The sequence below is a fragment of the Pseudorasbora parva genome, chromosome 2 (assembly GCF_024679245.1).
Source record: "Pseudorasbora parva isolate DD20220531a chromosome 2, ASM2467924v1, whole genome shotgun sequence".
NCBI lineage: Eukaryota > Metazoa > Chordata > Actinopteri > Cypriniformes > Gobionidae > Pseudorasbora > Pseudorasbora parva.
The window spans coordinates 51157535-51445892 of record NC_090173.1 but is presented as its reverse complement, the minus strand read 5'-3'; the positions used below and the strand labels follow the sequence as shown (position 1 = coordinate 51445892).

The 288358-nt window shown below is 39.4% G+C and overlaps 10 protein-coding genes across 16 annotated transcripts; 8 read left to right on the top strand and 2 right to left on the bottom strand.

Annotated features, from left to right (window-relative positions):
• The first annotated feature begins 70075 nt into the window (after positions 1-70075).
• On the top strand, positions 70076-84934 carry si:ch211-256e16.3 (kelch-like protein 20). Its single transcript, XM_067423904.1, has 11 exons — positions 70076-70235; positions 71051-71337; positions 72376-72702; positions 73963-74106; positions 76267-76453; positions 78413-78559; positions 80255-80383; positions 81062-81238; positions 81866-82012; positions 82084-82249; positions 84058-84934. The coding sequence occupies exons 2-11, from the start codon at positions 71068-71070 to the stop codon at positions 84227-84229; spliced, it is 1866 nt and encodes a 621-aa protein (XP_067280005.1). The 5' UTR covers positions 70076-70235; positions 71051-71067; the 3' UTR covers positions 84230-84934.
• A 2682-nt stretch (positions 84935-87616) lies between these two features.
• LOC137055360 (uncharacterized) lies at positions 87617-93521 on the top strand. The gene is made up of 11 exons (XM_067429087.1): positions 87617-88608; positions 88686-88794; positions 89192-89378; positions 91042-91309; positions 91390-91567; positions 91699-91775; positions 91917-92097; positions 92195-92443; positions 92560-92731; positions 92817-92965; positions 93066-93521. The coding sequence occupies exons 1-11, from the start codon at positions 88324-88326 to the stop codon at positions 93251-93253; spliced, it is 2043 nt and encodes a 680-aa protein (XP_067285188.1). The 5' UTR covers positions 87617-88323; the 3' UTR covers positions 93254-93521.
• A 1369-nt stretch (positions 93522-94890) lies between these two features.
• Positions 94891-97066, bottom strand: snu13a (SNU13 homolog, small nuclear ribonucleoprotein a (U4/U6.U5)). Its single transcript, XM_067429079.1, has 3 exons — positions 96905-97066; positions 95437-95557; positions 94891-95295 (listed from the first exon to the last, which is right to left on the bottom strand). Exons 1-3 carry the CDS (start codon positions 96905-96907, stop codon positions 95033-95035), a joined length of 387 nt encoding a protein of 128 aa, XP_067285180.1. The 5' UTR covers positions 96908-97066; the 3' UTR covers positions 94891-95032.
• Positions 97067-98534: 1468 nt separating this feature from the next.
• uqcrc2a (ubiquinol-cytochrome c reductase core protein 2a) lies at positions 98535-110681 on the top strand. The gene is made up of 14 exons (XM_067423891.1): positions 98535-98661; positions 101956-102057; positions 102139-102288; positions 102392-102456; positions 102544-102600; positions 106751-106875; positions 106961-107058; positions 107147-107204; positions 107743-107838; positions 107976-108175; positions 108574-108654; positions 109553-109629; positions 109839-109992; positions 110388-110681. The coding sequence occupies exons 1-14, from the start codon at positions 98629-98631 to the stop codon at positions 110469-110471; spliced, it is 1380 nt and encodes a 459-aa protein (XP_067279992.1). The 5' UTR covers positions 98535-98628; the 3' UTR covers positions 110472-110681.
• A 1396-nt stretch (positions 110682-112077) lies between these two features.
• mosmoa (modulator of smoothened a) lies at positions 112078-160141 on the top strand. Its single transcript, XM_067423878.1, has 3 exons — positions 112078-112874; positions 146824-147036; positions 157871-160141. The coding sequence occupies exons 1-3, from the start codon at positions 112769-112771 to the stop codon at positions 158053-158055; spliced, it is 504 nt and encodes a 167-aa protein (XP_067279979.1). The 5' UTR covers positions 112078-112768; the 3' UTR covers positions 158056-160141.
• A 237-nt stretch (positions 160142-160378) lies between these two features.
• Positions 160379-205273, top strand: vwa3a (von Willebrand factor A domain containing 3A). 7 transcript variants are annotated; one of them, XM_067423850.1, is made up of 34 exons: positions 160379-160511; positions 161354-161514; positions 162304-162346; positions 163103-163178; positions 163909-164027; positions 167164-167247; positions 169369-169423; positions 169518-169619; positions 169729-169835; positions 172824-172949; positions 174006-174105; positions 174179-174241; positions 177449-177580; positions 179660-179798; positions 180770-180873; positions 180976-181056; positions 181173-181270; positions 183688-183807; positions 188679-188753; positions 190033-190174; positions 191181-191373; positions 191997-192067; positions 195079-195225; positions 196557-196635; positions 196974-197078; positions 197203-197300; positions 199320-199472; positions 199560-199668; positions 200328-200472; positions 200739-200883; positions 202920-203071; positions 204711-204828; positions 204950-205047; positions 205172-205273. In XM_067423850.1, exons 4-34 carry the CDS (start codon positions 163125-163127, stop codon positions 205209-205211), a joined length of 3354 nt encoding a protein of 1117 aa, XP_067279951.1. In that variant the 5' UTR covers positions 160379-160511; positions 161354-161514; positions 162304-162346; positions 163103-163124; the 3' UTR covers positions 205212-205273. The 7 variants fall into 7 exon arrangements, 6 of the variants coding, with proteins under 6 accessions (XP_067279951.1, XP_067279936.1, XP_067279966.1 ...); XM_067423835.1 differs by having other exon boundaries at positions 163906-164027; XM_067423865.1 differs by lacking the exon at positions 162304-162346 and having other exon boundaries at positions 167167-167247.
• Positions 205274-211737: 6464 nt separating this feature from the next.
• On the top strand, positions 211738-238532 carry sdr42e2 (short chain dehydrogenase/reductase family 42E, member 2). The gene is made up of 11 exons (XM_067429072.1): positions 211738-212070; positions 214567-214662; positions 216554-216611; positions 216947-217065; positions 220502-220577; positions 221858-221940; positions 227470-227607; positions 227704-227769; positions 227877-227940; positions 228030-228103; positions 237960-238532. The coding sequence occupies exons 1-11, from the start codon at positions 211738-211740 to the stop codon at positions 238173-238175; spliced, it is 1323 nt and encodes a 440-aa protein (XP_067285173.1). The 3' UTR covers positions 238176-238532.
• Positions 238533-243451: 4919 nt separating this feature from the next.
• On the bottom strand, positions 243452-257390 carry cdr2a (cerebellar degeneration-related protein 2a). The gene is made up of 5 exons (XM_067423819.1): positions 257124-257390; positions 255216-255328; positions 252048-252196; positions 251808-251975; positions 243452-246993 (listed from the first exon to the last, which is right to left on the bottom strand). Exons 1-5 carry the CDS (start codon positions 257203-257205, stop codon positions 246171-246173), a joined length of 1335 nt encoding a protein of 444 aa, XP_067279920.1. The 5' UTR covers positions 257206-257390; the 3' UTR covers positions 243452-246170.
• Positions 257391-257489: 99 nt separating this feature from the next.
• mfsd13al (major facilitator superfamily domain containing 13a-like) lies at positions 257490-275266 on the top strand. Its single transcript, XM_067423805.1, has 6 exons — positions 257490-257876; positions 264183-264911; positions 266997-267151; positions 272336-272419; positions 273409-273552; positions 274724-275266. The coding sequence occupies exons 1-6, from the start codon at positions 257721-257723 to the stop codon at positions 274863-274865; spliced, it is 1410 nt and encodes a 469-aa protein (XP_067279906.1). The 5' UTR covers positions 257490-257720; the 3' UTR covers positions 274866-275266.
• Positions 275267-276760: 1494 nt separating this feature from the next.
• Positions 276761-286826, top strand: si:ch211-165g14.1 (uncharacterized protein CG5098). Its single transcript, XM_067423796.1, has 6 exons — positions 276761-276946; positions 279421-281306; positions 281968-282061; positions 283153-283202; positions 283358-283432; positions 285978-286826. Exons 2-5 carry the CDS (start codon positions 279423-279425, stop codon positions 283400-283402), a joined length of 2073 nt encoding a protein of 690 aa, XP_067279897.1. The 5' UTR covers positions 276761-276946; positions 279421-279422; the 3' UTR covers positions 283403-283432; positions 285978-286826.
• Positions 286827-288358: the final 1532 nt, after the last annotated feature.

Sequence of the window (288358 nt, the reverse complement as noted above, 5' to 3'; positions counted from 1 at the left end):
TAGAGGAAAAACTAAATACTGTACTTTTCAAAATGGCCGTTACTGTAATGGGCGGAGCCTTAATGTAAGACATAGACTGAGATCAACATAATGAGAGGAATCTATTGTACTAAGTTTCATTTTCCTACTACACAGTAAAATCCCCAGTGTTAAATCAAAACTGCTCAGAGTGTATTTGGTCCCACTCCACAGAGAGTTAAATTAACACTGAAGCCGTGTTAAAGTTAATGAGATAATTAAGAGATGAATTAAGTGGTGATTAAACAATTAGTGATGAACACCTGATGATAACAAGCATAATCACTGAAGGAAAGAGAATCACAAGATCTACAACTGACTTCAGCCACAGCCTTAGATGAAATCAACTGAAGATAAAAGAAGACATTAAATCTCTGAAGATCTCATCAGAGGATTAAACAACTGCACAGTTATTCCTGTCATACTGTTTGTCTACATAAGCTCTTATTGAGAATTAACAGTTTTAGATGTTGATGTTTTATGGAAAATGTTTGGTCACCATTATGCTGATCACTGTTTCCTTTAGTTGGGCAGTTTGACTTAGCTTTTGAAGAGCAGTGTTGCTAACAGTGTTTTGTACACTTACTTAGTTACAATGGAATCCAGAAGCAAATCAGTTCATATGGTTTTCATAATGAAATGGAATGATTTACTAATCTCATCAGTGACCAAATGTGTGTGAGTGTGTATATATATATATATATATATGATTTTTTTTTTTTCCAAAAGTTACAGAACCAATTATTTTAGCAAGACATCAAGAATCAGCATATGATTCTCAACAATGGTGATATGCTTCATGCTGCAATGCATGCTGGGAGCCATGAGTTTTATAATTGGTCGGCTCCCAGAAATGCATTGTGGCATAAAAACATGTCACCATTGTTGAGATTCATATGCTGATTCTTGATGTCTGTGTCCAAATACCCCCCCCCCCCCCCCAATTAAGATATCTAAATTCTGTTTAATTTTTGCCAAGATTTTCACATTGATGATCAATTTACTTAAAAACAAACAACTGCTTTTGTTCAGTATAAGATTGGTGAGCTTGATCTTTAAAACTTGACAACAAACTGTATGATGCATGTAACAAGATCACATTTCTTTGCAAAAAAAATGTGTTTGTCAAAACACTGCTACAAATATTGAAATGTTAATTTAAAGTCAAACTGCTCAACTAAATGAAACACTAATCACCACAATGGTGACCAAATGATTTCCATAAAACATCAGTATCTAAACCTCTGTTCATTCTCAATAAAAACATATGTAGAAGTACAGTTTGACAAAAGTAATTGTGGAGTTGTTTAATCCTCCTTCAGAGATTTGATGTCCTCTTTTATATTCAGTTGATTTCATCTAAGGCTATGGCTGAAGTCAGTTGTAGTTCTTGTGTTTCCCTTTCCTTGAGTGATTCTGCTCGTTACCATCAGGTGTTCATCACTAATGGTTCAATCATTACTTAATTAATCTCTTAATTATCTTATTAACTTTATCACCGCTTCAGTGTTATTTTAACTCTCTGTGGAGTGGGACCAAATACACTCTGAGCAGTGTTGATTTAACACTGGGGATTTTACTGTGTACAAAGGGTTCAAAAGTTATAACAGTTTCAATGTTGTATTTTTGAACTGGTGGTGGCGCTATGGAGTTGGTTGTAGGGACTCCAAATTTGGTCCAATTATTTTTAATGAGCATCTTTACAAGTGTGCTAATTTTCATCATTTTCCTACTTATGGTTCATAGGGCTGCCATAGGAACCCAGTGGGGAGGAATAATAATAATAATAATAATAATAATAATAATAATAAGAAGAAGAAGAAGAAGAAGAAGAAGAAGAAGAAGAAGAAGAAGAAGAAGAAGAAAACGAACAATTACAATAGGGGCTACAGCCCTTCGGGGCTTGGCCCCTAATAATAATAATAATAATAATAATAATAAAGTAAACCAACAATTTCAAGAGGGGCTACAGCCCCTTTGGGGCTTGGCCCCTAATAACAATATAAACAACCAAATAAGATATATAACTTACAAATAAGTTATAAATAAATAATATACAGTATACAAATAATTTAAAACTATTGCATTGTAACATTGCAATTGCGATTGTGAAAAGTCAAAAGCAGTAACCTAACCTTGTTAGGAAAGTCTACATACATAAAACGTTTTCCAAAAATTAACCAATTTACAATGTGTTGTGTTTGATACTATATTATCACCAGGTATAAGTAATTAACGGAGTCACCGTTTTGTTTTTTATGCATGCTAGTACTTCATAAGTATAAGAAACGATATAATTAACCGCATTTCCTGTTTGCCGTAACGTCGTCGTCAGACTTGACGCCACTAACCAATGAGAAGAGTTTCAGGCGGGACAAGTCGTGCAGTCCCGCTCCAAGTGCACAGCAAAAACTCCAGTGTTAAAGATCTGCACGTCTGATATAGACCCTCATGGACCTCAAGGTTAAACACTAGTTCAGATCTGCTCATTGTGGACATATTTTCCATTTGTAATTGCAAAGCAACTCACAGACAAAGTGTGTTTATCCAAAAATTATAAAAACAAAATTAACAGATAATTAGATGTTGATGATTTATGGTTCATTTGAAGTCGCCATTGTGGAGGGAAGTGTTTGCTTTAGTTGGGCTCTTGGTCCCCATATATGTGATAGCGTTTCTGAGGCTGCTGTAACTGTATGTGTGAAACACGAGAGTTGTGGCTGAGAAAGCAAAGCTTAAGTGACGTCAGGTATTGTCAGCCCCTTGTTGATGATAACTAAGTCATCAGAAAGTGTGTGCATCTGATATTATGTTTTTATTTGGTACAATATTAATTTGTTTATAGCCTCTGCAGTATTGGCACCAATAGCCTTATCCTGAAGGATAATAAAGTACATACACCCAATGTTTTGAGAAAGTATTTCCCATGATCACACACAGACATCAAGGTTTGGCCTATGTTTCACAACAACAAAAACGCTTCCTGCTGCAATGCATGATGGGTGGCTTCGTAGTACAAAACTGATGCTTGATTGTCACCATTATTGTGAATCATAGGCCAAATCTTGATATCTGTGTGTGACCATGGGAAATATTTCCTCAAAACATTGGGTACACATACTTTTTTTCTCATCCGTCAGGATAGGTGGTCCTTTTATTGCTATTGGTGCCAATAATGCAGATTCACAAGATTATAGAGGCTATAAACAAATAACTATTGTGCCAAACAAGAACACAAAAAACGACATCAGATGCTCACTTTCTGATGATTTAGTTATCATCAACAAGGAGCTGACAACATCTGATATCACATAAGCTTTGCTTTCTCAGCCACAACTCTTGTGTTTCACACACACAGTTACAACAGCCTAAGAAACGCTATCACATATACGGGGACCAAGAGCCCAACTAAAGCAAACGCTTCCCTCCACAATGGTGACTTCAAATGAACCATAAATCCTCAATATCTAAACCTCTGTTAATTCTCAGTAAGAGCTTCTGTAGACGTCTGACTCTGACAGAAATAGTCAAAGTGTGTCTTATATCTGTGATTAAGGGCAGCACAGTGTCTCAGTGGGAAACACTGGCTCCTCACAACAAGAAGATCCTGGATTGAATCCTGAGCCAGATAGTCTTTCCTTCAGGTCTGGTTTCTCTCATGATCCAAAAATGTGTGAATTACAGATGATAAGTTGTCTAAAGTGTCTAAAGGTGTGAGTGAAGTTTCTTTTATTTTTATGATTTTCGGACAAACACACACTGTCTGAGTTGCTTTGCAATTACAAATGGAAAATATGTCCACTTGTGAATTGTGATGTTCTCATTTGGTGATTCTGCTTGTTATCATCAGGTATCTTCAATAATTGCCAATAATCAGTTAATTATCTTATTAACTTTAACACTGCTTCAGTGTTACTTTAACACTCTTATTTTAACACTTTAACACTCTTGAGTGTGGTCTCACATGTACTCTCAGGAGAGTTAATTTAACACTGGAGTTTTTGCTGTGTGCAACCCCGCCTCAATCGATGTCATACTTTGGCACTAACCAATGAGAAGCGTTGTGGGCGGGGCGACACGTGCACCCCCGCCCCCACATGCAGCCCCGCCTCGATCTGCAGGCTGCAGCCTGGGTTTTCTCTGAGAAAAGAACAAAGAACGGCACTGAAGTCATTCTTAAAAAAGGAAGATGTGTTCGTAGTTTAGCCGACCGGATACGGCGAATGTTTAATCTATCAACAAGCTCTGCTTCACCTTCGTTGCTCTGGTTGGTGTAGCGCTATCCTATTGCGTGCAGAGGGAGTTTGAAAGACAACCATTTATCCCGCCCCCTCGGATTGAGCCCTGTCTATGGTGAGTTTCCAGACCAAACATCTTGATGTGGGTCTGGCTTGTCAGGCTAGGTTTCCATATGAACACCGAGCTGTGTTAATTTAACACCAGGGAATTTACTGTGCAATAGACACCTTTTTTTTTCTTCAGTTGATTTTTTTCTAAGGATTTTTTTCTGTTGTCGTTGTTTCTCTGTCATTCTGTGATTTTGCTTGTGATCTTCAGCTATCTTTAGTAATGCTCAGTCATCACGATTAATCACTTAATTATCTCATAAACTCCAACACTGATTCAGTGTTACATTTAACAGCCTGTAGTGTGCACACTGAGCAGTGTTCATTTCATCTGAGCTAACCTCCTCCATGGAAACTAAGAACAAAATGGACTGGGCCCCAGTTAGATTGAGACCATTACCCTTATTCTATCCATCATTTTACAACCTTACTGATGTATCACTAAAAGCAAAGACAGCCAAAAGAAAGGGTTCTGAGAGAAGTCATTTTTTACCTTTCCATTATACCAATGTCTGGAGTCCAAAACATATTTTTAGGGGCTGAACATGTTTTTATTCCACAAAAAAGCGCTTCATTCCACCGCCAATTCCAATTTTGCCATGCCTGGAAAATTGACATAGAGAGTGATTTTAAGACACATACTGTATTCTTTAAAATCAAATAAAACCTCTGAACATGTTAAAAAATTCTGCCAATTGAAATGAGAAATGAAAAACAAAACTTACAGTTACCATTTTGACCTGTGTCGTCAGACTCTGGGATTTTTCATTCTGTAGATGAAAAGAAGTGTTAAGAGATGATGCTACAACTGTAAACTTGAGGCACTCATTGCCTCAATTTTAACTCTGAAGAAGTGTTAAAGGTAATGAGATAATTAATAAATTATTTAAGTGATGATTGGCCATTAGTGAAGACACCTGGGCCCAGTTTTTCAAAAGTGATCCACTAGGATTTTTGATAATGGATTGGATCAACTCTTGAAAATGTGTTTTTCAAAAGAAAAAACGGATTACATAATCGGATTAGATCACGTAATCCAATCTTGGTTTTGATCCAGATCAAACCTTTAGTTTGGGTTTTTCAGAACATTTTTGTAGGATTTGGATCATTTTGATCCCAAAAATCTGGATTAAACTGATCTTATCAGAAGGGTGGATTCAGCGAGGATTTCATGCCCAAAATGTAATGAAAACTTTAAAAATGTATCAAATAATACTACACTCTAAAAAATGACCGTGATTTTAACGGTGTAAGGTTGTAATATTCTACGGTTAAAAACTGTTATTTGGTAAACAGAAAGTTTCCGTAGGAAACAGTACAGGTTCCGTACTATATACGGTGAATAACTGTAATAGATCTAACCTTATGCCTGTAACATTTACAAAAAAACAATGTAAAATCCCAACAGAATATTATTAGAACCCCAAACACATATATTTTTTTGTTTAAATCACAATGAACTTTTGTAAACTGTTAAACAGAATATTGTGTTATATTTACAACAATATGTGATTATATGTGTTAAACCTACAAATATTGGTATCAACAACAGAGAAATACTGTAATACTTTAAAAACTATTTTGTTAATTTCATATCTAAATATTGTAAAAACTTATGTTTTCGTCAGTTGTTCTTAGAAATATAAGTAATTTTACACGTTTATGCACTTAAAAAATGTCTAAACATGTATTTGAATTGCATATAAATGTTCCATGCATTTTGATTATGTAATTTTGACAAACAAATTAATAAACTTAATGAAAATCTTATTTGTAAATCAAACATAAATGAAACAGGTAAGATTCTCAGATGAGAAGCTCACTACTGAGTTAAAGTACTATTCAACCAGTGTTGACATTAATGAGATAATTAAGATCCGATTGAACATTAATGATGAACACCTGATGATAGCAATCAGAATCACTGAAGGAAAGAGAAACACGAGAACTACAACTGACTTCAGCCACAGCTTTAGATGAAATCAATTGAAGATAAAAGAAGACATTAAATCTCTGAAGATCTCAGCAGAGGATTAAACAACTCCACAAACAGCATTACCAGCTTCACACATTACTAACCAGACTGACTTTATTTGTGTAATTTATGTTTTAATGAAAATAATAGTTTTATTTGAAGTCACCATGATGGTGAGTAGTGTTTTCTTTAGTTGGGCTCTTGACCCTTGACCCTTGGCTGCTTTAACTGTGGTTATAACACTATTGTAATGGCATGGAAAGCAAAGCAAAAACATGGCCAGTTGATTTGGCTCTTTGTTCATGATGCTATAATCATCATCTAGTGATCACTGATCTTTTTCAGAGTTTAAGGTCCTTGTTATGTGTGTTAATTTTGTTTTATTCATAATAGTGGCCAACTAGCTACTTCGTTCTAGCATGAGTTTCAGCAATGTGGTGGCAATTTAATAATATGCAGAGCTAATATAATAAAAAAGTGTGCAAAAGGTTTTAATCTATGGCAATTATTAGACACAAACAGATATCAAGAATCAGTGTATAAATCTCAACAATGGTGACAATCAATGAAAAGCTTCATGCTGCAGTGCATGCTGGGTACCACCAATCAAAACTCTCCCATGGGTCCCAGCATGCATTGCGGCATGAATAAATTATCCATCTGAATTGACAAATTTTCTTTGATTCTTACAACTTTTTTTTTTTTTTACTTTTGCTGTTTTTCTTGTGACGTTTTATAGTAGCTTGTTTCATGTTAAGAGTAGATGTTTATCTGATTTTTTTTTGCTTGTCACCATTGTAGAGACACATACACTGATTCTTGATCTGTGTGTGTGTCTACATTATGCTGTAGTTTTTAAACTTATTTTATAAACCTGAATATTGTTTGATTACAACAATCATACTGGTTATCATACTGCAAACCACATGGCTATTTTTATACAAACAGCACATCACCTTTAAAACCAGAGCATTAGAATCTGAATGAGCTTAGTGATTCAACCACTACATGACAATTATATAATCATCATTAAAGAGCCAAATCACCTGGCCATGCTTCTTTCTTGGCTTTCCATGCTATAACATAAGTGCTTTACAAACACAGTTAAAGGAGCCAGAAAACTAATGTGAAAGAGATATGGGTCAAGAGCCCAACTAAAGAAAACACTGTTCACCATCATGGTTATTATCAGGTGTTCACCACTAATGCTCAATCATCACTTAATTATCTCATTAACATCAACACTGCTTCAATGCTACTTTAACTCAGTAGTGAGCACATACATGAACACCGGGAAGTGTTAATTTAACATGAGCATTTTTTGGTGTGCTTTTCCATCCTGTTTAATTTATGTATAACTGGCATATATCAATCACATTCAGTTTATTAATACAATTACACAAATCTTACCCGTTTAATCTGTGTATACTTAGAAATATGAATCACATTAAGTTTATTATTTTGTTTATGTAAAAAAAATCCAAATCCATTCAAAAATTTATATGCAATATAAATACATAAATCTTATGCTTTTTGTTTCCTTTTTTCTTTTAGTCTTTACATTTTGATGTAATACTTACTGGTTTTATATTTATATTTATGTTTATAAAAAAAAAAAAAAAAAAAAAAACAGTGCCTCCTCTAACCACGCCTAATTTTGAATTTCATAGTGTGCATAGTTTCATAATTCTCTGGTAACGGCAGCTGCCAGCGTTTTCCCGTAAAAACAACAGTTTTTCCCCATAAAATTTACGGTAAAAAACCGGCAGCTGTGGTTGCCAGAACTTTACCGTAAAAAATACGGCAGTTACGTTTTAGGTTTTACGGGACAGCACCATATAATTTAAAGGTTTATACTGTAATTATTACGGTTAAAAACCATTTATTTTACAGGTTAAAACTGTATAATTTACAAATGTTATACATTTTATTTTATTTAACAGTAAAACACCGTTAAATGTACAGTTTTTCGAAGTGAAAAAGAACAGGTCATTGTGTAATCAACAGTGAAAAACCGTAAATTGACATTCCCAGAATTCCCCACGTGACACTTCGCATTTGATGCATTTTCATTGAATTAACAATGTTTCTTCTTAGTTTTTTCTAATCACTTATGTACATTAAGGTTTTATTTTACATCTAATGTTGTTAAATTAATGTTTATTGCATTTTTTTAAAAGCCCACGTAACTGCCGTATTTTTTACGGTATAATTCTGGCAACCACAGCTGCCGTTTTTTTACCGTAAATTTTACGGGGATTTTTTTTACAGTGTTCCAGAGATTCTAACTAACCCACAGATGTCAGCTATGGACTACTTTGATGTTGTTGTTTTTTACCTTTCTGGTATTTCTGGGAAGGGACAGTATACCGTACATATGTTGTCAATGGAGAAACAGAAAGCTCTTGGACAAATTATAAAACATCTTAAACTGTGTTCCGAAGATGAACGGATGTCTTATGGGTGTGAAACGACATTAGGGTGAGTCATTAATGACATATTTTTAATTTTTGAGTGAACTAACCCTTTAATAATTTTATGTGTTAGGGTTTACATTGTGCTTGGCATCCATTAATGACCAGAATGAGAAGATAAATCATGCTGAACTCATACCACATTTATGATGGAGGTCACATACAGGTTCACTTCAATGTTGATAGGGTGGTCAGTGAAGTTGTCATACTTGTTGAATGTCAAGGGCCACATTCTGGCAGTCTCAGACTCATTCTTGTCCAAGCCGAGATGTTTAAAAAGTCTCTGTTTAGCTTCAATTTTTTGTGCAGCACTGCAGTTTTGAGCATCCGACACCCACCCTGTGGATAGGAGACATTTGGTAACAAATCAGAATATTTTCTCCAAGCACACAGCAAAAGAGATTTTAATGTTTAAACATTCATCATTCTACATTTCATACTCTTGTCTCACACACAAACACACACACACACACACACACACGCACACACACACACACACACATGTGTGTATGTATGTATGTAGTGAAATCTTACTTAATCTTATAAATATATATTTAGTAAAATCTTACAAAAAACAAAAACACACACACATATAATATAATATAATATAATATAATATAATATAATATAATATAATATAATATAATATAATATAATATAATATAATAATATATTTTCAACTCAAAAGTAAATATAACTAGCCTGACAAGCCAGACCCACATCAAGATGTTTGGTCTGGAAACTCACCATTGACTACGTTTACATGGACAACAATACTCCGATATTAATTTGATTAAGACAATACTCTGATTAAGAGGCTACCATGTAGACAGCGATTTCTAATTACCTTAATCTGATTAAAGTCATAATCTAACTAAACATAAATCAGATTAAGACATGTGGAGTATGCCTATTTTAGTCGCATTATCGGAGACATGTACACAACTATTAATGTCGTGTCGGAGATTTCGCCGCATTTTGTGACAGGACACATAACATTGCACACCAGGGTCCCACATAGCAACATTGTGTCGGCCCAGATCTGGCCCTCATCTGGTACATGTGGAATACGGATCTGGCCCACATGCTGCGATGAATGATGACCCTTGAGTGTTCCTGTTTGCCAGATCTGGGCCACAAGCAGGCCATAGCAATGCCACATGTCAGCCAAGAGCAAAGAAATAAACCAGAACTGGACCTTATCTGAGTCACAAAATCTGTGTATAATAAATATGGAGTCATTTCAGCATTAATAACCCTTTTAACAAGCAGAATAACTGAAGGAAAGACGAGAACAGGAAAAGAGACGAGCAGAAACACAAGAACTACAACTGACTTCAGCCACAGCTTTAGATGAAATCAACTGAAGATAAAAGAAGACATTAAATCTCTGAAGATCTCATCAGAGGATTAAACAACTCCACAAACAGCATTACCCGCTTCACACATTACTAACCAGACTGACTTTATTTCTGTCAGACGACTACAGAAGCTCTTATTGAGAATTAACAGGGGTTTAACTCTAATGTGCTTCATTTGAAGTCACCATAATGGTGATCAGTGTTTCCATTAGTTGGGCTCTTTACACTTATTATACATTTGTCAGTTTTTGGCTGCTGTGAAAGCATATTTGTAACACACATCAGCAGCAGTAAAACAACTTTAAACAAACTGATGTGATGGTTATCTCTTGATGACAGGGTTATACTTATCTTAAAGTTTACTAATGTCATTTGATTCTAACAATTGTGTTATTAATGCAATTTCATTACAATTCCTGAGTTACTGCAGCATCAGATTCTGCAGTATTATAACCATCAGTTAGAAGATTTTAACGAAAAGGCTAATCTACAATGAGTATGAATCTCATCAATGGTGGCAGTCAAAAATATTCAAAATAATTAGATCAACAAAAAGTTACTAAATGTCACAACAACAAAAAAGAAACAAATAAAAGCACATATTTTGATTTAAAACAATAGGACAATTTAGCTGCATAATTTATTCATGCTGCAATGCATGCTGGGAGTTTTGTACTGTAACCGGAATGAGTACGCTATGCCTTTAAGGGGGGCAGGTGATGGGATGACGCCAGCGAGCTTAAATTCTTGCGGTCATTGTGAAGCTACATTTGTTCTTGCTTTTCCCTCGAACGAGTGTGTGTGTGTGTGGTTCTTTCCCCCTCCGTTACTGGTGCGTTGGAGAAACTGCTTCTTGACTGCTGCCTTGGACGAGGTGGTGATTATTCCTGTGCTGATAACCTGTTGATCTGAACGCGCTGTGCGTGCAACACTGTGTTGACTTCAGCTACCTAAATGACTGATTATTCCCGTGCTGATGACCTGTTGATCTGAACGCGCTGTGCGGGCAACACTGCATTGGTTTCAGCTACCTAATGATTGTTATTAGAGTAACAGCGTGCACAGAGGTTCATACGGAATCGACTGCGTTACAACCCATTTCTGCCTTCAGTAAGACTGTGTCTCAGTCAACAAAGTAAACCATAGCGTATATTAAGGAGGTCTTACATCCTCCTCTTTTGTCTAGCAGCCACCATTTTCTTTTCCCACTAATATTTGAGATTCATTTGATTAATTTGCGTTTTGTTCTTGGGTGTTTATTTGTTCTTTTGTATTTATTTTGTTGTAACGTTTTTTTTGTTTCATTTACTGGTTTACAACTGTATGGGAGATCTTTATATTTGATGTTTGGTTGGTTTTGTGAAGGATTTTGCTTTTGGGTTCATTTGTTTTGGATTGGTGTGTTTTCTCCCATGTGGTTTATCCAATTTTATGATTTCAGTTTGAGTTATCCTTTGTGTTATTGTCATTTGTTTTTTTGTAATTTGAGCAACGCAACTTTATTTTACTGTCTTTGAGCACTAGATGTATTATTAATTTTGGTATTCTTATTTTGTGGTGAACAGCACTTTTGGCATTCCTTTTTTTTGTGTTCTGTGTTTGGTGGAGTTTCATTTCTTTTTTTGCTGTGTTTTTTTTATTTGAGAACCGTGCTGTAAACCCAAGTGGTATCAATGAAAAATTGTGAGCAACTTATAAAAGTTGACCTTTTATACCTTGGCTTCTAGTTCATTTAATTGAACGACCTGTTACAAATATTATGAGGGTCCCCTATCCCGTGGAAGTGGGGGTGGCGTAGTCTATTTAGTCGACATTCTTAAACCGCCATATAGTTGAGGTTACATTTCTGCCGCAGTCGGCAGGGTATAGTTTAAAGAAGCCTGAGTGTAAATGGTTTACTTGATTTAGTGTGTGTGTGTGTGTATTTTGTTGAAGTGGGAAAGGAAACGGTGGTTGTAACATATTAAGGACTTCGTCATCGTGTCACGAGCCGGTGAGCTTCATCCTTTGTCAGCTGTCTTCTGGACTCTTTTTCTCCTCATCCTCCTCCTATAATACAGAACGCTTGTATTATGGAGGAACAACTTAAAACTCTTGCTGATTTGGTACAACAATTACAGGCTGATAATCACCAACTTCGGGAAGAACTTTTCAGGAGGCCTGTTAATGTTGAGGATGAGGCAGAGCAAGCTACTAGCCCCAGACATGATGTTAATGTCCATACACCTGTTAATGTGCCTACATCTGAATGTTATATGTATGTTCCACGGGAAAGAAAATGTCTGGGAAAGGGTCTATTGATTTGTTGACAGTAGAAGATTGGGTAGAAGAAGTACGTAGGTCTCTGATTGTTCGTCCAGTCCCTGTGGCTGAGAAAGCTTTGTTCGTCTATGATCTTTTAGATGGAGAAGCTAAGGCTGAAGTAAAGTGTGGTGTGGCAAGCAGCGGGGCGAGGGACCGCGAGAGCGGGCCAGTGATTAATGTCAACGAGTGCCAGCTGCGTGGCACACCGGTCTCGTCTCGCGGCCATGTGACGGGAGCATAAAAGGAGGAACATGGAAGCGGAAGACGAGAGAGGACCAGGCCTGGAATTTTATGTTATGTTTATGTGTTATTATGTGTTTGTGGGCAGTCGTCCGTGAGGGGCTGCCCACGTTTTATTTTGTGTGTTTGCGGGCAGTCGTCCGTGAGGGGCTGCCCGCGGTTTTACTTTCATTTTGTTTATTTCTTTTGAATAAATGTTTGAAACGTTCGCCGGTTCCCGCCTCCTTCCTTCCCATCTACGAACCTCGTTACACTGGTGCCGAAACCCGGGAGGAAGGAGGGACGCGCTGTCGGAGAGCCCTCGCTGCTGAGGGGGATTGCGGTGCTGAGGAGTTCGGGCAGCGCGGATGATGAAAGACCGCGAGGGCTGCCCGAGGTGATGGTGCTGGAGCGAGAAAGGTGGGACAGAGACCTCGCTGCCGTGCCCCTGGGTCGAGGTGGGGTGGCTGCCGTCCGAGAGGGAGCGGAGGAGTCGCCGCGCTTGCCGTGGGCCGGAGCCTGCTGCCATCCGCCTGAGAGGGGAGGAGCAGGAAGCGCGGGGCTCGCTGCCGGGTCCCTCGGAAGGAGGAGTCACCGCCGGCCGCCAGGGGGCGGAGGAGGATCGAGCTGCCCACCAGGCGTCCAGTGCCATCGCACAGCACCGCGAGGAAGAGCCTCTCGGCGGGCGGAGGGCCGAACGCCAGTGTGTCTGGGAACCGGACCAGAATTTTTTTTTCTCTCTTTCTTTTTTTTCTTTTCCCTCTCTCCCCTCTCTCGTCCGCGGGCTCCTCGTGCTCCCGTCTACATTTCTCTCGCCTCTCTGTCCTTACCCCCAGGTGCCGCGGCCGCCGTGATCGGCCCCCCCCCCGGGAGGGGGGGGGGGAGTAGAGCGCAGTCTCGGGAGTGCCCCCCGGCCTGCGAGGGGCGATGGGGGTATGTGGTGTGGCAAGCAGCGGGGCGAGGGACCGCGAGAGCGGGCCGGTGATTAATGTCAACGAGTGCCAGCTGCGTGGCACACCGGTCTCGTGGCCATGTGACGGGAGCATAAAAGGAGGAACATGGAAGCGTAAGACGAGAGAGGACCAGGCCTGGAATTTTATGTTATGTTTATGTGTTATTATGTGTTTGTGGGCAGTCGTCCGTGAGGGGCTGCCCACGTTTTATTTTGTGTGTTTGCGGGCAGTCGTCCGTGAGGGGCTGCCCGCGGTTTTACTTTCATTTTGTTTATTTCTTTTGAATAAATGTTTGAAACGTTCGCCGGTTCCCGCCTCCTTCCTTCCCATCTACGAACCTCGTTACATAAAGTTTCACCCCTCAAGTGATAGGGATGATCCAGAGAAAATGTTTACAATTTTACTTGACATGTATGGTTGTTCTCAGTCTTTTGTGGGTTTGCAGAACTAGTTTTTTTCAACACCGCCAGCTGGAGGGAGAGTCACTGCGTGAATATTCACATGCCCTCATGGCCTTAATGGAAGCAATGAAACGCAAGAACTTGCCAGGTATTTGTAACTCAGACCACACATTACGTGATCAATTTATTGAACATATGCGTGATAACACTGTGCAGAGAATTAAAAACGACAGGTGCGGTTAAGTGCTGGGATGTCATTTCTGGAGGTTCGTTCTGAAGCTGTACGGTGGGCAGATGAGGGAGGAATCCCAGCTGTGAGATCTCGGGCTCACTCTTGCGCTGCAGATGTTCAAGTAGTGGGTACGTATAGATCTAGTCACCCCTCCCCCGAATCCACGAATGAATTAGGCGAGCTGAAAGATTGTTTACGTAAACAACAGGTTCAGCTAGATGCTATGTTAAAGCACCTGACTATATATATAAGCCCCTCAAATACCGTAGGGGGTGCTGTTGGCTCCCGTCCAAGTGCTGCCCAGTTTTGGGCTGATGGTAAGCCAATCTGCATGCGTTGCAATAAAGTTGGTCATATTGCAAGGTTTTGCAGATCTGAATTGGCGAGCATGCAAGTGAATTCGAGGGGTGGGACTGGAGTCGGCCAGGGACAGTTACTCAGGTGCAGAGTCAGACAGTTGTACAGGATGCCTTAGTGCAGCCGGGAAACTAGCACCCTCTGGTGTTGGGAGCCTGGCATCAGAGGGGGGTGGTTCTGGCTCTAAGGGATCATTCAATTTTGCCCAACTTATTGGACAGTGCCCTATAGTGGAGGTTTCTTTTGGTGGGGTGAAAACTCCTTGTCTGCTGGACGCTGGATCTATGGTGTCAATGGTCACTGAGAGCTTCTTTGAGTCAGCCTTTCCTATTCATAGTAGGGAAAGTTTAAAGCCATGTAGTTGGTTGCATTTGAAGGCTGCTAATGGGCTGGACATTCCCTATTGTGGCTACTTGGAGCTAGAAGTCGAGGTTTTGGGTAGAACGCTCCCCAAAATGGGGGTACTAATTATGAGAGATCCGCTAGATTCTCTTACACGGCAACAAAAGCTCGCGGTCCCAGGTCTTTTGGGAATGAATATTTTGAACTGTTGTTATCAAGATCTTTTTGGTCAACATGAAGAGGGTTTATTTTCCTCTCTTACAGTTAAGCAGGCAGGAAAGGGGTGGAAACAGGCCCTCTTAGAGTGTCAAAGTTTGGCTCTCACCGCAGAGTCTGGGTTACTGGGGAAGGCAGTTGTAAGGGCAGGATTGGCCATACGAGTACCAGCGGGTTCCCTTCAATGGGTTCCCACTACTGGTTGTCAAGGTATGGCTCGTGTCATTACTTCTGTATTATTAGAGCCCCCGACAGGTGAGGAAGGCGTACTGCCAGCGAATATCCTTATTTCGAAGTGTCTCTTACCGGTAGAGCAGGGTGTAGTTCATGTCCCTGTGGTAAATCTGGGACAGAAGGATCAATGGCTTAGGCCAAGAACCTTTCTAGGTCAGCTGTATCTGGTTAATTTGCAGTCGGCCCTGGACACTGAATTGGAAAGTGTGGATAGTGTTTGTGAGTAGTAATCAGGTCATGGAGGTAGGCAGTAAACCAGCATTGAATTTTGAGGTGTCATGGCCTTTATTGTCCACTGCACAGTCCCAACAGGCCAGATGCCTTTTGGATCATTTCAGCTCTGTGTTTAGTAAAAGTGAAGGGGATTTGGGGTGTACTCATTTAGTCCAACATGAGATACCAGTGTTAGATAATGCTCCTGTTCGTCAGCGTTATCGTCGCTTGCCCCCCTCTCAGTATGAGCAAGTCAAAACTTATATTAGTGAGCTGCTTGAACAGGGTGTAGTTCGCCCTAGTTGTAGTCCCTACTCTTCACCCATTGTGGTAGTACAAAAAAAGGATGGTAGCATTAGACTCTGTGTTGATTACCATCAACTTAATGCTAAAACACGGAAAGATGCTTACCCACTCCCAAGGATCGAGGAGTCGCTTGATGCGCTAACAGGGGCTAAGTGGTTTTCTACTCTTGACTTGGCTAGTGGGTACAACCAGGTTCCAGTGGTTGAACGGGAAAAAGAGAAAACTGCTTTATGCACTCCTTTTGGGCTTTTTGAATACAATCGGATGCCCTTTGGGCTATGCAATGCACCTGGTACTTTCCAGAGACTTATGGAGAGGATTTTTGGTGATCAACGTTTCCAGTCCCTTTTTTTATTATTTTTATTTTTTTTATTTTTATCTTTATTTGATAGGGACAATGCTCATTGATCAACAACAGGTTACTTGCTGTAAACAAGCCAGAGTTAGCTACTACAGCTAATTTCCATCTGTTGTCCCTAGCCAGATCTTAAAAGGCACCCTAAGATAAAAAAGTCAAAAATACATATAAGAATTAACAGATGCAGTAGCAATGTAATAAATACAACAAAACTTTTTGTTGTACTTAGATGACATTGTCATCTTTTCTGGTTCCTTTGAACAACATCTTTAATGGTTGGAGATGGTTTTGAGGCGGCTTCAACAAAATAATTTGAAGTTGAAGTTCCAAAAATGCATTTTTTCCAAAAAGAGGTTAGGTATCTTGGTCACTTTATTTCCCCCCATGGGGTGTCTACTGACCCAGAGAAAATTAGCGCTGTAGCCAACTGGAAGCGACCCAGTAACCTTATGGAGTTGCGCTCATTCTTGGATTTTGCGTCATACTATAGAAGGTTTGTAGAGGCGTTTGCTCGACTTGCGGCACCACTGCACAGATTGGTGGGGGAGCTCCAGGGTAAGGGAAAGAAGCGAGGTTCAGGCACTAACATACTTCTGGAAGGAAGATGGACAGAAGTTTTCGAGGAGGCCTTTGTGGCCCTGAAGAGGTCGCTGGTAGAGGCCCCAGTGTTGGGCTATGCTGATTTTTCTAAGCCATTTGTGCTAGAGATAGATGCTAGTCAGGTTGGTCTTGGTGCAGTATTATCCCAAGAACAGGAGGGTCAGCAGAGGCCTATTGCTTATGCCAGCCGAGGCTTGCGCCCTACAGAAAGAAACATGTCAAACTACAGTTCAATGAAACTGGAGCTCTTGGCCCTTAAGTGGGCTGTCTCCGAGAAGTTTCGTGAATATTTGCTGGGTGTTAAGTTTGTGGTGTTCACAGATAACAATCCCTTGAGTTATCTGCAAACTGCAAAGTTGGCTGCCGTAGAACAGCGTTGGGTGTCACCGTTGGCTTTGTTTGATTTTGACCTGAAATATCGCCCTGGTACAGCTAATCGCAATGCAGATGCCCTCTCCCGTCTGCCTGTAAATTCAGCCCCTAATAGAGTTGGGGAAATTGCGTCTGGTATAACCTTGCCTCAGGTACTTTCATCAGTTCAGTGTCCAGGATCTGCTTCTGATTGTATTATAGTTTCAGAAATAGCAGCTGTGCCTTTCCGGGAAAAAGCAGACATGCAAGTGCTTCAGGTTGCAGACCCTCATATTGCTGCATTTTTGAGGTATTGGCAAAGGGGAGTGGTCCCTACCCGCTATGAAAGGGCCAAAGAGACTAGGGAAGCATTAGAGTTGGTTCGCCAGTGGAAACGTGTTCGACAGAAAGATGGAATTTTGTATAGAGAAGTCTTCCTGCCTCCAGGAAAGGTTCGCATACTCCAGGTTTTATTGCCCGCGGTCTTAAAGAAGAAAGTGTTGGAGGGTCTCCATGACCATCATGGTCACCAAGGTATAGAGAGGACAACTGCTTTGGTGAGGGAGAGATGCTTCTGGCCAAATTTGCGACATGATATTGAACAATGGTGTACTAAATGTGAATGCTGTGTGGTTGCCAAAGCTTTACGCCCTAAGGTTCGGACAACCATGGGGCATTCGATTGCTTCAAGACCCCTGGAAGTTCTTGCTATTGATTTTACACTTCTTGAGCGGGCGAGTAATGGGTGTGAGAGTGTATTTGTGGTTACTGACGTGTTTTCTAAGTTTACCCAAGCCTACCCAACTCGAGACCAAAAGGCTAGTACGGTGGCTCGCATCCTGACAGAGAGGTGGTTCTACGTTTATGGGGTACCAAAACGTATTCATTCAGATCAGGGGCGAAATTTTGAAGGGGAATTGCTCAAGCAATTGTGCCAACTGTATGGGGTTCAGAAGAGTAGAACCACAGCATATCATACTGAGGGAAATGGGCAGTGTGAAAGATTTAATCGCACGTTGCACGATCTATGCCACCCTTTGGACCCTGCCAATTGAAAAGAAAAGAGCATGGCTTTACCCCAGTTACTGTTCGCTTATAATACCGCTGCCCATCAGTCCACTGGATATTCTCCTTACGAGCTTATGTTTGGCCAGAAGCCAAAGCTTCCTGTGGATGCCCTTTTAGGGAGGGATGAAGAGAGTTCATCAGTGACTGCCCAAGATTGGGTGGTGAGTCATCGGGACTATCTAGACTCTGTGTATAGTAAGGCTAGGGAGCATTTGCAGGTGGCAGCAGCTCTGCGAGCATGCCACCATCCAGTGTCTGTGCCTATCTTGCCAGTCGGGACTTTAGTTCTGTGTAAGAATCATTTTCCAGGTCGGCATAAGATTCAAGATGTGTGGGGCTCCAAGGTTTATGAGGTGGTAGAGTGTCTGGATGAGGTAGGCACTGTCTATAAAATAAGGCAACGAGATTCAGTGGGGCATGTAAAGAATGTTCATCGTTCAAATTTGCGAGAGCTTCCTGATGGGTGCGTGCCCTCGGATAAATGCGACGTCGAGGTAAAAAAAATTTTGTTCTGTGTTTGGTGGAGTTTCATTTCTTTTTTTGCTGTGTTTTTTTTATTTGAGAACCATGCTTTGAACCCAAGTGGTATCAATGAAAAGTTGTGAGCAACTAATAAAAGTTGACCTTTTATACCTTGGCTTCTAGTTCATTTAATTGAACGACCTGTTACAAATATTATGAGGGTCCCCTATCCCGTGGAAGTGGGGGTGGTGTAGTCTATTTAGTCGACATTCTTAAACCGCCATATAGTTGAGGTTACAGTACTATGCTGGTACCCGGCATGCACTGCAGCATGAATAAATTATGCAGCTGAATTGGATTATGCCGCATTTTTGATTGTCACCATTGCTGAGATTCATACGCTAATTCTTGATGTCTGTGTGTGTCATTGTAGAGTACCCTCTTGTTTGTGAAAAAAAAAAAAAGATTTTTATTGACTAATACTGCAGGATCTGATGCTGTAGTAACTCGGGTTATAATGAAAATCCATTAATAACACAATTGTTAGAACCAAATGACATCAGTCATTTTTTAAAATGATTATAAAACTGTTAACAGGTAACCATCATCACCTGATGTCAGTTTGTATAAGGTTATTTTGCTGCTGCAGATGTGTTTTACAAACACACTTTCACAGCAGCCAAAAACAGACAAATGTATTATAAGAGTAAAGAGCCCAACTAATGGAAACACTTATCACCATTATGGTGACTTCAAATGAAGCACATTAGAGTTAAACCTCTGTTAATTCTCAATAAAAGCTTCTGAAATTGTCTGACAGAAATAAAGTCAGTCTGGTAATGTGTGAAGCTGGTAATGCTGTTTGTGGAGTTGTTTAATCCTCTGCTGAGATCTTCAGAGATTTAATGTCTTCTTTTATCTTCAGTTGATTTCATCTAAAGCTGTGGCTGAAGTCAGTTGTAGTTCTTGTGTTTCTGCTCGTCTCTTTTCCTGTTCTCGTCTTTCCTTCAATAATTCTGCTTGTTAACAGGCTTATTAATGCTGAAATGACTCCATATTTATTTTACACAGATTTTGTGACTCAGATAAGGTCCAGTTCTGGTTTATTTCTTTGCTCTTGGCTGACATGTGGCATTGCTATTGCCTGCTTGTGGCCCAGATCTGGCAAACAGGAGTGGGCCACTCAAGGGCCGTCATTCATCGCAGCATGTGGGCCAGATCCGTATTCCACATGTGCCAGATGAGGGCCAGATCTGGGCCGACACAATGTTGCTATGTGGGAGGGTGACTGCAGGAGGATGCAAGAGCTCTGATGACGACACAGCTGATCCACGATTGGCTTATGTTATGCTTATGCTCTCAAATCATTTATTTATAACAGTAAAATCTCTTTTCATGTAGTTGGGATGTTATATTGTCATGTTTATCAAACTAAAACTAATAGAAACCATAGACCCCACTTCATTGATAGTGTATGTTTTTATGTTGAACTTAATTCTTGACCAAATAGACGCTTTATTAAGCAGTACATAAATTATTGAATAAAAATGTCATCTGAAACATGTGTATTTGAGAAATATTGCATTTATTTAACTTCAGCTGTGATAAAGTTTTCAGCTGTGAAAAGTTCGCGTGGTTCTAGTAAACGCAGAAACTGGTGAACGGCGGTTTTTCGAATCAGCTTTGACCGCGACTCTGGAAGACTTGGAGTTAAGCTTTTCTCTGAGAAGGGATGGCACAAAGAAGGACACTGAAGTCATTCATTGGAAGGGAAGATGTGTTCGGAGTTTTGCCGACCGGATACGGCGAAAGTCAAATCTGTTCAACGAGCTCTGCTTCACCTTCGTTGCTCTGGTTGGTTCGCTATCCAATTGCGTGCACTGCGTGCAGAGGGAGTTTGAAAGACAACCGTTTATCCCGCCCCTCGGGTTGAGCCCTGTCAATGGTGAGTTTCCAGACCAAACATCTTGATGTGGGTCTGGCTTGTCAGGCTAGCTAAGAACTACAGCTGACTTCAGACATAGCTTTCGATGAAATCAACTGAAGGTAAAAGAAGACATTAAATCTCTGACGATCTCAGCAGAGGAGGATTAAACAACTCCACAAAAGGCATTACCAGCTTCATACATTACTAACCAGACTGACTTTATTATTTGTAGTTAGTGTAGACGTCTGACAGAAATAGAGTTGTTTTTTGTAGATTTTGTGTTGAAAATTGTTTAGTTTTATGTCGCCATCATGGTGAGCAGTGTTATCTTTAGTTGGGCAGTTTGACAACTTTTTAATGTTAGTGTTTCTCTGGCTCAGCTGCTGCTGAGGTTGTAATGGGAAGAAAAGCAGAGAAAACATCTCGGGTTACTATTGTAACCCTTGTTCCCTGAGAGGGAACGAGACACTGCGTCGTCGAGTGACGGCACTCTGGGAACGCCCCCAGCGTGACGGCTCTAAAGTATGAATGAAATCACCCACCAATCTGATTGGTGCAATGTCATGACGTAGTGGGCGACGGTGTACGCGGAAGCTATAAGAAGGTGCCGCCCCAAACGAAAGACAGCCTTTGCGATGAAGCGAGCGCTCTACGTGTAGGTGTGGCGACGAGACGCAGTGTCTCGTTCCCTCTCAGGGAACAAGGGTTACAATAGTAACCCGAGACGTTCCCTTTAACGAGGGAACTCAACTTTGCGTCGTCGAGTGATGACACTCTGGGAACGCAATACCCACTATGCCACACCGAAACACGCACATCCTGGTGTGAAGCTGAGAATCAAGGCACACTCAGGATGCGAGCACCCTAGCACCTGGCGTAGCCGGGAGGTCCAGCTTATAAAATCTTATAAAGGTGTGCAGATTAGCCCATCCTGCCACCTCACATATCTCAATAAGTGAGGCTCCCGAAAGGAGGGCCACCGAGGAGGCCAACTCCCTCGTCGAGTGAGCCCTCATGGCTATGGGTGAAGGCAGATTGCGCACCCGATAAGCCGTGGCTATAGCCTGCACGATCCAGTTACTAATAGTCTGTCTCGCCGCAGGCAACCCTTTCTTAGGGGGGACAAAGCACACCAAAAGCTGGTCCGACTTCCTCCAATGAGCTGACCTGTCTAAGTAAATTCTCAATGCCCTAACAAGGCAGAGTATGTGCAGCCTAGCTTCCTCTGCCGTCGCGTGAGGCGGAGGATGGAATGCCTGAAGAAACACCGACCCCATCCCCATAGAAGGGACCTTGGGCACGTAGCCCGGTCTAGGGTGCAAGATAGCCTTCCCCCCGCCAGGGGCAAACTCCAAGCAAGTTGGCGTTACTGCCAAGGCCTGAAGGTCCCCCACTCTCCTCAGAGAAGTGATAGCTAGGAGAAAAGCTACCTTGAGGGTCAGATTTCTCGCCTCAGCCGACTCCAATGGTTCAAAGGGGGCCTCAACCAGCCCTTCAAGAACCACTGCCAGGTCCCATGCTGGGACTCTGGGATGAGCCGCAGGCCTCAACCTCCTAGCCCCACGGAGGAACCGTACTACCAAGTGGTGTCTGCCCAGCGGGCCCCCATCTAAAGGCGAGTGGAAAGCCCCTATGGCAGCCACATACACCTTCAGAGTGGATGGGGTCAGACCGGCGGAGAAACGGTTTTGAAGGAACTCCAGCACTGAGGACACTGCACAGTTAACTGGGTCCACCCTCCGTTCTCTACACCAGCTAGTGAAGACATTCCACTTAAGGCTATACAGTTTCCTCGTAGAGGGAGCCCTAGAGCTGAGAATGGTCTCTACGACCTCTTGTGGCAGGCCATCCTCTAGATACTGTGCCCCCTCAAGGGCCAGACCCAGAGGTCCCACAGCTCTGGCCTGGGGTGGAATATCATATCCCCTGCCTGAGTCAGCAGATCCCTCCTCAGAGGGACCTGCCATGGGAGACCGTCTAGAAGTGCCACAATGTCGGAGAACCAAGCTCGAGACGGCCAACGGGGTGCCACTAATAGGAGGCTGATGCCCTCCCGGCGGACTCGCTCTAGAACTCCCGGGAGCAGAACTATCGGGGGAAATGCATACAGACTCCGCCACGTCTGTGTCATGGCATCCAGCCCTAACGGGGCCGGAGGCCTGAGGCCGAACCACAGCGGGCAGTGGGTCGTTTCTTGAGATGCAAACAGATCCACCTCCACCGGGCCGAACCTCGCGCACATGGCCTCCACCACCTCTGGGTGGAGCCGCCACTCCCCGGGCCTCAGCCCCTGCCTCGACAGGACGTCCGCTCCCTGGTTCGGGTCCCCTGGGACGTACATCGCTCTGAGAGACGACAGTTTCCCCTGGGACCACAGGAGAATTTGATGCGGCAACTTGCATAGTGGGTGCGACCTCAGACCCCCCTGGTGATTCAGATACGATACTACTGACATGTTGTCGGATCGTATCAGGACATGGTGGCCGTGGAGGTCCGGGAGAAAGCTCCTCAAAGCTTTGTAAACCGCTAACATTTCCAGGCAATTTATGTGCCAGGAGGAATGCTGGGGTCCCCACAGACCTCTCGTAAACCGGCCTTCCATGACCGCGCCCCAGCCCGTGAGGGAGGCGTCTGTTGAAAGGATTTTCCTGCAACATGACGCTTCTAACACTGGCCCTTGGGACAGGAACCTTGGATTCTTCCATATGACGAGGGAACGAAGGCATCTGCGCGTTACCCTGATCATACAGAAAGGTTTTCCCCTCGAGGAGAACCCCTTGGTGCCTAGCCACCACTGGAGGGGCCTCATGTATAGCAGGCCGAACGGAATCACGTTGGACGCTGCTGCCATGAGACCCAGCAATCTCTGAAACTGCTTCACAGTGCGGCTGTGGCCTAGCTTCATACCTACGACCTCCGCCAGTATGGACCCCACCCGTGCGGGGGAAATGCTCGCCCGCATCGTGGTCGAGTCCCATACTACACCGAGGAACGTGGTCCTCTGAGCGGGTATTAACACGCTTTTGGCCGTGTTCAGTCTCAGCCCCAAGCACCTGAAATGGGCTAAAACGACATCTCGATGCCGAATCGCCATCTCGCGCGACTGTGCCATAATGAGCCAGTCGTCGATATAATTCAGTACACGGGTGCCCTGAAGCCTCATCGGGGCCAGAGCCGCATCCATGCACTTGGTAAAGGTGCGAGGGGAAAGAGCTAGACCGAAAGGAAGCACCCGATATTGGTACGCTTCGCCCCCGAAAGCGAACCTCAGGAACTTCCTGTGGGCAGGAAGGATGGAGACATGAAAATATGCGTCCTTTAGATCTATCGTGACGAACCAGTCCTCGAACTGGATCAGGCTCACGATCATTTGAATTGTGAGCATCTTGAACCTGAATCTCCTCAGAGACCGATTCAAGTACCTCAGATCTAATATTGGACGTAAGCCCCCACCCTTTTTGGGAACAATGAAATAGCGGCTGTAAAAGCCCGACTCTCTGTCTGGCGGAGGGACCTGTTCTATCGCCTCCTTGACCAGCAGAGACTGCACTTCTTGTTCCATAACCTACCTCTGGGCCGGGGGGACCACGGTCCAGACCACACCGCTGAACTTCGGTGGTGGAGCACTGAACTGTAATCTGTTCCCCCTTCCCACTGTACTCAGGACCCACGCAGAGATATTCGGGAGGCATGACCATGCGCCGATATATTCTACTAGGGGGACACCATCCTCTAGAGGCTGGTCTCTGGTACCCACGGTTACTCTGGTAACCTCGGTCGTCCGCCCCCGGGAGGGCCCGCTCTGAGCGGTCCTGCTGCAGCTAGGACCGCTTGCCAGAAGCCTTCTTCACCTGAAGGACTTCTCTCAAGTCGCCCTTCGGCTTAGAAGACTTCTGGCGAGAACACCGCCTCCTTTGCCAAGCTCCCTCGGGAGGGGCACGGGAAGCAACGCTCTCTTTCTGCGCCTGTCTGTAGGCGCTGGTGGAGGGCCGGGACTGGCCACCAGGGACCTCCCTGCTGGCAACAGGAGGCCCCTGGCGGCGAGGGAGGTACTACTGGAAAGCCGCCGACTGCTTCCTCACCTCCTGGAATCTCTCGACAACGCTGTTGACTGCGACGCCGAAGAGACCCACAGGAGCTATCGGGGGAATCCAGAAGGAAGGATTTCTCCTTCTCCTTCATCCCCGATAGATTTAACCAGAGGTGTCTCTCCACGCACACCATGCCAGCCATAGAGCGGCCGATGGCACGGGCCGTCGTCCAGTAATATCGTCCGGTGACGGACCCTCTCCCTCATCGAGCTCTCTGAGGAGCTCAGCTTGGTAGGCCTGCAGTACCGCCATGGTGTGCAGGCAACTACCAGCTCTCCCGGCCGCTCGATATGCCCTGCCCACCAGGGACGACGTGTCCCTGCATGGCTTGGTGGGCAGGACAGGGGCTTTCAGGGACGCTGCTGCCTCGGGAGACAGATAGCTCGCTAACGCCTCCTCGACGCAAGGCAGCATCCCATAGCCAGCCTCAGCCGCGCCAACGACACACCCGAAATTGAGGACTGGGGTTGTCGATAGGCGCGACGAGTACGGTTTTCCCCAGGACTTGCACAACTCATTGTGCAAATCCTGGAAAAACAGCAAGCCCCTGCGTGGAGGCTGAACACGCTTTTTGAAGAAGCGTCCATCCAACCTGCTCACAGGCTGGACTTCCACCTCTTCCTGTGGCCAGTCGATCTTAAAGGGGGGGTGAAACACTCAGTTTCAGTCAGTGTCATGTCAATCTTGAGTACCTATAGAGTAGCATTGCATCCTGCATATCTCCGAAAAGTCTTTATTTTTTTTATAATTATATAAGAAAGATGCGCTGTTCCGAGTCTTTCCGAAAAAAGCCGAGCGGGTGGGGGCGTGTCGTGTGAGCGGAGCTAAATAATGACGTGTGCTCGCTGCTGCTATTGTGTTGAGTCGAGTGCGTCGTAAAGCTGTGTCATCCCTAACAGCGGGAAAAAAACTTTATTCAAAATAAAAATATGGCTTTTAATCAGATACAGCCATACATCTATGATCCGGAATCAGACCCAGAGGCTGCAGTTGAACTGGAGCAGCAGAAAAAACGACTAGAGCAGGACGTCTCTATGTGGTACAAGTTATACACTAACTATATAATATGCTTAGTGGCTTGTGTTATTTACATATTTATACTTGAATTATATCGTCGTATTTTTGTCTTTGAAGGTGTACATGTTGTAAGTGCAGTTGTGCTCATGTGTTTGTGTGTTTACGCGTGGTTTGTGTAGACAGTAAGCGGACTGGTTTTGCACGGCAGGTTAAGTTAGTGTTTACATAGAAAGACACGGAATAGTAGCGCATTTGAATGAAGAAGCGCGCTTATTTAGTTCAACATATTTCCCCCCTCTTTGTGTATTGTTGTTTGGAGTGCTTTTACAATACACAAACATAAAGTTACACATATAGTGGCCAGCTAAACAAATGTACACGCACTACACATCGCATGCTCCATTGATCAATTATCTATACGTGATCATGTTTGGGCTACTTGATGAGCATAGGCAAAAACACAGACATTTGAAGCAGTCTCACTCACCGCCTGCGGTTCTAACGTTGGGACTGCTCCATCATTCAGCATTAGGCGATTGGGAAAATCCGGCGTCGAGCTGGGCCTTGTTTATGAAACAGTCGGCACCGAAATGCAGCGAACAGATATAAACATTCGCGCAACTCAGTTGCTGATCCGGAAAAGCAAATTACATCCACTGTTGCCTTACCGCTGGGTTTTTGGCGAATCTGTGCAGGACTGTCTTGGTCTGGCAACCAAAAACGCACTTTTTTGGTGACATTGTTATGTGCACATCACCTGTCCAGCATCCTACAAGCCAGCGCTTTGATGGGCGTAGCCTGTTACTTTCGCTCTCTCCCTCTCTCTCTCTCTCTCTCTCACGCGCTTCCGGTAGAATTGTCCGTAAGGCCCATACAAGGAAATTCCGCCCCCATTAACGTCAAAGGGGACGCATGATCTCAAAAAACTTGCCGAAACTTATGACTAACCGGAAGTAGTATTTTTGACAAAGAAATACTCCCATCAAACGTCCACCTTAACTTTTGAAACTTTGTCTATGTTTAGTATGGGATTCCAAGTCTTTAACAGTGTAAAAAGATCAGTATGCATGAAACAGCATTTCACCCCCCCCTTTAACTATTTCCTAATCAGTGGTTGATAATTTCAGAAGGGTCCAAGTTTAATAACGTAAAATAAGAGTTGATATGTGTTTTTAAAAGAATGGGTTTGTTTAGGGAAAAACACTGGACAAGATTAACAAACTAAACATCCTATTACAATTATAGCAAAACATAGTCAATCATTTCTGACCATTTTTTTTAATCCTCTGCTGAGATCTTCAGAGATTTAATGTCTTCTTTTATCTTCTGTTGATTTCATCTAAAGCTGTGGCTGAAGTCAGTTGTAGTTCTTGTGTTTCTCTGTCCTTCAGTGATTCTTGTTAACAGGTGTTCTCAGTTATCACTTAATTCATCTCTTAATTATCTCTTGACTGAAAAAGTAACAGTCAAATTTACCAGATGAATCAAGATATTTTCACTGAAATATTAGTGCAAGTTAATAGAAAAAAGTTGTGCAACGTCAGTAACTGATAAGGAGAGTAAATATTAAAATGACCTGTGTTTATGTGTTGTTGCACAAGATGATATAGAAGAGATCTTTTAGTTGAATTCATTAGTTTTGCGGGTTACCATTGCTGTGAAGAGTAGAGCCTGTGCTTCAGTCCAGGATGAGCAGAGAAACATTGATCATATGCTGCCTGATGCTTTATTTAATGGCAGTGACTGTTTGCTGATGCAGTTATGAGCCATTTGTTGAGTAATTTATCACATACGTGTGTGCTATTGCTCACAACGAACCGCAAAGATTGAAGTTAAAGTCATGTTTCTAAATCATTTTACTACTACACTTCGCACATGTGAAATGACTCAAATGAAGTTTTACGATACAAACACCTATACATACTAGTTTTAAAATGAGAACTGTTTGAAGTGGTCAGTTTTCCAAATTAAAAGTTACCTTTCATGGTATTATTACGGTAAAATACTGTAAAAAATGAGAGCTGTATATAAACAGTAGAGGGCTGTAAATTAACAGTACATTGCTGGAACCACAGCTGCCAGTAGATTACCGTTATTTTACGACACAATTTTTTACAGTGTAACTTTTCATTTGGAAAACTGATTGCTTCAAACAGTTCTCATTTTAAAACTAGTTTTTATAGGTGTTTGTATCGTAAAACTTAATTTGAGTCCTTTCACATGTGTAAGGTGTAGTAGTGAAAGAATTTAGAAACATGACTTTAACTTCAATCTTTGCGGTTCATTGTGAGCAATAGCACACACGCATGTGATAAATCACTCAACAAACAGCTCATAACTGCATCAGCAAACACAGTCACTGACGTTAAATAAAGCATCAGGCAGCATATCATCAATGTTTCTCTGCTCATCCTGGACTGAAGCACAGGCTCTACTCTTCACAGCAATGGTAACCCGCAAAACTAATGAATTCAACTAAAAGATCTCTTCTATATCATCTTGTGCAACAACACATAAACACAGGTCATTTTAATATTTACTCTCCTTATCAGTTACTGACGTTGCACAACTTTTTTCTATTAACTTGCACTAATATTTCAGTGAAAATATCTTGATTCATCTGGTAAATTTGACTATTACATTTTACAGTTTATTACTGTTTTTCCTTGATTTAACGGTAATCTACTGGCAGCTCTGGTTGCCAGTAAAGTGCCATTTTTTTACAGTACTTTTCCGTAAATTAATTTACAGTTTCTTACCGCTATTTTACGGTTCCCACTGTGGGTTTTTTCATCTAACCCCTTTAACCCTTTTAACCCCACAGCAAAATCTTCAGTTTTAAATGAACACTGAAGAGTGTACACACTACAGAGTGTTAGAGTAATTGAAGCATTGATGAAGTTAATGAGATAATTAAGAGATGAATTAAGTGATAACTGAGAACACCTGTTAACAAGAATCACTGAAGGACAGAGAAACACAAGAACTACAACTGACTTCAGCCACAGCTTTAGATGAAATCAACAGAAGATAAAAGAAGACATTAAATCTCTGAAGATCTCATCAGAGGATTAAACAACTCCACAAACAGCATTACCAGCTTCACACATTACTAACCAGACTGACTTTATTTCTGTCAGACGACTACAGAAGCTCTTATTGAGAATTATCAGAACTTTAGGTGTTGATGTTTAATAGAAAATATTTGGTCACCATTATCGTGATCAGTGTTTGCTTCAGTTGGGCTCTTGGCCCTTGACTTTGTAATGATAGCCTTTCTTTGTCTGCTATATCTGTGTGTTTCTTAAACACATTTATTGTAGCAAAAAAGACAAGAAAAACAAATGGTCAGAAGTTATGAATTTTGAGGGTCACCGTGGTTGAGATTCATACGCTGATTCTTGATGTCTATGTGAGTCGGATTCATTCAGATGTTTTGACCACAAGCTATAGGGTAGGGTTCAAGTTTTGCAAAAAATTAAACATCAACTATATGTTTATAGATAAGACTGGTAAATTATTAGTGAATTAAACCATTATTAAATAGTCAACATAACCAACTCATGGTTTTGTCTCAGCTTTGCTTGCTATAACAACTGTATTGAAAACACACCGTTACAGCAGCGAGAGAAAAACTATTGTTATTGTGTCAATGTTCAAGAGCCCAACTAAAGCAAACACTGATCACCATAATGGTAACGTCAGAAGAAACAATCAAACAACATCTGATAATTCTTAAAGCTACACTGTGTAACTTTTTTAGTTTATTCTTAGCTAAAATCACTTAGTTCTTTCAAAAATATATGTGCTCATTAATGTATATTTACTTCTTTCAAGTAATAATGCATTCTCATAATTTTATAATATACCATTGAAAATACATAAGTGTTGAGGGTTCGGATGGCGGTCGCCATGTTGCTCCTCCATCTTGAAAGTACATTTGCCAAAGAGGGACATACCCGTAAATTCAAGCTTCGCTTTTCGCGTTTTTACACTCGATGGCACCGTGTCGAATGTGAAGAGGGGGATTGCTTGAGGCTGCTATATGATGATGGAGGATCACTCTTAAGCCCCTTTCTAAATGCACGTCGGACCCGCAATATTCCCCTAACATTGCCGGTTCGCCTTCTGTGTGAAAGCAACCACGTCCCGGAATTGATTACCGAATTCGACCCCGGTCGGGACCTATAGTAACATTGCGGGATATGTATTAGAGTCGCCAAGGAAGCGGAAAAGAGAATTAAGACGGCAACGCAACAGGCAAATCAACAAAACAAAAGTAAATATTGGAGTGGCCTTTCCAAGATGGAAAGAGCTCATGAGGAGCAACGATTTTAAAAAGAACGCCGACGTTTCCTGCTTTCTTCTCGACAGGTAATATTAATTCAGCCTATTTGTGTATATTGGAAGTTTTATTGTTGCTTGGCTAATTATATCATGGTGTGCTGAGCATAACACTAGAACGACGTCTAGTTTTCCTCGCGTCAATGATGAAAAAGTATTGTTTACCTTATAACATAAATCCGTGTTCTATGACGGATAACATGAGATTAATATTTTAATTGCATTATAATTTGTTTGCCTTACGCTAGTGATGTCGTACAATATACAGAATAACGATAGCACTGATAAAAGTTACTTTACTAAGAGCTTGCATTCGTCTGGGAACCTGATAGCTGATGTTAGCAATGAACTGGTTATTATTCAGTTCTATTATTCATTTTACATAGATTAACTTGATCATAGATCATTTGGTAAATTAAATAACTGCAAATTATAATAGTTTTCAAAAATTACCTCATCACTTGAGCTGAAGCAACATTCACCGAAGAGGTCGAACTGAAAGCCATGACTAAATCGGCCACCGTAGGAGTTGAAACGAAATCGAAATTGAGAGGAGCAGAAACAGTTATTCACTGGATGGTCATATACCTTTTCACCACTAGATGGGAGAAAATATCACACAGTGTAGCTTTAATAAGAGCTTCTGTAGTCGTCTGACAGAAATAAAGTCTGTCTGGTTAGTAATGTGTGAAGCTGGTAATGCTGTTTGTGGAGTTGTTTAATCCTCTGATGAGATCTTCACAGATTTAATGTCTTCTTTTATCTTCAGTTAATGAAATCATGTTTCTCTTTCCTTCAGTGATAACAGCAGGTGTTCATCAGTGTCTGAATTCACTCTCTTCTTTCCTCTCTCTCTGTCGAGTGGTCTACAGTGTGTAGGGAATAGTGAATAAGGGGATAGGGAGTGATTTTGAACACAGCCTCTGAGTGTCGACTTTAAGCGGTTTAATTCACAGTATATTACTGTTGGCTATTTTCTCGAAAATGACACATATTACCCAGAATGCATTGTTTTCTACGGTATAGTACTGTTTTAATGGAAAACAGCATTTTACTGTCAAAATGTGGCCGTTTTTTTACAGCATTTTTTTACAGTGTGGCAGCTCTGGTTCCAGTAAAGTGCCATTTTTTTACAGTACTTTTCCGTAAATGAATTTACAGTTTCTTACTGCTAATTTACGGTTCCCTCTGTGGGTTTTTTCATCTAACCCCTTTAACCCTTTTAACCCCACAGCAAAATCTTCAGTTTTAAATGAACACTGAAGAGTGTACACACTACAGAGTGTTAGAGTAATTGAAGCATTGATGAAGTTAATGAGATAATTAAGAGATTAATTAAGTGATAACTGAGAACACCTGTTAACAAGAATCACTGATTTAATCCTCTGATGAGATCTTCAGAGATTTAATGTCTTCTTTTATCTTCAGTTGATGAAATCATGTTTCTCTTTCCTTCAGTGATAACAGCAGGTGTTCATCAGTGTCTGAATTCACTCTCTTCTTTCCTCTCTCTCTGTCCAGTGGTCTATATCAGTGAACTAGTGTAGGGAATAGTGAATAAGGGGATAGGGAGTGATTTTGAACACAGCCTCTGAGTGTCGACTTTAAGCGTGTTAATTCACAGTATATTACTGTTGGCTATTTTCTCGAAAATGACAAATATTACCCAGAATGCATTGTTTTCTACAGTAAATTACTGTTTTAATGGAAAACAGCATTTTACTGTCAAAATGTGGCCGTTTTTTTACAGTATTTTTTTACAGTGTACCCTAAGGACCAATTTTGTACCTTTAAAGGTACAGTTATATGTTTTGTTCCCCAAGGAACAAAATTGTACCTCCACTGTACCTTTTTTTCTGAGAGTGTATGCATGAAACAGCATTTCACCCCCCTTTAACGTTGATGTTTTAACATTTCAATGGTTGATTGCTATCAGTGCTTCTGCAGCATTTATTAACGTTTTACTGTTCATTTATACATACATACTATTATATATGCTAGTATATACTGTGCTAATTTATAATTTATTAATTTAAAACATTTAAAATTGACAAAGAAAACATTTGATATATTATTAACAGACATCTGTACATGCATGAACAATATCTATTTATTAACTTAGTGTTGTAAAACTGTTGTTATTTGATGAAGTTTGTTGTTATTTGTGAATCCTAATGCATTAATTAATGTTAACAAATTGAACGTTACAGTAAAGTGCTATCATTAAACAATATTTACTTACCCATTGAGACAAGAACGAATATTAGCTGGTGCAGGTGCATGGTCAATAGTAGAAAAAACTATCCCAAGTGTCTGAGATACTTCTGCTGTAGATGAGGATTGAGTCTTGAACTGATGTCAGTCATTTGGTCATATTTATACTCAACACATTGAGCAACACATTCTCACATCAACCAGTAGCAGAGCAGGATATTTTATTTTTTGTCTTTTCCTTCTCATACATTTTCATTTCCTTTGAATTTGATAGCATCAGGTATTGTTCTTCAGCATTCAACATGTTTCTATTATTCTATTACACAACAAAAAACCCAGTGGTAATTTAAATCTCAGAGTTTATTTGACTCCAAACTCAAGAGTGTTAAAATTATCTCAGAAGAAGTGTTAAAGGTGTTATGTAAGAAATGTATTTCAATTAATTATAAAATGGCTCTGATATGTCATGAGACATTAAGAAATCAGAGACACCCCTCGCTGCAGCCTGTAGCACGATGACGTAGCTGGATCAGATCCAATACTACTGGATCGTTATGGCAACGTCATACCGATCTCTGGGTTAACTTATAATGCGTATGTGGTGGTATTAAGTGACATGTATTATCAATATTGTATATTGATGATGTTCTAACCTGTATAGTTGTAGTACTAAAAATAGTATTAAGTATTGATGAATGCCATCCTTTCATAAATGTGATGCTTAAGTTATCCTAGTTTCTCTCTGCAAAACAGTTCTTCTGGTCATACTTGCTGTTGAGTGGAAGGAAAAATGAGTCAAGTAATTGTCTCTGTAATTTTAATCCTCAAGGTACAATGCAACACGATCTGTAAAGAACTTAAAATACCAGTAGCCTACACATTCAAGGGAAAATGCAAATCGTGTGTCCTGATGGCGTGAGCATGTTATTAATCATCAGTGTTGGGCAAGCTACTTGGAAAATGTAGTGAGCTAAGCTACCAGTTACTCTACATTAAATTAAGCTTCACTACACTGAAGCTAACCACCTGGGAAATGTAGCAAGCTAAGCTACAGCAACTTGACAAAAGTAGTTTACTACATCTAAGCTACTTTTATTTATTTAATTTATATTAAACCAACTTCATTCATATTAATGCTATGTCAGTGATCAATAAAAGTCAAGCATATAGACATGCATACTTTTTCAGCCATTCAAAAACATGTGATCCATTATATTAATAAAACCAGGTGTTGAGAGTGTGTGTGTGTCTACACAGTAAAATCCCCAGTGTTAAATCAACACTGCTCAGAGTGTATTTGGTCCCACTCCACAGAGAGTTAAAATAACACTGAAGCCGTGTTAAAGTTAATGAGATAATTAAGAGATTAATTAAGTGGTGATTGAACAATTAGTGATGAACACCTGATGATAACGAGCATAATCACTGAAGGAAAGAGAATCACAAGATCTACAACTGACTTCAGCCATAGCCTTAGATGAAATCAACTGAAGATAAAAGAAGACATTAAATCTCTGAAGATCTCATCAGAGGATTAAACAACTGCACAGTTATTCCTGTCATACTGTTCGTCTACATAAGCTCTTATTGAGAATTAACAGGTTTAGATGTTGATGTTTTATGGAAAATGTTTGGTCACCATTATGCTGATCTCTGTTTCCTTTAGTTGGGCAGTTTGACTTGGCTTTTGAAGAGCAGTGTTGCTAACAGTGTTTTGTTCACTTACTTAGTTACAATGGAATCCAGAAGCAAATCAGTTCATATGGTTTTCATAATGAAATGGAATGATTTACTAATCTCATCAGTGACTAAATGTGTGAGTATATATATATATATATATATATATTTGCCACGGGTCAGATTTTGAATTTAGATTTTTTTTTCTTCCAAAAGTTACAGAACCAATTATTTTAGCAAGATATCAAGAATCAACATATGATTCTCAACAATGGTGATATGCTTCATGCTGCAATGCATGCTGGGAGCCATGAGTTTTATAATTGGTCCGCTCCCAGAAATGCATTGTGGCATAAAAACATGTCACCATTGTTGAGATTCATATGCTGATTCTTGATGTCTGTGTCCAAATACCGCCCCCCCCAATTAAGATATCTAAATTCTGTTTAATTTGTGCCAAGATTTTCACATTGATGATCAATTTACTTAAAAACAAACAACTGCTTTTGTTCAGTATAAGATTGGTGAGCTTGATCTTTAAAACTTGACAACAAACTGTATGATGCATGTAACAAGATCACATTTCTTTGCCAAAAAAATGTGTTTTGGCTAAACACTGCTACTAAGTGAGTTTAACACTTGAAATGTTAAGTTAAAGTCAAACTGGTCAACTAAATGAAACACTAATCACCAATATGGTGATCAAATGATTTCCATAAAACATCAGTATCTAAACCTCTGTTCATTCTCAATAAAAACATATGTAGAAGTACAGTTTGACAAAAGTAATTGTGGAGTTGTTTAATCCTCCTTCAGAGATTTGATGTCTTCTTTTATCTTCAGTTGATTTCATCTAAGGCTATGGCTGAAGTCAGTTGTAGATCTTGTGTTTCTCTGTCCTTGAGTGATTCTGCTCGTTACCATCAGGTGTTCATCACTAATGGTTCAATCATTACTTAATTAATCTCTTAATTATCTTATTAACTTTATCACCGCTTCAGTGTTATTTTAACTCTCTGTGGAGTGGGACCAAATACACTCTGAGCAGTGTTGATTTAACACTGGGGATTTTACTGTGTACAGTATGTTCATCTGTATGTGTATGATATGCTTATGCACCTGTGTGTTTGCATTTATGCTCAATTTAGACTTGGGCACTTTTGCAGGACAAACTGAAAGTTAATGTAAAACTCAACTTGTACAAAAAAAACAAAAAAAAAGTCAAAGAGTACAGTAGCAAAATAATTTAGACCTGATCCAAACAGTACCAACATGGCAAAAAAAACACCAACAACAACATGTAGCCTAAGTATGTGTGTGTGTGTGTGTGTGTGTGTGTGTGTGTGTGTGTGTGTGTGTGTGTGTGTGTGTGTGTGTGTGTGTGTGTGTGTGTGTGTGTGTGTGTGTGTGTGTGTGTGTGTGTGTGTGTGTGTGTGCGCGCGCGTGTGTTGTTGTGAGATATGAGGACACAAATGTGTATAATGCCATGGGTATGACACAGGTATAACAGGAGAGGGTGAAATATGAGGACATTACCCATGTCCACACTTTTTGTAATGCTTGTAAATCATACAGGATGTGTTTTTTTTAGAAAGTAAAAATGCAGAATGTTTCCTGTGATGGGTAGGTTTAGGGGCAGTGTGTGTGTGTGTGTGTGTGTGTGTGTGTGTGTGTGTGTGTGTGTGTGTGTGTGTGTGTGTGTGTGTGTGTGTGTGTGTGTGTGTGTGTGTGTGTGTGTGTGTGTGTGTGTGATGGGTAGGTTTTGGGGCAGTGTAAGGGGATAGAAAATATGGTTTGTACAGTATAAAAACCATTACGCCTATGGAATGTCCCCATATGTCACAATAACGTGTGTGTGTGTGTGTGTGTGTGTGTGTGTGTGTGTGTGTGTGTGTGTGTGTGTGTGTGTGTGTGATCTATCTCCCACACAAACAAGTTTTATTATTTCATTCATATCAAGAGGTGGCCAGGTGGACCCCGATACTTTTAAGAGGTGTTTAAGAGACACAATAAATTATTTTCAAACTTTGCCATTTCTCTTTTGTCACCGCGCGGACGATGCGCGTGCAACAGCTAATTGAGCGCTCGGGAAAAAAAAGTCAACTAGATAGTGCGAATGTGCACGCGCCTATCCCGTCTTTACGCGCTTAATGCCAAATGAGTACTTTGAAAGGCTCGCGCGCACATCTGTGCGTGTCTGCGCGAGGCAGAAAGGAGCGTAGAAAGTGAAGTATATGAAGACTTTGTGTTTCCAATTTGAGCTTGATCCTCAGAAATGCTTGGGGAAATGTAACGTTAGCTTGTGTGGACGCTACCGCACTACTTGATCAACAGAAGAGCTTCGCTACTGAAAAGCTATTTCATTGAGAAAACAGCGACGCTACCAACACGCTACTGAAAAATGTAGTTAAGCTAGTAGCGTCACTACTTGTCAGAGGTGGGACAAAGTCATTGTTATGCAAGTCACAAGTAAGTCTCAAGTCTTTGCCCTCGAGTCCCGAGTCAAGTCGAGTCAAAGATGAGTCAAGTCTCGAGTCGAGTCAGAAGTCAAAGCCAACAAGTCTCAAGTCGAGTCCAAAGTCCTACCATTTTAGTTTCGAGTCACTTCAAGTCATCTTACCACAAAAAAAAAAATTATACAAATTATGTATGTCTGTAAGATTTGTATTTATTTAAACCTCTTTTTATACAATGACATTAAGCAAATATAGTAAAAAAACAGAAAATGTAAATTTTCACAGAAAATGCTTGTATTTCAGCAGCATATTGCACTAGAACAATGCACAGCAGCTTCAGTCCTGTATTGTGTTGACCTTATTGCAAAACAGTTCAACTTTCAAATAGATATGGGTCCTTTTAGCCTAAACTTAGGGCCATTATGGGAATATTGATTAGCTTATTTTTGGTTTAATTTGGTTTACTTTAATAATTTAATTTATTCAATTATTTTGTTTTGCTATACTTTTTATGCCAGCTTGCCATGGCAAAGCATATGACTTCAGTTTCTGGAGGGAAAGGGCTTTCTTATGACTTTTGAAGCAGTGAAAATATTCTTAATATTGCATACACTGAAACTGAAATATTATTGTATACCGTAGTGTATAATAGACAATGAATATTGACACAACAGCATTGATATGAGTAAAGAGTTCAAATACAACATGTGAGGCTATAGATTTCCTGACATCTGTTTCATATTCTTCTCAGGTATGAAGAATACCTAGAGGGGTGGGGGGCCCAAAACAAGCCCAATATTATTATATTATTTATTATCATCAGTATAATTTATGATTAATAATGTATCAATAAATGTGCCTGCAACATATTAAATTGAAATCTCATGGAGTTTAAAAAGCAAATACAGATGGGATTTTACAAAATTCTTTAAGTTGCAATAAAGACTGTGAACAGAAGAGGTTTGGAGATGGAAAAAGAGAAAAAGTGACGTGAAGGATTATGGTAACTCCAGTCGGAGTTATTGCACACATATAAGGAGCAGTGGTGAACATGCACACTATAAACCGTAAAAAGGATAAGCCCTGCATCTCAATGTGCAATCTGCCCTAAAGAGTGTTGAAAATTACTAATTTCACATAGCTACTATTTAGGATTAATATGCACTTTTTTTACAGTCTATGATTGGGAGTTGGTGCCCTGGAAAACACTGAGAGCGCTGCAATATAGAGACATGTTTATAATAATATACATTCGAACCATACCTACTGTTATTATTAGTAGCCTATACTTTTTTTATTATTTATTTTTATAATAGCCAAATAATAATAGTCATAATAAATAGCCTACATTATAAAAAAATATTTTTAAAATTAAATTAGGTGGCTCACCTCCTGTTTCCTCTCCATCTCTGTATATCTCTGCTGGTTGCATTGTTTGTAAAAAATAATAATAAAATGTATTCGTCTATTTACGTCTACGATCTCTCATTACATTTATAACATCACATCACATGCCTGCACGTTGAACGCAATTTTTCTTCAAAGAGGGGAAGGAGGCGAGATGTATGAGGACGAATGAATACAGCACTTGTATCGTTGCACTATGGCTATTAGCTGTGAGAAGACAGTGTCAGGCAATGTATTTGGACAAAACAGCGACCATAAATGTAAAGAAACGAAGTTGCTTGTCATATTTTCCTAACAAGCAACCACATTTTTTTAAATAAGCCCAAAAAACCGCGACCCGCAACTCGAGATTTTTTACCGCGACTTGCCAAAAAAAGAAGCCCAAATAAGTCACGTGTTATATGCGGACTTGGTAGCTATGGATACTGTCGAATCAAACCAACGTGGGACTACAGTGATTGGATGTCGTGACTCGTGCTGGCAGCGCGCGTGCTCTCTGCATGCATACAGGTGCAGCTTTTTTTCACTGAGAGCAGCGCGGCCGTGTGAAAGAAAAATTGCCAAAAAGTAGCAAGTCTTCTCGAGTCATAAGGCTCAAGTCCAAGTGAAGTCACGAGTCATTGATGTTAAAGTCCAAGTCGAGTTGCAAGTCTTTGTACATTTTGTCGAGTCGAGTCCAAAGTCATCAAATTCATGACTCGAGTCTGACTCGAGTCCAAGTCACATGACTCGAGTCCACACCTCTGCTACTTGTAGCGACGCTACTCCCCAACACTGTTAATCATTATTTTTGCACGAGCGGTTTGAGTATTTATCTATCCAGCAAAACTCCCCTGTGCATTCAATGATGTCCCCAAAATTCTACTGCGCATGCGTTTATGATGTAAGAATGGATTTCACCTGAGAACAAACTCAAGGGATTAAAGCTGCAATAAAGACAATAAAAGGTCACTCTCTGAATACAAGAGAAAACAAGACTGCACCTGGCCCAATCCTATTTCCTCACCCCTGCCGAGATATGAGCCTCTCGCCCTCTGGGTCACACAAACATGCAAATCTCACAGATACTACCACAAGCTGTTTCTGTATCGTCAATATGAATACTTTTGGTGTGATCGGTAAACAGGTTTTCATCCTCACATCAGTGGAACTGGTGACATTCCAGCACTAGTAAAACAGGTCGTAAAAGAAGGACAACCGGGTTTGTTCCTCTGGTGTGGGAAGATGCTCATAAAGATCTTTTGATAAACATTTGCTGTCAGACCTCAAGGATAGGTGGGACCATTTGGGTCTGAGAAAAGAACCAAGATCTGCATAAATATTTGGGTGCTAAATGTTTATTGTTCTTTGTTCTGGTCGAGTATTTAAGGGGAAGGAGCAAACCGCTCAGGGAAGCATCTGTATCCAGAACTTCCCACACTGTTTCCGTGTGTCTCGTAAATGATGACTCGTTGAAACTATGTTTATACTATTTTATACTTGAGTAATATTGTATGCTGATCAGTTGTGTATAATTGTCTTTTAATTTGACTATATTTTAATGTTTTTGCCTGGCTAAATAAACATTAACTTTGATTAATCTTGTATTATTCTAAGGCCGCTTCTTTTAGTATGATCAATCGGAGTCTGGTATTTCCGCAGGCGTCGTTGTCAGGATAGATCAAACCGTAGGACTCAATGACTGGAGCATGGAGCACAGCATTAGGGATAATCTGATTTCTGACTATCACTGTATTAGCAAGTTGCAGTTCCTGTTGTTAGGGGTTAACAGCTTATGACCCAGGACCAGTAGTGAAGAAATGAAGACAGAGTCAGGATTGCAATTAATTAAAAGAAAAATTTACTTAAGAATAGTTTGCAGTTTCAAAAGCAGAAGCCAGCTTCAAGTCTCACAAGGAGTTCGTAGGCCGCACTCCCTCTCTCACCGTCTCGTTGCCTCGCCCTATCGTACATACAATTGTCCCAACAGTTATACCATTTTCAAGGTCTTATCCACGTCCTTACTGCGATGTGGATGGTTCTGATTGGCTCAGAGACAATGCACAGTCATGGTAAATTTCCACTCAAGTCAGTTAATCTGATGCACGTTTCCACTGACGTGTCACTTGTTGATGCTTTCACCCAGAATTAGGCCCGTGGTGACCTTCCAGATCTGGAGCAGACGCCAGCTTGCCCAGAACAACTAGTCCACCCATCTCTTAGGGTGCCCATTGTACACCATTCTGATCTGGAGCATAGAATATTGCGCACATACACAGATACACAGTCTCTCCAAGGTTGGAGCTGATTAAGCTCCAGTTCTAACCAGTTCTTACCAAAACATACTGATAACATGTGCTTTCCTTTAGTGAGAGGGACACACAATAGTGCAGGCAATATTCATCTTGAGTCTTTAGTGTTGCAGTAAAAGGAAATATAAAAGGAATAAAACATAATAAATTAAATTAAAGACAAATCCATATTTCATCTCTGGAAGCCGGGCTAAGTGAGCAAACGCTGTTACTGCACTCCTGACATGTTAGGGGTGTGTGATACCTCAAATCCAAACACACGACCTTGTTGCCAGTGTTTAGTGACACATCACACATCTCTAGGCCAGACCCTCAGTCACTCCTCACAGACCAAATACACACTTTAGAAAACAAGAAACTAAAACAAAATCATAACTGGATAGAATCATTATAATAATATAGGATAAATATTGATTAAAGTTTTGATTATGAAGTTAATTAGGATATAAATATATACAGGTATATTGAAGCGGCAGTGGATTTCAAAATCCCCCCTTCACTGTGATTATTATTCCCATTACGCTTTAAGATGAGTGAGCAGGTGCAACCACTTAAAGGTAAAATATTCACTCTGCAATCCTCTGACTAATATCAGAACTGGCCCGTCTGTGTTTGAGAATGTAATTAGCGAAACATAATAATAATAATAATAATAATGATAATAATAATAATAATAATAATAATAATAATAATAATAATAATAATAATAATAATATATTTTATTTGTAAAGCCCTTTTCATAGTTAAAAACAATCCCAAAGTGCTAAAACATATCTCTAAGAGATATCGGGTCCCTTGATGAACGAAGATAGTGAGAAGTAGAGATACTCAGGGAGATCAAAGATCTAAATTAAATCACAACTAATCATACGATCAGCCGTAATTTATAAAAGTAACAAACTCAAGGAAACTACATACAATGTAGTTTCTGTGTATTTAAATACTATGTTACTACACAGTAAAATCCCCAGTGTTAAATCAACACTGCTCAGAGTGTATTTGGTCCCACTCCACAGAGAGTTAAAATAACACTGAAGCGGTGATAAAGTTAATAAGATAATTAAGAGATTAATTAAGTAATGATTGAACCATTAGTGATGAACACCTGATGGTAACGAGCAGAATCACTCAAGGACAGAGAAACACAAGATCTACAACTGACTTCAGCCATAGCCTTAGATGAAATCAACTGAAGATAAAAGAAGACATCAAATCTCTGAAGGAGGATTAAACAACTCCACAATTACTTTTGTCAAACTGTACTTCTACATATGTTTTTATTGAGAATGAACAGAGGTTTAGATACTGATGTTTTATGGAAATCATTTGATCACCATATTGGTGATTAGTGTTTCATTTAGTTGACCAGTTTGACTTTAACTTAACATTTCAAGTGTTAAACTCACTTAGTAGCAGTGTTTAGCCAAAACACATTTTTTTGGCAAAGAAATGTGATCTTGTTACATGCATCATACAGTTTGTTGTCAAGTTTTAAAGATCAAGCTCACCAATCTTATACTGAACAAAAGCAGTTGTTTGTTTTTAAGTAAATTGATCATCAATGTGAAAATCTTGGCACAAATTAAACAGAATTTAGATATCTTAATTGGGGGGGGTATTTGGACACAGACATCAAGAATCAGCATATGAATCTCAACAATGGTGACATGTTTTTATGCCACAATGCATTTCTGGGAGCGGACCAATTATAAAACTCATGGCTCCCAGCATGCATTGCAGCATGAAGCATATCACCATTGTTGAGAATCATATGTTGATTCTTGATATCTTGCTAAAATAATTGGTTCTGTAACTTTTGGAAGAAAAAAAAAATCTAAATTCAAAATCTGACCCGTGGCAAATATATATACTCACACATTTAGTCACTGATGAGATTAGTAAATCATTCCATTTCATTATGAAAACCATATGAACTGATTTGCTTCTGGATTCCATTGTAACTAAGTAAGTGAACAAAACACTGTTAGCAACACTGCTCTTCAAAAGCCAAGTCAAACTGCCCAACTAAAGGAAACAGAGATCAGCATAATGGTGACCAAACATTTTCCATAAAACATCAACATCTAAACCTGTTAATTCTCAATAAGAGCTTATGTAGACGAACAGTATGACAGGAATAACTGTGCAGTTGTTTAATCCTCTGATGAGATCTTCAGAGATTTAATGTCTTCTTTTATCTTCAGTTGATTTCATCTAAGGCTATGGCTGAAGTCAGTTGTAGATCTTGTGATTCTCTTTCCTTCAGTGATTATGCTCGTTATCATCAGGTGTTCATCACTAATTGTTCAATCACCACTTAATTAATCTCTTAATTATCTCATTAACTTTAACACGGCTTCAGTGTTATTTTAACTCTCTGTGGAGTGGGACCAAATACACTCTGAGCAGTGTTGATTTAACACTGGGGATTTTACATATATGTATTTGAATTGCATATACATTTTCCATGGATTTAGATTTTTGATATATATATATTAGGGATGGCTCGATACCACAATTTTGGCTTCGGTACGGTACCACAATCTAATACCGAAGTACCGATATTAAATCGATACCACAAGGTCTGATATTAGCGCCGGTTTATTGCACGCGAATGAGAACAATTATGCACGTTTTGAGTTTATAAAGTGGGAAATTACCACAAATGTTTATTAGTAAATTAATTAGCAAAGCTTATCACATCAAATCAGTCATTTGAAAACTTTCTTGTGAGAAATAATTTCAGCAAAAATCTCTTAAAATTAGCAAATTGCTTCTGGTTTCAAAAGACATCGCACTACACTAAAGCAATCTGCATAATCCGATTCAACATTTCACGCTCGTCTCGGGACGGAGAACGGAAATCATTTGAACACGCAAGAGATTTTATAGCATTTCGTAAGTTACAGGAGATATGAGCTCATACGACACACACACACACACACACACACACACACACACACACACACACACACACACACACACACCTGTCACTTAGTCACGCTCGCACATTACACATTAAGTTTCCTTAAACAGTCAAATACACATAATTATGTACAAATGTCCGTCTTTAGTGAGTATTCACATAAACACAGTCGGTTGTGTCTAACGCGAATGTAAACAGTGCAATAGTACGCGTGCAAATATAATGAGATCTAAATGTCATTGGTTGAAACAAACGCTGGAGATTGTGATATTCGATCTTATGTTAGGCTATGCATGTGCGTTGATCAGTGTTAAAAGAAAATAAATGTCTAAATGAGATGGTTTGAATGATCCACTGACCTGTCGATCTCTTAAGAAGTCCTAAAGTCAGGATAGTGACAGATGCTGCTTGGCTAGGTTTGATGGTTCTTCATCAGTTTTATAAGCAAAGTCATTACAAATGTCACTTCTACTCCTCTCTTTATTCATTCGTTTTGGGCATCTTGAGTGAGATTCAACTGCTTTATCCATTTTGTCCGTCTATGTCGTTGTCACATTTGCCGGTTGTTTCGGGTCAGTTTGTGTAGCGCGCTGCCATCTAGCGGTGAACTTCGGAAAAGCAGCATATACCGAAATGTGCCAAATCATGATATCGTACCGTTTTAAATAAAATATATACCGGTATTTTTCCAGTACCGGTATATCGCGCATCCCTAATATATATATATATATATATATATATATATATATATATATATATATATATATATATATATATATATATATATATATATATATATTCCAGAGTCTCTTCTGTTTCCACAGGATTTTAAAAAATGCTCTCCAGTTTTTTTTTTCTTCTATTTTTGTCTCACATAGAATCTAAACACATGAGAACTAACGTCTCTACAACCTGAACAGAAATGGATTTAGAAAAATTAAGTTTGACAGACAAACTGCCATTGGTACCAAAACCAGGTCTCCAGGTTTGCCAACTTTATTTTATTTCAAAATACAACATGCAGGTTTTTACACTCTTATAACTGTGGTACTATTTCCTTGTTTTATTACTGAACAGTTTAAAGGTGCACTATGTAGTATTTTTGCAGTAAAATATCCAAAAACCACTAGGCCAGTGTTATATATTTTGTTCAGTTGAGTACTTACAATATCCCAAATGTTTCCAACTATTTGTAAATTGTGAGAAAATTGCTATTTTAACCATGCTGACATGTTTTATGCTTCTCTCTTGGTTTTATTCTGCAGAAGCGCTTTTCTCTTAGCAGTGTGAACAAGTCACAGCAGTGCCAAACGAACGCACTGAGTAACGTCATAACATCATTTTAAACACACTTAAATGTATTTAATATGATAAACAGAGCTGCTTTACCTTATAATCATGACTGGAAAAGCGGAAGTGCACGCGCCCGGCGACTGTGTCCCGTCCCATCATAATAAAAGTCCTGGCACTTGTGAGCTGTGTGTTTGTATAACAATCGCTCCAGCGTCCGTGCTCAGGTCCACAACACTCGGTCCTGCTCTGCTTCACACTACAGTAACGTTAATAATCACATCCATCAACATGATTTCTGCCCGTGTCCTATTTTCCACCGGCTGTGAGGTGAACACCACATGTCCCAAGATACTGCGCTCACACTTGGTGTCATCAAACTACACCTTTGTTTAGAATAGGCACCCTCCAGAGGACGGAAAGTTGCATAGTACACCTTTAACTTTACTTTTGTCACATATCAGCATAAACTCTTATTGTGAATTAACAGAGGTTTAATAAATAAATAACTTATTTAATAACTAACTGGAAGGTTGAATAACTAACTGGAATAAACGATCATTGCCGGTGTGGTAAAAAAATAAAATAATTTAATGATACACAGAGTACTTACCCAACATGATCATCATTTCTCAGGGAAATTGTGAAGGTGAATGCAGATACAATCAAGCTCTCCGTTTAGGATTCGATCAAATATAACCCAAGCCCCTTTGATAACGTGCATGATTACGTTACTGTTGATCATCTGTCTGTCATCGTCTAAAGCCTGCCCTGATGATTTCATTGGTCCGAACAGTTTCTGTTCAGGGATAATTACTCCTCTATGGAGCAATGCCAGACCGAACCGCCCAACCTAAAAATGTTGTGGGCGGGGCTAAGTTCGGCTGGCATCCAGGCTGAGAAGGGTCTGACTGCAGAGCCACAGAGCCACAGTTTTACCCCAACCACAGTTTTACCACAGCAGTTCTGACCGCGCATGCGCATTGCGTCGTTATGTCTTCGAGATGCATGTTATGGCACTGGAAGGGAATAAAACTACAATTTTATTTATTTATTGTAATTGCACTTGTTTGGTTTTGGTTAGTTACTAAACAACTGCAATGGTAAAATAATAAAATGTTTAAAATGTAAATTGTAAATGTAATAAATAGCCTAAATGTAAATTAAATTAGTTTCTCGGTTATGTCTCCAACAAATGAATAATATTCTCACACTTTCAGCCTGTTTAAAAGTAAGTTTTATCTGTGTTCAAGTGTGCGCATTTAATCAACTTGAGGATAGTTATCTTGACTTTAGACTAATAATTTAATAATTATAAAAACCTTTGAAATGTCTATTCGAAAGTTCGTTTTTATACCAGGCTTTGAAAATGCATGGTGTGTTTATTATACGAGGCTGTTTGTTTTTGGAGAAAAAAAAACATAAAATAAATATTTAAGTGTTCATGACAGCATTGTTTTATATCAGTAAAGATATACTCCAACAGCAGGAGCAACAATAATCAATAGTTTAAGACAGAATTAAGATTTAAAAATCAAATGTATCAGCGTGAAACCGCTGTAGTGAAACTCACTGCTGCGCATGTGCGGGCAAAACCGCGGCCGGGGTGAAACTGCGGCTCTGCAGACAGGATGTATGTGTGTGTCCAAGTAATGTGGGAGTTTAAAATATATTATGCCCTGTATGCAACAAATCAGAAATTATTTTCTCCACCTATCAACCAATCACAAAGTCAGCAGTGTTTCGGCATCTGTGATGCCAGATCTGATTTAGCTAGTTTTAGATCAGTTTTTTATAACCATCTTTTCATTATTTTAACATTTGTTTTAAGATACTTAGTGTTGATGTTATACAGTATTTTATAGTGTATGGTATCATATAGACACACACACACACACAAATCAAGAATCAGCTCATGAATCTCAACAATGGTGACAAACCAAAACCTTCATGCCGCAATGCATGCTGGGAATCACCATAGTACAAAACTCATCCATGACTCCCAGCATGCATTGCGGCATGAAGCTTTTGGTTTGTCACCATTGCAGGGTTGCCAACTTTTAAGTTCAGGTTGGAGTGAGATTTTTTAGGGGCCAGGGGCCGGGGGGGGGGGGGGGGGTAATGCTTTTGATCTTGATTCAGTATCAGTTTATATCTAGTATATATACTGTACATAATAATATGTTTGTTTTGGCACTAGTTTAAACATTTCTTGGGTCAAATTATATGTGCCATTCCTTAATGTTCACTTGTGACTGCTTATATAAGTGTCATTATTCATTAAAAAGATTAGGATGCAAGTTATTTAAGTTTTGAAATTTCACATTTAAAGAAATCTAGTGTTTGATCATCATATCTAAATATTTATTAGAATGCAAAGACTGCAATATATTTTTGAGCAACTAGATTAGATACATGTATATTTATTAAAGAGCCATAAGGCACCTGATGGCATTACAAATAAACATTAATATTTTTTAGCCACAAAATGACTCTAATTTGCCTCTTTGAATTGGAATTCTCTATTTTAATATTAATTACTACACTAATTGTAATATAAATTTTAGAAGAAATACAAATATTATAAGAAAAATATTTTAAGAGGTCATTTATTGACAATAATTGTTGCACAAATAGTATATTTAGTACCAAAAGATCTCCTCAAAATATTCAATAAATATAATTTAATGAGTATGAGTGTGACCTATTAGTAAGGAATACCTGAGGGCTAAATACAAGAATAACATTAATGTTAACAATGTTGAATCTCTATCACTCTCCATAATAAAACGATCCTGTAAATATGGCTGACTTAATAATCAATAAACACTAACACTATGCTGTACTGTTTACCAAAACTTGCAGCAAACATCTATATGGTGAAACTGTTGTGTATCCGCTTAAGCCATTTAAATGCATTGGCAGAGCGCTAGAAGTATTGAGCGCTTATGGGCCACGTGACCAGCGCGCGCCGCAGGGAGACGAGAGCATGAGCAACTCCGCTTTTCAACGCCTCTGGCTTTAACATTATGCCACATTAGCGCCAAAACGCTATTTATTGTTTGAATTTCATTAAAACACATTTAAAAAAAATTAAAGCTTATAGCTTTGTTTAATATCAAAAGCAGGTTTGGCAATTTGGCGTGAGATTGTGTTGGGCGGAGTGAGAGCGTGAGACAGAGCCTGAAAGCGTGAGAATCACGCCAGATGCGTGAGAGTTGGCAACCCTGCCATTGTAGAGATTGATGAGTTGATTCTTGATGTGTGTGTTTGATGAGTTTCTGCTGCAGCTTTAAACTTTCTGAAAACATTATATACAGTCTTGTTCAAAATAATAACAGTACAATGTGACTAACCAGAATAATCAAGGTTTTTCGTATTTCTTTTTATTGCTACGTGGCAAACAAGTTACCAGTAGGTTCAGTAGATTCTCAGAAAACAAATGAGACCCAGCATTCATGATATGCACGCTCTTAAGGTTGTGCAATTGGGCAATTAGTTGAATTAGTTGAAAGGGGTGTGTTCAAAAAAGTAGCAGTGTGGCATTCAATCACTGAGGTCATCAATTTTGTGAAGAAACAGGTGTGAATCAGGTGGCCCCTATTTAAGGATGAAGCCAACACTTGTTGAACATGCATTTGAAAGCTGAGGAAAATGGGTCGTTCAAGACATTGTTCAGAAGAACAGCGTACTTTGATTAAAAAGTTGATTAGAGAGGGGAAAACCTATAAAGAGGTGCAAAAAATGATAGGCTGTTCAGCTAAAATGATCTCCAATGCCTTAAAATGGAGATCAAAACCAGAGAGACGTGGAAGAAAACGGAAGACAACCATCAAAATGGATAGAAGAATAACCAGAATGGCAAAGGCTCAGCCAATGATCACCTTCAGGATGATCAAAGACAGTCTGGAGTTACCTGTAAGTACTGTGACAGTTAGAAGACGTCTGTGTGAAGCTAATCTATTTTCAAGAATCCCCCGCAAAGTCCCTCTGTTAAAAAAAAGGCATGTGCAGAAGAGGTTACAATTTGCCAAAGAACACATCAACTGGCCTAAAGAGAAATGGAGGAACATTTTGTGGACTGATGAGAGTAAAATTATTCTTTTTGGGTCCAAGGGCCACAGGCAGTTTGTGAGACGACCCCCAAACTCTGAATTCAAGCCACAGTACACAGTGAAGACAGTGAAGCATGGAGGTGCAAGCATCATGATATGGGCATGTTTCTCCTACTATGGTGTTGGGCCTATTTATCGCATACCAGGGATCATGGATCAGTTTGCATATGTTAAAATACTTGAAGAGGTCATGTTGCCTTATGCTGAAGAGGACATGCCCTTGAAACGGTTGTTTCAACAAGACAATGACCCAAAACACACTAGTAAACGGGCAAAGTCTTAACAAAATGAATGTTATGGAGTGGCCAGCCCAATCTCCAGACCTTAATCCAATTGAGAACTTGTGGGGTGATATCAAAAATGCTGTTTCTGAAGCAAAACCAAGAAATGTGAATGAATTGTGGAATGTTGTTAAAGAATCATGGAGTGGAATAACAGCTGAGAGGTGCCACAAGTTGGTTGACTCCATGCCACACAGATGTCAAGCAGTTTTAAAAAACTGTGGTCATACAACTAAATATTAGTTTAGTGATTCACAGGATTGCTAAATCCCAGAAGAAAAAAAAATGTTTGTACAAAATAGTTTTGAGTTTGTACAGTCAAAGGTAGACACTGCTATTTTTTTGAACACACCCCTTTCAACTAATTGCCCAATTGCACAGCCTTAAGAGCGTGCATATCATGAATGCTGGGTCTTGTTTGTTTTCTGAGAATCTACTGAACCTACTGGTAACTTGTTTGCCACGTAGCAATAAAAAATATACTAAAAACCTTGATTATTCTGGTTAGTCACATTGTACTGCTATTATTTTGAACAAGATTGTATACATTAATATTTATATTAATGAAATCATTCTGCACTGCTGGATATCATGATGTAGTTTCACAGGACTGTTATCACTAACATCATATATATAAAATAAACAAACACCATCCATATTCTCGAACACTTAACCAGATCAGGTCTTGGGATTATGATATCATCAAGAAATATCTGCTCATATTTTCTCTTGCAATAACAAATGTACTTGATTACAATACAGATTTTAGCAGCCAGAGAAGAATTAAAAGACAAGTTAAAGGTCAAGAGCTCAAATAAAGGAGCCACTGATCATGATATCTAAAACAGCCGGTAATAAAATGTTCAAACAAACTCTTTATTAAACGTCACTGGACTAAACACAAGTTAACAATACTTTCAGTGTTCATCCAAACACAGGAAGTAACTCTGGCAAATACACACCTACAGTCACAGGTAGCACATATCTGACACACGTTACTATAAAATGTGTCAACACACTTCTGTGTAAGAGGAATAACACGTTAGTTGAGTTACAGGTAACACAAATATGTGTTAAAGGCTAACACTTTAGAATAATGTTCCGTTATTAATAGATAACTATGCAGGAAGTAATGCAGGACTGATGCGTAGCATTACATTAACACTTCAGCTACAACTATTAACTAATATAGAAACAAGCTGAACTAGTTAGTAAGTAACATCGAATTTAGGAGATAGTTGCTTATTAAGTAATCAATAATTAATGACTGAGATTAGCCTCGTTAATAACTATTAACTAAGTGTTTATGTTCTCAAACATTCAGGCCTGTGTCAATAAAAGTTATTCATTAATTATTTTAATTTAATTAAAAGTGCAAACTCTTATCTTATTTTACTCTTATCGTTAACTGTTATCTCTTCATGAACTTCTCTCAACAGCAGCATCATTGATGAGGTGTTGAATTGTGAATAATTGAGTATAGAGTTTGAAACGTATTTTGCATGCAAATGCATTCTGTACTCGACTATTGATTAAATGCTTAATAATTTAGTTCAACTTTATTGTTAAAATTTTATCTCAGTATATGTAATTACCGGACACAATTTCTATGTTAAAATGACTTACACATTTATTGTGTTAAATTTGACACACCATGTGTTGTCCCTGAGCACACTCACTACAAGTGTTAAAACTGAGACAACGTGTTATTTTTAACACCACTTTTTAAAGTATATATATATATAAATAAATGTGTTCTTCATTTACTTAGCAACTATACATGTATGCTCTTTGTGTGGATATTTGGCTTTTTTAACCTATTTACTGCACAATATATCATAAATTGGCTCATGAAGAATGCATTGCAACATGAAACTTTTGATTTGTCACTATTGTTGAGATTCATATGCTGATTGTGTCTACGTGTCTAAATTGTGTGCACTGTCTGGTTACAAGATCCTTCAAAATAATGGATTACTGAAACATTGACTAAGCTCATATTGTTTAGTCACAGATCAGTAATAATCCAAAGTAATAGGCCCAGAGATTCAAAGGTCAAACACTGGATGAGATTAGTGATTCTGAAGTGTGCGTGATGATTATAGCATCACCACAACAGCCAAAAACACCTGATCAATTTTCTCTTCATAGTGGTCTAAAAGTGTAACCTCACAGCACACTCGCTGTGCTCATATTAAACCCTCTCCCTTTTGAGAAACAAACAAACAAAAAAAGTACAAAATTGATTCTTGACATTGGAACGTTCTCAAGGTTACATTTTTGTTCAGGGGTAGGCAAGTTCGGTCTTAGAGAGCTGAGATCCTAGCCTGACAAGCCAGACCCACATCAAGATGTTTGGTCTGGAAACTCACCATAGACAGGGCTCAATCCGAGGGGCGGGATAAACGGTTGTCTTTCAAACTCCCTCTGCACACGATAGGATAGCGCTACAACCAACCAGAGCAACGAAGATGAAAACATTCGTTAAACATTCGCCGTATCCGGTCGGCTAAACTACGAACACATCTTCCCTTTTTAAGAATGACTTCAGTGCCGTTCTTTGTTCTTTTCTCAGAGAAAAGCTTAACTCCAAGTCTTCCAGAGTCGCGGTCAAAGCTGATTCGAAAGACCGCCGCCGTTCGCCAGTTTCTTTGTTTAGAAGCACGCAAACGCAACTCGGCCGTCGTCATTATGGCCCCGCCCGCCGACTCTATACATGATGTGATTGGGCCGTCCAGATTCTGAGGAACACAGCTCAGAATGGTATTGAGAGTTCCTAGACGACACTTGCGGGCAAATTAAATTTGCTGCCGCTAGGGTGCGTCTAGATTTCTAGGCTACTGAGATCCTGATGTCCTGCAGAATTTAGCGCCAACCCGCCTAGTTCAGACTGCACGATTTTCAAACTCATCGGATCACTGCTCTTTTCACACTGCATGATTATCTGGGGTAGCATTAAGTCACTGCTGTGTTCACACTGCACGATGGATCAAAGACAGAAGGTTTCACACTGCATGACTGTACAAGAGGAAGAATCGCCGACAACTTTCTCTCCGGTGCGTAAACTACATTTCCCCACTAAACACACGTGCGATTTGACAAGTAAACAACGCGAGATCACGCGTCACTCAAACTGGAATTGTTATTAAAAATGATAAACTGTAGATCCAAAACCTGGAAAATGCTGCCTTTGGAGGACATGATACAAAGGCTGGAAGGAATTTAGGCATGTCAGGTTCTAATGTTAGCTTTGCTTCCTGTCTCCTGAGAAACTTTCATGTATCCTTTGATATCCCATGTGCTTTCCTTGCGTTGAGAGTTGAGCAGGTGAAAATAAATGCATTTCAGTAAAACATTGCATATGTTTGGAGAGATGCAAATGTTGGGCGAGCATATAAATCATCCCCAACGATTGCTTCACGGTTGGCGTTATGTTGAGAATTACTTATTTTTCTGTTGTGTTATGGATTCACGAGATATACATAAGAAGTAGGAGGCAATGGTGTTTGAGACTCACATGAGCTGTCCATGTACTGAACTCTTATTATTTCACCATGGCAAGGTTAATTCAATTTTTCATTCTAGGCCACCTTCAATTAATCTCTGAATTATCTCATTATCTTTAACACTTCTTCAGAGTTACTTTTAACCCTTTTGAGTGTGGAGCCAAATAAACTCTGAGGAGAGTTAATGTAACACTGGAGTTCAGTGTTAAATTAGTTTTTGCTGTGCAAAATTAGCCATTACTGTTTACTAGCTTTCCAAAAGATTTAAACACTGTACTGACATTGCATCACTTATAATGCACAGCTTTTAAATGTTTTGTCTTAATTTTAGTCTTAGTCTAACTGTCACATAACTCACAAAATAACCAAGGCAAGATAAATAAAAAATGTTCCATGCGTGTCAAAAATGTTTCACTGTAACTCATGTTCCTTCAGCCACACTGGCGATTTACACGCTACACATTCCTTCAATAGGATTAAATGTCATTTCTTGCTCCGAGTAGTAACAGGGCCTGTAAAGTGAGTTAGTTTAGAAGCTTTTCGATTTTATCTCATCACTCAGCACTGAATAGAACATTTAATCTCTTTCTTATTAAATGAGAACTTGGAAATTCCCTTCCCCGCATGCACAGGTTGCTTCCCTCTTACCGGATTGCAGAGGTGGAAAGTCCGGTGCTGCATTCCACTCTACTTTTAAAGGCTGCAACATATTCTGCAATAACAAAGAAATTAGTTCGTTTTCTCGAAGCGGCAAGAACAAAGTTTATTCTGACCAGTGCATTCCATACTTCACGAGAAAAGCAGGTGCCGATCATATGCATTTCTCCACAATAACCACGCCCACCTTAAATCCCTGACCAATCACACAATAGTTCTCCGACACCCGCAAGAAAAAAGTTCTGCTCAGGCGATGTGTCGAGAACAAGTTGCAAATGATGTCATTTTGTTCTTGCAGCCCTGGGAGCGAGAAGTTTTTTCTCTGTTCTTGCGGAGTATGTTGCGGCCTTGCTTTCACATACAGTAAATTCCCCGGTGTTGAATTAACACTGGTCGGTGTTCATATGGGAACCACCAGCAGGGTGTTATGAGATACTTAAGTGAGATACTTAAGTGATTAATTGAGTGATGATTGTTTGATTATTAACGACACCTGATGATAATGAGCAGAATCACTGAAGAAAAGATGTTTCTCTTTTCTTGAAAAGTTTGGTCACCATTATGGAGATCAGTGTTTCCTTTAGTTGGGCAGTTTGACTCTTGGCTTCTGAGGTCAGTTTGTGATTTAAACAATTGTTTTTTTTAATACACTTAATTTATTGTGAAAATAACAATGTTGTTTTGTCTCATCATAAAGTTAAAAAAAATCTCAACTTCTCATTGACTGAAACAGGTGTATTGATGTTAATTGATAAAATTCACCAACAATGCTTTCTTGTAACTAATAAATCAGTCTGCCCCATTTAGTTCGGTTGAATCATACTAGAGTTCGTTTTCCTCTTTGGTGTGGTTCGTTTAGTCAGGTCTGAAAGCAGCAATCGCACTCGGTGCGCACCAAAAGCGGACCAAACAAGAGTATCAAGACCTCCTTGAAGAGCTGGTCTCGGTACGCTTTCAAACAAACTCTGGAACGGTTCGTTTGTGGTGAGAACATGATCTGACCTCGAACAGAACCAACTGCAAAAGTACTGATAATTTTTGGACTAAACCAGCTGCCGTATTCAGCCGCCCTGACATTATGTGTATGACATTACCTGATAGAACATTGGCAATATTTTCGGAAGATGAGCATGTCAGAGTTGAGAAGAATTAATGTATGCCTCCGCTTGAAGTGACGAGCGATGCACGCTCGCCGTTTGCAGTGCATTAGAACATTGTTTTCACGTCGTATCCGCGCTTCATTATAGAAATGTATTGTTTGCATACTGTGGTGAATACACACAATGCAGTATATTATGGCCAGGGATCCTCTTCTGTTGGAATTTTCCCACACGTAAATTCTGACCAATCGAAAAGCAGTTTAGGAAATACGCCATGGCCAATGAGTGGTGTGGATGTTGTCATGTGCCTGCATTTTGGTTCGTTTCAACTGGTTCAGACCAAAGCAATCGATTGCGGTGTCCCAAAGTGAAGGGTGCCCATTTCGAAGGCCAGACCAGGCCACGCCTTCAAAGTGCACGAAGGGCGAACCGAGAGACAGGGTTGCCAGGTGTGAACAACAAAACCCCTCCAATTGCTAGAAAAGTACCCGAATCACGGCCAGAATGGGCCAAAATATCGCAAAACGCGGGGCGCGGGCAGTAGAAATATTGCGTAAGTAAAGACAACTTAACCTGTGGACTATAGGCTACAAACACCGCAAAGCAACAGTAGCCTAACAAGATTCTTTAGTTATTTCATATACATTTTATTATTACTATTTAGTACTTTTGCAATTTCGAGGCATTATGATTGGGGGGGGGATGCAAGATATGAATCTTGCCTAGGGTGCCCCGTTTCCACCAAAATTACCCGGAACAATTTGTACCAGGAACTTTTTTTACAGGAACATGTCTCCCCCCAGATCTGCAACTGTCTGCGTTTCCACCGCGATCTTAAGTTCTGTGAAGATTAGGCAAATTAGTCCGGTGATGTAGGACTGCGCGACTGCTCCTCCAAGTCAGTGACGGACAGTAATCATTTTTGTGTGTATCGATTGAAAGATTTAGTGGACTGTTTACATGAGACGTTATCTAAACCGATCTGGTGTTTACATGTGATGACTTTCAATCGCAATCATTTTGTCACATGCAGTTTGTCTGCCGCATCAAAAATGTCAACGCTGTTTTCTCGGTTTTCTCCAGCAGCTGGAATGTGTTAACTGTAGCCATAGCAACTCTTAACGGCCACCAGGACTAATACAGTATAATATAATAAGCTATTTGTTTGTTGTAAAGTGTAATAATCATCTCATAAAATTCTTCTGTCAGGCGCATTTAAAGTAAAAACTGCCTGGGGCAATATACGCTGTGTCATTACTCCAACATTATCTTCATAACTTATGAAATAAAAAGTTTACCCCTCAGAAAAATTTACTTTCCTCTCTTGTCAACATGAGCGCGGCATGCGCTGTCACGTCATGTAAGGACGCACACTTAAAAGTAATCGGTCAGGTCGTTTACATGGTGAAAAAAAATGAATAACGAGTATGGAAGAGATTCAAGCTGTGCTGCTTTTGCTGGTTATGTATAGGTTTACTAAAGAGGAAATTAACAACGACAGAAAAGAGCACTAATATGCAGATTCAGCAGCATGCAGCATATTTAGAAAGCTTGTAAAGCTAGATTTAAAATGACAATGTATATTATTATCAGCTATTACGGACATTGCACGTGAGTTGGCTGAGACGAACGCGCGCCATCAGACATATTTACTGAAGGTAGAAGGAACCTCGCAAAAGACTTTGAAAAATGCCGGTTGAAATAAAATGATGCATGATCTAAACCAATCAGCATGTTCAGCGCCCAAGTCCCGCCCTCGAAAGTTCCTGAACTTTGAAAAAGTACTACCTCGCGAGCAGGGCCGTTTGGAGGGGGAAATATTTACCCAGAACTTCATTTAGACCCTGGTTCCTGCGGTCTAAACACACCGAGTACCACCCAAAGTTCCTGGTTCCTGGGTAAAGTTCCTGTGGTGGAAACGGGGCTATAAAGGAAGCTGCAGCAAGAAGTCATTTTAAGTGCTCTTGGGGGCCCCCCGGTGGCCAAGGGGGCCCTAAGCAGCCCCTTATTTCGCTTATGCCTTGGGCCGGCCCTGTTATAACTTGCATTAGAAAAATAAACAATGTACAATATAACTTCTCTTTTATTTAGCCTACATTTTAAGTTAACAAAAATTAACATTAGACAGCAATTTCTTTGTTTAATTTACAAATAAAAAAATACTAATAATAGAAAAATAAAAAATAAAAATAAAAAATAGGCTAATAATAATAATATAGCCTAGCCTATAGGTTCTGTGCCGGCCACGACTTTACATTCAGCCTTTGAAGGAGACATTCGGTAATGGACCGTCGTCAGAGTGACATTCATTCATTCATTCATTCATTCATTCATTCATTGGCTATAATTTTTCAGTACATCTAAGTCAGCAGTTTTCGTTTATTTGCATTTTGGCTCATAATTTTGAGTGACAGATGTCGCATTTGATTTAGCCTATTTTTGTCTGTGACATTTTTTATCTACGGTAACAGACTATGAGAAAAATAAATAAATGATTACATGGACTAATCCTCTGCTGAGATCTTCAGAGATTTAATGTCTTCTTTTATCTTCAGTTGATTTCATCTAAAGCTGTGGCTGAAGTCAGTTCTTGGCTGTGTCCGAAAACCTAGGCTGCTGACTCGTTGCCTCATCAGACAATGACTTGTAAGGCAGCGTTTTGTGCATGAAGGCATCTCATGAAACTAATTTCGGACAGACTTCTAAGGCAGTGTAACAGTTTAATGATCTACAGCTAAATAGAGAGAGCTCTGGTGATAACTAAACACATTTAATTACTACAGTAGTGATTTCTCGCTAGACATGATATCAGAAGTGGAATATGTTGGTAAAAATCGTACATTTACATACAAACTGACCCGCAAACGCAACTTCTGGACGCCATCTTTTTTCCCCATCTCAACTGTCACTGAATGGAAAGCAAAGGATTGTGGGATATCAACGGCAGCGAAGGACACATGTACGCTGCCTTCAAAAATCGATCAGATGAAGGTCTCTCAGGAGACTTGAAGTGAAGCAAACAATAGATTCGGACATTGCTTGTTGCCTTCTTGCCTTCAAATGTGTCCTCCGAAGGCAGCATTTTCCGGGTTTCGGACGCAGCCCTTGTGTTTCTCTGTCCTTCAGTGATTCTGCTTGTTATCATCAGGTATCTTCAATAACGCTCAATCATCACTCAATCACTTAATTATCTCATAAGCTCATTAACATAAACTGATTCATTGTTACATTTAACAGCCTGTAGTGTGCACACTGAGCAGTGTTCATTTCATCTGGGCTAACCCATGCGGGACCTCCATGGCAACTGAGGACAAAACTGTCTGTTAGACCCCAGGTCAAACCCATCTGGCTCCACATGGCTGTGCTCGGGTTAGGTAAAGTTGGTTTTATATTCGCACATTTGGACTTCCACGTTCAACAACTTCATTAATCTGCTTTACAAAAGGCTAACTTCGGTTAATTATCATTAGCGACTATTATGACCACATAACACAACACATTTTTCTGTAGAACTCAACGTGTTTCAAAAGCAGATAAACACGCTTACATCTGTTGTGACGTCATGGGTTTTTTTTAGGGACCATCTACAAATTACATAATTTAATTAATTACATCTTCTTCGGGTTTTAATGGCAGCTTGCTAGCCTAGAAATCTAGACTCACCCTAGTGGCAGCAAATCTAATTTGCCGCGAGTGTCGTCTAGCAACTCTCAATACCCATCTTAGCGGAAAACGACAAACCCTGGTCGGGCCAATCACATCGTGTATAGAGTCGATGTACGGGGCCATAATGACGACGGCCGAGTTGCATTTGCGTGCTTCTAGTAAACACAGAAACTGGCGAACGGCGGCGGTCTTTCGAATCAGCTATGACCGCGACTCTGGAAGACTTGGAGTTAAGCTTTTCTCAGAGAAAAGAACAAAGAACTGCACTGAAGTCATTCTTAAAAAGGGAAGATGTGTTCTGAGTTTTGCCGACCGGAAACGGCAATAGTTTAATCTTTCAACAAGCTCTGTTTCACCTTCATTGCTCTGGTTGGTTGTATCGCTATCCAATGGCGGATTGCAGAGGGAGTTTGAAAGACAACCGTTTATCCCGCCCCTCGGATTGAGCCCTGTCTATGGTGAGTTTAGACCAAACATCTTGATGGAGCAACCCCAGAGTGCAGTCTGGACGATGGGGCGGGGCGACACATTAAGGCGGGGCAACACGTGTCGCTCCGCCTACACTCAATTTCATTGGTTTATAATACAGCGAATCTTATTGGCGTAGACGCTTGCGGCTTGAGCATGTGCATTCCTTTATGTACGTCTTTAGATATGATCTACCTACGAGCTACCTGCATCTGTGTGGGGAAACGACAAACATGCAGTAAAACTTCGGCTCTCGCTTTTGTTTTCGCCGCTTTTAAGGTGAGTTTAGTCCATAAAATCACACAAGTAATACACATTACTGTTCCTGACACTTTTCTTACCTTTAATTGAAACGATTCTGTTATATTTACTTGATAGAAATGTGACGTTAGTGTCTTTGAAGAAGTAGATATGCAAAACAGAACTAACATTTTTTTAAAGAGGTAATTTAGGCTAACTCTTGTTTTTGAACGTTTAATAACATTTTATGTTTAGATGAGAGGTTTTGATAGTTATGTAAAGGTTTTGCTGATAAATTTGTCAATGGATGATAGCAATAAGCACATTTATTTAACCTAACAGACCTCAGAGTGCGAAAATCCAAGTAGTTGAAACCTGCTCTGGTAAACAAATATGGATCAAATGTTCTGTGATTTCAGGAGCGACAGAAAAAACCTCTACAACAAAGGAAAGCTTTAATAAATTTAATAATATGAATGTGCATTATTGAAAGCCACTAAACTACGAATACAGTTTGTACACAAACACAGTAGATAATGCTGTACATGTAGCATTTATATAGCATCTATCCATAAACTGTAAGGTTTAGCCTTACAGAAATACAGGTGATGAACTGAAAAAGCTAATTAAATAAGTTAATATGATTTTTTTCACAACATTTACCTTTATCACTTTGCATCTGTAAATTTCTTATGAAAATTATATATATTTTATTACTCATTTTAAGAAGGCTTTGACGTCCAAATGTCAAACAGTATGTACAGTGACACTGAATGAAAAATACTAAATTAGTAAACCTAAAAAAAAAAATACGTTTCACCTCTGCTTTAGCATTTTTTCTTCTAAAACTGACATTTTAAACAATATATTTTTGGCACTTTGAAAAATTGTTCATTTTTATTTTTCTAGATTATTCCATGCTGATGGACTGCAGGTCCTATCTCAGAGGTCCAATCACTGGTACGTATGTAAACTCTCAAACATGCACTAGTACCATTCAAAAGTTTGGGGTTATGTTTTTTTTAATAGTTATTTATATAGTGCTTTACTGGGTACTCAAAGTGCTTTACATATGGAAGGGGGGAATCTCCTCCACCACTAATGTGCATCATCCACCTTGATGACACGACAACAGCCACATTGAACCAGAACACCCCAGCTTATTGTTGGAGAGGAGACAATCAGTTCTCTTTGTCAAAATAGTATTTATTGATGTCTTGCTCTGGAAGCAGTCTCGTGCTAATATATTACAGATCCTGCAACATCCATTTTTGGATTAAATCAATGCTTTGTTTATAATGAGGAGGATGTTTTAAGCTATGAAACTTGCAGAATGTAACAAATAACTTAATCACAACTACCTCAAGTGGCCACTGACTAATCCAACATTTGTTATCTTCTTTCTTGTTTCAGATGCTGCCATAGAACGGCATGAGAAGGCAACAGTTTGGTAGAACTGTCTTTCGCCAGAGCTTTCACTACCGTCTGTGCATTTTCTCGTCCACACGGAAAAGCTTCAGGCCATTTAGAAAATCGGTCAACAATCACAAGCAAATATTTATTATTTCCGCAAGGAGGCATGTGCGTAAAATCAATTTGCAAGTGTTGGAATGGTAGCTTAGGATGTGGCAAAGAATCATATTTAGTTGCTTTGCGCTTGTTGGTTTGAGCACACACCAGACAAGAATCCAGTATTAACAGAGTATTTCCTTGAGCATTTGCAGTAAGATCCATTCAACATTTGTATCACTTTCTTTTTTGACACATGTGATACACCATGATAATGTCGACACAGCATAACAATCGAAGATGCAGGTAATGCAAGTCTACCCTGTTTATCTCTTAAAATTCCAGCTTGATCTGGTTTTACTTCATTGTCGCCCAATGAGTCAAATCAGCTTGTGTAGGGTTAGCTTGTAATATTTTAATGTCTAAATCATTAGTCAATGATGAATTCATCATAGGCACCTCTGTGCCCCTTTCGCTTACATGTGGACTTAATTTCACTTCTTTAGCAGCCCATTTCGCTATTTCATCTGCAAATCTGTTTCCTTTGGCCTCATCTGTTTCTACTGACGCATGTCCTGCTACTTCGATAACAACAAGTTTTGATGGTTGTTGTGCTGCATGAATGAGCTCCGCTACAATGCTAGAATGAGCAATTGGCTTTCCATCTGAGGTTTTAAAATTTCTTTCTTCCCATAATTTAGCAAAATCATGGACTATGCTATATGCATATTTGGAGTCAGTGTATATATTAACACACTGACCTTTTGCCAATTGACAAGCTCTCGTTAAAGCAATCAATTCTGCGACTTGTGCTGACTTGTATGGCAAAGAGTATGCCTCAATTACACGATTAGGTAATTCAACAATACTATAACCGCACAAGTATCTAATCATTTGGTTTGAAACAGGATCCATCAATATACCAATTGTTCCCCTCCTCCAGGACAGATGTAGAAACATCTGGCCTGCAGGCTGTAGAAATCTGGATTCTGGACAGGCAATCGTGGTCGTCACTCTCAAATTCACCTTGCGTCAGCAACCTGTGCAAATGTACAGTAGGGCCATGAATAACAGAAGTCGGTTTCAGAATCAAATTAGCAGTAGCTAATAATATAGCCTCATAGCCTGATCGGCGTTGAGCAGTCATATGTTGTGTTGAAATATTATTCATAATGACTCCTACGTGATGAGAAGTGTGCACTATCAATTTATGTGATAATACAATTCGCTCAGCATCTTGCACCATGATCGCTGTTGCAGCCACTGCACGCAAACAAGCAGGGAGTCCCCTGGCCACTGAATCAAGAGTTTTAGCCAAAAAAGCTATAGGACGAAAATTACCTCCGTGAGCTCGGGCTAGGATTGCAGCGGCTGTGCCTCCACCTTCGTGCACGTACAGGTGAAACCCTTGAGTGTAATTCGGGAGGCCGAGTACAGGAGGTCTCATAAGAGAGGATTTCAAATGTCTGAATGCTTGGTCCATTTCAGCTGCCCATGTAATGTCCTCTGTGTCCCCCAGAGAAGCAGTTCGTAGGATTTTGTCATACATGGAACAGTTAGGCACCCAGGATTGACAGTAATTAACCAGTCCCAGGAAGCTTTGCATTTGCTTCCGTGTCGATGGGTGCTTAAAGGTTGCAATAGCTTTCACTCTGTCAGCAGACAATTGCACTTTGCCCTGTGAAAGTTCATGTCCAAGGTACTGCACCCTCCTCTGTACCCATTGCAGTTTCTCTATAGATGCTTTGAAACCTGCTTCTGCCAAAATGTTGCAGACAATTTTAGGGGCAGCAGCACACATGTCCTCTGATGCACCTGTGATGAGAATGTCATCTGCATATTGAAGCAGACAGGTGTCTGGAGGAAGTTTGGCATCTTTGAGTGTTGTGTGCACTACAGCAGAGAAAACAGCCGGAGAATCTCTGAACCCTTGCGGGAGTCGTGTCCACGTCAATTGAGAATTTTCCAGGGTAAATGCAAACAGTGGCTGTGTTCGGCGATCAACAGGAATACTGAAGAAGGCACTACAAATATCCAAAACAGTAAAATATGAATGTTCAAAAGGAATAGAATTAATTATAGTTTGCACATCAGGTACAATAGGAGATAATGGTGTTACTAACTCATTAACTTTTCTCAAATCTTGAGTTAGGCGCTGTAATGTATGTACTATTGGGTATCATAGTTTGTGATAAGCCTGCCCTCTAGTGGTGACCTGTAGTATTGCATAGGAAATCAAGTTCAGTTCCAGTTCAATAAAAGAACAACGTGAGTCGCACTGTAGACGATTGTGTTGTGTGATTATTATCTAACGGCAGACATGACAAAATTGGCGACGAGGTCTGAATCGACACCCACGGATATGATAAGACCTGAATTGACAGGAAACAGAGAAAGGATGATCACGAAAAGAGAGCGTGAGTAACGTGGAAGAGAGAGAAAGCCAATTGATGTGTAAAGAGAAACTGCAAACAAGCAAAAAAAAAATGTCAATGATTGGAACTATCGCTGCATTTGATAGTAATGCTGAGGATTGGGGAACTTATGTGGAAAGAGTGGAGCTATATTGCGTGGCTAACTCTTGAAAATGAAAAGAAAGTGGACGTTTTGCTGAGCGTGATGGGAGCAAAGACGTATGGACTACTTCGTAGTTTGTTAACCCCGGAAAAGCCAGCGGATAAAACGTTTCAGCAAATAGTGGGCATTTTAAATGAACATTTGAACCCCAAATCATTATGGATTGCAGAAAGATTCAGATTCCATAAGCGGCAGCAAGCTAAAGGAGAGAGCATTTCAGAATACATAGCTGAGTTGCGTAGATTATCAGAGCATTGTCAATTCGGAGCTGGACTGGCAGACGCATTAAGAGATAGGCTTGTGTGTTGAATGCACAATGAAAGCACACAAAAAAGACTGCTGACAGAAAAAGATTTGACACTCGAGCGTGCACTGGACATAGCAATATCCATGGAGACAGCAGTAAAAGATGCACTTGAATTGCAACAAAAATCAATGGAATGTGCAGCAAATAAACTGTCATTGAAGTCAGAGAGAAAGCAGAAATGTTATCGCTGTGGGAAATGTCTCATGATGGAAATGACTGCTGGTTCAAAGATAAAGAGTGCAGAAGATAAAAAAGGGCACATTGAGAGAGTGTGCAAAACAGAAAAATGGAAGACTCAGAGCGGCAAATTGCACAAAGTGAAACGTAAATCTGCCTCTGTACATCTAGTAACTGAAAATGAAGCGAATACATGTTCAGGTACGGATGATCTTTCATGTCTGGAACTTTACAATATTAAGGAGTCAGATCGTAGAGTCATTTGGCTCACACCAGAAGTGTCAGGAGTTAAACTCAAAATGGAGTTGGACACTGGTTCTGCTTTATCGGTCATCTCAGCAGCTGACTACAAGTAACTGTTTTAAAAAAAAACACTGCAAAAGACATCAGTGATATTAAAGACTTATACTGGTGAAAAAGTGTCTCCAGAAGGGAAATTGCCCGTAACTGTGAAGCACAAAGAACATCAACAGCAGCTGGACCTGTATGTGCTAGAAAACGGAGGACCTGCATTGTTCGGACGTGAATGGCTGAGAAAAATTCCTCTGGACTGGCACGCAATTAAAAACCTGGATGTATCCCAGCAAATCACAAACAAAGAGACTCAAAAGTCTTTGACACAAATTCTAGAAAATGCGGAGCACGTGTTTCAGAAAGGAATAGGAACACTTAAAGGAATAAAAGGGAAATTGGAGTTGAAAGAAGATACTTCTCCAAAATTCTTTAAAGCTCGCCCAGTTCCGTATGCAATTCGTCCCAAGGTGGAGGCTGAGCTGGATCATCTAGAAAAGACAGGAATCCTGATTAAAGTTGAACGGAGTGAATGGGCAACACCCATAGTCCCAGTGATAAAAAAGGGAAGACAGGAGATGTGCGTATTTGCGGTGACTTTAAAGTGACCATTAATTCAGTACTTCATCCAGTACAGTATCCCCTGCCGCGCATTGAAGATATTTTTGCATCCTTGTCAGGTGGGGAACACTTCTCAAAAATTGATCTGGCCCAAGCTTACCTCCAAATGGAGATGGACGAGCAATCCAAGAAATTCTTGACCATAAACACACATAAAGGGCTCTATCAGTACAACCGTCTTGTCTTCAGAATCGCCTCAGCCCCCGCTCTGTGGCAAAGAGCGATGGACCAGGTTCTGCAGGGCATTCCGGGAACACAATGTTACCTGGATGATATCATTGTAACAGGAAAGAATGATACAGATCATCTCCAAAACTTACAACGGTTGCTGATGCGACTGTGTGAGTATGGACTAAGAGCTAATAAAGAAAAATGTGAGTTCTTTAAGCCTCAGATTTCTTACTGTGGTCATGTGATAGACAAAGATGGTCTACACAAGTCGCAGGATAAAATTGAAGCTGTGTTAAATGCACCAAACCCACAAAATGTGTCACAACTCCGATCGTATCTTGGACTTGTGAACTAATACCACAAATTCCTTCCGAACCTCTCAACTGTGCTACATCCTTTGAATGCACTGTTGCAAACAAGAGCACAGTGGAAATGTTCAGACAGTTGCGAACAAGCTTTCCAAAAGACAAAGTTGCTCATAACTTCTGATGTAGTGTTGACACATTTTAACCCATCCATGCCCATCAGGTTGGGCTGTGATGCGTCACCGCATGGAATCGGAGCAGTGCTGTCGCACAAGTTTCCAGAAGGCACTTAAAAGCCGATAGCCTACGCATCGAGATCACTAACGACTACGCACAAATAGACAGAGAAGCACTTAGTCTTGTGTGGGGTATAAAAAAAATTCCACCATTATCTGTATGGTCAACGGTTTACCCTGATCACAGACCATCAGCCCTTGGTCTCGATTTTTAACGCTCGGAAGGGTATCTCAGTGATGACTTCGGCACGGCTGCAGCGTTGGTCACTCTTCTTGGGTGCTCACCAATATGATATTGAGTACAAAGGCACCAAACTACACGGTAACGCGGACGAATTGTCGCGTCTTCCACTGAAGTCAACGGGAGAGTCGCATGCTATGGATCCAGCTGACATGTTTCACACCACAGTCATGAGTTAGTTACCCATAACAAATGCCACTGTTCAAAGGGAAACTCGTAATGACCCAACGTTGTCTAAAGTCTATGACATCACCGTACATGGATGGCCAGCACATGGAAACTCACTGTAACAGCTTTCTGTATGTCAAGGAACTCTGATGTGTGGATTACGAGTTGTCATTCCCCCCAAATTGCGTAGTAAGATGATGGATACACTGCATGAAGGACATTTGGGTACTGTGAAAATGAAGAACCTTGCACATAGTTATATGTGGTGGCCGGGAATTGACAAGCAGATTGAGGATCTAACAAAGGTTTGTCCTGGATGTCAAAGAACCAAAAAACTGTCCACCATTAGCTCCCTTGCATCCCTGGGAATGGCCATCAACACCATGGCAAAGAGTCCACATCGACTTTGCTGGACCATTCAAGGACTCCATGTTCTTAATCGCCGTGGACGCACATTCTAAATGGCCTGAAGTTGTCCCAATGAAAACAACTACATCTGAAAAGACTGTTTCTGTGTTGAGAACAATATTCTCCAGGAATGGGTTGCCAGAACAAATATGCACGGATAACGGACGGCAGTTTGTCTCAGATGAGTTTCAGAAATTCATGAAGTTAAACAGAATCAAACATATCACGTCTGCACCATACCATCCTGCCACTAACGGCTTGGTGGAAAGGTTCGTACAGACATTCAAGAAAGCAATAAAGGCAATGGACAATGACGACATCTCGGTGCAACATAAAATAGATAACTTCCTTTTTATGTACAGAAACGCGAGACACGCCACGACTGGCCAAACACCAGCAATGATGTTCCTTAAGAGAAACTTAAGGTCTCGCTTAGATCTCATCAAACCCGATGTTCGACGTCACGTGGAAAACAAACAATTTGCACACATGATGGATAGACCCACAAGGAATTTTCAAGTTGGACAACAAGTCTTGGCACGTGACTACCGACTGGAAAAGTGGCAACCTGGTACCATCACCACCCGGACGGGCCCCCTGATGTACACAGTGCAGGTTGGAGATAACACATGGAGACGCCATGTAGATCAGTTGGTAGATCGCCAAACAGGAACCTCGCCTGTCCCTCCCTTGTTACCTGTTTCTGATGCAAATAACAAGGACATTGACACTGTTGAAACTGCAACTTCTACCTCAGTTAACGCAGATGACTCTGAGCCGCATCAAGACAAACCAGATGTGACAATTCCAGTTACACCGGCACCTACTCACCCAGACTCACAGAGATGTTATCCTGAGAGAGTTAGAAAACCCCCAAAAAGGCTTGATTTATAGCTATGTTGTAGTTAGCAACATTGTGTTAGAGTAACTGTAAATTGTAAGTTTGTAGTTAAGTATCTCATATTTCTTACTATGATTAATCTAGTGGGGAAGGAAAGTGTAATGTATGTACTATTGGGTATCATAGTTTGTGATAAGCCTGTGATGACCTGTAGTATTGCGTAGGAAATCAAGTTCAGTTCCAGTTCAATAAAAGAACAACGTGAGTCACACTGTAGATGATTGTGTTGTGTGATTATTATCTAACGGCAGACACAACAGGCGCCAAGAACTATTTGCTTTCTTGATTGGATTAATTGACGTATTATAAGGTGTACCAGAATACCTTGAGCCAGTAATTTATCAATAACAGAAAGAATACCCTCCACCTTTTCTTTTGAGATGGGGTACTGTTTCTTATAAACAGGCTTGTCTGTTATTAGCTTATCAAAATAGGGCTGGACATCAATGAATCCTGTGTCATGTCTGTGTAGGCGGTGTATCGTATTTGGGGTTTAAATACTCAATTTCCCCAATCATTTCATCCTCCGTAATTTCTGCAGGCAGTGTTTTAGTCAAAATAAAACGATAATCTCGCCCTGTCAGTTGACTGTAGGCTGTTAACCGTTTCAATAGTGATACAAATTGATGTGGTGTTTTAGAAGGATCCTGCAGATCTTTGCAGATTGCCACTGCTTCCGTAATATTTAAGGGAGTAATTTTAAATCCATCGGGAATTTGTAAAAACGGAAAAAACTTCATTTGTTTTTGGCAACGACGGATATAAGCGATTAGTCAAGGGCTTCGAAACTTCAGCAGAATTAACACATTCATACGGCGGTAGGTACGCATCAGCTTTTAGCTGCAGTGGAGTTGGAGAGACAGAGCTGTCCCCTTTTTTCAACTCTGGCCCTTTTTCCCAGTATGTTTTCATCTTCATCCAAGTTTTATATGAATCCTTCATATACTCCTCAGGCCATTTTGAATCACCCCAAGACCCATAGACCATATTATTTGCTAGACGCATATCTTCATTTTTAAAAGACCCATCACGGGGAAAAGGATCTAATTGTATTTTCCCTTCTGACCACCCCGCGAGATTAGAGAGATAGGGTTCCGTGAAGAATGCTTTATTATTACGAATCATAAAATCTTTTGGAGTTTCCCCAATTAATGGTCGACTTATTGTGTCACCCATTTGAAACAGCCAACAAAGATCTCTTTACTTAATGCAAGCTTTACAATATATTATTTTTTATTTTTTTAAGGAATTTGCCAAATAAATTTCAAATAAAAGTCTGCAGCTTTGTATTAACTTTTTTTGTATTTTTGACCAAAATAAAGAATTATTTTAAATTCAATAGTATTCATTCAACTGCCAAAAAGAACTGAGGATATCACAATGAAATAGACTACTGAGAGAGAAAAAAAATCTTCAACTCAAATTCTCTTTCCTTCCCACAAATAAAAATCTGTGAGGATAACACCAAAAAATGAAAAAGATGATCAGTCCCCTTTCACTCTTTCCATATTTATCAAGAAAATACGAGGATAACCACTTTTAACAACTATGAAAGAAGTGCGGCACGAAAATACGAGGATCAATTTCTCAACAGACAGTAAGATGCACTTAAGCATTTTATTTCTTACCTGTCTTGAGAAACCCCAGAGACGAGCAAAAATTGTTAGGTTTTTGCCCCTTATTCGTGTCTCATCCCAGGTTTCTGAAGTGGCAGTTGAATGAACAAAGACTCAGCGCTGAGGGAGAGTATCCAAAATCTCTCTCCACTTTATTTAGTAAAGCAGAGGTTATATACATTGAATATGAAGGGTGTAACATGATTTGAACCAATGAGAGGGAGATTCCATCATATAGCTCATGGTATAAACATAGAAAAACAAGTCTAAATATGGTCATCTCTTGGTCAGATATCCAGGCTTTCCTTGAGCTCCTGAAGATCTTGTAATAGAAAATAGCAGGGACCATTTTCCAACTCCCAGTCACTCCACCAGCACCTGTTCCTTATATGGAGTGATTCCAGAAGATGTAAACCATACATTCCAATGTAAAAAATTCAAACACAGATTTACATCTTCCTCAGAGAGAGGGACAAGAGACCCTCTGACCACTTCTCTTCCATGCTGAGACCAACATAAAATCTATCACTACCCTTATGAAAAAGTAGCTACACTCCTATCAAAAAGTAGCTAGCTATATTGAAACTACTTTATTCTTCTTTTTTTACAATGAGATTGTTACAAATAATGAAGAATGTTGTAATATTTGGGGTTCCAAGCAACATAATGCAATGTAATTATGATTTCAAAGAGTATTGGGTGAATTCGGGTTTATTGGGACACTTTTTCCCAGTCATTTCAATGGGAAAAACTGTCAGAATTATTGCACAAAATTCTGGAATATAGCCCATATCTCAAACTGGCTGTCAAAGTGCAAAATGGCTACAAATTTAACATCAGTGCAAGAACAAAATGTATGCAACTTAAATGAGATACTCAGGAGTCAGGATTAATAATAATAATAATAATAATAATAATAAATTTTATGTATAATGCACTTTATATTAAACAAAATCTCAAAGTGCTAAAATTTACTGGATTAGGCTAAAGATGCAGGTTACTCACAGTGCAAACAGAACCGCTCTGAGACTCCAGTCATGAGCTGCCCGCGTGCGGATTGCTTGACTATTTATTTTCGTTACGAATTGTTTCGTTAAAAAATGGACATTTAAGTCCACATGTCATGAAACCAAGAAACTCTGCTTCTAATCACAGGTCGAGAGCTGTCATTCCAACCAACTTTGTGATGCAGTTTGCAAACGTTTGTTGGAACAATGTTTCGGGAAACACCGACTCGGTTAACGTTAATGATGCAACTTGCGACCATAGTTAGCTAGCGACGCTTTTGCTCTTCGCTCATTGCTCGTTCTCGTCAGAACTTAAAACGGAATGTAGGTTTTGGTCGCGCTACACTTATTTATTTGCACATTTATCTTGAACCCCCTCACCGAAAGCATAACTAATCGATTACGAGGTACTCGATTACTCATCAGGTAGATTTATAGATAAACTTATCTTTCAGGCATTTGACCGACAGGGTTGACACTTCAGCGTGAGAAATCAGGGGTGTGGCGTGTGAGCGTGTGAAACCAATCAAATGCGTGTGTCTCACGGCCAATGCGTGAGAGTTGGCAGCTCTGGGAGCAGTTTCAGACTCATATTCTGACTAGAATTGAGTAGGCTATGATCACGTCAGGATAGCAGTTTGGCAGTTTGATACGCGATCCAAATCATGAATCAATACGCTGATTCACAACCGTTTGAATCTTTATTTGTGGATTGAAAACTAAACCGGAAGACATGCAATGCTGAATAAAGTTGTAGTTTTTATAATTTTTGGACCAAAATGTATTTTCGATACTTCAAGAGATTCTAATGAACTAACTGATGTCCCAAATGGACTACTTTGATGATGCTTTTATTCCCTTTCTGGACATGGACAGTATTGTGTGCATCGATACGCTCTCAGACTAAAATATATTAAACTGTGTTCTGAAGATGAACAGGTCTTATGGGTGTGGAACGACATTAGGGTGAGGAGTTATAACTATAATTATAATTATAATGACATCAATTATATTTTTTGGTGAACTAACCCTTTAAGAGGGGCGTTTTCCCCCACTCTCTTGCCCCCTCAGCCAAATAAACCCTCCACATCGAGAGGTGGCGCGGGTGCTTCATGTTTCGACTCTTGCGCCTCCGTCTGCTTTTAAAGAAGAAGACATGGCGTCACGACTCTTCATAAACAGTTGCAGGTGAAGATATGGAGGATTTGAGCTGATTTCAACTCAGACAGGTTTCTCGGTAAGATCGAGCTGCTGTTGAGTTTAGATGTATGTCTTTATCGCTTCCGGCGACTTCGCCTTTACTCTCACTCATCATTCGCGTGAATTAGCTACTGGAGGTATTTCCAAACTGGTTTAACCAGTCAACCTCCCCTTTAATAATGTGTTACTTTATCACACAGTGTGGGAGTTAATTCATGCCTGTTGAATCTCTAATAATATTTAAACATATACACACATACCACACGAGCATACTTTATTTTATTCCTTTGTAGTAATTTAAGAGTAAACAAACGGGAGAAATGATACATGAGCTGAACTGCAATGATGAAATGTGACAGGTTGTTTTTTCCACAGAATGTCTGCCATTATTATTAGACTTGCTGTCATTATTATACAATATATGTATACCTTAATGTACATAACGTTATTGAAAACGAAATAGATTTGTATAATACATTTTGCATCTGTAAAACAGTTATATTATAACTAAGTAAATGTATTTATTTGTATAGAATTTATTGCAAGGACAAAATAAAAGTTAGATTTATTATTGCATTCTTTTTTCCCCACTTGCATTCATAATACACTTGAAGATTGAAAAATGAAGATTTCTGGTTGAAATATCCTTTTTTTATATATATCTTTTCATAGTTAGTTTAAATTGTCCTTCGTTGAAAGAAACCAATAACAAATATTCCATGTAGCCTCTCAATAGTTATGAAGTATAATAATAAATATGCATGAAGTTATGACATTAATTAGAAAGGGCTGTAATAGTTTTAGATGCCATATATCATGCTTGAATGGTGTTCTCCTCTGTCGTTCTCTCAGCCTGAGTGATTGTAGAGATGGAAATAATGGCAGTGAATCTGCCGGCCACCTCTCCGCCCAGCTCCACGCTCCCTCCGTCTCCCTGCGTGGAGGACTCCGGCTTACCTTTGGCCTCTCTGGACAGCGAAGACTACGTGTTTGTGGAGGCTCGGCATCCCAACAAGGTGCTGGAAGGCTTGAACAGCTTACGGCTCAACAACGCCTTCTGTGACGTGACTCTGTGCTGCGGAGGCCAGGAGTTTCCCTGTCACCGGATTGTTCTGGCCTCCTTCAGCTCCTATTTTCAGGTAATGACCAATCCGTCGGGCCGCCTGCCAGTGCCAAACCTGGCAAAACTTAGCAAGCGATATGGGAAACACTTTACAATAAGGTTGTATAAGTTAACATCAGTTAATACATTAGTTAACATGAACTAACCATGAACAACACCTCTGTTCAGCATTAGTTAATCTTTGTTAACATTTGTTAATAAAAACCCAGCTGTTCATGGTTTGTGCATGTTAGTTTACAGTGCATTAACTAATGTTAACAAGATTTTAATAATGCGTTAGTAGTTAGTAAAGCATTAGTAATGTTTAAATTAACATTAAGAAAGATAAATAAATGCATTATAAGTGCAGTTCATATCTAATATTTCAATTATACATTTGCACAGATATTCATTTTATATTTTAATAAAACAAATCACTTAACTTAAATGCTAGTCTTAATTTTTCAGATTTAATCAAGTGGCTATGGTATCCACTAATTCCCTCATGCGAGAAATTATTTGTTTTCTATTTAAAGTGTTAAAAATGTTAATATTATATTTTTGTTGAAATCCGATGGCTCAGAAAGGCCTTCATTGACACCATCTCTAAAGGCACTAAAGACGTTGTTACAAAGCCCATCTCACTACAGTGGCTCTACAATCATTTTATGAATATTTATATTTATTTATATTATTTATACGCTAGTTAATAACGGTTTGAAGCTTTGTTTTGAAATTGTCTCATCGACTAACGACTATATAAGACGTTATTTATTTATTTTGCTCACAAAAACTATTCTCGTTGCTTCATAAAATGATTGTAGAGCCGCTGTAGTGAGATGGGCTTTGTATCGACGTCTTTAGAGCCTTTATGGGTCTTGAGAGAGGAAATGACATTGGTGTCAATGAAGGCCTTTCTGAGCCATCGGATTTCAACACTAATATCTTCATTTGTGTTCTAAAGATGAACGGAGGTCTGACGGTTGTCGAACAACCTTAGGGTGAGGTATTAATGAGAGAATTTTCATTTTTGGGTGAACTATCCCTTAAAAGCTGTGGTGTGTCGTTGGCACAGGCCATGTTCTCCACCGACCTGATGGAGTCCCGGCAGGAGCGTGTGGCGATCAACGGGGTGGAGCCGCAGATGATCGGCATGCTGGTGAGCTACGCCTACACGGCGGAGGTGGTGATCTCCAAAGCCAACGTGCAGGCGCTGCTAGCGGCCGCTAATCTGCTGGACGTGATGGCGGTGCGGGAGGCCTGCTGCCGGTTCATGGAGCGGCAGATGGACGAGATCAACTGCGTGGGCATCCACTGCTTCGCCGAGGCGCACTCGTGCCGAGAGCTGGAGCGACGCAGCATGGAGTACATCCAGCAGCACTTCAGCAGCGTGTGCCAACAGGTGAACTCCTAAAGTCATGCACACTTACCCCACAGCAGGTCCATGTCACGGGGCTCCAGACTGCCACCAAATGGTTGCATTTTGCTACCAAAATTTGAGTGTGCAACTGAATTTTACATCCAGTTGCACATGTGCGACCAGTAAATTTCTCTCTAGAATGCTATATTTGCTGACGTGACGCACAAGATCTATTTAACCAATATTGTCACAATGTTTTGTTATTTTTATATTAGTTTTTATAAAAGTACATGACTCAAACGTAATGGTCATTTTATTTAAAAGAAGAAACCTGTTCAAATATACATAATACAAACACAAAACCAGTGCTTATACTCTGTACAGTAATCATTTACCCATCAGCCTGCGTTATTACACTGTTTTTATTACAGTGTAGATTTCTTTTTTTACTGCAAATACGCCAAACTTTACGAGCCAAGCGTTCGCTATCAATATCGTTCAACAACTGGCTCATTATGTTAACTTTACGAACGACATGTACCAGTTCATTCAGTCTGTTCATGAGCTAGATCTCGTTCAGACTCAAAAGTATCTCGGTCAGTAAAGGGCGTATTCGTTCACTGAATTCAACAAATCACATCTCATACTCGAATATTGGCTCAAGATTTTGTCATTCTTTGAGTATTTATTAGTAATACAGTGGAAATTAGCATGTTGATTTACATGTGCGCCCCTGCATTTTCTGGTTGCGCCCCTTACATTTTCATTTGGGGGCCACTGTGCTTCTAATGAAAAACGTTAGTCTGGAGCCCTGTGTCAGCATCACACATTACCTTTCCCATTATCAGCGGATATTTAGGTGCCCCCTGGAAGTGATTGCCTTTTATAATTGCCTTATTATTCATCCTTCCCTTGGGTCATTTTGACCCGAAACTAATTAAAAAATATATGAGGGCTCCAGACTACGACCTTTTTTTCCTGCTGGGGTGAAACAATTTTGTCAGAGGCCGCACTGGTGCCACCACAACTGATAAGAGCTGCCATTTCTGTTACATATATGAAACATCAAACTGAAAATGAGCAATAATAGACAGCGCAGAACGGGTTTGCTCACGGCCCACGTCTGAATTTGCTGCAAAATTATTAACATAGCAGCGAGATCTAGTTAGAAGTATTTAAATTCAGTGCTTTGTTATAAACCATTGATATCAGATCAAACAGCAATGACGTGGAAACCAGGAGAAAAATTGTGCTTTAATACTATGGATATATACCTTCCTTCTCTTCTGTCTCACCCTGCAGGAGGAGTTTCTTTCTCTTTGTGCCGATAAACTGACCGAGATCATTTCCAGTGACCTTCTGAACGTGCCAAAAGAGGAGACCGTGTTTGAGGCGGCCATTGTTTGGCTGGAGAAAAACCCCTCGCGCAGACAGAGCTTCGAGAAGGTCAGTCAGAACAGAAGCAATATCAACGTCTTCCCCACATGTGCTGGTTTTCTGATTTTAGTAATGCTATAACACTTATTGGGCAGTAACAATACACTTGGAGGATAAAATCTCTTATTTAAAACACAAAGTCAACATATAACAAATAATAATAAATCCAAAATGTGGAAATATGCAGTCTACACTTCTCTGCAATGCTGTGGCTTTGAACTAAGAGGTCATGGCACAAAGTATCACTCTGTTGTTCACATGTCTTCAAGTGATACAAATTCTCTCCAAACTTGAACATCTTCATATGAGCTTGAGTTTCCATTTTCAGCACTGAAATGCAGGTCAATGGAACAGAAAGTGTAGCGTGACTGTCGCTTTAAATAAAAAATCCTCTATGGCTTGTGGTGTTGCCAAAAATACTGATATTTCAAAATGCATCGATACTGGAATATCTGAAATGGAACATATGAAAGTTCTATAGATTGTAACAATGTTCTATTAAAAGGGTTCTTTTAAGAACACATCACTGAGGTTCTCTGGGGAACCAAAAATGGTTCTTCTTTGTCATCGCTGTGAAAACCTGTTTTTAACCTTTATTTTTAAGAGTGTATGATATGCTTGATGAAAGTTATGAGAACGAAGCGTTGGTAATAAAACGTTTTTGATGTCTTTTGCAAGTGTCGATAGTGTGCAGGACTTCCTTTTTACCTATAAGAGTGTAGACTACACCATTATAATATTATTTTCTAATTAATTTTGAAAACTTGTAATAAGGAACTCTTGAAATAAAGTAGCTGTGGTTGAGACAGATTTTAAGTGTCAGTGCCACTTAAAAGAGATGCAATCTAATCCTGTTTACATGAAACAATCTGAGATCATGTCAAATCGTCAACAATCAAATCCAGCTAAGTGACGAAGAACGAGCCCCTGGTTGGGCGCTCTGTTGTCAAGCTCCACTGTTTTGTGAGACATAGGGTTTGTGTTTGTGTATTTTGATCTCAGTAGAGCGGGTGGGTCTCTCTCATGTCCGTGGTGGAGCTCCGGCAGATGTCTGGGATTAGCCGCCTTTTGTGTGTTTTGATGAAGTAAGCCTGTGAAAGGTCATCATGATTATGAAGAGAACGGTCACTTTACACACAGAGCTGTGGGAGAAACGTAGAATTAGCCCTGATTGGATGGGCTTAGATTGCTGTGTTTGCGTGTCATTGTTGCTATGCAGTTATTTAAAGAGCAGATCTTAGTTGCAGCTCTTGAGAAAAAGCTCAATGCATATCTCACGGGAATGTAAAGCCATTCTGAATGTACAGACATGATTTTAGTTTGCAATTAGTGGCATTTGCTAAGACAGGCATCATTATCACAATTAATCATAATGTGAAGATAATGCAGATTATCATGATAACATGTAAAGCCCATAAAAGATCAATCCATCCATTATAAAAGTGCTCCACACGGCTCTGGAGGTTAATAAAGACCTTCTGAAGGGAATCAGTGTGTTTGTGTAAGAAAAATATGAATTTTTAACATGTTATAAAGTACAATATCTCGCTTCTGGCTGGTCGCTTTCCATGTTGAACTTTAATTTGTGAGTGAACTATCCCGTTAATCTTTGAAACACAAATGCTGACGTTTTTATTTAAATGTGAGATATTTCTGTCCCTCCATCGAAAGTCCATTTGACCAAATCTTTCAAGCTTCAAAAAGTTCATAAAGCTGTTGTAAAAGTTCTTGAGAGGTTCAATGAGTGTTCTGAAGAGACATGATTGCTTTATACCAGGGCTATTCAAATCTTACCCTGGAGGGCCAATGCAGTGCAGAGTTTAGCTCCAACCTTAATCAAGCACACCTGAACATGCTAATCAATGTCTCCAGGATCATTAGAAAATCACAGGTGGGTGTGTTTTATCAGGGTTGGAGCTAAACTCTGCAGTGCATTGGCCCTCCAGGGTAAGATTTGAATAGCCCTGCTTTATACGATGAACAGATCGAATTTACTATATAATTGAATCATTTAGTTCATTTTTAATCATTAATCAGCACATGTACTTGGATCACATCAAATATGGCAAACAGACGTTCAGATGTGCTTTTTCGATGCGTTTATGCGGGCGTATGTTTCCGATTACCAGTTGTGTGATTGGCTGATAATGCGGATCATGTGTTTTGCAGGTTGTAGAGCACATCCGGCTGCCGCTCATCAGTCCGTACTACATTCATGATGTCATCGAAACTCTGGATGTTGTGAAGGAGTCGCTCAAGTGCCAGAAGCTGATCTCTGAAGCCAAGGACTATCTGCTGCTGCAGGACCGCAGAGGAGAGCTGTACGGCCCCCGAGCACGGCCTCGACGCGCAACAGGTGAACAACACTGTCCAAATGGAAACAACAACCAAGTCCATTTGTTTCTACAGTTACATCTGAGCCAATTCCCTTGTAATTCTGGATTGTTAGGGGTCAAGCAAAGACTTTTCTTCTTCTTTTTCTGCCTCGTCCTCTTTCTCCCTTAAATCTATGGCCAGCCCACAGAACCGAAAGCGGGAAAGCTGTTTTTTGAAATTGGGCACATGAATCAAGAAGAGCAAACTCATTAATCACAGCAGTTTTGGAGTCTCTAACTCAAACTAGGGCTTAGAATATTCTAAAACATATCTTAAAGGGTACATAACACACACACACAGTTTCTGCCAGTCTCATGTTAATCTTAAAGGAGTACTTCAGCGCTGGGAAGATGAATCTGTGTTTAAACTGGGTCATTAATGTAGAAGAAATGTGAAATTATTTTTGAATTTGGTGCCTTCTAGACCAAGAAAAGACAGAAAATGTATTTTTGTCTCATGGGGATGAAAGACTTCAATTCCCAGAATGCTTCGCTGCCCTGTGAGGCCATTCCCAAAGCCACCGCTACTGGATTACAGAGACTGAGTTTGAGTTAGAGAACAGACACTACAAGTAAATACTGAACGTGTCTGTTCAATATAACGATCGAGTTGCCGCGTGAGTCTTACCGCACTAACTCAGATTAGGAGTCAGATTACATTTAATGTCATAAATGAGCTGATGAGCTCCCTTGATGAGAGCTGAGGTAATCGCAAATACACTCGCGGCATACATTCACAACGCGAGTTCAGTCTGGCGCGTTTCAGTTCATGCCTTTGGAAGCTTAACTTTCATAGAAATTAATTTGAGAAGTTAAAAGACTTATATTGCTCAGCATCCGTTTAAATTAATGCCTGCAGCTGCGAGCTGAGCTCTCCCTGCGAGCTGAGCTGTGAGTAAGATCTCCCATCCCCCATGCGCTGGTTGAAAACATGCGGAAATGGCTCCCTCGGCTGGCTGTATTCTTTAGCCTTTGGCCAAACATTCCAAAGATGACGCAAATATCGTCAATTTGCGTCACGGGAGGAATTTTTCCAGAAATAAAATGCATAAATCTCTTGTCTCAGGGGGATATGAGGGGGGAAAGCACAATCATTTGAATATACTCCAGGGTTTCTACTGATACAAAGCCATATGCTAATCGCTGAAGTAACCCTTTAAGTACCTGTAGAGTAGTATTGCATCCTTCATATCTCCACAGACTCTTTAATATTATTATAATTATAAAAGACATACAGTGTAGCGTTTCTTTTTGAAAACAGCCAAACTCGTGAAGGCATGCAGTGGGCGGAGCTAAAGAGTCTCTCACACACACACACACACACACACACACACACACACACACACACACACACACACACATCATGGCATTATCCCAGGATAACTATTATACCGATTGAATATACTTTTGTGTTTACATTGCATGCATTTGCGTGCTGATTGCCAACAAAACACAGACATTTGATGCAGCTTCACTCACCGCCTGCGGCTGCAAAATGGATGAGGCTGTATCTACACAATGGTATTAAGACGAAGCTTGGTACGTTATCACATTCATGACCCAAGGGTACGTACACCGTTTTGGCACAGTGCAGCCTAGTGCTCCGGAGATAAAAAAAAAAGAACAGTTTGACCCAGTATCATTAGATTTGATATGGAATACCAAGTTCAACGGTAGCGTATTGTTACAAAATTCAGTTTGCGTCATTGGCGCCATGCCATGAAGATACTCAAAGTTTTGAGACAAAATATAATGACATTTCAAAACATGCTAATAGCTTTTAAATCATTTTACCTGTTTGAATTTGGTTAAAACCCTACCTTTTCTAACTGTATCTCTGCAGTGCTTTTGGAGGTGCATCCTGGGATGCTTTGATGTGGAACAAGCACAATGTGTGTGTGTGACTGTACTCATCCAGTGTGTGTGTTTGTGTCTGTCAGGCACGGCTGAGGTGATTGTGACTGTAGGAGGAGAGGACGATAAGGTTGTTCTGCGCAGCGTGGAGAGTTTCGATCCCCTCACCAGCCAGTGGAAGAGTCTGGCCTGCCTGCCTTTCGCCGTCAGCAAACACGGCCTAGTGGTGTCTGGTGAGTCTGCCTGCGAGAAAAAACATCCATGCACGTGGTTCTGTCCACAACAATTCTGGATCCATTCTGAGAATTTCTGAGCTTATTCTTTAACCGCAGATGCTGAGCGTGATTTAGAAACACCCGTTTTGTGCTCGCTTCCAATTCCTCATACACATACACCACTCAAACCTTCCACAAAATAATCTTTCATGAAGTTCGGAAAGGTTGAAGCGAATTACAAGGACATTCTTCATTGCACGTGAAGAGACGTGCGCTTTGCTTGATATGTGCTTGATTGCTTGATATTACAAATGCTTTAGGAAGGCATGATTTATGTCATTTGTAATGCAGTGGACTTGTATATTAAAAATATGAAACTCACTGACAGAAGCTGCTTTCAATTTTTACAAGCTCTTGCATGCTTTGTGATTCACATAAGTGGTTAAATGTAGCCTACTCTCATCTCAAAATGCTTTCATAATGCAAAATTAATGTAAGCACAGTCAGTAATGTCTTAAAGGAATAGTTCACCCAAAAATGAAAATTACCCCGTGATTTACTCACCCTCAAGTCATCCTAGGTGTATATGAATTATTTTTTCAGACGAACACAGTTATATTAATAAATGTCTTATAGTATATTAAATATTCACTATGTATTTGTGATGATTTTGTTGCCGATGCAAAATTAAGCAACACTGCTGGAATGTTAAAAATGTAAACATACATTAAAATATTACTTTTTATGAGCGTGTTTTATAGGTTCATAAACATGAACATGATTAGAAATTAACCTTGTGTTTGCTGTTTTAAACTAGATTTACCTAGCTTAAACTAGATTTTACTTCTTTCACTAAACATTTGGAAACAAAAGCTGTTTGTAAGCAAATGCTTAAATATAATGAGATTTAGAATAAAATCAGTCACCATTCAAAAATTAATTAAAAAAAAAATTACATTTAAAAAAAAAGTATAATGTACACCAATGCTTTATTTATTTGATTAAAAATAGAATAAGAAAGTAATATTTTGAAATATTACAATTTAAAATAACTATTTGAATATATTGTTAACTGAAAATTATTCCTGCGATCAAAGCTGTATTTTCAGCATCATTAATCAGTGTCACATGATCCTTCAGAAATCATTCTAGTATGATGATCAAGAAACATTTATGATTATTATCAATGCTAAAATTGATTAATGCTAATTAATATTTCCACATTTTTTAGGATTCTTTGATAAGTAGAAAGAAGAGACAACAGCATTTATTTGAGAGAGGAAAAAAATATATATGTAGTATGTACTTTATATATGTATAAAAAGTATTTCCTTTCACATTTGATCAGTTTAAAGGCCAATTCACACCACCCGGACAAATGCCAACTAACACCAGCAAACAAGTTGGCTGTTAGATTTAGGGTTTTATGAGAAATAAATGTCATGTGCACACTGCCTCAACAGACACCGACAGATTGAACATGTTCGTTTGGATAAAAACAAACCCTGGCCAACGGCAACAGATATAGACAGGGGTAACACACTGAGCCAACAACCCAACATGCGCGTTTGTGCGGTGTGAACTGACCTTAATGTGCACCATTGCTGACCCCAACTGTTTGTTGGTGGTGTAAATGAGTTGCTGTTTACCAAGCATTCAAAGTGCCAGTGGTCAGAGATGTCCAAACAATGTACTTTGTGTGTATTTTCACAGGCTCCATGCTGTATTTGGCTGGCGGTGAGTTTCCAGACGGCTCGGCCAGTCGAGAGATGTGGCGCTATGACCCGTGTTTTGACTCCTGGCTAGAGATGGCACCCATGAACGTGGCTCGATCAGAACTGGGTAACGGACAACAAATCTGTACAAACGTATGCAAAAGAGAAGGTGCTGCGTGTCTTGTTGCAAGGAGAGTCTTTTGTTTACAATAGAACATCTGCAGTGGCAGGATTGACAATTTCTTCTTTATACACCTTTTTACCAAAATATCAGGCAATCGAATACTCTTCTAACAGAGGCCAGTTAGTAGTTGCTGTGCGAGTAAACCTCACTCCTCTAGCCTTTAGCCTCATTTTTAGACTGTCCAACTCTTATGCCAGCAGACCTGGGTTTGAGTCTCGCTTGGAGCGGTTATTTCGAACAGGAGGGGTTGCATTGGTGCCGTGACCCGGATGAGAGTGAGTTTTAGGGGGTAAGTGTAACGGAGGCCAGCTAGTAGTTGCTGTGCAAGTAAACCTCACTCCTCTGATCTCAAGAGATGCTCTAGCAACTGACGCTAGAGGTTGTAGCCTTTAGCCTCATTGTTAAATCGTCCGGCCGGCGGACATGGGTTTGAGCCCTGCTTGAAAAGGAGGGCTTACACTCTCATGGTCAGAATCTGGTGGAAACAAGTAGGAATATCCCACATCTGACTTAGAATGAAACCCTGCCCTGTCCTGTTTTTTTTGTTGTTGTTGTTTTTTACCATTGTTTGGAAATAAACAAGACCCTCTTGTTTGAAAAAGTGTTGTTCTGCTCTTCCAGGGTTGGTGATGTTGGACGGATATGTGTTTGCTGTGGGCGGCTGGGAGGGCCGTTCTCGTCTGGACTCTGTTGAGTGTTACAACCCTCACACCAACACATGGCAGTTTATGGAGTCGGTCAAGATGGCGGTCACTAGTCCGGCTGTGGTGGCGCTGGATGGATTACTCTACGTGACAGGTAGCAGGTTTCCTCCAACACAAGCTCATTTTGATTACTGAATAAAACACAACAGGACAGGATGTGCTCTGAAAATAATGTACATATAGACAATAAATGTCTAAAAGGCATGCTGGGTACACTGCCAATCACACCGCTTCAGAACTATGTGGAAAAATGTGAGTTTACAATTAATTGTATGACTTTTTTGCCAAACAGTGTTACATATTCGGGTCTTTAGTGACCCGGCTCTGGATCTAACGCATATCTTTACATGTCGTGATAATATAAAACTCTCCTGATATTAGAGATCCAATTACAGAAGAATCAAATAAAGCATATTTTCTTGTCTTTTGGAGCTTTTGGATCATCTCTGTCCTCATCAGAACTCACTTCAGTACATTCAGCATCTGCCTCATATTTGCCATCTCAAACATCTTCTCAAAACTATCCTCTTCAACATCTTCAAAATCATATTAAATATTATACTCCTAAATCTGAAGAATTGATAATGTTTCTAGTGTCCGGTGAGAAAAAAAATCCTCACTCAAAAGCGACACCGGTGGCCATTACGTGAACTGCAGCCACAGATCTTCACACAACCGGTTCAAAGGGTTGTGAAAAAGTTTCTCTTCTGAAATCCCACAGGAGGTGCCGTTTTAGAAGATGGCGACGGCACAGACTTGGCGCAGGTGTACAACCCTAAAACGTGCGTGTGGGCCGAGGTGGCACCCATGCAGATCGCTCGCTCTGGATCTGCAGCCTGTATCCTGAAGGGAAAGATATACGTCATCGGTGAATATGGAGGCCTTTATTTCATTATTCACGTGAGTTTTGTTCTGTAGCTCATAGCTGCTCCTCTGCAGGCGGCTGGCACGCTTCCACCGAGAACACAGATAAGGTGGAGTGCTACGACCCCAAGACCAACAAGTGGACCATGTGCGCTCCCATGAAGGAGAGACGCTATCGGCCCGGCGTGGCGGTGGTGGATGGAAAGATTTACGTTTTGGGTGGAGAGGAGGGATGGGACAGGTGAGAGATGCTGCACCACCTATGAAATTGCGCAATTTTCCCACAGCATCTGGCAATGATTTCATACCCATATGTCTCTTTTTACCACTTCGATTGAGGCATCTATGCAATGTATTATTATTTGCAATCTCCTCATTTTATGAGATTTAAAAGGCCTAGCCCTGTGACTGAAAGTATTTTTTAAAAGAAACCCCAAAACTTCTGGTCGACTTTGGACCGGGGGCCGTTTTCCCATTAAATATCGAGTGTCAAACAGAGATTCGACCAGTTATCCACTTTAAACCTTGTGCAGTGTTCGATTTCAGGGTACATTCGTTATGGTCTGGGTCAAATGGACCCTAAATGGATTCGATACAATTCTCCAAAAATCACAATATGGAGAAAAAAAAAAAAAACTTACAAACAAATAACTTTTAATATAAATAGTTTTTACACATTGCAATGAATAAATATCTGAATTTACGATTTATAAAAAAGTTTTTAACCACTATTTTAAAGACTGTCCCTCCCCACACCGGCCAATAAAACTCAGTGTCAAATCAAATTTTAAAATGACTGCCCTGAATATGATTTCTACTTCATAAATATTTTGAAAAGTATGGAAATGGGTGGTTCAGACCACTCAAACCATATATGAAAATCGAAAAATCCCCTGTGGTCTTCTAGTGGAAATGTTTGGTACTGTGCACAAAATGATCTTACTGAAAGTTAATTTGAGATATCAACCAAAAATTTGGCACAGAACTTTTTAAAGATATTTTTCTTTGATGTTCTTGAAGTTTTAGAGTTGAACATGTTTTGTAAAATGTATAGTATTGTTTGTAAAATATACTGTATATTTTATATACTTTACATTTTCATAAACAAACTTCTATAAAAAATGTAAACTTTACTTTTAATTACTTTCTTCTACAATAATCTGTGACGTGTTCCCTTTAAAGAGAAACTAAAGTCTATGCTCTGAACTATTCAAGATTTTTAACAATTTAAGTTGGAAAAGTCATATTCAAGTCTATTGTCAAAAAAGGGACAGACAGTAAACAACTTTTTATTTTCACAAAATTTAAAAATAAAAAGTTGAAGAGCTCTGACATACAACAAAGTGTTTGAATAGCTGTCTATATGGGTCAAATTGACCCATGAACAGCAAGAGTGTATACAATTTCTGTATGCACATTTCACAACGCATCAGCATGTTTGAAACTTTGCATGCATGTTCATAAAAAAATAAGTCACAACATTTTAAGAAAAACAATGTAGGTCAGATAGTATTTTAGATAGATTGAAAAAAATAAATGGCTAATTTTTACCATTTGTGGCATACAAACAATATTTCTGTATTGAAATAATTGGGGAAAAGCTCCTTTTTTAGCTTCATAGGTTAGCTAAAACAAAAATAACAAAATAAAACTAAGAAATGTTTTTTAGGTTGGGTCTCTACAGTTGCCTTAGGACATTAAAATATGCGGGTCAAATTGACCCGCGAACATCATGAACGTAACATTAATTTAGTGTGTATAAGTGAAAACAAATCAGTGTGTTGAAACTTCGCATGCATGATCATGACCCTAAATAAGAAAAAGTCAAAAAAATTCAAGAAGAACAATGTAGGTTAACTGATATTTCAGACAACTTAAAAATCGAATTGATCCGCAAACACAAGGTTTAAACGCAGCCATGCTTGAACCCATTGTGAAATCTGCATGGGGGACATTATGCGCCCTCTTGTGAAATTCCCAACTGTATTGATTCTTATTGAAATTAAAGCTGGCTAACATAAAAACTACACAAAACTGCCTTCCCTGCAGGTATCATGACACTATAGAGCGGTACTGTGAGGATTCGGACAGCTGGGAGATCGTGGGAGAGATGCCGACCAGCCGCAGCTGGCTGAGCTGTGTCTCCCTGCAGCTCCGGAAGGACACTCACGTGGGCAGCCGTCCCGGGACGGCTTTGGAGACCGAGTTCCCCGTGGACTGAGAGCAAAAGGGCACCACCTGATGCAAAACCGGCCGGGACGGAAGGCCAAGGGCCGGCTTTCAGAGCGTCCGGCTCCCTGACCGTCTCCACGGCCTTTATAGGAACGGAAAAGGCCTGACCCAACCACGGGAAGGTCTTCAGAAAACACTCGTGTCATAAGCTACGCCGTCTCCAGCGCCACCCACGCCGTGGTGTGAGGCTGGATGGACAGATGGATATCTGTGGTGATTGTAAGTCTGTGTGTGTTGTGCCATCCCAGAGTCTCCGCGGTATCAGTTGAATGTGATGTTCACGTGACGTACAGGGTTTGGTGCGCCGAGCACCTCGTGATTTTGATTTGTAAAAGTACTGCTTTGTAATGAAGTGTTGTGGTGTAAAAAAATGTTTTGTACTTTTTTTGTATGGTGATTTTTGTTGTTGTATTTATTAGATGTGTTTTTTTGTTGTACGGAGAGATTTATGAAGTAACTAGCACAGATACACTGAAACATGTCGACTGACATTCATTAAAACCGTGATTAGTCTGCATATTGTGCACAGTATTACATTTTTCTGTATACCCAAATTACCTGCTACTTTTGCCAAAATCTGCACGATACACATTGAGCACATTGTGCTGGGTGCTGTATCCCACAATGCATCATGTTCAACTTGATTGTCCACAGTATGATGAATGAACCTTAATTACAGCTGATTTTTACCTTATCTTTTCCTGACTCATTATTTGTTTGGAGTGCTGGAAGTTAAAGGTGCACTATGTAGGATTTTTGCAGTAAAAAATAAAAAGTTCAGTTGAGTTCTTACAATATCCCAAATGTTTCCATTTATTTGTAAACTGTGAGAATTGCTATTTTAACCAAGGAGCCGGGACGTCTGAGGGAGTCTCCTGTCAATTGCGTCATATCTGCGTTACTCTCGGTTTCCGGTTTTATTCTGCAGAAGCGCTTTACTCTTAGCAGTGTGAACAAGAGTCACAGCAGCCGCTGAGCGAACGCACAGAGTAACGTACAATGTAAAATGACATAACATAATTTCAAACACACTCTGATATGATAAACAGCTGCGTTACCTCACACTCATCATACTAAAAAAAAAAAAGAGTCAAACGGTTATGAATCAGTGTCTTGATTCATGATTCGGATCTCCAATGTCACGTGATTTCAGCAGTTTGACACGTGATACAAACCATGAATCAATCCGCTGATTCATAACCGTTTGAACCTTTATTTGTGGTTTGAACACAAACGCGGAAGAGAAGATGAAGTAGTTTTTGTTATTTTTGGACCAAAATGTATTTTCGATGCTTCAAGAGATTCTAATGAACTAACTGATGACCCATATGGACTACTTTGATGATGTTTTTATTCCCTTTCTGGACATGGACAGTATAGTGTGCATACACATGCATACGCTCTCGGACTAAATATAAAATATCTTAAACTGTGTTCTGAACATGAACGGAGGTCTTACGGGTGTGGAACGACATTAGGTTGAGGAGTTAATGACATCAATTTCATTTTCGGGTGACCTAACCCTTTAAGGGAATAACATAATTTAATATGAAAAAGCGGTGAACTATCCCTTTAAGTGAACTGCAGCAGCAACTTGTTGAATTTTCACATACAGGCAATAAAAAAGTGATTTAAGACTTTTCGATTGGGTAATGCACACATAAACAAATAATGGTAATGGCAACTCTTTGCAATAAGGTTAATTGTAATCTACATTTATCATTTTTATTCATGGAGATAACGAGAAAATGTGCCATGGTTTAGTGGAGGATTTTCTGTCACCTGTGCTGCGTTCCACTTGGTTTGTATTATGCCCTTGACTCGCTAACTTCCCTCCATCTTGTTCACTCAGATGCGCATCATTGCTTACGTTGCATTAGTTTCCATTACTGGCCGAACCATTGCTGTGGACTGAACTGGAACATCCTAAAACCTTGATCACTTAAAATCCACAATGGAGTTGATTTATCTTTTTTTTTCTTCCTTTTTGAATGCAGCATTCTTTATGTAAATATATGTTTGTTTTTTTAATAATTAAAATATCAGAGTTGTTCGTGGTGGTTGCCTGAAATGTACATATGAAGTAGACTCAAAATCAAGGGAGCAAGTGTCTGTCCATATAAACTTCACTTGTCCACTTCACGAAGTGGACTGCACTTCAAAATGGCGACGGGCGTTCCCCTGAGGAGAAGTGCTAAGGGAAGTCCGCAAGTGTGTGTCTAAAAGTGGAGTGGAACGCAGCACTGGTGGAAAACAACAAACACTTAAACATTAAAACAACATGAAATGTCAACTTTAACCAGTGGATGGCAGCAGAGGTCCACTCATTAGCTCATTTGACATTTCCACTCCCCTTTATAGTTCTCTTTTCATGCATTTTGCTCTTGATTTATTATGAATATTTTAACTCGTTTTAGCAAGAGTATTTAAAGCCACAAACCTCATGATTGACAGGAGATTGACGGCTCCTCTGAGTGAAGTTGTCACTGAGGCACTAGCTTCATTTTTTTCAAGAGGAGATTGGAGCTTTAGCTTTAATTTCTAAAATTTCCATAACTGTTTATTTCACATCAACATTATGAATTGTTCTGCATCTGCCAGAGTGTGGGCACGCTTTTGTTATTGCGGCTCTACTTCCTGCTCTCTACTGCACAGACTCCAGTCCCAAAATCATTACTGCGCAGACTCTGCCCCAAATCTGCCAGATGCACCAAATTTCGGACCTGCGGCAGCTTCACTTTTCTTCAGAAGAAGAGAATGAAGTCGCATTGTCCATATTTTGTTATGGCCTATATAGTTTGAACTCAAGAGGATCTCCAGATGTAGGGCTGAATAGAAAAAAGGTATCAATGTGTCTGTCCAGTAACTCATGATAAACCTCAGGCAAACTGCACACTTTGCAGAGAAGCATTTCAGTGTCTCAGACTTAAAGACACATCTGTGCTTCTAAAGGTACAGGCCTTTTGTTTTTGTTTTTAATGGATAATATATGCACATAATATTCCACACATTATCAGAGCTTGGCAGACAGAATTATTCATTTTTTTTTAGACAGACAGGTTAGTTCATAGATTATAGCCTAATTAATGTTATTATTAACTTATCATTTAGCTAGGCTATAGGTCTATTAATCACACATAATACATTATCCTGTCATTCACTTTTGTGTTCAGCAGAACATAGAAGCTCATGTTTGGATCATCATGAGGGCAGAAGCCTAAATTATGGCTGTCCCTTATTTTGCCACACTAATATTCCAGTAAGACTGAGATGGAGAGGAGGAGCGCTGAGGGGAAAAAAACCCTGCCCTCCGTTTCACTTGGAAATACGTCACAGCACTGAAGAAAACTCATTTCAAACTTCCGGTTCACGGGGACTAAAAAACGCGCGCTGCGTCCTAATTCGTTTACTAAATAGGGTGAATTCAGTTTGATTGGGACACTTGTATTCGAAGATAGAATTAGTGTGTCCCAACTCGTTGTATGAGTATTCCAAAGATACCAGGATTGTCTATTATTTCCGGTCAGAATACGAAGTTCAGATCAACGCGCTCTTTCTGATATTGCCCACAGCGAGGATGTGATTAGAACTACAAACGCAGATAAAAAGCCATAAAAAACTACAAACATGACGGATGTGCGAGTCTGACGTTTAAATGAGAGGTTTAGATAAAGGGGTTTGAGTCAATTATCTATTTAACCTGACTAAAATATATTTATTCAATGTTATATCCATATTATATTTCACCTGCAGCAGTACTGAGAACATTTCTAATGATACGTTTGGCCATTAACTTTTAAATGCTTCATTATATTAAAACTGTAAACACATGAGAGTCTGCATTGAAAACCTCAGATCAACGTGGTGCTACATTTCTCTCCAATACGGTAGGAAATTAAACTGAATGTGGAGGATTTTAACTGTGACGACTGACAGGGCAAGTTTAAAGGGGTTTGATATATAAAAGTTCAAAATACAAAACATCCTTGTTGGTCAAAGAAAAGCTAGAAGAAACACGCCTGATTCTGTGGCCCAGCCCACTGACTTGTTGGGCTAAACGTATTGCGCTACCGAGCAATAAACATGCCGAAGATAGCAAGATATTGCGCTGTGCCTGGTTGTGGAAGAACACAGTCGCTGCATAAGCTTCCTTCGGATCCTAATATTAGGAATGAGTGGATGAACTTTATTTTTAATGAAGATCCAGCTCACGTGGGGAAGACATTGCACGTGTGTTCGCTTCATTTCACAGCGGAATCATTTGTTAACAAAACACAGGTTGAGACTGGATTTGCAGACAGATTGAGATTAAAACACAATGCTGTGCCTTCTATATTGAATCCGACAGGAATGGTGCAACACACTTATGTGAGTATATGCGATAGTATTGCATTGTTAAAGATCATTTGTTGATTATGTGTATCATGTATGTCTAACATTCACAGAAAGGTACAACTGTGAAGCATGTGGCTTGTCAAACAGACACACAGCGTTTAACATCACAGGGCACACAGCTGGCGATCAAGACCCTGGGACCAAAATTCAGGAGCAAAGGTGTTTGTTTGTGTGTGTGTGTGTGTGTGTGTGTGTGTGTGTGTGTGTGTGTGTGTGTGTGTGTGTGTGTGCGCTTTTGTGTACACTTATTACTCATGTGAGTGTAGTAGCATCTCTTGTCAACTTTTTAGCACAAATTCACCTATGAAGGTTTGTATTTGGACAAAAAATTCTTTATTTTTGGTTGTGGCCATTCAATGTAATGTAAAGTGTGACAATGTACATACATTGTAATTCCTGTGTGTGTTACTGGTTGATTGTTTGTATTTTTTTATATTTAAATTTCACATATAGGCTTGTTTTAAGTTTTTAAGTCTTGAAGTTAATGTTTTTAGTATATAGCATATGTATTTTAATTTAAAAAAAGAAAAGAAAATCCTGGTCTTTTTTTTTCTAGGAACACAGACACCGTTGTCATGTAAAAGTGAAGGTGTTTCAACCACTACATCAGGGGACACTTTCACATCCTTACAGGATTTTAGTCTAGAACTGGAGGGGGAGGAAAGTGTTTCCTCTGAGGCCTTTGATAGTCAGAACACGACATATGAGCCAGCTGAGTCTGTCACAGAGTCATCTCAATGTCCGTGAGTGAACTTCACCTTCTTTATTCTAATTATAGCCTGTTTAAGACATACAGTGGGCAAAAAAGTATTTAGTCAGCCACTAATTGTGCAAGTTCGCCCACTTAAAAAGATGAGAGAGGCCTGTAATTTTCATCATAGGTACACATCAACTATGAGAGACAGAATGAGAAAATAAAATCCAGAAAATCTCATTGTCTGATTTTTAAAGAATTTATTTGCTATTTATGGTGGAAAATAAGTATTTTGTCTATAACAAATCTCAGTACTTTGTTATATACCCTTTGTTGGCAATGAAAGAGGTCAAACTATTTCTCTAAGTCGTCACAAGGTTTTTACACACTTTTGCTGGTAGTTTGGCCCATTCCTCCATGCAGATCTCCTCTAGAGCAGTGATGTTTTGGGGCTTTAGCTGGGCCTCCAAAGATTTTCTATGGGGTTGACATCTGGAGACTGGCTAGGCCACTCCAGGAAATGCTTCTAACAAAGCCACTCCTTCGTTGCCCAGGCGGTATGTTTGGGATGATTGTCATGCTGAAAGACCCAGCCACATTTCATCTTTAAGGCCCTTGCTGATGGAAGGAGGTTTTTACTTAAAATCTCACGATACATGGCCCCATTCATTCTTTCCTTTACACGGATCAGTCGACCTGGTCCCTTTGCAGAAAAACAGCCCCAAAGCATGATGTTTCCTACCCCATGCTTCACAGTTGGTATGGTACAACTCAGCATTCTTTCTGCTCCAAACACGACAAGTTGAGTTTTTACCAAAAAGTTATATTTTAGTTTCATCTGCCCATATGACATTCTCTCATTTCAAATTTTTGCTCACCATTCTTGTGATCATTTTGACCCCACAGGGTGATATCTTGGCGTGGAGCCCCAGATCAAGGGAGATTATCCGTGATCTTGTATGTTAGCCTGACGTGGTCATACTCAATTCTAGTCAGAATATGAGTCTTTAACTGCTCCATTGGGATGTGATTATGGGGCGTGTTTTAACCCAACCAGGAAAGACATCAATTGGATAGACCTACAACCAATCAGAGCAACGAAGCGACACATAGTAATGCATTGTCAAATGTCAACAGAGTTGAACTGCATTGTGTTGCCAAGTCCGTGTTTTTTCCGCAGGTTGTTTTCTATGTCCACAGGTTGAAGCGACTATTATGTGATATATAGACCCATGAGTGCGAATTTTAGCAAGCAACCTTGCCAAAATAACACACATTTTACCCCCCAAACACCATCTTTCAGTCTTCCCAGCCTGGTGCAGGTCTACAATTTTGTTTCTGGTGTCCTTTGACAGAGTTTGGAGTCTGACTGTTTGAGGTTGTGGACAGGTGTCTTTTATACTGTCATTAATACAGGTAACGAGTGGAGGACAGAGGAGCCTCTTAAAGAAGAAGTTACAGGTCTGTGAGAGCCAGAAATCTTGCTTTTTTATAGGTGACCAAATACTTATTTTCCACCATAATTTTTAAATAAATTCTTTAAAAATCAGATAATGTGATTTTCTGGATTTTGTTTTCTCATTCTGTCTCTAATAGTTGAAGTGTACATATGATTAAAATTACAGGCCTCTCTCATCTAAGTGGGAGAACTTGCACTTGAGAACTTGGTGGCTGTAATTAGTAATTGTTTTTTTTTTCTCTTTCATTTGAAGATGTAGGTCGATAGAAAAGGATGCCAAATACATTGTATTTGAAAAGTGCCTCCTGCAGCTTTTTGAGACCTGCCCCATTTGCACGAGACGCTGTGATGTCCGGGCTCGGAGAAAAGGGACTTTAGTTGCGGTTGATCAATTGTGTCCACATTGCCACTACTTTAGAAAATGGCAGAGCCAGCCTGTTGTTGGCAGCACACCTCTGGGCGACCTCCAGTTATCTGCTGCCGTTTACTTCACTGGGGCATCCTTCTTCAAATTACAAAAGGTGTTTTGAAAGGAAATTCTGAAATTATACAATATAATTAAAGGACTCATTACAACAATTGTTTTGTATTTGGCTTTTAGGTATTCAACACAATGCATGTGAAGATGATTACACACAGCACTTTCCGAAAGCATGCCAGCTTGTATCTGGAGCCTGCAATAATCTACACGTGGAAGAAAGAACAAGAAGAAGTCTTTCGGCAGCTGAGCCACGGGGACAAAGTGATCGCAGGAGGAGGAGTGAGAGTGGACTCAACAGGTAAAGAAGAACTGGGTCAGCTGTGTAGATTCATTACAGTTATATGTGCTTGTGTAGGACTATACTTATTAAAATAATATAATTTATTATAACCATATGTATATGTGATCACGCATACGAATATCTTTCAGGCCACTCAGTAAAGTACGGTACTTATACCTTAATGGACCTTGAGAGTAACCTCATACTGGACATACAGCTCGTGCAGGTGAGAACCAGTACATCAGTCAAACAAAACTCAACTGCACTAATATTAACATTATAACTATAATAACACTATAATAACATTCAGTGCTTGTATGTATGTATGTTATGTTTTAAAAATGTTTTTGCGTATTTCCTAAACTAGAGCAATGAGGTAGCAGGAAGTTCTCGCATGGAAAAGGAGGGACTAAAAAGAAGTCTTGAGCATCTGGAGGCACACGGTGTGAAGCTTGAATGTGTTGTTACAGATCGCCATCCACAGATCCAAACATTTTTGAGGGATCTGAACATAACCCAGTTCTACGACATCTGGCATCTGGAGAAAGGTACCGTCTCCCCTTGATTTCTACATTTTACTCATAATTCCCTGATGTTGAATGATCCGATCATTTCCACCCATCACGTACATGTTATTTTATTCAGGCTTGTCTAAAAAGTTGGAAAAAATCAGCAAAGATAAGGACTGTGAAGTAGTGAAGAAGTGGCAGCAGAGCATAAAAAATCACGTGTTCTGGACCGCAGCAACTTCACACACACATGAGGAGCGAGCGGCAAAATGGAAGTCCCTGATAAACCATATTCAAGACATTCACGTACATGACGACCCATCTTACCCCCAGTGTGAGCATGACATCCGGCAGTCGACTGATCGCAGGAAATGGTTCCAGCCAGGTGTCCACATTATGTTTATTTCTGTAATATTTACCAAATACATTGCCTAACATTTCTAAATCGACAGAAAAATGAACTTTTCTACACAATTGTAATATTTTGTTATTTGGTTACAGGAAGCAAAGCACTTTATGCCGTTGAAAAGATTCTTACAAACGAGAGAATGATGAAAGATATCGAGAAACTCAGCCCTCACTTCCAGACTTCATCTTTGAAATCTTTCCACAGCGTCACTTTACGCTTCGCACCAAAAAAAGTGCTTTATCCTTACCTCGGAAAGTTGTGCAGGTGTGTTTGAAATGATATAAAGATTATATCCTCTATGAAGATGCCTGTAATACCTTTTGTTGATGTTCTGTTGTTTGTATTTCAGACTTTATTTGGCAGGTTTGCATTTCAACGAGAACTCCAATCGTCCTCCGGCTAAAACATCGACTGGAAAGCCAATGTGCGGGCTTCTGTTTCCCAAAGCCAAAAAGAGAAGATACTCAGTGAGGCCGTTAAAGTCACAGGCAACATATTGTACGTTAAAAAATGTGTTGATGTTCACAATAAAGTAACAACAAATTCAAAAACAATACATAACATGCATCATATCTATTGTGCAATTCTATTTGTCCAGGCTATGTCCTCAATCTGATGACATTCCTGTTTGAGAAGGTAATCCCAGACCCTCTTCCCTACATGGAGGAGATCCACAGAATCAAGGTCTCTGAATCGGCCCAGTATGACAGACTCTCCATGGAGGAAGCCGACACAAGGCACGTCTCGCGGTTCAGTCGAGTCAGAAGAGATCTGGATCCTACATAAGTGCCTCCAGCATCTGGAGACTCTTGGAGAATCCGCAGGACAGCACAGGACGGGATCATATCCCTAAACTTCCTGCCCACACAGACCCAGCTCACACACTCCTGTACACTAAGTGCCTGTAGCGCCTGATGTCAAAGACATTGATAAAGTCAGACCAATCTGCTATTTCTGTGAATTGAGGACAAGTTTGTACTTATTTCTATTTTATTGATTTGTAATAAAACTGTTCTTGTGTCAAAGTATTGTTTCCATTTAAACTATTGTATGAAATTTACTTAAATTAAAGGCTAATGTGTTGACTGCTTTACAAAAGTTACTGTATTACTTTAGTGACGTGACATCACATATATCTTACTGTTATATGCCTCCCATAATCAGCTCTGTGAATACACATTAAGGCACTCTATCCATCGAGCGCATTGAAATACATAATACATTTATTATGCATATCTATGGTCAAGCAAATATCAGTTGTAAACTCGTTATTGCGGTGCATTGTGGGATTGAATGAGTGCACTCAAAAATATCCACTATGGTTTTAACCACCACTGAAAATACCCTCAAACAGTGCCCTATTAAAGGGTATAGGGGGCAATTTCGGACACAGGCAGAGAGTACATACTTTCAGGTCATAGTATAAGTAGGTGATTTAAGACATAGAATCAGAATAAAGCACGGGCACGGGCTGAAGTCTGCTGCTAGTTTCATATGAGTTTTAAGGGCTAAAGCCCTCCTAAAATTGGCCTACAAGTATCTGATTAAAATCAAATGTGTTAAAATGAGTTCATAAACCTAAACAATGAAGTTTATAATTATTAATTCATGTTAACAGATAAATACTGTAATGAATGAATAGCTCAGTTTATTCAGTTAATGCATTACCTAAAATTAACTAATGCTACCTTAATGGTAAAGCAGGTTTCCAAATTCGGTCCTGGAGGGCCACTGTCCTGCAGAGATTACCTCCAACCCCAATTAAACACACCTAGGCCTAGTAAGACACCGATTAGCTAGTTATAGGATTTGGGGTTGGAGCTAAACTCCGCAGGACAGCGGCCCTCCAGGACTGAGTTTGGAGACCCCTGTTGTAAAGTGTTATCGGAATAGGAAATTTGAATATTAGCACAATCTGAAATCCGATTGGATTTTTAGACTGCATACTCTAAAATGCAAAAATAAATATATCAAAGATACGCTAATTAAAAGGAGACAGTAAAGGCATTTATAATGTAAAATATTTTTATTGCAAATAAATTGTTCTTTTTAACGTTTTATTCATCAAAGGATTGCACAAACAAATGAAGCAGCACAGCTGTTCTCAACACTGATAATAATCATAATGTTTCTTGATAATCAGACCATCATATCAGAATGATTTCTGAAGGATCATGTGACAGTAATGATGCTGTTCACAGGAATAAGGAGTTATTTTAAATTGTAATATTTCACAATATTGCTGTATTTTTGATCACGTAAATGCAGCAGTGTTGAGGAAACCTTACTGACCCCAATCTTTAAACCACTGTGTGTTCAATGTACTGTCCCATCAATGAGCATGGAGTCTCTCTTTTATTACTAAGTCTGTCAAATGATTTATAGCTTATTTTCAATGTTTCATATTGTCAAACTGATCACAGAAAAAAAATTACAAAAATAGCAAATGTATTCTTTCAGTAATAAAATACACATGTACTTGTGCTGACCGATGGCAAAATGAGAAGAATTAAAAGAAAAGAAACGCTTTAAACTTAGCAGACAAAACAACCGGAGCTACGAGTCTCAGACCAGCAGTCTCTCGATGGCCGTCTGCACCGACTGGATCTGAGGCCGCAGCTGAGAGCCTTCTTTAATGGTGACGGAGGTGGCGATGACGGGGCGGGACACGCCGCACGCGCGGCCCAAGGCCTGCTTGGAGCGCACAAACACGTACGGGACGTTCTTGTCCTCGCACAGCAGAGGCAGGTGAAGGATGATCTCCAGCGGCTCAGCGTCGGCAGCCATCACGATGAACTCCGAAATCCCACGGTTCAGAGTCTTGGTGGCTGAAATTGATCCAAACGGACAAGGGAAAAATACAAATTAGGCATGTCCCGTGCAGCATTGGTCATTTCTAGGACATGTGCAACTGGATGAGTTGCAAAATGCAACCATTTGCTGGAGCCCTTACTGGGTAACTACTGTACCTTCATTGGCTCCTTTCCTCAGTTGTTTGTAATTGGCCGCCTGTTGCACCAGATCCAGGATGGTTTTGGTGAGAGTGGCATCGGCCAGAGGATAAGCTTTAGGATTGACGTCGGACTCGGCCTGGAGGAGAACAGCATTAACCCTTGTGCGCAGTTGAAAACCCCACGACACCTTTTGCAACCTTTTAAAAATAGCTTGTTTTTCTCTCATCAAGCTGTATTATCAACCAAATATTGAATTCAAATGTGTTATCTTTCAATCAGGACAGGCTTCGTATATATTTCTGAATTCTGAAAAAAGAAAGCCTGTAAAATACATATACACTTATTAGGCATAACATTATGACCATTGACAGGTGAAGTGAATAACGCTGATTATCTCATCATCACGGCACCTGTTAGTGGGTGGGATATATTAGGCAGCAAGTGAACATTTTGTTCTAAAGTTTAATGTGTTAGAAGCAGGAACAATGGGCAAGCATAAGAATTTGAGGGAGTTTGACAAGGGTCAATTTGTGATGTCTAGACGACTGGGTCAGAGCATCTCCAAAACTGCAGCTCTTGTGGGGTGTTCCCGGTCTGCAGTGGTCAGTGTCTATTAAAAGTGCTCCAAGGAAGGAACAGTGGAGAACCGGCTACAGGGTCATGGGCGGCTAAGGCTCATTGATGCATGTGGGAGCGAAGGCTGGCCCGTGTGGTCCGATCAAACAGACGAGATACTGGAGCTCAAATTGCTCAAGAAGTTAATGGCGGTTCTGATAGAAAGGTGTCAGAATACACAGAGCATCTCCATTTATTGTGTATGGGGCTGCATAGGTAATGGTGGTTCTGATAGACCACCTTGCAAATCTTGGTGCATCCATGAGCCTAGGCCACCCATTAGCTTGATAAGTCAAGCTAATGGGTGGCCTAGGCTCATGGATGCACGTTTCACTTTCAATATTTGGTGATGATATAGCATAATGAGAGATTTGCAAGGTTTTTCGTAGACTGGTAATTTATTTTCCCCACGGGAACACCACAAGTGTAACAAGGTGGGGGAAACAAATTAGGACATAGTTATACACCCGGTGTGAGCAAAATCATGAAGAAAATCCTCTCCAGCTCAAAGTGCCCTGAACACAACATGGTTAAAACATGTGCCCGCAGGCGTCCTAACAGTTAGATTTATAGTAGTTATTTATTTGCATGTTAAGGGAAGATATGTAACTGGACACGAGAAACATGAGACTCTACTATTGCCGCTAAACACGTGCGATCTGTTGTACATGCGTGTCACACGCGTCAGGATGTGCGCCGGTAAATAGCTATTAAAACACCACGACTTTTTATTTAGAAAGCAAAAGCGCAAACTTGATTATCCAAAAGCAAACAGCAGCACGTGTTGAGGGGACAGTCAGAGATACTAACTTACACATCTTGATAGAGATCATCTAACCACATATGGTTACACCCCCCACATATTTACCATTTCTGCGCGTGTCAGATGTGTGTGTAAACGCGATCGGTCCTCTCAGCGTGTGCAGCTTCACGGAGGACGAACTGAACAGACTCAACGTTACCGGACTTACTTCAGGAGTGATTCGCACGGTGAACTTTCAGTGTGTGTCGCTCCGTGTTGCGTCATCAAAACGAGACGTAAAAGAGGGGGAAACAACACAACTGCATAATAAGGGTACAATCTTTTGATGTCAATTTTTTATTTATTTGTATTTATTTTGGAATTATCGGACTAAAACAGGGTATAATTTGTACTTCAACCCCTTAACTGTCACCCCGTCTTTGAGAATAGACGTGACAATAAATTTAAACGGCTGTGTATCAAGAATGATATGTTTAGTCTGGTTTTAAGGGCAGAATATATATATAAAAAAAAGTGAATAAGTGAGAAGTGAAAGCACTTTAAAAAATTAAAGTATGAAAACGTTATGGAAGTTTAAATTTAATGTAAATTAAATGTACTTTCCTAAATATTTTATTTTATTTTATATACAATATATTTTTACAAAATAATTTTTACTCCAGAATTACTATTAAAACACAGTCATGTCTAAGTTGTGTTCCAATTTTGAAGTTGATATCGCAAAAAACTAAAGTTCAAAAATAACAACCGGTATCATCCACATTTTTTGATGCATTCTCCTGTTACAAATTACTAAATTTTTGTCCAAATATCACTTCTATCACCAAATATCGAACCTTGAGAGCTTTCCGATTATGTGTGTTTTGTCAAGATTAGAAAAGCTTTTGACTATAAAGTAGTTAAAATAAATGTTGTAATATGAAACCGCTTGACTAATGAAATGAGCTGAAACTTACTCAAATAAAGAATATTTAAGAAATACAAAGTCTTCTTTCTCTTTGCCTTTGAATTTGCTTTGCATTTCCGATGTCTTCCGATGTCACAGTCAACTGTTAATCAGACTTGCGGGCGGGGTTTATTGATGTAGGCAATAAGTGTTTGAAAAATGGGAATTTGGGCTATATTTGTAATAAAAACCAAAGTACAATTAATCCATACAATTTGCAATTCCTTTTGAAAATAGTCCACGATATCCTTCCATATTTTTGCTTTTACACATTGATAAGCAGTTTGTGTCCTGTTTAAAATTGCTTATTTCTTTGGATTTAAACATTCTTGGAAAAAAAATGTGTATGTATGTAGCCTAAGTACACAAGTAAACAAAAATTATAACAATGTAGAGGTTTTTGGACATTTTAATCCAAAAATCCTACATATTGTGCCTTTAATGTTATTATGCGTGTCTGTCACTATAAAGGAGCAGAACCTAGAAAGTGAAGCAAAAACGATTGTGGTTTTGTAAATCAGATCAATCTTTCGTTTGCATTTTCCTTGTATATTTTTTAACATCATCAATTTTGTACGTAAAATTAAAAAAAAATACGTTTCATGTCTTTCTTAATTTATATAAGTTATCCAATAAACAAAATGCAGATGTATTTAATTAGTTTCAGAATTATAATTTTTGTTCAGATTTTATTCCCGTTGTTTTGATTTCTTGCTCAAATCAGGTACGTGTTGAATAATTTGTAACGTCTCATTAATATTAAACAGCTTGGCGTTCCGGTGTGTCCATATATGGAGTGCCACCGAGGCGCACTGGATTGTGGGTAGGTTCTCAGATCGGCCATCGCTGTCTTTCGCCGCGGCTGAAGGAGAGGACGGGAGTCATGACGGGTTTCAGAGGTTTCACTCATCTCTCCGTGAGTCCTCTTTCTCTCACACCGCTCGGCTTTCTCCTCGCTGTTTAAAGGTCGTGTTTTAAACGCATAAGCGCTTTTAGGGTCACCCCAAACGAGCCATTACAGTGTTGAGGCTAATGTGGCTAAAGTGTCATTGATGAGCCGGTGTCTGACAGGCAGCAGCTGCTGAAACTTTCCTCTTACATTAATAAACACACGGGTGGACCCAACATATCTCGGGTGTCCTGATAGTGGTGTTTGTTTGTGAATCAGTTGTGCTGCTGTTTAATTTCAGCGATGAAGGTCATCATGACCCATACACACACACTCATACTATACTTTCTGTCACATGTGACCTTTGACCCCGTCTAATCTGTGACCATCATCATCCCAGGATCAGGATGAAACCCACAGATCAAGAACAATATGATGATTTAGCCATGGTTTCACGGGAATACCTTACGGAAGACCTATAGGGATATTAGGGAATTTTAAAATTGTGATTTATAGGTTTAAAAATATATTGAAAATTGACACGTTGGGTATTTGTGACTGTTGTGTCACGCTAAATAAGGGTCATTTTTATGAAATTGAGATTTATACATCATCTGAAAGATGAATAGATAAGCTTTCCATTTGTTTGTTAGGGTAGGACAATATTTGGTCAAGATAGAACTGGAATCTGAGAGTGGAAAAAAAAAATCTAAATATATTCATGGAACATGATCTTTAATTAATATCCTTATGATTTTTGGCATAATAGAAAAACATTTTTTTTATCCATACAATGCTGTTGTTGTCTTTCACCTCTGAGACTTGCTCCAGGGTCACGTCTGTGTAGTATATTGAAGTAATCTACACTGAAGAAATAATGGCTTTTCTATTTTTGTTACACAAAATAACATGCATTTTTAGCTGCACTGTTAAAGGAACACTCCACTTTTTTTGAAAATTGGCTCATTTTCCAAGTCCCTTAAGCCGCCTTTCCACTGCACACGACATTCGGACACGACTGTCGGAGTTTGCCCCCTAGTGGCAGTCGCACGGAAATGTTATTATGATCGTACACGGCAACATGGGAGATATCTTGCGGTCTCATTTGTATACTTCTCTAGAATCATATCGAAACCTTCTCATATACGGTAGACAAAAACATGATGACACACTGCGTCTTTTAAGTGTTTTTATTTATTTATTATCTGATCTGTTCATTCTTCCAACAGCCATAGGACCGGACCAGCCGCCTCAAACTAGTAAACTAGATCACATAAGTTAAATTACTAAGGTGAACTGTGATTCACTCTCTCACACACACACACACACACACACACACACACACACGAGCGGCGCAGCGATCGTTACACAAGAGCCAGACAGCAGCCGCTGACCTATCTAATATCAGCACTAAATAACACCGTTTACTCTTATTCACACACTGAATATAATGATGGTGTTTGTGTGTGTTTCAATTACCGGCTGACCCCGACCCATTCGCAGATTTATTTAGAAAAATATATAATTTAATATTCATCTATTATGCATTTTTAAAAAGGTTGTAAAACAAAATAAAACCTGATAAACAAAAAGAATAATAATTCTCAACTTGCGCACACACTGATTTGATTGGACAACTTTGGAATACATCACATCCGGTCGGCGTGTCGCATACGGTGTAGTCGCTCAAGTTCAAATATTTGAACGCATCCGAAGCTCAAAACGGATCCGTAAATTCCGCATTCGCATATGGTCGGCACCCCACGCAATCCCTGTACGACTCTCCATTGGAAATGAATGACTTCCGGTCCGACGGCGGTCGTTTGTCGTGTGCAGTGGAAAGGCGGCTTTAGAGTTAAACAGTTGAGCTTTACCGTTTTTGAAGTCATTCAGCCGATCTCTCTCTCTCTCTCTCTCTCTCTTTATCTGGCGGTAGCACTTTTAGCATAGCTTAGCATACATCATTGAATCGGATTAGACCATTAGCATCGCACTCAAAAATGACCAAAGACTTCACTATATTTTCTTATTTAAAACTTGACTCTTCTGTAGTTACAGCGTGTACTAAGACCAACGGAAAATGAGAAGTTGCAATTTTTTTAAGACCGCTATAGCTAGGAACAATTTTCTGTGTAATATCACGGTGCTGCCTAACCCATGGTACGGCAGCAACGTTCCCTGATTATTACGCAGGAATGAGAGAATAGTTCCTATCTATAATCGGTCTAAAAATCTAAACTTTTTATTTTCCGTTGGTCTTAGTACACGATGTAACTACAGAATAGTAAAGTTTTAAATTGGAAAATATTATCTTTGAAAAAATGAAGTCTTTGGTCATTTTTGAGTGCGATGCTAATGGTCTAATCCGATTCAATGATGTATGCTAAGCTATGCTAAAAGTGCTACCGCCAGATACAGAGATCGGCTGAATCAATTCAAAAACGGAAAAACACAACTGTTTAACTCTAAGGGACTTGGAAAATGAGCCTATTTTCAAAAAAAGTGGAGTGTTCCTTTAATGTTTTAGTGTAATGTCAGCTCAGTTATATTGATCATATCCCAGTGTGTTTCTGAGTAAATGGGAAGGAGGTGTTCGTGTTTGACGTTCATTAAAGCCGCAAATCCGAAAGATATTATATGCACACAGCGAAGTAGGAAGTCATTTGTTTGAAATTGGCAAATTACATTATAGTCTTAAAGTTACTATGAAATCAAAACTCTTTTTTTTAATGAAACATTGCAGTGTTTATTACAAAAAAATGTATCTGTGCACTTTAATCAAAATCACTTCCTCTCCCTCTTGCAGTGACATCTCGATAATATTTCAAAAGTATGTTTTTTTTTGTGTGTGTGTGTTTTTTTTAAACTGTAATACCCGTAAACTAGTCTCTGATGTGGAAGCGCTTTCTCATTAAAGACAGGGAAAGAGTTAAATGCACATCCACCATTTTTGAAATCTCATTAAAGCAGCAGTCTGTAACTTTTTTAGGGGGGGATTAAAAAATGATATCACCAAGATCAAAATTTGAGCAAGTACATAACCAGCCAGTGTTCAAAATTATCTCCTTACCTTAACCCGATTCACAATGGTAAGCTTGTAATAGTGTTATATTTTGAGTGGTACTGGTGGATTCCTGCGGGAAACTCAATCATGCCGTCATTCATCTTTAGCATCAATCATCAATTCATCAGACTTTTAAAATATTTCAAAACCAAGGTTCAAGTACGACGTAACAAAGCCTCGTTTGAAAGTCCAACTGATTCAAAACCAAAGATTCGTGATGCTGTGTTTGGTTTCCTGACAGTAAGTGTTTTCCACAGAGACGCTGCTACGCTGCCGCCCGGAGGAGCGAGGCGCTGACTGAACCTCTGGTGACCCGAAAGCCTGCAGCAGCCCCAGCCCTCCCGCCACAGGAAGTCCAGGTGAAGGGATTGGACATGCTATAAGCTCTCCGTTCAAATGACCGTACGTGCTTTACTCATGATCACCACGGTTTGCTTTAGGTGTCCAAGCTACCCAGCGGTCTTCTGGTGGCCTCTCTGGAGAACTGCTCCCCCGTCTCTAAAGTCGGCGTGTTCGTGAAAGCCGGCAGCCGCTATGAGACCGCAGAAAACCTGGGCGCCACTCACATGCTGCGATTAGCAGGCAATCTGGTACGCCCGCTCCGTTATCTGAATCTGTGTAAATGACTGTGTGAGTTGATCAGATGTGCAGAGGATCTGTTGTTGGGTAATTAATGCGTGTTGTGTGTTTCAGACCACTAAAGGTGCGTCAGCTTTCAAGATCTGTCGGGGTCTGGAGGCAGCGGGCGCCAGCTTGAGGTCAGCTTTTTATCTATTCATGAGTACTTCCCGCATCTCGCACTATCATTTCTCTCACACTGTCATGTTTCATTTCCTGTTGTTTAGCGTGACGTCTTCGAGGGAGCACATGGTCTATTCTCTGGACTGTCTACGGGATGATTTGTGAGTATCTCTCAGTAGACAGAGGTGAAAGCTTTAAGGCCCTTTAAAAGCAAGGATGGGAACTATTAGGGATGTAATGATACACTGTATAAAGAGATTTTGATAACCCCACCGTAAAATAAAAATGTGACGGTATCGCTATATGATTCATGCTATAGAGCTCAACTTGCTGAATTTATAAGGTATAATTCACTCAAAAATGTAAGTTGTCATGTCCTCATGTCGTTTCAAACCTATAAGAGTTTAATTTAACTTCAAAACATAAATGAAGATATTTAAGAAACCAGAGATAGTTTGTTCTTTTATTTATATATATATATGTATATATCACACAAATAGTCCCCCATTGTATTACTATACATTTTATATTTGTGTAATATAAACTATTTAAAAACATTTTTTTTTTACTATTTCGTATATAAACTATATACTATTTGTGTGTCCTGATAATATAATAACAATAATATATTAAAATTATTAAAAAAACAACTATTTTGGCTTAAAATATTGCAATAAATATTGTATCGTGAGTAGGGCTGTCCTCGACTAAGGATTTAGACAATCGAATGAGAATTGTCGAATCTCTCTATGGTCGACCGATAGTCGAATCATCTGTGTGTGTGTGAATGGGTTGGGAGGGGCACGACACTGTCAGCAGAAGGGTAAAACTATTTTTATTTTCCTTTACACACTGCACACAGCAAACAACTTCTAATAAAGTGACCAAAACTGCCTGCCAACTGACAGACGAACTGACAATGGCTTTCTTATTTAGGTTTAAATAGCCTAAAAGGTAATGTGGTGGATAAACATTAATAAACCGTTTTCTCATAACATGTTAAAGCCGCGATCGAAATACAGAACATCATACAATATATAAAAGAACATTTTGATAAATAATCCTAAAAAAATACCTGCCTAGAGAGGACAAGAACACTTTGAGTGCGTTTATATGCACGTTCTGAAGCCGATTGTGCCTAAAGCGGGTGAAGACGTACGCGAAGCTCAGCCCCGCGCCTCAGGATCTCTCACACCGCCACCTGACGCGCACATTATATACACGCAAGCTCAATTTTGAATTGACTGACAGATGAGCTGCACGAAAGCGCTCTGTGGTGCAGCAGGATTTTAAACTACTTCCCGAGTGGCCGCGGACAGGCGCTGAATGCTGCCGCCGGTGTGTGTACACTCATTGAACGTGTTCTAATTTTAAAGGCGCGGTGCGAAGCTCAGCGCCCCTAAAGGGGTCGCACACCGATGCTCAGCTCAGCGCCGCGACACGTCTTTAGAATATTGAGCACCCCCATACTGCCAAAATGGTATGATCCTCGTTTCATAACACCCGCGAAGGTTCGACTGTGAGATCCGTGGTCGAATCAGGCTCCGCATATCGATGCATCGAATCTTCAACTATTCGGGGTCACCCCTAGTTGTGAGTGAAGTATCGAATCGTGACACGAGTGTATCGTTACACCCCTAGTAACTATAATGATTAAGGTATAGTTTTACAAACCACACCAAGTATAACGCTAACGGCACAGAGAAACAATGTACTTGTCACTTTCACAACAATTTTTTTCCAGTGGATAAAACAAACCTTGTCAGGCAATCAGAAATCCATCATCCTCTTAAGAGCTTGAGCATTTAAAGTGGCAGATGACAAAACCGCAGCACGTGTTTGTAATAAACGGAGCGATATCCTGATCAAATATATATTACAGCTCGTTTGTGTTGATGCACATTAAAGACCCGGTTTCCGCGGGTCTTAAAAAGTTGACCTTCCACAATTTAAGGCCTTGAAAATGTTCAACTGGAACAGAAATTTAATATCATGGTATTAAATTATTGCTCTATGAGTTCTGCGATGCAGAAAATGTGTCTTAAATTTAATATCATGGTATTAAATTATTGCTCTATGACTTCTGCGATGCAGAAAATGTGGACGGAATTGCAGAATCAAGTCATAAAAAAGGAATTTGCTTCATAAATGCGGAATTTGTCAAATTTTGGAAGAATAAATCAAACGAGTAGGTCAGAAAACTTAAAGGGATAGTTCACCCACAAATTAAAATTGTCATCCTTAATGTCGTTCCACACCTGTTAGACTTTCATTCATCATATAAAGCGAGTTTAGTCTGGAATAAACCCCTTGATTCTCATGGATTATTTTTACAGTCTCTTTATACATTTTTTTTTTTTTTTTGAAGTGTCAAAGCGGGAGTTGCTGAGACTGTCAATGGAGAGACAGAAATCTCTCCGATTTCAATAAAAATATCTTCATTTGTGTTCTGAAGATGAGTGAAAGTCTGTCAAATTTAATATAACCATTAAAGCAGAGTTCAGAAATGAACAATAAACTATAAAACAAAAAATAAACCAGATTTCCTAGGGCCTTAAATTTAATGACATCGGCAAAAATCAACATAATTCGATGAAGATGCATTTAATGACATGCAAAATTAAACAATTAAGTCTTGTTTTCTGAGAAATTAAACAAAATTAAGGATGTTTGTGCATAAAAACAAGAACAAATATGTCATTGGGTGCTTTTCTATGCACGTTCTTAAGCCGATTATGCCCAATAAGCCGACAATGAACATGGTCATGTAAACGCGGTAACCCGTTTTCTTTTATCGGAGTAAGGTCATAAACGGCGTAAGCATAATCCGGTCGGGACAGATAGTTTTTGGCCTCTTACTCTGATTTCGCGCTGCATGTAAACGCATTAACCTTCCCTCTTATGGCTTATTGAAGTGCGCATGTGTGATAGGTGACAAACACGTAAACTTGGAGCAGATTTAAACACGTTTTGCATGAAATAAGGACATGTATCACAAACGCAGACTCTTTTAAGACACAGAAAATTGTAAAGATGTGTTCTCATCTCATGCAACAGAAGTAGAAGAGGGTCAGTCTAAACGCTGCATAACAGCATGAGGGATAATATGAGCCGTAAATCTCCCGCTGACGCGGCGCACGCTTTATTTAACTTCACAACTGACGTAACATTGGAAATAGATACGGACATTATTCTTTTTTTGGCGTCACTACAAGGAAATAACCTGGTTTATTAATAAAGTCATGTAAACATGGTTTACTTGCGTTGTCCGTTTACTGGTTTGCATGTAAACGGGGAAAACTGGTTATTTCAATAAGCTGATATTTTGGAGTTATCAGCTTACTGGTGTGCATGTAAACGCACCCAGTGACTTGCATTTGAATGGGGTTGACTTTTATGAACCCATTGGAAGATATTTGTTGTTTTAATCATAAAATCACATGTCAATAGGTTTCTTATCTCAAACTTTAAGCTATTTTTGTATAAATTATTTAAAAAGTTACAGAGATCTGTTGGGAATTGTATGTTCGAACTTTGAAGAGTCCCTAATAAAAGTCTTTGTGAGCTTAGACATTTACATTTAGAGAACTTGATTTACTCCTTAAATTGTCTTTAATTTGTCTTAAATCCTCCTTCACAGAACCTGTAAAACACAGTTAAACCCTGTTAACCACACACTACTGTTAGTTTGTTTTGTTTGTTTTTTACTATTGTAATAAGATTAATTCACTAAAGAATACATTAGCTTTCTCGTTTGTTTATTTCTAAAATAATATTTGTTTCCTGTGAATTTTTTTTTTTTTTTTTTTAAACCTCTGTAAAGTTAGATCTCGGCAACAGCTATGTAGCAATGCTGATAGCTATTAATTTCAAGGTAATGTAACCGTTAAATTGGACTTATTTGGAGAGACGTGCGTAGTGTTTTTTTTTTTATAAGGAGAATTTAAGGCTTTGTGTCAGGAAATAAATACTAAAGTGTGTAAATTTAGTGTAATAACTACTGCAATCTTGTAGTATTCCTGACCCTGTTTTGATGTAAAGTAAATTGAGTCGACTCTGAAAAACCTTGAATCAAACACTCCTGCTGTACACTAGCCTTCTGAAGACAAGTGGTAGGTAAACTCAAATGTGAACTATCCCTTTAAATGTTTGTAGCCGTGAAGTATAATTTAGGTTTAGTAGAATTGGGTTTAAGTCAACTGCAATCTTTAATCTCTAAGTAAATCAGTAGTTTTATTGGTGTGTTTTACTCAAATCCATTTGTAAAATGCAGCAACGGATTGGCAAACGAACGTTGTGTTTTGTGTGCAGAGACGGCGTGATCGAGTACCTGGTCAATGTGACCACTGCTCCTGACTTCAGACCCTGGGAGTTGTCCGAACTCTCGCCGAGGATCAAGATCGACCGGGCCGTTGCGGACCAAAGCCCACAGATAGGTACAGCCGCCGCCGAGAAACCAGTGTGGGAAACCGTCTGATAACATGAGCCTGAGTCTGATGCTGGTGTGCTTTACCTGCACAGGTGTTCTTGAGAAGCTGCATGAGGCTGCGTATAAGAACGCGTTATCCAACTCCCTGTACTGTCCCGAGCACATGGTGGGGAAGATCGGCGTCGATCATGTGAGTGACTGACCGACCGCAGCTCCTCCTCTGTTAGTTAAGCTGAGCCGCTTGCGAACGCTCATCTCTTTCTGCTCTCATCTTTTAGCTGCACCAGTTCTATGCAAATAATTACACCAGTGGCAGGATGGCCCTCGTTGGATTAGGTAAGTCTTTCTCATGAATATAGAAGTCTGCTTGCTTGGAGAAAATTGCGGTTGCTCTCGTTGACATAAAAATACCCTTTTATGTGTTTTATATATTCTTTTTCACCGGAAACGAATCATAAGTAATTACTGCTGATCCACTGCAGAATAGAGTAGATCAATCACAGGAGACTGGACCATCTGACCAATCAGAGCAGAGAAGGCTCTCAGAAAGGAGTTTAGAGAGGCTGAATCCAAACTATAAGACACTGAAAAGAGCTGATGCTGCAATTTTGAGAAAGTTTAAAGGGTTAGTTCACCCAAAAATGAACATTCTGTTACTCACCCTCGAGTTGTTTGACACCCGTAAGACATCCGTTCAACTTCGAAACACAAATGAAGATATTTTAGTTGAAATCCGATGGCTCAGAAAGGCCTTCATTGACACCAATGTCATTTCCTCTCTCAAGACCCATAAAGGAAGCTTTGAAATGGCACAAAATACTGTTGTAGCTGTATAAGTGAATGATGTTGAATCTGTGTTTGTGTGTGTGCGTAGGAGTCAGTCATGCCGCTCTGATGAAGGTGGGAGAGCAGTTCTTCAATGGACACACAGGCGCCGGCGCACCAGGGGCTAAAGCCGTCTACCGCGGCGGTGAGTGAGAATCAACATTATGCTGGCAAATGAGCTTCAGTGTCAGTAATTCCTTCATTATCTTCTCAACAATACCTGCACTGGTGGTTTTGTGTGAAATGTGATCTGGAGATTGAGTGGAGGTTGGTGTGCTGCAGGCGAGCTGCGGGTGCAGAGCGGCGGAGGGCTGGTTCACGCGCTGCTGGCCTGTGAAGGAGCCGGGACAGGGTCCGCCGAGGCCAACGCCTTCAGCCTGCTGCAGAGGCTTTTGGGAGCCGGACCGCACGTCAAGAGGGGATCCAACACCACCAGCAAACTCAGCCAGGGCATCGCCAAGGCCACCGCACAGCCCTTTGATGTGAGTCCTCTGTCATCTCTTCTGCTACATGCTTACACAAGCTCTAGCTACAGTTGAGATGCTGGTGTTTGTAATGGTAAAAAAATGAACTCGGCCAATTTACTGAATAAGAGACAAACATTAGCCAATTATCATTATAAAGGTTTAGTTCTTGCAAGAAAGAGCCGCAGTCAATGTCTGCATCGAGTGTGAACTGAAGACATAACAGAAGTCGCAATCTCTTATACCCCCATTGTCAAAACAATCCCTCTCAGTAGTTTTCCACACATGGCAAGACTGTTAAACAGAAGTTTCCTGCATGGACACGCATATTAGCTCCTGTATGAATACAAACACACCCTAAATAATCAATATTCTTCATCAGTGATTACAATTTTTCCATCACGTTTTCTGCGCAGGCCTCGGCTTTCAGTGCCCCGTACTCGGACTCTGGGCTCTTCGGCATCTATATCATCTCTCAAGCGGACTCGGCCCGTGAGGTGAGTGCTCTGGGAACAGACCGGTTTTTATAGCCACACAGATGCACATTTTCTTCTCTACTCTGAGCATGAATAAGTCATCTGTATGTCATTATGTACCGCGGCCTCATCCCTTTTATCTTCATTTTCACTCTGTACATCACACACATAAAACTGCAACGCACTGTCTCATTTTTGTAAAGGCAATAATAATATTTGCTGGACATAAATACCCTGAAGCTTTTCATCATAGACAGATAGACTTGGTAGACAAACATAGTTAAAGAGAGACTGACATGAAATTTGTTGTATTTTCCACAATTCAAAGACGATGTAATTAAGTCACCCACAGGGTTCAAAAAGTAATTTTCTTATCATGCATGATTGATTTAGAAATGACATTACAGAATTGGTACTGAAATGCTGGTGATGTCATGGTGATTCACACAAATAACTGATTCAGGCAGGAGAGCCACATGCTCCTTTAAAGGTGCAGTGTGTGAATTGTTAGTTGCGAATTGCAACCGTTCACCCGTCCCTTTCGAAGAGCATAGAGAAGCTACGGTGGCCGACACAGGACAAAGATGTCGTCGTCTGAGAAAGCAGAGTCAGACTAGTGCTCTGTAGAGAAGTTTGTCCGTTTAGGGCTACTGTAGAAACATGGCGGTGCAAAATAGCGGCTTCACTGTAAGGGGACCTGTGTTGTGTGAAGATAGAAATGGCTCATACTAAGATAATAAAAACATAATGGTTCATTATGTAAGGTCTTTATACTCCACTGTAAACATAGTTATGTATATTAAATTGCATTTCTGTCAATAGATCATTATAAATATTACACACTGCACCTTTAATGCTGACAGTGAGAGTGATTGACACCTGCATTGATCTCTCTTTTTCTCTCTCTGTGTGTCTGCAGGTGATCAATGCAGCCGTGGCTCAGGTGACGGCTGTGGCTGAAGGAAGACTTACAGAAGATGACCTCACCAGAGCAAAGTGAGTAATAACATCAGCCAGTCAGCGGACCAAATAAAGCACATTGGCAAAGCTTTTACAAATAAGCAGTACCATCTGAACACATACAAATGAAATGCTTGTAATTTCAGGAAATATTTCTGTAGGCTACGGCAGGCTTTTCAGAAATATTCTGTGGTTGGTATATATGAAGGGATGTGTTTTTTTTTTTAATGTGTGTGTGTGTGTAGAAACCAGCTGAAGGCGGATTATCTGATGTCTCTGGAGAGTTCAGAGGGTCTGCTGGAGGAGTTGGGCGTTCAGGTGATCAGCAGCGGCGCCTACAGCTCGCCACAGTCTGTGACGCAGGTCATCGACTCCGTCACCTCTGCCGACGTGGTCAAAGTAAGCCTTTAACCCATGACGAGTCAACCTTTTCTTAATCCTTTGAGTTCGTACTGAGCGTACTGAACTCCTGGCGTAAATAAAACCTACGCAATCGTGTTTGTAAGATGTCCGTAATACACCATTGCTTTGAATCAGATCGAAATTTCAGTTAAATTCAAAATCAGTCTGATTGATAGAGGTCCGATTGTGCCGTCAATCCGATTATAAACTACAATACTGTTCAAAAGTTTGGAGTCGGAAACCTATTCTAAAAGTTTTTATTTTATTTTATTTTTTTAATGATCTAAATAAACAATTATTGTGTCAAATAAAATGGACTATTATCTTACCTGGTGGTTTTTGATAGTGTTTCCACACTTGCTCACGAATGATTATTATTATTTTTTCTACAGGCTGCAAAGAAGTTTGTTGAAAGCAAGAAGACCATGTCAAGTTGTGGACATCTGGCAAACACACCATTTGTTGATGAATTGTGAGGGAACGTCCGAATCTAAAGTGCACACATTGTGCAGCTGCTTATTCAAGTGTAAAAAAATTATTCTTAATCCCTGATTTCTGTTGACTGTTGTTGTTTTTTTTGGTCTGTTCATCATGAAATCTGGTGTACTGAGAGCACAGCCATCAGTTTCCTTCTTTTCCCTCTACGTCTGCTGTACATTCATTAAAGCAAATCTATCAGTCATAAATGCTGCTTGTGTGCTTCATAGTTTCCCTGAAGAGTTTTTGGGATCATGATTTCTGACCCATTGCCCATTTACATCAGTTCTTTCAGTGGCCGCCAGAGGGAGACAATGGGAAAATAAATAAATACAATTTTCATATTTCTGATTTTTGTTTAAGGTTTTTAAAAGAAATGTGTGAGTTATTAAAAGTACAAGACTAAAACAAAAGATGTTTGTTTTGGGCGTGTTAAAAATAATTTGTTCCCGAGGGAAGCAATTTGAGCTCTAGTAGCTCGTCTGTTTGATCGGACCACACGGACCAACCTTCACTCCCCACGTGCATCAATGAGCCTTGGCTGCCCATGACCCTGTGGCCAGTTCTCCACTGTTCCTTCTTTTGATAGATACTGACCACTGCAGACCAGGAACAGCCCACAAGAGCTGCAGTTTTGGAGATGCTCTGACCCAGTCATCGAGCCATTACAATTTGGCCCTTGTCAAAGTTGCTCAAATCCTTACGCTTGCCCATTTTTTTCTGCTTCCAACACATCAACTTTGAAAAGAGAATGTTCACTTGCTGCCTAATCTATCCCACCCACTAACAGAGGTGCTGTGATGGAGATAATCTGTTATTCACTTAATGTTATGCTTGATCGGTGTATATATAACAGGTTTGTGTGTGTATGTATGTATATATGTATAAGTGTGTGTGTGTGTGTGTGTGTGCATATATATATATATATATATATATATATATATATATATATATATATATATATATATACACGCACAAACCTTTGTGAGATGTGATTAATCGATTTGACAGCACTAAAATAAACTAACCTATATAATCAAAAGATAATGAGTTCATAAATAAATATGAAAAGACTGTAAACATTTTCTCATAGCTAGACAAAGTATTGAGTATGTGCCATGAGGTTAACGAAGTATGAACACTAATAATAGTTAATTTACTATAATTTGGCTATTTCCTTTTTCCATAATATGTGAATTATGATTGTTTTTTGAGCCGTGTCCATCCATATACTCATCTGTATGTCTGTAATTCATTCTGTTTAATATCAGTTTGTTTCAGACATTAGCAAATGAGTTGAAATGTAAACATAAGCTGATTAATGTAATTATAGTGCACGAATGCGAAACAACACGCATTTGTATAGCGTTCTCAGGCTTTTGGACCCCGCGCTGCTCATCATTCACAACATAAACAAGTTACGGTCTGTTTCCCTACCGTGCATAAGGCATATATTGTTCCAGAAATTTATTTTGAGATTACTGCCTTCCATTAAGTGGGTAATAATTACAGAAGTGCTGACAGATGTTGATGATGCCCACACACAGAGAGCAGACCCCGCGGAGTCTCGCGAGAGCAGCGGGCAAAGCGAGATCTCGCGGGCCTGTTGTGTCTGACGATTGACGCTGCGTGGGGGTCTTCGCTTGATGTCATTTGGGGAAGACGCGAGACGAGAGGTACGCTCACACCGCCGCTTCTCATGCTTCTGCGGCGTCGACAAGTCATTGCTTTACAAATTCACTCACTTAACGACCCTTCTCCGGACATTTTGACGAGTTTTTTAAGGGGGGGACATGAAGGTGATGCGGCGGTGCTGTGCTCGCGCTCGGCGTCCGTGCAGATGCGCGTGCAGCTGAGCAGAAAGATGGACCACAACACCGTCGAACAAAACGGCCCCGTACGGCTCTAATTCGTTGCTTTTACGCCTTTCGCTGTTAAATCCCGCGGTTGAGACTTTCTCCGAGATGGATATGTGGACGTCGAGTGGCCGCGGGCCCTCCGGACGGCAAACTAACCGTGCGGATGATCTGTAGCCGTTAGCTAGTAACGTTACAGAAGAAGCCCGCAGTCCGTGAGGATGATGGAGCATCAGCCCTGAGCTGCTTTTAGGAGCAAGATCAGGGGCACAGCCTGGTCTTTTAGGGGCTTTGTTTCCTTCTAAACCTGCTGGACACTAGCCGTATCATATCTATCACCGCATATCATGCACACAGACTCGGGCAGTGTTGTTTACTGACCCGCTTGTGAGAGACTAGCTCAGTTCTGCACTCCTGTGTCCGAGCCCTGGGAACTTGAGATGGATAAACTCACCATTATTTCAGGATGTCTCTTTCTGGCTGCGGATATATTTGCCATAGCGAGCATTGCCAATCCGGACTGGATCAACACTGGCGAGTCAGCAGGTGAGAAATCACCCGATCAATAACTCTCTCTGCGAGTGTGTGTGAGTGATGTTTACATGCCAGCTTTGTTTAGCTGTTCTTATATCATCACAGAGGTCTGTCTCGGATTATATAATAAAGATACACTTTTATAGTAACTTTGCATTAAAGGCACAATATGCAAGATTTTTGTATTAACCCGTAAAACGCATACCTCGGGTCTTTAAAAACGCATACCTCGGGTCTTTAGCGACCTGTGAAGACCTTTTTTTTTTTTAAAGTTGGGGTATCATCAACCTTCGCATTGATGAATACATTCCTTATAAACAATATAACAAGAAAAATTATTGTAAAATAATGGCCTTTTCTCATTTAAACTTTTTTACTTTTAGTTACTTTTTGCCACTTTTTTAAAAAAAACTTTTTTTTTGTAAGTCTTTTTTCTTCTTCTTCTGCACAACAATAATTAAATCTTAAAGCTTTACTCCTCAAGGTGTCAATGTCTGAAACTGAAGCACAATGTCTGATGATGAAGTGACGTTTCACTCATAGTTACCGCAGGCAGAAAACAAAAGAATAGGAAAGAATCATCAGCAAAGCATGAAATGGCTCAATGAATAACTGCTGAACACAAACCAATATTACTGTCACTGCCACTTGATGATAGATCTGGTGAAGCAGCTGTCAGAGATCTGAATATTGATGTTGAAGATGTTTTGAGAATATGTTTGAGATGGTGAATATGAGGCAGATGCTGAACTGAAATGAGCTCTGATGAGGACCGAGATGATGGTATTAAACATCTGCTCAAACTGAACCCTTACAAGCTCCAAAAGACAACAAAATATGCTTTATTTGATTCTTCTGTAATTGTTACTCTAATATCAGGAGAGTTTATATTATCTTGACAGGTAGAGATCCATCCGTGGATGGATTTTAAGGTTAAAATATACAAAATTCAAAACCCACTAGTGCAAAACATTTTGTTGACTTGTGAACTCACATTATCATAGATGTTTCCAAGAATGTTTATATCCAGAGAAATAAGTGATATTTAACCTGGACAAGGCCTGTGTCCGTGCGTCGCCTATCGATTAAATCATAGCCGCAAAGGCAAATAAGCTTTAATTAATATATGATGTTTTATTAGGTCGGTGAGCGGCTGTTTGGATCATTCATCAACAGAAAGCTGACCATTGTTCTCCATCTCAACACAGTTAGTCTAAAACCTGATTTTCTTGATTTACAGCGAGTCCCATGTTTTACAATGCCTGATATATCGCTCTAGCTCACTGCAGTGTGAACAAGTGTCTCATAGCAGCCGCTGAGATGCATTATAACACAACCTTCAACACACTCAGATGTGTCTAATATGATAAAACAGCGCTGCGTTCCCACATTCACATGACCGCAGAATAAAAGCTCCACCAAAGTCAGGCATCATCAAGTATAAGTGACGTCTAGTGGCAAAAAATCACACATTGTGGCTTTAATAATCAATTTTGTGTCAGTATTGAAACATAATTCAAAATGTTTTGCCTTTTCACAAAGTGTTCAGACTAGTGGAAAACAAAACATCCAAAATACACATTTCTGTGCATCTTTTAGTAGCATTATGTTTGCCTCTGTAGATTTAAATTACAGTACAGGTCTTTAAAGGCTGTTTTCTTTTTTTCCTCTTGCTGCGTGTCAGAAATCAGCCTATAAAGTCAGAAATCTCTACTTTTGCAGCTTTACTAAAACCAAACATTAGAGTTTTATTCCTGTATATTCTGAAGATTTATAGGGTTTTGTTCGTGTATAATTTGCCTGATTTTAAAATAAAATAGTGATGATTTTTTTTTCTGTCTGCTGACACTATTATTCAACATTTCTTCTTGTTAAAACGTTTGACTCTTAATATGTAAAAGAAAGAAAGGGGGAAAAACCTGATGTAGGAAACAGACATTTATGCAAATATATATTGTTTGTGCAATTCTTAGTGTACTGTAATCAATCAGCTGGGAGGTACGCTGATATCTATTAGTTCATTTTCCCCCTGTTCATCTGGGATGCCTTGACTTGAGGATCAATATTAGTTTATCAAAATGAGAATCCCGTTAAAATCGAGATATCAATATTTTCACCTCAGCCCTGATATTTGCCACGTCTCCAGTCATAGTTTCACAAGTGTTTTTAATGTGGTCATTTTCAGGTCTTGAATACTCACTCGTACAGTGATCTAAAGCTTATTTTTGGTAGTTCATAAATATTTTGTGTATGTAATGAAATATTAAAACTTGCTATTTTAAGCTTGTTTAAAGAGGCATATATAATTTGTGTTTTAAATATTTCCATTTTATAGTAACTTGCAACTTTTTATAACTTAAGCTCAACTAAACATTTCGTAAATCAATCAATAATAACTAAATATTTAGGTAAACTGTGTTTTTTTTTTTGGGGGGGGGGGGGGGGGGGTTAAGTCATAAGGCTTAGGTCTATTTTTGTGTAATTTATGATATTAAAATACATATATAATAACAACAAGGCATTTCATCTGGGAATCGCCCCAAAAAAATAATCTGGAGTGACCTAAAAGACACATCGATGTATTGACACACCAAGCATTGCAGACAAAAATTGCACGATGATTCTTTTGCAATGTTTAACCACATCATATGACCAGCACTATTATTCACAGCTTTAAAGGAAGCTGGAGATATGATTAATAATTGCACCTTAGCAGTTCATTGATGTCAAGCTGTTGTTTATCAGGACGTCTGCTCCGCTGTTAAGCGTTTAAAGCCGATCACGCCTGTCTTCAGATGTCCATGTGTTGATAAACAGCTGCTCTTTGTTCAGCGCTCATGACCGTTGGGTAAAGTGGGTCAGCGCGGGTTCACGCACAATCCCCTCGATTCAGCGACAGGCCTTGTGCTGTTCTCTTACGCGTCAAATCAGGTGTCAAAACGAGCTGCCATGTGAAGAAGATATTCCTTTGTGTCCGCTTCAGTGTTTAGCACATGCTTCCTATCGGGCTCGTTTAGCCCACATGACTGAGGTTTCCTATTGTCTGTGCAAGGAATTGTCGTCGCATAGTTATGAACCAGCGGTGAGAAGTTAAGTTATTATAGGTGAATGTCACTGACACGCACATACAAATCAGACTCATTTAAATTATAAATAAATTAAGCTTCTTCCTTTTTTTTTGAGACATTCAGACTAGGGCTGTGACGGTGGCAGTTTTTTTTTAGCACCGCAGTACTTCATTTACATCTCTGAGGATTTATATATATATATATATATATATATATATATATATATATATATATATATATGTATATATATATATATATATATATATATATATATATATATATATATATGTATATATATATATATATATATATATATATATATATATATATATGTATATATATAAATAAAATATTCCATGTCAATATTCAATAGAATAAAATGGAGTTAAATTCAGGGAAAATCGGGTGACCAGATCACAAATCACAGAGCTTAAATTTGGCTCACCTCACAATGTCTACCTCTTTCGTTCAGCATCTCTTTCCATGGTAAAATTTAATTGCAAACCTATTATAAAAAAAATCATAATATTCACTTAAAACAGCATTCACATTTAGAAAATGTGCCTACCAGCGCCGGTGCTTCTCAGCCATTGTCATGTTTACCGGCACAGCCCTAGACCACCACGGTGGTAAAAAACGGCCAAATTCAGACACCGTTTACACCTGTAGATGGTCTTTTGTGGCTGTTTGAACATGAGCGTTTACACTATGAAAGCAATCCAGTCAAAAATGTTTTTTAACTACCTCTAGAAGTGGACGAAAGTGGACAAGCTCAAAACGACACGTTTACACCTGTATTTAGTGTCGTCCACTTGTGATCCAATCGACCAAAACACATTTTAAAAGGAAAGTTAATTCAAAAATGCTAAATAAAAATGACCCCATGATTTACTCCCCCTCAAGTCCTCCTAGGTGAGTATGGCTTTCTTCTTTCAGACGAACACAATCAGAGTTATATTTTAAAATGTCCTGGCTAATCCAAGCTTTATAATGGCAGTGAATGGGAAGCCTAAAAAAAGTGAATCCATCCATTGTCAAACTGCTCCGGCTAAATGCCTTCTGAAGGGAATCCATGGGTTTGTGTAAGAAAAATATCCATGTTTAACACGTTTCAGCTTTCTTTGTAAGTTAAATATGAATGTCGATCTGGCGGAAGCTAGATGTTTTACGTTATAAAGTTATAAATATGGATATTTTTCTTACACAAACCCATGGCTTTACTTCAGAAGGGGTTTATTAACCTAGGATGGCTTGAAGGTGAAGGCAAATCATGGAATCATTTTCATTTTTGGGTGAGCCGTCCCTTTAATGCCAGCTATAAACAGGGCCTATGATCCACTGCACTGTATTAGCCAACACACACCCCCGTTCTCATTACTGTAATGTGTCCAGGTTTCTGTTTTAGTACTTCTCTTTCTCAGTAGTGATTCTCATTAGAGGCCAAAAGAATAGATACACAACACACTGTCATCTAATAGTCCTTTTTATACTGCTATGAGTTATTAAAGTAGATGGTAGGTCACACAAAGATCCTTTAAAGTCTTTAGTTAATTCCATTGGGAAACAAAAACATGTTTTGACATGCACATGCACAGTTTTTTTTTTTTTTACATTATTGAAATGGCAATATTTTTTGAAGGATAACATGCTTAACAATAGCCATGTTTCAAACCACCTGCTTTTTTGTGCATTTTGGGATATTGCATTAGAAAATCGCTGAATGGAAATGGCAAGATGTGCATAAATTCAGAACATGAGCTCAATTGAGAGACGGATACATTCTTATTTGATAAGAACTACAATTGAAACACATTTACAGAGTAAATCCCGAAAACTGGACCAACCTGCCGACCAGTCGCATCGCAGCATCTAAATATGTTGGTTTGGTGGCTCTGAAACGCCCGAGTCTGTCATCAGAATGATTTGGTTTAAATTTCCTCCCATGATTACGTTCCCAAACACCAACCGAACCCAAGAGGACATTGAGGACATGATCCCCAATACAGATATTTTGCACCAATTTCCCAAGAAGTGACGCTTTTGTTCTCTTTAACACTTTGGGATGGAAAAGCCTGCGTTATTCACAAATGTTTCATGTGATGTTCCAATATTGTGTATGATAAATTAGCAACTTTGATGAAAAACACAGCTAGTGATTCCCTCAAAATCAGCCGAAAGAATGACTTAATGAAAACAAAGTGGAGGTGTCATAGATTGTGTTTGTTGTGTCGTTGTTCTTTCAGCCGGTCAGACGATTGTTTCGCTCATGACCGAATCTGTAAAGGGCTCCTTTGTGAGCCATTGTCCGATTGTTTCCTTCCTGTGAATGGTAAAATCATTAAAGTGTTTGTAATGTCCCTGCCCTCTCTTTGATGCGGTCTGTGACCAGAATGAAGCAGGATAATTGTTTGGGCTCTTTCAGGGAAATCATGTCTTTGATCTACTTCTAAGGATTTTGACTAAACGGTTGCAATTTACAGTTTTTGTTGTTGGTTGTTTTTGATTTCTGTTATTATTTGTTAATCTTTTCATTGTGTTGATTGATATACAAAGAATTACATTTTCTCAGTGCAAGAATGGTTGCTGTCTCTTTTTAGTTTGCTATTAGTATTGCTTATAGTTGGTGCTATTGAATCGAATGAGTGTGATCAAGGTTGGAGCTGAACTCTAGTGCTGCGTCCCAGTTCGCCTACTTCTACTATGTCCTAAAAGTATGTGCTCTTTTTGTGAAGAAAAAATATATACTTTTGAGTCTAGCAGAAAAGTATGCAAGCTTCGGGACTAACTACTCCGTCATCTTTAACAGACTCTGTCGCTTAGTTACGAGCATCCCGTCACCGTTTATCTGTCCTGTCAATCATCGTCAGATTCATCACAGTTCAAATCCTCCACATTCAGTTTAATCTCCTGCCGTATCAGAGAGAAATGTAGCCGCTCGTTGATCTTCCATGTGTGGGTCTTTAATGCAGAGACTCTCCTCGTGTTTGCAGTTTAAAAATAATGTTGTATTTAAAAGTTAATGGCCAAACGGGTCATTACAAAAGTTCACAATGCTGCTGCAGGTGAAATATAATGTGGACATCACTGAATAAATATATTTTTGTCAGGTTAAATATTGATAGTTGCTCACTCAAACCCCTTTATCTAAACCGCTCTACTTAACCGTCGGACTCGCACATCCGTCATGTTTGTAGTTTTTTTTAACACTTTATCTGCATTTGTAGTTCTAATCGAATCCTCTTCCAACTCGCAGTGGGTTGTGGGTAATATCAGCCGTTAGAGTGCGCATCAATTCGCATACGAATTCGGACCGGAAAAAGTAAACCATACAGGTATCTTTTGGAATACTCTTTTAGCATACTACGATTCGGGACATACCAATTCTATTTTCAAATAGTATTTAGTATGGATAGTATGCGAATTGGGGCGCAGAGCAGGACCGGAGTTCGCCTCCTCTGGTCTTTGGGATTTACTCCCTTCTGGAGTCTGTCTTTAGTGGCCAGTCGATGAATTGCAGTTTAAGTCACTTCCGTGTTGGATTCAAAAAAAGCCGAGGCACTATTTGAGGGGACAGTCACTTGTAGTGGTGTCCAAAACCATAATGTATGATATTGAGCGCACTCGTTTAATCCCACAATGCACCACAATAACGAGTGTACAGCCAATGCACAATGGTTAGACCATACCCATAATGCACTACGATATTCACACGCTAAATGAATTCTTGCGTCTCTGCAGAAGCTGAATCATCCATACATCTGTTCATATTCCTGAAAAACTGAAAGCACTGTTTATTTCATGTTTTTCTCGTTTTTGGTGTTTAATTTTTCTTTGTTCTTTTTTTATTGTTGACTTATTGATTGTCTTCTGGAGCAGTTTTGAGGACTTGCATTAATTAACCTAGTGTAAGGTTTTTCTGAAGTATTGATAATTATGAAATTTCACTGGCATCATTTTAAATTACTTGTATCATGAAATAAGATTTTGAACACGTCATCACCCACAAATAATCATGATTTCAATATTGACCAAAATAATTATGATTTAAAAAATATATATATATTTAACAGCCCTATTTCTAACTGGATCTTGCGGTGTGTACTGGTGCAAGAGCGGCCGTGTGTTTACCATTATAAAGTTAATGCACTAGAAAAATGTCAGCGTTTACCAGTTTAACAAATTGGTAGTGGCACCAGGGCGACCTCTAACCAAATTTAGACGCACCAGCCGCAGGAAAAAAGGTCCCGAGTCCTGTACAGACATGAATGACCCCCCTCAAATCGTGCTGCTTGTTTCAGTCCATCAGTCGAATTTCACCTGGTCATCATTAATACATCATTGTAAACCTTGAACAAAAGGCACCTGAATATATCTGGAGCCCATAATATCAGACATTTATCAAGAACACTCTTTTGACTTGGCCTAGAAAGCAACAATAACAACTTGCTAAAAACAACTGTGAAAACCGCAGTAAAAGCATAGCAACACCTTGACATTGTGACAAGTTTTTCACAGCCAAACCCAACTTGTTTTTCAATGTTTTGAAACCTTTTTCGAAGAGACCTGAAGAGACTCGAGGAGAAAATGCCTGCCTTTTAAATCCCTCTGGTTTATGTATTTAATATGTGTATAATTTTTCCTTTGAGAGTCACTGGTGTTACTTTATTGAAAATGTAGATCACATTTAATATCAGAAGCGCTGTGTTTGTTCAGCAGAGCTGTTGGCAGCATCTCATGTTTCTGTGTTTTCACACCCAGTGGTGCTCAGCTGTTTTGTGTTTGTTTGCATTTTTTGTATGTGTACAGTTGTATCCGACCACTTAATCATTTTAATGTCCATTGTCCAGCCAACATTATCAGCTGGCTATTACCTTCAGCAAACATTTAGCTTTTGTTTTTCAGTTAGGATGAGTCTTCACATTGGCATTGTTTACATAATTACATTAAAATCAGCTGATATTCAAAGTTTTGGCACGTGTACGAGATTATCGGCATCGTCCGGTAGTTAATCCTAACTTTTACTATATGAATCAATGAAATGTTGCCACATTTTTTGTCTACGCACATTCTTCTTTTTTGGTCACTGAAAAGTATTGTGTTCTTGTCAGGCCTGTCAGTAAGGGCATTTAAACTTTATTTCCCTCATTGCTCTCTGACTCATTATGCTATTTGACAGGAACATGTCCATCTGTCCCCTGGAAAACTAGCGGAAAAAAACACTGGAAAACCGTGTGATTGGCTTTTACTGCTCCGTTTCACATGCGCTGCCAGCGAGAGGGCCGACGCGATGGTATGTTTGTTGGCTTTTTCTAAAGGAAACGACAGTTCACAGGCAGGAAATTATGCAGAGGAGACCTTCAAACTCAACCCGTGACTGAGAAACCCAAGCGCTCGCGGGGACAAAACACGAGTTGGTGGTCGTGACATTTACAAAATGAAAAAAAAAAAAAAAAAGCCCTGCGAGCCTTTTATTCCCAGAGAAACTCTCGCAGTGTGAGGAATGATTAATTCGGCTCACTGTCTCCGTGTGACAGCATACAGTACTCATTTCTCTCTCCAGGCAGGGAGCTGATTGTTTGGAGCTTGTTTTGGAGGTGTCAAAGGCATTTTTAACAGCACTGTTTCTGTTTGCAGCAAAATAAGCGCCCCGGCTAGAAATGCCACTTCCTCCCACTGCTTCTGAAACACTTACTGATGCTCAATTATGACTCGAAAACAAAATATTCAAGAGTATTTTGAACTAAGAGTTGTTTTCAAGTCTTCATCACATTTAGTGCACATCTTGTCCGGTTTTTGTTTAGTCATGTTTTAGTCGACATAAGCCTGGTGTCAGACTATAGGCTTAAGATAGTCCCAGACTAAAATGCATGTTTGAGCTGTTTTAACTGAAAGCAACTTGCACTGACAGATCTTGAAATATGTCAATGCCATTGTTTTGTCTCAAGATGCACACCATTAATGTTTGTTTCTAAGGCAGTGGTTCCCAAACCTGTCCTGGAGGACCCCCAGCACTGCACATTTTGCATGTTTCCCTCATCAGACACACCTGATCCAACTCATCAGTTCTTTAGTAGAGATGGCAAGACCTGAAGTGGGTGTGTCTGATTAGGGAGACATACAAAATGTGCAGTGCTGGGGGTACAAGTTTTAGGAACCACTGTTCTAAGGCATGCTTATAAAAGCTACCTAATTGTCCTAATTGAACTAAGGGGTAATCCTGGCTTAGTCTTAGCCCTGTTTGTGAACCAAGACTAATGCTGCATAATGGTTAAATTGGTAATTGTGATTTATTTAGGTCAACATTATAATCACAACAACTGTTGTCACTTGAGAAGGGTTTTTTTTTTTCTTGTTTTTTTACATCCCAGTTTCCCCTTAAGCAGTGTTTCCCAATCCTGTTCCTGGTCCCCAACCTTTTCGATGTCTCTCTTGTCTGACACATTCATTTGAGATCTTGGAGTCTTTACCAGTGAGCTGATGAGTTAAATCAGGTGTGTTTGATTAGGGAAACATCAAAAATGTGCATGGTTTTTCGTTCTTCCAGGACCAGGACTGGGAAACACTGACCTAAAGGCACACTGTAAAAAAAGATTGTTTTAGATTGGTTTAATAAACAGAAACTCCAATGCATACATTTAAAAAAAGAAATGTGATAAATTATGAAAATAGCACAAAATGGTATGTTTCACCATGTTGTCACAAATATGCTTACAAATTTTTTTTTAAATAATATTTGAATATAGTGTGACGTCGTCAATTCTCATAAAAGGACATTTTTGGCAGCAATCTAAATTCCCACACTGTAAAAAAAAATGTCATGAATTGTTTTTACCAACTTTTTATCTTTTGTAAGTTCAGCTTAGATAATTAATGTGGTTCAGGTAACATAATATTTGAATTTCTATTTATTAAACCAATTTCCTTCATTATATTATCTACAATTTTTAATTTCAATTAACTCAAAATTAAGGCAACCAGGTATCTTATTTTTTAAAATATTTGTTTTACAGTGCGCAAAGACAATGAGGACCCCAGGAGAATCACACCAAGATGAAAAATGGGGCGATGTTTGCGTCCAAGAAGATATGATGAATAAATTGATGCACAAGATGATTAAAAACAAATTAAAACAAATCAATAAATATTGCAAATAAAACCAACCTGTACATTTGCACATTTCCGCAAATGGATAAAATGAGCTTTTCCCTTAGGTTCACGACCACTCAGGATCAGGAAATAAAACGGGAAATATAAAACCGCAAACCCCATGTAAATATTGTAAAATGCAATGTGATGGTTAGGAATGATAAAAACAGTGACAGAAGACAAATTCAATGTCTCTGTCCATCACACATCTCAAACGCCTCGCGTTTCCTGATTAGTTTTCTCTTCCACTATATGAGTTTCTCCTATGTAACAGAAATTGCAGCTCTTTATCAGCTGGGCAATGTGGTGGGAAAAAATGGCCTAAAATGCAACTGTTTGGCCACAGTCTGGAGCCCTGTGCATGTAAACCTATTGCAAGAGACCTAGACAAAGTTATGAACCCTTAAAATAGCATATATGGGGCTCTTTAAACATAGTAAAACTCAGAAGTAAGAATTTTGGTGTTCAGAATTTCTCTCTTCCTGGAAAAAAGGTGTCTGGCACAGCATTCAAAAGTGTTGCTAAGTTTTATTTATCACATTGGCAAATTTAAAACGCAAGGTTTATAATTATGTATTATGTAAAACTCCATATAGGGCGCACATTAACACCTGCCATCTATAAAAAAGGTGTCACATTACGTGCTTCTGAATGGGATGATCAAAGTACTCCAATTAAATGTTTAATTCAATTGGTTGAAAACCTGCATTTAGACTTTTAAAGCAGCACCAAAAGACGACCAAAAATGTATTCCCGTCCTCACTCTTTTGGCTGTTTTTGCTTAAAGATTACCATACATGCATGCATCAGTCCAGCCTCTGGTCCAAACCTCTCACACTTTGGCCTCCATAGAGTGCCCTGCTCTCTTATTGGAAGCTAAGCACATAATCCAATTATACCAAATATTTAATAAACATGCATGTGGAAGCGCTGGACCATTAGCAGATATTTGTGAGTGCCAGGTGATCCGGTTCTGAGGAAGCTTGCTGCGTTTTCTTCAGGCACAGATTCCGCGCGGGCCTGGTTATTTTGTCCCGATTCATTGAGCCACATACTGAGGAGCTCTTAGGAACAGGATTTTATTAAAAGGACTGACATGCTCGCCGCAATTCATGGAAGGAATAATAAGCATCTGAGACAGACGGACCTCTTGAATTGTGTTGAGGCCAGCCTGTTTTATGCTACTGACTCAGGGCTGCTTGAGAAAATAAAGCCCATCTCGCTGACTCAGTTCAACATGCAGGAAGCTTTTCTAGAGCTCTTGCTGCTGACCATGTTTATTTACTTAATATGCGTCCCTGATCTTACCGTTCATAACTAGTGGTCCACTGATATGGGTTTTCAATGGTGAATGTTTTCCTATTGTTGATTGAATGCTGTTGTGTGATCTAGGATCATACAGTTTATTTTTAAATCTATATTTTGAAATGACAACTACTGTGTTCACACCGCCGACGGCGAGAGCATCAAGGTGGCCCAAAGTCATTCATTTTCAATGGGAGATCCGGAGAGAGCGGCGTTATGGACGATTCGAGGAAAGTTGAATTCAGCTCAATTTTATGGTAATGAGCAATGCCGCGTTTTGGCGGCAACCAATAGAAGTTAGGGCTGCGCAATATATATAGAAATTATCGAAATATCGCAAATTTATATATCGCAATATGCATATCACAACGGCATGCAATATCTGAATGATTATAATAGGCTGTGATTAACAGACATTTTTTGTTTGTTTACATTGATGTTAAAATTATATTGTCAGATTTGTGACTAAAATTTGCTAAAACGCTTCTGGTCACTTTCAGAAGTTGTAGCGATGCTTTCTTTTTGTTTGCTTTGCGGCCTCTTTAAATACAGTTTAAAAAAAGACCAAGCATTTGATCTACGTCAGAGCAGCAGTGCTTCCAAGAATCTGGATACAAAGTCGTTGGCAGGGTGGCCAGAGCAAATTTTGACGCTCTCACCAGAAGCGGTGTGAACGCACAATAAGGCATTAAACATATTTTAAAACCGAAGCAGAACTCGATACTAATGCTTGTCTGGGATTTTTTGAAGGGGCAAGTGAAAGATCATTTTTCTTACCCGACTGCACAAGTAGCCTGATTAAAACATTAACAAAACAATAACTAGGGATTTACCAGAATGTGAGTGATTCTGATTTTATTACATTTAGTGTAAGTGCCGATTGATAATTATGGAATGGACTGATAAACCAGGGTCTTAATGTCCCTAAAAATTATAAATGTGGAGTTTTTATATTTATAACAAATGATAAAGTTAGGCAACATCACACGACCAAAGCCATGTTTCCAAATAAGTTCCTGGGACAAATTTTTCTGGGTAATTTCTTTGGAAACGGGGCTCAAAAGTGCTGTTTTTCTGAATACCATCAAGATTGAAAATGTGACACGGATTCCATATGGCAATACAATGAACATATAGGTAATATTAAAGGCACAATATGTAATGTTTCAGCATTAAAAATATAAAAGATCACTATATCTATGTTATATATTTTTTAAAGTTGTGTGTTTATATTATCCCGACAGTTCCAATTAACTTCTAAATCCAGAGAAATTAATATTTTAATTCGAAGACACGGACCGTGTCTTTATTTCCGTTATGTCGCCAGTCTTTCACGTCATATCCACGTTTGCGTCTTGCTTCCTGCGGAACTCGGCGGAACCATAGATATCTATGGGCGGAACCGCCAAACTCAAAGAGGAACACTGACAGACAGTATAAGGGGAACCCCCGTATAAAAAAGTCTGTATGATAATGGATCATGACTACTCTTTGCCTGTACGTTTTGCCAGCTCAACAAAGCGCAAACGTAAGGGTGAAAAAAAATGACCCGAGAAGATTTTGGGACAGTAGAAGAAGCAAAAGACGTGTAAACCTTGGAGAAGCCTTTGAAAGATGGCGAAATCTTCATGACAAGCTCGGACTGCAGAGAGAGGCTGATCTCGCTTGCATTTTAAAAAACAGGTCATTTATGTAACCATTCAGCTAACATAATAATCATATAATCATAACATGCTGTATGTTTGCATATTGCATAGCGATCTTGACCACACTGAGACGCGTTTAGCTGAATACGTATACATTTTGTATTGTATCGGCTTTTCAAACAGACGGATTCTGTGTTTTTGAAGACTGAAACAGCTATTTTTTTTAAAACTGATTCAAAAGTATATTTATATCCGTATATTTGGTGACACGACGATGTCATGTGTAAAACGCAGATGGACTAGCTATTATTGGTTTTATATGTAGCTGGAGAAAGTAACGTTAGCTTCATAAGGTAATATGCCACTATCTTGGTCAATTAATATAAGGTGACCGTCACTTTTATCATATGTTAATACTAGCTACAAATAATATTGATTTAATAATGATCTACTTATTCATATATCTCTGAGTTCCAAAATAAATGTTTATTAGAATGATTGATGAACGTGGGGAGCGACACAGCGCGTGTTCCAATGAACAACGTATTGCTGGTGCTGGTTCTCTCATTTACTATGTTTTATGTTGGTAATGATAAACTAAATTGAAATGTATTTCCTTATTGAACAGTTGATATACAGAATGTTCGACAATCGCGGATGCCATGTCAATATATCTATAATTTGAGTAACTCAAATTATGATGCGCGGTTAATATGTCAACATAGCCTACCAACTTATAGGTATGTTGACATAGCGACCGCCCGCACAACATTCTGTCTCGCACATTATCTAACGTTACTGATAAGTTTGTTAAGTAACGGTAGCTTGCTGCTATTTCATTAGATTGACATTACATAAAGTGAAAAGCCATAACTAAACTTAACAATAATAGAGATGTAATATAACAATCAATTACCTTGTCAGTGAACATGTTTTATGCTGGAGATGCCAGATTCGCTGGTTGACAGTGGCAATAATGACAACAACTCCCATGAGCCCACGCACTTTCCCGACGTCATCAAAGTACGTCAGTTGTTTTATTTTGAATGAGTGACCCCTAGTGGCCAAAAGTTGCATACTGCACGTTTAATAGGTAAGGTAATAAATAGGTAAAAAGTCACTTGCATTTGACACAATATCGACAGTTTGTTATATTTCAGCAGCGAAAATTGTTCCAAACAAAGACCACAGCAGAACCATAATGCATCTCACAGCAAGATGCATTATGTGCAACAGCACTGTGTTGACAGAATGAATCAGTGTTTTGAACAAATCAGTTGAGTCAAAGGTTCAATGACCTGGTCATAATTAACTGCATCATTCGTGAATGAATCAGCTGCTTGAACGAATTATTTGACTCACTCATTAAGACGGTCACCTGCCACCACCAACTGGTGCTTTAGTTTACTAAAGTATTAACATTTGCTAATTTGAATATTCAAAATGTATTTAAAACAATCTCATAACTATTTAATGCAGTTGCAATTTGTTTAGTGTATATTTGATTTGATTGGTAACAGCCCTATGGTGTCTTATTCTAATTGAACTCATTGATAAACTGAGGATTTGAAATGAAAGATGAAGCATACATGATTAGGAGAATAGATACCCTCGGGGGTAAATATTACAAATATGGATGTTTAAATATGCCAAAGATGGTGTGCGTATCACTTCAGAATAAATTATATTTTCAACACAAAAATCTTTTTTTTTTTTTTTCTGGACAAGCAACTTCTTTACTCTGACAAGTAGACCAGTCATTCACTTGTCTGGAAAAAATATAGGACAAGACTTAATGTCGTGCCCTCAGAGGTTTCCCCTTATCTGTTGACAAGGCTCCTGATAGACTTTGGAACTAACACCAGGAATGCTTGAAAAATATTGACTAATATTAACGCTTTCCTCAATACTAATTAACTAAACGTCCATGATCTGATCTCATCAAGTCCTGTTATTTTTCCACCAGTTTTTTTGTTATTTTTTTATGGTTAGTCTTGTCAAGCATTTCAGTAGTTGGTACAAATACCTGTGAAATGTATTGGTTCTCGGATCAAATGTTGATATCATAGCAAGAAACATTTTTAATGTACTGTCTTCAGCTATTTAAGTCTAATGAATGTACTGATTTCTTTTGTTTTGGTGTATATTCGAGTGAAGCTAATTACAGAAGAAAAAAAAAACTAAGAGCAGGGACTTGGTTAAATGCATCAATTGACATAAAGTCAAAACACGCCCTAAACCTTAGCAAATCCTTAAATCCTTAGCAACCTCACCGGTTCACCTGCTGAGCAAAACTAGCTTGCAAAATGAGCTTGACAGAAGCAAACGTTTGGCCTTTCCTTAAAGACTGAAGATTCCAGCAGTGATATTTGACCAATCTGTCACAAGAATGTTACGGTGGCTTAAATGTATTAATTTAAGCGAGAGGCGCACATCAATCATGCTGAATCAAACTGACATTTACCATTTCACATAAAACGAGAACACATTCCTGTTCATTTGCACCTGCTTCCATTTATTTGTGTTCACGACCATGTGCAAAACAAACTCCATTAAGGCTTTTAAGCCCAAAGGCTTACACATTTAGAAAAATATTGCTCAAATATCATATGTTTACGTCACATTTCTGAGTGTTTGTATTATTTTTCCATGAAATAATGTGATTGCGATCTGAGGGTGTTTGGGTGCGCTCGCTCTCTCGCACTAATGCAGTTATCCTTGAGTTGAGCTGAAAATGGTTTTAAATGTCTTAAAGGATTAGTTCACTGCAAAATGAGCATTTCCTCATATTTTACTCGCCCCATCTCATCCAAGATGTTTGTGTCTTTCTTTCTTTCTTCAGTCTTTTTCAATGTAAAAAGAAAGTTTTTTTTAAGGAAAACATTCCTGGATTTTTCTTTACATAATGGACTTCAATGGCTAGTTGAGACCCTGTTCCTCGTCTGGGATGATGCAGAGCCTCTGAAGCACTTCCTCTTAAACTGCATTGATTTGGACCTTCAACTGTTGGTTGTCATTGAAGTCCATTATGTGGAGAAAAACCCTGGAATGTTTTCCTCAAAAAGCATAATTTCTTTTCGACTGAAGAAAGAAAGACATGACATGTTTGTTAGCTGGTAGCCTAGTATAATAACATGGGGAATGTTTGGCAGTGTTAACGTCTCCTGTTAACCTTTCTCCTTTATTCATGACCACTCCTCAAGCCCCAGTTGGCCCGCTTTGGACCAAGGAATTCGGCAACCCAAAAACCCCTGGCCGTTGGCTCTAAGGAAGCCCTGATGAGGTCCAATCAAGCCCTGATAGTGACACTGGAAACGTGGCTGGCACGCACTAGTATGCTCGCTTTGGGCCAACAGTGGAAACTCTGCTAATATGCATATGTCATGTTTCATCTCACCTGTAACTCCTAGAGGAGGCTTCAGTTTGACCATATTAGATTATTCTCATACTATATTATTTGGTTACATCAGCTGTTGAGCCCATTCAAGTTTTTCTGTGATTAAAATCTTATGGTTTCAGCAGTACATCATCCTTGTGTTTACTGTGGGTTCACCGCGGGCACAGGATGTGTATGCATCTGTGTGCGTCTGAGAGAATTCAGTGCATTAAAAAAAACAAGCCTGCAGCGGCGTATTCGGCCTCCGCTTTCCACCCACTAGGGTTCAGAGGCTGTTTGACTCATCTCCATAATCTCCAGAGCTGCTCAGCCTGGACTAATGAGAGAACAGCCATGATTCGGGAAGCATTTCCTGTTGTTTCTCGCACAGCCTGCGAACAGGAGAGTGGTCCAATGCGTCTGAACGTGTCAAGCCGCTGTTGAAGTGCAGTCTCCCAAAGATTTCTGCTGTTGACCGTTTATCTGCCAATGAAATGCAAACAGTGCCTCACTCGTTGTGAGAGAAAACCTCCTTTTCTAGGTCCTGCATCATCGCTTTGCAATATTTTTTGCTTTAGCAAACAACGCTTCAGAAAAGACAAGGGAAACGGGTGGCAATAAAATGAATAGCGAATGTGCAATAAAACGAAGAGTGCTTGAAGTTTTTCAGTATGTAACTGTTGAGTGTCTATTACAGCTACTAAAGTTAGCCAGACACTGTCTGATTTTTAATGATGTAACAGACCGTGGCCATCTAGTTCTAGAGGCCTTTGCTATTCCATCTAGAGGCCTTTGCTATTCCTTTTCACTCCAAGACCTAATTCTGCCTTCAATTGCACTTGATAAAACTATTGATGAGTTGAGCATTCATTATTATGCATGACAGATTCAAGTCAACAAAGCAAAATAATTATATTGTGAACCATAAGTTATTCATTTTATGCAATTTGTGACCGACTTGCTGCTCCCTGATCTCTGTATACAGGAATCCAGACTGCGACCAAATGCTTGCATTTTGCGTCCTTTTTTCCTGCTGGTACGTCTAAATTTTGTTTAACACTTCAAAGCTCTAATATTATCGTTTTTTTAATGTTTTTTATCATGTTATTTTAAAAAATGTTGGCAAACAAGCACTTTTATTAAAAAAAAAGGCTTGAAATGACCACTATAACCAGTGGATGGCAGCAGAGGAGCGCTTATTGGACTTATTAGCCATTTCCACTCCTTTTATATATGCACTAAAGTAGGAACAGCCACATGAAAACAACTTTTCTTCAAATTGTGAGTGAATTACTTAGAAAGCAAAAAGAGATGAGTGCTGCTTTTATAATCACTGAAGCTGTCAGTCAGTTTAGTGTGAGACCATAGAAGAACAATGGTAGCAGAGCAGAATATTACATTTTCCTTTACAAATTAGGTTTTTGCACATTACTGTCATGAGAGCTCGCGTGCACATGGTTGCCAGATTGCACGTGGTTAAGTAAAGCGATGGATAAAATGTATTCTTTTAACAGAACAGCTCTGATTGGGGGATTTAAATGATTGAAGTCTGGCAACCGCACATTGACACTCGAAACACTCCTCTACCAATACCCCATACCCCCAACCACACACACATTTTAGTTTCGTGATTTTAGGTTTTTAGTCAACGATATTGCATGTTTAGTCACAATAATCGTTCAAGGACGTTTGTGTCATCTCTTCTTGTCTTAGTCATGGAAAAAGGTCATCAGTGAACATTTTTCATCATATTTTCGTTAATGAAATTGACACTAGTCAGAGCAAACTAACAACTTTTAATTAATTTGGTGCTGTATCCGGTTATAGAGAAACATCATCCATACCTGTTGACAGTTCTGTTCTGTGAGAGAGGATGAAAAGAGCTCACATCCCGGCACAGCCTGGAACATAAGAGTTATATCCATGATCTGCCGTTTTCACTATATTGTCCTCATCTTCACAATACCTGCAGAACTTCTGTTGATTCGGTGCGGGTGTTATGTTGGGATTCCCCTTTTTTCAGTGATCTTTTTCAAGCATAAGATTTGCATATGAAGGAGGAAACAATGGTGTTTGAGGCTCATGGTATGTCAGTTCCATATACTGAACTCTTATTATTGAACAATGCCAAGGTGAATACAGTTTTCTGTTCTAGGGCACCTTTAACTTTGATACATTTTCCTCCAGCGCCACCAAATCAGGTGCTGGTGCCACCATCTGCAGAACTTCATGATGCTCTCAAATGTTAGTCTGGTGCCCTGATAGATTACTGCTGTATTGTCTATATTATAAATCAGTGTTTACAACATGTTTTGAAATTGGCACACCCCCTTCATAATCACAACTCGGCAGTAGAATTACGAGTTTCCCACTTGTAAATAAAACTTTGCTTGGTCATTTACCTTCTCAGAACTTGTAATTGCAATATTTCCAACTCATTTGAAGGCCACAAAATGTGCAGCTCTATCTTTACTTTTCCTATCTGAGTGTTTGCACAGACAAGGCTTTTGGCCGAATGCATTCGACTAGTCCCATTCGCACAAAGAGCACGAGTATAACTTTGACATTTCTGATTTTACTGGGACATTCTCTTAATATATTCAAATGCAAGCTCAGGATTTGCTAGCTATTCATGACCACATTGGCTGAATTTGAGTGCAGATAAATGTGTTGTGTGCTGTCGACACCTGGTCTGTGATGATCACACACAGAAGTCTCGGTCAATAACACAATCTGCTGAACGGTATATTTCTAGTTTCCAGCGAGGACTGCTTGGGAATTTGGCAGAGCTCCAGCTCTCTGACTTGTTCCAGGTTTATTTATCCAGATGTGTTGTTCTAAATGACGTTCTTCTTGTGTGTGCATGTGTGTTTGGGGAAAAGGACACAGTGGGATTGTGCCCTATGGATGTCTGAACTGCAGTTGTGGGTGCGATTCGGAGTTGTCAGTCTTTTTAGTGTACCGTAGCGTGCCAGCTGGTTGTAATGATGGAATTAGACATTGAAGTTGTGAATCAGCGGGGGATTGGTGGGTGCTGGGGGAAATGTTTACCGGATGCAGACACTAGTCTTTATCAAGCTCTTAAAAAAGGCTTTCTTCCCACCAAGACAAAATGCCTCTTTCCCATCATCAAACTCGGGCTCAAACTCGAACGTCTGTTTTACATTTGCAACTCTGTAACGGTTCATGATGACAAAGCTGAGTGTAAATCATCTTTCTTGCATTTATAAAATGTGAAATCCTCTAGATATTGTAATGCAGATTAATTATTTATTTTATTTTTTTGCCTGAAGCAATTGGTTTACTGAACTAATTGTGTTCATAGTGTTGTCTATGCTGAACATCATTTATGTTTAACCTTTTTTTAACTAAAAGATCCATCCAGTAGTGTCAAGTTCATCAACCGAAAAAGTCACCAAATTGAGTGTCTATTGCTTTTTTACATTAAAACACAACACACATTACTGGTTCATTTGGACCAAAAATAATAATAATTTAGTCCTGGTCTGCTTGGGTTCAAATTAGCTTTTTTTATCGCCAAACCAAAAGATACTCAACCTAAAGGCATGGGGATACGGTCACGACTTTTGACGTATTGGCTACTGCCTATTTTGATACAGAACGTAAATGATAAATGCTGGGATAAATGCACTCATCGTGCGTAGCTACATATGGTATTTTGACCTGAGAACTCATGAAGAGATTATAAAATGTGTAAAGGAGTCAAAACAGCTTCAGGAATCCCTCCGTCACACACACAGATCTGCTGACGCCTGTACCGAACTGTGATGGGCAGCATCACGACTAACACGACTTGAGCCTTCTGTCCTTTTCTAGGATCTCATCTTCCTATTTTTGGTTCATTTACATGTATTTGGTGCGTGTTGTGTTCATATCAGTCAAACCGCACCAGAGTTTGGAAGCAGACCGAGACCCATCTTTTCAGCATCTCGGTCCTCTTGTTTGCTGCACTCCAGGGTTCAGATGGCATTGTTCACATTTGTTCAAATGAACCGCACTAACAGAGCAACTGCACCAGGGCTTGTTTTAATCAAACCAATCATGACAAGTGTGAACACATCCAAAAATTGCAGTTGATATTTGACCATCAACTAACATAAAAATAAATCGGAGATTGTCAACAATTGAAAAACTAGCGCAGTACAGTCAGCTCGTCATTATTGCAAAATTAAACATGACCGAGCCCTGAAGTAAATGATTATCATATAAACATTTTTGACTTAATCAGTCAGACAAGCGATCGGTATTGGCCAATCACATTCTATGACTCGATCGGTAATCACGAAATTTGGCCGGTCTCGCAAACTGATCGCAATTTAATGATGAAAAATGTAAAAACTGGCCGTTGACTTGCATGTGAACAGTATACAGATGAGGCTTTTGTGCCATGTTCTGCTTTTGCAACTATGCAAAACATTAGTAAACTGTAGTAAGCTGCAAATCTTTATTTAGGCCATCCTTAAAAATATTCTTGTTTGCCGTAACCCGACCGACCCTGTCAATTTAGGGCCGACTCAATTTTTTATTTTTTTTTCCTTTTAGTCCGACCGACTTGCCGGTTGTAAATTGGCTTTAAGACCGTCCAATTTCTTTTTTTACTTTTCAAACAACTAATAAAACAGTAATAAAATAATATGAATTATATTTTAGTAAGTATTATAAATGTATAAATTGCCTGGGCCATACAAACGAAGGCTACGTTCTTTCGTTTATAGAAAAACCCGTGACGTCATCTATGTTTACACTATGGTTAACGGATGTCACACTATGGCCTGCACGTGCGTTCGTTTCGGCTCGGCTCGGCTCATACTCTCATTCACTGTAACGTTAGACTGTTAAAGCCCTGTCGGAGATTTCGCCGTGTGACAGGAGTCAGGACCATGGACACGTTACACACACCGGGCAAGTGCACTGCAGAAGGGAGGGCTTAGTTTGAGCCCCTGCCCTTTTTGAAAATGAATCAAAAGTGCCGCTCTCAACATTTATCATTACTATATTGTGGCGAATAAAACAGATTTTGAATTATAATTAATATAACAACGTGTACAAAACAGTAACAAATGGCGGAAAAGCCGTTTATCTTGTCTCTGTCAGTCTGAAATGTCGTTGTCATAACGCGTTGCTATGGGTAGCGTGTGTTCTGCTCGACCCCAGCGCGTGGTGGGAGCGGCGGCACTGGTTGTAACTTGAAAAATAATGCTTTATGTATGGTTCTGTCGATGGATACACGTGCACTACAACAGCGATAATAAAAGAAAACATGGGCAAAACGGTCTATATTTGTAAACTGTGTTCAATGCATGCGAGTGCTGCCGTATGACCAGTCATTTTCGCCATCATCACTCAGTATAGTCGCCAGAAGACGCGAATGAGAACCCTCTGCAGTGAGAGAAGATCTGTCTCTGTGCGCAGCGCGCGCACGTCTCACAGCGCGCAAATATTGAGTTCTTTCAAGTCTTGCGTTTGAACGGATAAACTCACACAAAAAGTATGTCAACATCATGTCGATCTTGATGAGTATCCATCAGACAGTCTATATCCCTTAAGAGAACTTTATACAGTTGAGAAAGACGATGCATATCTCTGTATTAGGTCTTAAAGGGGCAGTAGCCTTTACTGCTGTCTGTCAAACAAAAGATAAGGACTCACTCACTGCTCTTGATTGAATAGCTGGTTATAGCTACTTAATTAATTGAATTCATAAAAACAACTTTTTGCTTTTTAATATTCAAATGCACTAGTCTATATCACCAGATGCGTTGGTCTGGCAAGAAGTGCAAGCCACTTCAGAGACACAGATAGTTGCGTGTTCTGAGTTAACACAATCGAGCATAAAAATAAGAAACATATCACGGGAAAATACTAAAACGTGAAGACAGCGGGAAAAGAGCTAAAATACGTGAGAAACCCGGAAAAAAAGGGAGGGTTGACAGCTTTGAGTCAATGACAGCTAGCTGGTGGTTGGACCCTTTTCTTAAAGAATGCACCTGAAATTTATGCAATAAACATGTTTTTGACAAATATTTCAATTTGTTTGTTGTCTATATAGCCTGCAATTAGCTTACACGCCCGAATAGGGTTGCCACCCGTCCCTTGAAATACGGAATCGTCCCGTATTTTCAGGAAAAATGACGCGTCCCGTATCAAAGCAATACGGGACGCGATTTGTCCCGTATTTTACATAGGTCCACCCGCATTGTGTGAAGACACGTCCTATTCTGCCCCTAATTGGGTCGCTGCCGTCGTTGGTTTGTTTGATTGGTTTGTATCAGGTTCACGGGCCGTGAATCACGGCCAATCAGAGTCAGGAGAGGTACAGGTTCTTTTCTATATGGGAAGAATCCATTTGAAACGATGGCCGAGGCAGGTCCAAATACCTCCCCGCGTCCAGCTGTAAAAGTTTCAGAGCAGAGACGCAAGCGGATGCAGAGGTAGCCTACAGACGAGAATGGGAAGAAATAAATATTTGGCTGGAAAGTGTCCGCGGCAATGAATACCAAGCCAATTGCACAATAATTATTTGTCGGCGAGTGTTTTCAGTGGCGCACGCTGGCCTGTCAGATGTGAGAGCATGCAACGGGAGAGCAACATTCACTAAATGCAAGAGTTCACCGAAATCAAAGCACTGTCGCACAGTCCTTTATACCTCAAGCATCTCCTGAGGCAGACAGTGTTATGTTTTTTTGTTTTGTTTTTGTTTTTATCACCTCAATTTTTTGATTGATAACGTTAGATTTCATAAATGCTGCCTATTAAGAAATAATATTAATAATGTAGGCTACATTAATGATGTTATGGTATGATTTGATTATTAAGGTTAAGTTGTATAGTCAGACACAAGCATTACTTTAATAAGATATATATATATATATGATATATCAAATATATCATATATATATATATCAAAATAGGACCTTTTAGGAATAAAATAAACAACTATTTGTTATGCTTAACAAATTTAAATAATTGCATCATCCAATACTATAGAATTAACAATAGACTATAAAAACGGAATAATACATAAATATATTTACTTAACTTACCAAAAATAAAAATGTTGTTTAGTGTTTTATTAAAATAAGAAATGATTATAGATATTATATCATTTACAGTTATTTAGATGTGGTTTCACTGTTTGGATGGTGTTACTGCAAACAATGACAAATATTTTAGTCAAAATCTTTGTTCACAACACTATAAAATTACTCGAGTTAATTTGCAATTTCTTATCCTACTACCCTCTAGGTTACAGCAGCTGAGTTTCTTTTTCATTGTCATAGCTGTGTATTATACTGAGTGCATCTGTTCACACTGATTTCAATAGCAGATATCCTATTATAATGTCCATTGGTATCAATCTTAATATATATATATATATATATATATATACAAATTAGGTTTTAAGTTATGATATACGACCACTGCACTGGCACACCATCGGGACTGTGGTCATCGTGGCCCCGAGGGGTGTGGCCACCGCTGCGGCAGGCGTCCCTTATTTTTCTGTATTGAAGGTGGCAACCCTACGCCCGAAGGCACAGCTTGAAGACCCAGTCAGTGATGTCATGATATGCCAATTTGTTTAAATTCATACCTACGTAATCACCATCACCAAAAATGTACTTTTTTTTTTTGTATTAAAATTTGAAAAAAAAAATAGACCTACCTACCGACCCTTTTTTAATTTTTTTTTACTGTTACTGCAAACCAAAATATTTTTAAGGATGGCCTTAGAGCAGGGAGATTCGATTTAGATGAGACCACACACAACATAACGTGATGCGTTGTTGATCTTGAGGAAATCCTTACGGTTTGACTTGACATGTTGCTTGGCTATAAGACTTCCAGGATCCGATCGTGTCACAATCATGACTGTGTTTTCCAGTTTAAAAGTTTTACTAATGGAAACTGGATCTCTGGTATTGTGAGTAGGGGCGACGTGTCGAAAGCAATCAAACCCTGTTTTACAGCTGGAGCAGCTTAGATTGGATCGATCGTCTTAATTTACCCTGCGCAACTTGTATAAAGCTTTAAAAAACAGTGTTTAGCCTGGTTACTACAGTACACAAAGCAGTGTAGCGCAATCATGGAGTCATGGAGATATACAACATTTATATGTTTTCAGTCAGCCAATCAGATTGTATTTACTATTGCGCTGATCCAAAAAAACACACACCAAAGACAAGAGAGCCGGTTCTAGATTGTTGCTCTGATATTCACTGTCAATTAGCAAAATGGTCTGTTTGGGAGCGCCAGCAAGTTGTATTTTTATCTTGTTGTTACAGCATGTGACTAATTGTGCAAATCTGATTGGTTGGCCAGTGTTTTTTCGCAGTGCGATGGAATGGAGATTAGTACACATCTGTAAAAAGAAATGTACCGCATTGATGGCATGCAAATGTTTGTTTTCGAATGCATTAGAAGCTGTTTGTTGAAATTGAAATGTTAAGTCCACCAAAATGTTTCAGTGAATATTCATCTCAAGCCCAATTTATGCTAGGCCGCAGGTCCGACTCAGAAGTGTAAATCAGCCTTTAGTGTGAACAGGCCCTCAGGGATCACTATCAACACAGTTTAACGAACGCAAATCAAAATCTGCATCTGGAAAGGTTTTTCCCTGTGTGTCCTTCACACGAAATTCCCATTCTCGTGGAGTCCTATCAAGATGACTTAATTTCGCCCATTGAATTTCTCTGCGCAAAGGTAAATGTTACCGCAGCTTTAGGGGTTTCAAAGGTGCTTCGGGGCCAGATCAATTATGAAATAAGTAGCAGCAGTCTTTCATAAAGCTAGTAGTGTGTGCTAGCTCTTATTCAACAACTTGTGCTGTCTGACTAACAGACTGCTTTTGAAGACTATACACTCATATTTCTGGTGAAACGGCAAGATTCTTGATCCTGAATCTCAGTAATAGGCCGTATATGGACCACTTTTGTCAGTGTAGCTGAAATGCTTCAAGCTTCAAAGCGTTGTCTAGCTAGGAGAGTTGTTATCGTTTTCCCTGTATATGGAGTAAAGGACAGGATTTCCTTTGTTCTTCCTTGTCCAGGATGTTTTCTCGGTGGATTCTCCACAATCCTCTGCCTATTTTTCCAGGGCGTAATGTGAATTCTTCCTGTATGTGAACTGTAGTTCAGAGATGCTCGTACTGGTTCTCTAGACCTGCTCACAGACAGCACGACACCAGTCTGACCATCAGCGCCAGAAAACGAGAACATAACGCGAACCTGCTTTTGTTTTCATCTGATGGGACATTTCACGTATATTATTCCGAACCTTCAGACTAGTATGTAGATGTGATGTGGCTTCAGTAAATAAGACAGTTTGGAAACCCACTGTAACCCCTAATGCTCAAAATACTTAATTGATTTGCGTAGGACAAACTTAAACAAATTAGTTTGGCTAAATGAACTGTTTTGCGTATTTAGCACTTTCTTTTTCTTTTGAGTTCACTGACAAATTTCTAGTAAACAGGACTTTCATTGTTTTGACTTGCGTAAACTAATTTCCTTTAATTTAGACTAACTTAAGTTTAACTGAAACTGGCATTGTTTTAATTTTATTTCCCAGAATGCTTTGCCCATGGCCCTCAAAGAGTACTACACAGGGAATAAATCCTATAATTGTGTTTATATAATGTTTTTTGTGTGCCTAGATTAATGGTAAGGAAGATTTACTAGGGATTTTATATTTTGTTATGCTAATTTAAAAGAGGTTCTGTTAATTTTGGTTTATGGGGAGTTACCATTTATGGTGATTATGAGTTGCATGTTTTCTGTACTCATTTTTAGGCGTTACACTGAAGTAAATAACTTAGGGTGCTTTCAGACCTGCCTCATTTAGTTCGGTTGAATCGTACTAGAGTTCGTTTCCCTCTTTGGTGCGGTTCGTTTGGTCAGGTCTGAAAGCAGCAATCGCACTCGGGTGCGCACCAAAAGCGGACCAAACAAGCGTACCGAGACCTCATTGGAGAGGTGGTCTCGGTACGTTTTCAAACGAACTCTGGAGCGGTTTGTTTGTGGTGAGAACGTGATCCGACCTTGAACAGAACCAACTGCAAAAGTACTGATCATTTTTGGACTAAACCAGCTGCCGTAGTTAGCTGCGCTGACATTGTGTGCATGACATTATTACCTGATAGATCGTTGGGAATATTTCGGGAAGATGAGCATGTCAGTTAAGAATAATTAATGCATGCCTCCTTGAAGTGACGAGTGATGCGCGCTCGCCGTCTGCAGTGCATTAGAACGTTGTTTTCACGTCGCATCCGCGCTTCATTATAGAAATGTATAGTTTGCATACTGTGATTAATACACACAGTCTAGTAGATTATGGCCAGGGACAAAACTGGTCCGCGCAGTCGTCTCTCCATAGTGTTATAGTTTGCTGGCTTTGCCTCTTCTGTTGGAATTTTTCCACCCGCAAATTCTGACCAATCGAAAAGCAGTTTAGGAAATACGCCATGGCCAATGAGTGGTGTGGATGTTGTCACATGCCTGCGTTTTGGTTCGTTTCAACTGGTTCGGACCAAAGCAATCAGTGTGGTGTGAAAAGGAACCAAAAAAGCTGAAAAATGCAACAATGTATAATTGTTTGTCCTTGTTTCGGACCAAATGAACTGAACTAGAGATGTGAAAGCACCCTTATTTGATTTGATCAAGTTTTGAAAACTCTTAATAAAGAAGGTAATTAACTAAATATTTTGTTAATTGCAATCAAAAGTTGGCTAACATGATACTTCAAGTTCGGAGCAATTAGCATGCATGAGGACTACCAACTTAAAACTTCATAGTTCAGTTTACTTAAAATTGGTAACACACATTAATTTACATAAAATTTTATGTAACTGATTACCTCATATTTTTAAAATTAGCCCAACTTATATGTGTAGCTGAGTATCTCTTCAACAAGATTATATTCATATTCAATATTCAAATAATCATAAGATTATATTTGTACTCATTTTGCAAGTGTAAATGAAACCGTTGTAACGAAACAGGCAGCTATCCGATCAGTAACTTAATATGCCGAGTCGGATGTTATCTCTTGGACTGAAAAAAGTAATGCTGTAACTTTATAGTTACATTTATGCAATACAATAAAGCAGTCCCTAAATCTGAAAATTAACTTACCTGCTCCATCAAACTCATCAGTCACACATGATAAAAAATGTTTGTTTAATTTGTACTTTCTGACAAGTTTGTGGTGTTCTAGACCTAAATGTAGACTTTAACACAAATGATATAGGGCTGAATTAACACTGTTCAAGCATGAGTAACATACCATACGTGTTAAGACCGGCTCACTCTGCAACAAAACACAACAAACGTGTGCCTTTACGTGTAGTTGTGCGCCTTTGAGAGAAGGCTATTGAAAAGGGGTAAGTCCTTTTTGGTGCACATTCATAAAAAGGAAACTTTTATATACTGTATATTTTCTAATGTAATTTTGGTAAAGCAATTAATGTGTTTAACTTGTTGATATATTGTATAAATGTTTGTACAGTAGTGCAGTGCCTGTGGTATTTTTACATGTTTAAGATTGTACGTAAAGTCCTTTTAGTTTTTTGCTGTCTTATAAATATGTAATCTGCTGCGGATGTGTTTTTATATATCTCGTGTACATGCATTTTGCTTTTTCATCACTACCCAAAATGTTACGGTATTTCCCAGCCCTGTTATTTCTGCTCCACCAATGCCGCAGCACTTGCACACCTTAATTTCTATGAGTTGACAGTAACGCTTACCTCAGTGCCAGACTCAACAAACACCAATGGACCCCTTTCACAGACTGTGATTTAGCAAGGGTAAATTTGACTCCTTTTTTCCCCTCCTTTTCTCTCTTCTGACTCTGTAATCGATCCTTCAGTAGATTGTTTTTCTTCTTCTAGAAAGTCATGGGGAAGCAAATGGGAAAGCTAGAGTCCTATTTGCTGTAGCCTCCCATTCACCACTATAGGGTCCTTCCATATGAAGAAATCAAAACAATTTAATATTTTGACAAGATAAATTTCTAGTTTCAACATTATTTATTCTTTAGACAGTCTTCTTTGAACACTTATGTGAACACCCACATTTGGTTTTTGACCATTGAAACTTTTTAAAATTCAGCAATTTGGACATGAAGTCACATTGGGATTCCCATATATGGGTGTGAACCATAAATGGCCTTAAATTATTACTAAAAAGAAATGTATTACGAATGAGAATCTAAAAGGATATTAAGATATCTTTAATACTTTTAGAGAAATAGGCACGTGAACTTTTGAGGAAAAAGAACACTAATGTAGCTCGGGTATATTCTATGCAATTGTGTTGATAGAAAAAAATTCTGGTTTCAACATTATTTGTTCTTCCTCTTTGTGAGAAAAAAACATCAGCTGTATGCAAAGGAACCCACATTTGTTTTTTGACTAGGGGTGCACCGATGCCATTTTTTCAGATCCGATATTTAAAATTCTGAGTATCAGTCGATACCAATCTGATACCAATGCAGTTTTGTTTAAAAATTATATGTAGAATTTCTATACCTCAGTGTGTTGAACTGATAATCACTCTTGTGAGTTAAACACAATCTACTAAACAGAGACAACTTCTTTATAAAGAAAAACAACAAATTAAAAAAAAAATATATATATATATAAAATGTTCTCCTATTTTTTTTTCAGAGACAAAAATACTACTATACACTAGGGGTTGCACCGACTAGTCGACTAATCGACTAGTCGACCTTAATGCTCTGTGATGACGCTTTAAGCTTGACGTCAACTAGTCGCTGGCCTATAGAGGGCGCAACATGATAAACCATTCCTGACATGCAGCCATATCAGCTGCGCTCAAGAAGACCCGCGTTCACGTCTCGTTCGAGGTTCAAGCTTATTTGTTTATTAATCACATCATCAGCGACTAGTTGACTTCGACTCGACTTTCATCACATAAATGTCGACTTTTAAAAAATGGAAGTCGTTCAACCCCTACTATACACTAGATGATGAATAAATTAGATTAGTGAATAATTCAGCAGCAAAAAAAAATCTAAACATATAGTGGGGGGAAAATTAAGAAAAAACATAAAAGTGAATAAGTGTAGCTCTAAATCGGGTAAAATATTACACAAAATACATTCATGAAAAAAAGTACATATATTTATAGAAATATTTATAGAAATGTATTTATAGTATAAATAAATATAAGTAGGCATGGAAGGAAATATAGCAAATAAAAATGGTCCATGGCAGAAAATAATTTGGATAGTAATTATTTTTATAGTGCATTTTTTGTTTGTAACGCATTAAACCTTGTGTATGGTCTTAACTGGATTGTGTGCCTGAGCACTACAGGTTAATATGCAATCTCTTACAGGTTAATCTCTGGTTAATCTGTTTGGGTGGCAATGTGTGATCTGTAAAGCCATCATAAGGATTTAGCTGGCTGTGAAGACAGACCATGGGTGTAATGTAGGGCTGTGTAGTATACCAGCAATTTAATCGTGCTACCAGAATTTTTACAGTACATCTGTATAATATCACTCGGCTCGACATTAATGCTTGTGGATTTTTGGAAGGGGCGAGTGAAAGAGCATTTTGCTTGCCTGACTGGACAAGTATCCTGATTAAAACATCAATAACAAATTACTAGGGAGTTACTTAAACACGAAAATTATTCTGCGTTCATGGCCATTGATAGTAAATAATAAATGTGGAGTTTTTATATCTGTAACAGTATGGTACAGTTAAGCAACATCATACACGACCAAGAGTGCTGAGTACCATCACGACATAAAATGTGACACTGATTGCTTTTCATCGTTTGAATGAATGACTCAATGACTCGCTCATCAAGATGGTCACCTGCCGCCACCTACTGCCACTTAAGTTTCATGTTTTAAAGTATCATTCTTTCCAACTTTACTAATTTGAATATTCAAAACAAATATGCTTATTAACCATTAATACTTTTATTTAATGCAATTGTAATTTTCAGTGTAAATTATATTATACAATTATTCAATATTATACAATTATTGTCAGAGTAAATTATTTATTTTGATTGGTGTCTATATTATTATTATTATTATTATTATTATTATTATTATTATTATTATTATTATTATACAATTATTTAATTGAATTTGGATTAAAATTTAAGAATTTAAAATGGAATATGAAACCGAAGCATACTTTGTTTGTTTATATATATATATATTAAATTAAATATATATATATTATATATTTATAATATATATAATATATATATAATATATATATAATATATATATTAATTAAATTCTATTCCATTTTAAATTCTTAAATTTTAATCCAAATTCAATTAAATAATTGTATAATAATAATAATAATAATAATAATAATAATAATAATAATATAGACACCAATCAAAATAAATAATTTACTCTGACAATAATTGTATAATATTGAATAATTGTATAATATAATTTACACTGAAAATTACAATTGCATTAAATAAAAGTATTAATGGTTAATAAGCATATTTGTTTTGAATATTCAAATTAGTAAAGTTGGAAAGAATATATATATATATATATATTAGGGCTGTCCTCGACTAAGGATTTAGACATTCGAATCAGAATTGTCGACTCTCTCTATGGTCGACTGATAGTCGAATCATCTCTGTGTGTGTGAATGTGTTGGGAGGGGCACCACACTGTCAGCAGAAGGGTAAAACTATTTTTATTTTCCTTTACACACTGCACACAGCAACAACTTTTAATAAAGCGACCAAAACTACCTGCCAACTGACAGACGAACTGACAATGGCTTTCTTATTATAGGCTATAGGTTTAAAAAGCCTAAAAGATAATGTGGTGGATAAACATTAATAAACCGTTTTCTCATAACATGTTAAAGCCGCGATCGAAATACAGAACATCACACAATATATAAAAGAACATTTTGATAAATAAACCTAAAAAAATACCTGCCTAGAGAGGAAAAGAACACTTTGAGTGCGTTTACATGCACGTTCTGAAGCCGATTGTGCCTAAAGCGGGTGAAGACGTACGCGAAGCTCAGCCCCGCGCCTCAGAATCTCACTCACACCGACACCTGAGGCGCACATTATATACACGCAAGCTCAATTTTGAATTGACTGACAGATGAGCCGCACTCTGTGGTGCGGCAGGATTTTAAACAACTTCCCGAGTGGCCGCGGACAGGCACTGAATGCTGCCGCCGGTGTGTGTACACTCATTAAACGTGTTCTAATTTTAAAGGCACGGTGCGAAGCTCAGCGCCCTTATGATCCATATATAATATATTATACATTTTATTTATAAACCACTTTACATTTAATAGAAAATCTCAGAGAGGAAAATAATAACAATAATTAATTGATTTAAACATTGAAAGACTTTTAAACAGGTACGTTTTTAGTCCCGTTTTTAAAATATCAGTTGTTTGTGGAGCCCTCAGATGTTCAGGGAGGGCTTTCCACTGGCGTGGAGCAGCGGCACAGAAGGCTCTGTCCCCAATGGGAAACTTTATACTCGATCCGAGCGGAAATAGGAAGCCAATGTAGAGACTGAAGAATTGGTGAGATGTGTTCATATTTATGCACTCTCATCAGGATCCTAGCAGCACTGTTTTGAATGTGCTGGAGTTTCAGGATTGCCTGACGTGGTCATACTCAATTCTAGTCAGAATATGAGTCTGAAACTGCTCCATTGGGCTGTGATTATGAGGCGTGTTTCAACCCAACCAGGAAAGACATCAATTGGATAGACCAACAACCAATCAGAGCAACGAAGCGACGTCAACACATCTCAACTGCACTGTGTTGCCAAGTCCGTGTTTTTTTTCCCGCGGGTTGTTTTCTATGTCCGCGGGTTGAAGCGACTATTATGTGATATATAGACCCATGAGTGCGAATTTTAGCAGGCAACCTTGCCAAAATAACACACATTTTACCCCCCAGACTCCATTTTCCCCCCAGAGAACCCCCCTGAGAAGCTATTGTTTAGGGCTAGTAGTTGGTGGGTTTTGCAACCCTGTCTGCACGCGCGCTGGAATCAGGCTGGAATAAACGATCTTTGCCGGTGTTGTAAAAAAATAGAATAATTTAATGATACACAGAGTACTTACCCAACATGATCATCATTTCTGAGAGAAATTGTGAAGGTGAATGCATATACAAACAAGCTCTCTGTTTAGGATTCAAACAAATATAACCCAAGCCCCTTTGATGACGTGATGATTACGTTACTGTTTATCATCTGTCCGTCATCGTCTAAAGCCCGCCCTGATGATTTCATTGGTCTGAACAGTTTCTGTTCGGGGATAATTACTCCTCTATGGAGCGACGCCAGACCGAACCGCCCGACCTAAAAATTTTGTGGGCAAGGCTAGCATCCAGGCTAGTTTCAGGATGCTCTTGCTAGGAATCCCAAAGAGAAAGAGTGTTACAATAATCCAGTCTCGAGGAGACCAAGGCATGAACAAGTTTCTCAGCATCAAGAAGGTTGAGTGAAGGACGAGTCTGGATATATTCCTGAGGTGACAAAAGGATGTTTTGCAAAGATATTTAATGTGGGCCTCAAAGGTTAAGTGTGGATCAAACCTAACACCGAGATTGGTGACTATGGATGACAGAGGAATGTCCTGTCTGGAAAATGTAATACAGGTTATGGTGGATTATCTTATCTGATGAGGGGAACCAATGAGGATGGTTTTATGATAAAAATATATCTGGACAATTTTTTTTATATATATATATATATTTATATTTCAGTCAAGCTTTGACATTTAAATTTGCATTTTTACAGATAAAAATAAATAAATAAAAAAATAAAATAAAAAATAATTATATATATATATATATATATATATATATATATATATATATATATATATATATATATATATATATATATATATATATATATATATAATTATTTTTATTTATTTATTTTTATTTATTTATTTTTATCTGTAAAAATGCAAATTTAAATGTCAAAGCTTGACTGAACATGAGAATAAATTATATGTACAACACAAAAATCGTTTTTTTTTTCCGGACAAGCAAATTGTTTACCCGGACAAATGAATGAGCGATGATTAGCAGTGTGCTTTCAGCACTTTTCAGCACTTCAGGCAGTGAAATTTATTTTAAACCCATGTAAATGTCAGCCTTTCCGTCTGATGGTGAGCTTGAGTACAGCTGCGCAAGCACAGCCTCAGGGACTGCGTCTGACAGGTGCAGGTGATTTCCTGCAGAACTTTATCCTCCTTTATACGGCTATATTGTTTTTGTGTTTCTCTCGTGTGCCATGTTTTAGTTTAGTCCCTAGCTAAACACCCTGATAAAGAGCAGATCCTGTGAGGTTTTTGTGTGTTGACTTGACGTTGTTGTTGTTTGTGATTGCAGGAGCTCTTACCGTGGGCCTGGTGCGTCAATGTCAGACCATTCACGGCCGAGACCGAACCTGCATCCCCCCACGACTCCCCCCAGAGTGGGTCACCACGCTCTTCTTCATCATCATGGGCATCATCTCCCTCACAGTCACCTGTGGCCTGCTGGTGGCCTCGCACTGGCGCAGAGAAGCCACAAAGTACGCCAGGTGGATCGCCTTCACAGGAAGTGAGTGACGAGTCTCGTGTTCGCGTCCATTGCCTTTTTTGACCCGCCCACCAAAGATTTGTGTAGTTTCAGCACAGCAGCACTTAGCAATATTATCGTGATAATCGAATAAACAATGTGAAATTACATAATATCGTTGAACATTAAGATTCATGCGACATCGATAGTCCTTTTCCTGTGTTCTGTCAGGACACACAAGCTGAACTGCTCTGAGCTGCTGAAATAAGCCAATCAGAGCCGAGCTCAACATTAATATTCATGACTCTTCCAAATAAGGCAAAATCAGAGCATTACATCCTAGGGACAATTTATAGGGTTGTAAATGGACCTGTAAAACTGTATCTGGACAATTTTTGCCTTTAAATAAGCCACAAAGCCTCTATGCAGATATCAGAGAACAATTTAACATATTGTTTCAAATCATTCTAGGGTTGCAACAATATAATTTAACTTGTAGGGTCAATAAAAAAACAAATATCCCCTACAGACATCACATTTGGTCTCTACTGTACGTCGATTATCGTCAAATTTGGAAATATATTGAGATATCATATTTTAGGTATATCATCCAGCCCTACCAGTGATATGGTTCAGAATTTCCAAAACAACAAAAAAAATCATTTAACTCACATTTTGATATGTCTCAAACTGATTGCATTTCCTTTGGCTACCTCTAGGGCTGCAGAAACCACATAACCCGTCATAAAAATAATACATTGTATGTTTATCCAAAATTATCTATTTACCTTTTATGACAAAAATCATTAGGATATTAAGTAAAGATCATGTTCCATAAAGACATTGTGTACATTTCCTACCGTAAATATATCAAGCATTTATTAATATTATTAGTAAAATGCATTGCAAAGGACTTAATTTGGATAACTTTTAAAGGTGGTTTTGTCAGTACTTGGAACTGTTCGCATATTATTTTGGCTACATCAGTTTTTACTAAGTTTACTCTAGTTAGGTATGGTGTACAAATTAAACACATTATAGTTTGTTGGGAATTGTCATCACTTCTGAAACCCACAGTATACCTCTTTTCTTTTCTTTTTATCGTACAGTAGGGTATGCGAACAGTGTGACCAACATAAATGTCATCACCAGCACTGTACAACCATTATTAATATTTTTTCCAACTACGCATGCTCTTTACACTCGCACATACTCCCAACTTAACATCTGCAAAGACTTTTTTCTATCGGTCATAGTAGACCGACATTGTAATCTCTGCACAAATGGTTCTAGCAGAAAGAGTGAAACAAAAGCTGAAAATGTGCAGGACCTTACTTGGAAAAGAAGTAATTTCACAGACATAACCATTGCTCAGCTGGAGCTACACATGACGAAATATTAGTTTTACCCTATCAACTGAGGTGTTGGTTCCCAGCTGCAGGGAATATGTAATGACGACCAATTTAAAGTCCTGCACACAAGTAAGCAGTCAGTGAGATGGATGATCTCTGTGGTTTGGGCTTGAATGGGGCTGCTGAGGTGTTGTGTGTCTGTCGAGCATGTGTGTAGCATCTGTTGTGTTCGCTCACTGGAGACACTATTAACTTTCTTCTCTCTGTCCCTCAAGTTAGCTTACAAACCCTGTGTGTATCCTATAAAGAAACTCTTCCATTTAAACTTCCTCTCAGGATACAAAGCATTCAAGAGTAAAGTGAGAAATAGCCATAGTTAACAGTGCTGCAAATTCATCACCTTAATATAACAGCCATAGCTCGTTTGGACTGGTTTTTAAGACATTGCTGTGTGGTTGCTAAGGTGTCGTTGGCAGGGTTTATACTTTTGTCTACAAAAGTGTAACATTTGGGTTCCAGAAGTAAAAACCATAGAGAAATGCCTTTATTTTATTTATTTTTTTACAATTACTTAAAATTTTAAAGACAGACCTAAGGTGAGTTGAGGTTTATCGCCGGAATATGCTTTTGTCAAACATTTATTTAAAATTATTTATTATAGTAGTTTAACAATGAAATCATGGTGAAAAACATAAATTACCATAAAATAATTAAAACAAGCGTCACGATTCCTAGATTAAATGTGAGTACTCGGTTTAAAGAATACTTGATTGCAATGATCCAACCAAAGTGTTGAGAAACCAGAAAAAAACTGGAAGTGGTGCATTTCACTGATATAAATCCATGAACCGCATTTTTAGACTGCTTTCTAAGGCTGCACAATGTATTTAAACCCTTTTAAAACCATCATACTATTGCATAAGGCTGGCTGCGGGTTTAATAATTATTTACATGCGTGTCGGTTATGTGTGTCTCAGAGTGGCTCTATTCACAGTAAGTGCTGCACCACGGGAACGGTTATCATTTACATGTGTGAAGCGTGTCTCAAACTACATCTCTGGGTATGCTGTGTTTGGGTTGCTTTTAACATTCATCCGTGAACTAACATGAAGAAGCCATGCACAGCTGTATTTTAACTAACGTTAACAAAGATGAACTAATACAGTAGCAAATGTACTGCTCATGGTTAGGTCATGTTAGTTAATACATTAACTAATGTTAACTAATGACCATTATTCTAAAGTGTTACCAAACTTTTTAAGTCTGAGTCTTTTTAAACTATTTAAAAGTTTGTAAATATAATTTCTTTTACATTAGTTTAGACCAAGTGCCTAGTGGGCCTTAACGGTTTAAATGAGTCTTTTTAAATGAGTCTTTTAGTTCAATTATGTAAATTTGAAGTGATTCAGGGGATTGTATTTCTTTCCTTCAGTAGTTACTGTTCAAGTTTATAGTCTTCAGAGTATTTTCAAATGCATATTTTCGCTTCAAATAGAAGTTGGTAATGCTGTGGTTCACCTCGTAACTGGTTGACTTGGCTTATAACATGGCTTATAACACTTTAAAAACCCCTTTTTCAAATGCCTATGGGAAAAATGAAAGGAAACTATATTACAGGTACGCAATCCCACTGAGGTAAAAGCAGGTGTCTGTGATATTCGAGATATGGCTCATGTTGCTCCTTCAATCCAAGTCTATAAAATTTTGATCACCATTTAATCGCCCGCCAGATGAAGAGAACTAAAACCACCTGAGCTAGAAAGCAGACAGGAAGTTAGGAGTTATACCTCTCCTGAACACGCCGCATGAGTGACTGCTTTAAACAAAAGCTATTTTTAATTTGATGCAAAACTTCAGATTAGCTCCTGATTATGCCTGTCGTCTCCGTTGTGTAATCAAAAGCCCCAAATGTATAATTGGCTCTCTGGTGTGTCACAATAGCCAAGCACCGTGTGATTATGAAATGGTCTTTGGCAGCACATGCACAGAGATGCTGTTGAATGGAGAAGTCATTTTACTGAGGATCGCGTACATAGTGGCACGGTTGCCATGGTAACGGGAGAGAAATAGTCCCAATTGTCCAGGATCCGCTTACCGCTTCTGAACCTCGGTGACTCACTTGTGTTTTTTTTCTATCCTCGTGTGTGGGCGGTAGTTACGGCGTTTAAAAGAGCAACAGCTCCTTAACTACAACACCTCCGCAGGATAGGATCATAACCTTCTCCATCGGGGGTTACATTTGAAGACTGATACTTTACCAAAATAGCGCAGGATTGCTACGCCGCAAAACACAAATATTTGGTTGAAAACTATCCGCATAGGTAATTATTTTCTGTGTTGTTTTTTTTCTCATTGTAGGGAAAACATAAATGGGTAACAGCTTATTTTACATGTCCTTGTTATATATGTTACATGCACCATAGTAGTAAGAGTAAATTATGCTTAATTACACGCAACTAACACTCAACCAAACCATAATCCTACCCTACCCCTATAGTAAGTACATATAGTTACTAATTATTACTCAACACATGAATATATAGTTACAATGTAACAATGACATTGTGAAATAGTGTAACCCATAAATACTTTATCAATTATTTTAAAATGAGACTAAATACCACAAAACCATCAGTTCCCACCAAAAAAAAATGTAATTTCCTGAAAAAACTAACAGGATGTGGAGTTATATTGAGGACACATTCCCAGCCATGTTTTGTTTAAAACATTTCAATTAGAGAATGAAAAAAGAACAAATGCTCTGAATATTTCAAAATGTTCAGTTTTTTGTGTCAGCAGCACCCATGGACTTTGCCAAACAATTGGCAATTCTGCTCAAAAGCAGTAACATCACACCTGTAAATCACATACTTGTGATGACTAAGCAACTAATATGATTTAACTGTTTAAAAAGTTGGGAATATTTTATAGGGCTATCCCCTAATAGTCGAATAAACACTAGATAAAAAGAGGAGGGTTAGTTGACCTGTAATAAAAAAATAGAAACTTACTAAACAACAAAACCTTCAGGATGTGGTAAAGTCGGTCTGTGAGGGGCCATGAGAAGATCACTAACGTCTGCTACAAAAGGTGCATTTCTCTCTGATGGTGTGTCCACTAGCCACGTCAGCTTTATCTTTGCAGACTCAAACACTAGTTTATTAATAAATAATTAATGTCTCCTTACTGTTTTTCTGGCACATCTATAATCATCACTTTTGCCAGTTCTAGTCTAGTTTATGAATTATTTAAATCTTAAATCTGATGAAACAGTGCACATTGTGTTCCCAGATTAATGTTATAAGCCACCCAAACTCACAGCATACTCAGAGATGTAGTTTGAAGACGCGCTTCAAACATGTAAATGATAACCGTTTATGTGGTGCAGCATTTACTGTGAACGGAGCCACTCTGAGACGCATGTAAATAATTAAAGCACATTAAACCCGCAGGGCATGTTTATTTAATTGAATCACTGCCTTTGTGAATTCTCAATAGCATTATCTACAGTAGGCTTTTTTAAATGGTTTTAATGCGTTGTGCAGCATTAGTCTAATAATGCGGTTCATGGATTCTCGTTAGTGAAATCTACCACTTCCAGTATTTTGGCGGTTACTTGACGCAGGCAAATTTGCAATTGAGGTTTTTTTTTTTTACAATTATGTACTCCAAATTTAATCAATGAATCGAGAAAGCCCTAGTATCTAATATATTAAGACATCTATGACGTACTTGGGACTTCTTGCAAATCTGCTTGGCAAAAATAACCTGCAAATATTTTAAAATCTTGTTTTAGATGTGATGTACCTACACAATGTTTCCACATCCATGCTCGAAGACCTGTGTATAATCCATTTAAAGCTCATTGCGCAAGTGTTTGGGCTCCAGGTGAGGTTAACACAGGTGTCTGGGCTAAAGCTGCCACTGGCCTCAAGCCAGCCGAACCTGAAAGAGCAGCTTTGTGTGACGAACACAAGCCCCCTGTGTCCCCTCGCACCACGCCCAGTTTGACCAGGTTACACTCTCGGCTCAGCGGCTGCTGTCATGTCCGCAGCTGTGGCTTCAGCATATGGTGCGTCAGACGTAAACATTAACTGCTGTCTGCTCAGACTCCCACTGCTGGACAACATTAAATAAAAAGTAAAACAGAGACAGCCTTCATAACCGCTAATGTTGTTGATGTAACATTGGTTCATTTGAAGTGTCAAGGCTGGCGTAATGTTACAACAAGAGTATTTTGTGTGTGTGAGTTTAGGCCTATATTTGTCTGGCTATCACCAGACCAAGCTCAATTTAAGATTGAACACTGGTCTGGTGAGTCTGCTCTGTATTTTCTGCTGCACAAGAGGCGTGATTATCGAGCAATATTTGAATAACTGCACTGTTAAAAAAAAAAACATTGTTGAGAAAACTTAGCTTAAAAGTTTAAGGCAACCAGCTGCAGAACATTTTTGAGTTTTGTCAACTTAAACACAGTTTGTACAACTATTGACTCCGAGTTATCTCAACTTTTTTCATGTTGGATAAACTTTAAAAGCTGAATTTGTCATACAAAATATAAGTTGAATTTTTTACAGTGTGTATGCAACTGGATAGTCCTTCAACTAATCAGACCACAAGAGGCGTGATCAACGTGCAACAACCCATCGCTTCTCCATCTGTAATCGTGTTAAACCCACCAATAGCATGCCAGGTGGATAAGCCAGTCTGTGATTGGTTCCCACAAAAGTGTTACAGCAGCAGTAGAAATTAATGTACAGGTTTCTAGACTGAGTTGCCGGGCGAAATCAAATCGCTGGCAGATCAGGCTGGGTTTACCCAGTATAGGCCTATATGATACATTACTTTAAAGGGGGGGTGAAATGCTGTTTCATGCATACTGAGCTTTTTACACTGTTAAAGACTTGGATTCCCATCCTAAACATAGACAAAGTTTCAAAAACTAATGTTGGACGTTTGATAGAGTATTTCTGTGTCAAAAATACTCCTTCCGGTTTCTCACAAGTTTCAGAGAGTTTTTTTCGAGTATGGCTCGGCTTGGCGTCGATAGAGTGGAAGGTCCTTGTATGGGCCGTACGGGCTCTTCTCCCGGTAGGGTGTGCGCGCGCGTGACTAGAGCGAGAGAGGAAATGCACGCCCATAAACACTCTTAGCTGGAGGTCCGTGAACACTTATGTCGTTATAGTCCACGCCGCGCTCCACTTTATTCCTATGGGTGACGTCGAACGACTTCAACGCTTCAGCACAGCATTCCGGGAAGGCAGCGCTGCATTTGAACCGATTTGAACGCAGAAATGATGGGAAGCTTCACAACATCAGGCTTCAGTCGCGTCACAAAAGTGGATTTCCGCTGTCACAGGACTTCACCAAATCATACCAAAGAAGTGTGGTTTTGACGGAGCGGTCCCAGCGATAAAGGTTCGGTCCTGCTTTGGAAGCAGCCGGTGAGTAAAACTGCTTCAAATGTCTGTGCTGTCGGCTGTCGTCATGTGAGTAAACATCAGTAAACGACACGATCGCGTGCTTCGTCATTTAAATGCGCTAATGGACTCCAATGTTGTTCTATGTATAACTTTACACTAGTCTGACGTGCAAAACCTTTTTGCTTGCTACTGCTAAGGTTTAGTCGCATACAATAGTCCATAAACCGAATCATGTCCTCATAAACTGCGAGTAAACACACACATGTTGACAGGCCACTAAATACAGTACATACCACAGAGACGGACGTCCTGCTGTTGCTGTTTCTCCTGTTCAATTTATTTCTGCCTCCGAATCTGATTCTGGATCATTATCTGTATTAGCTGAATCTGATCGATAGCCATGAGTTTCTCAATCTCCACGCTTGAGGACGTCACCGCTTTGTGCGCACTCGTCATTCTTTAGCTCCGCCCACACGATACGCCTCCAGCCGCTCGTTTTTTTCTGGAACGACTAGGTACAGCCTATATTTCTTTTATAAATATAATAAAACTAAAGACTTTTTGGAGATATGAAGGATGCAATACTACTCTATAGGTACTCAAGATTGACATGAGATTGACTAGTTTTTCACCCCCCCATTAAAAAATATAGGATTGATAGGACGATATACCATTCATATATAATTTTACCATATATAATGGTTCTTTTTTTGTTCCTGTATAAGTTAATTGTATACAGTATAGCTCAAAATTAACCCTTATTACATATATCATTAAGCTTTGTAGTGTTGTATTGTAGGTTTCCAAATTAATTTCTGTATGCGTCAATCCGCCCAACAGAAATAGACTCAGGTCTGCTAGCAACATAAATGTGTCAGGGCCGAAGCATGTTTCTATTTCCGCTATATCCATTCAATTATTCTTGCTTCATTGTGCTCAAAAAAGCACCTCACCCCTTTCATGGAACATGTTATTCTGTTTTTTAAAGCATGAACCAAGTGGAAGTCTGACATTTACCACAGCAGGAAGTGCTTTTTTTTACTCTGCGCTGAGGGCATGACCTTTTGTCCACAGCCTAGTTACCATTCATCTCCTTAACCCACTCCTTTGTGTGTGTGTGTGTCTAAGAGCAGAGTCCAACTAAAGTGGTTTATGCAATAAATGTTCAAAGGCAGATGCTTAATGCTGACACGCACAGCCTCAGTCAGATCCGTGCACTTCTCTCAAGGCCGTTGTGTTTAATTGCAGTGCTGCATTCTGCTGAAAGATGCTATTATCTTGCTTATGGGCACCAAGATTGAGCCGAGACTGCACTCAGGCATCTATTAGCGGTGTCTGTTTTTATCTTGCTAAAAGCCTTTCTGCCAAGCTAACATGAACCCATGCTGAGTGTTATCACGCTGGTCAGAGGGAGGTCCGTTTTAAATGTGATGGACCCAGAGGTTTATGATTGGGAATAGACATTCCAGGGCTTTGCTGTAGTCAACATGTTTTTTTCACCCTTGCTATTGAAATTAGGGGTCGAGCAAGCATATGGTAGAGTTTAGACAGGGTTTATCATTGGGCTGGGCGATATGGCAAAAATATGATCACTCCCCACATTTTGATAGAAAGGTTCATATTGAACAAAGACAGATTAATTTAATTACATTTTAGAATAACATTAACATACATTTTGAACTGTGCAAACATGCTTTTCTACCTTCTCTGCCTTTCAACTTATTAAAATAGTGGCAGCAAACATATAATTCAAGTATTTGAAGACAAAAGGTCACTGTTAGATAAAAGTTCAAAAAGTATAAACTATGCACTGGTTTTACATCTATGAAATGATTGAGGTTTAAAAGGAAATTTTAAAAGGAAAAACAGCATTTTGTGTACTTTAGGTGTTGTCACTGGGATGGTACTTTTTGTGGTGATGGAAAAGGTTTGTTTTGTTTTCCCGTCTTGGTATTTTGCACACTATTTGGCCTGATTCACACAGAATGTTCCCTTATTTTGCTGTGCTACTTTTCCATTTGTTTTTCTGTTATAGTGCTAGATGGACGTATTTGACTGTTGCGGTCGCATCTTTTGCAGAGTCTCTTTTTCTAAAAAAATTTTTAAAAAAGTGGTGCTTAAGTAAAACGGTCTCAAGACCTTGCTTTTTTCTTTCCAACCATTGTTTTCAACTCCAAATGAGTGTTCTGTGTGAATCTGCACTTTTGAATCGTTTAAGAAACCCAAACCACTTCCATGTAATTGACTTTTACCTTTTTTTTTTAAACAATTTCACCTCTTCGGAGGTTCAGTTTTGCTGTGTGATAGACTGGTCCGGTAATTCATATCAGGTTAAAATGTACAGAGCTTATCATTGTGATCAACATAAATTTGATCGAGATATAATCTGGTTTATCATCCATCTTTAGTGCCACCAGCAGTACAATTTTTTCACAATATCACATCTCACAGCACTTTCACATTCAGTGTTGGAGAGTTAGAAACTCGTACTATACCACCTAATTAGTGCATGGTGTTACTAGATTTTTGTCTCTGTGGCTTTAGTGGAAATGTTTTTTGCTTTTCATTCTGCATATTTTGTCCTGTCTTAAAATATAGCTTTGTAATCTTCAGATAAAACCTAACAAAATATATATCTTTTTATTTTTATTCTACTATTAAAGTTGGGCTCCAACAACTAATAAATAAAATTGATGAATTGAATTTTTTGGATAAAACTACGAATTTTAATATTGGTTAGGCACATCTGCACATGCACTGAAACCATCAGGGAGTTACATTGCTTTACAGTAGTGAATACCCTATTTCTATGGACAAAACCCATATGTAAAATAGCAGAGGACACAAGAGTAAACTGCTGTGGGAAAGGTACATGAACCAAGTTGTCTGAAACATGAGTGCTTTATATTTATAAGTTCTTCAAACAAAAGCACAAGCATTACAGCATCTTGCCCTGTTGCGCTTTGACAGATGCGCATGCTGTTTAATGCAGGAAGTGATGCTTTATCTTATAGAATTTTTAAAACAAATGTCATAAGGAAATTATAAATCAAGTAATTGAAATTGTCCATTTTAACGGATTCATGGAATGACAAATATACCAAAAACACCAACTCTAGTATTTGCTACTGAAGTTGAAATTAGACACAATTAACATTCCTAATGTTCTTATGCTTACACTTCATGAGACACAAAGATAACATGAAAGGCTAAATACGAAACACTAAAAATCCTTAATTTTAAACTGGGAACAAAATATTTAATAGTAAAATAATATAATCCAAATGATGGCCAGCCCTAACTCTTATCTTGGTGAATAAAAAATCTGAAATTAGAGTGATCTTGTGAACATACCCTGGGGTTTTTAGGGCCCCCTGTTGGTCAAACATTGGAAATTGTTAATAAGCTGTTTTTCCTAAGGCAGCAGCTGTTTGCATCGTGAAAATGGCAATAGATTGAAAAAACAGTATTTTCTTTGCAAAGTGAGTTGTTGGTATTTATACTTATATTGGCAAATACTATTTGCACCTCAGTGTTTTTACATTACACTATGCAATAATATCAAAGTATAAATGATTATTAAATGTATTCAAATTATTAAATAGATTCTACCTTATTGGGACAATAAAGCCCTCCCTAACTCTAACCAGCAGACACTTTATTAAACACACGTTAGACACTTTATTTCCACTTTTCAAATATCTCCATTTTTATTGAGAATTAATACTTTTCTGATCTTCTATGCTATTGGAAAAGGGAGTAGCGCGAGTTCTGCAAAGGGCAAATTCAATCTTGATTTGCGTCAACCAGATATCAAGGGGCGGAGTTAGTGTAAATAGCCTCTGTTAGTGTAAATACCTGCCAACAAGACGAGGTATTAGCACTTATTCTAAATAGACACTGTTTTCTTAAATATATAATTGTCTTTCACTTATTCTATGGACCAAATGAGTTTTTTTTCTGCCCTTGTTGTCTTTTCCCTGTAATTGCAGATTTGTTTTTAATCAACCCACCTTGATTTCTCCTAATTATTGTATGTGTAAAATCTTATTTTTGAACTGATAATAACACTTGCTTTCTTTCTTTATTTCTTTCTTACAGTGATCTTGTTTTGTATGGCCGCCCTCATATTCCCAATAGGATTCTACATCAATGAAGTAGGAGGACAACCATACAAATTACCCAACAACACAGTGGTGGGCTCCTCCTATGTACTGTTCGTGCTTTCCATCTTCTTCACAATAGTGGGGCTCCTGTTTGCGGGAAAAGTCTGTCTTCCTGGCTGAGGGGGCGGTCCCAGCTGGGATAGCTGGGGTGTTCAATGTGAAACGGAAAGTAACGGCACACATCGAGTAGGGGCGATCACAGGGGATGGTATTATATGGTATAATAACTCATTAAACTGCAAAACTAATAAGACGATCACTGCACACACTACATACGAGTGCGTCCGACCACTTGCTCCCCTTCGCCCAACCTGTGCTTAGTTAAACCTGTGCTGTCTTTATGTTGCACCTTTGAGTTTCAACCCAAAGGATTGGGGCGTTGAAGTACCATCCGGAAAGGACTGAGTGCATCCACAGCGGCTGCTTCAAGTGCTACTTTACTTTGGAATATAGTTCTTTCGGTTCGTTTACGTTTCGCAGAGATTCACGCACATGTATGCTCCCTGCCTTTGTGCAGAGGGCGGACAATAAATTGGTGGAGAACGCGGGCAAAGGAAGGACAAGAAGCTGGTGGAGAATGCGGGCAAAGGAAGGACGAGAAATTGGTGGAGAATGCGGGCAGAGATCCGTTGGGCTGGGCGATCAGTCCACCGGGAGGGGTCACAATGGGACTCCCCACATTCTCTCTAGTGGCTCAAGAGCTGGCCAGGACACTGCACTGTTTCAAAAGAGGGAAAACGGTAAAAGGGAACAGTATTAAGGACATTTTTGATCTCTCACTACACGAGGCGAGCGCTCCAGGACTGCCGGTCAGGACCCTGCAAGGCTGTGCCTCTGTGCTGTTAATCCACGCTCCGATATTGATGGACGTGTCTCTAAATTTGACGTCATACCAAAAGAAACTCCCGCCTGACCTCGCTCAATTTACGGGGCGAGTTCAGTTGAGTCACAGGCGGATGTGTTCGTGCTTTGACTTTACATCCGTTCATCTCTTCTTGTTTTGATCTCTGGATTTTACAGAGCCCTTTACTTGTTTGGTTTGATTTGCTAATGTGCCATAAACCTGTTTGTGTTGTATGAATGCGAAGGGCATGAGTTCATTTTTAGAGGAGCACTGTGCGGTATAGCCATTTCAATAGGTGAAGCACTACAAAAACAAACTCCTTACCTCATTATTTTAGGTTTTTTTTTCCTTCTTTCTTTTTCTCACCATTACAAAATTTGTGCCCTGTAAATTATGTTCTGCCTTGATCACGGACATTTCATTTAAAATGCTGCGGTCATGGCGTTTTATTTATCCGACACTGAATAAAAGGAGCTCAAGAATGTGTGCCTGTTACATCAACCCTGTTTTGTTTTTGTTTTTCTCTGTTTTAGAAGCACTCCCCAATTTTTGGAAAGTAAATGTACTGTGTAAGAGTCTCCTTACAAATGGAACGAAACCAGAACTGTATTTTATTTATGATGGATGTGTGATTATGAAGGTTACATTTTGCCCAAAATTTGTTTTTGTTTTTCACCAAATCTCTTCTTAGTGTGTGTTTTTCTTTGGTTTTATTTGAATGTGCTTTTCTGTTCAAGGTCATATGCTCACAGTCGCCTTTACATTCTTAGCTAAATTAATTTCATTGATGCTTCGAAAGACTGCACTTTCCTCGGAAACGTTCATATTCATTATAGGAATGGCAAACAGATGAGATATATTTATTCAAATTTTAGATGATTCTCGTAAATGTATAGGGTAAGAGCATAAACTCTTGGATTGAAGAATTGTTAAAATAAGATAAACTCCCACCTGCATTTGGGCAAGATGTGTACAATTGCTTTCGGCAAAAGACGTATCGCACTGGGACCTAAATTAATGTGAACTGAGAGAACAACGGTGGACGCCGTCACCTCCACACTAAAGACTGCTTCTGCTCTGGATATTTTTGGAAACCCATCATAAAATGGAACAAACAAAAAAAAAAGCATAGGGGTATTGAACACATCAATGACGTATAAGGGTAATGAAAAGCTTATTTATGATTTCAAAAGGGAAGGAAACAGATGTATGAGTAACAGTATTATCTATCAAAGGATGTTAGCAGTCCTTGTGCACAGTTACTGTTAACAGATTCATGTTACTGGCAAGACAACTGTTTTCTCTGCTACTCTTTGTTTCAGTATCTCACTGTATTCAATAAAAGGCATAAAAGAAGGTCGACTGCTTGTGTTCAACTGAGCTTTACTTTATTGGGTATCCAGTTGTAACTATTGCTCTACTTTCTGTCCCTATGACAGAAAATCAGCTAACTTTGCATGCATGAAGAGTCTGTGGCTAATTGTGTTTCGAGTAATTTTTGGAAGCATGGGATGTATGGTTGCCTAGCAACGAGCAGTTTAATTGGCAATATTCAAAACATCAGCCCGCTACCCTTTTTGAGCTAGAGGAGGATTCTCATTGCAGACTTCCTCTGCTCATGGACCTGTTTTTTTTTGTGTGACATTTAAGTCAAACCTATAATTTTCTTATGAACTGCCATCAAATGGATGAGACGTTTACTCACATCGGGTTGGCTGACGTCTCCTGAAAGGTGAGTTTTGGAAGAGATGGAGTGATCTTAAGTTGGCTTGGGAAGGAGATTTGCTGAAATGCTAATAAACTGCTTATTATTCTGACCCTACATTTTCATCTCTAAGAGCTTAACTCTACAACCACCACACTCGGCTCAGTGCTTTAGGCTGATCTGACTCAAGCTTCTATATCTTTTCAAGCTGATCCGACTAATGGTTTTCCTAAAAATGAAGATTAAAAATCCTATACATTTACTACAACAACAAACAAACAGTCTATCATCTATCAATCATCTATTTATCGTCTGTCATCTATCATGTGTATATGTCTGTCATCTATGCATTGATTTATCTGTGTCTGTCTGTCTGTCATCTATCTTTATCTTTCTGTCTGTCATATATCTTATATTAATCTATATAATTTGCCTGTTGTCTGTCTGTCTGTCATCTATATCATCTATCTATCTATCTATCTATCTATCTATCTATCTATCTATCTATCTATCTATCTATCTATCTATCTGCTGTCTCTGTCTGTCATCTACTTTGTCTATATAATTTGCCTGTCATCTATCTATCTATATATCTGTCTATCTTCATCTATATAATTTGCCTGTCATCCATCTGTCTGTCGTCTGTCTGTCTGTCTTCAGATATTAGTGCACATATTAGTAGGGTGTTATGATATTGTGGAGTTGCTAATGGATTCTGGGAAACTGGACTGCAAAGTGTCATCCGACCATTTGTCCACCGTGTACAGTACACACCTGTTCTCAGCGAGAGCGTTCAGTACCCTGAGTTTTAAGTCCAAGCTATAAACAGTGATGCTTGAATTAATAATGCTTCATGAACATGTCAACAGGAGCTCAGCAAGAATGGCTCATTTGGTCGCTATGGCGACTCCTAACACAGCGTAGCTGTTTGAACCGCACAAGGACGTTCACCGATCTCTGCGCGAGGATCATAACTACACCGGTACGCGCGCTCGAGCTTCAGAACAAACAGCGCGAGGAGCGCGTGAAGGTAAACATTCATAACATGCAAAATACCATAGTTACTGCATAGCCAGGATCGTTGCTACGGTAAAATCACAAGATATGGGTATATAATCTCCTTTCAGAAACTGTTCCTTCAATTAACATATGCCTATTAAAATACACGAGATGGAAACTATATAATAATAATATAGGGATACTTTGTAGCTATAGTGCTTATAGTCAGTACATAAGAGCTTTTTTTTAAACAAAAGAACAAAACATAAAAGTACCAAACAATATAATAACCACTATTGTTCAAAGCAAACGTTTGGAGAGTCACATGATCCTCCAGAAAATCATAAAATGTGACCGTGGACCACAAAGCACATATATAAGGGTATACTTTTGAAATTGCGTTTTATACATAGGAATATGATTAATTACGCTTGCCATTTATGTAGGCAATGGTTTGTTAGGATAGGATAATATTTTGGCTGAGATAAAACTATTTGGGAATCTGAGGGTGCAAAAAAATCTAAATATTGAGAAAATTGCCTTTAAAGTTGTCCAGATGAAGTCCGTAGCAATGCGTACTACTATTAATAATAATACATTTGTATATATTTATGGTCGGAAACTGACTAAATATCTTTATGGAACATGAGCCTTACTTTATATCTTAATGATTTTTGGCATGAAAGAAGAATGGATCATTTTGACCCATGCATGGTTGGCTATCGCCACAAATTGGTTGTGCGGTCCAGGGTCTATATGTTGATTTGATGATCAAGATTCAAGAAACTTTTCTGATGATTTTTTTTTTTTTTTTTTTCAGGATTCCTTGAGGACTAAGAAGGTTCAAAAGAACAGCATTTAGGGTGAACATACCTATTAAGCTCACCAAATTCTACATGGAGACATTTAAGTGGACAGGGTATTGGTTTGAGTACAAGAAAAAGTTTAATCTCTCTCACACAACAATATTTAATTGTATTTTAAATGGCATTAAATGCTAAAAGTCTGACTGTGCTTAATGGACTACATGTTTGTACCCTTTTCACCCCTGTTCCCATTAAACTCACATGTTTTTTGGGAACATTCTTGTTTATTTTGAGCAACATTTTTAAAGAATAATTTTTAAAAGATTAACTTTAAGTGACATGGTTGCAACCATCAGTTAATATTTAAAGGGGTGATAAATTAAGAAACTTTCCCTTGAGCCTTTGATAATATAAGAATATCCTGTACGTTTCTGAGCTGAAAACATAATTTTTAGTCAAAGAAAAGATTTTATAGACACCAGGCCCAGAAAACGAGGCTCTCTAATCAATGACGCATTATAAGGGTGAAACGCCGCCTCTATGTGTCATTGCATCTGTAGCCCCAGGAAGGGTGCAGCACACTTATGTGAGTAAAACATGTTTTTTATATGCGATAGTATTGCATTGTTACAGATCGTATGGATTATGTGTAAGTGACGTGTCTAACAGAGCACACAGCACTTGTCACAGGCTGGAATCCCTTATTTATTAGCCTTGTTAGCCTAGATTCAGCCTCACATTTCCACATTCATCTGTGCTTCATATGCAGATTATAAAGAGCCATTTTACCTGTCTTATTTTAACGGTCTGTAGGTCAGAGAGCAGTGCGTCCCACATGGAGACGAGTGATCATTCCACCATGGGCTTCAGACAAACCCAAACTTCAGATGTAATGTTGACTTCATTTATTTTACATTTTACCAATAATCATGCAGTTCCCAGAAAGCAATCCACCATTGAAACAATGTTATCATGTCAACGTTAACTGCATTGAATGTTTGAAGCCGCAATTAATGTTGACATTTTTCTTTTAAAAAATTCATCTAAAAATCAATGGTAATGGCATTGAATCGACGATACAATGTGATGTTGGTTAACCCTCATGCTTGCACTCTCAGAAAAATGAAACACAACAACTACAGCTGACTCGAACAGCCTGAAATCAATTGAAGATAAAAGAAGACAATAAATACCCCAAGATCTCAGCAGAAGCTCTTATTGAGAACCGACAGATGTTTATATGTTGAAGATTTATTGAAAATGTTTGGTCACCATTATGGGGATCAGTGTTTCCTGGACTCTTGGCTTCTTATGTGAGTTTGTGGTCTTTTTAACAGTGTTTACCAAAACACATGATGTGTTGCAAAGAAAACCAGAAACAAAGAAGATCAGGTGATCGTCAAGTAGAATAATTCATCCCTTATCCCTCATCAATCTTATCCCTAATGTTGCATTGATTTAACATCGTTTCGCTGGTGGCTTGTTATCTGGTTTATTACTTTGCTCATTATATTCTAAGTGTCACTGCTGTATGAAATGATCATCAAGCTGTTGTTGTTGCTCACTCACTGCTGTACCGTTGAGCCGTTGAGCTGTGAATCATCCCTGATGTTCAGCAGAAGCGGAGGGAGGGCGGTGAAGCGTACGAGAGCTCAGAGCGCTGGCTGGAGTCACACAGTCTGGAGAGCTTTGGACTGACTCTCTCTCGCCTCTCTTCTCTCTGCACCACTCTTCCTATGTGAGTTTACAACAGACTCTTTCACACCCTGTGCTGTTTGACTTTACACTCGTCTACACTGAGACTGATACAGCTCGACCAAACTACAACGCTCCTGTTATAACTAGCAAAGCTAAGTGTAAACGTGCCAGTTTGTGAACACAGGTTTTTTGGCGCAGGTTTTTGCCATCAATATATTCCCCACACAATATTGTTTCAGCGGTTGTTTCAAAGCGTGTGAATTAGTTTGGGAAAGCAGGTGGCAGAATTGTAATTTCCAGCTGTACTCAAAACAAGGAAGAAAGAGATGGATAGATGCAAGCTCAAAATGATCTCCTTATTCTTAAGGAATTACAAACCATGCTTTCAGATCTAAGACACATCACTAATGCAGATAATAAACTTGTGTATTTAAAATTTTAATTGCAGATAATACAATATTCATGAAATTAAGTTAAAGAGAGACTTTGTGTCTTGTTTACACTTAAATCATTTTTATACTAAAAGCACATGCTGCATATTGATTTTAACTGTACTGCTATTTGATATTAAAGTATCATATTTGACTTGTAATACTGTATATGTACATATTATATATCATATATGCTATATAATAACCTTAAGGTTATCTATAAGCTATTGTACCTCAAAACATAAAATCATATTTAGAAGATACACTGATCAGGCATAACATTATGACCCCCTTCCTAATATTGTGTTGGTCCCCCCTTTGCTGCCAAAACAGCCCTGACCTGTCGAGGCATGGACTCCACTAGACCCCTGAAGGTGTGCTGTGGTATCTGGCACTAATATGTTAGCAGCAGATCCTTCAAGTCCTGTAAGTTTCGAGGTGGGGCCTCTATGGATCGAACTGTTTGTTCAGCACATCCCACAGATGCTCGATTAGATTGAGATCTGGGGAATTTGGAGACCAAGTCAACACCTCAAACTCGTTGTGCTCCTCAAACCATTCCTGAACCATTTTTGCTTTGTGGCAGTAGCATTATCTGCTGAAAGAGCCACAGCCACCAGGGAATACTGTTTCCATTAAATGGTGTTCATAATCTGCAACAATGCTTAGGTAGGTGGAGCGTGTCAAAGTAACATCCACATGGATGGAGGACCCAAGGTTTCCCAGCAGAACATTGCCCAAAGCATCACACTGCCTCAGCCGGCTTGCCTTCTTCCCATAGTGCATCCTGGGGCCATGTGTTCCCCAGGGAAGCGACACACACACCTGGCCATCCATGTGATACAAAAGAAAACGTGATTCATCAGATCAGGCCACCTTCTTCCATTGCTCCGTGATCCAGTTCAGATGCCCACGTGCCACTGTTGGTGTTTTCGGCAGGATCAGAGGTCAGCATGGGCACCCTGACTGGTCTGCGGCTATAGCCCCATTTGCAACAAACTGCGATGCACTGTGTATTCTGAAACCTTTCTATCAGAACCAGCATTAACTTCTTGAGCAATTTGAGCTCCAGTATCTCGTCTGTTTGATCGAACCACACGGGCCAGCCTTCGCTCCACACGTGCATCAATGAGCCTTGGCCGCCCATGACCCTGTGGCCGGTTGTCACTGTTCCTTCCTTGGAGCACTTTTGATAGATACTGACCACCGCAGACCGGGAACAGCCCACAAGAGCTGCAGTTTTGGAGATGCTCTGACCCAGTCGTCTAGCCGACACAATTTGACCTTTGTCAAACTCCCTCAAATCCTTACGCTTGCCCATTTTTCCTGCTTCTGACACAAAAACTTTGAGAACAAAATGTTCACTTGCTGCCTCATATATCCCACCCACTAGCAGGTGCTGCTGATGATGAGATACTTAGTGTTATTCACTTCAGCTGTCAGTGGTCATAATGTTATACCTGATCGGTGTATAAGCGTTCAGATCTTATAGTCTCTCACTTCCGCCAGTATGGATCAATGATTTTGATGACATCATTTCTTATGAGATTTTCTGTCCAATCAAATGCTCTCTAGAATCTGTATATTTCTAAACGCTGAAGCTGCGGCTTAAATCAGTCACTTGTTCACAAATGTACTATTTTCTACCTGGTGCATGGCACATAGTGCACTATAAAGGGGATAGGGACTGATTCAGAAGAAATCAGGGGCGAATTAAGTCTTACATGATCTGAGGCAGTTCCGATCCAGAGACACGATAACACAGAGTGGATCGTATGATGAGTTTATGCTGACCAGAAAACTTATTGGACCATTTAAATCCTGTACAGAATGCAGTATTTTAAAGAGATATGGAGGGGAGCTGTTCATTATGTCCCTGACTTTTCCTGTTTAGTGGAAATAATGTCAACACATTGAATAATGCTGCATGTTTTCAAAGAACTTCAGTGGGCCTTTACATAGTTGATTTTGAATGTACTAAATTGCTACTTCATCATTACAAATGTGTAATATTATTATTTTTATCATATATTCTTTATCAGTATACTTGGACTATATTTCTGCCACGTTCAGTTATTGTTTTGTTTCCATGGACTTTTTTTCATGAAGCTTTTTTTCCTTATTATTGTTTCTTGATTTGTATGTTTTCATTGGTTGTCATGGTTTCGCATTATTCCGTTGGTTTCACACACCTGATCCTTGTTTTGTTCATTGAGTTCTCTCAGTTCACTTTGCTCATTGTCTGGTGTTGACGGTGCTCTTTTCACTCAGATTGCTCTTTTGTTAATTTATTTAATAAAGTTTACACTGCCAGATGCGTTTCCATTGTCCTGAATGTGACAATTTCAAAGACTTAAGTAATAAACATACATTTAAATATTTTTGTACTTAAATCTGGGTACTTAAGTCTTATTAAGTGGGTCATTAATGCTCTCATGTTTTCATGTGTACACTTTTGGAGGAGAAATGTGTTTGTCATAAAAATGACAACAATGTAAAAATATCATATGGGTCCTAAAAATAGGCAGCATTTTCTTTATTCAAAAACATTTCTCTTTGTTTTTTTGTTTTTTTGATTTTGAGGTGAAATATGACTCTGTTCCTTGCGATTTTTTGTTCAACCAGTACCAGACTGTAATGTGTGTGTGTGTGTGTGTGCGTGCGTGCGTGCGTGCGTGCGTGCGTGCGTGCGTGTGTGTGTGTGTGTGTGTGTGTGTGTGTGTGTGTGTGTGTTTGTGAGAACAGCAGATCTGAGAGAGGAGACGAGCTGAGCAAACAGATGCACATCAGCAGTGAGTCACTGGCTGACTTTGAGGAACAGATTTACATGTGAGAATCATCTCCTCCTCTTGTTTACAGTCTTCACGATGACGCTTTGTTGTTCTCATTGCTGCTGACTCCAGTACGTCATTTATATGCAACATATATAGCCCAATCAAAATTTCAAATTAATTACATGAGAAAATACATCACAGTATATGATACAGATTAAATAATGTAACAATAATTGTTTTGCGGGAGCAGACAAGTAAGGGAGCAGACAAGTAAAGCATTGCATAGATAGCAAGTGGCTTTAGAAGTCAATATATGTTAGTTTTATTGCAGAACTGACAAATTTAATGGTCATTAATAAATGTGTTAATGTTTTAATTACTATAATTGTATTACATTAATATAATAAACTAAATTAACCTGACAGCCCAAGTATTAATATGAACAGAGTGTCTCTTTAAAACAAGTGTAAATAACTTATTGGCAGACGCTATTTACTCTAACTCCACCCACCAATGTCTGGTTTAGCCAGACAAAATTAAGGTAAGGTAGGAAGCATTACCTTTAGACTACTGACATGAGGTCAAACAAAGTCTTTAAGGCTGGACACACACTTGAATATTTAAGGCCTTGAAAATTTATATTGAGATGATTTGCACTACTGTTGCTCGATTTGAGGCTTGTCACAAACGTCTTTTTTCGTTTAATAAAACCTTCAACTGTGTGGTGTCATTATGATTATTCTACTCCCGATCACGTCGGAGCCCTCACAATCCCAAATGACATGATAGCCAATGAGACTGAGTAAGCTTCACCAACCAGATGTTGCGTACTTCTATAGCTGAAAGCAAACATGGCACAAAAGTGTAGTACTGAGAAAGATCACCCATAAAAAAAAAATTATGCCAGGAGATCCAGATGACAATGTCAATTGTTCCTCCATGTTTTTCTTCTCAAGTCATGTTTGATCTTGCGAGTCTCCGTGAGATCTTGTTATACTGTGAAAACGTTCCTACAGTCATCAAGTGTGTGTGCTGTCGCTGTCCGGCTAGTAGTGCAGGGGTGTCCAATCCTGCTCCCAGAGGGCCACTGTCCTGCAGAGTTTAACTCCAACCCCAATGACACAGCGAATCAAGCTCTTAGGCATACTAGAGTCTCCCAGCAGGTGTGTTGAGGCACGCTGGAGCTGAACTCTGCAGGACAATGGCCCACCAGGACCGAGTTTAGACACCCCTGATCTAGTGTGTGCGTTCAGATGATTCTAATGCTCAAAGTTGGTTGAAACTGCCCCTATGTCTGTGGTCTCCCACAGTTTCAAAATCGGTTCAGATTTAAAAATCCTCTAGTGTGTCCCAGGCCTAAGGCAAGTCATTTCAGTTGGTGGCCATCTTAGAAACACCTCAGCTATTTCAGTCAATGCATGTGCAGCTCCTCTCTCTTTGAATGGGGAAACATCAAATTCTCCAAAACTGTTCACCAAGTTTAGGATTAAATTTCATTTTTGAAATCACCAATGAAATACAACAACAACTGACTCATAAATGTTGTTTCTAAACGCTCAATACATAAAAAAAGAAAAAAAAGAAAGGACGAGCCAATTTGTATGTGCAGTCATCAACGCATCTCAGTACACTTCAGACTGTTTCTATCACAACCAGAGCTTTTAACTGCAGCTGCATTGACTGCAATTGGCTTTTTTATTTAGAAGACGGCACTTATTCTGCTATACTGCGCATTGCACTTTCTCCCATTCATAGCACTTTATTCAGAGTGCAGCGTCTTTGTATATCTAAAGTCTTTGGTTCAAATCTGCCCTTTTTCACAACTCATCGTATATAAGCTCAGAGAGGTGCTTATTTTAAATAAAAATGCAGAAAATATTCAAAAAGTGGAAATAACGAGTATTTAATAGTGGGAATGAAGTTTTTAATGGGTAAGCTAGGGGAGTGGAGGGCTTTAGGGAACAGGACAAGTAATGTCCCAGCATGTGTTTAAGACTTTAATAAATACATTCATATGAATAATAGATTGTCAGCATTGCACAACAATACACTGAGCTGCAAATATCTGCCACTATTTTGACCAAGTATAAAAAGCAAAGAATGTTCTGTTATTTGCGCCTAATGAATCTGAAAGTTGATGTGTTAAATTCAGATGTTTTGATCTGTTTTTTTGCAGTGCCATTGAGATGTACCATGACCAAATTAAGTGGCTAAGTCAAGGAAACAGGAAGGTAACCTGGATCTCTGAGATATCTTCACACTCTATGATTCTGGTTTAAGCAGATGAGCTTGGGTACCCAGTGTTGGTTTGATCTGATCTGTCAGGTGTTTGGGGTGGTGAACGGATCCCGAGTCGGAGTGCTTGTCGACGCCTCTGATTTTAACTGCTCGACTGAGAGACTAGCAGATCTGCAGCGAGAGCTCTTGGTAGGGTCCCAGATGAGTCTCTGCTTCATGCTTTATTTTGCTAATTTAATCCATTACACTGCTCATTTTGTGTTTTTTCATCTTACTTGCTCATGTTACACCACCAAAGACTCTCATCGAGGACCAACTACGCTTCAAAAACCAACTGTACCTACTGTCCTACGGCTCGGAGGTCAGCAGCCTTTGGGACAAACCGCTAGATATCAGCCCATTAAGGTGAGTGGCATTGCTTGCATATTGACTCTCATTTGCATATTGTTATGATCATGATTCAAAAGGACAGGGATCATGTCAGGTCGTCGAAATTGCTCCGCCTGACCATTATTTTAATTAGGATGCTTAGTGTCTGTTTAGAGAGACTCCTAGTTTTATTTTAGGTGGTCATGAGGGATGAGTGGGTACATGTGAGAACAGTTTGTACTTGTATAAGATGCCAAGAAATCACTAGAGAGGAGAGGATACAAAAGAGAGAACGGGGAGATAATGAGAGAAGAGGATAAAGGCCACAGTTCTGACACAAATTAAAATGGATTCTGGCCTCTCGTCATTGGAAATGAATCACTCTACAAGACGTTTGTGTTTGAAGCATGGTGACAATGAAATGATACGCTCATAGACAGCAGCCCAAATCAAACAGGACCTCATTTGAAACGGAAAACACGGAACAACTCACACAAATAGAGAGACTGACCCTCAAAAATTTCAAAAGAGTTTATATTAGCAAGCATGTTGCTAAGTCTGTGGTGCAATTGTAGATATCTAGATACCTCATTCAACTGCTTCATCTTGGAACAGTCAACATTTCAGGCACTGCTCATCTGTCAGACTAACTCATGGTTCAAGGAAACACATATGTCTGAGCTTCTCTGAAGAGTTTTAACCAATATTCATATTCTAACTTTATTGATAAACTAAATCCTGTGAGAATCAGCTGCTAAAGACTTGTGCAGAAATAGATACTCATAGCCGGGATACATATGACTAAGCTGCAGGCGCACATTCATCTTGCTCTTGAGTTTTCACAGACCAACTTTGAATGTTCCAGTATGGCGGATGGCTTATTTAGTGGCTCATAGGAACATATATACGTATAGATATCTATGTGTGCAATATTAAACATAAAATATATTGCACACCCAAACATTGTGTAAAATTGTCAATTAATTACACTGATGTATTATATTAAAATACAGCATAGTACAGGCGTTTACATCAGCAACTATTACAACATGTCAAGTGCAAAATGGCTTTTTTTAAGCGTTAAATAACAGCACAATAACCAGTAAATGGACTACCGCAAACCTTAGTAAATCGCTTAATTTATGTAAATACTCTCCACCCATGAATTTTGCGTTTGAAAGGGAAACTCCAACAAATGCAATAAGTTCAGCTGCAAAAATAACTGTGTCCACGCCATTTTATTGCTAGTTGAGTGTCTGACAGTTTTTAATGGCAAAAGAGGGTTTACGCTGATGCAAGCTGTTAGTAAATCTGACCCTATGTCTCCACAACGGGTGTGTGATGCTTTCTTAGAATATGGCCCAAATAAGACATTGTTGAGTGTAGCATAATTAAGATAGCTTTCATGCAGGCAGCTCGTCCATGACGCCTGTGGAGGCAGCTCACTACACAGCAAAATCCCCAGAGTTAAATTAACATCCCTCAGTGTTCATATGTGTGCACACTACAGTGTGTTAAAATAACTCTGAAGTATATAAGTTAATGAGATAATTAAGTAAGTGATGATTGAGCATTAGTGACAAACACCTGATGCTAATAAGCAGAATCCCTGAAGGAAAGAGAAACAGCAAGAACGGAAAAACAACTACAACTGGCTTCCAGACATTACACATCGTTGCACTTATTAATAACCATTTTGACTTTATTTCTGTCAATGTCTACAAAAAATATTTTTGAGAATTAACAGAGGTTTAGATGTTTTTTATTGAATGTTTGGTCTGAAATCACCATTATGGTGATCAGTGTTTGCTTTAGTTGGGCTTTTGACTCTAGTTTTTCTTTGGCTGTTGAAACTTTGTGTTTATAAAGCACATTTGTTATGGCTCAATAATTATAATCAGGTCCAGATGGTTATGTTTTGATAATGATGTAATTATCATGTAATGGCCTGATTCACTGATGTCATCCAGAGACTAAAACTCTGACTATATGCTTGATGCTTAATTTTAATATCGATTATTGTAGGCTGTTGATTCTACAGCTTGAGATCCAGCAGTGATAAACTAACCTATTTCATAAATACATTGTGCACAGAAACTACTGTATCACAAAACAACATTAAGTCAAAACACAACAGCAGTGAAACTAAAGCAAATAGTATGAATTAATGACAATAATAAGCCCCCACTATCCATGCTGAGAGCAATGGATGAGTTTTGATTAGGGACTCCCAGCATGCACTGCAACATGAAGCATGTTGTTTGAGTGTCACCCTTGTTGAGTTTTTTTTTTTTTTTTTTACCTCCAGATTATAACAGCACTGCTGGATCACACGCTGTAGCATCACAGGCATACTATAATGAACAAATAATAAAATATATAATCAGTTGTTAAATGAGTTCAGGTTACTAAATGATAACTATAACACCATTAGTACATAGACAACAACACATGACCGCATTTTCTCTTAAATTAAGTTTGTCACAACAAATCTGCTTTATAAACACAAAGTTGCAGCAGCCACAAAAAAGCTAATGTTAAAAAGTAAGGGTCAAGAACCCAACCCATAATGGTGACTTTCAACTCTTATTTTAAATAAAACATATATAAACCTCTGCTAATTATCAATGAGAATTTTTGTAGATGTATGTAAGAAATAATGTCAAACTGGTTAATAATAAGTGTAATTTAATAAACTGGTTAATAATGATGTGTAATGGCTGGAAATCAGATGTAGCTTCTGCTAGTCTTTCCTTCACTGAATCTTGTTAACATCAGGTGTTCATCACTAATGCTCAATCATCACTCAATTAATCGCAATTATCTCCTTAACTTTAACACTGCTTCAGTCTTACTTTTAAAACTATCTAGTGTGGACACACATGAGCAGTGCTAATTTAACACAGAGGATTTAGCAGGGTTTAGGAATACAGCTATATTATAATTTTTGTTCTGCTAAAAATAAAGACTGTGCATAAAAGTCTTCAGCAGGAGGCTCTTTCTTTGTGTCACGTCCCGTCCTAGGCTCCGGGAGTGTTATGCGTGGGTCATGCAGCTTGAAGCGTGTGGAGGCTGTGATCTCCTGCAGGCGCTACAGAGGGCACTGACCCACTCACAGCTGGACACGCTGCTCATCATCCTGGCCGCTCGGTGAGAGTTTGTTTTGCTATGATGAATCACTCTTTCTTAACTTTACTTGAGCCAGCAACCATTAATTTCCTTCACATGTGCGCCCACCTTTAGACATATTTGCAGTCCACTGTCCTGAAATTCTTTGAGTGCTTTAATTGGTCATAGCTGAGAAGATGGGTTTAAAATGGCAGCCAAGACCTACTTCCTCTCCCAGTATAATAGAGTGCTACAGCGGGGCTGTGCAAGTAAAAATCATTTTCACTCTCTCCAAAGAGAAATAGATGTTAAGTGATAACATAAGGCACTTTTTCACCGTCAGGCAAGTGGAAATCCATTCAGCCCGACGGTGGAAAAGCCGTTACACACCTTTCAAGATAGATCTACCATGAGTTGTTAGGCTCTTAAGAGGCGCTATATTCATCTGTAAAAGACAAAAGTCAGGCAATTCGGGAATAAAAAGAGCTGAGCAGTGACAGACAACCCCATGAAGCACTGCAAATCATGTAATTCACAGTGCTTTACACTCTCTTTGAATAATTTTTCATAATTTAAAATCAGATTAGATGCTCCTATTATGCTTTTTTCCTGACATTGATTTTAATACATTGTAGATGCTTGTGAATGTAAACGGTCTCAAATTCATAAAGTAAAACCGTTGACGTCGTTATGCCGGGTTCAGACTGCACAATATCAGCATGATTTTGGCACGATCCATTTGACTTGTGTTGTGGGGATTTGTAAACGACAACGGGCTTAGGGATGCAATAATTATTCATTTATGTCATATAGTGTGTCTTAGTGGACAACATTTGATGCCGCATATGCATCGCTTCACGACGTCATGACAGAAAGACTAGCATGAGTAGACCAATCTCAACAGACTGGGCCGTCTGACTATTCTAAGAAACTTCCAAAGCAAAATTATGATCCTTTGAAATGGCATAATGGGGCACTTTGTCATAACAGAGTGGGTTAATTTGGCCTGGGTGGATTCTTTAGAACCAAGTAGAGATGAAAAACGTGTGGTGAATGTTTGAGTTACTGATACGTAATTGTGTTATATTTTATTTTCAGGCCTGATCAGACCATGGACGTTATATGTGATTATTTAGTTCTGAACAGAATGCCCTCTGTTCATGCGGTCGCCTACAACTGCAGCAGTCCCGCCGCCATTGTGAGGATTGCTTTATTTAATATGCAGAGGCAGATTTTCCATCTCTGTCACTGATTGATGTGTCCTGTCATAGGAGACTGTGAAGCGAATGGCAGCTGTTTCTGGAGGGAGATATCACCTGTTTTCTGCTGCACTGGTAAACCGCAAAAAAATCTAAACGAACGGGAAAATATCCACAGTTATCTCTTAAACTGACATGAACAAGGAAACTGAAAATACATACAGGGTTTGCCCAAACATATTTGGATACTTAAGCCTATACACTTAAATATATGAAATTCATACTATTAGATATTAAAATATCAGTGACATTTATTCTGTCAAACACAATTTTCAAGCAAAGCATTATTTCACAAAATTATTTTTTAGGTTAGAAATCATAGTAGATAATGTTAAAGGGGGGGTGAAATGCTGTTTCATGCATACTGATCTTTTTACACTGTTAAAGACTTGGATTCCCATCCTAAACATAGACAAAGTTTCAAAAGTTAAGGTGGACGTTTGATGGGAGTATTTCTTTGTCAAAAATACTACTTCCGGTTAGTCATAAGTTTCGGCAAGTTTTTTGCGATCATGCGTCCCCTTTGACGTTAATGGGGGCGGAATTTCCTTGTATGGGCCTTACGGACAATTCTACCGGAAGAGCGTGAGAGAGAGAGAGGGAGAGAGCGAAAGTAACAGGCTACGCCCATCAATGCGCTGGCTCGTAGGCTGCTGCACAGGTGATGTGCACAATTACAATGTCACCAAAAAAGTGCGTTTTTGGTTGCCAGACCAAGACAGTCCTGCACAGATTCGCCAAAACCCCGCGTTAAGGCAACAGTGGATGTAATTTGCTTTTCCGGATCAGCAACTGAGTTGCGCGAATGTTTATATCTGTTCGCTGCATTTCGGTGCCGACTGTTTCATAAACAAGGCCCAGCTCGACACAGGATTTTCCGATCGCCTAATGCTGAAGGATGGAGCAGTCCCAACGATAAAGGTCCCAACGTTAGAACCGCAGGCGGTGAGTGAGACTGCTTCAAATGTCTGTGTTTCTGCCTATGCTCATCAAGTAGCCCAAACATGATCACGTATAGCTAATTGATCAATGGAGCATGCGATGTGTAGTGCGTGTACATTTGTTTAGCTGGCCACTATATGTGTAACTTTATGTTTGTGTATTGTAAAAGCACTCCAAACAACAATACACAAAGAGGGGGGAAATATGTTGAACTAAATAAGCGCGCTTCTTCATTCAAATGCGCTACTATTCCGTGTCTTTCTATGTAAACACTAACTTAGCCTGCCGTGCAAAACCAGTCCGCTTACTAACGTTACAATTGTCTACAAAAACCACGCGTAAACACACACACACACGTGCACAACTGCACTTCCCACATGTACACCTTCAAAGACAAAAATACGGCGATATAATTCAAGTATAAATATGTAAATAACACAAGCCGCTAAGCATATTATATAGTTAGTGTATAACTTGTACCACATACAGACGTCCTGCTCTAGTCGTTTTTGCTGCTGCTCCTGTTCAACTGCAGCCTCTGGGTCTGATTCCGGATCATAGATGTATGGCTGTATCTGATTAAAAGCCATATTTTTATTTTGAATAAAGTTTTTTTCCCGCTGTTAGGGATGACACAGCTTTACGACGCACTCGACTCAACACAATAGCAGCAGCGAGCACACGTCATTATTTAGCTCCGCTCACACGACACGCCCCCACCCGCTCGGCTTTTTTCGGAAAGACTCGGAACAGCGCATCTTTCTTATATAATTATAAAAAAAATAAAGACTTTTCGGAGATATGCAGGATGCAATGCTACTCTATAGGTACTCAAGATTGACATGACACTGACTGAAACTGAGTGTTTCACCCCCCCCCCCCCCCCCTTTAAAAAATGAAGACAAAAAGTATTTACGAACTTGTTATTGTCAAAGGTTAGTGGATCATGTTCATGCTTAAAGAAATAGTTCACTCAAAAAAGAAAATTTGTTTGAAAATTAACTTTCATTCATCTTCAAAACACAACAGATATTTTTAATGAAACTTGAGAGATTTATGTCCCTCCATTTAAAGTCATTTCCACCAAAACTGTCACGCTTCATAAGCGAAAGCACATAAAAATGTCAAATAAATCCATATGAATGGACTGCTTTAATCTAAGTCTTCTGAGGAGACACATTCATCTCAAACACACAATGAAGTTTGTTCTCACATGTCAAGCAATTACAGTTGAACTGCCGACGACCATATTTAAAGTGCTCTATGTGTGTTGTTCAATATTTATATGTGAATAAAAGTCTAAATTATTAGCCTGACAAGCCAGACCCACATCAAGATGTTTGGTCTAGAAACTCACCATAGACAGGGCTCAATCCGAGGGGCGGGATAAACAGTTGTCTTTCAAACTCCCTCTGCACGCGATAGGATAGCGCTACACCAACCAGAGCCACGAAGGTGAAGCAGAGCTTGTTGATAGATTAAACATTCACCGTATCCGGTCGGCTAAACTCAGAACACATCTTCCCTTTTTAAGAATGACTTCAGTGCCGTTCTTTGTTCTTTTCTCAGAGAAAAGCTTAACTCCAAGTCTCCAAAGCTGATTCGAAAGACCGCCGCCGTTCGCCAGTTTCTGTGTTTACTAGAAGCACGCAAACGCAACTCGGCCGTCGTCATTATGGCCCTGCCCGCTGACTCTATACACGATGTGATTGGCCCAGCAAGAGTTAGGGGAATACAGCTCAGAAGGGTATTGAGAGTTCCTAGACGACACTCACGGGCAGATTAGATTTGCTGCCGCTAGGGTGTGTCTAGATTTCTAGGCTACTAAATTATACCTGTTCGTTATATAAAGTGTCCATGTCTCTTTAAAAGACTTAAACTGCTCCATTCTTATGGATTACTTTTACAATGTCTTAATAAACTCTTTGAAGTTTGACTTTCAATGGATGGACATGATGAAAGAACATAAAAATGTCTTTATGTTACAAAGATGAACGAAAGTCTAAAATGGTTTGGAACAACATGAGGATGAGTCAATGATGACAGAATTAAACATTTTGGGTGCAATAACCCTTTAATGTGATTCTCTGCTAGGACAGCTGTGTGAACTTCATAAGAACAGACACTAAAAATCACCAAAACACCGGCTGATTTAAAGTCACTGAGCAAAAAGGACGAAGAATAAAGCTCAGGCGCCATTTGAGCATAGATCATAACTGCTTTGATATTTTGTTCCAGTGACCTTCAGACATGTTTGTGTGTCGTCAGTGTTCAAATACTTTTTTTGACTGCTTTATCTTATAAATTGTATAAAAAAATGTGTGTGTATTTGTCTACCAGGGTGTGTTAGACAGCAGCACAGATGTAGATCTGCTGTGGGCGGAGATTAAAGCAGCTCGAGATGTTCTTACCCAAATTCAGAACATGCGCCAGGGTCGACTTGGAGACACGGCTGTCACTGTTGAGTCAGAGGTGAAGTCTCTCCAAAGGGAATTATTCTATCTCTCTGTTTCTGAACTCCTTGAAACGCCTCCATTGAAGTCTTGAGTTTTATGCCAGGAACGAACACATCAAATATTCCTCATTTAAATAATTCCTCTCCATACTCATAATTAAGGAGCGGGGCCTGGTTGAGTTAGTAGTGTGATAAAACTTGCGGTTATGCGGTTAAATATAATTTAAATGTACTAAATTGCGTCTTCATCATTATAAATGTAATCATAAATATACACTATATTGTCAAAAGTTTTGGGACGCCTGCCTTTACATGCAACCTGAACTTTAATGCCATCTCTTTCTTAATCCGTTGGACCACCGTTTGCAGTTATAACAGCTTCAGCTCTTCTGGGAAGGCTTTCCTCAAGGTTTAGGAGTGTGTTTATTGGAATATTAGACCATTCTTCTAGAAGCGCGTTTGTGAGGTCAGGCACTGATGTTGGACGAGAAGGCCTGGCTCTCAGTCTCCGCTCTATTGGGTTGAGCTCAGGACTCTGTGCAGGCCAGTCAAGTTCCTCCACACCAAACTCACTCATCCATGTCCTTATGGACCGACGCTTTGTGCACTGGTGTGTAGTCATGTTGGAACAGGAAGGGGCCGTTCCCAAAACGGTTCCCACAAAGTTAGGAGCATGAATTTGTCCAAAATAGTTTATGCTGAAACATTAAGAGTTCCTTTCAGTGGAACTAAGGGGCCAATTAAGCCTATCCCCTGAATAACAACCCCCTCCACCAAACTTTACAATTGGCACAATGCAGTTCAACAAGTACCGTTCTCCTGGCAACACCAAACTCCGACTTGTCCATCGGATTGTCAGACTGAGAAGCGTGATTAGTCACTCCAGAGAACACGTCTCACTGCGCTAGAGTTCAGTGGCGGTGTGCTTTATTCCACTGCATCCGACGTTTTGCATTGCACTTGTGATGTAAGGCTTTGATGAGCTGCTTGGTTAATGGAAACCCACTCCATGAAGCTCTCTACACACTGATATTGAGCTCATCTGAAGGCAACATGAACTTTGGAGGTCTGTAGCTATTGACTGCAGAAAGTTGGTGACTCTAGGGCGGCAGTGGCTCAGTGGTTCATGTAGGTTGTCTACAAACCGAAAGGTTGGTGGTTCGATCCCCGGTCCACCTGACCAAGTGTTGAGGTGAACATGAGCAAGACACCTAACCCCAGCTGCTCCCGACGAGCTGGATGGTGCCTTACATGGCTGACATCGCCGTCGGTGGGTGAATGTGAGGCAAAAATGTAAAGCGCTTTGGATGGCCATAGGGTCTGTTAAAAGCGCTATATAAATGCAGTCCATTTGACCATTTACTTCTGCGCACCTCAGCATGTGCTGACCCCACTGTGGGATTTTACTTGGGATACCAATTTGTGGCTAAGTTGCTTTTTCCAGTTGCTTCCACTTTGTTATAATACCCCTTACAGTTGACCGTGGGATATTTAGTAGTGATGAAATTTCACAAATGGACTTATTGCACATGTGTCAACCTATCACGATCCCACGCTCGAGTTCACTGAGCTCCTGAGAGTGACCCATTCTCTCACAAATGCTTTTAGAAGCGTCTGCATGCCTAATGCTTGATTTTATATACCTGTGGCCATGGAAGTGATTGGAATAACTGAATTCAATAATTTGGAGGGGTGTCCCAATACTTTTAGCACTATAGTGTATTTAAAATACACTACATACACGTTTCAATAGAAAGGGCATTATATTTATGTAAGTATATTTTAGCTTACCATAAATGTTATTAGTATATTCAGCAGCAATAACACAATAGAAGTGATTATGGAAAATAACATGTAATTAAGTGTCTGAAAACACAGTTTGACCCCAAGTTAGAATTAAGAATGCTAATGAATACCTGAAATTAACTTTAAGAAGTATATGTCCACAAAAACATGGCATTGATATGGTACCATGTTAGTACCATGGCACTTTTTGTTCATAAATGTATACGTTTATAAGTTTCTCCTATGATGATTGAACCGATTGCGAGATCTGGAAACATTTTGACTTTCAGTCTAATCTTCTAACTCTCCAGATCTCCGCGGGTTTGGACAGTCTTGCTCTTTCTGACTGCAGTCCTGTAAGTCCTGCTCTCGGTGCTCCGCTGTGCTTCAGACCCACAGGTCCAGCGCCCCAGACCTCCAGTGAATGGCTGAAGACCCACGGCCTGAAGGGTATCTGCCATGCCTAGCATTCTCAAACTTCTGTAATGTTACATACGTTCTGATGCATGAAATGTATAAATGAAATTTATAAAAGACGTACTGTACTGTTCAGAATATAAGATGATGCATTTTTCTTAGAAAAAATGGGTTTGTCTTATTTTCAGGGTCTTGACTTTTACGTGTCAATAATACACCTGCAACAATATGGTGGAGCCAAATCCGCGTAAAACGAGTGTGCCAAGAAATACAGTGTGTCGGAGTGTAATTTTAGACGATTGCAAGTGCAAAAAGACTTAAAAACACAAACCGTCAAAGAGCAGCTGGCAGTATGACTGTCATGTTTGCGTACTTTCAACGAACGTGATTTTAAAACATGACACGGTACCCAGATCTCACTTCTACTGTTAATGTTGGTTGGTTGTATGGGTTTTACTATGATATTGATTTTTATAAGCATTTTTTACATTTTTAAGCATTTTATATAAATGTTCTGTAGAAAATACAAGATTTGGTCTTCAAAAAGCTTTGAAAAATCTTGAAAAAGGGGGTCATCTTATATTCGTAACAATACGGCATATAGGGCCAATTGTGATTTAATGTTGACTTTATCAAAAAAGTAAAGAAACAGACGTGCAGACAGTCTTTTCTTCCCTTTATGTTACATACACAGTATCTGAATATATTATCAGGTTATTGAGTGTCAGTTATTTTGATTAAGGGCACATAGATTAAAAAAATAGTGATGTGTATGAATAAATCACTTAATAAATACTGCAATATTCCATAAAAAACAACAAATGTCAATTTCATTACTTTAAGATGCTCTAAATGTTTTCAATAGTCTGCACTATAATTGCCAAAAAGCACAGTCTGACAGATATATTCACTGCAGCATGTGTCAGTTGAATCGCGAGTGTGTGTCTTGTGCGAGTTCTGTTGATCAGAGTGGTTAGTCTTGGCTTACAGTTGTGTTCCTGCAGCTCTGAGGCTGGATCTGTATCAGCTCCTGGCTCGTAATGCCTATTCTCCACAAGAGACATTTGTGCCAATCTTGGGGAAGACTGTTTCCGCTACAGTTCATGAGGTGATGAACATGTCCTGCTGCATTTATGGATCCAGTTTGAGTCCCATCTGTTGACCTGTACAGCAGACTCCCTGAAGTAACTCTAGCTGTGTTCGTCTGCAGCGGGTCATGGTGCAGTTTGAGTGGCATGATGGGACAGTCAAGAATTTGCATGTCGATCTTCCATCACTTCAAAAGTACCAGGTAAATTCCATACAAAACTGCATACAGCACCAATTAAAAAAAAATTAAACTATCAAGTGTTTGTCCAAATATGCGGAATCTGTGATATTTCACTTAATTTTGTCTTTCATGTGCAGAAGCGGCTGATGAGTGCGGTGCGTCTGTTTGAAAAGAGAGTTGAGTGGCTGAACGGGACGGCCAGCCGGCAGATATGGGGAACCGTGTGTGAGCAGAGGTGAGAAACTTTACCCCAGAGACAGTGTGTCCTAATGCTTTCAGTAGCACCCTGCCCAGTGGACTTCACAAATCATAGAGAGCATATCTCTTCTGAGGGGAACTGTACACTCTAAAAACTTATACTATGATTTACTCAATTTTTTAGTTTGCTTTACTAAAATTTCTTGTTTGTTGATTTTCGTTGGCTTGTAGTCAGTGATTTCCGGTTTCAGTAGCGATGTGTCATGTGTTTTAAAATTGGCTCAAAATATTAAACATGTTTGATATCCTCCGACTGGATGGAATCAAAATCTGAAGCTAAAAAATTGGAGTCTATGGCCATGATATACTACGCGATTTTTCATGGAATCTGTCGGCTCAAATCTGCAGACTTTTGTCAACTAGCGTCAACTAGTTCAGATTCTAAATCGGGGGGAAATCGGGGCAAAAATCGGGTAGTGTATTCCAGCCTTTAGTTAATTTCTTCAGTGTGTGTTAAATATTAATAATCTTGATTTTAATTAAGTAATATTTGAGGTTCTTGCAACAGATCAGTTTAATTCTCCATTCTCAAATATTTTGAAATAAATTTCACAAATGTATTAAGTATATTTAAAATAAATAATTGGTTATTTGAATACTAAATTATTTTAGTGAAAAAAACTTAAATATAACTATAAATTATAGACAAAATTAACTGTTGGATTTTTTTGTCAATTATTTTGGTATGTTTAACTAAAACCATCAAGTAAATGATATTGAGAGATTTTATTAAGTTAATAAAGTTAATTATTACTGTGATATTTACTAAGCCACTGAATTATTTTTTAGAGTGTAGATGGCATAGAGAAGAATTTACATTGATACCCCTTGTTAAAATTAAGTGCACTTAAGTATACTTTAAAAAAAGTACTTATTATGTAAGTAATATACTTTAAAACATACTTAAAGGTGAACTATGTAGTATTTTTGCAGTAAAATATCCAAAAACCACACGGCCAGTGTTATATATTTTGTTCAGTTGAGTACTTACAATATCCCAAATTTTTCCAACTGTTTGTAAATAATGAGAAAATTGCTATTTTAACTAAGGACCGGGACGTTTCAGCATAGCGTTTGAGGGAGTCGCCTGTCAATCGGGTCATATCTGCGTTACCCTCGGTTTTATTCTGTCATCATTTACTGACCCTCAAGTCGTTCCAAACCTGTATACATTTCTTTGTTCTGCTGAATACAGAATGTTTATAATCAAGCAGATCTCGGCAGACACTGACCATAGTATTTTTCCCTAGTACAGCAGCAAGTGAACATTTTGTCCTCAAAGTTGATGTGTTAGAAGCAGGAAAAATGGCCGAGTGTAGGGATTTGAGCGAGTTTGACAAGGGCCAAATTGTGATGTCTAGACGACTGGGTCAGAGCATCTCCAAAACTGCAGCTCTTGTGGGGTGTTTCCCGGTCTGCAGTGGTCAGTATCTATCAAAAGTGCTCCAAGAGGAACAGTGGAGAGCCGGCCACAGGGTCATGGGCGGCCAAGGCTCATTGATGCACGTGGGGAAACAGTTTTCCTGGTGTCTGTGGCCTCTTTCAGCAGATAATGCTCCTGACACAAAGCAAAATGGTTCAGGAATGGTTTGAGGAGCACAACGAGTTTGAGGTGTTGACTTGGCCTCCAAATCCGCCAGATCTCAATCCATTCGAGCATCTGTGGGATGTGCTGAACAAACAAGTCCGATCCATGGAGGACCCTCCTCGCAACTTACAGGACTTAAAGGATCTGCTGCTAAAATATAGGTGCCAGATACCACAGCACACCTTCAGGGGTCTAGTGGAGTCCATGCCTCGACAGGTCAGGGCTGTTTTGGCAACAAAATGGGTACCAACATAATATAAGGATAGGTCATAATGTTATGCCTGATTTATTATCTGCAAGATCTTTTTTTTTTTTTAAATGCACTTCTTTTTCACAAGTGACATCACTTCAGAGGACGTAGAGGGGACATGATTTATGTTCAGACATGCAGTCTGCCAGGTTTAGGGAGCAGTGAACATTGCTGGTTTAACTTGAGGACTTGAGTACTAAAACTATTCATTGTACAAAAGTAAACAAAAATGACCTTAAAATCAATCATGGAAATGCATTAATAATCTCATAAACTGCACAGAAGCAACAACAGCAGACGTGTACTTTACAGGCTTGATAGTTTGAGTGCTTTTTAAATGCTCTCATCAGCCAATAATTGAAAAACGGCCCCATACCAAACACACTGCGGTCAGCACAAACAATGTTTATCCCTGTAAGATAAACTTGAGTATTAGTGCATATTGATCCTTGTTTGCCGGCCTTTATCCTTTGTGGAAATCCATTAAGTGGCCTGACTGATGTTGGGTCAGGAGTGTGTTTGCGTGTCTCAAATCTCTCTGTCTCTCTCCGTGCAGGGTGCAGGTTCTTCTGGACATGTCTGGGATGAACACACACTACCAGCTCCACATCCAGCACGCCCTCCGGATACTCCTGCAGGAGCAGCTGGCTAATAAACACAGCTTCAATGTCATTGTGTAGGTCAAACTCACAGTCGGGTGTTTTCACTTATTTATAGTGTGTGACAGATTATGATCTGCTTTGTCATTTGGTCCCAAAGTCACCTTTCTACCTAGAACTGAATTTATATCCTGAGATTTTCCTCTATATTTACAATACCAGTCAAACGTTTGGACATGACTCACTGAAAACCTTTTAATCTAAAGATGGATGCTTAAATTCTTGACGTTATACAATACTGTATACAAATATAAAATGCTATTTGTGAATTTCTTTACACAACTAAAATGTACAACACGAAGGCTTTATTCGTCTTTAAAACACAAAGGTCCATTCTTTAAAAGCCCATGCAACCAAAACATTCAAGCTTCAAAGACTTTGTTAAATTAATGTAAAATAATCGAGCAAAACAATTCAGAACCAATGATGTTTGTACACGTCAAGCAAGTACAAGTGAGCTGACATTGACCTTATAATACAAGCTGAAATTAAAGCCATCTTGTCTCTTCTGAAGACTTGGTCTAAACCGCTCGGCTGGCCTTGATTTAACATTTTTAACATAATTCTTATACTTTCATTTGTGCTATTTTATAGTTTTGGTGCCATTATTCTAAAATGTGGACAAAAGCGAAACTAAAGAATTAATAACATATTTTTCTTATAAGAATGTACTCCAATATTCAGTGCTTCTTTCAACTTCAATTCTGTAAATCAACAATCGCAGAAAAAGCCGTTGTTTAAACCACTTTAATACAGTTAAGAGCCCAACTAATGCAAACACTGATCCCCATAATGGTGACTTCAAACTTTATTATTTGTAATAAAACATCCAAACCTCTGTTATTTCTCAATAGGAGCTTCTGTAGACGTATAACAGACATAAGTCAGTCTGGTTAGTCTTAAGTAATTGATTACCAAAACTGATGTTTTGCATTGGGGTGTCAAAGAAGAGCCTGCAGAAAAATAAATCAAACACAAAAATGAACATTTGCATCTAGTCATCTATAGACCAGGGGTGTCCAGTTCTGCTCCTGGAGGGCCACTGTCCTGCTGAGTTCAGCTCTATCCCTATTAAACACATCTGAACTAGCTAATCCAAGTCTTACTAAATGTACTAGAAACTTCTAGGCAGGTGTGTTGAGGCAATTTGGAGTTAAACTCTGCAGAGCACTGGCCCTCAGGACCAAGTTTAGACACCCCTGGTCTATACTTTAAATTAGCATGATATGCTCATATTATTTATTTGTAAATCTAGAGCATAACATCTCACAGAGGTGCATTCGGTACTTTGCATAAATGCAAATGTGCACCTTTCAGCTAAAAAATGGGCCTGTGCGTGACACAACTGTGCCAGAGCAGCAGAATTGAGGTGCAGGTACAAGCAGGACTGGACCGGCTATAAGGAGCACTGGCACTTCTCAGTGGCTTGGTCGACTCGTGGTCCAGCTGTCGATCCCGAATTTAGATGCTAAGTCAATAAACAAAGGTTGTAATGGGAGAAAAATACATTTTGACATTATCTGGCCAGCCTATTTAAGCTGTTGTGGATCCTGACAACATAGACAACAGTTCTGAAAATATGAACTACACTATATTGCCAAAAATATTGGGACCAAATCAATGAATTCAGGTGTTTCAATCATTTCCATGGCCACAGGTGAATAAAAACAAGCACCAATAGGCATGCTTCTGCAAACATTTGTGAAAGAATGGGTGGCTCTCAGGAGCTCAGTGAATTCAGGCGTGGGACCGTGATAGGTTGTCCATTTGTGAAATTTCCTCACTATTAAATATTCCATGCTCAAGTCACGAAGTGTTAGGTCACGCATAATGGACGAGTCTGGGTTTGGTGGTTGCCAGGAGAACGGTACTGCATTGTGTCATGTGTAAAGTTTGGTGTGTGTGTGTGTGTGTGTGTGTGTGTGGGGGGGGGGGGGGGGTTATGGTCTGGAGCTGTTTTTCAGGGGTTGGGCTTGGCCCCTTAGTTCCAGTGAAAGGAACTCTTAATGCTTCAGCATACTAAGACATTTTGGACATTTGCATGCCCCTAACTTTGTGTGAACAGTTTGGGGACGGCCCCTTCCTGTTCCAACATGACTGCGCACCAGTGCACAAAGCGTTGGTCCATAAAGACATGGATGAGTGAGTTTGGTGTGGAGGAACTTGCCTGGCCTGCACAGAGTCCTGAGCTCAACCTGATAGATCACCTTTGGGATGAATTAGAGCGGAGACTGAGAGCCAGGCCTTCTCGTCCAACATCAGTGTCTGACCTCACAAACGCGCTTCTAGAAGAATGGTCAAAAATTCCCATAAACACACTCCTAAACCTTGAGGAAAGCCTTCCCAGAAGAGTTGAAGCTGTTATAGCTGCAAAGGGTGGGACAACTCCATATTAAACTCTACGGATTAAGAAAGGGGCGTCATTAAAGTTCATGTGCATGTAAAGGTAGGCGTCCCAAAACTTTTGGCAGTATAGTGAAGATAATATAGTAGGCAGCAGATAGGGTGGTATAGGTGCTAGTCCATCTTCATCAACATATTTTTGTTAGCTGGGTCTTTGAGGAAACCAAAACGGTTCTTCTATGACACTAGAGCCTTTTTGACATCTTATATATACTATCTTTAACAGTGTAAATTTGTAATGTTCTCTGCTGTGTACACATACATGCGCGAATCCATCACGTTTATAAATCAGTTAATGTACAGAATCCTTTTTGCATCGTCGCGCACACTTACACAGAGGAAATGAAGGCATTAATGGGCCAGTATAAAGCCTCTGTGCCATTTATCTTCAACAGTTGTCTGCTCCTGTTTTAGCATAGTCATGAGCGATCTACTTTAGTCTGGCATGAATAGAAATCTTAATAGATTTTGCCTGGGAGCGCGTGCAGCGCACATACCTGCTCTTAATACTGCGGAGCAGCTGCACGCTTCACTCCAGAGCATTGCTTCAGGTCACATGACTCCGGCCTTACCTTGAGGAACACTGACACTCCATTACTTAATGAAGAACCTATTAACTTTATGGTGGAGCCACATTTACATACACACGTCGTATGTGTTATCATGTGGATCATTCGGGTTCTACTTTGAACTCTGTTAACATTTACTTGTAATTTCCATAGTATTTCTATAACTTGATAGTTTATATGGCTAATTAATGCCCAACAGGATTTGAAGCTAGCTAGACAATTAGATTATTTATACCATCCTTTTTTATCTAATAGAGCGTTGTGATGATGATGTATTTTTGTAGGTCAACCCATAAATTAGCTTCACCATCATCAATCCAGCTGACAAAAATATCTTCTAAGAATGTTTTTGGTAACATTCACATTAAGTTATTTCTGAATGTTCTGTGAACATTCAAACCGTCCATTTTGTCAATTTTTAAATTCTTGGTTCTTTCAAACATTAAGGGTACATTCCATTTTATCACTCTTCAAACATTACGAGAACGTTACCTGTTCTCTGAACATTCCGAAACAAATCAAAATAAATAAATGAATTATTGTTAAATAATGCCGATTCGAGGTGGTAATGCGGCCACTCTGTGAACCCTTAGGTGTGCATTATTTTTTGAATAATTCAATGGCCCAGAGTAAATTATTTTGCTTATACTACGGTTACCACACCTCAAATATTTGTTCAGATGATGTATTTCAAAAAATGTGTCAGGTTTTTGTCCTTAAAACACTCTTGCGTGCAGGACTAATTTCTAACGCATCTAAAACCAAGATGCTAATTCCGAATAAGTTTTGGTTATTTTGCTGTTATACTGTAAAGTATAAAATTTCCTGTAGCTTAACCAGTAGAGGTTGGCGCTAGCAATGCCAAGCTCATGGGTTTGATTCCCAGGGAAAGCAAGAACTGACAATAATGTCAAAAAAACCCAAAAAACAATAGTGTACCTTGAATGCAATGTAAGTCGCTTTGGATAAAAAAAAAAGCGTCTGCCAAATGCGTAAATGTAAATGTAAAGGTTTTTGAAATAACTGAAATCATTTGGCATAGTGATATAAAGCTGTAATCTTTAATCTCTAAACTTTAGCCGTGTGTTTCCCTGACAATAATTCCACACCTTAGAACCAACCAATCAGATTCAAGCATTCAACAGCCCCATACATTGATCATGTTTTTGTGCTGACCTTTTGAGAACATTATACCTTTGAACAAACGTTCTACTAATGTTACATGAACGTGTGTTCATAACTTTGAGAGAACCGTGCCTGAACGTTATGAGAACATTCCCTGTTAGCTGGAAAGTCTTTATTTATAGTTTATAGGCGATTATGAAGACAACGAGTCTGTGAAAGTGACCTCTTTGGCTGATTACTTTTAATGACAACCTCTTTAGTCCCATTTAGACACTTGCTAGCAACCACCTTTTACAAGACAAGCACAAATCACAAGAGGCTCTCACAGATGTGTTTTATGTTGTAGAATAAAACGTGAAAATACCTCGAGCTTGTGTTCACCACACATTTTTTTCTTAAGCATGTAACCAAAAACACATTTAAAAACCCATTGACTTCAGGACGATGGAACCGGAAGTGCTAAAATGCAACATATTTCCGAGCTTTGGCTTCATCCCTGCAGCACTCTATATATTAACAAATGTGACCAGTCACGGAAAGTAGGAACGCAAGTCGATTCTGCGGCGTTATTCACAGATTCTGAAAGTGTAGTCTCCAAGCTTTCCAACGATGTGTAACACATGATAATAATTGGGGACGTTGTGGCCATTTGAATGTAGGCATTTAGAAAAGTTTAAAGGAGAGAGAACAGCCTGATGCGATGAGGATCTGAAGTGAACTGTATAACAGGATTCGTGTATCTGCATGTATAGCATCCACTCTGTGTGTGATCTTGTCATTGTTCTCCGCAGTTTTGGATCAGATGTCAAGTCATGGCAGGAGAAGATGGTTCCCTCCACCCATGAAAACCTTCAAGCTGTTTGGCAGTAAGACGAGAGGATGTGCTTTTGACTTCACAGTCTGTCGTGGTGTTTGCTCAGGCATCACTTTAGGCACTTTTATCACACTCAAAAAAATCATCAGGTTACTAAACAAATGAGTAATTACTGCATTTTGCCATAGTCATTTCGTTGTGTTCACTTAGTCTCACTGCATTTCAGTGACTGAATATTTCAGCCTAGCACCTGTTTTTGTTCCCAAGTTCAGTTTAAGTTCATCCCAAAACAGTAAATCTCCGAAGGCTGTGTGCATTTCCTAATATAGCCTGTTCTGCTTCTTGAGGTCTAAAGTTTAATTGAAGCCTTGTAAGAGAGTGTCTTTTGGTGATAAATCGTACAACCTTCTGAGACCTGAGTGTGTGTGTGTGTGTGTGTGTGTGTGTGTGTGTGTGTGTGTGTGTGTGTGCTTGTTTTTGTGACCTATCAGGACAAAAATGTGTATAATAACATGTGTATGACATAGGTATTACAGAAAATGGTGACATATCAGGACATTACCCCATGTCCCCACTTTTCAAAATGCTTATAAATCACACAGGATGAGTTTTTTTGAAAAAGTAAAAATGCAGAATGTTTCCTGTGATGGGTAGGTTTAGGGGGCAGTGTAAGGGGATAGAAAGTACGGAAAACCATTACGCCTATGGAATGTCCCCACAATTCACAAAAACAAACGTGTGTGTGTGTGTGTGTGTGTGTGTGTGTGTGTGTGTGTGTGTGTGTGTGTGTGTGTGTGTGTGTGTGTACTTATATTACATTGTGGGGACAAATGTCTCCACAATGTAATATAAACCTGAGATCACCAGCCAGCAGTCCCCACAATGTATGGATTCATAAACATACTAAATTATGTTTTTATTTATTTTTTTATGTAAAAATGCAGAATGTTTCCTGTGATGGGTAGGTTTAGGGACAGGGACAGTGTAGTGGGATAGCACTGCAAAAAATGCCTTGTTTCTAGTCCAAACATCTAAAACTTCTTCAAATAAGACAATACATTTAAAGATATTTACTAGACAAGCAAAAGGAATTGTCTTGTTTTGGGAAAAAATAACTCAAGATTAAGATTATTTAACTTACCCCACTGGCAGTATCTTAATTTTGAGTCATTTTTCCCCAAAACAAGACAATCATTTTTACGTGACAAAAATACTAAGTAAGAAAAGCATTTTTTTTCAGTGAGAATGTACAGTTTGTACAGTGTAAAAACCATTACGTCCCCACAATTCACAAAAACACAACGTGTGTGTGTGTGCGTGTGTGTGTGCAGGTGGATCCAGACGTTAGAGTGTGTTGGAGGTCGTGAGACTCTGGCTGCTCTACGGCGCGCTCTAGAGGAGGAACCGCAGGATGAAGCAGAGCTGACTCACGGTGTTTACCTCCTCACCACCGGCATGCCAGATCAACACATGGTTAGGCGCACATTCATGGTTCTGTTTAATCGCACGTGAGACAATTCCTGTCCCACACCCTGTGCACTGGGTGTGGATTTGCCATCTACCCAGCTGACAAATGTGTTATAAGAACATTTAGCTAAAATTCCCATTAAAGGGACAGTTCACCCAAAAATGAAATGACCCCATTGTTTACTCACCCTCAAGCCATCGTAGGTGTATATGACTTTCTTCTTTCAGATGAACACAATTAGAGTTATATTAATAAATGTCCTGGCTCTTCCAAGCTTTATAATGGCAGTGAATGGCAGCCCAAAGTTTAAAGCCCAAAAAAGTGCATCCATCCATTATAAAAGTGCTCCACACGACTCCAGGGGTTAATAAAGACCTTCTGAAGTGAATCAATGACGTTCACTGCCATTATAAAAATATGGTGAGACACTTAAAGGGTTAGTTTACTCAAAAATGAAAATACTGTCATTAATTCCTCACCCTCATGTCGTTGGACACCCGTGAGACCTCCGTTCATCTTCAGAACACAGATGAAGATATTAGTGTTGAAATCCGATGGCTCAGAAAGGCCTCCATTGACACCAGTGTCTTTTTCTCATTGGCGATCCGAATCATGAATCGATTCACTGATTCATAACCGTTCGAAACTTTGCTTTGAAATTGGCCCATCACTATATAAGTGGGTATTTAGTTTTTATTGTGCGCAAAAACTAACTCATCGCTTCATAAAATGGGCTTTGTATCGACATCTTTAGTGCCTTTATGGGTCTTGAGAGAGGAAATGACGTTGGTGTCAATGAAGGCCTTTCTTGAGTGATTAAATTGATAACTAATTCCTTAATTTTTTGTTTGAGTCCTACATACTATTGTTCACATTTTGATGAAGTGAGGAAAAAACCATGTTGAACCTTGTAAAAATGAGCATGCCACCCTCTGCTGTTCCTGTATAAGAGGTGCAGCTTCTATATCCTAATGTCACATTCGATAAGCGGCCACCGTTTTTCATCCTCAGGGGTCTGTCTCTGCTTATGTGTCTGAGCGATGCAGCGCAGCGAACCTGAACCTCCATGTGTGCCTGTTCACCGGAGAGGAGGACACCGTCCGCTGCCCTCCGCCTCGCCACGCCACACGGGCCGAAACCGCACGAGCCCTGCGCGGCCTGGCACACGCGGGCAAGGGGCGCTTCCTCTGGACCACGGAGACTGGTGAGTGACTGTCTCACTGCAAAAAATGCCTTTCTTACTTAGTATTTTTGTCTTGTTTCTAGTCAAAATATCAAAAGATTCTTACATTAAGAAACATTTACTAGATAAGTATTAATTATTGTCTTTGTTTGGGAAAAAAATACTCAGAATTAAGAGTTTTTGCTTAAAATAATCAAAATAATCTGTCGTGGGGTAAGTAAAATAATCTTGTTTTCTGTTTGAATTAAGATTATTTTGCGTACCCCATTGGCAGATTAATTTGATTATTTTAAGCAAAAACTCTCTTAATTTTGATTCATTTTTCCCCAAAACAAGACAATTCCTTTAGCTTGTCTAGTAAATACTTCTTGTTTTAAGAAATTTTAGATGTTTGGACTAGAAACAAGACAAATATACGAAGATAAGCATTTTTTGCAGTGCTGAATGAGGGAGTTTTTCAAGGAAAACAAGTTTGAGGTGCTAATAAAGTTTCGTTTCAAGACCGTTATGCTGCTTTTCTCTCTGTCATATGCGCAGCACATGGTGCCTGAACCCAGTGCGGCTTACAATGGGAAGTCTTGTGTTTGTATTTGTGTGTGTGTGCAGTGGAAAATATGAGCCTCTCCCTTGTCTTTCCCCCGCAGGCATCGTGGAGAGTGACGACATCAGTGCCCTAATTGGAGAAATGGAGACGGCCTCTAATTATTGTCAGAAGGTGAGTTCAGAGCAAACCTCTTTCCTCACATGACCTGGACCTGACCCATGTCCGCCGTGTTTGAATAATTCATGGGAAACCAAAGAAAAGTTTGAAGCACACCTGCAAGGAATGATCAGTTGTTTATCAAGGTTCATCCAGGTCTTGGTGTTCGTCCAGAAACTGCGGGATCTGCTGGAGATGTTTCATTACTCATCTGAGCTGTGTCCTCATCCTCAAGGGCATTTGCTTTTAAAGGCACACTGACATAATCTATCAGTAATTGACCCTGTTTACTTTCTTAATACATACAGATTAATCGAAAAATTAAAAGTGACAGTAAAGACATATTTAATGTTAGAAAAGATTTATATTTCAAATTAACGCTTTTCTTTTAAACTTTAAACTTTTCTCTCATATATTCCTTCCCTCAAACTACCCGGCTTCATTCCAATGTGTATTGTGTATAGTGACAATCTGTACTGTGCACATTTCACCCAAAAGAGTTTAGAGTCAGTCCTAAAATAAACTACTATATATAATGTTGAATAAAATGTATTATAATGCAATGGGGGAATATATCAGGGTCCTGATAATGCTAAATGTCTTTTGATACAAGCAAAATGTGGCCTACATTCATTTTAAAATCTATCTAGTCAGTGACAGAGTGCAAGCTCGTCATATTCGTCTAAAATAATTCTGTATTTTCAGCTTCAGAATCATGAATATTATTGTTATGGTGTCACCATTGTCCTGTGCATTGGGTTACCAGCACCGAGTCCAAGCCTATTAATTTACACCCCCAATTTAATACCAAGTTTAGCAAAGCGATTAATCACAGTAAAAGTTTGTGTTTACATAATATATGTGTGTGTACTGTGTATAAGTATTGTGTATATATAAATACACACACATGCATGTATACAGATGAAAACTTTTTATTTTGGATGCGATTAATCGCGATTAATCTGTGCCAGTCAGTACATAAACAGTATATTTTTGTGAACCTTTTACCATATGTGTTGGAGTACCACACTAATATCGTATCGTGAGTTCAGTATCATATTCGTGATATGTATCGAATCGTGACACGAGGTTATCGTTACGCCCCTGCTCATTCCTATTGCATGCACTCTTCACAATTCAGGCATTATCCCCACTCGTTTCACGCGAAATACATCAGATTATGAAAGAAAACACCATTTCATGTTGACTTACCTGACAGCTATTGATCTAATACTGCTGATCTGAACTGTAATGCACAACTTGATAACTTAAGAAAGTCGAAATTGAACTATAAGCGCTTTAAAGGGATCCCCTGGTGTTGAGACTTGTATGGCTTAATATAACATAAATGATGTCTCTTACTGAATTATGTAGTAGAAAACCCATGAAAGATCTACGTTATTTAAAAAATCGATTTTATATTTGGACCATGGGCGGCGCCATTTTGTTTGTGTTCTAGGTTGATGACGTAGAATGGTGGCACTCCTCAATCAGCTGGCGCTACCCGTAGCTATTTTTACCACAACGCAACTCGAAAATTGTTTCAGAGTTAAACAAAACCAATGAATTGCTTTGTAATTGTCTCTTACAACACACTCTTGTAACACACTCAAACATACATGTGCACACAAACTCTCTCTCTCACAGACTCACACACACCCCAACAGATCGGCGCGAACACACACACACACACGCACTACGTGCGCGCATACATAACCCTCAATCACTATTTCCTGTGTTGATATCATAGACTGTTGATATGCAGTAGATTAACTGTAATGCCTAATGTATCCAGCAGAGGGAAATATCTAGGTAGGACGATGGGATAGGGTAACGTGAGGAAGAGAGGCAGGTTTTGGTGATGATGCATGGGATTGGTTTGTGCATTAAAGTTTGAGCACGCTCAGTGAATTAGCCTCAATCTTTAAACTTTCATTTTTAAGACACAAATAACATTCGCTACTTTTGTTCACTAATACAACTTGAAGGAGTGAATGAAGATGAGTGCGTGAAGTCCTGTTTGTAAATCGGCTGTACACTCGTTATTGCGGTGCAACGTGAGACTGAATGACTGCACTCGAACATGTCCACTATGGTGTCGGACAACACTACAAATGGCCGTCCCTTCAAATAATGCCCTATTTCAGGGTATAGGGGTCGATTTCGGATTCAGCCCCTGTCGTGGAGACTGAGCAGCCCAACATCTCGATTGAGACAGAGCAGTCTGTCAGGTGTGCGCGCCCGCCGATCTGTTTGTGACTTGTGTAGGTGAGTTTGTGTGCACATGTATGTTTGAGTGTGTTTTACGTACAATTACAAAGCAATTCATTGGTTTTGTTTAACTCTGAAACAATTTTCGAGTTGCGTTGTGGTAAAAATAGCTACGGGTAACGCCAGCTGATTGAGGAGTTCAACCATTCTACGTCATCAACCTAGAACGCAAACAAGATGGCGCCGCCCTATTTAATGGATTTTTTAAATAACGTAGATCTTTCATGGGTTTTCTACTACATATTTCAGTAAGATACATCGTTTATGTTATATTAAGCCATACAAGTATCAACACCAGGGGATCCCTTTAAAATACTTGAATCAGACAGAAGTCTTCTCCGTGGTCTGCTCTTGCTCAGCATCATAAATCAATGCGCCCTGGAGGCAGACTTTGTTATAAAATTAGAAGTTTATGAAGAAATTTATAGATTACAATTAGTTTCTCTAGCAGGACAAGTGTTCTACAAATACTCCTTACAAGTATTAAGTACATATTTCAATCAAGGCAGTATCAGTGATGGTTCTGGTGCTGGAGAATCTCTTCAGGTGGTCACAAAGCAGCATCTGATATTTAAAGATAAATTAGTGACTCCCCAAATGAGCTCATCCAGACTGGGAACACCCCCTTTAAAAAGGCCTCCCCTCTTGTCGGCATCACTTTTCATCCACTGCAACATACTTAACGCATAATAGATATAAAGTAAATATTACACAACACTTTCTTATATGGGACTTTCATCCATGTTTCCCTGCAGTGCTCTGAACTACTGGACTCTCTGATCCCGAAGGGCTCCGGCAGAGGTTCAGGAGGAACCAGTACCCCGTCCCTCAAACCCCAGGCCTGCACCCGCAAAGCAAAACTGCCGTCTCCCAGACCCACAACACTCAGCCTGGCTCGACTGGTCAGATCACGGTCCTCATCTCACAGTTAGACACTTGATCTGTCATGCCGTCAGTATGGCAGGCTGAAAAAAACAGTACTGCGAGTCACCAGCATTTGATGTGATTTGGGTGCTGGTGATCTCCTCAGGTAGCCTGACGTGGTCATACATGGTCTGAAACTGCTCCATTGGGCTGTGATTATGGGGCGTGTTTCAACCGAACCAGGAAAAACATCAATTGGATAGACCTACAACCAATCAGAGCAACGAACCGACGCATTACATTAGTTGTCAAATGTCAACAGAGCTTAACTGCACTGTGTTGCCAAGACTGCGTTTTTTCCCGTCGGTTGTTTTCCATGTCCGTGGCGGGTTGACGCAACTTCAATTATGTGATATATAGACCCAGGAGTGTGAATTTTAGCAGGTAACCTTGCCAAAATAACACACATTTTACCCCCCAAACACCATTTGTTCCGCATTATGTTTATTGGCCGTGGAAATGTGATGTTGACATCCCTACAATGACAAACCAGTGTGTAAAACTCTTTAAAGCATATTTAAAGAGAATATGCCACAAACTTAACATACATCTCATACTTTTGAAAATCCAGCGTTAGTTGACCCAGATAAGCGCTCGTTGTCACTGTTGGGAACACGACGTCTTGCTTTTTTTTAATGATGGGGTTTGGCTTTGTTTCCAGGGGGACCGTTAAAGAACGCGACACACGTCTCCTGGAAATCCTGTAGAATTCAACCAATCAGATCATGACTTCAAAACTCCCAAATGTTTTCAATTTTGTGTCCCTTATGCATCAGACGTGCAACCAATATCTACACATTGCTAGACTTTTGACTGTCAGCAAGTCCTGCTTAGCTTATTCTCGCCAAGAACCTAGATAGGAAGAGATTGTCTGTCAGACATGTTTTGTTGTTATGTGTTGTTTAAGTGTAGCTTCATATGAAGTTGTTGATATCACAGATTAGGTTAACCATCTTAGAAAATCATGTTGGTCTAAGGTGGTCTTCTTCTTAGTAGGACATTTAAAGGGATAGTTCACTGAAAAATCATCATGTTGCTCCAAACCTGCATTTTTTTCTTCTGAGGACCACAAAATAAGATATTTTGAACAATGTTAATAACCCAACAGATCTGATGATCATTTACTTCCATTGTATGGATAAGGAACACTGAGGCATTTCTCAAAAGATCATCTATTGCGTTCTACAGAAGAAAATAGGGCATACAGGCTTGATGTTTTATAATCTGTCATCATATACTCATGTAATAGTCTCTTTAAGAGACTCATTACACAGATGCTTTCACTGATCATGATGTATGATGTGAACAGGAAAGCAGGCAGATGAGCCGGTTGGCACAGAACGGCTTGGCTTGGAGGCCGAACAGCTCTAAAGCAGAAATCCCAGCAGGTGTGGCGTCTCACCATACACCAAATGGTCTCTATGTGCCATCTGAACTGTTTGTCTTAATTCATACTATATATATGTGTGTGTGTGTGTGTGTGTGTGTGTGTGTGTGTGTGTGTGTGTGTGTGTGTGTGTGTGTGTGTGTGTGTGTGTGCGTGTGCGTGTGCGTGTTTTTATTTTTTTATTTTTTTCTATCTACGTCAGATTCTGAAGCATGTCAGTGTCTATATTTTGCCCAGGCTAAAACATCCTCTGATTGTCTCTCATACTAAATGCTTGGCTATTTGTGACTCATGGTGCATTCATTTTTTTTAGAGTACTTATTTTTGGTCTTTTTTTAGTCTCGTCAGCTGATTTCAGCACACCAGCTGGGCTGTCAAAGGCTGCTGATCAGAGGAGAACCATTGTGTCTCAGTCTGTGTTCTTCATGGAAGATGGCAACTTGGGTTAGTGGAAATGGATTTTCCATGTTTGTCTTGTCATAGCCAGAAACATGTACACATGTGATCCACTCATATCGTCTCTGGTTTATATTGTGTCATATTATATAGCATTGATTGTCTTATCTAGGTGCTGTCTTCAATAAATATCCAACACCCAAGAGTGTGCGTAAGACTATCAACACCATTAAACTGCCAAAACGTGAAGACATCTGTTCAACTAAAAAGGTACTGTACTGTATGTTCCATACAAATGCCTAATGTTTTCCAAATTCCTCCTATATTTTCAGGCTACATCCGCCTAAACTGGCACACTTATCCCCAGCTCACAAAAATATGTTCTAAAAACATTTAGCTATTTTTCCCATTAGGTTATGAAAATGCTATTTCTGAATGTTCTCAGTTTTAAAAATGTTGTTTTTTCTTGGTTATATGGACATTAAAGGGTATATTCCATTTTATGCAAACCATTTTATGCAAACCATTCCATTTTATGCATATATTCCATGCAAACCTTATAGGAACGTTACTTTTAAATGTTTTTAATGATAGGAAGGATAATAGAAAGTGTTTTAATATCTCTCCAAAATTTCACACAGCAGATGTACAAGGGCATAATAGGTCTTGATGTTGTTTTTGAACTCTACTAGAATAGGTTTTCATTTCATGTTTTCATAGGTTTGAACTCTACTAGAATAGATTTTCATTTCATGTTTTCATAGGTTTTTCAATGTTCAAAAAAGCACATTATTTTTCCTATATTTGGCATTATTGCAGCTCTTCTCTTCCCAGTCTGTCAGTAACGCTCTGTTTAGGTCCTGTCTCTATGAAGCCCCTCCTTCTGAAAAGCTCAGTGTGCTCTGATTGGTCGGCTGGAGCAGTGTGTTGTGATTGGTCAACCACTTCGAGGGTGTTTGGGAAATGTCCCGTCCCTTTGGCCTAGAAATCTAGACGCACCCTAGCGGCAGCAAATCTAATCTGCCCGCGAGTGTCGTCTAGCAACTCTCAATACACTTCTGAGCTGTAATCGCCTAACTCTTGCTGGGCCAATCACATCATGTATAGAGTCGGTGGGCAGGCCCATAATGACGATGGCCGAGTTGCGTTTGCGTGCTTCTAGTAAACACAGAAACTGGCGAACGGCGGTCTTTCGAATCAGCTTTGACCACGACTCTGGAAGACTTGGAGTTAAGCTTTTTTCTGAGAAAAGAACAAAGAACGGCACTGAAGTCATTCTTAAAAAGGGAAGATGTGTTCGGAGTTTAGCCGACCGGATACGGTGAATGTTTAATCTATCAACAAGCTCTGCTTCACCTTCGTTGCTCTGGTTGGTGTAGCGCTATCCTATCGCGTGCAGAGGGAGTTTGAAAGACAACCATTTATCCCGCCCCTCGGATTGCGCCCTGTCTATGGTGAGTTTCCAGACCAAACATCTTGATGTGGGTCTGGCTTGTCAGGCTACCGTCCCTTACCATAAATGCAAGTTTCAACCATAGACTGTAAATAAATATGGATATAGTGTCCATGACGTCACCCGTAGGTTTCCGAAGAGCATTTTTGAAGCCTAAAGTGGGTGGAGCCGGTCGTCGCTGCGCGTCACTCCTGGAAAACCGAAAACGGGCAAAGAGGCGGGACGTGGGCGGAGCTGAGGTGACGTGATGACAGAAGACAAACGACTAGTAGTGACAGCAGCGGCAATCCACCCGTCACTCAAGTGACCACGCCCTTAATTATGCGGAACTTAAAGGCTTAAAAACGGCTGAGCTATAAAAAAAATCCACCCCCCTCACAGTTGTCATAAAGAGCAATATTAGCCGTATAGACCAAAGCCACAATTTTTACCAGGCTGTAAACAGGTTATTTTCTGCTTTAAAGTTGGGCATTTAAACATGGAGGAGATACAGATTTGACTCCCTTCTGGAGCCTGTCTCTAGTGGCCAGTCGATGAATGGCAGGTTAAGTCACTTTCATGCTCTGCATATGGCTTGAGCGAGAATTATTTATATGAGGAATATTGTGACGTGTTCGTTCCCAGAAGAAAACTCTAGACTACAATGGAGGGATTTCAGGGAGCTCAGAAACAGTGACACTGATGTAGAGGAGGGAATAACTGCCTTTGGAGTGACTTTGTGCTTTTACCTTTTTCATGCTCAAACTGCAACATTACACACTAAAGAAAGTTGAAAATATCAAAAAGCATAGGTCCTCTTTAAATTCTAAGGGATTGTTTTGTGTGTGTCCTTTAAGTGGCTGAGGAGGTTTGGTATAAGGAACCTGAAGCTGGACCTTCACAAGCTGATATCTGGACCTGAATGCTGCCATCACAACCAACTGGTGCCGTCCGTCCAGAGGAGAGTGTCTGCTAAATACTGCGGCATATTCCCTAGTGTCCAAGTCAACGTAAGCACAGTGCTGTGTAACACCAGTCATACTGAAATTATTAGTTTTCCATGTTAAGTATTCGGTGTGCCTTGATGTTCACCATAGGGGGCTGTGAAACACTTGCATCTGACTCCTGGTGAGTTAAAGCACTACCTCGGTCAGACGGAGAAACTGATGCAGCGCTACGGCCGGAGACTGGACTGGTTACTGACAGGTACAGTCTCTTTCTGGAGAGAAATGTCAAATTTGACTATTTGTCTATTTCTAAACTGTCATCCCCATTTTTGAGCATAGATCTGATATAAATAGTTCCCTTTCTGTCGAAATACAGTCACTAGAGCTCATTTTGGGACAGACACCTCTGACGTATTCAGAAAAGGTCATTGATATAGAAATTTGCATGCATGGCCACTCCTGGACATCCGGACATAAAACGGTCTTTGCTTTTTCAGCTTTGAAAAAAATAAATAGTTCTTATGTGATCAGGTTGGTGGTACTATATCAGTATCTGTGTGAGGATAATATCAGAACCAAACTCACACAACTACAATATGGCTCTTATCCAAAAGATAAAGACAGCACAGGCATTATTTTAGTTCCTGAAGGGTGGCAGGTTAAATGGACTACATTTATATAGCGCTTTTATCCAAAGCGCTTTACATTTTTGCCTCACATTCACCCATTCATACACCGACGGCGATGTCAGCCATGTAAGGCGCCATCCAGCTCGTCGGGAGCAGCTGGGGTTAGGTGTCTTGCTCGGTATGGTACCCCGGCAACCGGGGTCAGGTTAGCAGTAGACATTATGGAAGCTCACTAGGTTTTAGAACAGATCCCTTTTTCCTGCCATGTGGATGTTTCGTTTGCGAGCAGGCAGCAAGCGTATGTTCGGATCAGTGCTGGAAAAGGACGTCTGTGTTCTGCTGGATGTGTCTGGATCAATGGCCCCCTTCCTTGCTGAACTCCAGAAGGGACTGACCTTACTGATCTGGGATCAGCTGCATGCCAACAGCGTGAGGTGAGTGAACTGTTTTTGCTCTAGATGGAGATCAGAAAATCTCTCTCACTCACCTGTCATCCATTGATTGGCTGTACGGTTAGTCCCGGCCTGGTTTGGGTGAATGGACCCTTCTCACAGACTGTGATGGTGCATTTCCACAGTTTTGGAGAAGAAATGTAAAAAGGGTCTATGATACACATGAACATGTCTTAGAGTTGTCTCCTATCATGATTAGTGAGTTTGCTGGCGGTGTCTTAGTGACGTGTGTGTGTGTTGTGTGTCAGGTTTAATGTGGTGGCGTTCTCCGGAGGGGTGCGGATGTGGCAGTCGGCGCTGGTCGAGTCCACTGAGGATCTGTGTACGGAGGCAGCGCAGTGGTTGAGTCAGCTCAGCTCACACGGCACTTCATCCACACTTCAGGCACTGCAGGTACTCTCTGCAACACTCACAATAACTGCCTTTATATCTGACCCGTGCTGGCAAAAAGAGTTCGCATTGAGCAAATGATCAAAAACAAGTTATTCTCTAAAATGAAAACTTGAGGTTTTCTTTTAGTTGAAAAACATTAAATAATGTGTGTAAACTCTCATGAAGTACAGAACGTACATAGGCCTACACTGAAGTCAAGATATGGTTATTGTGTTTATATTGTTTCACATGTTCATGTTGAGAAAAACAAGAATATCCACGTGTTTGGGTGAAAGTTTCTCCTCAGTCTGATAACAATAAGGCCAGGTGCACGCTCCGCTGTTTTCTGACAGACATTACAGGGACACAAATATAACGGTGTGCTAAACAATGTTACAGTGTTTAAGTTCTGTCGAAGGAGACAGGATAAGAACAGAAAACACAAGGGAATCACATGTCTCGAGGTCATTTTAAGTTATCTCGGCTCGCTCATGCTTACCTGTAGTCGTGAATGCAGTGATGGACAGCTGTCTTTTCTCATTCGACTGGTCAATAATGATGGCTCAGTGTTTGGATTTCATGGGATTTCTCATTGAGGTGGTGATATTAGCATAACTTTCACCTGATCATTTTTGAACAGGACATGCTGATTCATTGGATCAAAAGTAATTCCAATTTGCAAGATCATTTTGATCAAAGTAATTATTATCGAATAATTATTACAGATCAAATATTTGACTATCTGTGCACACCCCTAGTTTAAATGTCCATGCCTGCATGTTTAGCCCTCTTTGCCTACCCTGTTCACAGCTGGTATTAAGATGAGTTTCTGTCAATCGGATCATAAGCAGACGAGGGAAACGCATTCCCGTTTTCACCTGATGTTTTATTCCATCTCATTTGTCCACTTTTAACCACTTCTGTCCTAAATTCTTCCGTTTATAGTCGGGTATGTGTGTGGATTTTTCAGATCTTTCTAATGAACAAAATAAGCTCACACAATTTACAATTTGACCGGAGACAATGGGAAAACATACGGAGAGCATCAGCTTTCATTTCTGCTCTGACACACTCAAGACCAGCCGAACGCTGTGAGTGTGTGTTAGAAATGCAGGAATGGGAAGAGATTATTGTGCTGTACATTTTTCATACTCAAACCAAACTTAGGTCTTTAGCCGACACAGTTTAAATCCCGTCTGGCTAGCACGCTTTCCTGTAATGTTTACGCATTAGGTCAGTAGGCGGAGAGTATCCGGTGTTTTGTGGCTGTTTGAACGGATTTGACCACATGAGCATACACCACGAAAGCGAAAGTGAATGTGTTTTCCACTGAAAGTGGACACGCTCAAAACGTTTTAGACCCGATTACATCTGTATTTAGCATCGTCTTTAGCATCGTCCACTTGTGATTCAATCAACCAAAACACATCTTAAAGGGATAGTTCACCCAAAAAAGAAAATTAGCCCATGATTTACTCCCCCTCAAGTCATTCTAGTTGTATATTGATGGGTTGTTTTTGAAGTCTATAAAAGTGCATCTTTCCATCATATAACTGCTCCACACGGCTCTGGGGTGTTAATAAAGGCTTTCTGAAGCGAATCGGTGCGTTTGTGTAAGAAAAATATCCACATTTAAAAACTTTATAGACTAAAATAACTAGCTTCCAGTGGTCAGCGGTATGCAGGTCGACTTACGGTGAAAGAGTAACCCCTGACACAATGTTCAGGAGCATCTCAAGTTTTGATGCCTCTCGTGGATAATGCTGGGCAACTAACTCAAGCCCCTCTTCTCTTATATCGAAATCCTCAGCCATTTCTCTTTAAAAATTCAGATCATGACCAGTGTTTTGTTATTCTTTTTTTCTTCTGCGTTCGTCAATATGAATGCGTCAAGGGTTTAAGGGTTACTCATTTTACACTTAGGATGACTTGAGGGTGAGTAAATCATGGGATGGTTTTCATGTTTGGTTAAACTATCGCTTTAATACCAGGTGTAAACTGGGCCTGAGCTGTTCTTGTGTGTGAGCGTGACGGTATGTAATGCTGCTTTGCTCCAGACAGGCTGTGGTCTGGCAGATGATGTTGGTCTGTATCTGATCAGTGATGGAAGCTGTGACTCCAGCCACAGTCGGATACTGACAGAGATAGAGACACTGAGACGAGAGAAGAGCTTCACCGTCCACACCGTTGCACACAACTGCCATGACAGGTCAGCTCTAAAGGCACGTTCACACCAAAGAGGATAACTATAAAGATTATCATATAGTTCAAAAAATCATTCTCAGTATTAAAGAATAGCAGAGTTCACACCACAGCTACAGGGATAACGGCAGGGATAACGGCACAGAGAAATATGATATCGCTGGAATCACGGTAAAAACAACCAATCAGAATCCACCCTGCTGTAATAAGCTCTAGCATTTAAAGTGACAGACATGCACTTAGAATAAATAGAGCAAATGTCCGCTGGTGTGGACTCTGATTTTGTTTTTGTTATAGTTATCGTTCTTTGTGTGAATGGGCCTTAATGATGCTTTTGTATTATTCTTTTGTCACAATTCAGATTTCTGTGATGCTTCCATAACAGAAAATGTTACTTTGGCAATAGTGTTTTTGTGTTTTATGAATACATATGTTTTTTATTAGAATGGAATAATGTCTGTGTATGTAGTAGTGAGTCATAAAGACACCCAAAATCAGTGACATACGGCAAGTGGTAATTTTTCCCAGCCATTCTCATGGATGCTTCCAAGATTATCACAACATCCTTGCAATTTTAACAAGTCCTCATCTTTCAGCCAGCTGGGTGTTACTTTAATATCATCTGAATGAATCGCCTAGCGCTAATAGGCCACGTAAAATCACAGAGTGGGGTCAGCACATGCTGAGGTGCGCAGAAGTCGATAGCTACAGACCTTCAAACTCCATACGGCCTTCAGATTAGCTCAAGATAAATGTGTAGAGAGCTTCATGGAATGGGTTTCCATGGCCGAGCAGCTCAGCTCAAGCCTTACATCACCAAGTGCAATGCAAAGCGTAGGATGCAGTATAAAACATGCCAATGCTGGACTACAGATTTTATTATAATAAAATCATTATTATAATTAATAATAAAAAATCATGAATTTGTTAGTCTTGACCAGGTCTTGACCTGACTGGCAAGGCTATGATTCGACTTTACACCTCAGCCAAACGGTTAAACAGAAATGCGAGCAGCGCCCGATGATGCCAAGTGGAGCAGATAGGGAAAGGGCAAAGAAAAAGAAAGCACTCTAAGAAGAATCAGCTAAATGCTGCAAAATTACTGACCTGTTTAGACCAGGGCTTTAAGTCCAGGTCAGTTTCATCTGTAAATACTACTTTTTTTCTTTGTTAAATTGGTATTAAATTGCATTATTTTTGTTGCACTATCGCTTCTGACTCTCTGCTCCCAGTACCTACCTTATTTTATTCATCCAAATAGTTCACACTTTGCTAGAGTAATTGATTGATTTGAACAAGTATTAACTTAGACATTGACAACATATTATTTTAGTTTTTAAGTTTTGCCCCATGTTGGTTTTACCCTGTGTGTGTGTGTGTGTGTGTGTGTGTGTGTGTCTGTGGGGTTAAAGACCCCCCTTGGCACCCCACACATTTAGAGGATTTGTAAACAAAATAAACCACTTTAATATGATTTATTTTCACACAAAATCTGTTGCTCCATAAATGTTCAAACATATTTTTCTTCTGCAATCATTCACTATGAGATTAATGAAAAGCACATGTCTATTAGGGTGTGCCTTTAGCCCCACTGCACCCTGTGTGTAATAGTGTGATTTATAAAATCATTTAATCTTTCGGAACAGATCCGGCAGTGAGTTTCTGAAGTGTCTGGCCCATAAAACAGGAGGACGATTCCATCAGGCTCCGGACGACACGGACCAGGCTCTGATCAGAAACCTGCTGTCAGGCCCAAGCACTGCAGTACGTACACGCCGACTCTTACATTTCTCATATTGCAGGGGTTTGTGCTTTTCAACACGTTCAAATGCCTCTTCCATTGCTATGAAATGATGTGTTGATTCTTGCATGTCCTCAATCAAAGGACCCGGTGCTTCCAAAATTTGAGGGGGACGATCTAAGGAAACTGGCAGATGAGATTGAGAAGCTGAGATTGTTCCAGAAACAAGCCAAAGCTTTCAGGTTTGTGTCTTCCTGTGTGTTCATTCAGTGCTGAAGCGCTGATGCAGACGCCTAGTGTTGATGTAATGATTGATGTTAATGTGGTAATGGTTTTAATGTGGTGACTCGTCTTTTGTTTTCATAGGGAAACTATTTTGGAGTCGAGGAACCTGGAGGGAACATAGACGCTGATCTACATCAGAACCTGGAGGGAACATAGACGCTGATCTACATGCCTGTTCAAATCACGACAGATTTTATTATTATGAATAAACCTTTATTTAAACGTTTGAGTAAATATTGTGTGTTTCACTCACTCGAATCATCTATAAATCATTTGATGAGATTTAATGTAAGAATATTTGTTAATGATTAAACATTGTGGCTAAAAGTAATATTTTGTAAACATATTTTGAATAGGTATCAGTTATAAAAAAAGCCCTTTATGCTGCTTTATATTACAAACTGATATAATAATCATAAATATTGGTTTGTAGCGCAAATATTTTTAACGTTTACTGCACTTTGTTATTTTTGTAGGTTAATGAATTGGGATGTTTATTCCATGTTGCAGAATAAGATGAATTTGACTTGTCTGTACGGAGCATCTCTTGATGAGGCAGCGCTGGTTTCAAAAGCACACTGTAACTTTAGGGGAACAGAATACTTTATAGTATTAATAATAATTTGTTACATTTATATAGTGCTTTTATAGACACTCAAAGTGCTTTTACATATGGAAGGGGGAATGTCCTCAACCGCCTCCAATTAGATTGACTTTAGATTAGATCTGGAGGGGTTTGGCTTTAGGGACACCCAGGGGAACCTCGTGAAGCTGGAAGGAGGGCTTCGCCTGCAAGGAGGGTGGATGGGAAACGGGGCGCTCTGCCATAACCACACATTTTTGTTACTGTATTCCTAAAGAAAGACTCACCTACACTCTTCACACTTCATATTATATACATCACACAGGCCTACAGGAATTCCAGTACTTACTGAGAGAGGAAGAGGAAGTTCTGTGACACAAGTACACTATATTGCCAAAGGTTTTGGGACGCCTGCCTTAATATGGAGTTGTCCCACCCTTTGCAGCTATAAGAGCTTCAGCTCTTCTGGGAAGGCTTTCCACAAGGTTTAGGAGTTTGTTTATGGGAATCTTTGACCATTCTTCTAGAAGCGCGTTTGTGAGGTCAGGCACTGATGTTGGACAAGAAGGTCTGGCTCTCAGTCTCCGCTCTAATTCATCCCAAAGGTGATCTATCAGGTTGAGCTCAGGACTCTGTGCAGGCCAGTCAAGTTCCTCCACACCAAACTCACTCATCCATGTCTTTATGGACCGACACTTTGTGCACTGGTGTGTAGTCATGTTGGAACAGGAAGGGGCCATCCCCAAGCTGTTCCCACAAGGTTGGAGCATGAAATTGTCTAAAATGTCTTGGTATGCTGAAGCATTAAGAGTTCCCTTCAGTGGAACTAAGGGGCCAAGCCCAACCCCTGAAAAACAACCCCGTACCATAACCCCCCTTACACCAAACTTTACACTTGGCACAATGCAGTCAGGCAAGTACCATTCTCCTGACAACCGCCAAACCCAGTCCATCAGATTGCCAGACAGAGAAGCATGATTGGTCACTCCAGAGAACACGTCTCCACTGCTCTAGAGTCCAGTGGCGGTGTGCTTTACACTGCATCCGACGCTTTGCATTGCATTTGGTGATGTAAGGCTAGGATGAGCTGCTCGGTCAAGGAACCCCATTCCATGAAGTTCTCTACACACTGATCTTGAGCTAATCTGAAGGCCACACAAAGTTTGGAGGTCTGGAGCTATTGACTCTGCAGAAAGTTGGCGACTTGCATACCAGCATACCCTGACCCCGCTCTGTGATTTTATGTGGCCTAACACTTCGTGGCTGAGTTGCTGTTGTTTCCAATTGCTTACACTTTGTTATAATACCACTAACAGTTGACCATGTGTAACGGAGCCCAGCTAGTAGTTGCGAGTAAACCTCACTCCTCTGATCTCAAGAAATGCTCTAACAACTGTTGCTAGAAGTTGCAGCCTCTAGCCTCCTTGTTGGCGGACCCGTGTTCGAGTCCCGCTTGGAGTCGGCGGTTCGAACAGGAGGGGTTACATGTGGAATATTTAGAAGTGGTGAAAATTCACAAATGGACTTATTGTACAGGTGTCAAGTTGTCAAACTATCAAGGTACCACGCTTGAGTTCACTGAGCTCCCGAGAGTGACCCATTCTTTCACAAATGTTTGTAGAGGCGTCTGATACTTGATTTTATGAACCTGTGGCCATGGAAGTGATTGGAACACCTGAATTCAGTCATTTGAAGGGATGTCCCAATATTTTTGGCAAAATATTGTGTATACTGGTATATTTCTTTGCTATTGTGCATTTGTGGTGCCAAAGATACCTCTACAGCAATTAGACAGACAGATGACAGACAGATAGACAGACAGACAATGATAGATAGACAGACAGACAGACAGACAGACAGACAGACAGACAGACAGACAGACAATGATAGATAGACAGATGACAGACAGACAGACAATGATAGACAGACAGACAGACAGACAGACAATGATAGATAGACAGACAGATGACAGACAGACAATGATAGATAGACAGACAGACAGACAATGATAGATAGACAGACAGATAGACAGACAGACAGACAGACAGACAGACAATGATAGATAGACAGATGACAGACAGACAGACAGACAATGATAGACAGACAGACAGACAGACAGACAGACAGACAATGATAGATAGACAGACAGATGACAGACAGACAATGATAGATAGACAGACAGATAGACAGACAGACAGACAATGATAGACAGACAGACAGACAGACAGACAGACAGACAATGATAGATAGACAGATGACAGACAGACAGACAATGATAGACAGACAGACAGACAGACAATGATAGACAGACAGACAGATGACAGACAGACAATGAAAGATAGACAGACAGATGACAGACAGACAGACAATGATAGACAGAAAGACAGATAACAGACAGACAGACAGACAGACAGACAATGATAGACAGACAGACAGATGACAGACATACAGACAGACAGACAATGATAGATAGACAGACAGATGACAGACAGACAGACAATGATAGACAGACAGACAGACAATGATAGACAGACAGATGACAGACAGACAGATAATGATAGACAGACAGACAGGCAATGATAGACAGACAGACAGACAGACCGACAATGATAGATAGACAATGATAGATAGACAGACAGACAGACAGACAGACAGACAGACAGACAGACAGACAGACATAGATAGATAGATAGATAGATAGATAGATAGATAGATAGATAGATAGATAGATAGATAGATAGATAGATAGATAGATAGATAGATAGATAGATAGATAGATAGATAGATAGATAGATAGATAGATAGATAGAGCTACTTGTCGATTTCCATTTATCTTTACAATTTAAATCTGACGATTGAATAGGCAACTTTATACAGCATTGCATATGCATCAATAATAATCTTTTTATTCAAGGTATTATAAAATGTGAAAAGTATTTTGGTTTATTATTTTTATTTTTTTAAATTGTCAGATGGAAAATGAATGAATAGATGAATGAATGAATAATTGAAATAAAGAGTTGCTCAATCAGATAGCATGGACGCAAGTGCTCATTGGCTGCTGTGTAGGTTCGCGCGCACTCGCGGTTTTACGGTCACGCGCTCGGGCAGGTGAAGCGCAGGTGACTGACAGATGCAGAACTCCAGAGACACGAGCGGGATGACGCGACGCGCGCGCAGCTGATGGACACAACACACAAATGACCAGGACTGACAGGTAAAATGTCGTTTTAAACATCATCAACTAATAAAAGGACAATGAGCAGGGAAAGAACAAGTGGGGCATGCACATTTAATGACATTCTGGCTAGCTATTAAATGATTAAAGTTTGAATAATGCTTTAAGTGTATTATTTTCTATGTGTTTCTTCGAGACTGATAATGAAACGCGCATCCTTTTGTGTACAGACTTACATCGATTATTATAGGCCTGTTATTGTCATATTTGTAGTGGACAGTTATAGTTTCCATTCTGGGTGACACTTTATATGAACAGTGTTCATGTTTCATGTTACAGAGGGACTCTAATTAACCAAATGCACTTGCATTTCATCTATTTTGAGAGGCTTGTAAATACACAAAGTAAACACTAGCTATTGTAATTATTTTTACAACTTTCACTTTTGCTCCAATTATTGTATAAAATCTAATGGTGTTAACAGTTTAAGGTGTAGACAAAATGATCATATTTTGTATATTACACATCACTGAATTTCATTAAAGCCATTCATTCAGAGAAACGGGGAAGAAAAAAGAAAAAAAAAACAGTTTGATCAAAAGAGCTTAAATATTTTGTGTTGTAACTGTGACGTGTAAATACAGTCAAAATGTCCAAACATTAGCGATAAGAAAACTGTAAATGTCACCAGAGCCTGTGTGGGGGAAAGATCAGACGATGTTGACAAAAAGTAGATCACAGTTGAGCTTTTAAAGGATTAGTTCGCTCAAAAATGAGCATTTCCTGATCATTTACTCACCCGCTCTTGTCCAAGATGTTCATGTCTTTCTTTCTTCAGTTGAAAAGAAATTAAGTTTTTTGAGGAAAACATTCCAGGGTTTTTCTCCACATAATGGACCTCAATAGAAACCAATGGTTGAAGGTCCAAATAAATCCAGTTTCTAAAGGAAGGGCTTCAGAGGCTCTGCATGATCCCACACGAGGAATATGGCCTTATTGTTTTCTTAATTTAAAAAAAAAAAAAAAAAAAATATATATATATATATATATATATATATATATATATATATATATATATATATATATATATATATATATATATATATATATATATATATATATATATATACTTTTTAAACTCAAAAGCACGACTTCTGTGTTCTGTATTTGCACGGCAACGTCATACACCGTGAAGAAGAACAACAAAAGTCACGCATTTGAGGTAAACAAAAAAGTATATAATTTTTTTTTTTTTTTTATTTTTTTTTTTTATAGAAAATGACCAATGGTTTTCATATTGATTTGGACCTTCAACCGTTGGTTGCCATTGTGGAGAAAAGTCCTGGAATTCTTTCCTCAAAAAACAACTTCTTTTTTTTTTAGCCGAAGAAAGAAAGAGGTGGGGGTGAAGAAAATATCAGGACATTTTCATTTTGAAGTGAACTACTTTAACATGCTTTCTGTCAGAATAATGTTAAACTCTTTACAATAACGTCTTTTTTTGTATTATGTATTACTAACATGAGCTAACAACACTGTATAAAGTTGTTGCCTTAAAGTTTTAAATTACAATTAACTTTAGGTTAAACTACATTTAAGTAATTTATCTTAAATGACATTAAAATGACTTTTCTTGAATCTTGAATAATTTATATAATAACTTATTTGGATGAGTTAAAGCAATGTTTTAAAACATATTGGCATAACTTATTTGATCGTGTAATGTTTTACCGTGAATGAGCAATATATTTGTTATGGTATTTTATTAACCTTTGTAAATATTAGTTAATAAAATCCAGCTGTTCATAGTTTGTTCATGTTAGCTTACAGTACATGAACTAATGTTTTTAATAACATATCAGTAAATGTTGAAATTAACATTACAATTAATAAATGATGTGGGAAGTATTGTTCAATCTGTGTTAATGTTAAGTTAACTAATGTCAACTAATGAAAAATGATTGTAAAGTGTTAAAACGAATGCTTTTATATGTATGTTTCAGTTTAAAGGGTTAATATTCGACCTCATGTCGTATCAAACCGGTGTAAAAGAATCTGTTTATCTGGCCTTTCAATGAAAGTTAATAGGCTCCAGTGTTGTTTTACAACCCAAAACCGTTTTTAAAGTGTCCTCTTTTGTGCTTCACAGGAGAAAGAAATGCATAGAGGTTTAAGAACATGAGAGTGAATAAATTAGTATTATTATTTTTTGGATGAACTTTACCATTAAGTTTATTTTAGTGACGCTACATCTAGTGATCATGTCTGGTTCATTTGAAAAGTGTAAATGTGGCTAGCAATGTGTGAAGACTCGAGCAGTTTTTGGTAAGGCAAGTGTTAATGTTAATTAAGTAGTTAACTAATGTTAACTAATAAAAACGAATGCTTTTATATGTATGTTTCAGTTTAAAGGGTTAATATTCGCCCTCATGTCGTATCAAACCGGTGTAAAAGAATCTGTTTATCTGGGCTTTCAATGAAAGTTAACAGGCTCCGGTTGTTTTACAACCCAAAACCGTTTTTTTAAGTGTCCTATTTTGTGCTTCACAGGAGAACGAAATTTAGATTTAGAATTGATTTAACTTTTTGTCTGAAAAACTGTCCCATGAAGTTTATTTTAGTGACGCTGCATCATTCTAGTGATCATTTCTGATCAGTGTAAATGTTGCTAGCATTGTGTGAAGACTCGAGCAGTTTTCGGTAAGGCGAGTGTAAGGAAAAGTTTGGCGTCAGCCTCTTTACATGGAGAGGTGAATTATGCATTCGTTCACTCACTCATAGGCAGATCTGTTTCACAGCGGACGCACGTTCATTAGACTCTCACTGTCTCTGATCATCCCCAGACAGTACAGACGCAGTGGAGGTATCTGAAGCCCCGTGTGCATTATGAAGGAGAACAGGTCCCTGTGTCAGGTGGAGCAGCTGCCCTGCGCGTGCCTCCTGGACTGCCCCCGGCAGACCCACAGCCGCACCCCCATCAGACACAGGTCCAACGGGGCGGTGGGCGCCCTGTGCAACAGTCCCAACTGCGTGGTGGCGGGCGGGCTGGAGGCTCCGGAACTGGGACGGGGCGGCGCCGGCAGGGTGCTGGTCACAGGTGGAGCCGGGTATTTCGGATTCAGGCTGGGGCGCGCTCTGGCCGCTCAAGGGGCCACCGTCTTAATGCTGGATCTCCACAAGCCGCCCTGGGATATCCCAGATGGAGCCGTCTTCCAGCAGGTACAGTGAAACTGGAGAGGAGCGCATCAGTGTCACTGGGTTTGCTGAGGGGCTGTTGGGCGGCGGGGCGTAACAGTGCCAGGTGCACCGCCTCCGGTTTCAGCACACGTTTTCATGACTCGGATGTCTCGGAGAAACCTCTGGGCTTCGGGAAGAGCCGTGAAAGTGAATCTGAACCTGCCATGTAAAACCGAAACTTAACATGGTGTCAGCATTGGGTTGAGCTTCTGTTTTTACATGGTGTATGATAGTTATCAGTGGGGATAACAACTGGGTCGCAGCCCGAAAACATGTGACCCTGGACCACAAAATCAGTCATTAGGGCAATTTAAAAAAAAAGTGAGATTCATCCATCATCTTAGAGCTGAATCAATAAGCTTTTTTTTTTTTTTTTTTTTTTTTTGATGTGGTGTATTGTGAAAATCTGGAATCTGCTGGGGCAAAAAAATCTATATTATAAATCTATATTATAAATCTATATTATAAATATATTATGAAAATCGCCTCTAAAGTTGTCCAAATTAAGTCCTTAGCAGCGCATATTACTAATAATAATGCATTTTTTTTTATATATTTACGGTAGGAAATGTAAATTTCTTCATGGAACATGATCTTTACTTAATATCTTGCAATGTATTGTTGGCTATTGCCACATATACCTGTGAGACTTATGACTGGCTGTCATGATTTTGGTCTGTTCTTACGACGGGGGAAAACAATGCTCAGTTCAGCTAATAATAGCATTGTTCATAGTTAGGCTAGCAAAATAAAGAGGGAGGAAAGAACATTTCCATTTCATCCATTCCATCCTTGATGTCAAAGGTTGTGCATCGAGCTTGGTAAAAGGCAAACTAGTGAGACAGGTTGCATGTCCTCGTCCTAGATGATCATGAACAAATCTGTGCAAAATGTGCCGATTATTCCTGCCAAACAAAATGTTTTTTGTCCAGTGAAATAAAATTTTCAGGCAAAACATAGAAACCAAAATACGTGTACTTACAGTGTAAGTGCTGGTAACTTTGTGAAGTGACCTACCAGCACTTACACTGTAAGTAGGCCACGTATTGTAAAATAAAGTTGAACCATTTTTTTGTTTGTCCTATTAATAATTTTTGGAACTTTGTGGTTTTATTACAGGGTAATAAAAACTTTCATGTTGAATTTAAAGGGCGTTTTTTTGTAACCAGTGGATTTATTACTGCAATGATGTCCAAAATCTGGGCAAAACCGGTCGAGAACCATTAGTTTAAGACATTTACATGACAGATGGTAATACCAAAAAATAGTAAGTTATGTTTAATACAATGTTGAGTTTTCTGCCAAACCATCTATGGCAAGCCATTTTGACCTTTAATCATTCTCAGGATATAATTTCTTGATAACAACAATTACATTTTCACTAGTGTAAATGTTAGTTCTTGATATCAACAATGACTTCATCACTCACAGAAATATGAATTCCTGATAATAACCTAAATGTAATTTCAACTAGTTTCAACTTATAATTCTTGATATCTGTTTTTCAGAAGTTAAATATCACTGCCATTCAAATTCAGTTGTTGATATCAATAATTGATTTCTTACTAGTTGAAATTTAAATTTCACATATCAGAAATACTATTCTTAAAAGTAAAAATCATAATTTTTGATATCAATAATAATATCAATAATCATCAATATCAAGGGATATATTTTTTTTTATTAAATTCCTGAAATCAAAAACAAAATGTTCATATAGGAAGAATTAACATTTCAACTAGTGAAAAATGTGTTATTGATATCAGGAATTTATATTTTTCAAGTGACAAAGTAATTATACATATAACAAATTATGATTTTTACTAGTATGAATTGTATTTCTAATATGTGAAATAAAAATTCTAAAAACTAAGAAATACATTTTTATACCAACAATTGAATTTGAAATGGCAGCCTATGGTGGCATTAAACAAGTGAAAACATAGTTACAGATATCAGGAATTATAGATTTAAAATTTAATTCTTGACATCAAGAATTTGTATTTCTGTGAAGACATCGTTGATATCAAGAATTAGCATTTTTACTAGTCTAAACTGAATTGCTATTATCAAGAATTCATACCCCGGGAATGAATAAAAGTCAAAACGGCTTGCCATAAACCATAATTTTGGGATTGAGATTGACGTTTCAGTGTTTAAAGTATGGTGGATCAGAAATGTTTATGAAAGCCGACAGCAGAAGAAACATAAATTTGTAGTGTTGATTCAATGCTATTAATATTGACGGATTAACATCGTTTCAATGGTGCTTGCTCCCTGTGATATAGATATATTGTCTAAAAGTAATCAAAAGGTTTTCACTGCTGTGGTTCTGTCAGGTCCAAAATGGGAGACCCCGAATATTGGTAGAAAACTATAATGACTGATTTCTGGACAGATCGTATTATTTTGTCCATCACTGTGAATGAATGGGCGTTGTTATGATTCAGTACATCTGTGTGTGTGTGTTAATTCCAGATTGATATCCGGGATTATGATGGCCTGTATAAGATCTGTGCGGGAGTGGATGTTGTTTTCCACACCGCTTCCTACGGGATGTCCGGTCCTGAACAGGTCAGTGAGTGTAACATGCATCTAATGAGAGCTCGGTTCCTATTAGAATCGACTAAGACACTGAGACTGATTGCATGTTACAATTACTTGAGCGAGTGCCAGTTTTGCATCGAATTACAGTATATTAATATTTACATGTAGCATTTGGTAACATTTTAGTTTAGGGTTCAGTTCTCATTATTAACTAGTTGCTTGTTATCATGCATATACTAGGATATTGTCTGTTTAAAGCACTTATTAATAGCCTTATTCTGCATGATCATATTCTACATCCCTTAATCCTACTCAATACCTAAACTTAACAGCTATACCTTACTAGTTATTAATAAAGCAGTTATTAAATAAGCAGTTATTAGCTAAAGTTTGACGGAATATTTTAGTGCGCATAAAAAATGCCATATTTACCATAATATATGCATTATTTATAATTTTCTATCTTCCCCAATGTATGCAATTGAATTGGTACTGTTCTACTTTGCGCACATTTCATAAAAACGTTTTTAAAATCATATTTTCTGTCTCTCGTGTTTGTGTTATTTATTTTTATAACAAAGAATCACAGTTCTCAACACCACTGTCATTACCATCATGCCAAGCATTTGAATCCATCAGCATGTTACAATTTGGTTAGGATAGAAATTAGAAATGATAACAATAAAACAAAAGCAGTGACAGTTTGAAGATCAGAAAAGTCATTAATGAAAAACACAAAAGTGTCCTTGTGTAGATCCATAACATGTTAGCACTATCTTAACAAAAGGAAAAAAAAAGTAATAATAAAAAAGAACAGTTTGTTAATGACTGAGTGTGTAAAATCCAACAGTGATTCTAACTAACTCTTTTTAGTTAAAGCTGCAGTCCGTAACTTTTTTTATGTTCAAAATGAACAAAATGGGTACAATGAGCGAGTGCATCATGAATCCATTTCCCAAATCTTTTTTTGTTGTTGTTGGTCTTATCCTGAATCCCTACGATACATATAATAAGTGTTTATATTCTGACTTTAATCTGGTTCGGGTCGCATCACTGTGGAGGAGACTAGCCATAGACACAAACAGAGAGAAGTAGATCCGGCTGAAATGTTCTTCCTCAAGAAGGTGCATGCAGTTCTGCTTATTACCCGCTAGACCGCCAAAAGTTACGGACTGCAGCTTTAACTTTACTTAAATGTCTTAACTTTATTGTACAAATCTAGTAATCTGTACCATTCACATACAATACCTTTTTAGAAAACCTAAGTTAAGATTAATTGATTGGTTTGAGTGCCATTTTGTCAAGGAAAAAAATCACCATTATGGTGATCAGTGTTCACTTTGGTTGGGCTCTTGCAACATTCATATTATTGCTATTCTCTTCCTGTTGATGCCACAATATTTTGTTTGGTTTCAATGTAAGAGAAGTAATAAATATGTTGTTTTTAAAAGTTGACCTAGATTCTGACTGAATAATTAACTATAGTTAATATAGAAATTAGGTTACCTAATTCATGATTCATGATGTATAATGATCGTTTACAACTGTATTGCTAACACTTACGTCATGAACACCTGTGAAACTTTTAATTGGGTTAGTGAAATAAACCCTCTATATTTGTAACAATATCTTGCAGTTGATCATGCTTGAGACACACAGACTTCAACATTTAGCATAAAAACACAACACTATAACAACAATACTAAGTCAAAGAGTAAATCTAAAGTAGATAATCAAGTTATTCTTTAGTTAATCGAACTTACTAGAAACTAACTCATAGTTTTTGTAGGCCATAATCAGATTTGTAATGGTGTGAAAAACACTTTGTTTCATTTGTCATTTTAACATGACTATTATTGTTGCATTACTATATGGTTAAGGAGTGAAGTGAAGTGAAATGTATTTTCTTGTTCTGCAGCTGAGGAGAAAGCAGATCGAATCAGTCAATGTTGGCGGCACGAACAATGTCATAAACGGTGAGCTTTCACCATCTGTATCATTGGCACTTTAATAGGCCTGTTATTCAGATAAGAGTTTCTCACTAGAGCTTGTATTCTCATGGCATTTGAAATATTCCCCATTCAGTTCATTCCCAAGAGCATATAGATTCACGGGCTAAAGAGAGTCCTACATTTAGTGAGCTGCCTTTGTAGGCATCACACATAATGTGCACTAGATTATAAGATCTTCTAAGATTCACAGGACATCATGAGAAGGGAGGCAAACTTCACTTAAGAAATATAAGAAAGAATGAGGTATAATGTCATTTAAAGTATGCTCTAAGTGTTTGGCTTTGGTGTGTGTGTTGTAGTCTGCACGGAGCGAGGCATCTCGAGACTCGTCTACACCAGCACAGTGAATGTGGCGTTTGCCGGCAAACCCATTGATGACGGAGATGAAGACTCGGTGCCTTGCGTGCCACTGGACATGGTGAGTGTGCTGCGGTTTATCTTACATTCAGACGGTTTGAGAAGTACACATGTTAGTTTGCTCAATGTTGAGAATTTTCTGAACACCAGCCCCGTTCTTGTTTTGCTTCTGTTTAGCTAACTGCTCATTTTAGAAAATTCTGTCATAAATTCAATGATTCGGTTTTGTTTAATGATGTATTTCAAGATATTTGTCAGGTTTTGGTCCTTTAAACAGCTTGTGTGTTGGACTCGCTTGTCATCCCATGCCTCCGTTGCTAATTCTGTTAGCTTCATCCCTTGGTATCGGGCTAATGCAGTTATTGGAGTTATTGGAGAGTAATCGATTGATCGTGTGTGAATTACCTCAGTCTGTGTGTCACTGTGCAGCGTTTCTTATTTACAGTTTTTCATCTTGTTATCTGATTTCAGATCTTTCAATCTTGTTTATCTGGTTGTTTTTTTTGGTGTGGGGCCATGTTGGGCCAGGCTCCTGATTGGGTGGGTCAGGCTCCTGATTGGGTGGGTCAGGCTCCTGATTGGGTGGGCCAGACTCTTGATTGGGTGGGCCAGACTCTTGATTGGGTGGGCCAGACTCTTGATTGGGTGGGCCAGGCTCCTGATTGGGTGGGCCAGACTCTTGATTGGGTGGGCCAGACTCTTGGTTGGGTGGGCCAGACTCTTGATTGGGTGGGCCAGGCTCCTGATTGGGTGGGCCAGGCTCCTGATTGGGTAGGTCAGGCTCCTGATTGGGTGGGCCAGGCTCCTGGGGGCGTATTACAGAAATATCTTAACTTTAGAATCCTATCTTATCTGTTTGGTAACCATGGCAATTTCAGTCAGGACTGAATTTAGGACAAAGGCTCTTACAGAATGACATTTCTTATAATCCTATCTTAACTTTGTATAGGAAATGGGTATTACAGAAGCATCCTAACTCGACAAAAAATCCTAAAAGCTGTCTTAACTTTAGGGCAACCCCACTGGTGTCCTAACTTCAAATCTTTTAGAAATCCAGCGGTAAAAATCCCAGTACACAAATCCTTTTTTGAGAGAGTGTTACATTTATTAATTATAGCAGCAACGTTTTGATGTTGGAGATACTTTTGGAAGACCCAGCTAGCGCTGTGCTTGGATGATAAAATGCTTGTAAAGTTCAACATTATACAGACTCCCACGACACATGATTTTGCAGTTAGTTGACAAATTGCGACCAATATTACCGAGCCCAACGAGCTGTCACGGAGCATTAGCCTACCAGTCCATTGTGGCATAAAGTCGCTGGATGTATTCACAAATTTAAGGACCGTCTCTAAAGTTACATACGACATTGGTATACTACACATTTCTTACTTTAATAGCGTTTGAACGGACTATGTAACAGGTGTGCATCATAGCTCACACATAGATGAACACTTTACAGTTGGTTTTGATACCGTCTGTTCAAATGTTATTCAAGTAAGAAATGTGTATAACTTACCAATGTCATATTCAACTTTAGGGACAGTCCCTACATTTGCAAATATTAAACGCTTTCTTCCCTGCGGCTCAATCAGCTCCCTAGTCCACTAGTCAGGGCACTGATCAGGACATGAGTAAATGGGCTGACTCCCTGATCAGTGCCGTGACTACTGAACTAGGGAGCTGATTGAGCCGCACCCCTTGTCTTTTTATTTTTTTTTATTTTTTTAAAGGCGATTTATAAAACAGGCTTTACCTTTTCAAAGTTATTAATAATATATTATTTTTACACTCTGGAATTAAAAGCACGCCGTTGTTTCTCCTTTTTGATTTTAGGTTTACCTCAGAAGCAGTTTGCGAGTTGTTGGTTGCTTGGTAACAGACCTGAGAGTTGATTACCTAACTCGATTGAGCTGTTTAAGATTTCCTAACTACAGAAAAGATGCGATTTTGTAAGATAAGAATCCTAAATCAAGTTAAGATTTGCTTCTGTAATACGAAATTGTGACAAATCCTAAATTAACTTATCATATCTTAAGATAAGACCTAAGACAGAACATTTCTGTAATACGCCCCCTGGTTACTTACTCACCTTTGCTCAAGATAAAAAAAATCAAAATCAACATTTAGGAGAAACTGTGATTTCTCACAGCATAATCAATTTTTTTAACACTTTACAATACATGTGCACAAATATGCATGAATTCATGCACAGATAATCATTAGTTAATCAGTTAATATATGACTGATAAAGAGCTTTACCATTCATTAATGACTGCCGCATCAGCGGATTAATAGATTAAAGGTGCAGTATGTGATTTTCAGCGAGATCTAGTGATTAAGTTGTGAATTGCACCCTCCAACGCTTACCCCTCCCTTTCAAAGCTCATAAAGAAGCTACGGTGTAAAAATGAACACCCTCGAATGAAAGCAAGTTGATACAGATTGATACTGTAATAATATCATACTGGCAAAACTGATTTGGCAAAATGCTCTAGTGTGTTTTCGTGTTTGCGTTTTGGAGAAAGTCAAATGTTTCTATTTACAATGTGTTTTTTCAGCGATGAGAAAAATGTAGCCAATCACAGTCATGTCTGTTGATCTTTTGAACGCAATAGCCAATCAGGGGCTTTTAATTTAGTCAGAATCATATCATCGCTTCGAACGAAGGAGTTTTCCGCTTAAAACGTGGTGATGTATTGCGGCCTTCAAAGGATGCAGCCTCTGAATTGGGACACAGTTCATGTCTACACCGGACATAATGCGGCACGATTCAACAAAAGACAACAACCCATTATAATCAGTGATGCTGTCTACTGTACACTGGATGTACTGATCTCTTACATTACTGATCATTGCGATCACTGGCATCAGGAGCGGATGACTTTCACTAGGGATTAGTGTGTCACGTTAAAGCGGACTCTTGCTTTGCTCCTGTGTGCTCCGGTTCACTGTCCCGTAGAACAGTAGACTGAAGTTAAGGAAGGTTAATGGAATCAAATTGGTCCATCCGACACCTCAATCGTGCCTGAGGTGCTACACAATTCACCCGCTTTTGTCTGCCCAAACTTCATACATGAATACATAACATCTGATGAATCATACAACAGTACAGCTTACACACTCAGATTTCACCGGCGCTCATTTTCGAGCCGAGGTTGACTAATGTTTGATGACTTTCACTTCCACTAATAGAGTCAGTAATATATGCATTATGTTTATCACACTTTTAACCTTGAATGGGAAGCAAATTGTGACCATATTGGTAGCTTTTATATAATATATTGTGGTTTACAGTATGTTGTGATCAAATATGTAAAAAATATTTCAGATTTATCAAATGAATTGGACACGTCATAGACTAAGCAATTTTATTTGAGAATTGATATCCTATATCTAATTTAAGTAATAATATCCCATAATCATACAGTCTACAAATGATCACCGGTTCTTGTCATTTTTTTAAATGTGAAATAATCGTTTGTTCTCTCTTTAAGCACATAGACCATTACTCCAGGACTAAAGCTATTGCTGAACACATGGTGCTCGCTGCCAATGGAAGATCAACAAAAGGTACGGAAATGGAAACGTGTTGCTCTCTGAAGTCAATCCTGTTATTGTGTACAATTGCAATAAGCGCAAGTGGTGTCATGTACCCTGATCATATTGTTTGTATGTGTGTGTGTGTGTGTGTGTGTGTGTGTATGTGTAGATGTGTGTGTGTCCGATGCTGATGAGGTACTGAGGTAACGGCTGCTATGGTAATGACCACAGCCTGCAACCCAACCCAACCAGACCTGTTGACACTGTTTTAAATTTAGACCTAGGCTTAATAATAGAGCCTAGCATGGGACGGCTTATTCTGTGTGAGTGTTGTCTCTGTGCTAATAAGTGCAGACCTCCTTACAAAACACAAAGTGAGAAACAACATTGCTAGTTCAAACCGTCTAAAATTACATAATTAAATGTACATTTTATGTTTATTTCTGGTTTAATTAATATTATATCATTTTCAAGTACAGTTAAAAAAACGTTTAAGACTTGAAGTACCAATATTATACCTATAGCAATTATTATACCAATATTGTGTTGGTCCCAAAACAGCCCTGACTCGTCGAGGCATGAACTCCACTAGACCCCTGAAGTTGTGCTGTGGTATCTGGCACCAAGATGTTAGCAGCAGATCCTTTAAGTCTTGTAAGTAACATCCACTTGGATGGTAGGACCCAAGGTTTCCCAGCAGAACATTGCCCAAAGCATCACACTGCCTCTGCACGCTTTTACTCCCCATGTGCATCAATGAGCCTTGGCCACCCATGACCCTGTGGTCGGCTCTCCACTGTTCCTTCCTTGGAGCACTTTTGACAGATACTGACCACTGCAGACCGGGAAACATCCCACAAGAGCTGCAGTTTTGGAGATGATCTGACCCAGTCGTCTAGCCATCACAATTTGGCCCTTGTCAAACTCCCTCAAATCCTCACGCTTGCCCATTTTTCCTGCTTCTGACACATCAACTTTGAGGACAAAATGTTCACTTGCTGCTCCATATATCCCACCCACTAACAGGTGCCGTGATGATAAGATAATCAATCAGTGTTTTTCACTTCACCTCTCAGTGGTCATAATCTCTGATCGGTGTATATAAAAGTACCATAGTATTACCATATATAGCCATCTTTATACGACGGTACAACTACAGAATGTAAAACATATCATATTGATTTCTCACTAGCTGGAATAACTGCATATTTCAGAGTTGGGTCAAGTAATAAAATCCATTAATGTATATGTGAAATGTGAAAAAAGGGCATAAATATATTGTTTATAATATTGAGGTATTATCGTGATAGGTGGTGGTCTTCTACAGACATGTGTCCTACGCCCCTCTGGTATCTACGGTCCTGAAGAGAGAAGACATTTGCACAGGGTGATGGTGAGACCCCTCATTCCCCTGTTTCATTTCCTCTCTTTTTCCTCTTTGTCTCCACAACCCCGCCACCCACCCACCCACATACACACACACATCTCACACACACACACAGATCCCAGACAGTTGTACTTTGCAGGCTCAGCTATGCCAATGTGCCCAGAGCTGTACAATATTAATGGAGTCTGAGGGAAGCTCCTGTTACAGAATGTGCTTGTGCTGTGCCTTTACCTACATACAGACACATGTGGGGCTGTGCGTCCTCATATAATCGCTACACAATTAATCCTAATTTTACTCAATTCATTTTAAATTCTACTCACTCTCTGTTAAGGCCCTGATATATTCACTTGAAAGTAATTTTTTTGTTATTCGATTAAGGTAAAAAGAAGTTTGAAATACATGACTTAATTTTCTACTGCATAGCAGCTGTAAAGCAGCCCTGATACTCTAACACATCGAGTGGAGAGATCCACCTATGGGAAGGGCATCTGTACCTGACCTCTGCAGAAACATCTCTTTGCACCAAGTCTGGCTTGACAGACAAGAGCGTGTCCCCAATACAAGGTATAGGGGCTGGCCCTTACCAAAGTGCATAAAGCACTGGCACATGCTACCTTTCCTCAGTGAGCATATTCACTTCTCGTGCAGAAAGCAGGGCAAGCTTGGTGGATCTCTTAACTCGATGTTTCAGAGAACGGTGTTACAAACAGTTACAAACTTGTATTAAAGATCCACAAAGTGAGGATGCTACACCAGCAAAAAAAAATGAATAGCATGTAGTAAAATGCATACATAAACCTGAAAATGTGCACAATGATGGAAATTTTGGTTTCAGGTGATGAGGTTACAATGTGTAATGACTTTGTGACATGAATAATCTGGGCTCAACAGGTTTAAAATGGGTAAATGAGATACCCTGTGTGTGTGTGTGTGTGTGTGTGTGTGTGTGTGTGTGTGTGTGTGTGTGTGTGTGTGTGTGTGTGTGTGTGTGTGTGTGTGTGTGTGTGTGTGTGTGTGTGTGTGTGCTTGTTTTTGTGATATATCAGGGCAAAAATGTGTATAATGACATAGGTATTACAGAAAAGGGTGACATATGAGAACGTTACCCCATGTCCCCACTTTTCAAAATGCTTATAAATCATACAGGATGAGTTTTTTTTTTGATAAAGTAAAAATGCAGAATGTTTCCTGTGATGGGTAGGTTTAGGGGTAGGGGCAGTGTAGGGGGATAGAAAATACGGTTTGTACAGTATAAAAACCATTACACCTATGGAATGTCCCCACAATTCACAAAAACAAAAAATTTGTGTCTCTGTGTGTGTGTGTGTGGGGGGGGGGGGGGGGGGGGGGGGGGCATGAGGACAGAGAGTGCATGCAAATCACTGACATGTCAGAGGCCAAGGTCAGGAGCAACTCTGTCTTGAAAGACAGAAGCTTAAGGGAGATGTTTCCCAGGGGCTCAAAAGACTGTTGCGATAAAGGCTCCAGCACCATGGAGAGGTCCACTCTGGAACTGCTCTTCTAGTGACTGGAAGGGAACAGTGAGCACCCTACATACATCTACAAATAAGGGGGAGTTTCCCCACTGTAATGCCGTCAAAATAGCCTTTATAGTAAAAACAGATTTCCCAACTTTCAAGTCCTGCAAAAAAACCAGAAATATCAGAGACTGAGAACTATCAACAGTGTCAACCGCCGACCCTCAAACCACTCTTCAATCACACACCACTTACAATCATATGGAGGCCATGTACAGTAGAAGTAGTTCTAACATTTTAAATAGTGGCAATTACAAGTGTGCGGAGCACTAAAGCATTTAAGTCTGCCCTCTCACAGGCCAGACATAGAAGGACCACTTTTTGAATGAATGAATGAATGAATGAATGAATGAATATATATATATTCATTCATTCAAAACTCTCCTTGTGCTTTCATATGTACTCTTGTACATCCAAAGCGCTTTACACTCCTGTCAGGGGTCTCTCCTCATCCACCACCAGTGTGCAGCATCCACTTGAATGATGTGACGGCAGCCACAGTACAACGGTGTCAGTTCACTCACCACACACCAGCGATAGGTGGAGAAGAGAGGGGATGATAGAGCCAATTCAGTGGATGGGGATTATTAGGAGGCCATGACTGGTAAGGGCCAATTGAGGGAATTTGGCCAGGAACCCGGGGTTACACCCCTACTCTTTTCGAGAAGTGCCATGGGATTTTTAATGACCACAGAGAGTCAGGACCTCAGTTTAACGTCTCATCCGAAGGATGGTGCTCTTTGACAGTACAGTGTCCCCATCTCTATAGTGGGGTGTTAAGACCCACACAGACCACAGGGTGAGCGCCCCCTGCTGGCCTCACTAACTCCTCTACCAGCAGCTACCTGGTTTTCCCAGTTGGTCTCCTATCCAGGTACTGACCAGACTCAACCCTGCTTAGCTTCAGTGGGAAACCAGTCTTGGGCTACAGGGGGATATGGCTGCTGACAAATTGATCAGCCTTCTCAAACTTCTCAGGTTTTTCCTGGGTGAGGTTTTAGATTTCTCCGTTCGCTTGGAACAAGAGGTCCGTACATAATGGCAGAGGGATGATTTCAGAAGTGGCATCAGCCATCCGGCTTTGGGCCACCTGAGTGCTATCAAAGGCAGAGTCCCTGGCCAGGGTTGGCAATATTAGACAAAGGGGAGGGAATGTATAGAGCAACATGTTGGGCCATGGATGCACCAGTGAGTCCACGCCAAGGGGCATCTGCATCCCGTAGTGAGAATAACAAAAGGCAAAGAACTAGGCAAAGTGATAGATGGATGCCTGGCCTAATCCATAGCAGGGGGATAGGTAGCTGCACAGAGGGGGTTTTTGGGCAGCACTTGCTTTTTTTGAAGGCACAGATTGAAAGCCTCGTCCTCCTCATTATCATTGCAGTGCTGTGTTTTGCATATGCAGAAAGGACAGGGAGAAGCTGCTTCTTAGGGCCAGGAGGGTGTCCCAGAAAGTTCCCATCATAAATGTCCCTCTCTTGGTCCGAGGCATTTTGTAGAGCCAGCCATTTGATGTTGCGGCAAGCAATCGCTCCCCCAAAAAATTCTAATTGGACCGATTAGGGCAAGGCAGTGGGTACTTTAGGGGACTAGAGACTGCGGGATGGCGTCCTAGTCATCCGAGTCGCCGAGAAGTCCTGCAATACCCTCATCAATGAAAGGGGTTTTAGGTGATAAAATATCTTCAAAAATAACCGGGTCGCTTTAGCCAGCTTAGAGAGGCCACACCGCAAGAAGTGTGGCACCAGCCGTGCCTTTTTTCCTGTCGGACAACCCTAAATTCACGCTCTATGTAGCAGCCACTCTGAGCTTCCTACACAGCAAAAACTCCAGTGTTAAATTAACTCTCCTGAGAGTACATGTGAGACCACACTCAAGAGTGTTAAAGTGTTAAAATAAGAGTGTTAAAGTAACACTGAAGCAGTGTTAAAGTTAATAAGATAATTAACTGATTATTGGCAATTATTGAAGATACCTGATGATAACAAGCAGAATCACCAAATGAGAACATCACAATTCACAAGTGGACATATTTTCCATTTGTAATTGCAAAGCAACTCAGACAGTATGTGTTTGTCCGAAAATCATAAAAATAAAAGAAATTTCACTCACACCTTTAGACACTTTAGACAACTTATCATCTGTAATTCACACATTTTTGGATCATGAGAGAAACCAGACCTGAAGGAAAGACTCTCTGGCTCAGGATTCAATCCAGGATCTTCTTGTTGTGAGGAGCCAGTGTTTCCCACTGAGACACTGTGCTGCCCTTAATCACAGATATAAGACACACTTTGACTATTTCTGTCAGAGTCAGACGTCTACAGAAGCTCTTACTGAGAATTAACAGAGGTTTAGATGTTGAGGATTTATGGTTCATTTGAAGTCACCATTGTGGAGGGAAGCGTTTGCTTTAGTTGGGCTCTTGGTCTCCGTACGTGTGTAAGCGTTTCTGAGGCTGCTGTAACTGTGTGTGTGTGAAACACAAGAGTTGTGGCTGAGAAAGCAAAGCTAATGTGACATCAGATGTTGTCAGCTCCTTGTTGATGATAACTAAATCATCAGAAAGTGAGCATCTGATGTCGGTTTTTTGTGTTCTTGTTTGGCACAATAGTTATTTGTTTCTAGCCTCTATAATCTTGTGAATCTGCATTATTGGCACCAATAGCAATAAAAGGACCACCTATCCTGACGGATGAGAAAAAAAGTATGTGTACCCAATGTTTTGAGAAAATATTTCCCATGGTCACACACAGATATCAAGATTTGGCCTATGATTCACAACAATGGTGACAATCAAGCATCAGTTTTGTACTACGAAGCCACCCATCATGCATTGCAGCAGGAAGCGTTTTTGTGTAACCGTTGTTGTGAAACATAGGCCAAATCTTGATGTCTGTGTGTGATCATGGGAAATATTTTCTCAAAACATTGGGTGTATGTACTTTATCATCCTTCAGGATAAGGCTATTGGTGCCAATACTGCAGAGACTATAAACAAATTACTATTGTACCAAATAAAAACATAATATCAGTTGCACACTTTCTGATGATTTAGTTATCATCAACAAGGAGCTGACAACACCTGATGTCACTTTAGCTTTGCTTTCTCAGCCACAACTCTTGTGTTTCACACACACACAGTTACAGCAGCCTCAGAAACGCTAGCACACGTACGGGGACCAAGAGCCCAACTAAAGCAAACGCTTCCCTCCACAATGGTGACTTCAAATGAACCATAAATCATCAACATCTAATTATCTGTTAATTTTGTTTTTATGATTTTTGGATAAACACACTTTGTCTGTGAGTTGCTTTGCAATTACAAATGGAAAATATGTCCACTTGTGAATTGTGATGTTCTCATTTGGTGATTCTGCTTGTTATCATCAGGTATCTTCAATAATTGCCAATAATCAGTTAATTATCTTATTAACTTTAACACTGCTTCAGTGTTACTTTAACACTCTTATTTTAACACTTTAACACTCTTGAGCGTGGTCTCACATGTACTCTCAGGAGAGTTAATTTAACACTGGAGTTTTTGCTGTGTACGCCCAAGCTTTTTAGTGCCAAGTAATAGCTACCAATCTCGGGAAAGTTGATTGCTGCTTCAGCTTGATTAAGGCCCATAAACAAAAGGGATGGGAATCCCTCTCTGTGATGAGGGTGCCACACGCGAAAGGGCAGGCTCGCTACTGGTTGTCTCTGGTGGTTTGCAGGAAAAGGTCAGCTAAGCTGGCTAACAAGACAAACACGACTTGCAGAGGCTAATCCAAAGATGTGTCCTCCTGTAGGCAATCATGAATTCCATAAACCAACTGTGAGTAAGAAAACTCCAAACAAACTTTGTTTTGGCCTGATTTTGTTCAAAATAACGTTATACTGTTTAGTTTTCGCCTGAAGGATATCGGGGCCTTTAGAGGGTGTTGTTAGCTCTGTGAAGATCTGTCGAATGCAGAAACAAGGTTTTATGATTCTCTTCTCTTCTCAGGTAAATGTGGAGAGGAGGTTGTTCAGTTTTTGCTTTGGGGACCCTAATGCAAAGATGAACTGGGTGCATGTGGATAATCTAGTGCTGGCTCATGTTTTAGCAGCAGAAGCACTAACTGCAGAGAAAGCCTTTGTGGCGGTATGTGTGGCATGATATAAATTCTATGTATTTTAATCAGCATTATTGATCCCAGATTATGAGTAATGTATTAATTGTTTATTTGTAATTTTTTAGAGTGGGCAGGCTTACTTTATCAATGATGGGGAATCTGTCAATGTCTTTGAATGGTTGACACCTCTGGTATGTAGCAATCAATCCAAGTATATTCTACCCGTATATATTCAAAAGATTTCCCTGTGTATTAGAATTATTTGCTACATTAAGCAACTACCTTTATCTATTTCCAGTTTGAAAGACTGGGTTATGGTCGTCCACTGATTCACCTTCCTGTGTCTCTGGTCTACTCAGCAGGTGTGATTAAAGTGAAATGAAAATGTATCCTATTTTTTGTGCCTAGAGTTTGAATTGAGAAATGAAATGTACTTTCTTGTCTTCTCCAGCAATTCTGATGGAGCGACTGCATGTGACTCTGAGACCTATTCTGGAAATACCATTGCTTCTGACAAGAAATGAGGTAAATGTGTTCTTTCCAGTCTTGTACATAATGCAGTTCTGATCACTTTTTCCTACTAAAGTTGTTCTGATGCCATCTTGAGAGAAGTGCGACATTACACAGCAAAAACTCCAGTGTTAAATTAACTCTCCTCAGAGTTTATTTGGCTCCACACTCAAGAGTGTTAAAAGTAACTTTGAAGAAGTGTTAAAGGTAATGAGATAATTAAGAGATTAATTAAGTGATGATTGACCATTAGTGAAGACACCTGATGATAACAAGCAGAATCACTGAAGGACAGAGTCACCATTTTTAAGTCACCATTATGGAGATCAGTGTTTGCTTTAGTTGGGCTCTTGACTCTTGGCTTTCTAACATTAGTTATTTTTTCTTGCTGCTATAACTGTGTGTTTGGAACATACATTTTGGCAAAGAAAGCACAGAGAAAATATGTTCAGGAGTTAGTGATGTTTTGATAAACATAATCATCATTTAGTGACTGAATAAACTAATATCATTCTGAGACAAAATTCTAGCTATATGGGGCATGTGTTGATTTTACTTTATTGACTACAACAGCTATGTGAAGTTAATAGGGTGAGATTTTGCACACAAAAAAATTCAAACAACTTTGTTGCATTAGACACTCACAGACATCAAGAATCAGTGTATGAATCTCAACAATGGTGACAAACAGCATCTCAGATACACAGATCAACTCTGAACATCACAAAACAAGCTACTAAAAAGTCACATAAAACAGCAAAAATAAAATGGTGAGAATAGAAAGAAATCACTAATTCAGTTCATCTTATAATTTATGCATACTGCAATGCATGCTGGGAGCCATGGGTGAATTTTGATTGGTGCACCCAGAATGCACTTCAAAAGCCTTTTGATGGCCACCATTGCTGAGATTCATACGCTGATTATTGATGTCTGTGTGGCTAAATGACAGAGATTCAAACCTTTTTTTTAAGAATAGAATAATTTTTAAAAATCCCTCTGATTATATTGTAAACACCAGATCTTATATGCCGTAGAATCACAGAGCTGTTGTAATCAATAAAGTAAACCTAACTCAAAGATTGGGCTCTAAATGGCACCAGTGATTCAGCTCATGATGATTATGTCAAAACATAACCATCAACAATTGGTCACATTTTCTCTGCACTTGTAAAAGACTAATGTTATAAAGTCAAGAGCCCTACTAAAGCAAACACTGATCTCCATAATGGTGACTTAAAAATGGTGACTCTGTCCTTCAGTGGTTCTGCTTGTTATCATCAGGTGTCTTCACTAATGGCCAATCATCACTTAATTAATCTCTTAATTATCTCATTACCTTTAACACTTCTTCAGAGTTACTTTTAACACTCTTGAGTGTGGAGCCAAATAAACTCTGAGGAGAGTTAATTTAACACTGGAGTTTTTGCTGTGTACATTCCCCCTCCGTTATTATAGGTAATTAAACTCCATTAACAAACAGAGAACTCTGAGAAACACACCCAGAGGAGCTGTAATCTATGTAACCAAGATGAACCAATATAAAGATTCACCCGTTTAACTGCTTGTTAATGCAAATATTTAATTAGCTAATCACATGGCAGCAACTTGGCTGTGTTTAAGTCCAAATTAGTTTATTTGTTTAAAAATTTTCAGCTAACGCGAATGTACAACGTTGTTTACACTGCACCCTAAAAAGGTCAGAATGCTTGCTCATACCTTTTTTTTCTCACCATAGTCACGAATTTGCCCATCACAGTTCGGTTGGTACAAGCGTCAGAACCACGTCTCCTCGGGGATGCCTGCCGCTGTTTTGACTCCTTTACACATTTTATAAGCTCTTCATTAGTTCACTGCTGGTCAAAGTACCATCAGACGGCCGGGCTGGTCTGACAATAGAATATTGGGAAAATGTTGCCTGGTCTGATGAGTCTTGATTTCTGCTGCAACATTCAGGTGGTCAGAATTTGGTGTGAACGGTATGACAGTGTGGATCAATCCTGCCTTGTATCAGCGGTTCAGGCTTCTGGTGGTGTAATGGTGTGGGGATATTTTCTTGGCACACTTTGGGACCCTTAGTACCAATTGAGCATCGTCACAGCTGACCTGAGTATTGTTGATGACCGTGTTCTTCACATTGATAACATGCCATCATGTCACAAAGCTCAAATCTTTTCAAACTGGTTTCTTGAACATGACGATGAGACTATACTCAGATATCTAAATCCAATAGAGCAGCTTTGGGATGTGCTGGAATGGGAGATTCACATCATATATGTGCAGCCCACAAATCTTAAGCACTGTGATGATATCATGTTAATATGGACCAGAATATCTGAGGAATGTTTCCAGCAGCTTGTTGGATCTATTCCTATTCCAAGAATTAAGACAATTCTGAAGGCAAAAGGGGGTCCAACCCAGTACTAGCAAGGTGTACCTAATAAAGTGGCCGGTGTGTGTGTGAGTGTTATACACTGACGTTGCTGGCGCCATGGCAATAGCTGAAGCCTAAGTGTGGCAGCTTAGGTTACCATCAGCATATAGCTACTTCCCTTAACTCTCCTTAAGATGCACAGAAGCTCTAGTACGCCAACAATCAATGTATAAACGTAGAGTTTACATTCTATAATCCATCAGATCTCATAAATCATATGAGCAGGCATCATAGACATGAAACACAACAGTCTGCATGTGCCTTCTCTAGCAGTTAAGGTATCACAGTGGATTCTGGGATGGTAGTAAATGATGACAAACAAGTTGGCATGAAGTTTGAAGAAGAAACAGTTTCTTTTGTAGAGCCGGGCGTGGACTGGTGCTGTGACATGCATTAATCATTAGAAACAGAAGCCACGGCCTGAAGGGGCGATTCTGGTCAGATGGCGGCAGGTTTGATGATTGCTTTGTGAATAAAACATGAGGCACCAGCTCCTTACTGGAGCTTTAGGTTTGAGATAGACAGGTGAAGTGCCACTGGGGAAAGATACACACACAAGCACACGGACCAGGAAATGAGTATGTCAGTCACACAATGGCAACCTCCATCCCAGTTTCTGATCCAAATCTTTATATTATATACAGTGGCACCAAAACGACTGGGACACATCTGGATGCTTAAATCGCACTTTTCTAAGTGGTTTGGTTGAAAATAAATGGATCTATTATTTTATCATTTGGAACTAAATAAGCTTCTGTTTGGTTTGATATTTTGATATTCATAGTGTGGCTTAAATGTCCAATTACTTTTTGTGGCTACCACTACATTTATATACGTTTTGTCACTTGAGTGTTGCTAGTGTACATTGTGCTGTGTGGTGTTCTGTCCACTAGATGGCCTTATCATGTTTCAGAGCATGATCTGATCACAGAGTCCACCTCTATATAATAATCCAAATATGGGATTTCATGTTCTGATCTGAAAGTTTAAAGATATGTTATCAGAACAAAATGTCAGATCCAGCCCTGTCTGCTGGCAGCTATTCCTGGGTTTATGCCAAGTTATCTATTAAGCTGATCTGACTGACTAATTAGTTTGTCCCAGGTATCTAATATGATTTGATTCAACTCAATTCGAGTTTATTTGTATAGAACTTTTCACAATACATATTGTTTCAATGCAGCTTTAGATCCTTGATTAGAATAAGGATAATATTACAATATGAGGATAATATTTGAAAGTTTCAAAGTTGCCTTCTAGAGTGTTTCAAGAGTGCTGACTCTTTTCACTGTTCAATGGATCGCTCTGCTTGTCTGTGTTTGTACCCTTAAGTGGCCACTTTGGATGCAAGCTTTCATGTTGTTCATGCTAAATTCTGAATGCCACAGCAAAAATTAAGACTAATCAGAAAAGGCAATGTGTTTCAGTCTTCTATTGTCCAGTTTTGTTGCGCCCGTCTGAATTGTAGCCTCAGTTTGCTGTTTAGCTGACAAGAGTGTCACCGGTGTGTCTTCTGCTGCTGTAGCTCATGATCTGCTTCAAGGCTGTTGTGTGTTCAGAGATGATCTTCTGCAGATCTCGGTCGAGACGAGTGATTATTTGAGTTACTGTTGCCTTTCTATCAATCTTTCTATCAGCTGAACAGTGTGGCCATTCTTCTGGTTGTGTGTGAAAATCCCAGTAGATCAGCAGTTTCTGAAATACTCAGACCGGCCCGTCTGGCACCAACATCCATACCGTGTTCAAAGTCACTTAAATCACCTTAAGTCCCCATTCTAATGCTCAGATTGTACTTCAGCAGATCGTCTTGGCCATGGGTGCAAGGAGATCAAGGAGTCGCCCACTGAAATGTTCGCTCCCTTAAAAGTCCCACAATGCACTGCAAAACACAGGGTGCATCAATGCTCGCCATGTCCCCTTAACGGAAGTTCTGAAGCGTGAAACTTAAATCACGTGAGCCAACTCACTACACATAACATCCAATAACAACACGTGATATGCATTTTTAAAAACAGAAACCATTATTTTATTATATTTCAGCGTAAACATACACTGTTGGACAGGTAATGAACACAATCTAGTTATTATTTATAATTTGTTTAAGGCTGAACTGTTGCATGTATATGTAACAAGCAAAATATTTATCACAATTTATATGTATATTTATGCATTTAGCAGACGCTTTTTTCCAAAGCGACTTAGAACCGGAAGTGGTCCGTCATGAAGAGGCGAATAATCACAAAAAGCACCCGAAATACTACGTTTTGGACATTGCTTAGAGTATCATAAGCTTCAATAGGGAGAGAATAGAGGAAATTTTATGTTTTACTTTTTTTTTTTTTAAGATTAGGTTAAGTGCTCATGTAGGAGATGAGTTTTCAGCTATCTTTTGAATGTTTTCAGCGATTCTGCATTCTGGATGGAGGTAGGGAGATCCTTCCACCAGTAAGGAACAGAGAACGAAAATGTTCTGAGGGATTTAGGGTGCTTTCACACCTACCTTGTTTGGTCCGGATTTTCGGACTTTTCAGGTTGGTACGAACCAAAATTACAGGTGTGAAACCTCCCCCGGACCATGGTCCGGACTAAACAGACAAAATTTGGTCCGACGAAAAGAGGTAGTCTCGTTCCGGACCAAACAGAACAAAGGTTCGGTTCGTTTCTTGTGTGAAAGCATTTTCTGTATCGTTCGGACTTTCAGACCATTTACAGGAAGTTCTGTTGTAGGATTAGTGAAAAAAACACAGATTAAACTCACAGCACACGTGAGCAGCAGTGATCGCGCAGCATTTTAACCAGAACCGCTTGTGTACTCGTGTCAGCTCGCGTGAACAGCGTGCTCTGCTTGACTATATGAGTTTCGGTTTATTTATGAGACCGCTCCAGTTCATGTGCAACGCAAATGATCACTCTGTCACGGGATGTCTGCTATATTATTTATTTAAGCTTATTTATTAAATTCAGGCAAACGATGAAACATTTATTAAAATTAAGATACAAAATAAAGCTTTCTACAAAACAAATCTTAAGTGGTCAAAATTATTTCTGACTCGATGTCTTTGACATATATTGCACATCTGTGCACGTTTCATAATCAATATAGCCTAGATGAAATTTAAAAATAACATTATAATATTTAAACATGACTATAAAACAAAATACATTGTTTGGCTAAAAAGCCTATCTTCTAGCTCCTCCTTTCCTGTCGGCGCCGATAAAATGTTTGCACAACGAGGACGTTCATTTGGTGAATTTGCCTCGAGTATAGTTGGTGCTGCAGATAGTAATGCCATAATATTAACAGTATTGGCAACAATGTGTCTGTTCATTCATTCTTGTCAAAGTTAGCCGCTGAATTGACAACACACTGACATCAGACGCCCGTCCGCTATTAAACCAATCAATGTTAAGATGCAGCCCACATAGATGATGACGACAGGACGCCAGTGCGTCATGTAAAGTTCTTTGGTGCGCTAACATAACTGCAATGTGAAAGCAAACCAAAAAGAACCAAATGTCCAAACACAAACTTTGGTTCGGACCTTGGTGCGGACTTTCAGGTGTGAAAACGCCCTTAATGGCTTTCCGTGATGGTACCATGAGGCATTGCTCCTTAGCTGAGCATCACTCCCTAGTTGCTGCCATGTGATTGGCAGATAATACATTTGCATTAACAAGCAATTGAACAGGTGTACCTAATAAAGTGGCCGGTGAGTGTATACATGTTTAAAACTTTGGGTAGTCATTTTTTTTAATTATGTACATTTCTATTCAGCGAAGTTCATGTGAATAGCTATGCGTCACAGGAATAAATTACATTTCAAAATATATTCAAATAGAAAACCATTCTTTTAAATTGCAATAACAAACAAGCATAGACTGTATATGAGATTTTCAGAATCTTTTAACATTTTGCCGAAAAAAGTTGCCAGATTTGTAAAAAAGAACAAGCTATGGTTAGGGCCCAAACTTTTCAATTGCATCTTTTGATACTACTGGGGAAAATAACATCAGCTTAATAAATAGTCATTAGCTGAGATGATGAGCTTTAGTATGTGCATGGACACTACACACACACACTTCAGACGGCTCTTGGTCTAGACAGCAGTGTGTTGGGTCAGAGGAAGTGACTCTGGCTCTCAGCCCAGTGGAGATTTTCCATGTAGATACCCAATCTGAAGGCTGGTAAGGGGAGAGAGACCGCGGGGGCATTTTATGGTGCCAAGAGAGCATGCGGGTAAAGAGCCACTTAATGTAAAAGTAATGCCAGGTAACAGAAGGTCATTAAAGCCATTAGTAAATGTGAAGCCCTCAGAATCTGATCTGAGAAGTCAAATCCAAAGCGCATCTCTCAGCGCAGTGTCCAGCTTCAGGACAATCAGCCAGTGACACCTCTTAATCAACCTAAATTCTCATCACGTTTTAACCAATCCTTCAACTAGAAAAGCAGTCCTAACAACTCAAATAACAGACATTTGTTACTGACTAGTGATTGCTACAAACAAAAACAGATCCTTGTGACATAGAAGTGCAATTTGGCTTTCTTTAAAAAAAAATACTTATTACAAAATACTATTTATTATTTTACCATAATTGGTAGAATTTAAGGGTGTTTTTAACTCACTTAAGTAAGACTTAAGTACATCTTGTAACTATCACATAATATAATTACTTCTATTGACTCTAAATTTTGGTTAAAGTTACTGTTGAATGAACTGGTAATTTTTTTGATAAACAAAAATATATTTTAATTCCGTATATATAAATATATTTTTCATTCAGTGATGTTGCTTGTTAACATTAGGTGTTCATCACAAATGTTACATCATCACTTAATTAATCACTTAATTATCACATTAACATCAGCACAGCCTCCGTTTTACTTTAACACTCTTTAGAGTAAGACCATATGTGCCCTGAACAGTGTTGATTTAATCCATGGGATTTTGCTCTGTAGAAAAGCCTAAAAAATGCTAAAACTTTACCATTGCTAATGCTAATACTTTATGCTAATACTTTAATTTCGTATAATGTCTACATGTGCATCTGGATGCATACTGGGAGAAACTGACTTTAGGATCCAACAGAACAGCTAATTTGCTCCATATAGCTATAAGGCCACCTAGTGGCAAAAGTTATAATATATATGCTATATTATATATAAAAGTTATAATATATGCTGATTTGAGTTGGTTTATGCATGTATTGGGGAGTTATTTTGAATTTAAGTTGAAATTATATAGTTAAATTATTTTATTTATTGATAAAATCTAGTAATTTTAAGATAAATAAAATATAATAGATAATACAAAATCTATAAAAATTACAAAAAATTTAATTATGCAATTTTAGGGCTTGATCTATGGTTTTGTATGTACAGTCTTGTTCAAAATAATAGCAGTACAATGTGACTAACCAGAATAATCAAGGTTTTTAGTATATTTTTTATTGCTACGTGGCAAACAAGTTACCAGTAGGTTCAGTAGATTGTCAGAAAACAAACAAGACCCAGCATTCATGATATGCACGCTCTTAAGGCTGTGCAATTGGGCAATTAATTGAAAGGGGTGTGTTCAAAAAAATAGCAGTGTCTACCTTTGACTGTACAAACTCAAAACTATTTTGTACAAACATTTTATTTTTCTGGGATTTAGCAATCCTGTGAATCACTAAACTAATATTTAGTTGTATGACCACAGTTTTTTAAAACTGCTTGACATCTGTGTGGCATGGAGTCAACCAACTTGTGGCACCTCTCAGCTGTTATTCCACTCCATGATTCTTTAACAACATTCCACAATTCATTCTCATTTCTTGGTTTTGCTTCAGAAACAGCATTTTTGATATCACCCCACAAGTTCTCAATTGGATTAAGGTCTGGAGATTGGGCTGGCCACTCCATAACATTAATTTTGTTGGTTTGGAACCTAGACTTTGCCCATTTACTAGTGTGTTTTGGGTCATTGTCTTGTTGAAACAACCGTTTCAAGGGCATGTCCTCTTCAGCATAGGGCAACATGACCTCTTCAAGTATTTTAACATATGCAAACTGATCCATGATCCCTGGTATGCGATAAACATGCCCATATCATGATGCTTGCACCTCCATGCTTCACTGTCTTCACTGTGTACTGTGGCTTGAATTCAGAGTTTGGGGGTCGTCTCACAAACTGCCTGTGGCCCTTGGACCCAAAAAGAACAATTTTACTCTCATCAGTCCACAAAATGTTCCTCCATTTCTCTTTAGGCCAGTTGATGTGTTCTTTGGCAAATTGTAACCTCTTCTGCACATGCCTTTTTTACAACAGAGGGACTTTGCGGGGGATTCTTGAAAATAGATTAGCTTCACACAGACGTTTCTAACTGTCACAGTACTTACAGGTAACTCCAGACTGTCTTTGGTCATCCTGGAGGTGATCATTGGCTGAGCCATTGCCATTCTGGTTATTCTTCTATCCATTTTGATGGTTGTCTTCCGTTTTCTTCCACGTCTCTATGGTTTTGCTCTCCATTTTAAGGCATTGGAGATCATTTTAGCTGAACAGCCTATCATTTTTTGCACCTCTTTATAGGTTTTCCCCTCTCTAATCAACTTTTTAATCAAAGTACGCTGTTCTTCTGAACAATGTCTTGAACGACCCATTTTCCTCAGCTTTCAAATGCATGTTCAACAAGTGTTGGCTTCATCCTTAAATAGGGGCCACCTGATTCACACCTGTTTCTTCACAAAATTGATGACCTCAGTGATTGAATGCCACACTGCTATTTTTTTGAACACACGCCTTTCAACTAATTCAACTAATTGCCCAATTGCACAGCCTTAAGAGCGTGCATATCATGAATGCTGGGTCTCATTTGTTTTCTGAGAATCTACTGAACCTACTGGTAACTTGTTTGCCACGTAGCAATAAAAAAATATACGAAAAACCTTGATTATTCTGGTTAGTCACATTGTACTGCTATTATTTTGAACAAGACTGTATATACTATGTATTACTTTGTGTATATATATCCAAACATTTGTAATAAAGAAATGGACTTTAAGGCATTACAAAAGAATATTGAAACATAATCAATTAAAATATACTTTAAAATAAAATGTTTGACATTTTTACCAAAAAATACTTTTTAAATGTTTACTTATGTGTGTTAGAAAGTCATTAAAAAGGTTATTTTAACAGTCATGAAACAGTACTGTTGAAAAAAGTGATTTTTTTTATTTAATAAAATTGAGTGCCCTTGTTTTTAACGAGGGGAAGCACCACAGTTCTGCTTTTGGAAGCGTGTGTACAGCAGGTGACGGGATGTGACCTGTGTGTCTGATCTGAGATCACAGAGACTGATCAGTACTATCATCTCATCTCAGTCTCAGATGAGGTTGCTGTTAGCATGTTGACCACTTCTGACACGACCGTCTGACCTCTGCATCCCTCGCAGGTGAGAAGCATTGCTGTCAGTCACACCTTTAAAATCGAGAAGGCGCAGCGAGAACTGGGCTTCGTTCCTAAGAAGTACAGCCTGACGGACTCGGTGGATCAGTACCTGCGGAGCCGGCCGGCGCGTCCAGCCGCGACATTTCCCAGCACACAGTACCTCTTCCCGCTGCTCCTGCTGCTTGTGATCGGACTCATCGCCCTCGTGATCTGGGAATAATACGCCTAAGCCTCACTTCTCTGAGGAACAGAGAAATCCCCTTGCAGTGTTTGAACTAGGGCTGGGCGATACAAAGTTTAAAATCACTTGGATGGCAATATAAAATGATGCAGCATTGTGAATTGCCATTGAGTTTCATAAAAACTATCATCAAACTTTTTTAAGTGCTTCTTTGTATTGTGAGATGCTTTAAGTCTTTTCCATGAATCAGTTTAGCCACCATGATATCAGAATTGACAATTCTTGTTTTTTTTATGGAATTGCAGTATTTGTGTTAATTGATTTATCCCTGCACATCATTTTATTTTCGAATTCATGTGTCCTCATAATCTTTAATCTGAATAACTTCCTCTCCCTTTTTCAGCGACATTTCTTCTCTTCTCTAATGATGAGGGCGGGACAATAACCTGTCACTCACAATGAGATCCATCAATAGCAAACCACAACCATCCAATCAATTCCCCATGGACAAAATCAAGCCCCGCTCTACATTTGTTCTTGTTCCAGGAGCCGTTTCACTCAAATATGTCGCAATAGAAAAGGTTATTGCAACTTCTGGTAACTTTTTTTTTAATCATGTGAAATAACGTCCTCTCCCTTTTGCAGAGACACCTCTTCTCTTCACTCCCATAGGAGATCAATCAATAGCAAACCACAACCGTCCAATCATTTCCCCATGGACAAAATCAAGCCTCGCTCTACATTTGTTCTTGTTTGTGAAGCGGTTTCTCTCATATTTTCATCACATAGGGAAGAAAAGACTATTGCAACTTCTGCTTCATGCTGGCTTTGTACCATCCACTTCAATGAACCAGTTCAAAATTGAAATATTTGCACCATCAGTACATATTACTTGTAAATAGTTAAACATATGAAATATTAGTTAAAACATGCATGGATTATTTTAAACTACATATTAACTTTTTTGTGTTAAACATTTTGAATCTAACAGGCTTCACTGGATCTTTGGTTCATATTTTATGTTAAAATTTCCATTGTCAAATGCCTGGAGAATATTGATTATTTTATTTTTAGCTATATCGCTCAGCCCTCATTTGAACCTGCAACGTTTTACTCACCGGAGCTGCGTTTCTCACAAGCCTCGTAAGCCTATAAGTAGAATCACAATTAATAGTCTCTACGATCAACTTAGCTCGCAAAGCCTTTGAGAAATGCAGCCCTGATCAGATCTTTAATCACAACGCCACACCACCAAACAAAAATCACTTTATTGTACATTGGATATGATCTTTCTGGATAGATTTGAGGGGTGTGATTTAGGGTTTGTGTAAACTTGAAATATAATCAGCAGAGCTGCTTGGGAACTATATCACTCTTTGACTCTGACTTAGAGAAATAGATTTCTTGTAGATATGTTTTACAATGATGCTAGTTAGTACTTAGACAAGAATTTTAAATATAATATTAAGGCAAGTAAAAGTCTAACAAACAGCAGTGTGATATTGTTAGGCAGCAAATCGTGATGTACATTCAACATGTTGCTTGTGATGTTGAAAAGTTATATCACCGAGTTTATTTTACACCCAATGGACAAGATTATTTGCCCATGGTCTTCCAACAAATGAAGTGCATTAATAATTGTACTTCCTAATTGTGTGCATTGAAAAAAAAGAATGTTTTTATTTCAGCAAACACTATATATATATTTTGTCTTTTGTCTCTACCTCAGCAAAGTTTAAAGACAGAACAATGCTACACAGCAAAAACTCCAGTGTTAAATTAACTCTCCTGAGAGTACATGTGAGACCACACTCAAGAGTGTTAAAGTGTTAAAATAAGAGTGTTAAAGTAACACTGAAGCAGTGTTAAAGTTAATAAGATAATTAACTGATTATTGGCAATTATTGAAGATACCTGATGATAACAAGCAGAATCACCAAATGAGAACATCACAATTCACAAGTGGACATATTTTCCATTTGTAATTGCAAAGCAACTCAGACAGTGTGTGTTTGTCCGAAAATCATAAAAATAAAAGAAATTTCACTCACACCTTTAGACACTTTAGACAACTTATCATCTGTAATTCACACATTTTTGGATCATGAGAGAAACCAGACCTGAAGGAAAGACTCTCTGGCTCAGGATTCAATCCAGGATCTTCTTGTTGTGAGGAGCCAGTGTTTCCCACTGAGACACTGTGCTGCCCTTAATCACAGATATAAACACACTTTGACTATTTCTGTCAGAGTCAGACGTCTACAGAAGCTCTTACTGAGAATTAACAGAGGTTTAGATGTTGAGGATTTATGGTTCATTTGAAGTCACCATTGTGGAGGGAAGCGTTTGCTTTAGTTGGGCTCTTGGTCCCCGTACGTGTGTTAGCGTTTCTTAGGCTGCTGTAACTGTGTGTGTGAAACACAAGAGTTGTGGCTGAGAAAGCAAAGCTAATGTGACATCAGATGTTGTCAGCTCCTTGTTGATGATAACTAAATCATCAGAAAGTGAGCATCTGATGTCGTTTTTTGTGTTCTTGTTTGGCACAATAGTTATTTGTTTATACCCTCTATAATCTTGTGAATCTGAATTATTGGCACCAATAGCAATAAAAGAACCACCTATCCTGACGGATGAGAAAAAAAAGTATGTGTACCCAATGTTTTGAGAAAATGTTTCCCATGGTCACACACAGATATCAAGATTTGGCCTATGATTCACAACAATGGTGACAATCAAGCATCAGTTTTGTACTACGAAGCCACCCATCATGCATTGCAGCAGGAAGCGTTTTTTGTCACCGTTGTTGTGAAACATAGGCCAAACCTTGATGTCTGTGTGTGATCATGGGAAATATTATCTTAAAACATTGGGTGTATGTACTTTATTATCCTCCAGGATAAGGATATTGGTGCCAATACTGCAGAGGCAATAAACAAATTACTATTAAACCAAATAAAAACATAATATCAGATGCACACTAGCTGATGATTTAGTTATCATCAACAAGGAGCTGACAACACCTGATGTCACTTTAGCTTTGCTTTCTCAGCCACAACTCTTGTGTTTCACACACACACAGTTACAGCAGCCTCAGAAATGCTAACACACGTACGGGGACCAAGAGCCCAACTAAAGCAAACGCTTCCCTCCACAATGGTGACTTCAAATGAACCATAAATCATCAACATCTAATTATCTGTTAATTTTGTTTTTATGATTTTTGGATAAACACACTTTGTCTCTGAGTTGCTTTGCAATTACAAATGGAAAATATGTCCACTTGTGAATTGTGATGTTCTCATTTGGTGATTCTGCTTGTTATCATCAGGTATCTTCAATAATTGCCAATAATCAGTTAATTATCTTATTAACTCTAACACTGCTTCAGTGTTACTTTAACACTCTTATTTTAACACTTTAACACTCTTGAGTGTGGTCTCACATGTACTCTCAGGAGAGTTAATTTAACACTGGAGTTTTTGCTGTGTACTACCTAGAGACACACACACACATATACACTGACATGTGACTTTCTGACATTTCTTAATTTTTTTCTTAAGTCTTTAGTTTCTAGTATAACAATGAACCCTGTATGAACTGTAATGGTGTGTGTAAGAGGAACGAGTTATATCGCTATGTGTCCACATCCCTTAAAGTGTTACATTTGTGTCATGTGTTCATATTTCAGAACACAAGCAACGGAAACTCAGATGACATAGACGTAATAGAATGTCTGGAAATATTATAAATGTTCGAAGTAGGATATTTCTGATTCCCCTGGTGTCTGTAAAGGTTTGGAGCAACTATATTTAACATTTTGTTTTGCATTTAAGGACATGCGTGGCATTCATGAATGCCAATGAAATGTTTTATATTTTGAAGCTGTGCTTGTAATGGCAAGTGTAACCTTATATAATCTTTGATTTTGCTTTGTACAATATTGATGGACATATGTTCTCATATACTCCCATATATGTTGTCTTTTGGAATTTGCACGTTGTTTTTCCACATGTTGTATCGGTTAGGTTTGTGATGTCATGTAAGCTACAACTGTGACATTAGACAAGTGTTCAGCGGTTTTTAAATGAATAAACTGTGCTGTGAATCCTCTTGCTATTAAAATATTGCATTTTTAAAAATGATTTCTAGAGGTTAACACAAAGGATCTCATCAAAATTCCCAAATAGATCACAAGGGGGCGCCAAAACTTACAAGTAACGTGCTGTAAACCCTTCTTTGGCTATACATGGATCAGGCATAACATTATGACCACTGAGAGGTGAAGCAATAACACTGATCTCCTGTTAGTGCGTGTGATATGTTAGGCAGAAAATTATAATTTTGTTGTCAAAGTTGATGTGTTAGAAGCAGGATAAAATGGGCAAGCCTAAGGATTTAAGTAAGTTCAAAAGCATCTCCAAAACAGCAACTCTTGTGGGGTGGTGTTCCCGGTCTGCAGTGGTCAGTATTTATCAAAAGTGCTCCAAAGAAGAAACAATGGTGAACCGGCCACAGGGCCATGGGCAGCCAAGGCTCATTGATGCACGTAGGGAGCGAAGGTTGGCCCGTGTGGGCTGATCAAACAGACAAGCTACTGCAACTTAAATTGCTCCAGAAGTTAATGCTGGATCTGATAGAAAGGTGTCCGAATACACAGTCCATCACAGTTTGTTGTGTATGGGGCTGCATAGCTGCAGACCAGTCAGGGTGCCCATGCTGACCTCTGACCCCGCCAAAAGCACCAACATTGGCACGTGAGCATCTGAACTGGACCAGGGAGCAATGGAAGAAGGAGGTCTGGTATGATGAATCACGTTTTCTTTTACATCACGTGGATGGCCAGGTATGCCACTTACCTGGGGAACACATGGCCCCAGGATGCACTATAGGAAGGCAAGGCAAGCGGAGTCAGGGTGATGCTTTGGGCAATATTCTGCTGGGAAACCTTGGGTCCTGCCATCCATGTAGATGTTACTTTGACACATACCACCTACCTAAATGTCGTTCTAGACCATGTACACCCTTTCAACAGTATTCCCTGGGGACTGTGTTCTCTTTCAGCAGGATAATTATCCTGCCACTAAGAAAAAATGGTTCTGGAATGGTTTGAGGAGCACAACATGTTTGAGCCTCCATATTTTCCCACATCTCAATCCAATCAAGCATCTGATGTGCTGAACATAAGTCCGATCCATGGAGGTCATGAAGGTCCGAGCCTCAATTAAAAATTATTTCTACAAAAATACATTAAAATAAGCTAATATTGTTATGTTGGATTGATCATGATTAAATAAAACTGAAACATTCATAACTGGTTCATTCAGAAAGTTTTATTTAGGCTATTGTATATTTTGTAACCTAAGTAAAATGTTAGTCATGCCATTATACATACACAAATCACAGATCTTCAGAAAGGCATTGGTCTATTCTATTGCATATTCAGCACCAGTAATAATAAGATTGTGCATTGTTTCAAGCATGTCCAATTTTATAATCTGCAGTTGATAACAGTAATAAATAATGTAAAAAATATTTCACTTAAAACAACGAACTCCGATTCCAGATTTATGCTGAAATAATCATCAACTCAGGACGGAAAGAGGTAAGTTATTAAATTTGATACATTCTCAAAATATTAACAATTTTCTTATTGTGTTTATCACAAATTGATTGTTTTATCTGCAAGTAAAAGTTAGACAATCATTTACAGACAAGATATTTGGTCTGCATTTAAGACTAAGTCGGGCCATTGCACTATTTTTACATTTCGAGGAACACTGCTGAAGTCAAACTCGTTTTTTTTCTCTCAAGCACAAGAGCTATTTCTGCTGCACACTAACCTGTTATCATGCGCACTTTAGCCTTCTAACACAACAAGCATATAATTCTGCAAAAGTTTGGCTGTCGTTTAAAAGCGCTTGTGACAAACCTTTGTAGCTGCAATACAGTAGCACCATTTTCCTAAACACTGAAATGAAGCAATAAGATCAGAAATGCAAAACACCACAATATATTTTTTTTTCTCCCTCGTGACAATATTCAAATATTTCTCTTGGTCAGGACCGACTCATCAATGAACATTTGTTTTCTTAGCCTGCTAGTGAAGATGTCAGTCATATATTTCTTATTCTCTATCGGTCTGTCACTTTCCTAGACATCTACGCAATACATTGATCCAAAAAGTTGCTAATACTGTCATCTCCAAACTCAAGGCATTTAACAGCTCCAAAATGTTGCAAAATGAACATGGTTGATCCTGATTAAGTGTTAAGTAGCACATAGTTTGCATTTTGAAATACAACAATTATCAAACACATAAGCCGGTAATAATTAGGTACTATTAACTGTTAAACCACACTGACCAGAAAACTATTTGCATCCTAAAACGTCCTACTTTGTGCTGGTGAAATATGTAAGTAACTCAGTCAAAGTTCAATAGCCTTGGATCTTTGAAACAAAACACCCTCATTCAGTACTTTTCCAACATTTCCATCTCCATCAAGATAATCGGTAACATTCAAAATGTTAACCTAACCCCACAGGTGGGATCAAATTGAAAAACAAAAATATCAAACAAGAAAATAAATAAAATCTCTGGTTTGCAATAACAAATGAAAACAATTAAATAAAAATAGAACTAAAACAAAACAAAACTGACCGTAGGCCCGTCTAAAGTGCATAGATTCACAGTGGGGTTTAGATGAACATCAACAAAAAAAAAAAGTGCTGGAACTTTAGCGAGTGTGTCTGCCAAACATTTATCTACAATTTGCGCTAAACAAACTACACACACAAATTCACGTGAGAATTTCAAGCATTTACATGAACTGATTCGAGCTATTTTGCCACCACAACAAACCATTGAGGTAAACTCTTGACCAGACGATTTATAAAAGCAGCAAACTGTATTGCTCAAATACAATAAATTATGTAAGTAACTTCATTGGAAGAAAAAAAAAAAATCACATGCAGTATTTTCTTTAAAAAGATTAATAATATTGCTCGTGAAATTTCTAGATACTCAAAATATATGGCTACATGTTGTCCTACTGATTTCCTTAAATCGTTTTTTTTTTTTTTTAAAGTTTATCAGATGAAACGTATCTTGGTCAATTTCAGTTCACAATATAATTAAATATTTTTAGAGTCTGGAGTGAAGCTTCTCTTCTCGTTTTATAAGGTTACCCTCTGACATTTTACAAACGTTTTTAAAGTTTATCAGATGAAACATATCTTGGTCAAAATTTCAATTCACAATATAATGAAATCTTTTTAGAGTCTGGAGTGAAGCTTCTCTTCTCGTTTTGTGAGGTTACCCTCTGACATTTTACAAACGTTTTTAAAGTTTATTGGATGAAACATAGCTTGGTCGAAATTTCAATTCACAATTTAAATAAAAAATTTTTGAGTCTGGAGTGAAGCTTCTCTTCTCGTTTTGTGAGGTTACCCTCTGACATTTTACAAACGTTTTTAAAGTTTATCAGATGAAACATATCTTGGTCAAAATTTTAATTCACAATATAATTAAATCTTTTTAGAGTCTGGAGTGAAGCTTCTCTTCTCGTTTTGTGAGGTTACACTCTGACATTTTACAAACGTTTTTAAAATTTATCAGATGAAACATATCTTGGTCAAAATTTCAATTCACAATATAATTAAATCTTTTTAGAGTCTGGAGTGAAGCTTCTCTTCTCGTTTTGTGAGGTACCCCCTGACATTTTACATGAAGTTAGTTCATTATCGGTGTTAGTAGTTAGTAATAATAATTAATCCTAGCCTCAGAACATTGGCCGTTGAAGTCTTTAACTATTAAGACGTGGTTCTACGAATTCGAGAGGTGCTGGCACACCCAAAGCACAGATGCGCTCTGGGGGCGTCACGTATGGCTGTATCGCAGAGGTCCACGCGTCTCAAATCACCGGCATTGGTTTGGTGTTGAATATTGTGTATAGGCACAGGTGTTATAGTGCAATTGACACATACACACAAAGACTATTAAATCTGACACATTAGGGAGTGCAAAGCCCCAGATCATTACACTGAAGATGTATAGCACTGCCAGCTCTGCCCAGGCCTGTTCTCACTCAGGTCCTCTTTGGTTTTCTGAATGCAGGTGAAGATCTCTTTAAAGAGGGCCTTGTATTCGGGCTGATGGAGCTCGTCCGTGAGGCAGGCGGTCTCTGTTGTTGAGGCAGCCTGACTCTTGCGGCGTTGCGCGTGGACTGTGGGCGTTTGGACGGCCTTGTGGCTGAGGCTGTCTGCCCCCTGCTGGCAGCGGCGGAGCAGCTCTTCGTACTTCACCTGCAGCGCGCTGTACTGTGCATCCACCTCATTGAGCAGAGAGATGCCGCGCTGCTTCACGGCTTGGGCTCGGCGGATGCAGGTGCGCTCATGTTTGCGCCGAATATCCTCGGCTCGAGCTCCTCGGACGTAGCTGTCGCTGCTGCAGCGCCGCCTCCCCTGAGGAAGCTCCGCCTCCAGCCCCTCCTTCTCCACCCTCGCCATTTCTTCTACACCAAAGAAGACGTTGTCTGGCAGCAGCGAGTCCGGCAATCTGGCTCCGGACGCCTCGGAGCGCCACAGCTGCCGCAGCTCCTCCACCTCGGCCTCCAGCTCGGCCTGCCGGCGCCGCGCTCCCTCCAGCTGCTGCAGACGCTCTTCCAGCACGCCGTTCTCCTGCACCGTCAGCTCCGTCTCGCGCTCCGCCTCCACCCGCCGGGCTCGCTCAGCCGCCAGCTGCAGCTTGAGGTGATGGAGGCTGAGCTGCAGGGTGGAGGCCGACTCTTCCTCCTCCACACGTCGGTCATCTAGAGCAGGGCATGACTTCTCTTCATGCAGGCCCTCGGAGCTCAAGCACCTGAAACACAACAGGATCTTCAGATTGGTCAGATGGCCCAGTCTGCTTTTCAACATCAAACATTTCTTCAGAGTTTTTTTTTTTTTTTTTTTTTTAAAGGTTCCTACTTCAGTTTTGGTCTCCTACAATAGGCTTACATGCATTAAGGTGAAAAGAAAAGAAATTACATTCTCCCATACATTATATATATTTCTCATAAAAAAATATACTTTACTCTGTTCTGATGGTCAGATAGTCCCGTCTACTCAGATTGGTCAGATGGCCCAGTCTGTTGTGATTGGTCTACTCTGCTCTGATTGGTCAAATGGCCCAGTCTGTTGTGATTGGTCTACTCTGCTCTGATTGGTCAGATGACCCAGTCTGTTGTGATTGGTCTACTCTGCTCTGATTGGTCAAATGGCCCAGTCTGTTGTGATTGGTCTACTCTGCTCTGATTGGTCAGATGACCCAGTCTGTTGTGATTGGTCTACTCTGCTCTGATTGGTCAGATGGCCCAGTCTGTTGTGATTGGTCTGCTCTGCTCTGATTGGTCAGATGGCCCAGTCTGTTGTGATTGGTCTACTCTGCTCTGATTGGTCAGATGGCCCAGTCTGTTGTGATTGGTCTACTCTGCTCTGATTGGTCAGATGGCCCAGTCTGTTGTGATTGGTCTACTCTGCTCTGATTGGTCGAATGGCCCAGTCTGTTGTGATTGGTCTACTCTGCTCTGATTGGTCAAATGGCCCAGTCGATTGTGATTGGTCTACTCTGCTCTGATTGGTCAGATGGCCCAGTCTGCTGTGATTGGTCTACTCTGCTGTGATTGGTCAGATGGCCCAGTCTGCTGTGATTGGTCTACTCTGCTCTGATTGGTCAGATGGCCCAGTCTGTTGTGATTGGTCTGCTCTGCTTTGATTGATCAGATGGCCCATTCTGCTGTGATTGGTCTACTCTGCTCTGATTGGTCAGATGGCCCAGTCTGTTGTGATTGGTCTACTCTGCTTTGATTGGTCAGATGGCCCAGTCTGCTATGATTGGTCTGCTCTGCTCTGCTGTGATTGGTCAGATGGCCCAGTCTGCTGTGATTGGTCTACTCTGCTCTGATTGGTCAGATGGCCCAGTCTGTTGTGATTGGTCTGCTCTGCTTTGATTGGTCAGATGGCCCATTCTGCTGTGATTGGTCTACTCTGCTCTGATTGGTCAGATGCCCCAGTCTGTTGTGATTGGTCTACTCTGCTTTGATTGGTCAGATGGCCCAGTCTGCTATGATTGGTCTGCTCTGCTCTGCTGTGATTGGTCAGATGGCCCAGTCTGCTGTGATTGGTCTACTCTGCTCTGATTGGTCAGATGGCCCAGTCTGTTGTGATTGGTCTGCTCTGCTTTGATTGGTCAGATGGCCCATTCTGCTGTGATTGGTCTACTCTGCTCTGATTGGTCAGATGGCCCAGTCTGTTGTGATTGGTCTACTCTGCTTTGATTGGTCAGATGGCCCAGTCTGCTATGATTGGTCTGCTCTGGTCTGCTGTGATTGGTCAGATGGCCCAGTCTGCTGTGATTGGTCTACTCTGCTGTGATTGGTCAGATGGCCCAGTCTGTTGTGATTGGTCTACTCTGCTCTGATTGGTCAGATGGCCCAGTCTGCTGCAATTGGTCTACTCTGCTGTGATTGGCCAGATGGCCCAGTCTGCTGTGATTGGTCTACTCTGCTCTGATTGGTCAGATGGCCCAGTCTGCTGTGATTGGTCTACTCTGCTCTGATTGGTCAGATGGCCCAGTCTGTTGTAATTGGTCTGCTCTGCTGTGATTGGTCAGATGGCCCAGTCTGTTGTGATTGGTCTACTCTGCTCTGAATTGGTCAGATGGCCCAGTCTATTGTGATTGGTCTACTCTGCTCTGATTGGTCAGATGGCCCAGTCTGTTGTGATTGGTCTACTCTGCTTTGATTGGTCAGATGGCCCAGTCTGCTATGATTGGTCTGCTCTGCTCTGCTGTGATTGGTCAGATGGCCCAGTCTGCTGTGATTGGTCTACTCTGCTGTGATTGGTCAGATGGCCCAGTCTGTTGTGATTGGTCTACTCTGCTCTGATTGGTCAGATGGCCCAGTCTGCTGCGATTGGTCTACTCTGCTGTGATTGGCCAGATGGCCCAGTCTGCTGTGATTGGTCTACTCTGCTCTGATTGGTCAGATGGCCCAGTCTGCTGTGATTGGTCTACTCTGCTCTGATTGGTCAGATGGCCCAGTCTGTTGTAATTGGTCTGCTCTGCTGTGATTGGTCAGATGGCCCAGTCTGTTGTGATTGGTCTACTCTGCTCTGATTGGTCAGATGGCCCAGTCTGTTGTGATTGGTCTACTCTGCTGTGATTGGTCAGATGGCCCAGTCTGTTGTGATTGGTCAGATGGCCCAGTCTGTTGGGATTGGTCTACTCTGCTTTGATTGGTCCGATGGCCCAGTCTGTTGTGATTGGTCTACTCTGCTTTGATTGGTCCGATGGCCCAGTCTGTTGTGATTTGTCTACTCTGCTCTGATTGGTCAATTGCCCAGTCTGTTGTGATTGGTCTACTCTGCTGTGGTTGGTCAGATGGCCCAGTCTGTTGTGATTGGTCTACTCTGCTCTGATTGGTCAGATGGCCCAGTCTGTTGTGATTGGTCTACTCTGCTTTGATTGGTCAGATGGCCCAGTCTGCTATGATTGGTCTGCTCTGCTCTGCTGTGATTGGTCAGATGGCCCAGTCTGCTGTGATTGGTGTACTCTGCTGTGATTGGTCAGATGGCCCAGTCTGCTGTGATTGGTCTACTCTGCTGTGATTGGTCAGATGGCCCAGTCTGTTGTGATTGGTCTACTCTGCTCTGATTGGTCAGATGGCCCAGTCTGCTGTGATTGGTCTACTCTGCTGTGATTGGTCAGATGGCCCAGTCTGTTGTGATTGGTCTACTCTGCTCTGATTGGTCAGATGGCCCAGTCTGCTGTGATTGGTCTACTCTGCTGTGATTGGTCAGATGACCCAGTCTGCTGTGATTGGTCTACTCTGCTGTGATTGGTCAGATGGCCCAGTATATTGTGATTGGTCTACTGTGCTGTGATTGGTCAGATCGCCCAGTCTGTTGTGATTGGTCTACTCTGCTCTGATTGGTCAGATGGCCCAGTCTGTTGTGATTGGTCTGCTCTGCTTTGATTGGTCAGATGGCCCAGTCTGTTGTGATTGATCTGCTCTGCTTTGATTGGTCAGATGGCCCAGTCTGCTGTGATTGGTCTACTCTGCTCTGATTGGTCAGATGCCCCAGTCTGTTGTGATTGGTCTGCTCTGCTGTGATTGGTCAGATGGCCCAGTTTGTTGTGATTGGTCTGCTCTGCTTTGATTGGTCAGATGGCCCATTCTGTTGTGATTGGTCTACTCTGCTCTGATTGGTCAGATGGCCCAGTCTGTTGTGATTGGTCTGCTCTGCTTTGATTGGTCAGATGGCCCAGTCTGTTGTGATTGGTCTGCTCTGCTCAGATTGGTCAGATGGCCCAGTCTGTTGTGATTGATCTACTCTGCTGTGATTGGTCTAATGCTTACAGCATGTGTCGGATTGTCCATGCTGTCCAAACAGCTTTTAGCATATCTGAATTTCAGCTCGGGATCTTCCTCAACACTTGATACACAGTGACCCGAACAGAAACAATGGTGTCAGTTTTACCGTATCAATTCCAGAGCTCATTCTTTGGAAGAGATTCAAAGTGAATTCACAGCACAGAAAATGCTTTTGACAACACAAACTCTTCCAGTCTCAGCTACAACTACAGTGTTTGAGGGTCAGAGTACACGTTGTTTGCAGGCAGCCAGTGAAGACTGTAGTCTGGCATTATGCAGATTTGTTACAAACCTATTATTTTATTTATGTTTTGCAACCAAAATAACCTGTTGCTAATTGCATCACTGGGCCTTGGGTTTACTTTTAGGTCCATATTAGCCTCTCCAGCAGAGTTGGATTAGATCAGGGATTACTGGATTATGGTAGAAGGGCTGGGTCAGATTAAGATGTCTGGCGGCCCTTAAAATGCCCAGTCAGCGTATACTAACTCTGCAGGAGGGTCGAGTAGACGGATCACAGAGGTCATTCACAAGCTGGACATCACAGAGAAACATCTGCTTCAATTAGTCCTACAAGGGTCCAGCAACTCTAGTATAATCATGGGCGTCGGAACCATTTTGTGTGGATGGGACAAAACCCACCCACCCACTTTTTATGACCAACGTTATTGGACCCACTCACTTTTATTCATATCTAATTCAGCACATGTCTGTTTACCTACCCCTAACCGAGAAACACTCATTATTAAACACGTTAGATGCTTTATTTCCCCTTTTCTAATATTTTCTCCATTTGTATTGAAAATAAATGCCGTTCCGATCTGATATGTGATGGTAAAAGGGAGTAGAGCGAGTTCAGCAAAAGGTGTATTCCGAACCTCTGATCGATTTGCGTCAAAACTTGATGCCATGCGTCTTACCCCTACACTATTACCACGGTAAATAACGTAGTGATTTCTGTACTTTTGTCTGGCCCAATAAATAGTAACAAAATAGTATAATAGTAATAAAATAGCAATAAATATTTTAGTAAACGGCTGTATATTTGTATTTAATGTAAATGGCATCTAACGTTACTCCAGTGAAAAAAATTCTGAGAGAGAGGACCCACCCACTTTTTATTTGCTTCCGACGCCCATGAGTATAATTACAATGTAACTGTACATGCAAGATCTTTTCTAATGACATGTTGAGACGGCTGATTACGTGATGCTGATGTGAATGATAAGGGTTTGTTGGCGTCATTTGGCTTCAGACTCACTTATCTTGTTGCAGATCATAGATTTCTTTCAGACAGGACATGCTTTGGGCACCAAGACTGCGGCGCACAGCTGCGAGATCTCGCTTGGACTGAGACATCTTCAGTTCGTCCACCTGCTTCTGAAGACCCTCCATGTGAGTCTGCAACCCATCTATGGTCTCAGTTAGACTGCGGACAGAGAACAAGTCATGTCAACAGAGGCCAAATCTCAGCGAGACCTGGACTTGGACTCAGACTCACCTCTGGATCCTGTGCTGGGCGGTGCGGTTCTCCAGCCCCAGCCTCTGGTTGCTTTTCTCCAGGTCTCGTGCTGCCAAGTCCAGCTGCTCATAAACTTTAGCATGCTGGTCGTTCATCTGCCTCAGGAGATCCACCTGCTTGGTCAGGTACTGCAAGAGGCAATACAGACAAAAGCCTTCAAATATTTGCTCAGAGAGATCAATAAGGACCTGCACACAATAGACACTATCTAGAGCTGGGAGATATTTTTGAATATTCACAATTACACAGCTGTCAATATACAAATTAGCAACTTTTTATTTGGCTATAAAGTTTCCCAAAGATCTTGACACTAGACTAAGTCGCATGCTCATGAGAGCATTTACACCAACATTTGAATAGGGCCCCGTTTTTAAGCCCAAGTTATAGGACACACTCTTTCTCTGTTTGTGAAATGTTTGACCGCTGAGGCACACCAACCGAAAAAAATATTTTTACATTTGACTTTTGTCATCCTAGCAACAAACAGAGCATTGTGTAATGTACAGCAGAGCAGCATCAACAAGAACAAATATTGGGGGATACTTTGGCCACTTTAAATTTTTTAGTAGTAGTAATATGCATTGATAAGGAATGCATTTAAACAACTTTAAAGGCTATTCTCTCAATATTCAAACTTTTTTGCACCCTCAGATTCCAGATTTATAAAAAAAAAATGTTACCCTCATGACTGGTTTTGTGGTCCAAGAGTCACATTTATCATAACCCCTGAAAGTAGGCTACACAAGTTGAGTAGATCTCATCATTAAGAGTAAGCTAATGCTAAATACACTCTTTGAAGCATCTGTTGCTGAACCACAGGCACAAAACTGCACGAATACTCACAAGTTACAATGGCATTTCACAACCAAATGCACTAGTGTCTGTGCAAACATTTCCCTTCTTTTTCAATAATGTTTCACTACATGACACGGAAGAGTAAATTTATGTTGCAATTAACAACTTCCCTCTGCATTGTTTCTGAGAAGTCAATGTTTGGCTAGAGATATTAAATAGCCAGTTATAAAGCCAGGACCAAGTGAACTTCCACTAAACTTTATAATCACTAATGCTGATGAAGTCTGCTTTAGATGTAATGCTGCATTACTGCGTACTGTTTGAGGAGTACAAAGTATGCAATGCATTATGCACGATACACTTTTAAAACATTTATATGCTGTATTTTTGTCACATGACTTCACTTTTTATGTGGCATTAAATTATCATCTGTGAAATAAATGCAAGCTCTGCTGATTTTGGTAGGCTGATAAAATAATTAAATTGATGTAGTTTGTAATTACTTTGGGTTTATTTGTAACAATGGAATCCCTAGAATGTTGAAATGTTCAAGTGCATTGCATTGTGGGATACATCATTCTTTGCAGTGCTTTGCGGCATATATTTTGTGCAAATATGATGTTCATGGTATTCTATGCACACTACGCATACTATAAAACAGGGATAGTGCGTCATTCCAAACATTAGAAAACCAATTGCATAAGACCGTACTGCCACAGGCCATTAGCCAAACAGGACACCATGGATCTCAGGTTTGGTGTCATGCCAGACTCAGATCCAGTGTCAAAAATAGCAGTAGTCCTGCTGCACAATGTCCTCAGCCTGAGGAGGAGGAAAGAGGATCAAACAGGAAATCTCCCGCCGTTTACGCATTTCCATTAACTGAGGACTCGCTGAGTTCATACGAGTACAGACGGTGAAACCAAACTAATTTCTGCCTTTTTATTGGATGAGAGACAGACAATCTGTCCATGGACTTTAAGATTTTAGGTTAAGTTTCCATGCAAATAGTTTCGCTTTTAGATCAAGTGACTTGCTACCATTTCTTTGAAGTTTTCCACCATTTTAGGGGCCATTTACACAACATTAGCCTGACAAGCCAGACCCACATCAAGATGTTTGGTCTGGAAACTCACCATTGACCGGGCTCAGTCCGAGGGGCGGGATAAACGGTTGTCTTTCAAACTCCCTCTGCACGCGATAGGATAGCGCTACAACCAACCAGAGCAACGAAGGTGAAGCAGAGCTTGTTGATAGATTAAACATTCGGCGTATCAGGCCGGCAAAACTCCGAACACATCTTCCTTTCTTAAGAATGACTTCAGTGCCGTTCTTTGTGCTTTTCTCAGAGAAAAGCTTAACTCCAAGTCTTCCAGAGTTGCGGTCAAAGCTGATCCGAAAGACCACGGCGTTCGCCAGTTTCTGTGTTTACTAGAAGCACGCAAACGCAACTCGGCCGTCGTCATTATGGGCCTGCCCACCGACTCTGTACACGATGTGATTGGCCCGGCAAGAGTTAGACGAAATACAGCTCAGAAGGGTATTGAGAGTTGCAAGACGACACTCGCGGGTAAATTAAATTTGCTGCCGCTAGGGTGTGTCTAGATTTCTAGGCTAACACAACATACTTTTTAAACTAAAAACTGAAAAATGTTCATGTGTTTTGGTTGTTACTTTACACGACAACCGCATTCCGCGTGCCTGAATATGCAAACGTTTGAAAACGGGATTCAAAGTGAAAGTTTTTGAAAAGGATACCGTCTCTGTGTAAACTGCAAAAACATGACTATGACAACATCGATGTCACACTGCAAAAAAAAATGCTTTTCTTATTTTTAGTATTTTTGTCTGGTTTCCAGTCCAAATATCTAAAAATTGCAGTGCATATGCAAATTATGTGTGCAATCTATAGGCGTGTGGTTTCTTTACAAATTAAAACCACCAACTACTGGCCTGGTATAAATAATACAAACTTTTTAGCCTTTTCAACTTTTTGACCACGTTGTTGTCTGTATGAAAAGAAAGAATGAAAAAAACCCTGAAAACCGTATCATTTTTAGTACATTGTTGTTGTTAACGTACACTAAATCAGCTTCACTAGCTCATTTCAATAATCCAACTAGGTGCCAAATATTCCATGTGGTCTCTCAATTAATCTGAGTTCATAAAAACTGCACACATAAATATTCATAAGCTCACAATGCATGTCTATTTCATAAAAGCCCAACAACCTACACAACACAAAGGGCATTTCAAAACCACAGAACACTCTCCATACAACAGCTGTGCCATGTGGGAAGAGTTAAACAGAACAGGAGTGGTGGTTTTTGGGAGCTGTGGGAGAAATGTCACCTCAATCTCCTGCAGCTGCTCGTGATTGGTGGAGTACATCTGCTTAAGGCCCTGCTCCAGCTCATGGTTCCGGTCCAGCAAAGTCTTTCCCAGTTCAGCGGCCAAATGGAGATCTGTCCCAAACACACACACACACGGAGGAGAAAGGGCGGTAAACATCGAGTATAGACGTGTTAGTGGGTGTTATACTGCCAAACCCAGCGGTAGGAATGAAGAACCAGACGCCCAAACACAGTCACAACAAGTCTTTCCACAATAGCATCACTTTTTAGGCGCGATCCACAATAGCAGTCCTCAAATTAGTAGCTTGACTGGTAGTGCATGATGCAACGCCACCGCCAGTCATGGGTTTGATTCCCAGGAAACACACACGCACTACGGAAATGTGTCTCTGGAATATGGAAGTTGCTCTGGACAAAAGCATCTGCCAACAGTAAACCATTTAATCCAATTATCAAGAATGAAATAGGAAAATGTAGATCTAAATAACAATAAACATACACTGCAAAAAATGCTTTTCCAGTCTAAAATGTTGTTTCCAGTTTAAAATGAAATATCTAAAAGTTCTTAAATCAAGATGAATGTACTAGATAAGTTGATATTTGTTTCTTTTCTTGGGGAAAATCAAATGAAGGGAGTTTTTGCTTAAGACAAACAAAATGATCTGCCGATGTAAGATAGGGTAAGATACATCTTATCTCTGTTTGGGACAGAAACAAGATTTCAGTCAAAAATTATATTTTTTCTTACCCCATAGGCAGATAATTTTGTTTGTCTTAACAAAAATTCAATTTTGATTTGATTTTTTTCAGAAAACAAATAAACATATCTTATGACATTTTAATTTCCATTAAATGCATCTAGATTTAAGAATTTTTTGATATTTAGACTGAAAACTAAATACAAATACCAAATAAGAAAAGCATTTTTAGCCTTGTATAATGGACATTTCACATTTTGTATACATTTATTAGGAAACAAACATGCAGACAAAACATACTGGAAAAGGGGTGTTTTGAGGGAACCCAAATGGTGTATGGTACACAAAGACATTTCACTTTGTATGTTGCATTCGCAACAATACTTTGTGACATTTAAAGCCATTAAAAACAATGGTTAACTCTTCACAGGTTTTAAATTAGCCAAATGTGACCCTGGAGTACAAAACCAGTCATAAGTCTCACAGGTATATTTGTGACAATCGCCAACAATACTATTGTATGGGTCAAAATTATCCATTTTTCTTTTAAGCCAAAAATCATTAGGATATTAAGTTAAGATCATGTTCCATTATTTATTGAGTAAATTTCCTACCATAAATACTATAATTTTAATAATAAGTAGCAATATTGCTAAGGACTTCATTTGGACAACTTTAAATGTAATTTTCTTTTTTTTTTTTTTGCACCCTCAGATTCCAGTTGAATCTCGACGAAATACTATCCTATCCAAACAAACCATACATCAATGGAAAGCGTATCTATTCAGCTTTCGAAAAATCGACCATTATGAATGGTTTTGTGTGTGCAGGGGCCACAAATAATAATAAACACACTGACTGTGACATGAACATACTCGAAGATGTTTCAGTCTCCTCATCAGCTGATGACGTCAGGAGTGCGCATTTAAAGGGTTTACATGGGCGTGACCTTCAGTTAGACAGCTTACACACTGCCATATATAACCACTACATATATGAAGACTTTCCTCATTCATTTCACACAAAATTTACCCATTATTTTTCACCTGACCTTCGAGAAAGTCAAGTCGCATGCCCTTATCCATGTATTTTCCAGGTATTATACTCAACATAAATGGCGATATTTGTAATTAAATGACCTTTGATGAAAAGCACAAGACTCTCGCATCTTTCTAACATTATAAGCATTATTGATGAGGGAGTCTTACCATGCTCCAAATCCTTCCTGCTGTACCACAGCTCCTCCTCATTGCGATCAAAGTCCTCCTCTACTATCACGTCCGTCAGCATCTCGACTGCAAACAAAGCTTTGAGCGCCCGTTTAGTTTCTTCTCCCGTTTAGTTTAAGGCATCAGCACCTTTTGTCTGATGGATAGACGCCGGTGAGACCGGGCTTTCAACGCTTCAATCCCTAGCGGCGTGAACCGGCGTCTACAGCAACGTGGCAGAGTCAGACTCAGCGTTGCTGGAGTGAAGAAGACGCGAGGATAACAACAAGAACGGATCTTCTCGCTGGCCAATCAGAGGACGAGTGCGGGGACTATAGGCCACGCCCACCTCAGAGTATCAGGAAGTGGTGGACTGCACACTGTTTTTAAAATGAGCTCAGTTGTAGACGGAAATAATCATAATAACTTAAGTGTTTTAACTACTTATTTCCTGGCAACATTGTATTGATATGGGTTGGGTTGAATTAACCAATTAAGCTGCGAGTGCATAAGTTTTAAACTTGTGTTAGTCCATTGCCTTTAGCTAACATTTACATTAATTCCAGCACGTCAAACTTCCGTGTTGTTATTGTCATCATGATAATAATGAGGAACTTTGCTCATCCTGCGGCTTTGGCTTACTCCATGACAACGCTCGGTGCTGCCATGATGAACAGCATTTTTAGTTTCTACTATGTGAAGCTGTTCTTGAACAGGTACAAAATATCAGAGACCGCCTTCCACCAGTCGCAGGTGAGTTTTTACATAGTCATTTGAACGGCCATGTTTTTAGCTATATTAAAGTTGCTGTAAACTATATATGTTTTATATTTCATTCATGTCTTATGATTTAAAAACGCCTGCAAACGCTTTAAGTGTCGCTGAATAGCAAGAGTCGTAGGAGGAGCGACTTGCACTTCTTAGCCAATCAGGAGAGAGGGAGAGGAAGAGGGAGAGGGAGAGGACTTCTTGGTCTAATTCACTATACAATATTTTAGCAAAATGGCCTAAACTTGCCTAAAGGGATTGTTCACCCCAAAATAAAAATGAACCCATGATTTACTCACCCTCGCACCATCCTAGGTGTATATGACTTTCTTCTTTCAGATGAACACAATCAGAGTTATACTACAAAATGTCCTGGCGCTTCCAAGCTTTAAAATGGCAGTGAATGGCAGCCCAAAGTTTGAAGCCCATAAAAGTGAATCCATCCATTATAAAAGTGCTCCACACGACTCTGAAGTGGACTCTGAAGACCTTCTGAAGTGAATTGCCAGTTACGCTTCTGAATACAGGCTTGAGTTTATGTTTGGGCCTACTACCCATGCAACAATAAATCAACTAGAAAATTATTATGGAGTAACTCAAAATACACAAAAATAAAAAATGTGACCCTGGAGCACAAAACCAGTCATGCGTCTCACGGGTATATTGTAGCAAAGCCAACAATTCAATTGTAAGGGTCAAAATTATCCATTTTGCTTTTCTGCCAAAAATCATTAGGATATTAAGTTAGGATATTATTTTTTTTACATTTCCTACCATAAATATATCAAAAAATGTTTTAGTATTAGTAATATGTGTTGCAAAGGACTTCATTTGGACAACTTTAAAGGCGATTTTCTCAATATTCAGACTTTTTTTGCACCCTCAGATTCCAGATTTTCAAAAAGTTGTATCTCGGCTCCTATCCTAACAAATCATACTTCAATGTAAATATTTATTTTAGAATTTCATTTTTAAAGATTTACCCTTATGACTGGTTTTGTGGTGCAGGGTCACATTTACTTTGAGGTTCCTAGAACAACTACTATGCAACACCTAGGCTAGTCAAAATTTAGAGGTAATATTAAATGGTCATTAAAATAAAATACAATTCAGGATGTTCTTTCTCAGTTGAGAGAAGATCAAAAATCTGAAATATCATTGTTAAAAAAGTTGCTGCCTTAAAGTACAATCAAGCAAAATGGCTTAAATTAGCTTAAAGTCACCATTAAATCAAAATGGACAATTCATATTGTTGTATGGAATATTGCAGAATTTGTTATTAAACTGATTTATCCGTGCAATCAGGACACTATGGAGGCCCCAGGTAAAAATTATGTTGGAGGAGGTCCACCACACCAATAAATATGATTTCCAACCTTTTTATTTATACAACATCTGTTATTAAATATTTTAAAGTATTTGTACTTCTATATCCATACACTCCCACCCACTGTTTGGGATATTGAACAGTTTTTCCTAATCTAAACTAGGGTTGCAAAGGGGTGAAAATAGAGGGAGGAGGTAGTGCACCTAACAATTTGGCTATTTCATAAGACATGCTATTCGACACAAATCACTAATCTATCATACTTGGTTCAATTAATGGATTAAATTAGTAAAACAACTGGTTAATCCCATTGGATATTTGTTATCATATGCTGAATTTCTACAAAAAAATTAAATGACCAGTTAAACCAAAAGTTTGCTATTGTTCTTGATGTTACTCTAAATCAATATGGACAATCTTTGTGGTATCATTTTCTTAGATAATATTAATATTTTAAAGCATATAGGGATATAAGAAATGCTCTTTTTCTGCAGCAATATTCTTTTGGTCTTCTTTATTTGGTAATATTGGGTCAAAGCATGGGAATTGCCAAATAACCTTTGTGTTAATATTTAAATAAAGGAAGTGTATTACAAAATATTTCACAGATAAGCATGTTTTGTAAAGATTTAAGCTTAATGTTTCATACTCCTTAGTTTTCTAGAAAAATAAAGAATTTTGCATCTGTTTTTACTGTATTTCAAGATCATTTTAGAAAGATTTTGAAACTTTTATTAAACTGGGGGATCTAATGCTATTTCATGGATTCTGAGTTATTTCAACTGTTAAATAATTGGATTCTCATGCTAAACATGGATAAAATGTATTTAAAAAAACTAGTTGGACGTAGGGCTGCACGGTTAATCGCAATTGACACGTTAAAATTAATTTGAATTTTTTTGGCTTTTCGTGATTATGAAACTGTAAAGGCTGCAATGATCTTTTATGACCAGTTTGTCAGTGAAGCAGGCTCTGTTCAGATTAAATCAGATGCAATCTGTTTATTCAGCTCACCGATAGTACGATGTTCATAGGGATTTCCATGAATGACGTGCTATTTTACTTCTGCGGTGCTACCATTTTGTTTTTAGACCATGACACTAAAGAAGTGTGTTTCTGGTGTAAGATATGGATAACCTTGTTCAGCTTCACAAATAACCCAGCGTTAAGGGAACAGTGGATGCAGTTTGTTTTTCTGGAGTTCTGCAAGTGTGTGCGTGTGTTCCCGGTCACGAGTTAAAACCACAGATGGTGAGTATAGTATACGTATAACGTATAGTGAATTAAAAGTTATCCAAGGATAATGCTGTGTGTGTGTGTTCGAGATTCTTTAGCTCCGCCCACTGCACAAGTTCGGCTGTTTACGTAAAGAATTGGTACAGCTTACCTGTCTTTTATAAATATGATAAAACTAAAGACTCTTCTGAGATATGAAGGATGCAGTACTACTCAAGATTAACATGAGACTGGCAGACACTGTTTTAATGTGCCTTTAAAGAAATAGGAGATGTATTTCTATAATTTTTTTGATGTGGATGATTAATAACAACATCTCTCTACATACCAGTCAGCTTGGTCTGGGAGAGATATTTCAGTACTTGACAAAACTATAGTATAACCTGTAAATATCATAATGACACCATTAGTGAAAGCACCAAATACAGAGGCACTTTTTGGCTAGTAACAGCATCCGTTCACTTGTATATACGTCACAACAGTGCAGAAAATACTATCGCAACTTCCATTACCTTTGAATTCAGTGTATAGGGGTGCGTCTCAATTGTTCAACCATCCTTTCTGTTGTTATTATGAAACATGTACTGTATTGGATAAATATAAAGACTAAAGTAAATATAAGCAAACTTTAATCTTAAGTAAAAACAACAAAAGTTTTAAACAAAGTTAATCTTAAAATTAAACCAGTTAAACCAGATTAGCTGGTCTAGCCAGGTCTAATGTTCGGCTGGTCTTTCAGCCTCACCACACTAAACCTCTCGAAAACTGACTAAAATCTAGATGTTTTTGAAACTACCTGTCGGCATAAACATTCAGTTTTTAAAGGGGTAGTTCGACCAAAAAACAAAATCTGTCACTCATCCTTATTTGCTCCTTACTTTCCTTCTGTGTAAGATTTGTCCATATAATGTAAAGTCAACCAAAAGTATTACCAATATTCTTCATATATATATATATACACACACACACAACCCTTGTGAAAAAGGCGTACACTTTAGCAAACAAAAGTGTACTTATTATGGAAATAAGATACTTTAATACTCTCTAATTAATGTAATGCTCTCTGACACTTAATTTGCATGTTATGTACAATTAAATAAAAAATGTATTGTCATTTTAATGTTTATTATATTATAGTTAAATATATAGTAATGCAATTAGTTAAACTTTAGACTGTTTTTATGACCCATTCAAGTAGGACTTAAGCACACCGTTATATTTATTATAATTATTTCTATTGTCTTTGAAATATGGTTAAAGTTACTGCCGAATGTACTGACAAGCATTTATAATAAACTAAAATATACTTTAATTTAATTTCTATTGAAACTTAAATGTAATGCATTTAAATATACTACACATTTGTGATGCTTTGTGAAGTTGCAATTTAGTACAGTCAAAATATATTAACTTTAAATGTAATATCAAATAACGCTGTAGGAAATGTGCTTTAAAATGTACATTTCTGTAAGTACACTTAAGTGGCCTTTTATTTCATTAATATTATTTAATCTGCAATTACAGATACACTTTAAAGATTTAGAGTACACTACAGTAAAATTCAAAACAATTAAGCACACTTCTTTTTCACAAAGGAAATCAAACACGTAGGGTCCTATTTTAATGATCTAAGAGCAGGGCGCCGGTGAACTTAGGCTCTGTCCAAATCCACTTTTGCTAGTTTAACAATGAAACAAATGGTTGGCGAGTCAGGCACATGGTCCAAAATGGTTGTCCCTAGTCTCCTAATGAGTCATGGGTGTGTTTTGGGGCGTAGCATGCAATAAACCAATCAGAGTCTCATCTCCCATTCCCTTTAAAAGCCAGTTGCGCTCGCACCATGACGTGTTAAATAGTATTCACTATTTACATGAGGAATTTGCGAGCGGAAAGACTGAACGCTTCTCCAGAGAGGAATACTTTTATTTTTAATACTTAAAAATGTGTATGTGCTGCTGTGCATCCATGTGTGTGTAAGTAACGTTGTGCACCCACCTATAGGTTCGTATTACTAAAGCTGCGTTTCCACCGCAGGAACTTTCCCCAGGAACTAGGGTCTAAGCGAAGTTCATTATAAATATTTACCACTAAAACGGCCCTGCTCGTGATGTAGTACGTTTTTAAAGTTCAGGAACTTTCGGGGGCGGGACTTGGGTGCTGAACATGCTGATTGGTTGAGTTCACGCAGCCTTTTATTTCAATCTAAAAGTCTGTTGCAGTGCCTTCAGTAAGAGTTGTTTATTCGAATCAACACTGGGTGCGTTTACATGCACACCAGTAAGCTGATAACTCACAAATATCAGCTTATTGAAATAACCAGTTTTCCCTGTTTACATGCAAACCAGTAAACTGACAACGCAAGTAAACAGTGTTTACATGACTTTATTAATAAACCAGGTTATTTCCTTGTAGTGACGCCAAAAAAGAATAATGTCTGTATCTATTTCCAATGTTACGTCAGTTGTGAAGTTAAATAAAGCGTGCACTGTGTCAGCGGGAGATTTGTGCCTCATATTATCCCTCATGCAGTTCCAGATGCAGCGTTTAGACTGAACCTCTTCTACTTCTGCTGCATGAGATGAGTAGCCTAGAAATCTAGACGCACCCTAGCGGCAGCAAATTTAATCTGCCCGCGAGTGTCGTCTAGGAACTCTCAATACCCTTCTGAGCTGTATTCCTCACAATCTGGACGGGCCAATCACATCGTGTATAGAGTCGGTAGGCGGGGCCATAATGACGACGGCCGAGTTGCGTTTGCGTGCTTCTAGTAAACACAGAAACTGGCGAACGGCGGTCTTTCGAATCAGCTTTGACTGCGATTCTGGAAGACTTGGAGTTAAGCTTTTCTCTGAGAAAAGAACAAAGAGCGGCACTGAAGTCATTCTTAAAAAGGGAAGATGTGTTCGGAGTTTAGCCGACCGGATACGGCGAATGTTTAATCTATCAACAAGCTCTGTTTCACCTTCGTTGCTCTGGTTGGTGGTAGCGTTATCCTATCGCGTGCAGAGGGAGTTTGAAAGCCAACTGTTTATCCCGCCCCTCGGATTGAGCCCTGTCTATGGTGAGTTTCCAGACCAAACATCTTGATGTGGGTCTGGCTTGTCAGGCTATGAGATGAGAACACATCTTTACAATTTGGGTCTTAAAAGAATCTGTGTTTGTGATATATGTCCTTATTTCAAGCAAAACGCTAGCTCGCTCTGTCTGGATGCATTTAAATCTGCTCCAAGTTTGCATTTTTGTCCCCTATCACACATGCGCACTTCAATAAGCCAACAGAAAACAGGTTAATGCGTTTACATGCAGCGCGAAATCAGGGTAAGAGGAAAAAAACTACCTGTGTCGACCGGTTTATGCTTACGCCGTTTATGACCTTCGATATAAGAAACGGGTTACAGCGTTTACATGATCATGTTCACTGTCGGCTAATCGGCTTAAGAACGTGCATGGAAACACACCCAATGGAGTTTAAAAAGTATGACCAATGGACCATTGATGAGGTTCAGGCTTTATTACATTTATTTGTGGAAGACAAATTCCAGTGGGCTCTGGAAAGTCGTGCACAGTTCTACATCACCGGACTAATCTTCACGGTACTTTACAGGTCTGTTACAAAATCCGGACAAATTGTTCCGGGTTATTTTGGTGGAAACAAAGCTACACACTCATTAATGCTCATTTGAAGGAGTATTTGGAGCAGTAAAGATCTCAGTTTTGTATCTCCACAGGTTGTCTACATGATCTGGAATGCATTCAATGACCCCGTGTTTGGATATTTGCAAGACAACTCGCGCATGGAGTGCTGCTCTCGGCGGAGGCTCTCCATTTTATATGGCGCGCCCCTATACGCTCTGGCTTTCTTGCTGGCGTGGTTCCCGTGGAGGACTTATGAGGCGGACGATTGGCTGAGCGGCGTCCATCTCATGGTGACCCTCTGTGCGTTCGATGGCCTGCTCACCTTCGTGCTGTTGGCCCAGTGCGCCCTCTTCGCAGAAATCTCCGGACACCATCAGAACAGACTGAGGCTGATCAAATACAGCCAGGTGGCGTCTCTGGTGGGCTCGTCCAGCGTGCTCTTCAGTGGTCTCATCTCCGCTAACATGGACGACTTTGCTGCCTTCCAGGGCTTCAGCGTGGTGGTGGCCGTGCTGGCCTGCGCCTGCATGCTGTACACGGGCTTCCACAGCGAGAGCCGATTCGACAGTAAAACCTCGGAGGAAAGTTCCCAGAGTCCTCAGAAGCCGCCGCTCTCGGTGTCGTCTGTGATGTCCATGACCTGGCAGATCCTCACCAACAGAGACTTCCAGCTCTTCGTGATCATGAACTTTTTCCAGGTGTTCTTGCAGGCTTTTTACAACAACTTCACCTTGATTTTTGCAGAGCACCTCATTCCTCAGGACGTCTTGCCGTCGCTTGCCAAGAGCATTATGTATGGAGCGGGATTCATCTGCCCTCAGGTGCTTTTCAACAGCTACTGTTAATAATATTGCCCTATTTCAAGGATAGACATGTTTTTATATGCGGTGATATCAGGTTGATTGGGACATTTTTTCATCTTGCATTTTTTCAAGTCATCTTGGGGGAAAAAAGTAGAAGAATCACCCTTGGAAAAAGTGTCCCAATCACTCTGAATTCCCCCTAGTTCTCATCATCGCTGAGGGTGTGTTCACACTTGGCATGTTTGGTTCAATTAAAATGAACCCTGGCACAATTGCCATTTAAATAAGTGTGAACACCGTCATCTGAACTCTTTCCACTTCCAAACAAACTCTGGTGTGGTTCGAGTGAGATATTAATGCAACACGGACCAAAGACATCATGTAAATTAACCAAAAACAGGACACCAACAAATTAACCAACAACAGCGTTCGTATCAGTCAAACTGAACCAGAGTTTGTTTGTTTGGAAACAGACCGAGACCCATCTTTTCAGCATCTCGGTCCTCTTGTTTGGTGCACTCCAGGGTTCAGATGGCAGCGTTCAGTCTTATTCAAATGAACCGCACTAACAGAGCAATCGCTCCAAGGTTAGTTTTAATCCAACCAATCATGCCAAGTGTGAACATGCCCTCAGTCCACTTCCAAACGAACTCTGGTGTGGTTCGTCTGAAATATGAACGTAACATTGACCAAAGATGTCTAAACGAACCAAAAACAGGACATGTTGTCACAAGATGCAACCCTATAAAGGTCACAACGCTCACTCATACCTGCTTTTGTCATAATTGTTGCCCATCACAGTTTGGTACAGGTGTACAGCAGAGTTTGTGTGTGTGACTGAGGGATTCCTAAAGCTGTTTTGACTTCTTTACACATTTTATAAGCTCTTCACGAGCTGGTCAAAACACCATCATATGTAGCTACTTATGCCACATACAATGAGCACATTTATCCCAGCATTGTTTTGGATTATTAGTCTCAAAATGCCTGTACTGAACTGTGATGGGCAACATCGCGACGAGGAATTGCAGGTCAGATCTTCAAATATCATGTCCTGTTTTTAGTTTGTTTACGAGTCTTTGGTCCATGTTGTGTTCAGATTTCATTTGAAGCACACTAGAGTTCAGAACACACCCTAAATGTTTAATTTTCTGTTTTGGTCTGGGCCAAAAGATCTTATAAAAGAACTTAACCACAAGTGTGAACACACCCGGAGATCCAAATCAAAATACAAATTAGCGTGTTCACTTCATGCACTCAGTCAACGGTCACAGCTTTAGTTACGTTGCAGAGAGGCTATCAGATCCTGATGTTGAATGACAAAATAACATTATAATATCATTCACTTGACAACTGAGTACATAGTATATCATAAGTGCATACAGTTCTGCTCAGAAGTTCATAACCCTCTTGCAGAATATATAAGATATTAAGAATATTAACAAAATGAGACGGATCATAAAAATTGCATGCTATTTTTTTAGTTCTGTCCTCACTCCTCTATGAGGGGTTTTACATAACAGATATTTACATATATTCCGCAAGACATAATAAAAACTGAATTTACTCAAATGAACCAGTTCAAAAGTTTTCACACCCTTGATTCTTAATACCATGTGTCGTTCCCTGATGATCCATGGCTGTTTTTTTGGTCTTGTGATGGTTGTTCATGAGTCCCTTGTTTGTTCTGAGCAGTTAAACTGCCAAATATTCTTCGGAAAAATCTCCCAGGTCCTGTTGCCTGTTCTCTATGATTTTGAGATCTATCTTTTAACAATAAGGGCAACTGAGGGATTCATACACAACTATTAAAACATTCACTGATGCTCAGATGGCAATACGATGCATTTTCATATTTTGTTTAAAGTTTTATTTCTTTCATTCTGCCCTTTAGAAACTCCATTTAAATTAGTCATACGTTTCCCTGATGACAAAACGAGTAAATATTTTACCCTAATCATCAACCAAGTTTACACCTTCCGGCTCTAAATGCATATCCTGCAAGGGGTGTGCAAACTTATGAGCAGAACTGTAGTGTTTCATTTGGGGCGCAACACGGCCACTTAAACGTCACCCAAAGAACCCTTTCTGTTCATTTTACAGGTGTTGGTTTTGTGCAGCCAGAATTTTCTCCATAAGTTTGGCTACTACAGACTGATTCTGATCAGCTTCTATGTGGAGGCCGGAGCTGCGGTGATCATGTTATTTCTGGGTCCGGGCAGCTACTATTTCCTCGCATTGTTCCTCACTTCCAGCATGTGAGTAATTACTGTTCTTTCTGTCCTCATCTGGGCTAAAGGAATAAATATGTATACATACCACAAGATATGTGCTTTCAACAAGAGAGCGACTACATCTGTGGCATGCTCACTGGGGAAGTTTACAATTTAGAGATTCAAGCTACCTAGAGCTGGGATAAACGATTATTTTTTAAACGATTAATCTAGCGATTATTTTTTCGATGCATCGATTCATCTAACGATTAATTTTTCCTGACCGATTCGGTTACGATTCGATTCGATTACCGATTATCTCCCCATTAATTGCCTAATAGCAATTTATACATGTTGATTTAATTATCTGAATGAAAAAACGAATTCCTTAACATTGCAATATATGTTTATTGCTCTTAAAATTCCAAAGTAAGACTATACAAGAGCAATGCATTCAATAAAACCTTGAAAACATAAAGTAGGCTACACACACACACACACACACACACACACACACACACACACACATAAATAAGTATTAACCTACAACAAAGAAACATATTATACGATTTTTCTATGTATGCAACTCAGCCTACAGGCTATGCCCATCGATTAAATATCAACAAGTTGGTTAATCAAATCCGGGGACACACTGCAAGCGTGAGCGTCTCGGCTGCGTGGCGTGTCCGTTTTTGTTTTGGCTCCCATGTTAACAGGTTGGAGTTTGCACACTGCCTGTGACGCGCGGAAAACGCGTGCATGCTAGAAATAGAAGAGCGCCTATTTTTCACGTGTGTTGGGAGCGTCTCCAGGCAAAATAGAATAGGAAAAGATGTTTATATATCATTTTGACACGAATACATATTATTAAATTACATTTTCATGTTTGAAAGTCTGTAGGTTTACATAAATGCAGATATAGGCCTAATTGTAATAATAAAAAACGTCAATTATCGATTTTGAAATATTGCAACTGTCAATACAGAACGAAATATTCTGTAGCCTATTTTGCCGTCAATACCATAGATATGTGGCTACTCCCGACGTTTTCTTTGCTGTATCAGTAGGCTATTTATGTTTAACATTAGGGATAGGGCTTCCGTCCACATCAATAGCAGCAGCAGCGCCGCGTCAGACACCCTTCTAGTGTGCAAAGGCAGAGAAAACGCCACGCAGCCCCGTGGCTGACCCGCAACAGAAACGCCACGCGCATCCGCGGCATGACAGTGAAAAAAGTTACATGTAGAGTGCATTATGGGCGCCAATATGTTTACTGCTCTCTTAGAGGATGGATACCCTCGGTCACATCAGCGCGATTAGACATTGAACATTTTAAATTTAAAACAGCTTATTATGTAGGTAACGGAGCCAATGTGTCCGATGCTTTCACTTGATGCACACGTTTGTTTTTGTGATTAAAATACATCAAATATTACCAAAACATCTGTCTTCCTGTGTGCAGAAATTTGTTTATGTAGCCGTGACAACAAAACGCGTGCGCGCATGCCTGTGATACTCCGTGCGCACCGCGCGCCAACCCCATAGACTGTGGCCAACCCGCAAGCCTTGCACTTCTTAAAGTCTGAGGAGCCACTCGTGTTGCTACCATAGATATACATAATAAATAATATACTTATTATGTACACCTATGGTTGCTACTACTCTCCGGCGCCGCCATCTTTATTTTGAGTAGTGATGTCCGGTTCGCGAACGAATCGTTCTTTTTAACCGGATCTTTATAGTGAACCGGTCGAACCAGTTCACCAAATCGAACTGAATCGTTCTAAACGGTTCGCGTCTCAAATCAGGGCTGATCCCACAAATACTGTAGATATTAACTTTCTGCCATCAGTGACAGTCTCTCAAACTAGAAATAAAACGAATATCTTGAAGTAGATGCTGTAACTCCAATCGTTAGCTGAAGTGAGATGTTTTGCTGAGAGATCTGATGAACTCACGAGCAGCTGATACTGAGCATGCGCGTGTAACCGAACGTACCGGTTCGGTTGTCGGACCCTCGGATCAGCAGTACAGAATCAAAACCGTTTCTATCGGACACGTTCGATACTGAGAACCGATGAGCCGATGAGCTGCGCATGCGTGTTATTTGTTCAGAGGAACGAAATGCAGGTTAAGTGTATTTAAAACTAATCACGTTTGGAAACATTATAACAAAGCTGTCACTGTATTATTTTAAAGTTTTGGAAACAATAGATTGTAAAACGGTCAAATTAAACATTTATTTGTTTTATCAATAATGCATGATATTTTCAGGAACAGCTTTTATCTTATTTAATTTCTAAGTCGATAAAGATTTTAAAATAGATGTAATCAAAACAGTAGCCTATGATATAGACTATTCAGCTAGCAGCAGTTCGCAGCTCAGCACCCTGTGCTCAGCACACACACACACACACACAACACACACACACACACACTGATACAGCGGTTCTCGAGTCAGATCGACCGGTTGCAACGGATCACTGGTACAGAATCGAGAACCGTTTCTATCGGACACATTCGATCTTTCGGACATGTTCGATTCTGAGAACCGGTGAGCTGAGATACTGAGCATGCGTGATAGCGTCGTAACCGAACTGTTTCTCTCGGACTGGGACAGCTGATGCTGATAATACATGAGCCCGGGTGAACTGAGGATTTGTGTAAGTATTATGTCAATGTAAGTTTATTTAATCCGTGTAAAACATCAGTGTGTGCACGACAGTGACAGTGACAGTCTCTCTAGAAATAAAACTAATATCTTGAAGTAGATGTTGTAAATCGATTCAGTTCGATTTTGTGAACTGTATTGAGTGCTGTTGCTAAACATAAATGAAAAAATGTTTCCAAGATGATGATGATGTCAATTATAATTATTACTATACTAAGTTTTGATTACAAATACTTTATATGGATGTGTTTGAATGTATATTCATCCGCCGGGATGATAGAAATGACGTCATTACGTAAAGACGTAAAAGAACCGGTGATCCGGTTTTTTTAACCGGATCATTGAAACGAACTGTCCGAAAGAACCGGTTCGCGGAAAAGAACCGAACTTCCCATCACTAATTTTGAGTCTGACGAATCGACGCGCATATTTTGCGTCGACGTATTTTTTGCGTCAACGTCATCGATGACGTCGACGCGTTGTCCCAGCCCTAAAGCTACCGTTAAGTAGTTTGGTGCTGGTACAATTTTTTTCTGTTTTTAAAATACATCTCTTCTGCTCACCAGGGCTGCATTTATTTGATCAAAACAGAATTATTGTGAAATATTACTAAAATGTAAAATTACTGTTTTCAATGTGAATATAATTTTAACATACCTCATTACTCCAGTCTTCAGTGTCACATGATCCTTCAGAAATCACTCTGAGATGATGATTTGAGGCTCAACAAACATTTATGATTATTATTAATGTTGAAGAGAAAGTTTGAAACAGCAGTTATTTAAAAATATAAATATTTTAAATGTAAATGATTTTATTGATTTTTTTCAAAATAGAAAAATATAAAGTCCAGACTTTTGACTGGTATTGTATTTGGGTTTTAAAGTATTTACTAGTCAAGAATGGTTTTACAACTGTAGGCCAGATTATGTGTTTTTTCTGCTAATTAGTGTATAAAGCATTCTTTGGCGCATACTAACTGGACTTATAGTATGTGTTTCTGAATAGGGCTGGGCGACATTATTAATAGGGATTTACTTTGAAGTGATTTAAAAAGGGTGACCTTTATCCCATCAGATAAGCCATATTTTTCACCAAACAGCCACTGTATGCAAGTAGATTTAAAATGTTTAATGTAAGAAATAAAATAAAAATCACATTCTGCACTTTTCACCAAATTAACAGAAGATTAGTATTAAAGGTAGCCTGACAAGCCAGACCCACATCAAGATGTTTGGTCTGGAATCTCACCATTGACAGCTCAATCTGAGGGGCGGGATAAACGGTTGTCTTTCAAACTCCCTCTGCACGCGATAGGATAGCGCTACACCAACCAGAGCAACGAAGGTGAAGCGGAGCTCGCTGATAGATTAAACATTCGCCATATCCGGTCGGCAAAACTCCGAACACATCTTCCCTTTTTAAGAATGACTTCAGTGCCGTTCTTTGTTCTTTTCTCAGAGAAAAGCTTAACTCCAAGTCTTCCAGAGTCGCGGTCAAAGCTGATTCGAAAGACCGCCGCCGTTCGCCAGTTTCTGTGTTTACTAGAAGCCGCAAACGCAACTCGGCCGTCGCCATTATGGCCCCGCCAGCCGACTCTATACACGATGTGATTGGATCGGCAAGAGTTAGGCGAATACAGCTCAGAAGGGTATTGAGAGTTGCTAGACGACCCTCGCGGGCAGATTAGATTTGCTGCCGCTAGGGTGCGTCTAGTTTTCTAGGCTATATTAAACGGTTGGTTCACCCAAAACTGAAAATTTGCCCCATGATTTACTCACCCTCGAGCCATCCTATGACATTATTCTTTCAGATGAACACAATCAGAGTTACATTAGAAAATATCCTAATGCTTCCAAGCTTTATAATAGCAGTGAACAGCAGCCCAAAATTTTCCCCAAAAAAAGTTCATCCATCCATTATAAAAATGCTCCATATGGCTCCGGGGTTTAATAAAGGCCTGGCCGCCTTCCGTACTCAACTAACAAATACATTTTTGAGCCATTCACTCCCATTATAAAGGGAAAAATAGATTTCCATGAGGGGATTTTTTTTTTAAATAAATGCTTGATTAAGTAAAGCAATATCTTTGTCATAGTATCTTTCAGTGGTTAAAGTTACCACAGTTCTTGCATGTGCGATTTGTTTTATTAGGTTATTTTTATTGATCCATTTACCTTTTTTTAGATTTTGAAAAATAATAAAGATATTATTTGATAAATGAGATCTCTGATTGTAGTCCTTGAAAACCATTAAAGTAGTGCTTGAAAAGTCCTTACAGTATCTGTAAACCCCAATAAAGCTTGGAAGCGTCAGGATATTTATTTATATAGCACTGATTGTGTTCCTCTGAAAGAACAAAGTCATAAAGGGGTTTTATCATGAATCAAATTTCCCTGAAATCTTTTACTTTTATTTTATTTTTTCTTCAGAGAATGTGGACGAAATGGTCATAAAAAGTGTAATATAACCATAGGCACAAAAAAGAGAACTTTTTCTTAGAGAAAAAAGTAAATAATAATCAGTGTTTATAACCCTGTCTGTGAATGTATGAGCAGGGTCCTGGTTCAGGCGTCCTTCAGTCTGTTCAATCTGCCTCTGGCTGACATCATCGACTCTGACCTGCAGAGATACAAGCGCAGGTATTTCAGCTTTCTCCTGTGTGAAGCACTCAGTTAACCTGTTATACTTCACACACAGAAAAGTAGGGTGTCAAAATTGTACCTTTAGGGGTACAGCAGCTTGTCGCTGGGGCAGTACCCTTAAAAGAACCAACGTTGTAGCATTTTTACCACAAAAAGGTTCATAGTAGTACCTTAAGGTACGCATTTGTACTCAAAGGTACTAATATGCACCTTTTAGGAGTAAAACAGGTACAAATATGTCCTTTTAAGGGTACTGCCCCAGCGACAAGCTAAAGGTACAATTTTGACACCCTATTTTTCTGTGTGCATGTGCTAAAGAAATGATGACTAATACTGGGTTTTAATCAAAGTCTTGCTTCTTAAGTACAGTAATCATTATCTTTATGCCAATATGTGCTGGAATTAGTTTTGCTGGTATGAATAACCAGCTTGGTGTGTGTACAGCAGAAAATGCTTCATGGGTTTTAACAAGGATGTATGTTGCTGTGGGTCAAGTGGCTTGCAAAAAAAATATGGGCATATTGCAGTCAACATGACATGGCTTTCGGAAACAATTTGACTTCCAATGACGTAAAACAAGATATTTTGACTGATATTCTGACTGAAACTGGATTTTTAACCTTTAATGCACGGAAAGACTAGAATCTTTCAATCAAAAGTTGAATAGATTGTAGAAGCGGGTGAACTGGGCTGTTCTATACTAGAAAGTGAGCTTAACCCTTAAAAGCCACATATTTTCATGACTGTCTCAAGTCATGTAATTTATGTTCCACTATTACAAAGCCAATTAAAAAGGTTAATTTGATTATTCAATAAATAAAAAAGGTTTCACTATTATAAAGGTAATGAATTTGTTGTTGTTGTTGTGATCAGTAACTTACCATAAAAGCCTGATGATATATACAGTATATACACAGAAAATGATCAGTCTTTATGGTCTAATTCATTATTTCTATAATTAAAAATTTCTCTCTGAATGTTTCCAGCTCTCCTCTCTCGTCTATGGTTTTCGGGACCAACGCTCTTTTCACGAAGCCGGCGCAGTCTCTTGCTCCAATGATGGCCGTGTCCATTCTGAACCAGTATGGCTATTCGGAAATGTACGAGGTTGGGAAGGCCGTGGATCCAATGTAAGTTTATCAGATATTCAAATACAGTTCGTCAAAGCAAAACAGTGTCCTGGACTATTTATCTCAGCCTCCTCTTTCAAACTTTGCCTGGTCTGTGTAACAAAACCACCAACCCAAAGGCCAATCAAAACTAGCCCAAAGAGGCCCAATGACCCTATGTCCCCATATGCCACCCCCTATACATATAAAGCACGAGTTTTACAGTCACTGCATTATACACAATTTTAACTTGAAAAGGGGTGGCTCTTTTAACCCTTAAATGCATCAATGTTTTGTTTACAGAAGAATAAAATGAGGCATATTTTGTTACTTTTGGAGCTTGGTCAATTGTGGCCATTAAGGTACCAAGTGTGCGCCAAAAATTAAAGGGATAGTTCACCCTAAAATGTAAATGTGATGTTTATCTGCTCACCCCCAGTGCATCCAACATGTAGGTGTCTTTGTTTCTTCAGTAGAACACAAATGAAGATTTTTAACTCCAACCGTTGCTGTGTGTAGGTCATATAATCGTGTGAAACAAGCTTAGGCAACATGCACAAAGAGCCCTGTGGCTCATGACGACACATTGATATCTTAAGACATAAAACGATCAGTTTGTGTGAGAAATCGAGCCGTATTTATATCATTTTTTTATCCAACAGCCAGGAACGTGCTTCACTTCCGGTAAGGTCAATAATATTCGCTCTGGCTCGTATATCCAGCGTGTGTTGTTGACCTTACCAGAAGTGAAGCGCGTTCCAGGCTTTTGTCATCTTTTTTTGCGAATTGTTACCCAGTCACATGATTATATGAAAGGCGTATTAGAGGTAAAAATGTGTCGTCACGAGCCACAGGGTTTAATATGGATTTGTATGTGCATTTTTTTTTAAATTAAAAAACACATAAGTTCTCATACTCTCATGTTACCTGTGACATGCATTATACGGCAACGGTTGGAGTTAAAAATCTTCATTTGTGTTCTCCTGAAGAAACAAACACACCTACATCTTGGATGCTTTGGGGGTAAGCAGATAAACATCACATTTTCATTTTTGGGTGAACTATCCCTTTAAGAGGTAACAGCAGCCCAATTCCACAGATGTATCAATGCTCTGTCCTCCTCTAGTGGTGGAAAAGGTGCATTGTAGTCAAGTATTTACGGTTGCTCTGTCTGTTCTTCTCTTCCTCCCAGTGCTCTTAAGTCCCTGCACAGCATGATGTTTTACCTGGTGTGTGTGGTGCCTCTGTGTGTCACTGCCCTGCAGGTGCTGGCCTGGAGGCCTTTCTCCATACGGGACAGCCACACGCTGGACGCAAAATATATCGATGGCTGAATTCGGCTCTTGCTGGTGTGCTCTCATGTGCCACAGCTTAATAATATTTTGGTTGTCGAGCTACAGACTGTATTTGAGGGAATTTGTAGATGAATCGGGAGTCAGGGATCTCTTATTACAGGAAAGCCAGTCTGTTTTTTTGAGGTGTTGGTTCTCAGGCTGTATTTATTGTTTGAAATAGCCTATGCTCAGATGATGTCACAGAAATGCAAGAAATCAGATACATTATCTGAAATGTAGGAAATTATAATATATGTAAGAGATATGTACAGTCTGCCATTTGTTTTCAAAAAATAAACCCTGTCAGTCTGATCATGTGATGTCTTGACTGGCTGTCTGTACATTTTCCCGCTTATTTCTCGCTACTTGCCAAGTAATGGTTTGAGCGTAAATGATTTGATTATGAAGAGTGACAAAAGGGAATAAATATTTTAGTTTCTGACAGCAGAATGCTGTGGTTGACCGATCAGAATCAAGTCATTCAGAGACTGAGAGTCGTGCAATATGTTTTTAATATGATAATGGGCTGCTAGAGGGATTTATGATGTAGTTACATATTACAAAAGACCAAATCAAACATATTCGATTAACAGTAAGCTAATAAAGGTATAAATCAGTCATATAACAGAAAAGTACATGAACATTCTCTGATTTTGTTTTGTTTTGTTTTTTTATACGTTTAAAATGAATTTGATAATAAATGTACATTCGTGCCTTTAAGGTTGATATACTGAGAACACTTTTGGTTTATTTATCATTTAGTAAGCCTAATTTTTGTAGTTACTTGTTATTTGATACTGTCAATAAACTTGGCCTTATAATCAAACACTGTGTGATATGTCATAATTATATGGATTTGATTTGTACATTATGGAACAAAGAATGCACATTAAAAAAAACAATTGCAATACGCTAATAGCCTGTTTATTATAGTAAAAGTTTAGTAACCATGTTTGGCAGATTGATTACAATTACCACAGTTTTACTACAAATACCATGGTTAAACTATGGTCAGAGTAGCAAAGTCATTGTTATTTTTGTGGTTACCATGGTTTAATTACAATAACCAGGATTTTTTTAAAATTTTTGTTTTTGTTTTTTTTATTTGTAGTAAAACCGTGGTTAATTTTCTGTATTCTTAATCTAAAACATCAAAATGGAGAATAAATGATAAATCAAAGTTAAGTTCAAGTATAATTTTCAGATGCATTATGGTACTAGTATTTGGACTGAAATATTTATTTTGAAGTCCATAAAATTGCTCCACGTGGCTCTGGGGGTTAGTAAAGGCCTTCTGAAGCAAATCTTCTGGCGCTCTATCCTCTGCACTTCCACGCTTGTCTCTGGAACTTACGCTACGCCTACGTCCTACGTGCATACAACAGTTAGCGGAGGATAGAGATTACAGTTTGTAAAGTTTTAAATAGGCCTATGGATATTTTTTTCTTACACAAATGCATTGCTTCGCTTCTGAAGGCCGTTATTAACCCCCTGGAGCCGTGTGGAGCAGTTATATGTTGGATAGATGTCCTTTTATGGACTTCAAAACAGAAACAGCCATTCACTGCATTAAAGCTTGGAAGAGCCAGGATATTTTTAATATAACTGATCGTCTGAAAGAATAATGTAATATATACCTAGGATGGCTTGAGGGTGTGTAAATCATGGGCAAATTCTTATTTTTGTGTGAACTATCCCTTTAAACAAGCTAAGGCCAACCAGACTAGGCTGTTTTTATCAGGGTTATAACTTTTAAATGTTTATATTCATTATTCGGCATTATATGCTGTTATTTAATGCATGGAGAAGTGTTTGATTTGGCATAAGTTGGCCTTTTGTACTGAACATTAGACTTTTAATTTGAAAACGGCTCTATTGTGTTGCGTATTCCGGCCGCCATGTTTCAGCCAGAATCACACAGTTCAACAGAAGAAACTGCCTTGTCCTGCTTTCGCCAGTAGTTTTACTCTTTTGTATGGTTAGTCCCTATGTGTTTTAGACCAGATACATTTTTTAACCCCCCGTGCCTTTGATAAGATGTTCAGTAGCTGTGGGCGGTGAAGGGACGCGTTCATCCTCTGGTGAGAGTGCACTGACACCTGGTTAGCGTTAGCTTCAGTGTAACGTTAAGTGAGTCAGCCTGCCTGAGTTCATCCATATCACTCAATACATCCATCAAATCATCACGCAGCGCAATAGAAACAGCATTAATGCGCCTCATTGATGCATGTGCGCGTGAAGGACTGATTATCTCTTGGGTTTGTGTGTTATTTTTCATCCCGATGTTGCAGTGGGATATACCTGTTTTCAGGTGAACTTTGAGGGCATTATTAGAAAAGATTGACCAGTTTGTTCTTGGTTAAAGAGCACTTTATTTTACCCCTATATGGAACATACGTCATTTATAAATAAGAAAAAATAAATAAATAAATATATATATGCATGTCATGACATCCCCTTCAGCCAATATATCCACCAGAATCTGTCATGTGCCACTTTTTTTGCCAACAAGGAAGTGAAGGACACATGCTGTCAGGCTCCATTGTAAGTTAACTTTAGACTAGAAAATGTATTCCATTTTTCTTTAAAAAATGCATTACATCTAAATGTGCCTTTTGGTTTTATAAAAAAATATTATGCACATTTTGTTAAAACAACTCCAAGACCAAAAAAAAGAGTGCATTACGCATAAATGACAATCCTTTTATGTGATATACAGAAAACAGAAAGGAAAAGCTGTACATTTTCCAGAAAGCATTGATAATAGTGATGACAGTCCATCAGAAAATAAGGTCATAGATTTTTTTGGCAGCTTTTATCATATTTTTATCAGCTTTTACATACGTAAATCAGTATGCTTTTATTTCACTATCTATATTTTCTCAGAGGGTGTTATTTACCTCTATACAGGCTAATTCATTTTATTTCATATTTAGTTATTTCATATTTCTTATAAATTCTTATATTTGATCAATAATTTTAATTATTGAATAATTTAACCGAATTAAGCTTGGGACATACTCTACAAGAACAAAGAAATGTGTTCGTATTCTCGAGGTAGCAAGAACAAGAACAAACTCCGTTCTGGACAGTACATTCCATACTACACCAGAAAAGTAGGTGCCGAACGTTTCTCAACCACACCCACTTTACATTTCTGATCAATCACACAATAGATCTCAGACACCCACAAGAAAAAAGTTCTGCTCAGGGGATATGTTGAGAATAAGCTGCGAGAACTGTTTTCGTTTTTTTCTTGCAACTCTGGGAGCGATAACTTTTGTCTCTGTTCTTATGGAGTATGTAACGGCCTTGAGTCATTCTATCAAAGGATTTGTGCACTATGGTTCTGCTATGATCTTTGTTTGGAACTATTTTCATTGGAGTAATAATATTTGGCAAAACCGCTGCCTTGGTCGTGTTGTTGCTAAACTAACTGTTATAAAAAAAAAAAAAAAAAAATCGACATTTTGAATATTTACTTCAGTATGTTTCTTCTGTGAGTTTTGTGTGTGCTATACACTCATTTGTTTTGAAAGACAGGCAGCACAAACTACAACAGCTTTACCAGAAGTATACATTATCAATCACAATCAGAATCATTCTCGTGTTTCAAATGCTTTCCTAGTTATTTATTTTTTTTTTCGCTGAAGATTTAATCAGTTCACTTATCTGGTCAGGCAAGTAACCCAGCAGGCATAGCACGTCAATGTGACGTCACAGGAAGACGTTAGACTAATCCAAAGTTAGTCAGACATCAAATTTAGTTTGGACTAAGCACAGTGCTGTTAAAAAATTAAAAAGGGGGTAAAATTGCCATGGCAGCACATTAAATCTCCCAAGATCTCAGCAGAGGAGGAATAAACAGACAACACATGTTTTGGCTGTTCTTGACATAAACAGCAGCAAGAGAAAAACTTGTTTAAAGTGTTTGGGGGGGTATTCGTCAAAAATACTCCTTCCGGTTTCTCACAAGTTTCAGAAAGTTTTTTTCGAGTATGGGTCACATACACAAATGTTGACACGCTGCTAAATACAGAACAGTACCACATAGAGAAATCCTACTGTTGCTGCTGCTTCTGTTCAATTTCAGCCTCCGGATCAGATTCTGGATCATATATGTATTAGTTGAATCTGATTGATACCCCTGGTTTGTACCCACACGATAGCCAGACGATACGCCTCCATCCGCTCTGTTTTTTTTTTTCTTCGGAAAAAGTCAGTAAAGCTTATCTTTCTTTTATAAATATAATACAACTAAAGACTTTTCGGAAATATGAAGGATGCAGTACTACTGTATTAATAACTACTGAGTGTTTCACTGATCACCATAATGGTGACCTCAAACTTAATTATTTTCAATAAAACATCTAAGCCTCACTTAATTCTCAATAAGAGCTTTTCTTTTAAGAGACGTCTGACAGAAATAATCTCAGTCTGGTTAGTAATGCGTTAAGCTGCTAATTATGTTTGTGAAGTTGTTTTTTTTTTTAGTATATTGGCAGCCGAGTTCACATTGACCATGTTATTGACTCCTGCATTTGGTTTCTTTCAGTTATGGATCCTCTCGACCAGGTCGATGTCATGCACCTTCAGGGGTCTCGTTCCTCAGCTCTGGATCTGTCTGTGGGCTGCAGGCAGGGCTCGTTAAACTCCATGGAGGCTCTGGATTTGGTGAAGAAGCCCAGCTGGTGTGGCATTACCTCAGGGAGCAAGAGCGCTAACATGTCCGAGTCTCGGTCCGGTAGGTACATCTCTCGGCCTAGCAAACAGATTCCACCTGATCACCCAGAACTAGGATCAAAGCATCATGGGATGTCGTCCCACGGCTCCTACTCTATGCCTTTACCCCTGATCAATGGATTGCCGTCCGTGGCTCAGATACTGTCTCAGTGCCCACCAGCAAACCAAGAGTTTGTGGATGACGCTGACTACCATGTGGGAATGGACGAAGTGTTGACGCAAGCGAAAAGATGTCGCAAAAAAGCCCATTGCATGTTAGAAAACAGCACACTAGGAGGTAGGATAGTGCACAATCATCCACAAGACACTTTGACCAGTTATGGTGAAGCATACTTGAGTGACACACTGTCACAGACTAAGGGCTCGTCATGTTTACCTCAGGACGCATACGCACTACGTTCCACCAGCTCAGCGGTTGAGCAGACTGCCATTGAAACTCTCGCATCCGAATGTACCGGCGCTAAAGAAACATCCCCATGCTCCCCTGAATACATCTCCAGTGATGATGACAGTGATATCATTGAAGTGCCAGTGAGCAACTCCAGATGCAAGATGCCCTCAAACTGGCGCCCCCGAACTGAAAGTGTTATTGTTAGCGACATAAGCCATGGAAGACGAACAAGAAATTCAACTGCGAAGCAGGAAGTCGAGCGTGATCATCAAATGGACCGCTCTCCCAAAAATGTGAACAACGTCTACGCAACGGACGAACCCATTTTTGAAGGCCGTGGCAGTAGGACAGGCTCCGAATCCAAATCGCTGCTGTCGTGGATGGAGTCGGTCTTGATACCTATATCCCCGCAGGACAGCGAACACGACACGGATGCTGCTTTTTCCCAAAACTTCCCGTCTACCTCAGATGCAGAAAACACGAGCGCCTTTGCGTCTCCGCAGATTGAGGCGTCCACTTCGATGCCAAGCCGCTTGCGGAAGACTCCGGCCTCAAAGAGTAAGAAGCGGACAAAACCGAGGGCCAAACCAAGACCCAAACCCAAACCTAGACCCAAACCGAGGAAACCAGCTAAGCAGGTGAGGCCGTCACCCGCCAGCAAATCGAGTACGGCTAAGCGAAGACGCCGAAAACCTCAGACGTCTGGACCGTCGTCCATGTTTTTTCCTAAAGAGCCGGAGATCAAACTCAAGTATGCAAACCACAAAGAAGAGAAGACGCACCCCAAGCTGGACAACTTCGCCCCCTACATTCGCATGGAGTTCTCATCCTGCACAATCGTCAATTTTAGGGAAGAGGACGATTCTTCGACAAAGAAAGGGTCACAGCAGGTTGTCTCAGGGGTCATCCCAAAAACCTCGTGCTTGCAGCTGGGCAGCGTTGGCTCCGATGCCCGGTTTCAGCTCAGGCGTTGCTGCTGCCTGTGTGGAAGGGGTGGCAACACCGAAGGCCTCGGGGACTTGCATGGCCCGTACCACTCTAGCGGAGCTCAGCCCGTCTGTAAGACCGACTGCAGTCCCGCGGCCCAGAAGCAAGAGCCCGAATGCAGCGATTTGGAGTCTGTCTACAGTTTAGAGGACGGCGCATCCCATTCGGTCAAAAGGCAGAGGAAGGAGAACGCGGAGGAGTCCGGTGTCTGTAGTGAGCACTGGATACACGAGGACTGTAGCATCTGGACTGCAGGCATCTTTTTGGTTAAAGGGAAACTCTATGGATTAGAAGAAGCCATCCGACTCGCACAAGGAACAGTAAGTTGTTGTTTTTTCTTACCCAGTTTCTTGCCCTGTCCGTCCATCCACCAAAAATATTGATTTCACAAGTTCACACTTACATATAATTTATAGAGAGTAAATTTAAATGCGTATTTGGTGTGCTGCCTGGGGGGAGGACTTCAAGCTTAGCACTTTGGCCCGAACTTAGAGTACCCCCGCGTATGTAAGTAGTTTAGAAGTAAAAAAAGAGCAAAATGTGGAGAAGGGGTGGTGGAGGGATGCTGATAAACTGTCAACAAAATGGAGGTAAAACTGCTGCGTATATATACACCTCTTTTGTTGATTAGCTGAGTACTCCACCTGTGTCAATTATTTGATCATGCTCCTCCCAAACCTTGTTTAATAAAAACATCATTTGTTGTTAGTGTGGGTAGTGATGAACAGTGTCATGTTGACTGTTCCAAGATGGTGGGCGATTTGACGCGAATGAAGCAGTGATCTGCATATTATATTTGCATATACTTCATTTATATGATTTTGTGAGGGATTTCAAAATCTTTTGGTTAAATATGGTAATTGACAGGTAGATTCTGTTCCCTTATTTCTTATAAAAAATATTGTCTGACTGGCTTTTTTAAACATTGCTGTATTTGAATCTTCAGAAGCTGAAAGGTGCTGTTGTGTTTGGTTGTTACAGGTGTGTTCACACTGTCACATGGTTGGTGCCACTTTGGGATGTTTCTTCAAAGATTGTCCCAATAAGTACCACTTCCCCTGTGCCCTGCAGTCAGGTAACGCTCATCAGCTTTTCTGTACTCAAATGAATGAAAATAATGTAATAATAATTAGTGTTGGGGGTAACTTGAGTTATGTAATAAGATTACTTTTTCATGTAACTAATAAAGTAACGCATTACTTTTAAAATTTACAAAAAAATGTCTTGAGTTCCTTTTTCAAAAAAGTACATTTTTCACATTTATTTGACTGACAGCTGTCTTCTTAAATATTCTTAAATCTTCAAAAATGTTGTGTGTGAACAGGTTATTGTAGTTCTGGTCTAAATGTGAGCATTTATTTATCTCACTTGCACCATAAAGATTAATTTCTCCTCAAAATGAATGAAATCAATCAAATGCAAAATCAGACCACTATGCAAACGTACAATAATTAAATATTAAATAAATCAAATATTTGTATGCATTTAATCTACCTTTACAGTGTTTTGCTGCTAACTTTCGATGGTTCCGTTAAACAAAAAGCAAAAATTACTTTAGATTTTTAGTTTTTATTGGTGAAGTGTGTTTTTCTCCTGCGTCTAATTTTCCACTATCCTGAACGGCAGAAAAGCTAAAAGGTTTGTTTGAGCAGCGCCCTCTAATGTACATGCTCTTTTTGTTTAAAAAACAAAGGTTTTTACCTTACTTTTAAAACATTACTTTTCTTAAAAAGTAACTAAGTAACTCAATTAGTTACTTCTTAAGGGAGTAACACAATATTGTAATGCATTACTTTTTAAAGTAACTTTCCCCAACACTGATAATAATATGCAATAACTTTCAATAGGTTATGGCTTTTGTTTGTGATGTTATGGTGTATTTATTGTGCATTGGCCATTATAATATGCTGTGACGGTCAAGATCGCAGCAAGATCTCAATTCTCTCAACAGATGCGTACCGTGTCCTTTCGTCCTTCCAAGTTCTTTCTTTCCAGGTTGCCTATAATATGACTTCAGTTTGTTTGCTTGGTTTTATTGTATTTATAAGATATTTGTATTTTTGTAATTTAATTTTTACTATGAAAATAGTTTCTCCCTCATCTCCGTTTTGCTGCACTGATTCTTGTGTTTTGAGGTTTTTTGTCTGTGCTGTTGTGTCTCCGCAGACAGTGCGCTCAATGAGGAGAACTTCACGATAAGATGCCCGAAGCACAAGGTGACTCAGAGATAATGTTTTAGTTGAGTCAAGTTATGAAAATGACATGGGTTTGCAGCACAATAGACTGCAGTATTGAATTTCTGGGCTCTGTTGACTTCCTCTTGCATCATCTCCAGTGCTGATAACGATCCCCCGTGTGTTCGTTTTCCCAGAATAAAACATCCAGATTGAGCGTCAGCAGGCTGAAGAACAGATGACATTTGGGAGGTGTTGAAATGTCTTTGAAGGTATTTTTCTGCAGCGTCTCACTACTTATTGCCTTCATCTAGAAATATCAAACTTTATTTGATCATTTTGCCAGAGGTCAGTTTTCCTTATTAGGATCATTAAGAATTTTTGTTTTGATTTGATTTTGACCGATTTCGAGAGCAGTGATCATGGTATTCCTCACACTTAACTAACAGCATTTTTAACTTCTGTGATATTTTCATGGCAAGCACTTTTTCTTTCCTATTTCTCATTAATATAATGCAACAAAAAGAACTACTGTAATGTTAAAGCACTGTATTTTTTTTAATTGTTCATAGATTATTGTAGAATTTGTAGGTACTACATCTGATACAGTACATAAAGTATTTTTAGTTTGAAAAGTTGCAAAAATTAGATTGTAATGAGAACTGACACTGAGACAAACAAATAAATGAAAGGCCTGACCCAGGCATGTGCTGATGTAGCCTGACGTGGTCATACTCAATTCTAGTCAGAATATGAGTCTGAAACTGCTCCATTGGGCTGTGATTATGGGGCGTGTTTCAACCCAACCAGGAAAGATATCAATTGGATAGACCTACAACCAATCAGAGCAACGAAGCGACGCATTGTCAAATATCAACAGAGCTCAACTGCACTGTGTTGCCAAGTCCACGTTTTTTCCACCCCCGGGTTGTTTTCTATGTCCGCGGGTTGAAGCGACTATTATGTGATATTTAGACCCATGAGTGCGAATTTTAACAGGCAACCTTGCCAAAATAACACACATTTTACCCCCCAAACACCAAGCGCCATTTTTCCCCTGGAGAAGCCCCCGAGAAGCTATTGTTTAGGGCTAGTAGTTTGCGGGTTTTGTTGTAAAAACTTGGCAACCCTGTCTGCACGTGCGCTGGAATAAACGATCTTTGCCGGTGTTGTAAAAAAATAAAATAATTTTATGATACACAGAGTACTTACCCAACATGATCATCATTTCTGAGAGAAATAGTGAAGGTGAATGCAGATACAAACAAGCTCTCCGTTCGATCAAATATAATCCAAGCCCCTTTGATGACGTGATGATTACGTTACTGTTTATCATCTGTCCGTCATCGTCTAAAGCCCGCCCTGTTGATTTCATTGGTCTGAACAGTTTCTGTTCGGAGATAATCACTCCTCTATGGATTGAGGCCAGACCGAACTGCCAGACCTAAAAAATTTGTGGGCGGAGCTAAGTTTGGTTGGCATCCAGGCTAGTGCTGATGAGCTTTTGAGTTGAATCAAGTGTGTTTAAATGGGAGAAAAACAAGTGGTATTGGTGTGCCTTCAGAAACTGGGCTGAGATGCATAGAAGCAGTATTGGGGTAACACATTACATGTAACCTGAGTTACATAATCGGATTACTTTTTAAAGAAACTATAACGCATTACTTTTTAAATTAGAACAAAATATCAGTTACTTTTTCAAATAATTGACAAGTTTTCCCATTTATTGACTGACAGATCTCATGTGTTGAATATTACTAATGTCACATACTATTTAGGAAGGATAGTATGCACATTGAGATGCAGGCTATGTCCCTGTAGACTGAACCATAGACTAACAGACAGGAGACACACGGCTACTAGTGATAGTAGTGGCAATCCACTTGCCACTCAAGTGGCCACACCCTTAATTATGCAGAAATTTAGGGCTAAGTATAATTTAAATGGACAAGTTATAAAAAAAATCACCCCCTCACAGTTGTCATGAAGGGTAAAATTAGCCATATAGACCAAAACTTTATTTTTGTACCAGGCTGTAAACATATATTTCTCTGCTGTAAAGTTAAAAGCAATGCTGTAAAAGCATTTTAACATGGTGGGTCTATGGCAGTGGTGGTGAACATCCGTCCTGGAGAGCCACAGTCCTGCAGAGTTTGCTATAACCCTAATCAAACACCTGAACAAGCTGATCAACCAATGAAGGGTTACTAGGAAGGCAGGTGAGTTTGATCAGGGATGGAGCTGAACTCTGCAGGACTGAGACCCTGTCCCAAATGGCACCCTAAACCCTCACGGTCTTCCTCTGAGTCCGCACTTTCACAACGTAATGCACGAACATCCTTCTTTAAGCTTAAATGATGAATGGGACACCCTACGGTCTTGTGGACTTAACGGACACGCGCACAGCACACAATGGCCATTGTAAGTCCACAAGACCGAAAGTGCACATGAAGTTCGCCACCTCTGGTCTATGGGATTGACTCCCTTCCAGTCGATTAATTGCAGTTTAAGTCACTTCTGTGTTGGATTCGAGAGAGACCAGAAAGTTGCCATTTGGACTGAACACGTAATATGCATGATGTTCATTTTTGTGGTTTACACAGGGACAATAATGGTATCATATTCAAAAACTTGCTCTTTAAAACCCGTTTTCCAAAGTTAGCATTTTCAGGCCCCCAAAACACTCTTATCGTGTAAATGAATGGCCAAAACTAGGTTTTCTGTTTTTAGTTGAAAACACTATTGTGTAAACTGCCACTAAATTCATGTTTTTAATGGTGTAATGCTCATTTGTTTTTCTGTGGTCTTCCTCGGCAGGTTGCCTTCGGCAGACATTCGGTTATCCGGCTGTGAAGTGGATCCCTGAAGTGTTTACAGATTGTTCCAGTTGATTTTTGTACTTCACGTGTTTGAGTGTTTACATGTACTCTCAGGCAGCGCGATGAACGGATGAGCTGCATCTGCTGCCTTTTCACCTGTCGCTTGAGTCGAGTGGTGCCCTGGACGACGCTGGATGATTTTCACTGCATTCCTCTGCTTTCTGAACACGCGATATATATTCAACCTCTGCTGATCTTACACAAATGAGCTCTTTCACTGAAGGCCAAATATCTACATGCGCTTCAGACTGAATCCTGTAAAGCCCTTTGCAAGTTAATAATGAGAGCTTTGTTTCATTTGAATTTACAGTACAAATGCACTTGAGCAGGAAGTGCTTGTTTTTTTGTTGTTGGTTTTTCCTAATTTTTGTATGAATTCAAGCATCTCATTGTTTATTAAACATGTAACTGACCATTATTTCACAGTGATGTCTTTATCACTTAAAACTGAAATGCTGAATGAACTGGTCTCCTCCAGTGGTACCGTATGCACTAGTATGTGAACATATTTATTTCTATTTATGTTTAATGCACATGTGTGTATTTATTTGCCAATGAATAGCTTCCTTTGAGAAGACAGAGTGTGTTTTAGCACCTTGTATGAATGCAGTAAAGGAACATTATAATTTGATGTCGGTAACAGCTACAGGGTGCTTTAAATATGAATCTGATTTGAGTTTTGAATCTTGTGGCCGGGGAGTCGCAGCGTCTGTAGGATTTTTCCATTTCACCTGATGCCTTGTGATGTCTCGAGCTCAATAAATGTTTTTATGTTCTACATTCCTAACATGCGACTGTGTGAGTGTGCTTCATGTTGCTGTGGACTTGTGGTGTTGACACGCGTTTGTCCAGATGGTGGTGCTAAACTATCTCAGACAAACTCGGGTGAGCATTTCTCAGAATCTTTCATGCCTCTGTTATTTTAGCTAGGGTGACCAAACGTCCTGTTTTCCCAGGACATGTCCTGTTTTCAAATACTGTTCAGGCCAATAACAATTGTCTACCCGTACAGAAGGGGCAAACTTTAAATGTATTGAAATTAATAAGGAATCTTTAAAGTAAACTTTGAGTATCATTGCTGGTCCGAGTGTTCTGGTTTTCGGTAATCAAAATATAGTCACCCTATATTTTAGCAAATCAATCTGATACTGAACCAGCCACTGCGGACTAAACCTTGTGTTTCTAGTGGTCCTCAGTTCTGCAAAAGGTAGGGTTTGAGGGTTTTTCAGTTTAACTACCCAGTTGATTAGGTTTTCTCTGAGTGGATTGCTATGCGGTGGTTCATAGAGCAGTTGAAGAAATGTTTTGAGAGATTTTTACTGCAATGCTCTCCAGTTGTTCTGGATGGTTATGGTTTTACTAAGGTTTTCTGGTCATGTTTCCTGGCCAAAGTCGTTCAGACAGCAGCAGAATGAATACGGTTCCTATGGTTTGGCACACATTAGATGTTGCATCCTTATGCAGGATCAGGTGCAAACTGTTAAAGGCAAAACTGTTAATGACCAAATTATACAACAACAGAGAGGACAGCGTAACACGGTATTGAATCACTTAATCAACTAATTAAAATCAACTAATTTTCTTTTTCTTTTTTCTGTAGGCCATTACACCGTGTTCATGAAGCGACAAAAGCAACTAAAGTTCACTACAAATGTTGAAGTTGGCTTTGAGAAAGCCTAACCAGAAAGTTAGAAAAAGTTTTAGTTTAGTGATTTTAAAATATAGATGATGATGTTAACACGATTAGCATGTTGTTAGCTTAATGCTAGAATGTTTTAATGCTTCAGGTCTTAGCATTTGTGTTGGCATGTTTTAGCACTTAGCAAAACAATGCTAACATAATTTAAAATGTTAAAGGGTTAGTTCACCCAAATTTTTTAAAATCTTTCATAAATACCTCATCCTCAAGTTGATCGACACCCGTAAGACCACCGTTCATCTTCAGACACAGATGAAGATATTTTTGTTGAAATCCGATGGCTCAGAAAGGCCTTCATTGACACCAATGTCATTTCCTCTCTCAAGACCCATAGAGGCACTAAAGACGTCGATACAAAGCCCATCTCACTACAGCGGCTCTACAATCATTTTATGAAGCGATGATACGTTTTTGTGTGCAAAAAAACAAACAAAATAACGACTTACATAGTGATGGCCTGAGCGTTATGAATCAGTGAATCGATTCATGATTTGGATCGCGTGTCAAACTGGTGAAATCACGTCACTTTGGCGATCTGAAGCTTCAAAAACTATTCTCGTCGCTACAAAATGATTGTAGAGCCACCGTAGTGAGATGGGCTTTGTAACGACGTCTTGAGT

Coding starts and splice junctions, on each gene's coding strand:
- si:ch211-256e16.3 (XM_067423904.1), top strand. CDS start 71,068: ATGGAAATAATGGCAGTGAATCTGCCGGCCACCTCTCCGCCCAGCTCC. Junction 80,384..81,061: donor CGTGGCTCGATCAGAACTGG/GTAACGGACAAC, acceptor CTGCTCTTCCAG/GGTTGGTGATGTTGGACGGA. Junction 82,250..84,057: donor GGAGAGGAGGGATGGGACAG/GTGAGAGATGCT, acceptor CCTTCCCTGCAG/GTATCATGACACTATAGAGC.
- LOC137055360 (XM_067429087.1), top strand. CDS start 88,324: ATGCCGAAGATAGCAAGATATTGCGCTGTGCCTGGTTGTGGAAGAACA. Junction 88,795..89,191: donor ACCAAAATTCAGGAGCAAAG/GTGTTTGTTTGT, acceptor TTTTTTTTCTAG/GAACACAGACACCGTTGTCA. Junction 92,732..92,816: donor TACCTCGGAAAGTTGTGCAG/GTGTGTTTGAAA, acceptor TTTGTATTTCAG/ACTTTATTTGGCAGGTTTGC.
- snu13a (XM_067429079.1), bottom strand. Junction 95,296..95,436: donor GAGGAAAGGAGCCAATGAAG/GTACAGTAGTTA, acceptor GATCAATTTCAG/CCACCAAGACTCTGAACCGT.
- uqcrc2a (XM_067423891.1), top strand. CDS start 98,629: ATGACGGGTTTCAGAGGTTTCACTCATCTCTCC. Junction 102,289..102,391: donor TGCGATTAGCAGGCAATCTG/GTACGCCCGCTC, acceptor TGTGTGTTTCAG/ACCACTAAAGGTGCGTCAGC. Junction 108,176..108,573: donor CCACCGCACAGCCCTTTGAT/GTGAGTCCTCTG, acceptor TTTTCTGCGCAG/GCCTCGGCTTTCAGTGCCCC.
- mosmoa (XM_067423878.1), top strand. CDS start 112,769: ATGGATAAACTCACCATTATTTCAGGATGTCTCTTTCTGGCTGCGGAT. Junction 112,875..146,823: donor CAACACTGGCGAGTCAGCAG/GTGAGAAATCAC, acceptor TTGTGATTGCAG/GAGCTCTTACCGTGGGCCTG. Junction 147,037..157,870: donor GTGGATCGCCTTCACAGGAA/GTGAGTGACGAG, acceptor TCTTTCTTACAG/TGATCTTGTTTTGTATGGCC.
- vwa3a (XM_067423830.1), top strand. CDS start 163,125: ATGGAGACGAGTGATCATTCCACCATGGGCTTCAGACAAACCCAAACT. Junction 177,581..179,659: donor CTGTCACTGTTGAGTCAGAG/GTGAAGTCTCTC, acceptor CTAACTCTCCAG/ATCTCCGCGGGTTTGGACAG. Junction 199,669..200,327: donor ACTGGACTGGTTACTGACAG/GTACAGTCTCTT, acceptor GTTTGCGAGCAG/GCAGCAAGCGTATGTTCGGA.
- sdr42e2 (XM_067429072.1), top strand. CDS start 211,738: ATGAAGGAGAACAGGTCCCTGTGTCAGGTGGAGCAGCTGCCCTGCGCG. Junction 220,578..221,857: donor CAATGGAAGATCAACAAAAG/GTACGGAAATGG, acceptor TTATCGTGATAG/GTGGTGGTCTTCTACAGACA. Junction 221,941..227,469: donor GACATTTGCACAGGGTGATG/GTGAGACCCCTC, acceptor TTCTCTTCTCAG/GTAAATGTGGAGAGGAGGTT.
- cdr2a (XM_067423819.1), bottom strand. CDS start 257,205: ATGCTGACGGACGTGATAGTAGAGGAGGACTTTGATCGCAATGAGGAG. Junction 255,329..257,123: donor CAGGAAGGATTTGGAGCATG/GTAAGACTCCCT, acceptor TGTTTGGGACAG/ATCTCCATTTGGCCGCTGAA. Junction 251,976..252,047: donor GCCCAGCACAGGATCCAGAG/GTGAGTCTGAGT, acceptor CTCTGTCCGCAG/TCTAACTGAGACCATAGATG.
- mfsd13al (XM_067423805.1), top strand. CDS start 257,721: ATGATAATAATGAGGAACTTTGCTCATCCTGCGGCTTTGGCTTACTCC. Junction 257,877..264,182: donor CCGCCTTCCACCAGTCGCAG/GTGAGTTTTTAC, acceptor GTATCTCCACAG/GTTGTCTACATGATCTGGAA. Junction 273,553..274,723: donor GGGAAGGCCGTGGATCCAAT/GTAAGTTTATCA, acceptor TCTTCCTCCCAG/TGCTCTTAAGTCCCTGCACA.
- si:ch211-165g14.1 (XM_067423796.1), top strand. CDS start 279,423: ATGGATCCTCTCGACCAGGTCGATGTCATGCACCTTCAGGGGTCTCGT. Junction 281,307..281,967: donor TCCGACTCGCACAAGGAACA/GTAAGTTGTTGT, acceptor TGGTTGTTACAG/GTGTGTTCACACTGTCACAT. Junction 282,062..283,152: donor CCCCTGTGCCCTGCAGTCAG/GTAACGCTCATC, acceptor GTGTCTCCGCAG/ACAGTGCGCTCAATGAGGAG.